This window comes from Meriones unguiculatus, chromosome 11, assembly GCF_030254825.1.
Source record: "Meriones unguiculatus strain TT.TT164.6M chromosome 11, Bangor_MerUng_6.1, whole genome shotgun sequence".
In the NCBI taxonomy this organism is placed as follows: domain Eukaryota; kingdom Metazoa; phylum Chordata; class Mammalia; order Rodentia; family Muridae; genus Meriones; species Meriones unguiculatus.
The window spans coordinates 78,081,331-78,305,220 of NC_083359.1; the positions used below are offsets into that span (position 1 = coordinate 78,081,331).

The 223,890-nt window shown below is 42.9% G+C and overlaps 3 protein-coding genes across 18 annotated transcripts; 2 read left to right on the forward strand and 1 right to left on the reverse strand.

The window, feature by feature from the left end:
• Positions 1-42,153: 42,153 nt before the first annotated feature.
• Ralgps2 (Ral GEF with PH domain and SH3 binding motif 2) lies at positions 42,154-165,946 on the reverse strand. 15 transcript variants are annotated; one of them, XM_060364507.1, is made up of 22 exons: positions 165,375-165,506; positions 164,370-164,459; positions 136,760-136,898; positions 131,107-131,202; positions 129,817-129,921; positions 128,756-128,806; positions 112,987-113,070; positions 108,190-108,279; positions 104,455-104,547; positions 99,663-99,789; positions 69,203-69,340; positions 68,971-69,061; positions 63,862-63,929; positions 62,150-62,285; positions 61,433-61,584; positions 58,031-58,085; positions 55,481-55,558; positions 53,666-53,771; positions 50,775-50,867; positions 46,373-46,478; positions 44,798-44,889; positions 42,154-43,251 (listed from the first exon to the last, which is right to left on the reverse strand). In XM_060364507.1, the coding sequence occupies exons 6-22, from the start codon at positions 128,789-128,791 to the stop codon at positions 43,222-43,224; spliced, it is 1,575 nt and encodes a 524-aa protein (XP_060220490.1). In that variant the 5' UTR covers positions 128,792-128,806; positions 129,817-129,921; positions 131,107-131,202; positions 136,760-136,898; positions 164,370-164,459; positions 165,375-165,506; the 3' UTR covers positions 42,154-43,221. The 15 variants fall into 15 exon arrangements, with proteins under 15 accessions (XP_060220490.1, XP_060220488.1, XP_060220487.1 ...); XM_060364505.1 differs by lacking the exons at positions 131,107-131,202; positions 165,375-165,506 and adding an exon at positions 165,814-165,946 and having other exon boundaries at positions 136,760-136,839; XM_060364504.1 differs by lacking the exons at positions 131,107-131,202; positions 165,375-165,506 and adding an exon at positions 165,761-165,779 and having other exon boundaries at positions 136,760-136,839.
• Positions 74,107-91,281, forward strand: Angptl1 (angiopoietin like 1). 2 transcript variants are annotated; one of them, XM_060364512.1, is made up of 6 exons: positions 74,107-74,438; positions 76,631-76,874; positions 79,649-80,508; positions 86,178-86,371; positions 87,943-88,213; positions 90,584-91,221. In XM_060364512.1, the coding sequence occupies exons 3-6, from the start codon at positions 79,689-79,691 to the stop codon at positions 90,769-90,771; spliced, it is 1,473 nt and encodes a 490-aa protein (XP_060220495.1). In that variant the 5' UTR covers positions 74,107-74,438; positions 76,631-76,874; positions 79,649-79,688; the 3' UTR covers positions 90,772-91,221. The 2 variants fall into 2 exon arrangements, with proteins under 2 accessions (XP_060220495.1, XP_060220494.1); XM_060364511.1 differs by lacking the exon at positions 76,631-76,874 and having other exon boundaries at positions 90,584-91,281.
• On the forward strand, positions 164,490-209,126 carry LOC132646543 (collagen alpha-2(I) chain-like). Its single transcript, XM_060365090.1, has 3 exons — positions 164,490-165,956; positions 203,368-203,458; positions 207,816-209,126. The coding sequence occupies exons 1-2, from the start codon at positions 164,490-164,492 to the stop codon at positions 203,440-203,442; spliced, it is 1,542 nt and encodes a 513-aa protein (XP_060221073.1). The 3' UTR covers positions 203,443-203,458; positions 207,816-209,126.
• Positions 209,127-223,890: the final 14,764 nt, after the last annotated feature.

Consider the following 223,890-nt stretch of genomic DNA (forward strand, 5'->3'; position numbering starts at 1 on the left):
GTTTCTGCCAGAAATGTTTGTCTGTGTATAAAGTGCTCTTGGAGAACCAGAAGAGGGCGCCATATCCAATGGACCTGGAGTTTGTGAGGTGCCACGCGGGTGCCAGGAATGAACACTGGTCCTCTGGGAAGACAGCCATAGCTCTGAACCACCGAGCCATCGCTCCAGCCCCATCTTTTGCTTTTTTTTTTTGGAGACAGGATTTCACTGTAGCCCTGCATAGCATTTGTGACCTCAGATTTGCAGTGCATATTCATCGTGTCCAGTGAGGGATGGGTTGCATACATATATTCGCCATCTCACATCCTCTCCTTGCTACTCCTTTTCCTTCATACAGCCTGCAAGCGAGGGTGAGGGTGTATGTGTAGATATGATTTTATGTATCCATATAAAATCTAGAATCCACAAGTGAGAGAAAACATGACTTTTATCTTTGGGTCTGGCTTGTTTCCCTTAACATGATGAGTCCAGTTGCATTCATTTTCCAGCCAACGATATAATTTCATTCTTCCATCTGGCCGAATCAAGCTCCCCCGTGTGTGGACATCACATTTTCTCTGCCCGCTCATCTGTTAGTGGACGTAAGGCAGATTCCGTAACGTGGCTATTGTGAATGGCGCTGAAGTGAACTCTGTGGCACACTGACTCAGCCCTCTTCAGATATATACCTTGGAGACACAACCAGGTCACACGGCGTTCTCTCTCTATGCATGCTTCCCACCAACACTCGTCAAACAGTCTGCCAGACTCGTGTTGGACGCTGTCCCTGCTTTGAAGGAGCTGGCTGTACTTTCTGGGGTGGGTTGCCTCACAGTGAGGGGTCCATCGTATTGAAGCAGGCCAGAAAAGGTCAAGCTCGCAGGTAGAGCCCACGCTGAGGCTTGAAGGCTGTGTCCCATGTGGGCCCAGTGTCTGTGTGAGTGATTGGCAGGTAGAAAGGCAGAGAGAAGGGATGTACAGGCAGAGCTGCAGGCTGGGCAAAGAGGCAAAGCTGTAGCTGGTGGCCACAGACAGGTGGAGTTAGAGAGGACCAAAAGGACCCAGCCGTGCCTTGATGGCAGACTCGGGGCTCTGAGCCTTGTCCTGGTGACCCAGCATCCCATGCAGGTGAATTTGAAGTGTGTTCAATCAAGGCCACAAGGACAGGGCAGGCAGTACTTCTTTATGGGCCTCAACCCGCCATCCTGAGATTCCTACAGCTCTCAGAAGCCATTCAAGTGTGTCAACATGTCCCCACTCCCTGCAAATTTGCTGCCTGCTCGGTGATCCTTGGAGCCCAAGAAGGGCTCCAGGACACTGGGTGGGAAGGCCTCACGGCTCAGTCTCTCCCACTGATGTGGTTCCGGGGTCCTCCAAAGCACGCCAGGTTGTCACACCATCGTTCTTGTCACAGCCTTCCTGCAGGAGTCCCCAGACACTCAACGCTTCCCATCCTCTCAGGACAAGTTGCCAAGCCCTGCCTCCCACCCTTTCTTCCCTGGAGCTGAATGCCAACAGGAAGCCCCATGGTCCCGCCTAGAGATGCTACAGGCAGAACCCCAACACCCGGAATCCAGGGACCCACACACATTGTTGGCAGCAGAGACCATCATGCTGCCAGGGAGTTACTCCAGCCTGTGTCCTTTCCAGAAAAAATATGAAAATGGACTCATCACTCTGACCCTAATGGAGTAGGGAGACAATAAGGCAGAAGTGTCATTTCTGGACAACACCAGGAAGCAGCACAACTGCATCTCATACCCTAGCCCAGGCTGAAAGACACTGGGGGTGGCGAGGTAGTGATGACGTGATAGTGAGGTGACAGGCACATGCTCTTGGGAGGACTGAGAGGGCCGAGGGGCCACCTCACTTGAGGATTTCCTTTACATACTCAGGAGGAAATTTCTTTCCTCTCCTAACTACATTCCTCCTTTTATTTTCATCTGATATATAAAAATTGTACATGTGATGTTTTCTCATGTGAATTCATTATGTGAAGCTCTGATTAAGTAAATGTGTCCATGCATACATTACGTATAATCTTTTTTTTTTAAGATTTATTGTGTATAGTGTATTCTGCCTGCATGTATTCTGCCTGCATGTACACCTGCACACCAGAAGAGGGCATCAGATCTCGTTATAGATGGTTGTGAACCACCATGGGGTTGCTGGGAATTGAACTCAGGACCTCTGGAAGAGCAGCCAGTGCTCTTAACCTCTGAGCCATCGTCTCTCTAGCCCCTGTATAATGTTTTGATTCTAAATTTAGTGTCTATCATTTCTTCATAGTGAGGGAACCATCTTTTTTTAATGCACACCTTCTGCCTCCATTTGTGCAAGCAGCTGCCAGAAAGCAGGGTCTGCATCACATTTACCTTTTGTCCCGAAAATTGAGGAGAAGTACCCCATGGCCATGGGCTAGAATCAATGGCAGCCCAGCCCGGCTTTGACCTTTGGGTGGGATCCCAGTTGGGGCAGGGAAATGGGAAGGGCACCATAGACAGAGATGGCATAACTCAAGTGCAAGAGAGAAGGGACAGAGTGTATCAGAAGCCCAGACTCAGTGGGTGGGGTCGGGGGTAAAGAACCAGGAGGAATAAGGCTTCAGGCGGGACCTCTGGCACAGCCTTAGCCTGGGGGAGTGATTTTTATTTTTCCAGGCTTACTTTCTCTGGCTCCGTACAAGGAGCTGTGGTGTTGTGGATGAGGCTGATTGCATTTGGCACTTTCTTGCAATCAAGAAAGGAGGACGAAAAATAACCTAACACTAAATTAGGTAAACAAACAAGATCCAAGCTGCTGTGTCCAGGTTCTGAGTAAAAACAGACGGCCCTGCTGTCTCCCTCAAGTGTGCTATCCCAGATGGACACAGACCTGGGCGGCAGCCCAGAAGGGCCACAGCAACGGTCTTCCCTGAGGAGGGGGCTTGCCGCTGCCTGAGGTGAGGCTGGCTTCTGGTGGCAAGTGATGATCAAGCCAGACCTGCTCCACCGACTCCCAGGGGGCTGCTGGGAGATGGGACAGAAGGCTTTCTTTGGGGACCTTCCTCTTTCCCTGGCCTCTGCTGTCTGTCCGAGACTGCAGAGTCCACTAGAAAAAAGGTTGGGGTGCAGAGACAATCTTCTGGGATGGCCAGAACTGTCTCAAGAGCCACTGTAGTCTTCAGCCTTGGCTGCAGGTACCCGCCACGCTTTCCTGCTCTCTAGGGCTGGCAACGGGGAGAAGTGGTCAGCCCCGCTCTGGGGCTCCAGCCTCCTGGGCTATTTGCTAATTTTGGTTGGAATTCTGGTATTAAGTGAAAACATCAGGGGAAACCTGGCAACGACTCAGACAGAACGAGAATTAGGAAAACAGAGGAGTCTCCAAGTCTTCTCAAGTGGTAGGAGCCAGCAGCCGGGCCGCGGAAGCCTCTGGAGAGCATCCGCTGGCAGCAGGCAGCCCACAGCACCTGCGCAGCTTGGGAACTTTCCTCCGCCTGTGGTTCATGTTAGAGACGCTAACTGAGGCGTGCAACAGGCCCTGGATGTTTCCATCTGAAAAGAAACACCTCGTACGCACCAGGTCAAACGCGAACTTTCCCCAGGCCCCATGCACCTCTGAGTTTCCAGTACCTCACACACCAGGAGAACAGGACCAGCCCGCTGCGTACATCGCGGCTCTGTAATCCAGGCAAGGAGTGCTCCCAGAGCTGAGTGCTCCTCCCTAGTTCTGCTTCTGCTTCCCGGGTTCAAAACTCTTGTTCAGAAGGAGACTCACAAAGGACTTCCGTGGTCTTCCTGCCTACGCCCCGCCCATCCTCAAACCATCCACCGGAAGACTCTTTCTGAATTCAAAGTGGGCCGTTGCCCCTTCCCTCGCTCTCTCCCTGCTGGAGGGAACAGCCGGAAACCAAAGCCTCGTAGGGCGAGTCCTTCTGAGAGCTGGTGATACTCCGGTTGGGAGTTAGGCTATGGCAGCTCCTTTCCGCACAACAAAGAATGGGGGAGAGAGACATCCTATAGGTCTGTGACGGATTAGGTCAGTATAGACAAAGCACCAAGACGCCACAGGAGGCTCCTTCGGTGGGAAGAGCAGTGGAAGCTACAGTGTGTTAAGTAATTGATAAAGGTAGGAACCCCACGGCCTTGACAAGCAGCCTCTCCTGATCACAGTACCGCCAAATATTCAGGATGGCCAGCTTTGTGTGTTTTGGGTGTGTAGTGAATGCACCTGCAGGCATATGTGTGCCTACGAATATATGTATGCTCATGCATGCATGCATGAAGGCAGAAGCAGACATTGGGTGTCTCCCTCTGTTGCTTTCAATCTTACTTTTTCAGGTGGAGTAGCTCACTGAACCTGGAGCTTGCTGCTTCAGTTAGGCTGGCTGGCCCCAACGGACCTTCAGGGTCTGCTGGTTTCTTCGCCCCCTCGCCCCAGGGCAGGAGTGAGGTGCATGCCACATTTTATGTGGGTGCTGGGGATCTGAACTCAGGGGCTCATGGGTAGCAGGCACATTAGCATTGAACCAGCTCACCAGCTCCCAGAAGGACTCCTCGCCGAATGGCTGATTGCATGTGTTGGGGGCAGGGAGGGGGGATCAGGATGAGCCTGGAATGCATCCTTATTGCCAGCCAGAATGCTTTCTAGAACGTCAGGGGCGATGGGGTTAGCGATGGCCGAGTGGTTAGGAGCACTTGCTGCTGTTGCGGAGAAGCCAGGTTCTGGCCCAGCGCCCACATGGCGGTTTACAACCATGTGTAACTCTAGTTCCACAAGATCTGATGCCTCTTCTGATTTCACACCCACGGTGCACATATATGCATGCAGGCGAAACACTTGTTGGAACAAAACAAAATATGTACAAAAAAAATTTTTAAGAAAATGTCAGGGGCAGTTTTGCAAAGACAGAGGGGCCAACTATAGGCTCCGGGGCAAACGTCATCAGTCTAGGCAGCAGAAAGATGGTGGATTCATTAAAACACCCAGACTCTATACAGAGAAGTGGGGACAGAAGAGTTGGTATATAATGGGGTGTGTTCATTTGTTCTGACCTTGATACATGGGGCATTTCATAGAAACGGGGCTTTTTTTTTCAAGACAGGGTTTCTCTGTGTGGCCCTGGCTGTCTTGGAACTTACTCTGTAGACCAGGCTGGCCTCAAACTCACAGAGATCCACCTGCCTCTGCCTCCTGAGTGCTGGGATGAAAGGCATGCACCACCTTGCCTGGCTGAAACAAGTTTTTCCCCCCCTAGTATATACCTTTTTATAAAGGACGGATGCTCATTTCTGTCAGAAAGCAGGAGAGAACTGGTGTAAGGAACCCTGGGTCAGCAGATTGGCCTTTTAGCCTTGGGGGTCTGCTGCCTAAAGAAGAGTCCTTCATGTGTTTCCGGGGCCTACGAGGAACCCTGGTGACCCAGATGGATGCCCTGCCGTCTCCCTAGGGCAGTTCACAGTAGCCCTGTGAGTTACAAGGCAACCCCAGCCAAGAGACAGGCTCCTACAACTCTGCCCCCAAGTTCATTCTGACTGCGGAGCAGCGCGTATGACACGGTAGCCAAACCAGATTCTACCCACCTCTCATTTCATGGTGGATGGTCAGGGCTACCCACACCTTCCCTAAAGGTGGGGATTTTTAAAAGTCTTCCTGAAGCAACCACATTTGCTTGCATACAGGAAGCGTCCTCAGATGGACTCTCCCTGGACCCTGCAGCCCAGCTTCAGATCCTGACCCAAAATCAGCAGCCAGAGTCCCAGACTTTGCAGCTCCAACAGTTTGAGGTGGCTCTTTTTCTTCTTGTGGTCTGGTAAGGTTGTTAAAAAAAAAAGCCCTAAGAAGGCAAAAAATAGTATTTGGTAAAAGTCACTGAAATCCTAGGAAGGTGTTAAAATTGGCACCCCTGGAAGGTGTGGAATTTAGGATAAGAAAGAGTGAAATCTACACAGACTTACGGGGTTTTATGGTAGGTTTTGGCACAAGGGTATTAAACAGCTTGGGATGAATCATGGTATTTTTGTTTATATGTTTAATATACTTCAAGTCTTTAAGAGAAATGGCTATTTATAAATTTAATTAAATGCTTGGAGGTGTTTAATTGGCAATAAATGTTAAATATTTGTGAAAATTCGATTTACTGAATATACAACATTTTTAATAGATTTCCCTCCCCTTCCCCTTTTCTTCATCTCTCTATGTAGCCCGGGCTGGCAACGTGAACTCCAGATCCTCTGCCTAAGCCTCCTGCATGCTGGGATTATCGTAATGTGCCGCCAGGCCTGGTATGCGTTGTACTGCAGAGCAGTTTTAAGAGCACCTCTGTGGCAGCCCATGTCTTTAATCCCAGCACACAGAGGCAGAGGCACTCCAAGTTCAAAGCCAGCTTGGTCTATGTACTCAGTTCCAGACTCACTAGGGCCTTGTAACTGAGACTATCTTAAACGGAACAAGTAAAAATTTCCCAACAACTAAGTAGAACAGCTTTAGTTTCATAACAAAATTAAGCAGAAAGTAGGAGAGCAGTTACTATTAATGCCCCCAACCCTTATACGCTCATGACTTCTCCCACAATTCTCTACCACAGTGGCACCTAGACAAAAACACCTTTATTTCCCAGAGTCCCTAGCTCACACAGAGGTGAACCTTTAGAGTACATTTTGTAGGTTTATACAAAAGTGTAACGACATGTGTCCTCCATATAGTATCGGACAAAATTATTTCTGTGCCGTAAAAACACTGTTAGCCTTGGCTGCTCTGGAACTCGCTTCGTAGACCAGGCTGTCCTCAAACTCAGAGATCCGCCTGCCTCTGCCTCCTGAGTGCTGGGAATAAAGGTGTGTGCCACCACACACAGCTCTTTTTAAACTGTGCTCATCACTTTGCTTTTCCCAAAATGTCACACACAGCTGCATTCTGCAGTCTGAGGCCTTCTCAGGTTGGATTCTTTCTCTCAGGAGAATACATATAAGTTTCCCCTGTGTTATCTTAGTTACTTCTCTATTGATGTAACAAGATACCATGACCTATAAAAGAAATCATTTACTTAGGGTTTATGGTTCCAGAGAATTAGAGTTCATGACCATCCTGACAGGGAGCATGGCAACAGGTGGGCAGGCAATGGTGCTGGAGCAGGACATGACAGCTCATGTCTTGATCCACAAGCACGAGGCAGAGAGAACTGTGTGTGCTTTTGCAACCTCAAATCTTATTCCCAGTGACACACCTCCTGCAACAAGGCCACACCTCCTAATCCTTCTCAAACAGTTCCACCAACTGGGAAACAAAGCACCCAAATTTATGAGCCTATGGGGGCTGTTCCTATTCAAACCACCATGCACATCTTTTCACGGCTTGATGGTTCATTCCTTTCCAGCCCTGGGTGACAGCCCACTCTATGGGTGATTACTTATTTACCTAAAGGGCATGGTGATTGCTTTCAAGTTTTGACAGTTCTGCGCAAGTCTGTACAAATGGCTACAAACATCCTCTGTTAGGCTTGGTGTCTATAAAAGTTTTCAGTTCGTTTTGGATAAGTCTCGGGAGCATGCCTGCTGGGTCCTTTGTACAAGTATATTTAGTTTTGCAAGAACTTCGAGCCATGTTCCAAAATGGCTGTACCTCTTGGCATTCTTAACCCTAACCCTAATCCTAAACTAACCCCAACCCCAACCTTACCCATTCTTCAAGTACTGACCATGAAATCTCAGTTCTTTCACACCTTTACTGCCACTGGGTGGTTTAGATTCTGTCGTACTTAGAAGAGTGAGTTGGAGTGTTTGGGAAAAAAAAATGTATCTTATTAGCTCTGTGTATAAATATTTAGGGGATGGTTGATTGGTAGAGAGCCAAAAGATTAAGCCAGGTATAAGGACAATTAGGAGTTAGGTGTGGCTGTGTACACCTGCAATCTCAGCATGCTTAAGGCAGAGGCAGGGGAACAGCTGAAAGTCTGAGGCCAGCCTGATCTCCATCACAAGCTCCGGGCTAGTCGGGGCTACCTTGTGAGACTCTGTCTCAACCAGAAAACATAAAACCACCTCCCCTCTCCACCAAAATCCCAAACCACACATGCACATACACACGTGTGTGTGGAGGAGAGGGGTGTGTGCATGTATGTGGAGGCCAGAGGTCAGTCTCCAGGGGCATTTCTTAGGAGCAGTCCACCTTGGATTTTGAGACAGGCTCTTCCACTACGGTTCATTCATTAAGCCAAGCCGGCTGGCCAGCAGACTCCAGGAATCACCAGCTCTGTCTTGGACTGCCACACTCCCCCCCCCATTTTTTTAAAGTGTGGGTGGTAGGTAATGAACTCAGGTCTTCATGCTTGCATGGCAAAGCACTTTACCAATGAAGCTGTCATCCCAGCCCCTAGGAGAAAAGGAGTTTGAGAGGTATCCCAAGGGGAAGAGGAGACCGATCAAGGTTGCAGAGAGTGGGCTCAAAGCAGGAGCCTAAAGCCAAGATGATGGAAATGGATTCAGGAAGACGAGAGGGGGGTTAGTGCTGCAAGGTCAGCAGGCCAGGAAAAGCTGCAGAGCTTCCTTGCTGAGGTGAGGTGACTGGCCCTCAAGAGAGGAGCCTGCTGACAAGGACAGGGACGGAGGAGGGCTTCCCCCTCCCCAGTGTGTACTGAAACCTGAGGCCTCACACCAGCTGGCAGGAGCTCTGGCAGGTGGTCAGAGGGGAGGGAGGCACTCACCCCACTGCGTGCTTTGGTCCTTAGGTGTCAAGAGGCCAGACAGCCACCAGCTGTCTCTGCTGCTGTCCCCAGGCGGAGCCGCCTCCCACCTTGTCGGCAGGACCAGAAATGGCTACATGAACGAAAAGTTGAAACTTGGAGGAGTCATCTTTAGGGCCGCAGTGAGGACAGCTGCTGGGGAGGATTTGACGAGGCTTTCTGCTTCCTCAAACTAACGCTGGCTCAGGGCCTTTGGGTCTGCCTCTCCCCTTGGATGAAGATAGATAGACAAGAGGAACCTGGCTTGATGTAGGCTGAGTGGATTCCCAGGAGGCTCCTGAGATAGCAACAGGAGCAGGGGGTCCCTGCTGGTGTGGGCCAGAGCCTGAGGTAGATCTGATGGCGAACATTCCCTGACACTGTTTCTTACTCAAATAGCACACATCACAGATCCTTCCTCAGAGTCTAAATACCAGTTAAAGTTTCTTACCAACAATGACTTGAAAATACACAAGTGGGTCTTGCTAACAGCGGTGAAGGACATTGTCCCCAATTCCAGCAGGAAAGCTGTTCTCAGCCTTCCTGACACTGTGACCCTTTAATACAGTTCCTCATGCTGTGGTGACCCCAAGCCACAAAATTATTTTCATTCCTACTCCATAACTGTAATGTTGCTACTGTTATGACTTGTAATGTAAATATCTGTGTTTTCCGGTGGTCTTAGGTGACCCCTGTGAAAGGTCATTCAATCCCAAAGGGGTTGCGGCCAACAGGCTGAGAATCACTGGTTTAGAATCTAGACTCCAGACTCCAGGAGCAGCCTAGCCTTCTGGATCACGACTGGCATTATCAGCAGACTCACCTCTCAGGTTTTAGATTTTCCCAGCTTGGCCAAGATTTCGGTTCCTGGAAAGCCCAGAGCCTGTGTTTGCTGAGCCTCTGGTATCCATTGCCGAATGACCAAGGCTTTCCTGGGAACCACTTCCCTGTGGCTGACTAGGTAGCAGAAAGAATCCACCTCGCAGCCAGGCCCAGCTGCCAGGACAGACCTGACCATGTGGAACTCCTTAGCAGGCCGGGCCAGCGGTTTACGAGGATGGCGCAGCCCTTCCACTCAGCCTTGCTCTGGCTGGGGAAACCCACGCGCCCGTGGCTTCTTCCTGCTTCTACTGATGAATGGAGTAGGTGCTGAAATAGGTCACAGTCCCCTTGCTATGTAGACGGCGTGTGGCTTCAAATGTGTGGTGATCCTCCTGCCTCAGCCTTCCAAGTGTTGGCGATTACGGACATGCACCACCATACCTGGCTGGCTGTTATTATCAAAATCATCTTCCATATGGGAAAGTGAGACTCAGAGATTTATGGAGCTGGTGACAGCTCCTACGTAAGTGGTAGAGCTGGAATTTAAACGCACGTCTCTCCGAGTGAGCCCGCCTTCCTGTGGTTATAAAGAGCCATCTTTCAGTCTGACTGTAAAACCCCAAGTCTAACTTGGACTGTCTCTGGACAAGCGACAGATTTTATAGTACTCTTCCTTAATGAACGTAGGAAATGCCCTTCCTAGGAAATTTCCTTCATTCTGTCATCCAAAAGATAGACCCAGTATAACATATGCCCACTGCTGACAGACTGGCTCAGCCTGATTTCCTTTCTGCTGGTCTGTCTCCCTTCCCCCCGCCCCGCCCCCAACCGCACCACCATAGCTGCTAAGTGTTGTATTGACTCTTCTGAAGTCAGTTGTTATGGGCCTGTCTTACTTAGGCTTATGCTGTGATGAAGCATCATGACCAAGGGCAACACGGGTAGGAAAGGGTTTATTTTCCTCACACTTCCATATAACAGCTCATCATCCAGAGCAGCGAGGACAGGAACTCAAGCACGGTAGGAACCTGGAGGCAGGAGCTGACGCAGAGGCCACGGAGGGGTGCCGCTTACTGGCTTGCTCAGCCTGCTTTCTCCTAGAACCCATGACTACTCGCCCAGGGATGGCCCCGCCCACAGTGGGCTGGCTTCTCCCTTTGGATCACTAATTAGGAAAGCGCCCTCCAGCCGGACCTTAAGGAGGCATTTTTTTAAACTGAGGTTCCCTCCTTCCAGGTGTCTTTACTTTGTGCCAAGCTGACATAGAAGTAGCCAGCACAGGGCCCAAACCAGTCAACAGCTCAACCTGCTAAGAGTCATTGCTGCTTCGACGGCTTTTCCTGCCTCCATTACCTTTCTCCTCACCCTCATCAGCACTCTTTCTTGTCCAAGAAAGACTTACTCTCAAGTCTCAGCTTGCATCATGCATGCCACCTTCTCCAAGAAGCCAGCAGGCTTTCCAACTAGAAACAATATTTTCTGAATCCCTGCAGTACCTCATCTGCATTTCTTCTCACCCTCGGCTGGCTATTTTGATTATGTGTCTATGCAAGCTCGTGATCAGGGAGCCACGTCTCCCATTTGTGTACCTGACCAGCTCTCAGCACAGCAACTGGCAATGTTGTAGGTGCCGGTTAAAAGCCACGGAGCTCTGCTGTGACTCCCTGCTTCTTGGAGGCCAGTGTCTATAGTACTTGACAGTCTAGCTGGTAGAACAATCTGAGCGGAGTGCGCAGAGAATTTTCAGACCTCCCCAGCTCCACCCATGGATGATCCTGGAAAGGTGTGATATGGAAATATCTCTCCTGCTTGAGGGGAAGGCCTGCCGGAGCCCTCTTTGAGTCAGACTGAGTGGAAGGTTAAAATGAGAATGGTCAACAGATGAACCAGGGACAGGATCCTCTTCATGTCATTTGACTGAGGAGAAATGTCCCTCTAATATGGCTTGATTGGCAGGAGTCACAGGTTTAGTCATTGCCTTGTGAAAGGTCTAAGCATAAGATCAGCGGGCCAGTGAGTCAGAAAGCAGGTGGCTCTGCATTTCCAGCTGATTACATTCTGGAATGTAACCCTCCCTTCCAAGGCTTGATTAAAGTGGAAAGGTGGAAAGGATGAATGGTTTCTGCTCTTTTCAGAGACTGGAAACGAACAAGTTCCTAGTATGCCTCCTTCCTAGAAACGTCACTTTAGAAAACTATATGTTTCAGAGCAGCTGATCCATGTAGACCCATGGCTATGAGGTGGAAACCTCATAGCTCCTGGCTTGGAAAGGTATCCAGAAAAGGGAGGAAGGCAGGATTTTAAGAGGTTGACAATCCCCATTTCTTCGTGGGCCAAAGCCCAGCACACACTCTGGGTTAAGCCTAAGGGAGTTAGTGTGCTAGAGAATGAAGCGAGGCAGCTCAGGACACAGGCCTACTGAGCTTCCCCTGCAAGCCTGTGTACCAGATCTTCTCCATGTCTCCTGAGTCCCACATGGCGCTAACATGCTTTTGAAAGCAGCTGTGGTGTGTGTGTGTGTGTGTGTGTACAAAATACAATCCCAAACACACATACAAAATACTTTGGAGAATTACACAGAGCTAGATATATGTAAAGAATCAATGTTATTAATTCACTGCTTAACTGGAAGATCGAATGCTTGGGAAAGGTAGGCAGTGTGGGCGGTGCCACAGACAGGAATTTAGGCTCCTAATTGGCAAGTAAAGCAACAGTGGTCAGACGGACAGACCAGAATAACCCACATGAGCCAACAAGAGGCGTGAAAGCATGTGGGAGCCCGGGGGAGACAGTTGAGGGCTAGGTGTTGAAGATGCTGGAAGAGGAGCCCCCACCCACCCACCCAAGGACTCTTGCAAGGCAGGGGTCATTCTGGGGAAAATAGGGAGCATGGATGGCAGTCCACATCAGGAGTGTCCCTGGTGACGCTCGGAGTCAGAGAGACTGGGACACACCTGAGGACCTCTGACTGTTGTACATGGTGGACCAAGTGCAGGGTGACAGGCTGTGACCCCGGAGACTCCGACTGGGACAGAGTCAGAGCATGGAGGCCTCCTGAATCATGCAGTGGCTTGGCGTGTACTCTGGGAATGAGTCGATGCCAGTGGAGTTTTTGTTTTTGTTTGTTTGTTTTAGCAGGTGATTGACACGAATAGGTTTGGGTTGCAGCACCTGGCGTGAGGGCCCTGTACACACCTTGGCCTCCGAGGCAGAGAACGGGATGATGCACCACTTCCATCAGCGGGGAAACACAGCAGGCAAATATGGAGCCAAATTGGGAGAGCAGTGTGAAAGGCACCTATGGGAGCAGGAGGAGAGGAGGCAGAGAAGGAGTAAGAAGGTGAGCATTGAGACTGAGCGGCGAGATGGATGGACTTAGGGAGGTAGGAGAAGGCCAGGCATCTGCTGTGCGTGGGCAGGACTGCGGACAGGTTGCCATCTGCAGGACTGAGGATGCTGGGAGATCAGACAGGAGAGGAAGGCGGAAAGTCTGTCCTGGGTGTCCCGACGTCTTTCTAGCAGGAAGTAACTTCACCCTCCCACACACAAACACACACTACAAACTTACTTCATTGCAGTTTGGTTTGTTAGAGAAGATTGAGGCCACAAAGAGAAAAATGCAAGTGAATTTTTTTTTTCTTTTAATAAAAAGCCCTCTTAATTTTGTTACTTAGAGACAGTCCATGAATGTGAATGCTCTCTGCATTTTAAAAATGCAAATGTAATTCTAAAGTAGAAACAAAGTCTAATTCTTCGTAAAGCTTCTTCTGCCTGGCTGGACCCCAGCTTGGTCCAGACAGCATCCCTGGGGGCCGGAGACCAGGCGGCAGTGCATTTTAAAGCTTCCCTGTGGTTCTGAGGACAGGTGCCACCGAGAAGGGGCAGTGCCTGGAAGGGAGTATGGGCAGCCCGTGTTGCTCCCATACTGTTTTGAAGGCGTCGGAAGGAATCCCAGATTGACTGGAATTACCAGTCAAGGACCATAGGCATTTTAGTCTTCTACCCAAAAGATCAGCCCGAGTAGTGGTGGAGGAGGTGAGGGGAGGGCAGCGTGATTTCAGAGCTTCTGGTGTCCACTCAGGCCCATATTGGCTGCTTTGGCTTTGGTGGTAGTGGGGAGCCCCTCTAGGGTCCACAAGGTCACCAGGACACCCAGAGGCTCTGGCTTTCTTGCTGGCCATTGGTCTTGAGGATGCAATGAGTGGCTTAGCAAAGTCAATGTTGGGTACTACCTTCCAAGAAAGAGACTTTCGGTTCTTGGACCTGGTTCACCTTCCTGGAGAAGGTGAAGAGGTAAGAGTGTTTCTGATACACACCAGGGCCCCGAGTCCAGGAATTGTAAACACGGAGGCTGCCAAGTCTTGTTCCAGATATATTCCAATGAGCTCATACTTTCATATGCAATGGAATAAAAGTCTCTCTTTCTTTCTTTTTTTCATTTTGGATGACAACATCAGTCGAGTGCTGAAGTCTGAGTGGAACTTAGAGCAACAGCCTGAGTTTCAGCCAGTCAGAATCACCCGCAGGCGTATTAAACAGGCCGCCCAGCAATTATCATGTCAGTGCAACTGGACTTTCTGATGAGTTCCCGAGTATCTGTGGCCAGTCCCCAGCCCCTGGGAAAGGTCTCCAATCATAGATCTTCTGAGGAGAGCCAGGGAGGCTGGAGGCAGCTGCGCATATTTGGAGGTGATTAACATTCGGTTTTGGCTTCCTTGTATGTCCACGAGAGCTTCATCTGTTACTCGTTTTCTCTCTGGCCAAAGAGAGAGCATCCAGAGTCCTGGAGGAGGAGGCTGGATTTTTTCAGAAAGGCTCTTTAGGTGGAGCCCAGTGAAAGACACGCAGCTACTCTCCTTTAATGGGCACCTCACCCACAGAACGAAGGAGAGAGAGAGAGAGAGAGAGAGAGAGAGAGAGAGAGAGAGAGCTCGTCTCTGCTTGCTGGGCTTTGCGGCCGTGCCATCCTCAGCCCTGAGCAGAGTGAAGAGTTGATCCGGGGGGTCACCCTTTTGTTGACTCCTGGGGTGATGGACGAGTTCACCACTCCGGCTCCTCGACTCCCGGCCTCTGCCCTGTGTGTCCATAAATCAAGCAGCAGGATAGCTCAAGAATATGACGAATACCTTGGCTGGCTCCAGCTCGAAAGGCCGGGGAGGAGAGGGAATCTAAAGTAACCGGGCCTGGCTAGAAATGCAGCCAGAATTTAGTGTTCCCGGAGCCGGAGCCAGCTGCTTGGCTGGGAGCTGCCAGGGGAGTCTTCCCTGGGGGCAGCCTGAGCTCTCCACACGCAGGAGGAGGAAAAGGCCGCAGTGTCTGTCAGAAACATTAGTCACAAAGTCTTGGAGGCGTCCAAGCCCTTGCTGCGTGCTGGAGAGAGGGGCAGGGGGGTTGGGGTGGGAGCCTTTGCCTGGGCTGGCATGGCGCTTGGGTATAAGCCCGGGTTTGAAGGCCACCATTTCCACCGAGGTCTCTAAGAGATGGGTGTTCAATGGTTGTGTTGTGTAACACACACACGGCCCCTCATATGGAGGGGTCGGCGTGGCGAGGGCCTTTTTGAGAACTGTTTCCAGGTGACATGCAGGCTCCGGGTGTGGGGACTCGGTGCGGGAGTTGGTGCCTGCTGTCGGGTCTCTGGAGCTCAGTTGATCTTTCGGGAGCATGGGGTCCTCCCAGCCAGCAGGACGGCTCACAGCCCCTGACATACCGCCAGCATAGTTCAGCCTGGGGACTTGTTTTGTCTGTCTTCCTGCTGTCGTTTGAACGCAGTTTGTTTTGTCTTACTGCTCTTGCTTTGATTTATTTTATTTTTATTTTTTTATTGGGGGTGGGGAAGGCCCTGTCTCGTTCACGCTGCCTTGATCGCTCAGTCCTTCTGTTTAAACCTCTGAGTGGGAGGATGACAATTACCACACGGTTTTATTTTTCGAGGCATGAAGGAGCACCCAGCCATCACAGACCTGAGACCCTGGGGAGCCATGCGCGCGGTAGGGCCACCAAGGGGCCTGTTCTGAGCAGAACTCTCCAGGGGATGTGGGGATTCGGCAGTAGGCCGTGTGGACGTGTGTGTCTGAGGCTCTGAAGAATTGCCTCCTTGGAAATCGTTAATCACGTTAAACTATTCACTCCCCTTTCCAAGACCTCCTCCTCAGCACTTAAAAGCATTGTTTATTGAAAGCAACCCTTTCTTCCCCCTTGATGGGGAGAAGCCCTGTGGGGCTCTCGCTGAAGGAAGATGGGCCATTACCCTCCCCCTCCCTCTGTCCCGCCATGCCCTGTCTTGACCACAGTGTCAATCTTCCAAGCTGACTGCCAGAACAATTAGTTTTCCTCAGGGCAGGGCAGATCACCAGGGCAGGCAGGCCTGTGTCCAGGGGCTTCCTGTCACGACAGATACGCTAATGCAAACCCATTTTTCATTAGAAGAAAATAAAACTCGTAAGTGACATCAACTGAGAACGGCTCTTTGAGCGCAGTAAGTAATTTCCATTCAGGGCCGAGCACATGACAGCTGGTGGCTTTTAATGGAAAGTAAAATTTGCTGGGCTGAAATACTAGCAACCCGCTTGAGAATTTGTTTTTAATTTTCCTTTCTGGAGGCGGGCAATGCTTCAGAGGCCAGCAGAGCAGATGAGGGATGGAAAGGTCTGCCCTTATGTCTAATTGTGGCCTGAAAGGACCCTGCACAGTCCTTGGTAAAACGGTGTCCCGGCATGAGGAATGTTACTCCTTACCAGACGCTCAGATAAGCCACTGCTTAAGCACTCCTGACTGCACCAGGCATCGTGTCACACACTGTTAGTCCCAGCGCCTAGGGGCAGGGGCAGGCCAATCCCTGTGAGTTTGAGGCCATCCTGGTCTACAGAGTAAGCTCCAAGACAGCCAGGGCTACACATAGAGAAACCCTGTCTCAAAACCAAAACAAAACAACAAAAGAAAAACAAAATTTAAAAAATCCTCCTGATTTTGTCAATTTGGCTGTATCCCCAAACAGTTCGACTGAAAACTGCTCACCTTTCCCCAGCTTAGCAGAGAACCTCAGGTATGAAGGAAGTCAGTGGTTATTATTGAGTGCTTATGACCCGTCACATTCAAAGTGCTGAAGCCCAGATGGTATTGGAGGTGGAGCCTTTGGTTTTGATGAAGCCGCAAAGATGGGGCCTCTCCATGACCCCAAGTGTCCTTATCAAAGAAGTGTCTAGAATTCTCTGTCCTTGACATGTAAAGACACAGAAAAGATGACCACCTATAAGCCAAGAAACAGGCGCTTAGTTGAACAGAATCGGCTGCTATCTTGAGCTTAGGCTTTGCCACTCTCAGGACCATGAGGGCCTCCTTTGTTGTTTAAGCAGCCCAGCCTCTGGTATTTTATATTAGCAGCTTCAGCTGATTAAGACCATTGTAAACATATAATATAGGATAAACATACTAAAGTCTGTACACCTAAAGAAGCTAAACAAGAAGGAGGACCCTGGGTAAGATGCTCAATCCTCATTCAGAAAGTCAAAGGGGATGGACATCAGAAGAAGGAGAAAACAGGGAACAGGACAGGAGCCTATCACAGAGGGCCGTTGAAAGACTCTACCCAGCAGGGTATTGAAGCAGAAGCTGAGAATCATAGCCAAACTTTGGGTAGAGTGCAGGGAATCTTATGAAAGAAGGGGGAGATAGAAAGACCTGGAGGGAACAGCAGCTCCAAAAGGAGAGCCCCCCCAAAAAAATGAGTGCACAGGGATCTCTTCTGAGACTGATTCTCAAGCCAAGGACCATGCATGGATATAACCTAGAACCCCTGCACAGCTGTAGCCCATGGCAGCCCAGTATCCAAGTGGGTACCCTAGTAAGGGGAACAGGGACCATCTCTGACATGAAATCAGTGGCTGGCTCTTTGATCATTTCCCCCTGAAGCGGGAGCAGCCTTGCCAGGCCACAGAGAAAGACAATGCAAGCAGTCCTGATGAGACCTGTTAGCCTAGGATCAGATGGAAGGAGAGGAGGACCTCCCCTATCAGTGGACTTGGTGGGGGAGGGACATGGGAGGAGAAGAGGGAGGGAGGGTGAGATTGGAAGAGGATGAGGGAGGGGCCTACAGCTGGGATACAAAGTGAATGAACTGTGATTAATAAAAAAATAAATTAAAAACTATGAATAATAAAAAAAGACCGTAGTAAAGTAGGCTAGAGGGCCTTCTTTACCACAAGTGCCGGAGAACGAGTCACCTACACAGCTGAGCTGCACTTGATCCCCATCATGTGAGCCAAGCTCAGTTGCACATTCTATTTCACCATTAGGAACTGGATTTCTTTTTCCTTCCAGATTCTTCGAGTACTTTTGAATCCATACCATTTGTTGCCTGTAGGGATAGTCGACAGCGCCTCCAGCATTTGGGGACGAGGCGGAAGGGTGTCTATCTTTGGAGGGGGAGGGTGCAAGAGCCCTCACAACAGAATTGAGATCAACCACCTGCAGATACACCCCACCTTTGTGGAGTCTTTGGGAGTGCATTTCATGGGTTACTCCATCAAGATCAGATGGCGCCAAGTTTACCGAGAGATTAAGAGACGGGGCAGAGATGAGATGTGAGTCGTATAAAGCCACGTGAGCTGTTCAGAGTTAGAGTACAGGCCTGGAAGACCCTGTGCCGACCTTAGAGAGGTGAAGGGTCATGATCTGGCTGACGCTGATCTGGGGGTGACCCTCTCCCTCCTCAATACTTTCTGATTCCTGCTTACCAAGCAGTTTTCTAGTGTGAATCTACGCTCTCTGGGATGCACCGGAGAGAAAGTCCAAGATAGCAGCTCTGGAAAGACTATTCCCTGCTGTTGATTGGTTCTTGGGCATTCTGGTTTTCCCAGAATCCTGCTGTATGAATTTGGCCAGTCAAAAATCTACTACTTGCTGCCTGGTCAACCTCGTTAGGACTCACGGCATGGGGTTTCTAAAACTTGACTGTCAACAGCCAGGCCTGGCTCCAGAGCTGCATGGCAATATAGATGCCTTTTGAGGCCCCCTTGGTACGGCCGCACTGGCCAGGGGACATCACCTCTGCCACCCCGCCATCACAGTTGCCATGGCGCACACTGCTGAGAAATGACTTTGTACACGTTTACAAAGGGGAAAGGCTTTTCTTCCCTCAGAAGGTGGGTTGCTGCAGGGGGCTCTCTCTCCACACTATACACTAACGAGCAGCATTTCGGCCGCAGGGAGACTCAGTGTGACAGCACTGTAAAGACACCCACCAGGGTGAAAAGCGCCAATAAAGTGGGTTTACCTTCCTGGCTGTAAAAAGTTAAAGCAGAAGCCGTTTGCCGTGCTGTATAACTTTGGACTCTCCATCCCGTAGTACTTTCCTTGGCCAACAAGCACAAAATTCCATTGGCCATACCTTTCTGTGTCCTGACCTACTTGCCACTAGATACGATGCCATTGTGAGCTGATCAGAGCTCACAGTGCGTACATGACTTCCCAATTACACAGGTAAGAGTAATTATTATAGCCAGTCACCAAATGGAAGCACAGGCCTTTAATCATACTGTGAAAAAAAAAAATGCTGATCTTGGAAGTCCGTGTAAGAGCAGGAGCGGGCTCACCCCAAGGCTATGGGAGGGGGGTGGGTAGGCAACAACTTTCAGCCAAGCACACTTTCCGTTGAAGAGCTAGCTAAATGCGTGAGTATGGACAAGGAGACACTATTTTCTCATTACCAGGATGCGGCCAGCCAGTCCTCTTCTACGGGATGGGCGTGAGGGTCGGATACCACAGCATATGTCAAAATGCACAGCTGTCAGGCACATGTTGGAGACGTAACGTTTCTGCTCTCTGTACCCGGTGTGCAGGGGGATGGAAGGATGGAAGGCTTGTAGGAAGGGCTCTTGTGGTGTTCCCAGTTGTCAGTTCTTGCTGCAGGAGTCCAATGGTACCCCGAATTCCCACCCAGGCCTCCAGTGCAGCACGGAGGCAGGACTCTGACGTGTGAACACAGCAGGAGAGGAGTCTGTGACAGCAAAGTTACAATGTTAAGGAACCATAAGTCACGCTCTGCTGTCAGGATGGAACAGCTTCTGGTCCTTCCGCTGGAAAGTTGTCCGCCTTAACCCCTCCCCCCGAATGATCGCACCCCAGACTTGCTGGATTTCTCCTTCAGCTCAGAGCTGAGTAGCCATGTATAATCATGGCAGGTCCTCTTAACAGGCCGATGGATGGCTCTGTGGGTGTCAGTTCCTGCTGACACAGAAGCAGGCTTCTCAGGCTACCATCTGCTGCGCGGCTTGCAGCCTGGTGAGGAAGAGACGGTTACACACTCACAGATAGCCACGAGTTTCCTCACGATCACCTCTGGAAGGAGGAGCTTTCCTTGCTTGGTGAAGTTTCTACAGATGAGGAAACAGGCCATAAACAGATGAGGTGAAGAATGGAGACCGGAGGAGTGGAGTGACATGGATGCTGAATGAGTGACATGGGCTGCTGGGGGGTGGGAGGGCTGTCCCACTCTTTCCTCAAGTGGGGCACTTCAAGGTTCCAGGGGCATCCTGCCAGCAGATGGGTTCATCATCAGGAGCAGGCCTGCCTGGGCATGTGGGTCGGAGATACGGTCTTCCTTCAAAATGCCTCTTGTAAGTTTTCAGATGAGGGGTGCAAGAAGGATATGGGGAAAATTGTTCCTGTGGGTAACAGATTTATTAGGGGAGATCTTGATGCCACAGAAGGCAGCATGGCAGGGGTTCTGAAGAGTCTGCCCCCTCCCAAGACAAAAGAGAGCTCTCTTCCAGAGAGGCTGAGGTAGTCCATACCACACAGCTGATGAGCAGCCTGTATCAAAGGCTTACAATCGAGTTGCCTCTGTTTCCCAGGCAGCAAGGGGAGAGAAGAAAGACAGCTCACGTGTGTCTAGATTATGGACTATGTCACCTGTAGCCTCAATTGCTGGGGCAGCTGAGTAACAGTCCATTTGAGGAAGTAAGGGTTACACACTCACAGATAGCCACAGAAAGGGGCCCGCAGTTTCTTTTCCAGCAGCTACGAGGGGAGAGGAAAGACCTTTGAGAAGCTTCTAGCCCAAATCCTCACAGCTGTAGTCTTGTTCTTTACTGATTTCGGGTTGGGAGAGGCCACTTTTCTCTCCCTTGGACCACAACCACTTTCAGCCTGGTCTGCAGCATCCTCTCTCCGAGTCCTCATCCTGGAAGATGAAGTCCTAAGCAATTTGGCTCTAATTCATTTCCCAACCTCAGGCCCTGCCACACCAACATAAGCTCTTTCCAGCCTCGGCTACACCCTTCTGCTTCCCAGAGATCTTCTCCTGTGGTCCTAACTCTTGCTCGCCAGCGTCAAATGTCCTCTCTTCTTTCCAGCCTTCCCAGCCTCCTCAGGCCACGAGCACTTGGCCTGAGTAAGCCTGCTTGGACCTTCCTTGTCTGATGCGGGCAGCAGTTTGGGATTCTTTGTGCTGCACAGCCCGTGCTTTGCAATGGAGGTGAACTTGTCAAATGCCAGGGACCAGATGCAGCGTGGCTTGAGGCCCACAGGGAGGCAGTGCCCCAGCACAGGCAGAAAAAGAGTGACCCAGACATGTTGACAGCATACACATTGTCTTCCAGTGAGGAAGCGTCCTTAGCAAGCACCCAGCACAGCAGGCAGCTGGGTTGGCCCTTGCGTTATGTAATTCGTCACAAGGACTTTTGAGCGACTAGCTCTGACCACTAAAGCCGCAAGTGATGACTCTGGCTTTCTCTGCCCTCCCAGGCGGTGGGGCACCGGGCGGGTCGTCCACAAGTGACCACTCCAAAGGATGCTGTTCTCTGAGGTTGAGAGACTTGAATCCTGACCCTGTTTGCTGGGTGGCTAGAGGTGAACTCCTAAACCTCTCTGAGCTTTAGAGTAAATGCTTGCATCCTGAAAAGAAACACTGCCTCCAGAAGGTCCTGAAAGGGGTAAATGATATGTAGTGCACAAAATGAGTAAGATTAGAGCCACAACTTCAGCGACTGTGCTGAGTTGACCTGGTCACATTTCATAAGTGCAGTGGGAACATTACATGGCATCTGGACGGACCTAGGGGGCAGGGGGCAGGAGACTGACTGCTCGGTTACCTTCACCATGGTGAGCTGGAGCAGAAGAGGGACCCAAGCCGTGGGGCTAGGAGAAGGGAGTTCCACACACAGCCCAGATCCTCTTCCTGTTTGTGCAGCCCACCAGCCTGCTGTAAAACCTGGCTCCAGCTTTCACGACAAAGCCTCGGTTTCTCACCTGATAACCACGAGACCTTGAGCTGTCTCAAAAAGGAGTCAGACATGAGAGAACGAAGAAAATCCCAGTCTCGTCGCCTCTCGGTTGCTGTGTCTTCTGACAAGCAGGACACCCTTTTGCGGTTTAGCATCCTCGGGGCTTGTAGATCGGTTCCCATTCTGTCAGGAACTAAGGTGCCTGGACATTTTGCCCTATGTGTGCACTAGGGAAATGCGGCCTTTTCAAGAGGATCATGGGAGGGAATACTCTCCAGGTGAATCTATTCCACCATGATTTGGGAGGGAAAAAAAACCCTTACCCATTGAATATAGCATCTACCTCATTAAAATTCGTAACAATGTCTTTAAAACCTCAACAAAGAACTCACTGTTTTGCTGCCCACTCCGTGCAAGAGCCCACTCCAACTTCTGGACAGAGAGCTTGCTTTGTGCTTAAACTGCACCTCTCAACTGAACTCTTCCCTATCTGATCCTATCTTTCCTATCTTTTCCTATCTGATCCTATCTTTTTTAAAAAAGATCTAAGTGCCCTATCTGCACATACATCTGCAGGCCAGAAGAGGCAGCAGATCTCACTTAGATAGTTGTGAGCCACCATGTGGATGCTGGGAATTGAACTCCAGACCTTCAGGAAGAGCAGACAGTGTTCTTAACCTCTGAGCCATCTCTCCAGGCCCCTGGTCCTATCTTTTAAACTATCTGATCCTTTCCCTCTTGACTCTGCCACTCTCAGGCACGTGGACACTCGCTGGAGGCCTTGGTCACTCTCACTCCCTGCATGCTGCTGCTTTGCTGTCTCAAAGACTGCGCCATCCTGACTTCAAATTCCCCAGAATCTGCCATGGAACCAGAATTCAGCATAATTTGTGTGTGTGTGTGTGTGTGTGTGTGTGCACTCATGCATGTATGTGTTCATGGGTGTGCATGTCTGTGTGTGAGTTTAGAGGCCATAGGTCAGGGTCACGTGTCTTCATACTCTTGTTTCTGTGTCCTCCCAGAGCTGGAGTTATAGACATGCTCTGCCTTTTTTTTTTTTTTTTTTTTTTTGAGGGGATGATGAGGATTGTGCAGCAAGCACCTTACCCACTGAGCTATCTTCCCAGCCTCCGCCTCCACATCTTGATTTTATTAGACATTTCTAGGTGCATGCTTCCTAAGAATAAAAAAAAAGCAAGGCTTTCTAGAACAGTGGCTGTCACCTGTAGCTCACGACCCCTTCGGGGACTGAATGACCCTTTCACAAGGGTTACATATCAGCTATCCTGCATATCAGATATATTGCAATTAGTAGCAGGAGCAAAATTATAGTTACGAAGTAGCAGGAAAGATGTTGGGGCCACCACATCAGGAGCGATTGTGTTAAATGGTTGCAGCATTAGGAAGGCTGAGCAACCATTGTTCTAGACAGACTGTTCTACTAGCAAATGGATAATTAAAATGTTGCAAAGAAGTCCTTGGCAATGGGGTGAAGGGTGAGGGATAAGGGGCTGCTTTACCTTAAACCCTACGGGGAGGCTCAGGGGTCACTTTTTTTTGACAGCAATTCCATAGCTCAGAGCTTGATTTCTTGCTTAAGCTGGGCTGGCTTTATTTGGTAACCATTTACCAGGTACCCTGGTAGCGCCTTGCCCTGTGTGCTGTGGAAGAGGTGCCACTCGGCCTGTAACAGAGAATGGAAATACTTGACGGTAAAAGCATACTCATTTTAAGACACATCAAAACAAAGTTGAAGAGAGAAACCATCTGACTTTAGACATTGGGGAGAATCCAGCACAGCTGAACAAGCTGAGCTGTGGACAAAGGAACGGGACACATGAGCAGAGCAGCTGGCTGCTGCCGCCCTGAGGCCCCTGCAACCCCCATTGGCCCCTAGAGGTAGCAGGCCTATCTCCCAGGTGACTCAGAAACCAGCAGAGACTGGTGTGACTTACCAAAGTAAGGAAACACAAAGTAAGCAAGCCTGCCTAGCGGCTACTACAGACAGTCTCAGGGGCAGAAGGGAGATCACTCGAGGGGGCCAGGGTCCTATTGCTTTTCCAGTGAATCTCTGGTTTAGGAAATTCTACTCTCGTGTTCTGAAAGGTCACATTTCTTCTCCTTAAAAAAAAAAATTCTATTATATCTGTTTATGAGCTGTATGCACACCATGCCACAGTGTGGGAGTCAGTTCTCTCCTTCTACCGCGTGGGCTTCAGGGGATGAAATTCGAGTTGTCAGGCTTGGTGGCAAACACTTTTACCCGCTGAGCCACTTTGCCAATCTTCTTAGCTATCTATCTATCTATCTATCTATCTATCTATCTATCTATCTATCTATCTTTCTATCTATCTATCTATCCATCTATCTATATCTATCTATCTATCTATCTATCTGTACATTTATTTATTTATTTTGTTGTGTGTGAGTGTTTTTTCTGCACGTATGTCTGTGTAAACACGAATGCCTTGTGTCCAAGGAGACCCAGAATGGGGCATATTTCTACCACTTCTTCTCCCCTCTCCAAGTCCTGTCATGACCCTAACTTACTCTCAAATTTATGACCTCTTTAATTACTGTCGAATAAATATATACACGCACATATGTATACATATACATATATAAATGTAAATCATATACACACATATAAAGGATAAGTCCATTTAGTGTTGTGTGTGTGTGTATGTGTGTGTGTGTGTGTGTGTGTATGTGTGTGTGTGTGTGTGTGTGTGTGTGTTAACCACATGGGATTGGAGAACCTATCAGGGAGCCTTATCCCTGGAGAAGCCTGCTTCTCCCCTCCCACCATATATTGATTACCTGTAGTTCTTCATCTGGAGATTCGACCTTATGAAATTCCTCCCTTCCCCCCTCAACCTTGGCTTGTCACCTGGTGTTGTCACTCTGCAGGTCTTGTTTGCACTACCATATTGTTGGGATTTCATGGGTGCAGTTTCCTTGTCTGACAGATACAATGTAGCAGCAGCAGAAGCAGCCCTGTCCCTGGCTGCTACAGTCTTTCTGACCCCTCTTCCACAATTCTCCAGAGCCTTAGATGTAGCTGTTGCATTGTAGAAGCATCAACTGGGGCTGACTCCCCACAGAGCCTTATTCTTTGCATTTTGGCCAGCTGTGAACCTCTGTAATAGTCTCAGGGTGTTGCAAAAAGAGGCTTCTTTGGTGAGCAGTGAGAACTCCAGCTGTCCGTGGTCATAAGAATAAGTAATAACATCAATAGCAGATCCTAAGGAATAGATTTTTCTTTTCCTTATTTTGTGTCCAATAAATCAACACTAGTTGGTTACACTTTCCAAGTTGGGATGTAAAGGGAGAAATTGCATGAGCGACTTCTGAGCAGGGGCTGACTATGTAGCCCAGGCTGGCCGACTTCAAACTCCCTATGTAACCAAGGCTGGCCTTGAACTTCTGATCCTCATGCCCAGCCTCCCAAGTGCTGGGATTGTGGGCACGCTCCATCCTTCTACTTTGCTGAGGCAGGATCTCTCACGTCTGCTGCTTTGCAGGCCTGCAGACTTCCGGCAATTTCCGTCTTCACCTGCCGGTTCACTGTTGGAGTTGGTTCTTTTGATCTCTACAGGGGCTCCAGGAATCAAACTCAGGTAGTAGGGCTTGCATAGCAAGTGTGTTTACCCACTGGGCCACCTTGCCAGCATCAACATTTGCAAATTGTTCTTTTTTCTTTTGTTAAATTTCTTTTATTGAGAACCTTCTTATGTGCATAATGTGTTTTTGATCATGACCAAACCCCATTCCCTCTCCTCCAATTCCTCCCCCTCTTCCATGATTCTTCCCTCCCCAACTTCTTATGTGGCTGTCTTCCTTCTCCTCCTCCTCCTCTTCTTCACTGAGTCCACTTGGTGCTCATCTATTGAAGCGTGGGTGCCCTTCCAGGAACTGAATTCTGGAAGAATACTGACTGTTCCCCTCGCAGTAGCCATCACCTACCCATAGCTGCTCAGCCGGGGGTGGGACTTTGTGACCTCCTCCCTCTGCATGCTGGGATTTTAACTGGCTTGATCTTTTGTGGATCTTGTCCGTGCAGTTACAGGGGCTGTGCCTTCATGTGTGCAGCTTCTCTGTTGTCTCCAGAAGATTCTGTTTTGCAGCAGCCCTCCCTGACCTCTGTCTCTTTTACCCATTGAGCCAGCTTGCAAGCCCCCAAATGTAAAATTCTTTACAGCAGCCTGCCTTTTTACTATTTTTCTCCTGCTTTTCTGTCTCCCTTCCTTTTCTCTTTCTTGCCTGTTTCTTTTTTTTCCTCTCGTTACATTTTTCCTTCCTTGTTTTCTTTCCTCCTTTAGAAGAATGCCGTGACATCTGAAGGCCAGAGAGGAGCTCCTCCAGTGTGGCTCATGTAGCAGTATAGGGAGTCCTGGAGGACCAAGTCTCTTTCCAGCCTTTCCTCCTGCTGCCACAGGACGAGCTCTGTCTAACTTCCCTCTTGTCTGAAAAGTGGAGTCCTGTTTCTTAACATGGTGTTCCAATACCTAGTTTGGTGAGGAAGCAGTGGTACCATGACGAGGTGGAATGGCCTTGTCTAAGGCATTTAAATAGGAACCCCCCCCCAGCTCAAAATGTTTAGGTATTGTTAGTGGACGACCTGTAGGAGCCACTGTCATTCTGAGGTGATTCCTTCACCTCTGCTCTTGCACACAGTTGAAACTTTGCTCTCATGTAAGTTCTGCACAAGTCAGAAGGGTCCATCAGGGAGGTGAGGTGACCTGTCCAGGTTCAACAGGGCTGTAGGACTGCTCAGGCCCAGCCTCCCCTTGGGTCTCCATCGCCTGGGTAGCTTGCCCTGCCCAGTCTTCAGCTCTGTCGCCACAGCCAAGTCCCTGTTGGACAAAGGTTGGGGTGGGTGCTTCTCCTTTTGTGTCCGCCTGTCACCAGCTCACAAGATGGCTTTCTCCATGGTGGCCCACTTACATTCCCACAGCAATGGGGCCACTCTAGTGCACTCCGTCAACTCATTTCCGATCTCCAGTGGTTCTCCGAGTGCCCTCCTCAGTGGCCTCCCTGGGGCTTGTTAGGAAAGTTAATCTGAGCAGCTTCTACCCAAAACCTACTATTAAATCAGAGCCTGGGTGTGAGACCCAGCACACAGCAGCCAGCGGCTCTCCAGGGCTTCTGAAGTTTGGGAACCTCTATCTTATAGGAAGTGTTTATATATAGGAATGTTTACAGAAACCGGAAATCAAGGATTCTCCTCCCGGATATACTGTCAAGTCCCACACGTGCTTAGAACACTGAGGCACTGCCAGGCCCTATCCCAGTTCCCAGTTTCCGAGGCTCCTGGTCCGCTGTGAACCTGGGAGCCTGAATAGTTCCTCAGGTGATTCTAACTGAAGCTGGGAACCAGGGATCTAACCGAATCCTCAGGGAGAGAACAGTGCCATCAAAGCACACTAACAAAGGATAGAAAAAGAAAAAAAAATGCTAAGAGAGAGAGTCTGCTCTAAAATAGAAACAGAAGAGTCCCTTGGGTTAGACATTTGCCGGAATATCTCCCTCCCATGATTTATGTGAAGCTAAAAATCATTTCACTCTTTAAACTTCTGAGTTTTGCCGCCCCTGGAAAAATCCACCATGCTGCTTTAACGTTGTGTAACATCCTCATCACTGGTGTGTCTCCTTCACTGTCCTTTCCTGAAAGCTTCTGGGAGTTCAGATGCCTGAAAAAGGAAGCTGTCACAGGGCCTCAGATCACATGAGGCAAAAGCAGCATTCGTCCCATGGAAGAGTCTGGAATGGAGAGGCCTTCCTGCTACCAGATCAAAGAAGTAAAGACACAGCGGGGGGCCATTTTCACTAACAGTGAAGATAGAATACCAGCCTCACTTTTGTGTTTTTAAGAAGAAAAGCTTAATATTAGAGAGAAAGCTGTTTTAATTTAAAGAAAACCAAGGAGGGGCAGAGGAAATGGCCCAGCCACTAAAGTGTTTTTTGTATGCAAGCATGAGGACCCGAGTTCAGGTCCCCGATACCCGTGTAATCCCAGAGCTGCAGATGTGCACACAGCCAGCTGCCTGCTCCTTGCTGGCTTGCCAGTCCAGCCAAACAATGAGCTCTAGACGCAGTGAGAGACCTGTCTCAAAAGTAAGGTGCAGGCTCAGCAAGTTATCCCAGCCGGAAAAGGTGCTTCTCACCCTGCCTGACTACCTAAGTGAGCTCTCCAGGACCCACTTGGTGGAGGCTGAGTAAACCAATTCCTTGAAGTAGTCCTCTGACCTCTATCCATGCACCACAGCCCACACAACCCCCCATGCAAAATAAATAAAAGTGAGATGCAGAAGCGATTGAGGAAGACACCTACGTATGTGCAGTCCTGAAACGGGCATACATTTGTGTACACACCAAAGGAACTGGAAAAAAATGCATACTTTCCAGATGCAGCCAATTACCTTGTTTGGAAATGCAGTTCAGCCTAGATTCGGGCTTCAATTCAAATCACAGCAGCTACCCTCTGGACCGGTTCTGAACTCAAAAGTTCCAGGCAGACATGATCACACAAGTTACTTGTCTTTTAAAATGGAAATTATAACCTCATGTTTGTGTGGCTGAACATGACTCAGGTTATGTAAGTCCTAACACATGGCCCCTAGAGGACCACGCCTGGCAGAGGGTCACTGACAGGACCTACAGCTTGCTGTTGTCAGCCCGAGTGCTTCTTCCGCATCTGAAGGTAAAAGGGTCCCGTTTTCACATCAACATCTCAGAGTGGTTACTGGCTCTGAAAATAGCTGCTGGCTTGTTTGTCTCTCCTGTAGCAGCTTAACACAGATGTTGGAGCCTAAATGGTTGATGAGCTTGGCTTTGGCAATCAGGATGAGATAGAGAAAATGCAGCCATTGCGGTTGCTGGACATGAGCAGAGGGCTTTCCGTGTGCCCAGGGCAGTCCCCAGCTCCGGCTCTGGCTGATCTGGGGTGGCATTGCCAGTCTTAAGCAGCCCTTCCCCATTCTAATCCAGGTGGGTGAGCTGCCCATCTGTCAAGTGAAAATTCTCTCTCCCCCATCCCCTCTGTGTGTATGCGTGTCTCAGATTAGTCCTACTAGATTGGCACTGTTAACAAAACCCTACTATTCTTTGAGAATTATCTGTGTGTATGCTGTTAGGTTGGGTTTGATGGAGGAGAGTTGGAGAAAAAAGAAAGTGGACAGATATCTCCGAAGCAGAACTGTTCTTTCAGGCAGAGACCGCACATGTAGCGCGGGGGTCTTAGGATTTTATAGACCTGGAAAAGGGGAAAGCTTTGGTGAGGGTAGAGTCCATTTACATGTCAGTGTCCCCAAGTCTGGAAGCGGTAGGTACCAGGAGGTCTGGTTTGTGGATAGCATCAGAAGCTTCCACAGGCGTCACCTGTCAAGCCAACTTTTCTGTCTAGAGCGGCTCGGATAGCCTGAGGTGACTGGTAATTAACCCTTCACATACAATCTCTTTTGATTGTATTCACTTCTCCAATCATCTCAGATCCCCCATCCCCTTCCCAACATTTCCTCCTCCTCCTCCTCAATCTCTCTCTCTCTGTGCATGCGCCTGTGAGACAGACATCTCATTTATGGTTGAACACTCCACAGACGCACAGTCTCTGCACTTTGACCTAAGGTCTCTGTAGTAAATACTAATCACTGCCAAAAGAATCTTCTCTGAGGAGAGCTGAGAGCCACACTAATCGATGAGAAGAGAGACGAGTATTAAGAAGGCAGCTTGGTACTCTGTCCATTTAGCACCGTAATAATAGCGGGTCCTCCCCAAGGGCCACGGATTCCTAGCCAGATTTATAGTACTAAACATGGGCTTCCTCTCGGGGGGTGGATCTTCAGTCCAACGGAAGAGCAGGTTACCCCATTAACATTCATGCCACTGTTGGTCCTAAGGGCTATCTCGCCATGCTGGTTGTTACAGCTTGCAGGGTTCACAGCTGGGCAAAGCTGTTGATGACTTTCTTTTTTTTTTTTTTTTCCCTAGCACCTAGCATAGCACCTTCTGGTACCATTAAAGCTATCCAAGCAAGAAGAAAACTCTGAGGTCAATACTGACTTGCTTTATCCATGTCCTATGATCAAAGTGTGTGGTGTCTTCAGTAACAGGGCCTTACCATCAAGCTCTTGTAGACAGCCTGTATTGTGTTGAGGGTCTTCGAGAGCCCCCCCCAAAAGAAAAAAACACAACAAAACCAAACAGCTTGAAGGACAATACTTCACAGCTGGCCCTGGGCACACATATATGATATACATAAATATGTACATGTATTAGCTAAACATCAAATGCTTGACATATTTTTCCCCCTTAGGAAACTTACGTTTCCATGTGGCTTTCTCAGACATCCTTAGTTATCTGTCCTATACCCTCATCTCTGCTGTCTCACTCCACTCCTCTCCCCACTTAAACGCCCCCCCCCTTATTCCTTCATGCTGTGTTCTACTATTCTTCCCACTTCAGGGCCTCCCCCACTTCAATAGCCCCTTTTTAGTCTCATGGCTTATACAGATACTCCAAGTTAAACACACAAATTAAATATTCAAAGCCAGGATCCACAAATGAGACAGTAAGCATGTCTTCCTAAGTCTGGATTACCTCACTCAGTATAATTTTTCCTAGTATTATCCTTTACCTGCAAAGTTCATGATTTCATTTTTCTTTATGGCTGAATAAAATGTTCCTGTGTATATGTAGCACATTTTCCATCACCTATTTATCAGTGGATGGCTCTCTAGGCTTCTTCCAAGACCAAGCTACTGCGAATACAGAAGCAATGAGCACAGATGCCCACATCTCTCTGTGGAGGGATGGAGTCCTGATTATGCCCAGGAGATGTATAGCTGGTCATACAACAGCTCTATTTCTTTTATGTAGCCCTTCCTGGTCTGGTCTGCACTACGTAGACGAGGCTGACTTTGAACTCACGGAGCCCTGCCTCTCTCTGCCTCCCAAATACTATGATTAAAGCTGTGCACCACCACACTTGGCCTCTATTTCAACTATTGGTCCTATTTTTGGGGTCCTATTCAGAACGTTCTCCTGAGCCCCCTCTGCCCTCCCCACACTTTACTCCAGAAGTTTGGTGTAACACTCAACCTCCTGGTCCAGTAGGAATTGATTTTTGTGCAGGGTGACGGGTAAGTAGAGTCCATCCTCCTACCTGTGGATGCAGTTTTCTAAGCACATTTGTTAGTCGCTTTTTTTCCCAATGTATCTTTTTGGCATCTTCATAAAAACTCAGGCAGGTATAGGTACATGGAATTTTATCCTAACCTTGACTCCATTGATCATGGGTCTACAGTAGGACACAGAGCCCTTCAGATACGTCCAGAAATTGTTCAGCTGGTCAATGGCAGATGTTTTTAGCAGAGCCATGCATTTTTTACTGCCATGGATTTGTGCTATCATGGGAATAATGACTAGTGATAGATACTCTAGTAATATTTTTATTGTTCAGAATTGTTTTGGCTATATGGAGTCTTTTAAACTTCCATGTAAATTTCAAGATTTTTTTTCCTCCAATTTCTGTGAAAAACTGGAATTCTGGTTGAAATTGCATTGAATCTGAAGTTTATTTTTGGTAGGATTGTCATTTTTCTACCAATCTATGAGCATGGGGTTGGGTGGGTCACTCCATCTTCTGGTATCTTCTCTTTAGTGTTTTCACTGTATAAATAGTTCACTTCTTTGGTTAGGCTTTCTATGTTTTTTTGTTAGTTTTGCTATTGTAAATGGGATAGTTTCCCTGATTTCTCAGTTTGTCTTTGTATACAGAAAGGCTACCAATTTGAGTATGTTAAATTTGAACCTGTAAGTCTGTCACTTTGCAGAAAGTGTTGAGGTCGTATCACTTGAAAATAGGGTGCTTTGACTTCTGAGTTGTATCCCCTTTACATCCTCCTGCCTTACTGTCCTAGCTAGGGCTGAAGAGATGAAGAGTGGACACTTTTGTCCCCTCTTGATCTTACTCGGAATGTTTTGTGTTTTTCATTAACATGATGGTGGCTGTGGGTTTGTCACATGTAGCCTTTCTTATGTCAAGATGTTTCCTTTTTCTGGTCTCCGGATTTATTTACCATGAAGGGTCCTTGGATTTTGCCAAAGACCTGTTCCACATTGAGGTGATCATATAAATTTTGTCCTTGAGTCTATTTATATGGGAATTACATTTATTGATTTATGGGATTTTCCTTAAAGTTTGGTTTGTGTTTTTTTTTTTTTTTTTTTTTTTAATGTTTTCACTAGGGAGATTAAGCTGTAATCCCTTTCCCTTCTCTCTTGCTGAGGCTTTATCTGGTTTTAGGATCAGGGTAATACTGGCTTTGAAAAATAGTTGTTCCCTTTCTGTTTTAATGACTAATCTGATAAGCACTGATGTTATTCTTTGTAGGTCTGATGGAATTCTGTGTTGACTCCATCTGGCCCTGGCTTTTTTTTTTTAGTTAGGAGATTTAAAATTGCTATCTTGAGTATATCTAAATTACTTGATAATCTTCGTTGGCCTGTGAAGGTTGTATCCATCTAGAACATCATTCATTTCTTTAGATTATACTATGACCTTATGACTCAGAATTTCCTACATGTCTGTTATACGTCCCCTTCCATCTATTATTAATTTGGGTCTTCTTTCTCCATCATCTGGTAAGTGTGTTGTTTAATTTTATCCTTACTGAGACTTACTTCATGCCCTAGTATGTCATCTATTGAGAGGTGACACGAGCTGCTCCGAATGTGATGTGTGGTCTTTGGCATTTGGTACATGCTCTGTAGATGTATGTTAGGCCCTTCTGATTTGTGGTGTCATTTAAATGCACCATATTCTTTTTTTTTCCAGTTGATTTGTCTTTCAGTTAAAACAGGGTATTGAAATCACTGTTAGAAACAACTACCTACAGACTGGGAAAGGATCTTCACCAAACCTGTATCTGACAGAGGCTAATATCCAGACTATATAAAGAACTCAAGAAGTTAAAAAGCAACAAATTAATCCAATTAAAAAATGGGAAACAGAACTAAACAGAGAATTCTCGATAGAGGAATATTGAATGGCAGAGAAACACTTAAAGAAATGCTCAAAGTGCATTAGCCATCAAGGAAATGCAAATCAAAACGACCCTGAGATTTCACCTAACACCCATCAGAATGGCTAAGATCAAAAACTCAAGTGACAGCACATGCTGAAGAGGTTGTGGAGAAAGGTGAACCCTCCTCCATTGCTGGTGGCAATGTAAACTTGTACAACCACTTTGGAAATCAATCTGGCACTTTCTCAGACAATTAGGAATAGTGCTTCCTCAGGATACAGCTATACCACTGCTAGGCATAAATCCAAAAGAGGCTCAAGTACACAATAAGGATATTTGTTCAACCATGTTTGTAGCAGCTTAATTTGTAATAGCCATAAGCTGGAAACAACCCAGATGCCCCTCAACTGAGGAATGGAGACAGAAAGTATGGTACATTTACACAATGGAATACTACTCAGCAATAAAAAACAAGGAAAAACAAGGAAATCATGAAATTTGCAGATAAATGGTGGGAACTGGAAAAGATGATCCTGAGTGAGCTGTCCCAGAAGCAGAAAGATGCACACAGTATATACTCACTCAAAGAGACATGTAATATATGATAGACCTACTAAAATCTGTACACCTAAAGAAAATAATCAAGAGAGAGGACTCTGGCTAAAATGCTCAATCCCCATCCCAAAAGGCAAAGAGGATGGACATCAGAAGGAGGAGGAAACAGGGAACAAGTCAGGAGCCTGCCACAGAGGACCTCTGAAAGGCTCTGCCCTGCAGACTATCAAAGCAGATGTTGAGATTTATGGGCAAGCTTTGGGCAGAACGCAGGGAATCTTATGAAAGAAGTGGGAAGCAGTAAGATCTGGAGAAGACAGGAACTCCACAAGGAGAGCAACAGAACAAAAAAATTTGAGCATAGGGGTCTTCCCTGAGACTGATACTCCAACCAAGTAGCATGCATGGAGATAAACTAGAACCCCTGCACAGATGTAGCCCATGGCAGTTCAGTCTCCTAGTGGGTTCCATAGTAATGGGAACAGGGACTGTCTCTGACATGAACTGATTGGCCTGCTCTTTGATCACCTCCCCCTGAGGGCTGGGGCAGCCTTACCAGGCCACAGAGGAAGACAATGCAGCCAGTCCTGATGAGACCTGATAGACTAGGATCAGAAGGAAGGAAAAGAAGACTTCCCCTACCAGTGGACTTGGGGAGGGGCATGTGTGGAGGAAGAGGAGGGAGGGAGAGGTTGGGAGGGGAGGGGGAAGGGACTACAGGGGGGATACAAAGTAAATAAAGTGTTAATAAAAAAATTAAAAAAATAACATACCAATAAAAAAATCCTAAAGTAGTGCTATTGCATCTCAAATGTATCCATTAACATAAATTAAAAAAAAAACAGGGTTTAATCTGTGGTTTAAGATTTAATACTTCTTGCTGTTTTGAAATGGGATGAGCCTGTATTTGGTGTTTAGAATTTTCATTTTCTCTTGATGATTGTATCTTTGATCAGTATCAAGTGCCCTCACTTTGTTCTGACCAGTTTTAGAGTTGTCAGCTATTAGAAGAAAGCAAGCTCTGCCCACTTGTCTAGTTCCAGTTGTTGGAATGCCTGCTCTTACCCTGAGATAGTGCTTATCTTTAATGGACGGCAGCAGAAAGAGGGGCTCTGTTCTCTAGTCCATTTGCTAGTCTGTCGGTCTGTCTCTTTGCCTCTCAATTTTTATGCAGTCTTGGCTGTCCTGAACTATCTAGATTAGGCTGGCCTCAAACTCAGAGGTCCACACGTCTCTCAAGTGCTGGATTAATATTCAGTTATCACTGGGAAGACATGTATTGCTCCTGGTATCTTGCACGACGGCCATGACTTTTGCAGATTTGTTTGGTACCAAAGTTTGTACAAATTTTTTATGACTTCAAAACGGCCCTTTTACTGCAGAGCTGAGCGACATCATCGTTTCTTTTCAGTTTTCACTTTCCCTCTTTGGCTTATCTGAATTCGTGTCAGTACTCTCCCACTCTGGGGGCCACTACAGTGAAACAAGGTTACATGAACAAAGGTAACATGAACAGAGATATGATGACAATACGGTATACAGTAACCAAGACGATTACTAATTGACTATTGGGCAAATAGTGCACCCAGCATGGATCCATTACACAAAAGGGTGATTCCCATTCTGGGGAGTCACTCCATTATGCTACTCTGACTGGCATGCAACTTCTGGAACTTTCCACCTCATGTTTTCAGACTGACTATGACACCGTAAGGCGTACTGCAAGCTTCTACCAACCAAACTCTTATCCAGTTGAGCGACACACTGCTGGTGCTTCCGACTCCACTTCTTCCCAGGATCCTCTTCTGTGGCTGGTTACTGATAGTATTTTTTAACTCAGGGAATCAAAACAGAAACACCACAGAACACGTGCCATTTACACGAACAAACTCAAAGACAACAGAATGAAGAACAGGTGAGAAGGGAAACAGTTAAGAAAAATTGAGTATCTTGATATTAAAACTGAAGGACAAAAATGCGCTACTTTCAAGAGGATGCAGAGACCGTTTAGTGGTGAAGAGCACTTGTTGGCCTTGCAGATAACCCCGTTTTCGTTCTCAGCAGAGTGGCTCACAACCATCCAGGACTCTAGGATCAGAGCTCTGATAACCTCTTCTCACCTGTGCGCACTGCACAGGTGATGCACACAAACTTATTCACGCTCATACATGTAAATAAACTCATTCATGCTCAGACATATATGTGAATAAAAATAAATGTATCATAAAACTAAGTTGTTCTTACTTTAAATTTTTTTTGTTTGTTTTTGTTTTTGAGACAGGGTTTCTCTGTGAAGCCCTGGCTGTCCTAGACTTGCTTTGTAGGCGAGGCTGTTCTTGAACTCAAGAGATCCTCCTACCTCTGCCTCCTGAGGGCTGAGATTAAACGCGAGTGCCACCATGCCCAGCTACTTTTAGTTTCCAATAATGTCAAACTATTAAAAACCTTCATCACCAACAGAAAAATGTTTACTTTTCTCAAACCTGGAGGACTTGTGTTTAGGTGATCAAACTTTCCCCATACTGATTGCTTTTTAAAGACCTGAAATAAATTGTGATTTTTGATTTGCTTTTAAGAAAAATATTAGGAAAAGGCGCATGAAGTTACCATCTTATAGGTCCAAAATGGTTAATACAGACAATTCTATGTCTCATCCAACAGATGTGTGGGCTGAGGAAGCCGACATCTGGAGCTACTTATCTGTGACAGCAAAGTGGAAAATGCCAGCTTGTTCACTCAGCACTCAAAGACTTCATGTGACCTGTTTTGAGCAAGAGAGCCTTTTGATGGCACTTTAGGATGCTGCCTCTGATACCCTAAGATAAAAAAAAAAAAAGGCGTAACAAACCGGCATTGTCGACTCTGAGGTGGCACTACTGTCCGCAGGTTTTAGCTGTGACAGGGCTGTAATGTGTGCGAGGGCCCCGAGCTGGACATTTGCTTGAGAGAAGTAGAAAAACGTTCCCAGAGTGTGAGTCACAATAGGTGATTATAGGAACTGACTCAGGATAACAACATTATTAACTAGGGAGGGGAAGTCTGGCTGTGGGACAGGCAACTTCCACGCTATGACTTTCTGTGCTGCTTGGATATTATCAATGAGGATTTTTTTTTTTAAAATAATACTTGTACAGCATCACAAAAGCAAAGAGCTTCTGGTTTAACTGAAAGATAGTTTAACAGATGAGCTGGTCTAACACACTGATAGCCCAGTCTGTTCTGCAGGCCTTCTATACTTATAAGGACTAGAGAGGACGGTGTACTTGCAGACATGCTCATTTCTAATGTTCTCAATCAGTTTGCTTTAGGTTGAAGTATTTAGCTTTTAACTCAGTGTGTGTGTGTGTGTGTGTGTGTGTGTTATCTGTTGCTGAACACAGAATGAACACCTTGTTTACAAGAGCTTCAGGCAACGACTTACTTGTCATTCTGGACTTCGATTCTCCTCAGACAGAACTCCAGCTCTTTGCTCCTTAGCACTCACCAAATACTTGACTGCACTACAGCTCAGGCTGATGTGTTCGTGTGGTTATTTTCCTGGATACAGAAGGCTGAACCTCTATAAGAAAGGGGACAGTTAAAGTGTAGACCTAAGCTGAACTTGTTCCAAGCAAGATCAACGTACTGAGTTCGTAAGATGTAATTCCACACAGACCAGCTCCTGAGTCTGGGCATTGCTGACACTGAGCAGGTGATCATTTACACTGTGTTTACAGCAGCCCTTGCCTCTTTACCAGCCGGGTGCCCAAAGAACCCTTTCCTAGCTGTGCCAATTCTTCAAGCTAGCATCTCCTGCGGGACAAAATCACTTCCAATTCACAAACAGTGGGATAAATTGCCTGTTGATTTTTTGGACTTTGTAATGTCCTGTGGCCCAGATAGTTCTACTTAGTATTGAGTTATCAACGGCAGCTCAGAGCCAATGTATTTTTCTACGTGAGTATATAAACCTTTCTGCCTCTGTTTTACTTTTGAGATCCACTGAGAAGACTGGGTAATTGAATTTCTCTGAAATGCCATCACTGCATCTGACCTAGCACTGTACTCTAGTGCCAGCCAAATGAGGTAAAACAGACCTACACACACACACACACACACACACACACACACACACACACACACACACACACGAGAGTAATTAAGAGACAACTAACTGTTCTGTTTGTAGTTAGATTCCAACAAAAATCTATGAACAAACTATTAAAACTGACTTTCAAAACAGTTGCTGGATATAAGCACCTTATGATAGCATTCTCAGAGAGAAAGTAAGAGAAAACGAATAAAAAGTCAAAGCAAAAACAAATTTGCTAGATATACAAGACCACTAAGAAGAAAGCTGAAATAAATGGATAGACATTTCATGAACAGATAAACTTTAAAAATGTTAAGTCTTAGACTAATCTACGGTCCAGTGGTGATTTCATTACACTTGCCAAGCGGATTCTAGAGACAGGATCGGGAACAGGTAATGTGATTCTGAAGATGCAAAAGACACAGTCATACAGTACTTACGGCAATTTGGGATTGGTTTAGTGACAAGCGAGTTATATAGTAAATTGGACCTGGAGACCTATGCATTTATGGGAAACTGATGTATGATCAAGGTAGCAGGTCAGGCTCATCTCCTGGAGAGCTGTCATGCTCGTTTGGTTCCTATAAAAAACCCTGAGTTTTCCAAGGTCACCAAGAAGGGGAAATAATGATTGAAAACCAAGTTATGGTTAGACAGGGCACACACACACACGGTTATATAAGGCAGAACTCACAAGGGACAGCATAACCTACCTGAGCATAGGTACTTCTACACTTCTACAGTACAAGCTCCAAACCAACAGTGCTAATTGCACTTGAATGCAAATACTGGGAACAAAACATCACACAATCTATAATTTTAAGTCATTTATTTCAATAGAAATATTTCAGAAAACTGTTCGTAAATTCATTTTACGTTAGCTTATGCAAACACACTGAAGATCACATACTCACTTCTGCATATTAAAAAGAAACAAAACCAGAGAGGGGACCAAGTCGCACATCACTCAAGGAGGTCATAGTGCAAGTAAATGCTTCATCATTAAGTACCTCAAGTTAACTGGGACAATAAATGAAAACGGCTTGTGTGGTTTTGTGTTTTGTTTTGGTTTTGGTTTTGTATTACTAGCTTTGGGTCATTACCCCAACAAATGTTTGAGTCCTTCTTCCACGTTTCTTCAGTGGGCTGTCAAAGAGTGGACATCAACAACCAAGGGTAGAAACACCTGAGGGCGATTCTATCAGCTGGCTATCTTCGTCACACCCATTAAACCAGTGCTTCTTGGAGACATTGTAGTAAGGGTGACATCTTCAAGGACATGACATTTGTTACCTGGCAGTTAAGTTTGAAATATTCTGCTAAGATTTGGCATTTTCTTCCTTCCTATTTCCAAGCACTCCCTGGATTCCTTTAACTCTATTTTGCAGACCAATTGGCTGAAATCAGATTTTAAATTATGCTAATAACTGTCAAGAAACAGCTAACTCTTTCCTTGAGTCCAAAGACCACGTGCACCTACATGTCTCTTCTCTAAGGGCCCTGAAAACAGCATTCCTGCTCAGACAGACGACAGTGTCTCCTGGCCTTCCAATGTCCTAAAACAAACTTTCAGCTTTGGCTGAGAAACCTTTATTATTTATTGATTGATTGGTTATTAGTGCTGCTTCTTTTTTGCACAGTTTCAAGCAAGCAATAACCAGCAGGATGAGGGAGTGCTTGTCCACTCTGCTTAAATAGAAAATAAGCTTCACTTCCGGCGGAAGGGACTGCCACCACAGCACCTGAGTAAACTGCGAGGCCTTCCACGTGCATCTCATTCCTTTAGGATTTTCCCAAAAGGCCTTATTGCCAAACCCAAGCTCAACACAACACGAAATACAAATATCCTCAGCTAGTTGGTGGTTCTTCAAAGCCAGCATTAAGAGGCTCATCAAAATTGTGGATCTACTTTTAACCTACTTGGTCAAGAGTGCAATGGGGGGGGGGGGTTATTTGAAAAAAAAAAAATTAAGATTGGAGGACTGCAAATATCCAGATGTCTACGCAGTCTTCTTCAGGACTGTGAGATTAAGCAGGGAGAGAGGGCCTGCACACCACTCACACCAGAGGGTTAAGAGGGCAGGTGATTTTAGCCATCCTCAATGCCCTAAAACTGGTCTTCAGGTTGATAAGGCACAGACCTAATTTTCTCCACACTATGGCTGGACATAGGTAAAATGCAATTTCTCTCACTGAACTGAAGAGCCAACTTCCACCCATCTCTTCAGTAGAATTCTCAAATTGAAAAGTGATTTTAGACAGAAGCTATTTTTAGGGAAGGAAAAGGTTCACATGTAATTTGTCAGTACTACTCAATAGCAATTTTTATGTCTCAGAGGCAAAATAAAAATAAAAAAGCAATACCCTCCCGGCTGTACAACCAGGATGGCACTATGTTTCTAAAAAAATAATATAAAAGAAAATGGATGCGAGCCCTAGGAGGAGGCTGCAGGCAGACACACCCACCACTTGCTCTGCGGCCCTGCGAGCAGCAGCGGTCCTTACTGCTGCTATCCCAGCACGGTGAGTGAAGTTTGGCTGAGTTTTCAAAAGGACCCAGTTCTTTGAAAAGCCTGGGGGTAGAGGATTTCCTCTGATTATAGCCTATCTTCCACTGCACGATACTGGCACCTCTTATTTGCAGAAGGTAAAAAGATGGCTTAAAACCCACTTAGACAGGAATGTGCCTCATGAACCAGGAAGGAAACCAACAGAGGATGTGTTATCTTAACACGCCAGTGAGTTAAGTCAATTAGTACTGATTCCAATCAGTATGTTGCCTCACAGTTTTAAATATATATAATTTACAAATTTAACCTCAGGAAAAAGGGCTGTATGCTGAAGTCATCTGGACAGCTAAACACTAATAGTTCCGAGATTGATGAGGCTGCACTCAGAGGGACCCATTTCAACTATCAAGGGCCCTATGCATGACTCCATTCCTCCCGAATAACAATGTGCTTGTTGGGCTTCTGTGTAAGTCTCTAGGAAGAAAGAGGCCACTCATCAAAACTCTGCAGCTATGAACGTCCTGACTGACCAGACATCAAGACCCAACAGCAACAGAACTGTTTACACAGAAAACATGGTTGCCATCAAAACACATTGCCTAAGAAGAGAGGAAAAAATATACAATTTCAAATTGGATCCTTCTTTGAATTGTTTACAAAAATACACACTGAACCAAACCAAACAGAAAGATGTATTTCATCAATTCTCTTTTGATCCTTACAGTTAGGTAGTATATGGAGAACATTCTGAAAAGCGAGCACATGAGGCCTAAAACAGTGCTTGGAGCGCTATGCAGTCAATTTCATAGGTACACTTTAAAGACGAACTTATGGAAAAGAAACCTTCACATTCAAATAAGTTGTCAGATGAGATATGGCCAGTGCTATTCACTGTCGCACCAGGACAAGAATACCCTGTCCAGCCTGCTTATAAACCAGCTTAATTTAAATTTTAATTGAATTTCTAAAGAGTTATCCTTGGCTATGACATAAACAAATGAGCTTTAATGTTCATGGAAAATGAGCCAGTGAGTCACTAATTTATAACTGAGGGTAGGTGTAATAGGACTCATTCCCCAATAAAGGACTCAAATATTTAACATAGTTTGGCAATGTTTTTTTTTTTTTTTTTGCTTCAATTATCTGATATCATTTTGTGAATTATAGATTAAAAAACTCACCTACTCTAACTCATCTCTCTGTTTCCAAAATTATCCTGAACAGCAATGACTGATCTTTAGAGCAAATTCAAAGGTAGAAAAATAGTTTTAGTTTCAGGCAGAGGCCACGATGCTAACGGAGACTGGCTAATCGAACCTGAACACGGTTCCTCTCTACACACCTGTGTCTAGAGCTGGGTGTAGCAAACTCGGCTTCCATCTCAGTGCTTTCTCTTTGGCAAAACTGTGAGGCCAGCCTCAGCTAGCTGAGCATCTCCACAGACTAGATTCACCTACAATGTAGCTTATTTATGACAAAGGAGTAATAAAATAGCCACAGGGTTTTCATTCACAGTATCTCAAAAACAGCATGCATACTATTTCAAATATTATTTCAGGAGCAAAATAAACTAAAGAATTGCTAAAAAAAAGAAAAAGAAAAAAAAAAGGCTAACGAAAGTAAGATGTGCAAGGTCAACACTGTAATACTGCTGGCTACACGGTAAAGTCTGCGCAGACCCAACACGGGGTAAGCTTAGACCATTATTTGAAAAATCATTCTGCATAGGCAACACTTGCCTTCCCCTGCTTGTCAATGAAGCCCCAAATAATGTATTTCTGTCACATGACACACAGGTTTCAATTATTTAAATTAGAAACACTTAGAAAAGGCTTTCTGCTTTCTCTCAGACTGATTTCCTTTTTAGCTAATTATTGTACAGACAGCATTTTCTAATTAAGCTCCATGGACATGAGCAAAACTTCTGATAAATACAATTCTGATGCAATTCTTTAAGGCTACAAATGTGAGAAATTCACATGAGACGTGAAGAAAAAGCACTGTTAGGAGGTACCTGTCAGTCAAGACCTTCCCACGTGGCCCTACCAGTAAGAGGCGCAACCCATAGCAGTCTACTGAAATGGTGTTTGGCTAAAGTTCTAAGCTTTACCAAGGGCAACACTCACTGTGAGGATCAAATGTGTTACTGCCTAGTGCTCTCTCAAAATTGCTGGGTCAGTTACTAACAAAGCATGGTTTTTAGGCTGGGGACCGACCAACTTTCTGAAAAAATGTTCTGGGACATTTTGGGAAGTCATACAAGAGAAGGTTTTATATTTTTAACTTCCAGAACTGCAAACTTTGCCTTTATTCTTCTTAAAATTGTTTCATCTTACAATAAAATACATACACATACATGAAGAATCTTTTAAACAGGTATGCTTTTGAACCTCACACTGAACAAAAAACAAATTCAATTAAAAAAAAAAAAGTCTGGCACGACGCTGTTACACATTGCAAAGGGCAGGGTCTGCCCGTGACCATGACCCCTGTGGCCGGAGAATCCACACGCTTTGAGAAAAGCTGCAAAACCTCAGCTTGGGATTACCGTTCTCTTAGGCAGGTTTGTGGCCCAACAATGAATTCATATAGGAAGTTTAACTTGAACCCCAGTTAGAAACAACCGTGTTTCTGGAGCCTGCTGGCACGTGAACACTTGGCCTCCGTGCCTCCTGCAGATCATGCTCTCTGTCTAGCACTGAATTCCACATGGTAGTGTTGAAATAGATCCCTCATCCAAAGTAACACACATCCCATCCCAAGCAAACCCACAGCTTACATCATCATCATCACCTCATTCCACATCTTGCAGTGGGAAACTCGAGGAAGCTGTTCTCAGAGCCTGAGCAGACCCTGTAGGTAGGGGCTGTCGGCTGCTCCTCACAGGTGCTCTCCCCGCATCTAAAACAGCTCCTGATGGAATCCATAAGAAATGTTTTTCCTTTTTAAAGTGTATCTAAAAAAGATGGTTTCCCCTCCAAAATTAGTACAAAGTTAAAAGAAATGCAAATTAGCTACAATTTATTCCAAGCACAGCACCGCCAGAAGATTCACACACACTATTTGGTGTTGGTTTTCCTCTCACTCTGTTAAGGCAGTGGTTTCCACAGGTCAGTTTGGAGATAAGAAGCATAGTTCATGGCAGTTTGTTTTGCAACTCCAATTTGTTCTCTGGGAATATCTCACTTTATTCCCTGAAATTAGTGCTTTTGGTTCTGAGCTCCGGAGGCTGGGCTGAGCCTGGGGGCTCTTCCTGGCACGGGATGGTGCAGCTGGGGCTCTCGGCAAGTCCTTGCTCCATGTGGGAACAATGGTATACCTCTTCTTTCTCAGGCTTTTACTCAAAAGTCATCAAGTTTGTAGGAACCTAAAAAAATACAAGCAGCCCACACTGACTGTTACTGCTCCAAGCTGACTGCTTTTAGCTGTTATTTTTCTAGCCACTGAATACAACTGTCACTATGTCCTAAAGTGATTTTTAACCCCCAATTCACTCTGGGATGAGGGTTATGCAACTTGAAATTTAATACATAAACTGTATTATTATACACGGAATACAGGGTTTCTTGTTAAGCTGTGTTCAACAATTTATATAAAACTAAATGAGTTAAATCAGCATTTATTTTGTCCTGTTATTTAGTCAAACTCAAATCATTCTAACCTATGTATCTTTCTTGAGACAAGGTCTCAACTTTGCAGCCCATGGCAGCCTTGAACTTGTGAGTGCTGGAAATAGAAGCACACGGTTTAAATATCGTTAAAAGGAATTTGATAGCAGATGCTTCAGAGATTTAGACCAACCAGTGAGTCTGGCGTGCCCAATCATTTTAGCAAATCACCGAGTTAATAAGCTTTCTCCAGTAGATGTACCTGGACAAGAGGAAGGACCCAGGAGTTTTCATCCCTTACAGGGGCCTAATGAGTGTTTACTGAAATAAATAAATGAATCAAACATGGCAAAACTTTGTAGAAGAGAATTTCAAACATTATAATCAATTTCTCTATGTACATTTAAAAAAAGCTACACTCAAGAGTCTTACAGAAAATATGAAGTACCGACTCCTCAATAAAAACATAAAGAGTCATATTTACTAATAGGCAAAGTTGTCTGACATTTTCTGACTGAAAGATAAACAGGTTATACACCTATCAGTTTAGCACTTTGAGCTTACACTGTACTTAATTTGATTTCTTGTAAGTCTGAATTAAAAAAAAAAATTGTGGTGCTGGGGATGAAACTGAGAGGCTTGCCAATGCTGGTCAAGTATCTTATCATAGGGCATACATAACTCCAAAACCCAACGACTCTCTACCTAAGGATTACGGAGGGTTCACTGAGCTAGCCCAGGCTTCCCAGTGTCGGCAGTGCTGGGCTGTCAGTGGTCCCCTCCTTGCCCCTCAGTGGCTCAGCAGCTCTCACATGCCAGCAGGCATTCTAGCAAATCTGTTTACCCCTGGAGCTGGAGTTACAGGTGGATGGGTCCCCAGACATGCCTGATGTAACTTGACCTCCAGTCCTCTTCAAGAGCGGCGAGAACTCTTAACCACTGAGCAATCTCTTCAGCCCCTCATGCCAGCTTTGCATAAAGACGTCTACTAGATAATGTCGTAACTGAGTTATAATTCCAGTGCTCATGTGTTTAAGTTTCATTTACCTGTGTCTGTCTAAAACACGGACTTCACGTCTTACTGACCGCTATCAACAAGTTAACACCATTAGGAACATTATTCAGCTGGGTGTGCTAGTGCATGCACACAACCCCAGCACACAGGTGCTAAGGCAGGAAGATGACAATTTTGAGGCCAGCCAGGCTAACATGTTAATGAACCTATCTCTTAAAGGTTACAGATTCTGAGGAGGAGGGGGAGGGGGTGAGGGAGGAAGAAGAAGAGGAGGAGGAAGAGATGGTCACCTGTTGCTTGTTACTCTGGCAGGCCGCACTCAAATGCTTAAACCACAGCATTGCATTCATCCTGCTGCCAGCTTGAAACTTGTATGAATTTCCTAAAATAACCAAAAGCAAGCAGAAAACAATAAAATTAAAGACTATACCACAGAATACTCCTGCCATGTATGAATGAAATATGACTACAGAGCTCAGTTTCAGAATTCTGTTCATTTAACCTGATTTCCCAATGTGGAACTTTTTGTGCTGTAAGCGAATACGATCTTATTTAGAAAGTCACCTAAATGTTAACCACAGTACTGTGTGCTTCTGTAGCTATGTCTGCAGAACACTGTCATGCCCACCCCTTACTGTGTACTCAATCTACTCTGCCCATGCCAGGCAAACACTATATCCTCAGACCCCAACCCTGGCTCCATTCTGCAGGGACTCATGCTCTAGGGACTCAGAACCTACACTCAGCAGCGGCCCGTGTTTCCTTTGAGAGTCTACTCAAGAACTCTACGGTTTCAGAAGCTGCTGTCTTGTCTTTGTGGAGTGATCATAAGCTGTATTAATCCTGCTGTTTGCTGAACTGAGATGCAAGCATAACTATTTAATCTGAATAAAAAAATCTGTAACTTCATTGGTCAAGCATACAATTTACATTAGTAAATAAGAATGCTAGTATGGACCATAAGAACCTTGTTTACTCTGAAATATTTCTATGAAGTACGCTACGAAAATGGAAGGAAACCAAAGAATTTGTTAGCAAAACTCAATAAAAGTGATCCCCATTTTAAAAAATGCAATTTTATGATGAATGCCCAAGGGATTCTTAAAAGAACGGAGAGTAGGGCATTCTTCCTAAGTCGATTTACAATCACTGAAAAATTTCATAATTCTTTTCTTGCATCTAACATACATTTAATTTTTTCTTTAAAGCTATAATACACAGAAAGCTGTCTGGTAATACAAAAATCACGTCTGATAGACGTAAACACACAGCTGTGAAGGTAAAGGTAATCTATTTCAGTAAAAGTTGCTGAGTGGATGATTCGGGCCAGATGTGCCAGAACTTTGCACATGGAGTCCTATGTGGTGGTTGTCAGCAGCAGCTGGTCATCGTTCTGAAGGAAGCTCAGCAACTGACAGGGATTTTCTGTGACCTGTGAGAGCCACTGAGGGTGCAGCAGGCCAAGAAGCATGATTCTGACAAGCCCACTCTCCAATTTTTCTCACTTCTCAAACATTCTAATGAATGTTTCCACATATTACATATAAGGTATTTTATTTTAGAAAGGGACCAAGCAAGCAGTTATAGTAACAATAAAAGTTATGTACGGCAACAGCTTTCTTCAGAACTTGAGAGTGACTGTTACTCTGGGCACAGATGATGGTGTGCTCTGAATTACGTATAGCAAGCCTCTGTTCAAAGTTATGGTATGCAGAATCCATGGTCTGGACTACTTGGGCTTCTAACTTAAGTTTAAAACACGATTTAGAATAAACACATGCAATTCCTCAAACATTTCCTTGCTGAGCCAAGATCAGGCTCAGGAGTTAGTGCCTGCAGGACCTTTTACTAATTGGACACCTCACCTTTCTCGGAGTCAGTCAGCAGAAAGAGGTCTGGATGCTCTGGATCATCAGCCATCATTACCATCCATCCCACCACAGACACATTCTTATTTGACGTTGATTTGAACTGAGATGACAGATGAGAAGAGAAAGCAGAGATGATCTTTACTTTTGCAGCCAGTTCTCAGTCAAAGGCAAGTGTTAAAGAGCTTATTTTCAGTGTGTCCTTAGGAGATAAGATGTGTGACTTAATGTAGCTCAGGTCAGCCTCATGTCCTCTTTAGGTAGCCTCCCACTGTGAAGTCAACCCAGGGTCTACTTTCATCACACCCACACTGTCCCACTCTCCATTTCCAAAGGGCATGCCTGTGAATCTGTGGTTTCTTCTAGTCCCTTAGAGACACAGCTGTCTCCCAACACCTGTGCTTCTTCAGCCCGATATCTCATACTCCATCGAGGCTATCAGACAATTACTTGTATTTCACAAAACCAAGAAAGATTTTTTTATTTTTATTTAAAAAATAAAAGGTACTTTAGCATGTGAGTTACTTTCATAGTTAACCATTCTCTTCTGCCGAGAAAAGGGTAAAGGCACAGGAGCTCCACAAGGGGAGGAAAAAAATTCCTGGGCCCAGGGATATTTTCTGAGACTGATACGCCAACCAAGGACCATTCATGGAGAAAACCTAGAACCCCTGCACAGATGTAGCCCATGGCAGCTCAGTATCCAAGTGGGTTCCCTAGTAAGGAGAACAAGGGCTGTCTCTGACATAAACTCTTTGATCACCTCCCCCTGAGGGTGGAGCAGCCTTACCAGGCCACAGAGGAAGACAATGCAACCAGTCCTGATGAGACCTGATAGGCTAGGATCAGATGGAAGGGGAGGAGGACCTCCCCCATCAGTGGACTGGAGGAGGGGCACGGGTGGAGACAAGGGTGAGATAGTGGGTTTGGGAGGGGACAAAGGAGAAGGCTACAGTTGGGATACAAGTGAATAAACTGTAATCAATAAAAATATTTAAAGAAGAAAAGGAAAGGGTGTTATAAAGAGCAGAAAATAAGGCTGATCTCAGTAACATAAATAAAAAATGTTTAAATACTGGCAACATAGACCTAGCAATATGTAAACAAACAAACAAACAAAAAAACCTGCCAGAAGTCACAATACACAGTAAAAGTCAAACTGAATTAACACTTCCACCATGTAATTAGTAGTGGAGTATGGCTTGGTTAAGTGAAAAACTTTATTAATTAAAATAAGAATAAGCAACAAATTTACTAAGTATTGTAGAAGAAAAAACACAAAAATCATGAAGTTCACTAAGCTAACATTACTAACTAAAGATATGATTTACTCATATATGCAACCAAAACCAAAGGGAATTTCATTATTCCTGGTGACCAGAAAACTTAATTTGCCTTGTAAGCTCAAATATTTACCAATAGAACAAATACATTATGACAAATTCATGAAATAGAAGCCTACTAGCTATGAAAAAGAAAATTACAACTCTAGGCATCAAAAATAACTTGCAACAGTATAAGGCAAAGGACATGCTCTTCAGAATGCACATGCATGGTCCTTGGTTGGTATATCAATCTCTACAGGATCCCCTAGGCCCAGGTCTTTTTGGCTTTGTTGGTCTCCTGTGGAGCTCCTATCCTCTCCTGATCCTTCTATTCCCCCAGTCTTCCATAAGACTGGCTGCACTCTGCCCAAAGTTGGGCTATGAGTCTCTGCATCTGCTTCCATCCCCTGCTGGGTGAGTCTTTCAGAGGACATCTATAGGAAGGTCCCCTCCTCTTCCTGGTGTCTATTTGCCCTTGTGTATGAGGATGAAGCATCCTCCCTAGGGACCTCCCTGTTATTTAGCTTCTTCAGGTCTGCTCAGATGTAGCGGACAGGCACCTCAGTCTCCATGTGTGTCCCCTAGTAAAGGAAAGCAGGGGCTGTCTCTGACATGAACTCTATTGTCCACTCTTTGATCACTTTCCCCTGACGGGGTGGCCTAGACAGGCTACAGAGGAACAGGACTAGGCAGTTCTGATGAGGCACTATAGGCTTGGGTCAGATGGTAGGTAATATGGACTAGAGTTGGGTAATAGAGGAGCAGAGGGAGGGAGAGTGGGACCAGGAAGAGACGAGGAAGGAGGCTACAACTGGGATATAAAGTGAATAAATTTAAACAGAAAATGAAAGAAAAAAAAATTCAGCGTGATTTCTGAAACAAACAAACACAACAACAAACAAAAAAACCCCAAAACAATGCACATGCAGCCGGATGGGGTGGTGCACACCTTTACCCAGAGTTCCAGGACAGCCAAGGCCACATAATGAGACCCCGTCTTAAAAAAATGTATATACAACCCTCTTCAGTGCACTTAACAGCAACAAAACCCCGAAAGATGTAGCAAACTTCCAGGTAATAAATGGGCTATTGAAAGGACAGACAGTTACCAAAATATAAAAATACAAATAAATAATCTAAAATGTGTTTAAAATCCTTAGCCACTAGGGCAGTGGTTTTCAACTTTCCTAATGCTACAATCTGTAATGTAAATTCTGGATTCTTTGTAAACTCAGTTATGTTATGTAAATATGTTTTTGTTTTAATCCCAAGTGTGGGATTTTATTTGGGCTTTAGCTTGTCCACAGCCGATAACTGTCCTGTGCACGTGGCTTTTGCCAGCTGGTAACAGCCTTCCTGGTGCTGTGGCATGGAGAAGGGGGTGGTTTAGGGCTTGAGGCTATGAGAGCCCAGATGCAGAAGGCTTGGCATGTAGTGGTGGCAAGTGGCAAGAAGCGCCCTGAAGAAACCACAGACAGATGGTGGCAGTTTGGAGCAGACAGATGGAGAGAAACGCTTCGGGGCACAGCCGGGTGGAGGAGACTGCTGGCTGGGTTTGCTGTTGATGGAGATTGGTATATCCCCCCAAAAAACCCTATGACCCTGAACAGTGGGGGGAAGTAAAGGGGTCTGTGCCCCCTCTCCCTACTAACCCTCTCTCCTCTCTAGGCTTAGGGTGTAGGTGGAAAGAAAGGGGTGCTGGTAGAGGCTTAAACACCCAAATAAAGTAGAGTTTTAAAAACAAGCACTACAACTACCCTTTAATATAATTCCTCTTGTTGTGGTGACCCTGAACCATAAAATTATTTTCATTGCTACTTCATAACTGTAATTTTGCTGTTATGATTTGACCCCAAAGGGATGGAAACCCACAGGTTGAGAACTGCTGCACTATAGAAATGCAAAGTAGAACTACACTGAAGTCCCACCTCACCCTTGTCTAGATTCTCAGACGACCAATGCTGCTCAGGCTGTGGGGAAGGAGGAAGTCTTATTTATTGATGGTGTGAGTGCAGTCAGAGCAGAAATGAAAGTGGAGGGTGTATGACCCAGCTGTATCACTTCTAGCACATCCCTACGTACAGTCTACCACAGCAGACACTCACACTTCCTCGTCTATTGCTTCTCCATCTACAATACTAAGCAAATAAAACCAACCTAGATGCCCATCTCCAGAAAGCATGGGTAGTAAAACTGTGGCTACATATACAATAACAGAAGAGAAACAAAATGACAACTGTAGGAAATGGGCACAGCTGAAAAACACTAAAGAAGGTAACCCACATTCATACGCAGACCCTAGCTTCAATGTTTATGTATGTGTAATATGTGTGGGTATAGGGCCATGTAATTAGAAAGACCAGAGGAGGAAAGGCTGTCGGGAAGAGGGAAAAAAACATGTAACATAAAGTGAGAACAGAGGCTTCTGGGGGAAAGAAGAGTGAGGTATAGGCTGGGGGCAGTGGGGAAGACGGGGAAGTGAGAAAGCAGACTGCACTAACCACTGCCCACTCAGGCCTCCCCACTGTTGGCAAAACTGCTCTATTAGTCTGAGACAGATTTTTTTCCCCCTTTGTTCTTTTTGAGACAGAGTCTCTTTATGGAGTCCCTGCTGTCCCGGAACTCACTAGAGTGACCTTGAACTCACAGAGATTCTAATTCCTCTGCCTTTGAGTGCTAGGGTTAAAGGTGTGTGCCACCAAATTTAGAGTAGAGTTTTAGATACTGTTTTCATTTTCACATTTTGCATGCGAGAACCAAGGCTACAAGGCAAAGGTTTTGAGCCATGCCCTGACCCAAACTCAGGGCTGAGAAAGTTCTGATGCCATGACAGTCATTTGTAATTTGCCGTGTCCACACTTGCAATGGAAAATAGTTCAAAAACTGAAAACACAGAAGTGATCCAAGGCATTCCATGGAATAGCCACTTAAACACATTTCCAATGATACTCTGCATACTAGGAGTAAGCATGAGCGCCGGTGGATGACGAAAGTGGTCTTGTGTCCTAGCAGGGGCATTTACAACCAGGAAGAGGCTGAGAAACCAAACCAGGGATTCTGAGGAGGGTACTTACATGCTTTCTTTCTGTAGCCTTCAGAGATTTGGCAGCATAGTAAAAAAGCTGTGTTCCGCACAAGGCTGCCCAATACTTTGTCCAAGATGCCACCTGGGGAGGATAAACACACCAATAACTACTCCAAGGCTCTGACTTTCCCTTCTTAGTGACAACATTCTATTATTCACTTCAGCTGTCACAGTTCTGAGTTCAGAGGCAGGTTACAGCACTTGTAACGTCTGCACCTCAATAGCCCCTTCCATTGCAGTGACTATTCTTTGGTGATCATTCAAGTAATTCTTCATCTCATCAAGAACCCTGTAACTTTTTGGAAAGCCAGTAAAGTGCTTGCTTGGTGCGCATGCACGAGGACCTGAGTTCGGAACACCAGCACCTGTAAAAGCTGGGGGCAGAAGATACATCTGGGGGCAGAGACAGGCAGGCAGATTACCAGCTATCCAGATTGGCCAGGGAGCTTGTGGTTAACTGAGTGGTCTCTTCCCCAAAACTAAGGTGGAGAGATAAGGAAGACCTCAATATTGGCCACATGCATGCAGAATTGCACATCTGTATTCACATGGCCATACGCAAATTCCTAAATACGTACATACACACAGACAAACCCGATCACTCTCCAATATGCTGTAGTGCTATCATCTTCCGGTCTCAATACCACATCCTCTCCTCACCCTCCCCATCTGGTCCGTCCACTGTCAAGCACTACCTGGTGTCTAACACTTTAATCCCACACCTCTCTCCTCTGATAAAATCCAAACCTCTCGCTGCATCTGGTTATAGTGCAGAGCACATGGGAGGAAGCACAGTTATGCCAACTGGTAGGATGATGTTTACCGATCTCATAGTGTTGTTTCTTTTCTTTATTTTTTTTTATTTTTTATTTTTTTTTATAAGTTACATTTTATTAACTCTGTATCCCAGCCGTGTCCCGATCCCTCATTCCCTCCCAGTCCCTCTCTTCCTCCCTCATCTCTTCCTGCCCCTTTCCAAGTCCACTGATAGGGGGGACCTCCTCCCCATTCATCTGATCCTGTTTTATCAGGTATCTTCAGGACTGGCTGCAAAGCCCTCCTCTGTGGCCTAACAGGACTGCTCCTCCCTTCGGGGGTGGGGAGACCAAAGAGCCAGTCATTGAGTTCCTGTTATCTTTATTTTTTACTCAATTAAGTCAATGCATTCTTTCTCTATAAACAACTATTTTATATCCACTCCTCAAAGTTCTAGCACACTCTCCCATGATGTCATAACCTAATTCCTGTACAAAGTAAAGTCTGGCTTAAAAAAAAATCTCATAGGTCTCCAGCACACACTTCCTGCCTCACAGGAATCACCAAACCGGACTTTTGTCACGCTACAAGAATCTCATCAATCCTGGCTCTACACAAGACAAAAGTTGAAATTCAACTTTGAGTTTCTTTCTTTCTTTTTCTTTTGAGCCAGGATTTCTCCAAGTAGCCTGAGCTGTCCTGGAACTCACTTGTAGACCAGGCTGGCCTTGATCTCAGAGAACCTCCTGCCTCTGCCTCCCAAGTGCTGGGATTAAAGGTGTGTGTCAATCACCCAGTGTGAAAGACTTTTTATAGGAGTAAACCTATTCAAAGAATGATTGCTGAGGTAGAACCTGTATTCTGGTTTTTGTCTCAAACCAACTCTTCTACCAGCCATTTAGGCTAAAGAAAAAACTTTTCTTAGTAGTCAAATTACTATGCTGTTGAAGAAAAACAATTTTTTATTTTTTGCTATGGACTAAAACCTCTGTCCCGTAAGCTTTTTGCTTCTAGAATGTTTATCGTTTGGAGGGCATTTAGTATTTGGATTCTGTTTTACATGAAAAAACACTACATTACAAGGTTTAAATAAACTGATGGAAAAAATTGGTCCAATTCTTCTTCTCAGGTTTTTACCCTACTTTCAATTTTTCTGAACACATTAACATTTACTTACTTTTTTTGAGACAAGGTCTCACTATGTAGACCTAGATGGCTGGAACTTACTATGAGAACAGGCTGTCCTTTAACTCATAGATATCCTCCTGTATGATGGGATTAAAGGCATGCACCACCATATCCAGCATATTTCTTAATAAAAGTGCTTATCAAAAAATAATTCTGGCTAAGAATTAGATTAGAAGTGGAAGAAAAGTTGACTTAAGCACACTTAAAATGTGATTTAGTTGCAACCTTCGTGGCAGGTTTAATACTTTAAGAAACAGGGTAAGGAGATCTGATGGCCTGCAGCAGTGACTCCTCTGCCCTCCTTCTTCACTTCCTGTGTGCCAACAGTTTAAATAAGACTGTGAGGTCGAGTCAATGGGGAAAGACAGTAACCACCTGAGTTAGAATAAAAACCTTAACAGGCCTCCGACTTTAACACAACTGTTTCCATGATGCAAGGACCACATACTTAGCTCCACCTGCCAAAACTAAATTTAAAGCCTAATCCATCAAAGCTCACAGTTCTGGCAAAGACTCTAAACACACTAACCTTGCTTTCTGACTTCTGTAGACGTCCTTCTGACTAACTGTTCTTGTTTACTGAATTATGTCAACCAGAATGTGTTTTTGGTGCTTAGAAGCTCACCGAGAAAGGGCCTACAGTGAGATCCTGGTCACCCAGTGTACCTGTAGTTTGGCTGATAGAAACTTTCTATTGGCTTAAACCCACGTCTGAGCATCTCTGGTGAATACCCACAACAAAAACAAAGTATATTTCCTGTTCCTGTGTGCTCACCCTCTTGATTAGGAATGAAGTTTTCCTTGTCCAGGGTAAAAAGGAACGACAATGAGAAAACCATACAGTCACATCGACTTCGTACCTGCTTCCTTTCTAACTCTTAGTACTCAGAGCATCAGCAGAGCTTTGGACATACGTTAGAATAAAATGACTCTTACTGTGGGTTTTTTGCCTTCTTTCAGCAAGGTTTTCCTTCTGAGGACGCCTTGGACAGTAACAGCCCCGGGGAACAAGTGCACTGCCAAGTCTTCTGACTCCGCAGAACTGTAACAACCAGATGAAGCAGAGAGCAGCTGAGCATGCGTCTGCAGCCACTGACAAGGTCCGTAAGAGAAATCCAATTATTCTTTATTCATTTATTTATCTTTCCCAGAGACAGGGTTTCTCTGTGTAACAGTCTTGGCTGCCCTGGAACTTGTTTTGTAGACCAGGCTGGCCTTGAACTCACGAGATCCACCTGCCTCTGCCTCCTGTGTGCTGGGATTAAAGGCGTGTGCTGCCGCCACCTGGCTGAAATCCAATTTTTCTTACATTTAAAACTTTGACACTTTATTGAGAGCTGGTAAGACACTAAGAATTTTAAAAACTTAATGATTTGAGATTTGTAAGCTGTCATGAAGGTTAATTAGGAAGTTATTAAAGTCAGAGATGTTTAAACACACTACAGCACATATTTCAACAAATGCAATTTAGAGAGAAAGCAGGAGTTCACTTTAACCAAGATTAGTTAAAAACTTTAAGGCAATTTTTTCTTCTTAACATGCCAGAATACATCACTGTGGTAACCCATTAGAAACTCTGTTGGCAAGAAACACAGGGTTTTGTTAGAAGTATTTAAGTATACAAAACAGAAAGATGCAAATAACAAGCTAAAAAAACAAAAACACCAAAAAAAAAAAAAAAAAAACTACACAAACAAATGAACTATCTCCAGAAAAAATAACCCCAGAAAACTCACACTTCATTTTAAAGAATATAAACAAAGGTAACAGTGTCAACAATGTGCTTTTAGAAACCGGCTTTCTGCAGTAAGTTTTAGTGATGTTCAGAAGCTGCCAATGCTCAGTGTTTGATTACGGCCTCACAGTTCTCTAACAAACAAGAATGTCCGCCTGCACCCCAGAACTCCCTTTTTATATACTTCAGCAATCATTTTTAATGTCTTTCCTCAGTTGATTTAATAACCTATATTTAAAACAGAATGATTTACATGCCAATCTCTGGTGATGTGTTATGAGATGTAGAGCTATTAAAACAACAAAGAATACAGAAGTTCAAAGTTCTGTATGATTATTTAGGTGTCTTCAAAGTGACAACCTAGAAATTCCATGCTCTATCTGTTTATGAGGAGGGGACACACAAGAGGAGACTCCATGAGCTGACAGGGCTTGCTTCTCAAGAGTTACTCTGCTCTTTCGAGGTGATTTCCTGTCACTGGTGTCCCCGTTCCTCCTATACCACGCACGTACCATCTTTAGGTGTCCCCACAGTTAGATGAGCACAGACAGGCCCAGCTAAATAGAGAACTAAATAAAAATTATTTACTGAAAGACTTCTTTAAATTCAGGTTCTATGGTTTACCTGAAGAAAAAAAAAAAAGCTTACTTAAAAAGAACAACTTGAATGTAAATTTACTGGCAAAAAAATTTGCTTTGATTGCAATTTAAGAGAAATAAAATGATTTTCACATAGCTCCACCATAATTAACAGCATTAGAAAGTGTGTCGTTATAACATTTTAAAAATGTGACATAAAGATGCAAATTTTAATAATTAGCACTGTGATTTAGAAAGAATAGTTGAAAATTTAAACTGAATTAAATCTTGGAAAGAAAGTTTTCATGGGCAATTTGTTTAGTTTTAAAACCAATTAGCTAAGAAAGAAGAGAAAAAAAAATGTCAGACAGCACCCATATGAGCCAGCCACCAACAGCAGAAGGGAGTTCTGTGGCCCCTGATGCAGGGGAATTGTACCTGCTGGCCTTCGTGTGGCTTCGATAGCCATTTCGGGGCACTCTTGTCACCGGGCCGAGAGAATGGTATAATCTGTTCCTGTTGGATTCCATTATAAAGTGTATATATTACACATATTTTTATTCATAGGATCATCATTAATACCTAGAATAATATACTAGTTTCCTATGTAATCTAGCTTTCTATGTCATTCCTTTAAAAGGCCAACATATTCAAAACATGCAACACATTTAAGGTTTTTTTCTAATGACTCTAGAAACACTTATAGGTGGTATAAAGTACATGCTATACTATACAATTATACATGCACTCATTTTCATATATCTGTCAAAAAATTAAAGAACTATTATGGCCAAATAATATGGAAACACCTGAAAAATGCTCCAAAGCCCCTTTGCTCTTCTTGGATTCCAGCTTAAATATGATATATGGACTTACAAATAACTCATTTTATCAAGTATGTCCCTATGAAGACACCTAAAAGCAATGTGGCTTATAATTGAAAATGAATGATGGGAGATCTCTCAGCATAACTTAAAAAAAAAAAACTAGTAGGGACAAACTGAGGAGTAAATACAGGCATTTTTCTCATTTCATATCAACCGACAAAGCCAATAAATGATAAGAATGGTGTGAACAAGTATTCATCCCAAGTCACGTCCTACTTGATACAGGAAATACACCCAGAAACAATGGTGTTTCTTTACTTGGGAAAGTCAAAAGTAAAAAACCACTACGTTGGCAACATATTTGATATGTCTCTAGGAAATAAGAGGAGAAAATAGTGGTTAAAATTCAGAGGATAATTTAGAGACTGAGGATATAGCTCATGGCTTTTGCTACATGCCAAGGCCTCAGGCCTGATGCAGGGCACGTGTGTGTGTGTGTGTGTGTGTGTGTGTGTGTGTGTGTGTTTACTTAGCTGTTCTCAAAATGTCTGAAGAGCCACTGCTTTAAACTTGGCACAAGTACAGACATGTTAGCTGCAAATGTATGTAAAATAGATGGTGTCACACATGAAGACACTACTTGAGGTATGAAGGTTAACACATTACAAACGGCCTGCCTAGGCAGTCTGCTGGGATGAGAACACATTCACACACAGCACACTGGGTCAGGCACTGGCAGTTTGAGCGACCCAACAAACAGCTGCTGTCAATACTATTAACCTAAAAATGACAACATACACCTTAATTAAGACACATGTTATTATGATGCTTTTCCAGAGGGAAAGACACTCTTCACGAATTCAGAGAACACGCCAAACGCAATGTTTGAGCTTAACTGAAAACATTTCAGGTAAACTCAAAAGGATAAGGTTGGAGCTGAAGAGCTGGCTCAGCATTAAGAGTACTGGCTACTTTTGCAGAGGGCCTGGGTTCAATTCCCAGCAACCACATGGTGGCTTATAACCATCCATATAATTCCATTTCCAGAGGATCTGACACCTTTCTTTGACCTCTGTGGATATGAGGCACAACAGACATAAATGCAGGCAAAAATCCGTATACACACACAATTAAAATAAATCTTAAAAACAAAGAGAATAAAAGTAAAAGTTCAGAAGAGAAGACGTAAAAACAAATTGTTACAAAAGAAAACTTGGGAATGCTCGGTGTATTAAAAATACAGTGTTTAACTGAAATCTTAATAACATGCTAGTGAGAAATCTTTAAAAAGGAAGCTTTCCAATAAGCAGTTTTAAATTAAGATGACTCAAATATAATTTAAAATGTTCCTGTTTAAAAGTGACTGATACAGAGTTTTCGTATAACATTCATATTTAATCTAAACAATGATCTTGGGGCTCATGGAAGGCCCTGGGTCCAGTCCCTAGCACTGCAAAAAAACCACCAGCCTCTCTCCATCTCCCCAATACTACACTTGCTGCTTACAGGTTCAGATCTCAGTTTACACATGAAAACGGAACAGTTACTTCTGTCAAGTCAAATGTCTTTGAGCTTGAGGATAGTGAAGTAATGACCTAAGACTTCGAATGGGCATTTATCAAGTAATTATTGAATAACTTTTGTCAGTCTCAGGGAGACATTCCATTTGATGACGATACAGTGCACCGTCTCCACACAGAGGATAGTTTATAGCTGAAAGCAGCAAGGGTAGGAGAAGGAGCACGGCCTTCCAGCGGCTCAGTGTGAAGCACTGCACAAGCACTGACAATCTTACTTGTAATTTTAAATTAGCTATCATTTTGTCCTTAAAGAAGCAAGAGTTAAATAAATTACCCAGACCTAAGAATAATCTCATTTTGGAACACAGAAGTTAATTATGGTTATTTAAAAATTTTTATTAAAATTCATTATTATTAGAATTTCAAAAATTCAAACACATGTGAAAATACCAAATAAACATAAAGATCAGAAGTGGCCATTCTCATGTACAATTCCAGACTTAAATGTCTATTTGTCATGTCTTCTGACCAGCAAAAAACTTACGTCACTTAGTGATATGTAACAAATACCTTTTCAAATTCATATATTCCTTAAGATAGACCAAATAAGTTCAAAGAAATATTAGTGAATACTTTCTTACCTTTCAAAAGCTGGCCACGAGGTCTCTTCACTTAGTTCAGAACCATCACTACTCCCTAAAATCAAATGTCTTCTGTTACTGTTGTAGCAGTAATTTTTCCAGTTAAGATTTTATATTTAAAAATAAATTTTCTGGTGGCTCATGTTAATAATATGTTAATAATACTAATAATTTCAGTACTTGGAAGGTGGAGACAGGAGGATTTTAATTTTAAGTTCAAAGACAACTTGGGTCAAACAATATTTGACTTAAAAACAAAAACAAACAGCAGCAACAACAATATACAAGGGCTGGAGATGTAGCTTAGTGGTAGAGAGCTAGTCTACCCCTGAATTAGACCCACAAGAGCACAAAGACAAAAATCTTCTACCATCTTACTAAGTTTGCCATAACTGAAATCCAAAGAAGTTCCCGGAATACTAATTTTTAGTTTTGAAACCAATATACCATGAGGATAAACAACCTGATGAAATCTGAAATGGAGTTTCCAGGGCAGGGCCTAATCTGGAACATCACTGTATTACAACAGAGAGTAAGGGCCAGGCTGATTTCAAGAACTTCCCACAGGTGTCTCCTAAGTACAGGACATTATCTGACAATTTCATTCAGTTACACTAAGTGCCTCAAGCTGGAGACCGTCTCTTAACATATCTTTGTATTTATTCTCTGACTTTTCCTAAGGCTGTTGTTATGTGTGTGTGTGTGGGGGGGGGGATTGCATCCTTACTTCAAATTAAGAATATCACACTTAAGTCATTTTCCTTTCAGGATTTTTATTTTTCAGTGCTGGATTCAAACCCAGAGCCTTGAGCACTTTAGACAAGTGTCTCGGAGTAGAAATGTTGCACCCTACAAATCAACCAGGTCGACTGAGACAGTAAGAGCACACGGGCATACTCAAATCACATAAGAGAAGCCAGGCCCAACAACTTAATGGAGATGGCAGATCAAGGAGGGTGCAGCTGCCTCACCCCGACTTCACGAAGAGGTTACAACCCTCTGATGGCACCTGCTCCAACCAACCACCTGACCAGCGGTGTGTGCACCGAGGGACAGGCAGGTAAAGGGTCCCTGGCTCTCTCACAGTGTCAGCTCAGCTCTGCTCTTACAAGTCATTGCCTGCTTGTCCTCCTGTTTGTCTATTTAGATGTACTTATCTGCTCCTTTGCTCATCTGGACTTGACCCTGCCCTCTGTCCTTTGTCCCTGGACTTGACTCTGACCCTGCATCTGGCTGACTCTGACAACAGCTGCAGCCCCTCACCACAGACCTCTGCTGGTCTGTTACCTCACCCCAGGGACTGTCAGCCAGTTTCCCAGCTCAGACCCCTTGCCTTCTTGACCCTATGTAGCCATTCCACAACCCATCTGTGTGGTATGTAATACCTGATATGGAGCTAATATCAATTAAGACTAGAATAAAACCAAAAACCAAAAACCTGTGTTTGCCTTGGCTAAGTTTATCAAGGAAAGTAGAAATATCTGGCAAATTAACGCCTTGAAATTGCTGTACCTGTGAATCTGTTGTTCAATAAATCCTGACTCTATGGAGGTTCATAAACATTTCATCTGTTTCTGATAAAACACACTCACAACAAAAGTAAAAACTACAACTAAACTAGAGCCTAATTTTAATACACACAGACCAAAAAGCCAAATTTGTATAAAAAATCTTTTTTCTTAAGTAGCACACGAGATTCCACAGGAACAACAAACTTAACTGAAAACAGGCTCTTTTATCTTACATCAAGATTGATGCTGCACATTGCTATAATCAGCAGCATTTCCGTAAGAGGAGAGCGGCAGTGTAGCGTGCCGGGGGCGCTGGAGGGCTCACGGGCAACTCCGTGTTTAGGAATTCTCAGACTGTGGGGGTCAGAGCGCTCAGATAATGCACCTCTTTCTAGGATACTAAGAGATTATGCCAATAGGGCAACATGCCAGTAGAGGCCTTTCATAAAACCACAGGGACTGAGCATACTAGAGATACAGTTTTTAGTTATAAAAAGAATGCTCAGATAACAGAACAGTTTAAGAAGTAAAAACAGGGGTTGTATTTGTTGAGAGTTGATTTGTGTCCTACATGACTGACTTTGGAGAAGGCTTAATCACATCCTGAAACCTCATCTCAGGCAGCCATGGAAACTTATCACACAGGGTCTTAATTTTGTTTTGCACCAGATATTGGTATGTTTAGAATGTCCCTCTTCTGTGCTGGGGAAACAGCTCAGTGAATAAAATACTTGCTGTACAAGCATGGAGACCTGAGTTTGGATCCCTAGAACCCATGTCAGCACAGCAGCAAGTCCTGCAAATCCCAGCACCGGGAGGAAGAGGGAAGAGGATCTTGAGGGTTTGTTGGCAGTTGTGTTCCAGTTCAGTTCCAAAGAGTCACAGAGGAGGACATCTCATGACCACCTCTGACCTCCACACGTGCCATGTCTGTAGACATACACACAAAACAACTTCCCTCTTCAGAACAACGGGCTTCTGTCATGGAACATCTGGTTCCTCTCCTTCCTAGTTTTCCTTGTTAGTCTAGCTTCTATTCAAAACTTTCTGTAAACTTCTCTGTGGAACAATGTTCTTATTTACACTATACCTGGGTGACCTAAACAGTCTCAGTTTGGAGTACTACAAAGAGGGTAATTTTCATATGCCTGCAGACCGAACACAACTCCAAGTGAGCTCCAGATTCATACACTCAATGACGTGACATCCCCAGTAAGGACCAAACAAGATCCAAACAGAATTCATCCCTTGTCAAATTCAGCCATCCTTCAATATATATGTCACAGCCAGAATCGATTCTTTCCCAGTCCCGTGTTTGGCAGGGTCACCACCAGCTAACTAGCTGCTTAATTCAGATGACTTGGAATCACACTTGACTCCTTCCCTTCGTCCTTTTCACATCCAAATTGCATGCAGTTAGCCAACTAAGTAAAGCAGCTTAAGGTCTTTTCTCAAAGTCCATAAATGTCTTTTCATTTAGAGTCAAAAGTATTAGCACTTTAAAAATAATCAACACCTATTATCATTGCCATATAATTAATTGTAGCTTTGTTTTAAACCACATTTTTAGAATATTTACGCCAGGGCAGTGGTTTTCAACCTGTGGGTCTAAACCCCTTGCAGGTGTTGAACGACCCTTTCACAGGGTCACATATTAAGTATCTTGCATGACAGACATCCACATTATGACTCATAACAGTAACAAAATTATATGAAAGAGTGACAAAAATAATTTTTTATAGTTGGGATCACACCAGGAAGGTTGCAGCATTGGGGAGGTTGAGAACCACTGTGCTAGGGTTAATGGATATTTCCGCAGCCGAGGTTTGTTTTCATTTGTATGTTCAAACTCTGTTTTGTGGCAGGTGGAACCCTGGGGAGTCCCCCTCACCTATGGATATCCCACTGGAAAGCGTAGAGCTCTCCGCTTGGCCTCGGGATGGTGCGTGGGGCTCCATAACGCTGTCGTCCAGCAGGTGCCGCGGCCCTGCGTTTGGGAAGGTCGCGCTCTTAAATTCTGCTGTGTTCATCTTATGGATAAAGCTAGAAACAAAGAGAGACGGTCCTCATAGCTTCCTACACTTCTACAGCACCAGGGTATCAAGAATAATCAAAATTGTCTTCAGAGCTTGTTTTGGAGTAGAGCCACACCCACTGAGCACGCATCTTCTTGAGGAATCAATAATGCAAAACTAATGACATTAAATAAGAATTGGGTTTCTTTTCTTTGTATTTAGAAATATAAGAGTAGTTTTTTTTACAGCTTAATTTATTGCTTGTATTTGTTATGACAAATAATTCCTCTTGGTAACAAGGATGTAGTTTTGAAAGGAAATCTTCAGCATATGCTCTCCCGAGTTCTCTGAATTCCTGATTTACTGCCCTCAAATATGAGCACTGCTGAGAAACTCAATTCCAAACGCAGGTACAAAAAAAAAAAAAAGTCTCTTTATGCAAACAAAATATTTTTTTTTTAAACTGAATCTGATGACTGACATTATTAACCAAAGCAATCACACAGGCACTTAATTTTTATTTAACTTATTAACTAAATAGAATATAGACATATTTTACTAAAAAACTGAAAGACAAAATTAAAACTGCTGACTTGTAACCCAAGCTATGGCACTTCCTGTGTCCATGTGGAATGAGGTTCCGAGGAGACGGGGGTGTCTGTGGCAGCAAGGCTCCCTCGGCACCACTGCTCTTCCTCCCGCTCTGTGGAGAGGCTCCTACGTCAGGTCCTAAGAGTTCAAGGGAGAGAACAAAGAGAAATGGCCACAGGTTTCTGAAGGTCCTTCAACCAAAAGCAAAACCTCTCTGATATAAAACTGTGCTCTGAGTTTTAGATACTGTTAGTTCTATTTAATTGACTTGAAGAAATACTTATTTCCCAAACTCTAAAATAAATCTCCAATCACAGAATAACTATTAATTTTTATCTCTCTTATGTACATTAAACAAAGGCAGTGTTAAGTACTTCCCTACTGTACATGGGCAAAAAATAGGCTAGGGCTCTTAATTCAGATACAAATTGGACTAAATGCCTAGGTCTTCTCAGTCCAAGACTCAGTGGATTCAATATGATACCCTGCTTTTTTATACACAGCTTTGAATTTCTCTTAAAGAAATGTAGAGGCTAGGTCAAGTGCTTACTGCCTGACACTGGAAGTTTTTTATGGGAATAAAAACATCTCACAGTGTACAGATTTCAAAACACCCCTTTACTAAAAAGCTGCCGGGCCCACACCCTTCATCTCAGCTCTCCACAGACAGCAGTGGGTGGATGCCTGCAAGTTCCAGGCCAGCCAAGGCTACACAGTGAGTGACAGCATGTCAAAAAGTTTTGTGCATGGAAGCGTGTACCTATAATCCTAGAATGAGGAGGCTGAGGCAGGAGGATGGTGAGTTAGAGGCCAGCACAAGCTCCACATGAACTGAGAAACACAACTAAGAGGTAGATATGAAATGATCTCCCTCTGCTCAGAGCGCCCTTCCTCTAGCTGCTCTTTTTCACCTTTGTCACTGTACACAGTTTACTTCCTCCACCTAGTGAGCCAGACCTTCAAGTAGTCTTAGAATTTGTACTAGGAATCTTGTACTAGGAATTGGATTTTTTTGTTTGTTTTTTGAGACAGGGTTTCTCTGTGTAGCCTTGGCTGTCCTGGACTCGCTCTGCAGACCACACTGGTCTCGAACTCATAGAGATCCACCTGCCTCTGCCTCCCCAAGTGCTGGGATTACAGCTGTGGACCACCACCACATCCAGCTCAATGTTGGTGATTTTTAAAAGGTGCTTATCAATTATTTTTCAAGGAGTAACTTCTTAGATTTTAGGAGTTTAGCTGTACATTATAAACCAGTTGCAAATCCTTGTTGATAAAAAAAGGGAGTATGTTTATATTTTTAGTAAGTGGTCCAGCACTGAAGTAAATATTAAGAAAGCCTAAGTCACTAAAATTGAATTCTATAATTATTCAAATTAGATTTTTTGCAATGTCTTCATTGCCTAATGAACTGTATTCTTGATAATTAAAGATAATATTCATAAATCTACTATTCATATCATGTGTTTTCCAAACTTGATTAGGAAACATTTATTCAAACATTACTGATAAACAACAAACAACTTTTTAATAAAAAAAAAAACCAGGAAAACATTTTAATACATTTTGAAATATATTTTAATACACCAAATAATTTTTCTTAGTGTAAGACATGCTAAGTCTTCACTTAAGTACAATTCTTTCCTATGTGGTCAGGTGACCTGGTCTCCTGTTAGATAAGCAGCTGTTCAGCAACCAACACCCATGGACTAACCTGCCAGGTCTTCCCTGGAAGCAGCTGAGCGTGGCGTACTTGCCCCCGGTTCTATTTTTAACGAGAGTCTAAATTCCAAAAGAACAAAGCATAAGAACAACGAGCACTGGCAAAACATTACAGTCATGTCTCCTTACAAAAGTAAAAACCCCACAGGGAGCTGGAGAGATGGCTCAATGGTTGAGAGCACCAGCTACCCTTCCAGAGGACCCCGGGTCAATTCTCATAACACACAGTAGCTCCGAAAAACCCTCAACTCCTCTTCCCGGGCATCTGATGCTTTCTTCTGGCCTGTACAGGCACTAGGCACATACGTGATTCACAAACATACGTGTAGACAAAACATCCAGACAAAAAAATGAAAATAAATTAAAAAAACTCAACAATATTTTCAGACTGATGTGAGCTGTAATATATATTTTTCTTTCAATGTAATTTTTAATTAAGGTATTAAATCTCTCTCTTAAGCCAATTTTGTGATATACTTCTAGAAAACACTGAAGAGGAGAAAGCATCAAAACGCTGTATTTTAAACACAGCTGACCGCATAAAAGTGCCAAAGAATTCACTACAGTGAAAGACATCTCCTAAATTACTAAAGGATGCTTTTACTTTTGCTGGACATGGAGCCAGCCTGGGTTACATAATGAGATCCAGGCCAGCCTGGGTTACAGTTTCAGATGCTGCCTCACACAAACCAAAATGAAGCAGAAATTATTTAGATCTGTCAATACACATTTAACTTGAAGGACAATCAAATCCAAGAATGTGCTCATGTATTATTTAATATATTATTTATTTCTCGAATCTCTATAAGATGAACTATTTACTAGCTTGACTTTAGTACTGAAAATTTTAAAACACTTTTTCCAAAACTACCCAACAAAACAAATAACATAGCTTATGGGGAAAAAAAGGTGTAAAGAAACACAAAGATCTCCTGCACATGGCTTTTCTATCCCTACCTTACCAGGTGTGTGCAATTTTTTCACACCATGACACAACAATGTCACCTACAAAGTTCACAGTTACAAACTGTACAATCAAGTTTAAAAAAAGAAAAGAAAAGAAAACTCAAAGGATATAAATCAACCCTTCACAGTGTTTTAAATAAGCTCAGAATTTTTTTTTTTTGTAGCCTTGGCTGTCCTGGGCTCGCTTTGTAGAACAGGCTGGGCCTTGAACTCAGAGATCTGTCTGCTTCTGCCTCCCCAAGCGCTGAGGTTAAGCTCAGGATTTGTGTTGGTGCTCACTGCTTTCCTGGTCATTCCAGGCGGTATGGGGTTTGGGTTTGGGGAGAGGCTCAGGCCTGTAATGTAAGTCAAAGTTTCTTGTTATTTGCTCCACTTACATACCCAGTTTTGTGTTTTTTGGAAGGCCATTTCGAGTTTTATTAGTGGAAGTAATTTTGGGAAGCAATACTGAAGCAGTTAATTATAGAAAATGTTTTGGTGTAATCTGTGAACCCTTTTATTACTAAGAATCTGCAAAATCAGAAGTTCTTGTTTGTCTGCTCTGCTTTGGTGGACTGGAGGCTTAATCAAGGGCTTTATAACCAGCAGCAAATGTTCTACTGAGTGGAGTTTTCAGTGAAATCACAAAATAAAGAAGCATATATAGTGAACACAAATCAATGAAGGAACTTAATAACTTTATAACCTGAGACAATAAAAAGCAATTACATTACAGTTACCTGACAGCACACACGAATGGCTTAGAGACCGCATGTGCGGTGCACGCATTCTGTTGGACGCAGTGTCTGCCTTTCCTAGCACCACACCCTCAGGACGGAACAGAATGCGAGCTGCCTATAGCATCTACCAGCAGCATGAAAGCACTGCAATGACCAACTGCTACTCCAAATGTCAGTGGTTTCTAATGGTACTAAACCTCTACCTCATAAGAGTAATGTCAAGTCACAAAGAAAAAAAAAACTGTTCTGTATTAAAACTATGTTCTAAACAAGGATTTTTCAACCCGACTGAAAGTCACAGATGTTGTTTATAGTAATTACGCTAGCCATAATAAATGAAGTTGCCTGAACAAAGGCCTTTGGATAATTGTCATTTTTTACTAGTTACTAAATAGCTGCAGAGATGGCTCAGTGGTTAAGTGCACTGGCTGCTCTTCCAGGACCCAGGCTAGATTCCCAGCACCCACACCGAAATGCACAACCACCTTCCAGGTGTAAGGAATCAGATGGCCTCTTTTGACCTCCGGAAGTATCAGGCACACATGTGCCTTGTATCAGATTGATACAAGATACAGATTGTCTTTGAGGACAAGCACAATACCTTACTTTTTAATCCAAGCAACTGGCAAAAGCATAATCAACACCTTCTAAGGTTGCTCTGGTTCTGACCACTAATGAAAACAAAATCAGTATGGTGCACAGGCCTGCCTACACAAATGAAGTGTTGTCACGTGTCACTCTGCAAGCAGCTGAAGTCTACCTGAGTCTATCCGTTTCAGTAAAATGAAGTTAGCATTAAGCTAGGAATGGTTGGTGTTGCCTTTGACTCCAGGACTCAGGAGGCACAGGCAGGTGGATCTTTGTGAGTTCAAGGCAGCCTGTTCCTCATAGTGAGTTCCAGGACAACCTTGCCTCAAAAAACAAAAGTTTGCTTTAATTATAAAAAAACAAAAACAAAAAACTCCATCACAATCTTGCTAAGGTCAATAAAAGTATCTCATTTTCTGTGGTTGTGTAGATTTCACTTACACTACTCTTCTACACAATACTTTAACTCTTTTAACATCAGTAAGTTTCTTTGGGCAGAAGAGATATTTTAATAGATACTTGTATCTTGAGATTTTAGGACATTAAGATAATTGCTCTTATTGCCCTTGGACAAAAACGTGTTTATCAAGCATAAATTCTGTATCAGCAACTGAAGGCACAGGAAATAAAGAAACAACAACTCAATTTTTAGATGCATTAAAATTTTTTCAGGGGGTTAGAGAGTTGGCTCAGTGGTTAAGAGCACTTGTTTTTGCAAAAGACCTGGGTTCAATTCCACACCCACACGGAGGCCCACCACCTTCTCAAGCACCAGCAAGTATTGTGCACGCACACACATAACAAAAGTAAACCTAAACATTTTTCAGAGCTTAATATATTTAATATCAGAAGAAAATAATTTACCACTTTTCAGAAAACAATCCACAGATAAAGAAAGCAAAGGAAAAAATATCAACAAGTTAAACTAAAAGAAAAAGACATAAAGTACTTTGGTGTGACTCTAACCAAGCAAGTCAAAGATTTGTATTAAAAAAAACTTTCAGTCTCTGAAGAAAGAATTAGAAGAAGATACTAGAAGATGGAAAGATCTTCCATGTTCATGGCTTGGCAGGATTAACATGGTAAAATGGCCATTTGACCAAAAGCAATCTACAGATTCAATGCAATTCCCATCAAATTACCAACAGAATTCTTTACGGACCTTGCAAGAAAAATTCTCGACTTCATATGGATTATCAAGAAACCCAGAATTGTTAAAACAATCCTCTATAATAAAAGATCTGCTGGAGGAATCTCCATGCCTGAACTCAAGCTATACTATAGAGCAACAGTTATAAAAACTGCATGGTACTGGCACAGAAACAGACTGGAGGATCAATAGAACCAAACAGAAAGATACACATGGTATATACTCACTTATAAGTGGATATTAGACATATAATATAGGATAAAAATACCAAAATCTGTACACCTAAGGAAGCTAATCAAGGAGGACCCTGGGTAAGATGATCAATCTTCATTCAGAAAGGCAAATAAAATGGAGATTGAAGAGTGAGAAAACAGGGAATAGGACAGGAGTCTACCACAGAGGGACTCTGAAAGACTCTACCCAGTAAGGTATCAAAACAGATGCTGAGACTCATAGCCAAACTTTGGGCAGAGTGCAAGGAATCTTATGAAAGAAGGGGGAGATAAAAAGACCTGGAGGGAATAGGAGCTGCACAAGGAAACAGAACCAAAAAAATCTAGGCACAGGGTCTTTTCTGAAACTGATACTCCAAACAAGGACCATGCACGGAGATAACTTAGACCCCCTACACAGAAGCAGCCCAAGGCAGCTCTGAGTATCCAAGAGGGTTTCACAATAATAGGACCAGGGACCATCTGGTCCTATGGACATGAACTCAGTGGCTGGCTCTTTGATCACCTCCTCCTGAGGGGGAAGCAGCTTTACCAGTCCACAGAGGAAGACAAGGCAGTCCTGATGAGACCGGATAGACTAGGGTCTGATGCAAGGGGAGGAGGACCTCCCCTATCATTGGATTGGGGGAGGGGCATAGGAAAAGAAGACAGAGAAAGGGTGGGATTGGGAGGGGATGGGGAATGGGGCTACAGCTGGGATACAAAGTGAATAAACTGTAATTATTAAAAAAAAATTAAAGAAAAAAAAAAAAGGCACCATCCTCTCTATCCAGCAGCTGGGATGGCAAGTGAGGCTGCTGAGAACCAGAAGGGGTTACCAGCTTGAGAGTCCTGAGTAACGGACTGTATGATATAGATTAAATATGGTGCCACAGTGATACCGTAACAACTCAGACATGAAAAGCTTAGTCTCTCAAGCCATGGAAACTTTTGACACTCAAAGATGAGTCTAAAAATAACCACATAAGAAGGAATAATTTTTGTATTTTGTAAATGGCATAATTACAGATATATAAATTTCCTTAGGAAAAGAGTTCAAGTACACAAGAAAAAAAAAACTTACTTTTTATTTAAATCTCTGTTCTCTACAGCTTAAGAATGTTAAAATGTATTTTAATATGTATTTAGTTTTTTGTGGGGAGGATATTAAACAAGCTGATTCTGACCTTTCACCTTGCAGGCCCCAGAATCAAGGCCACAGTTAGGCTTGTCCTCAAGTGCCTTTACCTGCTGAGCATTAGCTGACTCAAAAGCTGTACTAAGAAAAAGCTGAAGCATCTGTATACTGGTTCAATCCTATCATGTGATAAAAAGAAACACGTGTAATCACCCTTAATGGATCACTGGCTGGGAACTAGTACAGATCCACACTTAGATGTTTAAAAGCTGGACGAAAGGGTTAAGACTCAAAGTGGAGAAAGTAGCAAATGTGAAGATGGACCTACTTGTAATTATCGTCTTCCACAAACTTTTGTAGTTCTTCTATATACTGAACAGAGTTCAGGTATTTTTGGACATGAGGCAACATGGGAATATCTAGGCAAAAGATGACAAATGATTATTCAAGTAAAGTGCATAGTAACAAGAAACTTAAGGAGAGAACTAGAACTAAGGGTAGCTAAGGCCTCGTGGCACCCAAGCTGAAACTAACGCCAAAAAAGACATTCTTTAACTCACCATATTCACAGGACTGCTGTAAATCAGAAATTATTCGAAGAATGTTATTCATCAAATTTGATCTTTGCTCATTTTCTAGAATGCTGCCCGTGGATGGGTATGCCGAGTCAATGTAAGTCAGGTCTGACAAATAGATACCTGGAACAAAAGCCAGACAAGTAATTCCTAGTGCAGTTTGGATGACTCAAAGAGGGAAGAAAACTCAATCTGCGAGTGCTCTCCAGCATGTCTTATTCAGAGTACATTATTAATATAGCACCACGGTCTCTTGGGATTGAGACCTCTAGAGCTGAGGTCAAGCCGTACAAACCTAAGTTCCTTGCAAAGTCTCCCCGTGTTGTTTTCACGTACAGATTAATCAATCAAAGGGCAAAAGGCAGAGTTCTTGAACTGGCAGGGGTCATTTTAATCTCTAAAGCTCAGCAGTCACATCAATTCAAACACTACCCACTTTCCAGTTTTTGTTTTATCTAAGGAAACCCCCTGAGTCAACACAGCCAAGGCCTTCTATAGGGAAGTTAACATTAGCCTCACAGCCTTGCTTTGAGCTCACAGCCTCAACTATGAAGAGGGTTTTAATCTAGCAGGTGCAAGTGAATTATTTGTTTTAAAGACCAGCAGCTTGGTTTCTGAAATCATTTCATGATTACAAACTCAAGTTGACTTCCTAACCAACGTCATGTTTTCTGTGATCAGTTAGGAATGACACGTTTCTCAAAGCTTGGCTGTATTCGTCCTGAACACGGGAAGCTACGGCTTCAAAAATATTTCCCAAGAGACACACCCATGTGGAATGTAAAAGCACACTGTCACTAGGGAGGGACATACCCACCAGGACACACAGCCCTGCTTTCTAAAAAGACCCTGGTTCTCCTGTTGGCCACTCTTTTTATTCAACTACTTTTTATATACAAGTCTCTTAATTCAAATCCTTTACCTTTTATGTCTAGCTAAGCATCAGTTATTCTTTAGTTTCCATATAAGTCCCCATATAAGAAATTTAGGAACTATCTAGTATGTTTTCAGAGAAGAACCTGAAATCTACAGTTATGAAAACAACACAGCCACCACTCTTGAGACTTGTCAGGGACAGCCAGGCCCCAGGGGCTACTCTCGAATCCTTACCTTTACCAACTGTGTCCTATCACAAGCTGATGTTATTGATACCATTAACTTACAAACATTCATGACTGCATAAATGCTTTGAGTCTTCTCATATCTTATTTGTTCAAGATTATGAACTTGCCGGATGGGGTGGTGAATGCCTTTAATCCCAGCACTTGGGAGGCAGAGGCAGGTGGATCTCTGTGAGTTCAAGACTAGCCTGGTCTATAAATTGAGTTCCAAGACAGCCAAAGCTACACAGAGAGAAACCCCGTCTCAAAAACCAAGAAAAAAATGAAATAGAAATAAAATAAAAAAGACTATGAACTAATTTTTGTAGTTGTTCTTTTTTGTTCTCTAAGAATGATGTCTGGACAGGAGGTGGGGCTTAACACAACATAAAAGCCTGGCTAACCTGCTTATCACCCTGTGCACTCACTAACTTTCTTTTCTCCTTTGCTTCCTCCCACCCCCAATCAAGTCTGGTTTTTATAGTATTCAAGTTATTCACCCTAAACATTTTTTTTCCCCATGAAGAGCTCAAATAAGAATCTATTTAGGAGTTAAGTCCTTTTTTTTTTTATCTTTAAATAAATTCTTCAGCATATAAATTTGAACAGCCGACACATCCATCATGACCATCAAATTAACCACAGGCTAGAAACTGACTCTATCAAAAAGTCTTAAATATAGATTACTTAATGTAAAAGAGAAAAACCCTAATACACCATTATAGTTGATACTACAAGTAATCTTTTCCAAAACTCTTTTGGAGAAATGTTAATGTAAAACTGAAATGCAAAATTTCACTTTACATCCATTGTTCATTTTATTGAACAAGCTGTACGTGTCTAACAGGAATATCATATAAAATTTAAGTTAAATTGAATGAAGCTTTAATAGTTTTCCTAAGTTTGACAACCCTACCCAAATATCATACATGAACTAATAAATGAACGCTGTTCATAACACAAAACAAAAACCAGTTTGCTTTTAATCATTTCTTTGTAATTGTGGCAGCTATAAATTAATTGAAGTTCCAATAATAATGTTAAGTCAGTTGAGAATTAGGTAATGACTAGATCAGCTTTTTTTCTATTACTGCTGTTATCTCTCCTTAAAAAAAAAAAAGCACTGAAATATTGAAATACCATTTTTAAGATTTTTATAACCAAATATATAACATGAAACATTAGCAAGAGTGGTTTTACAAGTTTAGTCTACATTTCCAAAAGCTGACATTTGGTAACTGCAAAGATGGTTTTCTCATAAAAATTAGTTTTTTTAAAATTTGAAATGTTTCAAAGATTTTATGTGAAGATATACAAGCAGTGGAAAGTGTTTATGAATAGGTCGCATTCTGCCTCGCTCTCAACTAAAATGCAGGGTTTTAAGACCAGACTGAAGATGAGACACATGTATTTTTATAGCACTGCTAGTTTTTACGTGGCTATTGTTTTGGCCATAGGGGTGAGGGAAATACTAAAAAGACCTGGCAAGCTCTAAGTGAGAAGCTTCTTTCACAAGTTCTCAAAATTATCAAAAACATGAAAAACAAAACAAAACACAGATATTCGCAAGAATGAGAATGCCTGAAACAAAGAATTCATCTCATCAGAGCCACAGTATCTGGAATATAGGGCTCTCTGCCACCCCAGCCCAAAGCAGGGTACTTTTCAGATCACGGGGAGACACTGTATTTGGCACGGTTTTGCTTTCCTGTTGCTGTTCAGAATTATCTTGCAAGTACTCAGGGAGATTCAGGAAGTATGCAATCCACTCTAAGGTTCAGCACTGGGCACTCACATTTGTTACAGCTCTTATTATTCTTTAACAACATAACCTTCGGTCACTTACTGACACTGAAGGAGTAGAACTGTCCCAAATTAAAGCACCTATCATATAAACAAGGCAAACATACACAAAACCTCTCTGCCTTTCTAGACTATCAGTTTGTAACACAATCTTAGTCAAGGCACAGCCGTTTACAGTATTTATAGTATTATTGTTAAACACAGCATGTACTAGAAATAACAGTCTAATCGGGCACCGAAATTCTGTAATTCTCACTTAGGAAAATCGAGCCCACACTACCCTGCAGTCTCACCAAAAATGATGCCAGAGACACCAACTTTACAATTACACTCAGAATGGCAGAGAACGGCCTCTTTCTTTCTTGGGCTCTTGAGAGATTAGAAATTTCTATTTCCCTATTCAGAGATTAAAACACAAAACATAACGACACAGACAAGCATTTATGATCAGTAACTGGTCAAAAAAGCTTCAGATTTCTTGAAATTCCTACAGTACATGTAAAACAAGGGCCAATCAGATAACTGCCTAAAGATGCCCTACTCTTTGACTTTGTTAGGTTCATGAAACACGCTTACCAGCACCACTGCTGATAAAGCAGGGTCCACCTACACCCTTCTGCATCTTTCTGTAACAGGATGACTAAGATCCCACCTTTTATACAGCCACTTTTATACACTGCACTGTGCTCTAGTCCCTCACCTAACACTGCATTTGGCACATTATCTTGTATGTATGGTAATTTGTGACTCAGTATCTGTGCTACTCAAAATGGTGATAATGGATTTATTTGAAAATCAAATGACTTAGAAATGCTAAGGATATTTTTATATACAAAATATACAATATTTAAGAATCATGTTTCTTATCATCAACCATAGAAAGGTTAAATTTGTGAAGAACAAAGTGTTTATTTTTAAGTGCACATTATCTGCACCATAAGTTCAAAAAGTTACTTCTGCCTCAATTATGCTAAAACTGAGTAGGGCATCCTTGATTTTGTCTTGCTCTTCACTGTATTAAATAGTAGTGATTTAGAGCTTTGAGTTCCTTGTTCTGACTTGTATTTGGATCATTATGTGCTCTTTTACATGAATGTCAATACACAAAAGGTAAGTAAGTACTTGAAAACAGTGTTGAAATAAAACAGAAATCAAAATGTTTTCTTAGGTGTATTTACCATTAAATACAGATGCCTTAAAATCAGCAAAAACAAAATACTTATATCATTGAAAATTATTTGGCCAAGATCACGACCTCTTGTAAAAATGTAAACACCTGGTCTTTACCTCCTACCTAATCACTCTGTGTTACTTATTTTCTGTGACTGTGTTTGCAGTGCAGGACTGGACCCAGGCCTTCTTGTGCTGGACAGGCACTCTCCCTCAGAGGTATGTATGGCTTTTTCTTTCTTTTTTTGAGTCCACATTCACTGGCTAGCCTGGGCTGGCTTGAAGCTCACTGCAGATTCATAGGGATCTGATTGCCTCTGCCTGCTGAGTGCTGGGATTAAAGTCCCAGACAGAAAAGCAGTTTTCTTCTAAGAAACATTACACTTTTCCTTACAGTTTCTTGAAGGTTTAAAACCGTCTAAAACAGCAATGTTAGAATACAATGTTTAACCGTTCCCTGAGGCTGTCAAAGCTGTACCGTTAGGTGGCTGCTTCTGGTGAAAGCGCACCAACTTACAGCTTGCAGCTACTTTTAAAATGGAATACTAGTTTTTTACAACTCAAAAGCTCCGTGGCAGGCAGACTAAAATGTTTATTTTATAATTGCCTGCTGAACTATGATAGTCTGTTTCCAGATGGTGCCCTTCCTTCAACCTGCACACAATCTCTCCTTGTTCAGAGCTATTCAACCTCCCGCTGATCCAGCTCCCCCTCCCCATGTAGGGCTACAGAGAGGAAATCCTATGGAGGAGGTTCCCACCCCCTTCTCAGGCTGCAGCCCTTTTCTAATGACGTAATATATGGGCTGAACCTGAGTCTACCCAGACCGGGAATCACACTTCGGGATACTCGCGGACAGTCTGTCAGCTGCGGCTGGTTACCGCACCTATCCATGCCGCAGGCGGCACGCTCAGAATGCATCCTCTGCTGGATTAAAGAGAGTCCACAGACAGCTCCAAATTACACAGGTGACCTGTCAACTCAGCCGATTAGTGCTATAAAAAGGAGTTCCTTACTGTTTGGACTCAACAGTCAGAAACAAAAATGCAGTTGCCACTGAAGTCAGAGGCGAATAAACTACACTGATCTTTTAGAAAGCAAGGGTAAGGACGCACGTTTCCGGATTCACTTTTCAACAGACACCAAAGGTATTTTAATATTTCTTTTACATTTATTAAAAATTCTATGTCAAATGCATAATTTTCCTTTGTACTGGAAAGTATGAGATCTACCAGGGAGCTTTAGAAGACGCTGCTGATTTGTATCCGAAGGTTTTGTTTTGTACTGTTCTGTAAAAACTAGTCGCTAAGTACTTCAGGATGGTTAATGCATTGTTTGAGGTCCAAGCTAGTGTGTGACTACAGACTGATACACACGCTGGGTTCTGAGAACAAATACTTCAGTGACACCAGAAAGTTCTACAAGTAACTCATTAAATGCCTAAGGCTTATACAGCACAACAACCAACAGCAAAGGATGCAAACTAAAGAAAGCAACTGTGAGCTGGCCAGGTTCTCTTCTGAAGGATGTCCTGTGTGTACGAATGCACACCAACCATTAGGATTCTCAAAGCATGGCTACAAAGCAGAGCCACACAGCTGCATGTTCGCAACAAAATCTGTTACAACAGAACAGAACTCTTGTGAGAGTTTAAGTTAATCTATGGTATTTCTTGTTAAGATTCATCATTTTAGAGACTTTCCTAAGTTTATTTACAACAGAAATTTCACTTTAGAAACAGATTAAAACTGCTTCTAACCGGAATTACTTGAAAAGTAAATATTGACACAATTAAAACTTCCTTCAAGGTAGGATTGAGAGAAGTATTAGGGTCACCAGGACTAACAATATGAACTCAGACGGTGGTACTACTTAAGAAAAAATTGAAAGGCCAAAAGCTTGTTTTAAAAACAATCTTGGTAACTAACACGAAGAGGTAGGTACGTGCCCTCAGCATTCTATCAGTGGGGGCTCTGCTGGTCATGAGAATTACGAAATTACTCCTCATCGATAGTAAGCTTGATCACCAAAAGGCAGCCAAGCCTTTATGCTGGGAGGATTCCCTGACCTTTATCTTTAGTGACAAGAACTGTCAACAAACAAACGAGGTTAACGTTCAGATTTTGTTTTTTCAGCTTTGCTGAAACATTAAAACATTAAAATTCTGAGCTTGGTTAAATAATTATTTTTCAGAAGAGTCTGATAAAATTTCCAAGTCATCTGTCATCTCTGTTGCTGTTTGCCATGATTTTTAAAAGCAGGATCTCATTTGTCCTCAGGTCTTCTAATGCCTTAAGCAAGCATTTAACACAATGTGTGTATAACTCACAGATAATGATTTGTTCATTTTGCAAACATTTCCAGAGGTATTCTCAGGTCAGTTCCTCAAACACAGTGACAACCAGGAAGGTCTCTGTCCATCTGGCCAGTCAGCGCTTCTCAGCTAACTTCGATGCCTCCAGCTACTCTCAATAGGGGCATAGCCAAAGGAAGCAAAGCCAAGCTTTTATTCTCCTTATAGCTGACAGCAGAGCAACTCTGAAGAGAAACACTACTAACAAAGTGAATACAACTGCGTAGATTTTTTTTTTCTTTTCTAAAAATCACCAGGCAAATGTGCAATGTAAGCTTCAGTGTACTATAACTGATTTTTAACATTCTCTTGGGACCTAGGAAAAACTTAACATAAATAGAAAGGTTTTACGAGGTAACACAGATTTATGGATCTTTCACTTTTAAAGCTGAACATATGTGGGAAACATTAAATAAGGGACTACTTTTAGACACTGTAATCGTAAACAAAATTTAAAAATCCGTTCTCTGCTCATGATGTATGCTTTAAAAATGTGTCTCCTAACCCTGCTTTAAGGGACAATGAACTCATCATTACTGTGATAAAGAAGCATAAAACAAATACCACAACCAGAAAGAGCTTTTAATGTAATCTTAAATCTTATGACTGACTTTCTGACCATACTGATGCAGGACAGTGTAGAACAAAACACCCCAAAACTCTCCATGTTTTTAATTTAAAATTTTCTTGTTTTGGTAACTTCTTTCATTCTAGAAAATATTTAAATAATTTTATGAGTCAAAGAGTTTCTGTCCTATTATTGAAATGATATAAGGAAAGTATACATACTTGTGCAGAGGCTAATGGCTTCTATTTTATTTTATTTTTACTGTTCCCTGTTTTGTTTTTAAATAAAATTACAGTTAAATTCCAAGAATTTCCTACAAATACAACCCCAAAGCTGTCACCAGTTTTAGTACAGGTGACTCTTGGCGAGTAAAAGATGTTCTGTAATAAACGATGGCTCCTCTGGATTATGTTTCCTAGTGTCAGAAGCCCCAGTACAAAACAGAAACTAAACCTCCACTTGTGTCCTTCTGCCACCAGTCAGCAACAGAAGGCTTTGATGTAAATGCTATTACTTCACCAAATAACTCCCCAACTTCCCAGGCTTTGCTCATTGATTATCTCTCCTCTTTGGACACTCCACTAAACTGGACACACCAACTAAGGAGAGTGCAACTGGCAGCAGTCTTCACATCAGCTGAAAAGCTCGTGTTCCACTAAGAATGTGAGTGTGTGTGCGTGCATTGGGGGTGGGTAGCTGTAAGTTATAAACACCAACTGACAGAACACATATGGGCAGAAAGGAATGACAACAGAGTAAGGGGTTGTAGAAACAACCTAGACTGCAGAAGAACGACCTGCATGTACTTTTGCATGACAAAGGAACAGGCCAGGAAAAAAAATCTACAAAATGTACATGCCAAGACACCCTTTGCTATTACAGGCACCAGAGTACACGGTCCTGGGTCTAGCACCTGAACCCCACAGGAGTGTTTTCGGTTCTCTGGGACTTATTCTTTGTAACTAATACACCACTTTTAGCTCACAGTGCTACAAAGAATGCCCTCTGAGAGAAAGTAGCTTAGAAAGCGCAGACGTATAATGTGGTTAATTAAAAGCATGAACCCAACCAGAAGACTGTCTGGGTTCAAATTCTGGCTCTACCTTTTCATAGCTGTGTGGCTACTGATAAGGCACTTTGGGGTACCAACTCCTGTGGAAATGATTATAATAATCATCTGTCTCACTCGGTATGCAAGAACGGTTTAATGTGTATAAAGGGCCGAAGACAGTGGTGTCTCCTCAAAGATCCACTAGGTATTGAGTAGTGTTCCTGCTGTGCTGTCTGTACTACTCATAAACAACCTGGGGTCTGACCTCTTACATCAAGAAACAAGGGTGCAAAGTATGTAAGAAAAGTACGTAAGAAAGGGCTCGAAACAGCATCAAGCTGCTGCGGGTGTAGCTTGCTCATGACCCTCATCACAGGAACATGCGTTCCCATTCCTTCCTCACTCAGCTGCTCTCCTCATCAGGGAGTTAACTAAAGAGAAAGGGAGAGTGATCTAGGCTCTTGGAAGAGTCCCAGTGTTGGATTCTAAAGAATAGGTACTTCTCATCTGCCACAGTCAAGAGGACACTGTCCAGGCACACATTCTGGCTTAATTCTTGCTGCTACAGCTACTGACCGAGGGCCAGGGAACCCAAGTTCTAGACCTGTTTCTAATATTAGTATGTTTGGCCCTCAGCACACACATGGGTACAAAAAAGCTCTTTATATTCCATTTGGTGATGCTTGTTGAAAATAAGAATTTTTTTTTTTTAAACTAAACTACAACCCACAAGACTTTCTTAACAGAAAACAGCTGAATCACCTATAAGCTTAGAGCATATACATAACTGCTATTCAGGAAACACAATTACCCACAATGACTCTTAAGTACCCTGTCATTCTTAAACCTGTCTCCGTACCAAAAGCAGATGATATAAAAACTGCTTCACTTCCTGTTAGTCTAAAATGTTTGACTTGGTAGGTTTAAAACAAAAAGTCATGGTATTCACTGCAAAAGACTGACTAACTGATCTTATCTAAAACACTGAGCAGTAAGATCACCTGGGGACTACAGTGCACCCAAGGAAAGCTTTAATTAATATCTCACATACACGGAGCACTGTTTTCCTAGTCTTGAGAGAATGACTTTTCCAAAAGGCACTTCACAGGGCTCTTAAAAGCTCCAACGGACCTGCAGTGTGCCTTTCACAGGATGGGCACTGATGAAAACCTCCTCAATGTGCTTGGGAACAGAAACTGCTACATCAGGTGGATCTGACAGAACTACAGCAGATGGGATCTGGTCTTTAAATATCAAATACTGATGGAACAGCAAACCTAAGAATTCAAGTTCAATGGAATTTACTAATACCGATCACTCAGTGTTCCCTCAAACGCTGTGGGAGTGTGAATGAGAACTGCCCATCACAGCCATGTATCTCAACACGCGGCCCCCAGTCAGTGGTGCTGTCTGTGGAGGGTCAGGAGGTGTGGCCATGCTGTGGGGAGAACATTGCTGGTGGTGGGACATCTCAGAGTCTCATCCTACTCCTGGTTCGCCATCTTTACTGAGGTGATTTCTCAGCTTCCTGTTTCCACCACCACGCCTCTTCACTATGACCCATTCTTATCCCTCTGGAAGTATAAACCAAAACACATTCTTTCTCCCATAAGGGGCTCATGGTGTCTTATCATAGCAACCTAAGAGTAACTAATACAGAACTTTGTTTCTACATTACTGCTCTAAAGTTATTAGCTTATATTCAGTATACAAACGATAGGTTTCACAGTATTTTTGTTCAAGTATATCACATATTTTGACCATATTCATGACTCATATCTCCTCTAGTCTTTTCCCCATATAACCTATTTTTCATAATTTCCTGTTTTCATGTCATGTGTGAATATCATGTGTCTATATAAAACCTAGGTTCCATATATAAGAGAAAATACAAGAGGTTTGCCTTTCTGGGTCTCTTCTTTTCCTTAGTAAAATGACTAAATTCCATCTATTTTTCTTCATATGACTTAATTTTGTTCTTTACAGTTGAACCGTAAAGAACACACACACACACACACATCCCATTTTCTTTGTTCATTCTTCTCTTGATGGACACCTAGGCTATAATTTAGCTGTAGTGAATAATGTTGCAATAAACAAGTATAAGCAAGTATCTCTATAGTATGTTGACTTAGGAGTCTTCAGATAGATTTCTAGGAGGGGCACCACGGCTCAACCACACGGCAGTTCTAGTTGTTGTCTGAGGAACCCCTGTAATGATTCCCAGAGTAGCTATTCTACTTTCTATTCGGTTCCTCTACTCTCATCCTTGCCAGCATTTGCTATGTTTTTAATAACAGCCATTCTAGCAGGGATAAAAATGGAACCTCAATTTAATTTTGATCTGTATGTAAATTAACTCTTTTTACGTTTTCTCTTCACTCAGTTGCTTTCCGAAAGACGCCGCGGTACAACTTCATTTCAAAATGAAGGCTTCTGTTTGGGCCCTAAGTGTGCTACTCTTCCTACTGGGCATTGGTCACTGCAAAGGAGGACAGGTCAGAATTAAAAAACTAACCCAAAGGAGATATCCCCGTGCCACAGAGAGTAAAGAGGAAACAAAGAAATGTTCATACACGTTCTTGGTACCCGAACAAAAAATAACAGGGCCAATATGTGTCAACACCAAAGGTCAAGATACAGGCACTATTAAAGACATGATCACCAGGATGGACCTGGAGAACCTCAAGGATGTGCTTTCCAGGCAGAAACGAGAGATAGATGTCCTGCAGTTGGTGGTAGATGTAGATGGGAACATTGTAAATGAGGTAAAGCTGCTGAGGAAGGAAAGCCGCAACATGAACTCACGAGTCACTCAACTCTACATGCAACTTTTACACGAGATCATCCGTAAAAGAGATAATTCACTCGAGCTTTCCCAGCTGGAAAACAAAATCCTCAATGTCACCACAGAAATGCTGAAGATGGCAACAAAGTACAGGGAACTAGAGGTGAAATATGCTTCCTTGACTGATCTCGTCAATAACCAGTCTGTGATCATCACTGTGCTGGAAGAGCAGTGCTTGAGGATATTTTCCCGACAGGACACCCATGTGTCTCCCCCTCTTGTCCAGGTGGTACCACGACACATTCCTAACAGCCACCAGTACACCCCTGGTTTGCTGGGAGGCAATGAGATACAGAGGGACCCAAGTTACCCCAGAGACTTACTGCCAGCACCTGATGAGGCAACAGCGCCCACAAAAAGCCCTTTCAAGATTCCAGCCATAAATTTCATCAATGAAGGTAAGTTATCACTTACTGGTCAAAGGGAAGAATGAAGCTAGCACGGTATATGATTAATGCAACAATACTCCTTGTTTTTGTGTGATGGTATCATACATGTTTAATCAAAATTTCAATTTTAAAAGTAATATTAGAATATTTCTCTTTTCCCTGCTCTAAGTTTACAGGTGCTTATAATTTTTTTTTCTGTGAAAAAAGTACTCTTCCACCCCAATTCTTACAATGGAGGTTGCCATCAATGAGAACGACCTGATATGAAGGAACTCACTCTGCACCCTGAGCCTGCAGCCAGCCTGGCCTCCTCCCCGCCCTGCAGAATCCTTTCTGCTTTCTCTTGTGCTCTGGCCGTTTTCCTTTTACTTAACAAAAATCTAAAGAATACCAACCATCTTTTTAAAAATGTTCACCAAACAGCCTAATAAGCAGAAATAAACAGTAAACATTTTAGTCACTTCCTTTTCCTCTTATAAAATGGTAATCAATATTTGTTTAATCTTAAAAAAAAACTACTTTATCTCCCCAAGATTATATTCTTAGGACAAATTTCTCTAAGTGACACTGACAGACTTTTGTGTTTGATACTTTCCACCTGTCCCATAAACACAGTCACGTGAATTCAGAGCCCAAATAACCCACTGGAGTGCTGGAAGAGAGACAGTGTCACCAGCTGTGATGGTGTGCCTGCGCCTCACTTTCCTCATCTGCAATGGGAGGAACAGTGTTAGGACGTGGCTCAGAGTATAACAAAGTATTAACAGCAGTGCCTGACACCCAAATGCTGGTTCCTGCCAAGAACGTGCAACTGCCTGCTAACTGTCACCAACGGTTATTCCATCACAATATACTCTACACTGGCAATAAGCCTCGTCTGTAAAGTACACATACACCATCAATTCTCTGCAAAAATGAAGTCTCATTTTTCTCATTTTCCTTTCATGTGTTTCCTTCATAAAAACTTGTTCCAATAAAGCAAATCCACATACTTTCTTCTAATATTCTGTGACTTCTGCTCATTCAAATGATATGGTTGAGATCAAATGAATGGATGGATGTTGCAAACTGAAGGTCCTTCTTGAAGCCCTTGTTGACCTCCGTAGACCTGAAGTAGTTGTTTATATCCACAAATACCTCTACTGGCTGTAATGCATGCATTTCTTGAGTTATATTATTTTTATAAGTACCCACAGCCCATCTAAGTAAAATGCATTCCAAACTATAAGCTCATTTCTGGCAGATGGATAGTGTTATCTCAACCGTAGGTACTAAACATTAGATGATAACACAGAGCCTCTGAAAGTGGTCAGTTCAAAGACACTTATGAAAATCAAAGTGTTAAGAGTATCATTAAATTAATTTTCAAAGACATGCACAAAATTAAGCAGTGGACTTAGAAAGGAAAAAACCTACCTTTCTCATCCTTTTCTAACATGTTTCATTAATCCTTTAAGGTATGATTTATCAGTATAGTAGTTTCTACCTAATTTATAGATTAAAATATTTGAGGTGTATTTTATTAAGCTATGATAGGTTCAATTATAGAAGTACAGAAGCAACTGCTGCTGGGTTTTCTAAGTAGATCCTGAAATTTAAATCAATGGCATCATCAATTTTAGCAGAAATAAAGATGCATGTATTTATTTGTAACAAACCAAAAAGTGCTTTACAGAATGAAAACATCAGTTCTAGTTTTTTTCATACACTGAGCTACCGTACAAGAACACTCATAGAAGTAAGTGCATGCCAAGAATTTGGCATGCCCAATTCCCTAAAGTGTGTCTCATGAGAGTGAGAAACATGAGTGCACATAGCAGTGCTAAGAAGTCAATCTTTAATGTAAAATTTAAGGCATAGAGATAATTCTTATTTTAAGTAAACATTAACTCCAGTTTTAATCTATAACCAAGAGGAAAAAAGTGCTAATTTTATCCATGTCTTCTAGAAAATAATTTGAACTAAAATTTCCCAAGAATTTGTATCAATTAAGCCTTACAGATATCTAAACTGTAAACACATAGTTCACTGTTCAAAAACGGAATGGATTAGTGAAGTTAGAGAAAAATTTGCATGTATAAGAAGTTTTACTGAATGAAAACTGTGCTCAGATAACCTAGAATTCTTCAATTTATTTCAACATCTTTTTGTTGTTTTGTTTTTCAAGACAGGGTTTCTCTGTGCAGCCCTGGCTGTCCTAGACTCACTTTATATAGCTCAGGCTGGCCCTGAACTCACAGAGATCCACCTCCCTCCATCTCCTGAGTGCTGGGATTACAGATGTGCGCCACCATGTCTGGCTTTATTTAAACAGCTGTTAAATAGCAGAAAAAAAATACATAGTTCTCTGGTATTTAACAAACAAAGGTTTTTTAAAAAAAAAACCTGCCTGATACAGAAATCTTTACAGTGCCTCCAAATCTAAAATTTTTGAGTGCTGGCAGTAAGGTTTTAAGTAGCAAAGCTTAGTCTCAAATCCGATGGGCACAATTCAGGACACTCCTGTCCCAGCTTCTAGATGAGGGCTACTTAGCCTGGCTGCTGTCACCATCTTGCACACTTTTAAGTATGCATGTGCATAAAATGAGAACCGTCACAGTGTACACTTGTGGAGTTAGAGAAACGGCAACGTAAGAAGGGAGCAGTCACAGGGCATGGAGCAGAATTTAGGTGCACTGCCCGTGAAGTACCTCATGTGACATTAAGTACCACCAGGCCTTAACACAAGAATTTAAAATAAAGTATGTTCCTTAGACACCCTACCTTGCTTAAAAGCAGCAATTCAGGAACAAAATGTGGCTAAGTTTAGAAATTCCAGAACCGTTTTTAAAGTAAGGCTATCAAGCACATGACTGGGGCAGTTTCTGGCCCACCTGACAGGCTGTAAACATCATCCTGTCATTTATATTTCAGACACAGAATCTTACAACAGCCGTCTAAGTCTAAATACACTTCAGTATGCAACCCCCATGTGGCTTACATGAGGCCCCTGATCTCCCTACAGCCTAACTTCCTCTACTCAGCTTAGACACAGGAAGACAGCAAACTCCTGCTCAAATCTCCGCTATTACTTCACATGCTCCCCTTGAAACCTCATCTAAATGCTTTGCCACACGTATCAGAACTAACCTTTTCTTATCAATTCTCTCTCCTCCCACGGAATCTCTGGGCCTGGAAAATAGTCTAGCCTGTACTAGATTCAGAAAAGATAATTCTTTTAAATTAAAAAATTCTTTCATTTGTATGTCTGTGTGTGATTAAGGAAGAGGAAAAGGGGGTGACATCAGTATCCATTGGGTTATCCCCGTAACAGTGTTTTGTGCCACATGTAATGCAGCAGGATGCAAAGCACTCTGTTATTTTTTGTGCATGAATTTTTACAACTTGAGGGTTTTCAGTCATGTCTTATTTCTCTGTGGGGAAATGACTATACCCTAATCTCTGACTAGCTGTCCCGAATGTCTCAATCAGCGTGCGCGTGTTAAATGAAGCTCTGAAGACATCTAGCACATTATTCCTGCACGTGTAATGCAGGAGTAGATTAGGGACAGAAGGGAAAACGGACTGACAGGCACTGCTAACTATGACTGTTAGGTAGCTGCTGTGTTCCGAGCAGAGAGAAGCACAGTGCATATACCCAGTTCCAACACTTGAGAGGCTGCAGCACAAGGATCTGGAGATCAAGGCCTGTCTCTAAAAAGGGAAAAGGAAGAGGAACCTTCGAGTACCTTGACTGAGAACCCCCGAATCCACTTATGACTTAAAAAGAAAAACGTTTCCTAAGATTCCCTGCACTCTGCCCAAAGGTTGCCCATAAATCTCAACATCTGCTTTGATAGTCTGCAGGGCAGAGCCTTTCAGAGGTCCTCTGTGTCAGGCTCCTGACTTGTTCCCTCTTTTCTCCTTCTTCTGATGTCCATCCTCTTTGCCTTTCTGGATAGTGATTGAACATTTTAGCAAGAGTCCTCCCTCTTGATTAGTTTCTTTAGATGTACAGATTTTAGTAGGTTTATCCTATATTATATGTCTATATGAGTGAGTATATACCGTGTGCGTCTTTCTGCTTCTGGGACAGCTCACTCAGGATGATCCTTTCCAGATCCCACCGTTTACCTGCAAGTTTCATGATTTCCTTGTTTTTCTTTGCTGAGTAATATTCCATTGTGTAGATGTACCACAATTTCTGTATCCATTCCTCAGTTGAGGGGTATCTGGACTGTTTCCAGCTTCTGGCTATTACAAATAAGGCTGCTACAATCTTATGAAAGAAGTGGGAAACAGTAAGATCTGGAGAAGACAGGAACTCCACAAGGAGAGCAACAGAACCAAAAAATCTGAGCACAGGGGTCTTTCCTGAGACTGATATTCCAACCAAGATGCATGGAGATAACCTAAGACCCCTGCATAGATGTAGCCCATGACAGTTCAGTATCCAAGTGGGTTCCATTGTAATAGGAACAGGGACTGTCTCTGACAGGAACTGATTGGCCTGCTCTTTAATTACCTCCCCCTGAGGGGGAAGTAGCATTACCAAACCACAGAAGAAGACAATGCAGCCACTCCTGATGAGGCCTAATTGACTAGGATCAGAAGGAAGGAAAAGAAGTCCTCTCCTATCAGTGGACTTGGGGAAGGGTATGTGTGCAGAGGGTGGAGGAAGGGAGGGACTGGGACAGGAGGAGGGAGGGAACCACAAGGGGATACAAAGTGAATAAAGTGTAATTAATAAAGAATAAAAAAATTAAAAATAATAATAAAAAAGAAAAGCGTTAAGCCAGTTATGGCAACAAGGGCTGCACTTCCAGCATCTGGGAGATGGAGACAGGATGGTTGTGACTTTAAAGACAAGCTTGTACTACACCACAAGTCCCAGGCCAATCTGGGCTACACGGGAGATACCATCTCACAATAAAAACAACCTCAGCAAACCGGGGGTGCACAAACTAGAGTTAAAAAAATATTTTAAAGCAATTATCCTTGAGGCCTTCATACTGGACACAAAAATAAGGAGAAAAATAAGAGAAAAAAGGAGCCAATGAAACAGTGTAAAAAAAAAATATATATATGCAATACCTGGTGTTACTTAAAATTTTTTTCCAGATTATTATTTACTAGTAATCTATAGTATAGACACTGATAATTTTGAAAAAGTTACATATGAAATAGAAAAATATGGAACAGAAAATCTGACACTCACTTTTTGCATATAGTTTTCATTTCTTTGTATTTAAAATGAAAATGAACTTGACTGAAACCCAGATAAAACACTAAGACATGAAGTCTCAAGAACAAGTGTCTCCATTTTCAAGAGGCAACAAAGAAGGAAGAGCTCACATTCCCTAAGAGTCCCCTTCAATGAGACACACTACAGTATTTACAGCACAGTATTAATAACACCTGTCAACAGAAAAGACAATACAAAACTTTGTGTTTTAGGAACGCAAATTTGTAAAATACAAAGCAGAGAAGAGTGGGAAATGAAACAAGTTAATGCTTTGAACAGTGGAACTGATGTTGCCTTTCACTTAGTTTTAATGTATCTCTTAGTTTCTTTAACTTAGAGAGAGCATTGTGCATAGATAAAAATCTGTAAGAAGGACAGGAAGGTAAGACTCTTGGTTTAGTAACTTTTCATGCTTATCTTTCACACTTCTCAATAATCAACATTTAAATTACAGGACCATTCAAAGACTGTCAGCAAGCAAAAGAAGCTGGGCATTCAGCCAGTGGAATTTACATGATTAAACCTGAAAACAGCAATGGACTGATGCAGCTGTGGTGTGAGAACAGTTTGGATCCTGGGGGTTGGACTGTTATTCAGAAAAGAACAGATGGCTCTGTCAACTTCTTCAGAAACTGGGAAAACTATAAGGTAAACGAGTCAGTTCTGACCCAGGGAGGGTAGACACAAGCAGGCCTTGCCAATAGTGACCACGCGAGTCAGACTGAGACACGCGGTTAAAAACGTAGCTATCAAACATGATTTTCATTTTCTACCTACAGGGCTATTCTCCTCTCTAGCTGTACAGCCACAGGTAAAATGTGAAAAGAAAACTAATGATATCCTTTAAAATTCTCTTGGGTCTGGATAACTTATACACACATACACTCTACAAAGATAGTTCCAACTTTGAGACTTTATTTATCTATCTATTTATTTACCTGTGTCTTTTGCCTGCATTTATGTATGTACACCATGTAAACACAATGCCCAAGGAGGTCAGAAGAGGACATCAGATCCCTTGGAACTGGAATTATAGGTGGCTGCAGACTGCCACGTGGGTGCTAAGAATTAAAACTAGCAAGTGCTCTTAACCGCTGAACCATCTCTACAGCCCTCTAATTCCTTTTTTAATGAAACTACTTTTTTGTTTATGATATATATAGTATTTAAGCAATGACAAGTATACAACTTTTTAAAAAATGAGGCCTTTCCTTGAACTAATTATTTTTAATAACTATGCTTTAAGTTTGTATCATGACATGTACTGTAGGGTATGAACGCAACTAGATTTGCAGATACAAGCAGATCATGTGATACTAATTTACGGAAGTAACAACTGTTCTGTTGGTAATTCTGATGTTCGTAGTGGTAATCTGTGAGTGAGATATAGATGTGAATGTCATCAGTTAAAGACTGGAAAGAAGAGATCTCCTGGAGGCTAACCCTTGTTCCAAACTGTGAAATAACCATGCTCTTACGCATTCTTACATAAAACTTGACTGGCAGTGAAGGATGAAACATTACTACATCCAGGTCAGAAATGCTGAAAACTTCTAACATCTGCCACAAATGGGGTGGGGATATGACCTCCTTGCAGTCTTTTTGAAGACAAAATTTCAGTGTTATGCTGAAGTTTACTCAATCTATTCTGATGCAAACTTCCAATTTCAAATGCTTATTAAAATAAGGTAGTCCTTTTCTTTCAGTCAGTGATTCGTAATTTTCACAGGGTAAACTGTTAAGATTATTATAATGCTTCATATTTTATTTATAATAAAATGAAAGACACTATTCACCTTGACTGAACAGTGATCATGATTTTAGATATACTAACATTGGTACAGTATACACATGCTTTCCAACATAGATCTCTGGATGATGGTGTGATGAGGAACCCTACTGAAGGACTGAGTTAGTTCAGTCAATGATTTCAGTAGCTATCAATAAATTCTGTTGTCTTTAGCCTTTAATCTTCTTTATATCATTCGAAGCTACACAGAGTAATACTGACACTGAGATAAAGCAAAGCAAAAGCAAACAACAACGTGGAACTGAAATGCACTTACAGAAATAGGGCAGTCTACCATGGAGGTTATTATATTACCCTCAAATGAACAATATCCTCACTCTACACAGTGTTTAAACTTAATCTGTAGCGTTAGCAACACTTAACACGTCTACACTTACCTGTATGTCCATGATTCTGTGTTTGTTAACAGAAAGGGTTTGGAAACATTGATGGAGAGTACTGGCTTGGATTGGACAATATTTATAAGCTTAGTAATCAAGACAATTACAAGCTGCTGATTGAATTAGAAGACTGGAGCGATAAGAAGGTCTACGCGGAATACAGTAGCTTTCGTCTGGAGTCTGAGAGTGATTATTACAGACTACGCCTGGGAACCTACCAGGGGAATGCAGGGGATTCTATGATGTGGCATAATGGGAAGCAATTCACCACGCTGGACAGAGATAAAGATATGTATACAGGTAAAACAAGCAAACAAACACGGCTGTATGGTCACCACATTCTATGCATTAAATGGACGAAATTACTACAGTGTATTATATGCTTCTCAAATCTCAGAAAGGTTCAATGGGAAAATAATAAAAAATGGTTTTCAGGATTTCTAAGGCAACTCCCATGTTCTTTGGGAAGAATAAGTTCTGGGGAAAGCTCCCCCCACCAAAAAAAAAAAAAAAAAAAAAAACAAAACAAAAAACCTCAAGCTACATTCTCTTGGAAATGAAACTCTCCATCACATTTATATACTAGCTGGACACATACCATGTCAGAAACAGGAGATTCAATGGGAAACTAAATTTCTGCCCTTTTGAGGTTCCCTCCAAGAGAAAGCAAAATATTTCATTAGGTGGTGATTAATATTCTTTTTTAATTTTTATTTTTATTAATTACTTTATTCACTTTGTACCCCCCCATAGCTCCCTCCATTCTCCCCTCCCAATTCCACCATCCTTCCCCCTCTCCACCCATGCCCCTCACCCAGTCCACTGATAGGGGAGGTATTCCTCTCCTTCTTTCTGATCCTATTCTATCAGGTTTCATCAGAACTGGCTGCACTGTCTTCCACTGTGGCCTGGTAAGGCTGCTCCCTCCTTGGGGGAGGTGATCAAAGAGCAGGTCAATCAGTTCATATCAGAGAGTCCCTATTCCCATTACTATGGAACCCACTTGGACATTAAACTGCCATAGCTACCTCTATGCAGGGGTTCCAGGCCATCTCCATGAGTGGTCCTTGGTTGGAGTATCAGTCTCAGGAAAGACCCCTGTGCTCAGATTTTTTGGTTCTGTTGCTCTCCTTGTGGAGCTCCTGTCCCCTCCAGATCTTACTATTTCCCACTTCTTTCATAAGATTCCCTGCACTCTGCCCAAAGTTTGGCTCTAAGTCTCAGCATCTGCTCTGATACCCTGCAGGGTAGAGCCTTTCAGAGGCCCTGTTTTCTCCCTCTTCTGATGTCCATCCTGTTTGCCTTTCTGAATGGGGACTGAGCATCTTAGCCAGAGTCCTCCTTCTTGATTAGTTTCTTTAGGTGTACAGATTTTAGTATGCTTATTTTATATTATATGTCTAATATCCACTTATGAGTGAGTATATACCCTGTGTGTCTTAAGAAAATGAAACCAAATAATGTTTCTTGGTTTCTTTTTCTATTGCTGTGATGAAACACTGTGACAAAAGCAACTAAAGGGGTAGAGAGATGCTGAAGGGATTCATTTCAGCTCACAATCCCAAGTTACAGTTCTGCATATCAAGGAAGTCATGGTAGCAAAAGCTTGAGTTGGTGGCATTGTACCCACAATAAAGAACACAGAGCAGCAAAAGCATACATACTAGTGGCTCAGCTTGCTTTCTGCATTCTTACACAGTTGAGAAACCTCTGTCTAGGGAATGATACCACCCACAGCAGGCAGATGTACCTGTGTCCATTCCCTTAATCGAGATAATCCCCCAAGAGCATGCCCACAGGCCAACCTAACCTACACAATCCCCAATGAGACTCCTTTCCCAGGGGGCTGTAGATTATGTCAAGTTGGTGATAACACTAACCATCATATCAGAGAACAGAATATGGCTGTCATGAGGCCCTTGGATGAGTACTGTTTAATACGTTGTGCAGAAAAGGTTCTTATGAGATGACATCATCTGAATTAAAGCCTATCTGGGCTCAAAGAGGCAAAACATTTGGCTTTGTGGTAGTAATATCACTCGAGTAGGAGGAGAAAGAAATAGTTTCCTAACAGAATCAGACCTTGCATATACTTTTACATTTACTCGCCTATGTTTTTAAAATCAGACTTCTATACTGATAAAGAGATACCATAAAAACTGACTTAGTTTTCTATTCAGCTATTACCTTACCAAGGAGCACGTTGGGTACTATTTTAACTTATTTCCCACTGGCAGAAGAGGAAGAAGAGAGAGAGGACTAGAAAATGTACCTTTCTGTTTACAGACTCATTTAATTCTATTGGGCTATTGCTGGACTTCAATTTTCTCTCCAGTTCTACCATCTTCCTTGGTCAAAGCTGTCTATCTCCTCTTTCTCTTCCTGTATTTATTCTTATGCATATTTACTGCATTTATTTACTCTATTCTGCAGAAAAGGAAATTTAAATGTTACACAGACACACACATGCACGCGCGCACACAGAAACACACACACAACAGTGAAATGAATAAGGTAACTCCAGAGATGCAAGTGAAGAAAAGCAAACCAAGATAAACACTCCTGGCGGCAGTCATTCAAACTGCTCCAGAGAAAGCACACACTCTTGACAGTTCGCAAAGGGCCATCTACAGAAGAACTCTGACTTCAGTGTCTGTATCTCTCCTGCAGGAAACTGCGCCCACTTTCACAAAGGAGGATGGTGGTATAATGCCTGTGCACACTCGAACCTCAACGGAGTCTGGTACAGAGGAGGGCCTTACAGAAGCAAGCACCAAGACGGGATTTTCTGGGCGGAATACAGAGGCGGGTCATACTCCTTAAGGGCAGTACAGATGATGATCAAACCAATTGATTGAAGACACACAGTCTCCAACTAAATGACTTACAACTTCCCTTCTTAGTTCCCCAAACGTAAACTTTACATGTTACTTTGCACAATTTATTTTTACAGGTACAGTTTGTAAAAAAAAAAAAAAAAAAAAAAAAATGTGCTGTGACTATGAGAATGTATCTGTGAGTACAGTTCCATATTCCTTCAATATGCTACAGAAAATTATCTGTATGCAAATCCTTGTTATATCAAAAGTTATATTGACTGAATACAGGTAAATGTAAGTATCTGCCACAATGTAAAACAGATCTTAGCTTTATTTTGAATCAAATCCAAATACATGTTCAAGATACTTAATGATTTATTTAAAAAAGATTGCTCTAACTTCCGATGGAAAAAATAATTCTAAGATTTCAGCCAAGCAGTTCATTTTATTTATAAAAACAGACAGGAAATTAGAGAAAACTCTCTAGTTTTGCCATAGAAAATATGTTTTTCCATTGAATAAAACTTTAAAATAAAACTTTAAATTGAATTTATGCTTTTCGCTTGTAATGAATTTCCTCCAATACTTTAGAGCACAAAGTACAAAACATATCACTTTAAAAATGCACAAATAGCACCCTCAGTACTTAAATGGGAAATGCAGAGAAAGACATTATTAATTCCTTGACATTCATGGTATGCTAATGCCAAGAGCTCCTGGTCTACACATTATGTAACGACAAAAGCAGTAGGATACTGGTAACGCAAAATAGAATCATCAATACACCAAATTATTAATACAGCTTAATTACGATTCTAAATGTATTCATTACTCCCTTATCCCACTACAGGCTGGGAATAACCTGGTTGCAGAGTATGCACCTGGCATGCTTGAAGGCCTGAGTATGCTTCATAGTAGTGGCAAAATGAATGAATGAATGAATGAATGAATGAATGAATGAAAAAAGAAATCTATTACTTGTGAAAAAGATTGGACAGCTCTATAAGCTGTATACTTACAGCTTAAACAACTTCAACAATCAGTTAAAGACATTTTCCTCACAGTGAGGATGCAACAGCCTTAAAGCAAAATCAATAGGCCTTGGCAGGTCTGAACTGCTAACTGAACCTTACAGCATGACTAGACCTCAGTCCTATTCTGTCTATCTCATCTTCTCAATCAACACTGTTTTATTAGGGGCCTTCCAGAACAACTTCCTCCCAATAATATATTCACTTCTTAAAACTGATCATCCCTTAACTTACTTGCAAAGCTAAAGTTTTAAAGATGCGAGAGTGTGCATAAGTAAGTATACTTTTTTAAGTATATAAAAAAACAACAAACCATCAAAATGAAACTAAAATGAGCAAGGCAACCTGCCCACACACAAAGATGGCTTAACATGGACGGCCACTCACGCAGACAATGCATGCTCACAGATCAGTGTTTCTCATGTATCCAGGGCAAATGAAAACCTCTAGTAAAGTTATAACCTAATACCACTGGCACTTTGCAATCTACCAGCATTTCACTTAACCCAAATATGACAACAGAGACAAATCTTATAGAACTGTCACAGAATTAAAACAAAATAAGATGAAAGTAAACACATAAACTAGAAAACAGAAATAAGTTCTCAAACTGTCTAACGGATACATTCTACTATGTCATAAAGGTGATGCAGATTACTCTTGAGCTCCCAGAAAAGTGACTGAAATACCATCTGTGCTGCCACCAGGAGCCACATACAAGTCTGTGGCCCTAAGCAGCAGGAGCGTGTTACCATCAAAGGCCAGGCAGATGTCTCTGGTCTGGTCTGCTCCCTGGAGATATACTGATATCTAAGAACTGGGAAGAATGGGCCCCACCTATCCCTGACCTGGCCATAGCAGGAGAGCTGGCCCTGGAGTCCTGAGAGCAGGAAAGCTGGCCTTGCCCCTCATTAGCTGCAGCACTCAGGAGACCAGGCCCTGGCCCTCACCTAACAGCACAGTAGAGCTGACCATGGTGGGCACTGGTAAAGAGGGAACCAAGGGCATGAGCAGAAAGCTGGCCCCACCATTTGGCTGCTGTGAGCTGACAAGAACAAGAAAGAGATGACGTCCCCCCCTCCCTACCCTGCTACTACCTACACCAGGCAGGAGGGCTGGCTGTGAGGTCATCAGAGATGGCTCTGGCTCTCACCTGCTGTAGCTCTCAGGAGAGCAGGCTCTGTACCTCACCTGGGCAGCATAGCAGAGCTGGCTGTGGACATAGGTTACAGGTGAGCTGGCCCTGCCTCTTGTTCGCTATGTAGTAGCAATGGCGAGGGAGAAAGCCCCTCCCCTCCCTTTGTCCTCTCCACCAGCAGTAGGTGGCAGACTTGACACTGATGGGGTCTTGAGAGCAGGAGCTGGTCCTGCCTGTCACCGTCACCTGCGGTGGCACTCAGGAGACAAGGCCCTGCATCTCACCTAGGCAGCACAGTAGCACTAGCCATGGATGTGGAAGTTGATGGTGAGCTGGCCCTGTCTCTTGCCTGCTGGGCAGTGGCACAGACAAGGGAGGAATGTCCGCCTTCCCTCCCCAACCCTTCACCATCTATGGCAGGCGGAAGAGCTGGTCCCAGGGTCGTAGGAGTAGGAAAACTGGCCATGTTCCTCACTGGCAGACCCTACACCTCAACTGGGCAGGGTAGAGCTGACTCTGGTTTCAGGGGTGAGGTGGGGACTATTGCTGGCGAGCTAGCTCTCAGGGCCTAAGTGCAGGAGATCTGGCAGGCTGACTAGCTCAGATACCTCTCAGGCCCAGATGATCAAGGGCTTTGAATTGGCCCACCCCAACATCTATCCTATTGGTGAACTGCTGGAGTGCAAGATGGAGCGAGTCCTACAAATCCTAAACCATAGGATCTCCATGACACAGGGCAACAACAGGATATCTGAGAGGATGCCCAGTAAGGTTCCAGTATTAATAGGGTGTAGAAGTCAGAGGCCTTGTACTAGACCAATGAGTCATTGCAATGAACGTTTGCAAACAAAGAAGTGTGGACAAAAGGGTATAGTGTGTGGAACACACCGAGACACACTACAGCTTCCACAATGAGTGTTTTTTTCTGTTGAGGGGGAGGTAGCCAGGATGGAGGGTAGGTATGGGGGAGGGGAAATAAGTGGGAAGGGTGTATGATATAAAATTCACAAAGAACCAATATTAAGCCTTAAACTTCATTAACTGGTAAACAGATTTAAAATCTACTCTGGGAAACAATACACATCTCCTCCAACACAGGAAACTGAGCTATTCAGTAAGTATGGCTATCCGCCATATTCCTTGTTGTTACGGCCACATTTAGTACTGCGTACCCTCGGAGAGCCCTAAGGACAGTGCTGAGTAAGTACAGCTGCCAGCTGAGGTGAGCACCCAAAGGGCTGTAAACCTGCCACGGGAACACAGTACTGTGTCACAACGGAGATGAAAACAAATTTCCAGAACAACTCCAGGGGCCAGAAGGGGATCCTCTGACTCAGCGAGTATCTATTAAATTTTTTTTTTATGTACATGCTAACACCCCCCCCCAAACCAAACCAACCAGCCAGCCAAACAATCCAAAGACAAGTAAGGGCTTACACACGTGGGTTGAAAGGGAATGGATGGGAGTGGAGGGAATGAAACTCTGTGTTTGGGGGGGGGGAGGAGGAGAAGAATCTTCCCCTGAAAATGTGACATTTCAGTTGAAATGTAAAGGGGGATATGGAAAGAGCTGTGTCTTTAAGACTGAGGGAACTGTGTCTCCGTAAGTCAAAACAGTTTACTTGATGTCTACAAAAAGGCTGGAGGGTTCACAAAAACTTCTATGCTCTGCTTCTCTTAACAGTGCCACGATTCACTTACTTCCAGTGCTCAACTATGCCTTTCTCAGAACATATTCTAATCTGGTTGTGCTACTGCATTTTTTCCATTACATGAACTAAGCAGAAATGAGGTTTAGAAAATACACATGAAAAAGTATTTACCATGTTTCACAAAACGAAATTACTTTTGAGCAATGTTCTAGTTTTCTCTCTGCAGCAAAGCAGAACTTCCATGCCAAATTCTTCAACAGGCCCCTTAAGATCACTCTCCAGTGACAAGGACAAATGAATGCTGCTAATGGTTTTTAGATTTAAAGCAACAACTCTCATATAAAACAAAAATTTCCTTGACATTTGCCAAACTATTCCTCTCTAGACAAACCGCATCCTTGTTTTAAGATTTTTTTTAACTAGATTGTCCAAGTGAACACTTTTTACTTTGAATGCAAACCAACAGAAGAGATCGTTTTAGGGAGAATGAGTAGAGTGCCAAAAGAGTATTTTCTACTTCCTGAAACTTAGCCCACATTGAATTACTGACCCTTTTGGCAACATGGACGAATCTCATTACTATATAAATGGCTAACAACCATTTAGAAAGAAAAAATCTTTATAATGAATGGTTGGTCTTTATTACTAACTTAATGTTTTTTTAGTTTTAAAATGCTTTATTAGTATATGTGCGTGGTGTGTGTGGACATGTGCTGTGTGTCCCTGTCAGGCTGTGGTTCTCTTTTCCACCTTGCTATAGGTTCTGGACACTGCACTAGTCTCCAGGACTGTGTGATAGGACTATATATGCCTGCTGAGCTAGTAATGGCCCTGAAAGCACTGTTAGTTTAGCACTCCTCTCTGCTATGCAACACCTGCTTGGCATTACCCTTTCTCTCTGTATTACAGATCCCTTTGGTTGATGACACCATTCTGTAAGAAACTTACAGACAAAAGGGAGAATGGGAAGCATTATGAAATTGAGTATGAAAAGAACAGTGAAATCTTACTTTCCAACATCTTCAGCAGCTTCTGTCTCATCAAATGTACAGTATGTTGTAAGAACTTGTTTTTTAAAAGCTGTTCTATTTTCCATGAATAGAAAAGGATTCTAAAATCAAGGAAAGTTAAGTCCTGAAAACTCAAGACCTAATTAATTTCAAATGAAGTTAAAATTAAAAAATACCAGTATAGGATACAAATTAGCAGTAAATCCTCCTCTTTCTACATGTTTCAGTACTAAAGATCTGAAATGAAAAACAAAAATGAACCATTTGCCTATAATACGAACTAAATAGTCAATAAGTCATATGAGGTTTGCTTCATATTTTCTTTTTTAAATATAATTTAATTTTATTTTATGTGGATTAATGTGAAGGTGTAGATCCCTTGGAATTGGTGGTAGTGCGCTGCCATGTGGGTGCTGGGAATTGAACCCAGGTCCTTTCGAAGAGCAGACAGTGCTCTTAACCACCGAGCCATCTCTCCAGTCCCCTCATATTTTAAAAAAACCATGTATAAGGGTTGGAGAGGTGGCTCAGGGGTTAAGAGTGCTTGCTTTACAAGCCTGAGGATGGGAATTTGGATGCCAACATCTATGTCACAAGCTGGGCATCTGGAAATGTCTTCAACTCCAAGGAGTCTGACACCCTTTAGGTACATATGCGCATATGTACTAAAGCAGTGTACACGCACGTAAGTGCACACACATATAAACTTAAATAATAAAACAAAAAAACACGTATGCTTTGACAGATCAAGTTTACTCAAATGGTTTGCTACTGAACAAAACTGTCATTACCAGAAAAGGACAATTTTCAAGCTGGAAACTGAGTCATAATTACATATGTGATTAGCTTCATTTGTCAAGTCTACCTAGTGTTTATACCAAATGTTCCATATCTTCTCATTCTAGATGTTCTTCACAGAACAAAGTAAGAATGAACCATATGAGAACTACCAACACATAAAATCATGCAGATGTTTAAATATATGGTCTCAACAGAATCATACCAATCCCCAACTACTTGTTTATAAAGTAACAGGCCTTCATCTGCAAAACTCAGTTTGGCCTCAAACTCATGATCCTCTCGTCTCTATTTCCTGAGGGCTAAGATATATGTATGTATCACATATTCAACTTCCCTTTGGTTTTTAATTTGTGCACATATTTGAAGGAGAAGGAGGTGAAATGTAACAAACCATAGGTTTGTATTTCAGCGCTATTAAGTCCACAAGGGAGGAGACAAAGTCCATTGTATCCCTTGTTAGGAGTCTAGCACCAAGCACAGGGCTAAGTAAATGTTGGTGTCAGCTGAGACACTGAAAGAAAACTGCAGGCTGTAGAGCTGAATCATGCAAAATTTCCACACAAGTACATTTATTATATTCAAACAGAAGTAAAAGAACACTGTTGAACAATGGGGAAAGCCAGAAAAAGACCATCTGATTAGTTCAATAAACAACCATGTGCTAGCAGGGCGTGATGCTGCACACTTTTCCATCAGGCAGAGCAGGTAGATCTTTGGAGGTTCCAGGCCACCCAGAATCACATAGTGAGACCCATCTCAACAGAGCAAAGTTTCTACTCAACTGCTTGCTTTTGTAATGTTCAGAAGTATACAATGGTGTGCAGATGTGGTTAGAAGGTAAGATGGGATCATTCTGCAGGGGAGGAGAGGAGTTCACATAAGCACCTGCTCACCTAGGAGTCAACGGAAGTATCTCAAGTCAACTGATTGGTATTTTAGTCTGTAAAAATTAAGTAGACAGACATACAGGCCCAGCCCGGAGCAGGGGTTATTAAGTAATATACGGCAAACCCTGAGGGAGCTCACTCCACTGAACTCAAGAGTATAGTGTGAAAAAATTAAACAGACATCTTTATATGGCTCCATATTTAAGAGAGAGCAGCCAACGAAACAAAGCACAGAAATTCAGGAAGAGGTAAAGAAAGGCTGGGAAGAGTTTCCAGAGCAGAAATAACTAGCATCTTAATCACAAAATCAAGATGCAGTCTGAGAAGTACAGAGAAGAAAACTTATGGGACACTGTCAAGTAGGTGAGGACAGAGACAACAGCACCCTAAAAACTGACAGCAGCAGTGGGGTCCTTCTCCTGGGGTAACGAAAAAGACACAGTAACAGTGAAAAGTGAGACTCCAAGATGCAAGCGCATACAAAAAGAAAGGGAGCCTGGGAGACCAACCAAGACAAACAAACAAGCAAACAAAAAGTTCCAGTGTTTTCTGTATTTTCTACAAATTAACATCTTCACATCAGAGTTTTGACCCAAAAGGAATGGCAGTGCTTCAGGGCCCGAGGCTGGAAGAGAAGGAGCTGTCTCCAACTCAACACCTCTCCAGAGTCTACTCACTAACTTTCTTTTTCTCCGCATACACAGAGGTTCACAAATTACACGGCTCTGTGAACACACAAGAATGTATGCTCACATATAGCTTAAACTTCTGTACTAAATTTCCACTAGAAAACGATTAGAGAACAAAGATCCCAGAGCTAGAAATAATAGCATAAGAATTAATTTGTCATTTTTCTCATTCCTAATTTTAAAAATTAACTTTTTCCTAGAAGGTGACAGATTATGGCATTTAACATTGAAAAACAAATTCAGTGAGAAGATAATTCAGAATGAGTAAACTTTGAATTAGCAAGTTGAGCAGGTATACCTGGCAATGCTAGGAGGACACATTAGACAACCGGGGCTGTTATGAAGGAGTCCTTGGGACTCTAAGTCAGATTTCTACCTCTAGGGCCCCTGGTTCTCAAAGTAGGTGGGTTAAAGACATCACTTCACTCAAAAGGAAACAGACTGGAATCTAAACACAGAAGAGCCTTTTGAGAACTGAGGGTCACCAATTCTCAGTCTAATGATCCTATATAACAAAAGGTTTATTTGTAAGAACTTACAGATCACAAAGACACAGTTTTTATAACTCCTTTATCCTTTTTTTTCCCCCAAATTACATTTCCAAATATGGGTACAGCTAGGCTATGATCTTAAAAAAAAAAAATGTGGTGGCCATTAACTACATTATGCTATGTCTTAAATACAGTGTCAAATACATCTCTACCCCACCAGAAGAATCCCAGGACATCCCACAATGTTCTGATTATCATGTTTTCTCTGAGACCTCAGACTGCTGCTATGACAGACAGATGTTTCTATACCGCCTCTGAGTCTGCCTTTTAGTCACTAACAATGTAAAGACTTTAAAGATATCTGAAACAAATAACACTTATATTCTCAGAAATTGCTCCCTTGAAGTCTACTGCAAGTAACTACATAAACGGTAGAAAAGAGATGTGTAGTGGGATGAGAAACAAATGTTTATCAATTGAAGAATCTCGACAGAGGCAAACCAAACTTATTTTGATGGATCTTAAATATGTATCACCCACAGCATTTCCTATATCTTTACATACAAATTTAAAAGGAGAGCTTATTCTGGACCTCTTTTAAATCAGATATTCAACAAAGCATTATTCTTATTTTGTTGAGAAAACCTATACTGTTATTAAATACTTTTGGAACTTATTAATACTGTAATATATAAAGACATAAACTCTTATCAAATAATAAATACAAAACTGTCATGCACTAAGTAAGCTAAATTTCCACACTTAAACAATTCATTTAGGTAAACAATAATAATTAACTGAATAATTATTAATTATTATATTGGTTAATTAATAATTAACCAATAATTAACTGAAGGCACTCATCAGAATTCACACCAACAGTCTACTACCTGGAAGCCTGGATCAATGCCATCAGTTAATATATTAAACTTCACACTGTAACACATTGATTTTGTCAGTCCTTAAAAGCATTACTAAAATAGCTAAAACATGTATTTACCATATGGCCAATTTCTAAATTAACTGTACACTCTATGGGGAACCTAGAGACAAAAGGCCCATTTAACACGAAAAGCATTTCAGGTGGAAAGGGAAACACTTCTTTACCTAATTTTTTTTCAGCTTAGAAATTTTACACATGCACTTTAGAAAATACTTTGCATTTCATAAAAATGACTGATTCGGAAAGAGCAACAACTACGAATAACAAAAACACAGTGACATCACTCACCTAAATAGGGAATGCAAGGTGTCATCTTTAAGCTACTTATATAGTCTCTGAGTCTTTTGTAGTTATCTTCTTTACTCATTACATATTCTAATTTTTCAAAAGTAGTTTTGTCTTTTCGACTTAATAACTAAAAAACAAATAGAAAAGCCTAAGTTATTTACAAGTTCCATTTTTATTGTAGCAAAGATAAGAACGGAAGCTGTATTTATTTAAAGTCCAAAGTCTAATTTCAAAATTATACTTTCCATAATTTTTGTGTTAGAACATAAACAAAATCAGACACATGTATTAATAATTCCAAGTATTTATAAATTCACTTTCATATGCACACAAATGCACTAAGTGACAAACTGTTACACACTCATCTTTACTACTTTATGTAATTAAGCAATATTTGTTGTTCTTTTCTAATTTAAAATAATGTGTATACACACAGCTCAAATGCTCAAATATTTTAATTAACTGCCTCCTCAAAAAAAATCATTCTTTCATACTCTCTAAGAAACACTCAATTTTGTGATGTAAGTGACAACTTTTCCAGACAAGTCAAGCTGTGGCTTGTCAACAGGAGCAGGAAGTCTCCACTGAGTAATTTTTTTTAACTTCTGACGTTTTTTTCACCAGCACTTATAACAGGTAACATTAACAAGAGCTTGTTTCTGGCGGCCTGAAAAGACGACGTGCAGTGCATCTCCTGTGAGACCACTGCAAATAAGCAAGGAAGTAAAAGACGAGCAAGGTTAGCACCCACAATGCTAACTCAAATTTGCCAGGTGTCTGTGTGTTCTGTCATTCTACAGACTGGAAAACTTTCTTTCCTTAAGCCTCTGAAGTTACTATTCTGTCACAGCAATGACAGTGATGACAACGATGACGAGAAAGCAATAGACTTTGAAAACACACTAGCAGAGGACATGTTTCACTCCAGAAACAAAGACTAGGGAATCCGTAAAGAAGGAATTGACCAAGTAGAAAAATGCAGCAGGGCAAATGTTCAACCCTACAGCTGATGTGCAATACCCAGGGGAAATGATGATATGAACTGAGCTTTGGAGAATTTGGGGAGGCTCACCCACGTGGCCTTGCTCATGGTAGTCCACGTGGCTACTCCTCTGAGCTACCTCTGCTGAACAATTGCGAGTTCTCTGCGCTGTACTTTACATTCCTAACATCTCTGGTTTTCTGGGGTCCTCACTGCAGCTTTAGCTTCATTCTCACAACCGCATACACTTCAATTTTAGGGTATGTATGCAGAGATCTTCTAATCTTATTTAAATATACTGCTTGAAATATTGGTGGAAGCTTCCACGACCCTACAACTCTTGTATTCTATACATGGGCAACTCTGAAGTTTCTCACACGCGTGATCTGTACCATAACCCATGGCTGCAACAGCCTCTGAAAGTCTACATGACTGACATGAAAAACTCTTCCAGGGAAGTGACTCTTTAGGAGACTGTCTGGAAGCATCCCCCAGGAGTCTCTTTTTAAAACAGAAGCCTGAGCTTATGGTGAGTGGGGTCTTCCATTACTAAAGGTGCACAGTGCTTGGTTTGTTTTCAGTGCTGCTAATCTTTTTAGCAATAGCACACCTTCCTTGATCTCAACTGTAACAAACCTGCAAGTCTTTAAAAACTTTCTGTTCTGCCTTTTGTTCCTTTTGTTCCTATGCCACTGCTGAAAAATTGGTGCACCTAAAAATTTCCTCTGCCAGATTAATTAGTGCATTAGCAGCAAACTCAGCCTTCTACAAAGTTTCAAGGCATGGACAGAATACAGCAGTTTTGTATCAGAATGTAAAGTGAATGGCCTCTGACCTCATGAGTTTCATCTTTACACACATCTGAATCTCTACCCTGGTCTTCTAAGTTCCAACCATAACTGCCTCATTAAGCTCCACGCTTAGGATTCTAAACTTCCTCTGGGCTGTTTCTCCACTTTTCCCAAACTGCTCACAAACTAACTCCACAGGCCCTGAAACATACCAGCAGGTACAGTTACAGCGACAGTCCTGGCTCTTGGGACCACCATTAGGTATGACAAAACTTGAGATATGAGATACATCTACACGCAAGGAAGAACATATTTAACTGCGGCCCCACTGCTTTGGGTCTGTGATGAGGTAGACATGGCAGAGAACATGTGCTTACCTCATGGTAATTTAGGAATGTGTGTGTATGAGGGACCACCCTCAATGACGGAACTTCCTTCCACTAGAATGTGCACTGCTTCCTAAAAGACTTTCCCACGTGATCTTATAGGAGGCATTTACTGTCTTAGGTTAAATCTGAAATGTCCCTTTCATGGCCTAATTTGTTTCAGCACCTGAGCTAGTGGTATATTTGGGGAGGCTGTGGAATCTTTGGGACTTATGTCTTGGCCAGAAGAAATGAGTTGCGGAGCAAGCCTTGAAGGTTATGCCTGCTTCCTGTACTGACTTGGGCTCCGTTTCATTGAACAGCCTTGATGAAGGAGCTCCAGCTGTGACTTCTAAATTCACCTTCCTCTCTCAAGCTGTTTCAAAATCAGGTGTTGCACAGCAACAGGAAAAGGTAACTATTACATGTAACACTTCTATATGCCACTATCCAGTAACCCCTTTCTCATCTCTCCCAGGCTCTGGCCACCACTGTTCTATTGTCTCTAGGCCGCTCAAATAAATAGAATCCTATTAATCATTTTACGCCTGTACATTTCACATGGTGCATCTGTACGGCACGCCTTGCAGAGTGTCCTTTGTAAGGATGAATGATACTGTTACTTTATATATACAGCACATCACACTCCTCTACCATTCATCTACTTACAGATGCCTGGATTATTTCTACTTTTTGGCTGCTGCAAACATTTGTGCAAAAGTATGTTTATATCTGTGCTTTCAATTCTTTTGGGCACAAGTCCAGAAGCAGAACTACTGGACTGCATGATAATTCTGCTTAATTTTTAGGGGACTTTTCACTGTTTTTTAATAAATTCTTTTAAAATAATTTAGTTTTCCATATAGACAAGCAAATTAATCTAAACAATTACCCTCCCCCATTCCTCATCAAAAAATTTTTTTCTTATTTTATTACAGCAGCTAAGTGCCCTGTGTTGAACAAAAACAGTGAAAATAAGCACCTTTTTCTTTAATATTGAGAGAATGTTCCTAATATTTCACTTAGTAATAGGGTATTATAAGCTTTCTGACCCCAAACAGACAAAAGCCCTCAAGATTTTCCTCAACCCCAATGGGTACAAAACAGCCGCCTTCTTCCGCCGACCTGAGACCGTCTATACTCTGCCCAGACCTTCCCACCTACAGCTACTGTAACGCAGAGTCGCTCGGATAACCTCCGCCCTTCGCCTTCCCCATCCACCTCAGCAAGCACCCTTTCCTCCCTACAGACCCTGCAAAAGCCTGTGCGGGGCTTAGACCTAATTCTTATTTCTTGAGCTTTCAAAATCTCTCCAAGCTTATCATCCCATTTTCTTCTCCCAAGTCCTCAGCACCTATAAAGTTACGGGACTGATTCACTGGCCAGTAGATTTTGTGTGACGTCGGGAGTCTACGTTTGTGCTGTCCATACAATGGCCGCCAGCCAACAGACCTTAGTACTTGCAGTGTAGTTAGTAGTGCTGAGGAACAGTTAGATTTAATGATTTGAAATTAGCAGTCACCCAGGGCTACTATTTTAGACAAGAGAACACCGAGAAGTAACACTGTATGTTACTGTCATTTAAGACCTGCAAGCAACTTCCTCTTAAGTCTTTACAATTTTAGAAGCTGGGGGGGGGGAAGAGCCTGTGAACCATCACTTCCCTTATAAGTATTACTGCTCACAATCTTTTTGCCATTTTTCCCGCTTTTCTGTCCTCTTAAAACACAGCAGGGATTTTACTGTGACTTTCGTGGTCCCTGTCATGTGTCACTTCTTTTTCACTGTTTATCATTTCTCACCTTTTTTGCTTGACTCAGTTTCCTAGTCTTTCAATGAGACAACTCTTAAATTCCCTCTTTACTTCTTGTGACCTAGATCTCTCCGGTACAAACACTTAGGCTGAAAAGCCTCCGGTTTAGTTAAATACATCCCTCACCAGTACCCATATTTACATGGAGCCTGAACCTAGAAAGTACCTTAACTGTTGGCGGCTTTCACTTTAAATTCATGACCAAAACTCTTCTTTATAAAGCTCACTAATCTTCCATGCCTCCCTAGACACAGCACTTTCATACTCTCCTGGATGACATGTCCTTCCTTCTTTCTTCTAACTTCCAAAAGCTTTCTTTCAAAATTCTCAACAAAAGACTTTGGTTGTAAAGAACCAAAGCAGCCAGAGGAACTTTTACAGACCCCCCACCACCCAATCTGCCATTTCACCTGCAGCTCTAACCAGGTGCACCTGCATGGAAAAATATTCCTTGAACACTTCAGGGCTGAACTTTTTTCATCTAATTAAGGATATATCTGTAGTAATTATTTTTTCTCACCATCTCTCCAGCCCTACTACACCATTTCAACCAGCACAAAACTCAAAGGTCACAGATCCCATCTCCAAAAATCGAAAAACATTATGGCATAAACCTTTAGTTTCCCATTTCTCTCTATCTACTTCCAGGTCCACAGCAAACTTTCTCAAAGGTAATGTTTACGCCATCTTAAATAGAGGTGTCAAAGAATAACATGCAAGACAATTTAAGAATTCTTATTTGTAACCATGATGTTCACCTAAGACTTAGAAAACAAAACAAAACAAATAAAATCTTCACACAGAAGTCTAATGTTTCATTAAACTCTGCAGGGTTACTCACCGCCCACGTCTTGGTCAACCGGAAAATTGGTGCACTCTGTAAGCCGGAAACCACAGCCATAAGTGCATGAAGATTATTAAGTTCATATAGTTTCTGAAATTTAAGAACAGGAGGAAGAAGTGTTGGTTTTGTTGTTGTTGTTGTTACTTTAAAGAAAATGAATGCAGGAAAATACAGAAGAACACAATTTAGGCAGTGGACAGTATACCAGTATTTATTGCTGTTGCTGTCATTGTTGAGAACTGCCTTCTAGGATACCCAGTAAAATTATTTTTGGCCCATAATATAATGTCCATGTTCTACTTTAACATTTTTCACCCACACTCTGGTAATAACCCCAGCTCTAAACTGGCAATATATTTTCAAAGCTGAAGCTATGGCTTGGTACCAAGGTTAACTGGCATGACCGTAATGGCCATGCACTTAGTTCTGGGGAGCACCTGCATCTCTGGCAGTGAAATATGACTGGTTGTCTACTTCCTGGACCAAGCCACAAGAAAGAGCCCATGCAGGCTGGTTTCTTGCCCAGTGCTCCTAACATCCCAGGGCTAGAGTTAAAAAAAAAAAAAATGTTGTCTTTAGTTCCTTGCTTCATTTCCTGATTCTTTATACCCAAGACCCTAAATCATTTGTCTCTAGTTCATTAAGGAATATTGTTCTTACAGTATGCACACATCAAAAATTACGTTCTACTAATTTCTCAAGAAGCCCACTTTACACTGCTAGTGATTTCTCAAATCTGTCAAACCACATAACACTTCTACCCTAAAAGCAGCATCTAAATACCAGTCATTTTACAGTTAGTCATTTTACCAGACAACTCCTATGATGGGCATTTAATTTAAAACCCCCAAAAAAGCAAATAAAAACAAAACAACAGACATGAAACAGGATATAAACCTTCACAGAAGATTATATAATTTAGCCGGTAGACTAGCCATTAAATCAATGTACACTAAACATTTACTGGCAACTAAATAACACGTTAGACTTGATATATGCCAAAATATGCAGAGGACCTAGAAGGAAAAGAAGAGATTCCACTTTGCCACTTCGGCCTCCACTTGAGCCTGAGTCCGCAGTCATCGTCATGCCTGACGTTTTCAGACTTGGCCAGTCCCGCCAATAAAGTAAGCCAGTTACCTTCTGTTTTATATTTGACTCTTTATACGAGTTTATACAGAATGCTACCAGTTCTGTCTTGCTAGAGAATACTGACTAAAACAGGTATTAAAGGAAAAGTCCTACTTGAGATTTTATCACAGGCTGAATACAAAGGGCAAAGTGTCCGAAGCTGATTGAATACTGATAAGGACCACATTTGGGAACTGGGCCTGCAACAGAAGCAAAAGCTGTCAAATGGAAGTCAGAGTCTGGAGAGAAATTTACTTATTTGGTAGAAAAATGGTAGGTTATATGGACAAAAACATATAAATAAATGAAAAATCTACAAAAGATATCAGGGGGAAAAAAAGAAATTTAGAATCTATGGGAAAAGCCATTACTTTCTCTAGTTCAAAACTAGTACTTACTTAGCTTCTCACAAAGAATGTTTTTAAAAATTCCTATAACATTTTTGTAAAAAGGCTAGTCCTGCCACCTAGTGCCACAGAATGTTAGAATACGATTGTTTCCTCGTGCTCAGGAAAAATACAGGAAGAATCCCAACTTGAATAGCAAACAGATGGAATTGAATAAAAGACCCAGAAATGAACCCACACACCTATGGATACTTGATTGTTGACAAAGAAGCTAAAACCATACAATGGAAAAAAAGACAGCATCTTCAACAAATGGAGCTGGTCTACCTGGATGTCTACATGTAGAAAAATGCAAATAAATCCATATTTATTACCCTGCACAAAACTAAAGTCTAAGTGGATCAAAGACCTCAACATAAAACCAGACACACTAAACCTGTTAGAAGAAAAAGTGCGGAAGAACCTTGAACTCATTGGCACAGGAGACAACTTCCTGAACAGAACCCCAACAGCTCAGGCTCTAAGATCAACAATCAATAAATGAGACCTCATGAAACTGAAAAGCTTCTGTAAAGCAAAGAACACTGTCATCAGAACAAAACGACAGCCTACAGACTGGGAAAGGATTTTCACCAACCCTATACCTGACAGGGGGCTAATATCCAGTATATATAAAAATTAAAGAAGTTAAACAGCAACAAATCTAGTAATCCAATTAAAAATGGGAAACAGAACTAAACAGAGAATTCTCGATAGAGGAATATCTAATGGCAGAGAAACACCTAAAGAGATGCTCAACACCTTAGTCACCAGGGAAATGCAAATCAAAACCACCCTGAGATTTCCCATCAGAATGACTAAGATTAAAAACTCAAGTGACAATACATGCTGGAGAGGATGTGGAGAAAGGGGAACCCTCCTCCATTGCTGGTGGAAATGTAAACTTGTACAACCTGGTGCTTTCTCAGACAATTAGGAATAGCACTTCCTCAAGATCCAGCTATACCACTCCTAGCATAAATCCAAAAGACGCTCAAGTATACAACAAGGACATTTGCTCAACCATGTTCAGCAGCTTTATTCGTAATAGCCAGAAGCTGGAAACAATCCAGATGCCCCTCAACTGAGGAATGGATACAGAAATTGTGGTACAATTACACAGTGGAATACTACTCAGCAGTTAAAAACAAAGAAATCATGAAATTTGCAGGCAAATGGTGGGATCTAGAAAAGATCATCCTGAGTGAAGTATCCCAGAAGTAGAAAGACACACACGGTATATACTCACTTCTAAGTAGATATTAGACACATAAACATACTAAAAATCTGTACACCTAAAGAAGCTGAGCAAGGAGGAGGACCCTGGGTAGGAGGATCAATCCTCACTCAGAAAGACAAACAGAATGGACATTGGAGGAAGGAGAAAACAAAGTGGGACGGGAACCCCATTACAAGAATCTCCAACAATGATGAAGAATGGAAGCGTCAGCACACTTAGTGAAGTTCACATGAATTTGGAGTTGTTACAAGCTGATCTCAGTATCTTCCTGTGGAGTGTCCTGCTCCTCTCTTTGAAACTATTATCCTTAAAAACCATACTGCTTCTCCAACTCTATTTATTACCTATGCCTCTCGGCAACTCTTCATTGTACCTGTTAGCAGTGTATGTACTACTCTTTTAAACTAGAGTCTAGGAGGATACGGTACTCCACAACTAATTAGGAGTCAGAGGGTGGGTGAACACAAGTTCAGAGTCAGCATAGTCTACTGCAAAACTGTCTGAAAATATTATCTTTTCTTAAGACTTATGTCTTTACTTTATGTATATTAGTGTTTTTCATACACGTGTGTTTGTGTACTATGTGAGTGCCTAGTGTCCATGAAATGGAAATCAGAAAGAGACATCAAATCACCAAAGGCATGCTGGGAAGTGAAGCAGTCCTCTGGAAGAGAAGCAAGTACTCCGAACCACCAAGCCATCTCTCCAACCTAAAAACCTTATTTTACTTATAGCTGGGTGGTTTATTTAATAATGTAAGTAGGTAAGTAAAGAAACCCAGTAACAAAAAGCACTATGTATTCTCTAACTAAATCCTACATGACTTTCTCCAGGCACCTCAACATAACCTAATATTTTACAAATATTAGAGAAAAGAGGCATTCAATGAACTCAACAGGTGCTATTTTTCAGGACCAATAAGCAGCCACATAAAACATTTCTGAGTGGGTGAGCTAAAGATCAAGCTATACTTACCTTAGCAGTTTTAATATAGTGGCTCAAAACTTCTGCTCTTATCTTCAAGGTCTGAGCATGGAGAATCTCTCGAACAACCCAAAAGCTTACCTGAAAATGAAAATTAAAAAAAATAACCAAAGGGTAAGATTTACCAAGATTAAAATTAGCATTTTAAATTCTTCTTGATATACTTCCTATAGTTATTTTTAAACATACTTTCTTCTGCCCTTGACTATAGTTTTCTTATAACTAAAAGAAAACATCATGAAATATAAATTTAAGACTTCATTTGAAAAGTTTTGTGATGGGCTTGGAGATATGGCTCAGCAGTTAAGAGCACTGGCTAGTCTTCCAGAAGTCCTGAGTTCAGCTCCCAGTACCCATATGATCCCTTGTCTAGTATGCAGATGGACATGTACACAAAACACACCATACCCATAAATAAATAGATAAAGATAGATAGATAAATCTTTAAAGAAAAACTGTATAATATTTTTTAATTCTAATGAAGCCTTAATTTAAAATAACAAAACCTAAAAAACATTTACCAGAGGCTGCTAAGATGGCTCAGAAGATTGGGGGGGGGGGGGGAGGCAGGTAAAAATGCCATGACAGCTGCAAGGAGGCAACCTGAGTTTGATCCCGTGACCCTGTGGTGGCCGTGGAGAATCAACTCTGGGTTACCCTCTGACCGCCTGCATGCACTCCAACACACATGAACATGTGCACGTGTACACGAAGTTCTAAAACATTCATTAGACGGCCGAGTAGGTCTGCTGCTTACCAAATGGCGTAATATGTATATAGTATTCGTTAATTCACGTACTGCAAAAATAGAATCTAAATACTTTAAGTTGGTTCGAACTTAAATCTAAAAACAGGACATTGTTAAAAGTCTTCGTGAAGAGTCACAATGCCAAAGCCTGTATTTCTTCACTTCAAAAAGGAGAAATATTACAGATTTTTCCTGGAATTTTCATCTGTAAACAGCTGTCGACATATATGTGTCTATAATTGCAATTTGTTCATATAAAATTACATATTTTACAAAGTCATTATAATACCTCTTATACTAATGGCCACAATGCTCCCCTTACCTAATAAGATTTTATGAACTAGCAAAAGTTATACTACAAATATTGAAGTAGGTACTTTAGTAAATATAAGCAATTAATTCAAATCTAAACTGCATAATCAAACTTAATTAAATTTCATGTTAGACACATTTTAAGACAAATAAAATTTTTAAAATCCAAATTCTTTGTCATTTTCATCAAAAGTTGTGGTGTCCATCACACCCCGTTTTGAGTCTGGGCAGCACGTGGACTGCTTTCATGAAAAGGTTATTAGCCAAGCTGGTTCTGACTTCCACAGAGACCACACCTTGTCTGCCTCAACTGCAAGAGTATTCTCCTGGTAGAGCCTGAACTACCACTCTGAGACCCTCTGCTAAGAAGACTAAAACAGTCCCCATTAAGGCTAAGTATTTCTGAGGACACCGCCAGAATAACCAGAACTAAGAAGTAGTTCGATACCATTATTAGACTTAAAAACACATTTGGCATTTAAAACAAAAGGAGAAAATTATTTTTAAAGAAAAAAATTATCATCCAACTTTTCAATAGCAACATACACTCAAAGCCAGGAGAAAAAATAACCAAGGAAAGAAAACAGAATCAAGGATCTTATATCCAATAAAACTGGTTCTCACCTATAAAGAACACAAGTAAATCTGCCTTCATGCCGGAAGCTAGGCATTATTGTCCAGTGAGCTACTTGAGAGCAAGTTTTGGACATTAAACCTGCTGATAAGCATCAATATAAGCTTGTGCACACACTAAATACTTATTCACAGAACTAAGATTAAATTAGAAAGTCCGAGGCTGGAGAGATGGTTCAGAGGTTAAGAGCAACAGCTGCTCTTCCAGAGGTCCCAAATTCAGTCCCCAGCAACCACATGGTGGCTCATATCCATCTATAATGAGAAGTGGTGCCCTCTCCTGGTTAGAAAGCATGCTCTATACTGCCTGTACTGAGCTCAGCTATCAAAATGGGCATCAGGGCACACAGAGCGCCAGTGAGCCCATCTGCTTTTCACAGTCATGGTAGTGGCTGGTTCTTAGGATATGCTGAACATACCCTAAAAGAAATTTTTAGGATTTTGGAGCATTTGTATAAACATAAGATGTCTTGGGCATGAGACCCAAGTGTAAACACTAACTTTATACACACATTATACATACAGCTAAAACCAACTTCACTGAATAGTTGTGAATACACCTATGTGTAAGACCTATCACATGAAGTCAGGAACAAAGGTCTCCTTGTGGTATCACTAGTGCATTTTGGGTTTTTGAGCATTTCAGACTTGTACTTTCAGATCAGGAATATGCAACTACTGTCATTTTTAAGACTGTGATTTGTTATGCAGAATAAAGAAAGTGAGTAAACTACAGGGCTGTGTTTCCCTAAGGGTACGGGAGAAAGGACACGCAAATGTATTATAGAAGAGAAGGAAAACTGGTCCTAAGAACCTGAAGCATCAGGGAGTTCCCTGAGATTTCAAGGAAACAGCTGTAAGGACACCTACTGGCTGAAAATGGGACAATGTGACAACTGAGAGGTAGAGGGGAACAGGACAGAATCAAAACTACTTGGTTACTACCTAAAGATTATGGAACATCAAATCATTATCTTTAAAACTACTAAATAATAGGAAAGAATCAAACTTCAGTCCTTGGGTGCTTCTTTTAAAATGACTGCCTGGATAAACAAACTATAGGTATGAAAAATACCAATCCCAAGGGTCTTTGTCACTGTTCTACTGCTGTGAAGAGACACCAAGACCAAGGCAACTCCTGTACAGGAAGCACTGAATTGAGTGCTTGCTTACAGTTTAGTGGGTTAGTCCACATTTAAGACAGGAGGCAGGCAGTAGCTGGTCCAACAACAGTAGCTTATACATGCTGATCCTCAGGCAGCAGGCAGAGAGCGATACTGAGAATGGTATGGGCTCTGGAAATCTTGAAGCCCTCCTTCCAGTAACACACCTCCCCTAACAAAGCCACACTTCTTAATCCTTCCCAAACAGATCCATTAACAGGGGACCGAGCATTCAAACACATGAACCTGAGGGCCACCTCATTCAAAGCACTGCACCAAACATTTCTTTTTTTTTTTTTAATTTTATTTTTTTCTTATCAGTTACATTTTATTAACTCTGTATCCCAGCCGTATCCCGCTCCCTCATTCCCTCCCAATCCCACCCTCCCTCCCTCCTCTCCACCCTGCCCCTTTCCAAGTCCACTGATGGGGGGGACCTCCTCCCCATTCATCCAATCCTGTTTTATCAGGTTTCTTCAGGACTGGCTGCAAAGCCCTCCTCTGTGGCCTAACAGGACTGCTCCTCCCTTGGGGGGTGGGGAGGTCAAAGAGCCAGTCATTGAGTTCCTGTTAGAAATAGTCCTTGTTCCCCTCACTATGGGAAACCAAATGGTTACTGAGCTACCACAGGCTACATCTGAGCGCATCTGAAAGACTCTACCTAGCAGTGTTTTCAAAGCAGATACTAAGACTCATGACCAAACCTTCGGCAGAGTACAGGGAATCATATGCACCAAACATTTCAAACTGTGAATAAGAGAATAAGATGAGAACACACCTGTAATACCCTCAGTTAGATGCACTTAACCAACAGCCACTAACCTCATGAGAAGACAACCAGACACTCTCAGAGCCTCCTGATGAAGCACAATGCAACCTACAGCTCTCGCTAACAGGACCCAAACTGACCAAACCTATGAAACTAGCTGCTAACCTATAGATAACACCCAACAGTCAATATGCTTGGATTCATTCGTGTGCAAATCATAAAAATAACGAAGGAGGAAACTGTGGATTAACAAGTTCTAAAAACACCAAAATTTAAAAATCAGAAAGACTCAGTGTTAGGGACTCGGATATGAACACAAGAACTTAAGGTAGAGTTGGCTAGAAGTCACTGCCTGGATAATCTGTTGCTCCAGCACAGCAGAAGACTCAGAATATCCACAGCAACATTCTTCACAAAGACCAAAATTCAGAAAAAATTCTATTATCAAGAATAGCTCAATTTAGCCTGGAAAGTGCTGACAATCAAAGATTAAATGAATTAAAGCTCCCTGCACTGGATGTGTGCCTCCAGGAAGACATAATCAACGAGGAAAGCTGCAGGAGAACTTAGACATTACATAATGGCCTATGTTACAAAGACGAAGAGCAAGGATGGCTACACAACTTGTTTATTCAAATATTTCTGGTATGTTTATGAGAATCATAAAGAAATTTAAAAAAATAAAAATAAACAGCAAAGCTAGGTACTGTGGCACATGACTACAATCCCAGCACTAAGGAGGCAGAGACAAGAGGAGCTCAATGTCATCATCGTTAGCTACATAGCAAGTTCAGGGTTAAACTGAACAACACAAGACCCTGCCTCAAAAAGTCAAACATACAAAAAGGGAAAGACCAGGAAGATGACTCGGTGGGCAAAGTATTTGCTGTGCAAACGTGAAGCCCTGACCTTGTGTCCCAGCACTCACGTAAAAAGCTGGTGGACAATGCTGGGGTGGGTGGGAGGGTCTGCAGACACAGGCCTCTGGGCGCTTACTGGTCAGGAGTGCAGTCTATCCACATGCTCCAAGTTCACTGAGGACCGTCTAACACATAGGGCAGTGCTGACTGCCCTACGACAGGAAGCCAGCAACCTCTGGCTTCCACAAGAGCATGCACAACCCCGCAAGCCACGCCCTCCCTTGCCCAAATAGCACAACTCACATGATTAAATCTTCTTGTGAAAGCAACTGCATTTGGTGCAGAACTGTACTTTTCTTTTTTATTCCAGCCACAGCTTGAAAGCTCCTAGAAGATTAAAATAAAAATTAAGCATAAGTTAAATGTAAGAAATAGTTTTCTTACATTAGGGAAATTTAAGCAGTAAAGACTGTGTGTTCTTTTCTGGAACAACCAATAGGAATATCTAACAATATTAATTATTCTGCAAAAGCTGAAACAAATTTTATTAGATTATATGCATAAAATTACTACCTAAAAATATGTATTTCAGAGGCAGCGTATGATGGAGTGTTCTCTGAGAGATAAGTAGAGTTGAATATTCCATAACACATAATAAACACTGCTGACTACCAAAGCGATCACATCACTCGAAGCCCCACAATTAGCTTTTTCTCTCCTCCTTTTTATAGGTGTGTGGTGTGATGTGTGTGTGCATATGCCAACAGGCTTGCTAACGGGTATGTGGATGTGCATGCAGAGGCCAACGCTGGGTTTCTGAGATGGTCTCTCACTGAGCCTGGAGCTCCCATTTCAACTAGCCTGGGTCAGCCATAGCCAGCTATCCCCACCCAACCCACGTTCTATCTGTCCTGTTACCCACCCCCCACCTAGTGCTCAGGTTTACAGACAGGTGCTACAGGGCTGGTTTTTCCCATGATGCTTGAGATTCAAAGTCAGTTCTCACTAAGCCAGCTCCTACCTCCACAATTAAGCTTTTAAAACATCCTATTCTATGCCCTGGCAGTTGTTGACACCATGTATTTGAAAGAAAACTTTTTAGTAAAGGAGTTCTTGATCACCCTAACGGTCTAAAAGTAGAATTCAATGGCTCAACATCTCGTATAAAATTAAAAAAAGAAAAACAACTGTACACTAATGCCCTCGACTTGAAATGAACCACCCTGAGCTGCAGGTGGTGCAGCAGTTAAGAACACTTGCTGACCTTACAGAGGACCCAGGGCTGATCGCCAGCACCTGCATGGTGGCTCGCAACAGTCTGTAAATCCAGTTCCTGGGGATCCAGTGCCCTCTTCTGGCCTCTGTGGGCACCAGGCACTCACATGGTATACAGATGTGGTTTCAGATAAAACACCCATCCACATTAAAAAAATAATAGTAAAAACAAGTGAATCCTTTATGATTATGAATGTAGGCTGCAGAGTACAACACAATAAATGTACTCTGTGATACAAAGGAAATCATATTTTTGCATCACAACAGCTCAGAAATATCACTTCTGTCTCAATGCTCCAAAATTATGGTTATTACCACCATATCTTACTGAATGTAAATGAAATACATACATATGACTAATTTATAGCACCATTTAAAGTATTCTGATAGGTATATGCTAATAAAGCTGAATTCATCTGACTTTAAAGGAAGAGTTTCTGTCTATAGATTTCAATTCTACAATATAGCAAAAACCATCAGAGAAAGGACCGACACCAAAACAAAACAAAACAAAAACCACCCTTAGGACAGACAACAAAGAAATCTGGGGTAGAAAATGTCATCATTACTCTTCGATAGATAGAGAAGTTATTCCATCTGTCATGCTTTGTAAGAATGTGTTTGTGCAGACACTGGTGCATTTCCGTGTTTCTTTATTATGTAGTCTAACATCAATTAGGAGAGTATCAGTGGTTACTGTATTTAATTTTTGAGATACTAAAAGAATGTCCCTTAAGAAACACTGCCACTTATTCTAAAATTTGTAATGAATTTTGCAATTGTACATGGGATAGTTAGATCGTGTTAGGCATAACTATTAGTGGTTATTATTTTTATCTGGAAACTAAGCACGAAGCAAGGAGCTGTGATTGTGAGTCAAGTTGACAAGGTGTGGACTTCTAATGGCTCTTCTTGGCTGTCAACTTGACTACATCTGGAATTAACTAAAACCAAAGCAACTAGGTACACCTGTGAGCAATTTTTCTCAAATCATCCAATGCATGAAGACCTTCCTTTAATCCAGATTTTTTGAGGTGGCAAGATCCACCTTTAATTTGGGTCATACCTTCTGGTGGCCAGATAGGTAGGTAGATAGGCAGACAGGTAGACAGACAGACAGACAGAAAGACCATGGAAGAAAGAAGCCTTTGCTCTTTGCCTGCTTGCCCTCACTCTCCCTGGCAAGTCCATCCTTCACTAGTATTGAAGCCTACTTCTTCAAGATTCCAGCATATACTGAAGACCAGTTGAGACATCCGGCCTTGTGGACTAAACAACTACTAAATTCTTGGACTTTCTGTTGGTAGACAGCCATTGCTGGGCTGGCTGGACCACAGCCTGTAAGTCATTCTAGTAAATACCCTTTGTAGATATAGACGGATTGATAGATAGATGAATAGACAGACAGACTCATTCTATCACTTTTGTTCCTCTAGAGAACCCTGACTAAAATAATACCCACTTGACAAAACCCACCAAGACACTAATTTAATGTTAATTAAGAATCTATGTGTTAACATCTAAATAACAAGAACCTTAAGTGATATAAGAAAAAAGCAATTTGAGAAATGGCCAAGAACTTAAAGATAACTATTGACCTTTCTATGGCTCAGTACAGAGATGAAGTACGTGGAGAGGAAACCAAAGCATAGCATAAAAAAGAAAAGAAAAGAGAAAGCAGGACCCTGGAGACAAAGAGATTAAAAACAACAAGTCTCATGAATTTTTTCAAGTACAAATTACTTTGAGAGAATGCTACTAGGCAACTGAAAGCAACAACTTCAAAGCAACAACTTCAAAGTTGTAGAATCTTGCATCCAGCAAAATAAAACCCCAGTAAGAAAAAGAGAAGTGGCCATGTGTGTACTCATTCTCAGAGAGCAGGAAGATAAAAGCTCGAGACAGACCAGCAAACTAGGTGGGGTGAGCACTCAGTGGGCAAGGCTGCACGCTGCCGACCAGAGCCCAACCTCACAGGGCAGAAAAGCCTGCAAGCTGTCCTCGGACCTCCACGAGTGCTCATGACATGCACACACCTACAATGTGCCTGAGTGTGCAACTCACACACAGAGAAAAGGGGCAATTAAGAAAAACAGAAGATGAAAGATCTTCAAACTGAGCAAGCCACCATAGGAAAAACATGTTTGGAAATCACTGCTTAACAGTAAAGAGTAATCCTGGAATCTTACAAAGAGTCAAGAGAGACAGATTCCACGAGAGGAAGGAGCAGTCAAGGAAGGCAGGATGGGGGAGAAAAGGGTAGAGGATATTTGTGACCTAAGAGAGGTAGCAGGGGGAAAGCTCCAGGTGAAGGGAGAGTTGTTTCCGATACATAAAGCAGTACAGGGGCTGGAGAGATGGCTCAGAGGTTAAGAGCACTAGCTGTGCTTCCAAAGGTCCTGAGTTCAATTCCCAGCACCCACATGGTGGCCCATGACCATCTATAATGAGATCTGGTATCCAGGCAGAACAGTGTATACATAATAAATAAATCTTTAAAAATAAAATAAAATAAAGCAGTACAGGTCTGCATACATAATAAAATATCTTACAACTACAGGGACACACATGGCACAAACATCTCTTTTCTATTTTGATATAGTACTACAGTCAAGATGTAACTGCAGGAAAAACCACAGATAAGGGATGGTGGATTTCTTTGTACAGGTTTTGCAACTTCCTATAAATCTTTAATATTTGTACTAATTTTTTTACAACTTCCTATGTTTTACAATTACCCAAAAAGCACATTTAAAAAGTGGAGAAATCCACTTACTGGATTACAAGGCTAGAACTGTACCAGGACTCACCACTTTCTTCTTAAATCCTGAGCTGCATTTACCTTACCTCCCAACAACCCCTTAATTTCTATGTGAGAAAAAAGTTCCCTGTCTTGAGGAACATCATAATGAGTGACACACAGCTGGGAAGATGGCTCAGTTGGTTAAGTACTTGCCATACCATCATAAGGACCCAAGTTCAAGACCCACTTCCCAGGCAGGCACTGCAGCATGCACCTATTTTTAAAAGTATATAAAGTGCAGGGCCTAGGGATAGCTCAGCAGCTAAGAGCACTTGCTGATTTTATAGATGACCTAGGCTCAGTTCCCAGCTGAAATGTCAGTTAACAACCTTCTGTAGCTACAGTTCCAGGGACACTCTCTTCTGGCCTTTACAGCCATTGCATGCACATGGTGCAGAGACAAAATACCCGTACATATAAAATAAAAACAAATAAATCCTTAAAAATACAGTGCAAAGGAGGACAAATAAAATGTCAGTGAGATAGTCTTGCTATGTATCCCCAGGCTGGCCTTGGCCTCACTCCAATACCCCTGCCTCAGTGAGGATTCCAAGAGTAAGGATTATAAGCAGGCACCACTGCAAATGTTTTCTTTTCCTCCTTTCTCTTCTCTCCCTTCCTTCCAGAAGAACCATTCTTATGACTCAAAAGTCTTCAGTTACTCTAAATAAACAACCTGAAATGTACAAGGGGATGCTTGGTGGTTCAGGGAAGTCAGAAAGTGAGGGCCAGTTACTCTACATCCAGCAATTCATGTGGCCATTCTCTGTCTAACCTAGATTCTGTTGGTACATTTTACAAACTATAATTATCTGACCTCTTCAGAGCAAAATATAAAACTTAAGACTTCCCTACAGTCTTTTTTCTCTTACTGTTTCAGACTTTGGAACCTTCCCACACATGACACTATAGTCACATGAAGAAAGCTGTCATTGTTATACTGACACCGTGGTCACACAGAAGCCTGTGCTACAGCATCTCACCTCAACACCACCAAACTGAAGTGACTTATGACTCAAACAGCGCTTTGTCAGGGCCTAGTGTAAGGACGACACGATTGTTTGGGTGTGCTATGTAAGTAACCTCCCACAGCCCTGAAACACTGTTTGCTTTAATGGGCTTAAGTTGCTATTTTAGGCTCAGCCAGAAAGAGAATTTTTGAATAATGCCTCAGATATAAAACAATCGTTAATAGTTGCTAAAATGCACTTCAGAATACGCATGGGTTCACTGTGAATCATTAACTATTAAGATCAATTTCCGTTGCATTTATTTCAGAACCACAGGGAGGGCAAAACCCCACAACTGACGGCCACCTACCCTATGGGAGAATGACTCAATTCACAGGAGTCACATCTTCCTTACGTCTTGTAGGTTTGATCTAAATTTCATCTTGTAGGTTCCAACACTCTTAAAAGGACTGTTCTAAGGGTGATGATGTAGGGATACCTATAGACAGAAGAAGAGAAAAGGCCAATATAGACCAGCATGTAGACAGAGATTGAGGGAGGAAAGGAAACTGAGGAACCCCAAAGACTGGGGGAGAGGGAAGTGACTAGGACAGAGGAGGCCCATGAGGTTAACTGGTGCTAAAGGAGCTCAGTGTTTATAGTGAAAGCTTTAAAGAGATATGATAGCCACTTGTACCCAGTTTATACAGCTATACAGAAGTCACCTCCACAGGTGACATTCCATTCATTATGCTTGCATTTTTAGTAAAAACAAAAAACCAAACTTAACAGAGTAAGTTAGAAATACTGGCCCTCTTTTCTAATGTACTCAAGCCTTCCTTCCCTCCTCCCAGTTTGCTGGAGTTGCCCCGCTAATGAGATCAGGGATAAAGACAGAAGCTATCTTCTGTACTGATTTTGGTTTCTTTAAAAACCCAGTTATGTCATGTGACTATGTTTTTATTTTAATCCCAGGTGTGGGATATGGGGCGGCTTCAGATTGTCTGCAGCTGCTAACTATGATTTGCCTCGTGCACTAGCAGGATGTAATTTCGTCAGGTGAGGAGGGTTTACATATGGAACTCTGGGAACTTTTCAGAGGGGATAAATGCCAGAGCCTTGAAGGGACGAAAGGTGGGTGGCACTCTAAGAGAAAAGATGGCTGCTGCTTCCCACTGCTGCTCCTGATTGTTGTTTCGGTTTGAGGGGAAGTTAGAGATATCCTTACAATGAAGATTGAACTTGTCCCAAGGAACCCAATGACCCTCATCAGCAGCAAGTAGTAAAAAGATCTCAATGGTCCCCCTCCCCACTAACCTTCTATCTTTCCTACCTTTGTTGGAGTGTTGGAAGGAATTGGGGTTGAAAAAGGTGGTAGACATAAGAACCCAAATAAAATAGATCAAAAGACCAAAAAGTACACCTACAATTTTCTGTTTTCACAGATGCAGATAACGAAACAACTTTCTTCTTTGCCTTCCCTGGGCCTGATAGAAGCCTGGCCTTACTATATCCTAAGAAGTTCAAGGTGAAGCACAACAGACAACACTGACAAATGGCTGCACTGTGCTTCTAACAGAGCTCCTACATTTTTCCAGTGTATGAGACTTCAGTGTCCATTCTCTAAGTCCATGACCAGCTTACATTTCAACACAATGATTACTTTTATTAAAACAGAGTAATTATTTCAGTAAAAATTTTACGTGTTGCTAAGATTACTGTCTTTTGGCAGGCATATAAATATTTGCAGAGAAAGCCTTTTATACATCCTGCAAGAAATGCCTCAAAAGATAAAATTTTCAGAAATATTTTAATAAGATTCACAATTAACCAATGTTTTTCCTAATTTAGCTAGCACCCTCCCACAATCTCGTGTCTCAATCACACAGATGAGTCTTACTCCTAGTAATAATAAAACTGATACTATTTTGAGTGTTCAACAGAAGACTAGTTCTAGGACTGCCCTCCAATTAAAAAAAAACATAACCGTTATTAGATTTGTACAGGACCCATGCATGCCTCTGCTGTACGTTGAAGTACTGCTAGGCTACTTACACTACCTAACTCAGTGCACACGCGGGCTCACTCAGGCTCACCACACACGAAGGACTTCAGATGATATACCATTAAATCTCCTATAAGAGGTTTAAGTAAATTTACGTTCCCAGTGATAGTGAAGTGTCACCAATGGATCACACTTTATTTTATACAAGTTAATATACGTCTTATATGAAAGGCTTAGGCAAGAAGCATTTTAGCAGTTGAAGTTTTCCAATTTTAGAAGGTCCCTGATTTGAAAACAGGAAAAAATCCAAAATGTCCCAAAGTCCTTAGGATCTTCAGATTCAGACTGATCTTCAGATTCAGAGTAATGCCAGGGAAATGAGTCTGTACATGTATAGTACAGACAGAAGTGATTTCCCCAAATATTTCTCTGTGGTTGGTTGGAACCACAGTGCAGAATTTTCTTCAGCAAGTGCAATGTTTGTTAGACAACTTTTAGGTGAACCCTGTCCTTTAAGAACGCTTGAGGACCTTGTGTAGTGGTTTGAATGAATGCCCCCTGTAAAGCGTTTGAATACTTGGTCCTCACTTGGAGGCTGTTTGGTAAGGACCAGGGGGTGTGGCCTTGTTGGAGGTGTGTCACTGGGAAAGGGCTTAAGGTTTCCAAAGCCTGGAACTATCCCCAGTGAGTACTGTTTCATCTGTGGATCGGGCGGTGAGCTCTCAGCTGCTGCTCCTCCTTGCTACCAGGCTTCTCCCGTGATGGCGATGGGCCAGACCTCTGGAACTGTAAGTTGCAATGGAACCCTCCCCTTCTCTAAGTGGCGATGCTGTTTTCTCATACCAACAGAAACCTTGTAGGAGACAGCCATTCTCCAAAGTAAGGACTGTAATACAGATTCCAAACACAACTCAACCCGAAATTAGGGCTTATGGAAATTATTAGAGTCACAACTGGATTCTACGCCAGCTTTCTGGCAAAATCACCCCGAAGAGAAACTCCACTAGCGCAAAAACTGCAGCAATGACTTCAGGACACAAGCCATGCAGAACACCAGAGACTTCACAAAAGACAAAACTACAACAAGCCTCTGAATGCTGTAGGATGGATATGTGGTCTGAGTAATAAACGTCCCCACAGTCACAGGCATTTGAATACTTGCTTCCCAGTTGGTGGTACTGTTTGGGAGAGTTGGCTAGGATGGTTTTGCTGCAGGAAGGATGTCACTGGGGGTAGAGGAGAGTAAAAGCCGCACCTACTGCTAGCCTGCTCTCTCTGCTTTGTGCTTGCAGAAGACACAGGCCCTCGGCTTCCCAGCGCAACGGCCACACCTGCTGCCTGCTGCTATGCTTACCCTCAGGCAAACTCTGAACCTGCTGGAACCATGAGTTAGATGAACTTCTAGATAAACTTCTTCTGTCAGCTGCCTTGGCCATGAAATTTTATCACAGCAACAGAGAAGTAATTAATCCAATGAAGAACTTTAAGAATACAGTCCATTAGTCTCAGCATCTGCTTTGATACCCTGCAAGGTAGAGCCTTTCAAAGGCCCTTTGGGCAGAGTGTAGGGAATCTTATGAAAGAAGTGGGAAATAGTAAGACCTGGAGAGGACAGGAGCTCCACAAGAAGGGCAACAGAACCAAAAAACCTGGGCACAGAGGTCTTTTCTGAGACTGATACTCCAACCAAGTGCCATGCATGGAGATAACCTAGAACTCTTGCACAGATGTAGCCCATGGCAGTTCAGTGTCCAAGTGGGTTCCATAGTAATGGGAACAGGGACTGTCTCTGACATGAACTGACTGGCCTGCTCTTTAATCACCTCCCCCTGAGTGGGGAGCAGCCTTACCAGGCCACAGAAGATGACAATGCAGCCACTCCTGATGAGACCTGATAGACTAGGATCAGAAGAAAGGAAAAGAGTTCCCCTACCAGTGAACTGAACGAAAACAAAACAAAACAAACCCTTTCTCCTTTAAATAACAGAAAAGAGGGGGGAGAGGAGAGGAAATGTACATGGCATCTAGGGTATACACCTCAGTGTGTGTGAGGCCCCGAGTTTGTTCTCAGCACTCTTTTAAAAATAAAATAAAAGAATTGATTGAGAACAATGTGCTGGATGTGGATTTAAAGGCAGCAGCAAAGCAGATAGCAGTTGGCAGTGTAAAGTATTAAAGAAGAAAAGAGAACTAAAAGAGCATCTGTGGATGAGGACAGGACCTGCTAACACTGTGAGGGCAGAGCATGGAGCGACGCACACATAACCACATCACTGTGCTGCCCCTCAACGAGGGGCATTACTACAGGAAGAACAACACAAGCCTGATTAGGCACGACAGAGCTCACAATGTAGACCAGCCTCCATATGCTCTAAACACTGTCTAGAGTATACTACAATGTACATGCCATGTCAGCAGTTGTTAGACACATTTTTCCCCCCAATATTTTTTTGTCCAAGTTTGACTGAACCTATAAATTAGCAGCTAATACCAAGCTGCTTGCTTAGCATGCACAAGGTAGGATGACAGGAGAGGGCCAGCTATGACAAAAGATGAACTTATACAGAAAATGAGTTTTGGATAGCTTAAAATGGTATAAAGGCTTTCATGAAGTATGTGTATTATTATTATAAAACCACACATGAGGTTATATGTAGAATTTAAATTTGGAATAATAGACAAATGGAAATACAGTTGTTTCAGGGTCAGAGATAATATCTTAAGTTTAACAAAGAAAGTCTTTCATTCCTTAGTGAATGTAGTTATTTTAACTCTGTATCTAAGTTATATATACATATATCTTTATGCTAATAAAAAACAACTATGTTAAATGATAATATAGCTGGAAAGGTTTTCTAAAATGTCTTATTTTTTTAAAGATTTATTTATTTGTTATGTATACAATGTGTGTTTGCATGTACACCTGCATGCCAGAAGAGGGCACCAGACTTCATTTCAGATGGTTGTGAGCCACCATGCGGTTGCTGGGAATTGAACTCAGGACCTCTGGAAGAACAGCCAGTACTCTTAACCTCTGAGCCATCTCTCCAGCCCCTAAAATGTCTTAGTAGCAAGAGTTTTGACATACTAAGTGACATTTCAGAAACTATTCAGTGGTCGTAATTTCCAAGGTGTTTGTGCTCTACAGCCCAGCGACTAATACACTTAAGCACATGTATCATGGAAGGAGGTTAACAATGCTAAGCATAGAAAGCACCATTTACAGCACATATTATTAAATAACGCCTCTACTTGGGAAAACACAGCAACTAAACAGGAATAATACAGTCTACTCCTGGATGTGTTCTCTTGGGTGCAAGGACACATAAGGGCTTTAACAGGACAGTAAAGTTACAGGCATTCTTTTGCCACATGACATGTCCTATCTACGATAGCTGGTTTAAAGTGACCTTGCAGGTCAATGAGACCATTGTCTAACAAGAGTGTCTGATGTTACGCTTTTCCCAATAGCTATTTTTATCAATTTGTTAAAACTTCCACTCCTTGAGCACTTCCTAAACACTATATTCATTTTCTTATTCCAAACACTATATCCATTTTCTTATTCATTTCTTAATAAAAGTCAGACAAACAGTATACAAAAACTGTCAAGAAACACTTAAAGAAATGCTCAACGTCCTTAGTCATCAGAGAAATACAAATAAAAACCCTGAGATTTCACCTTACACCCATCAGAATGGCTAAGATAAAAAACTCAAGTGACAACACATGCTGGAGAGGATGTAGAGAAAGGGGAACCCTCCTCCATTGCTAGTGGGAATGTAGACTTGTACAACCACTTTGGAAATCAATCTGATGCTTTCTCAGACAATTAGGAATAGTGCTTCCTCAAGATCCAGCTATACCACTCCTAGACATATATCCAAAATACACTCAAGTACACAACAAGGACATTTGCTCAACCATGTTCATAGCAGCTTTATTTGTAATAGCCAGAACCTGGAAACAACCCAGATGCCCCTCAACTGAGGAACAGATACAGAAATTGTGGTACATTTATACAATGGAATACTACTCAGCAATTAAAAACAAGGAAATCATGAAATTTGCACATAAATGGTGGGATCTAGAAAAGATCATCCTGAGTGAAGTATCCCAGAAGTAGAAAGACACACACGGTATATACTCACTTCTAAGTAGATATTAGACACATAAACATACTAAAAATCTGTACACCTAAAGAAGCTGAGCAAGGAGGAGGACCCTGGGTAGGAGGATCAATCCTCACTCAGAAAGACAAACAGAATGGACATTGGAGGAAGGAGAAAACAAAGTGGGACAGGAGCCTACCACAGAGGGCCTCTGAAAGACTCTAACCAGTTAGTGTTATCAAAGCAGATTCTGAAACTCATAACCAAACTTTGGGCAGAGTGCAGGGAATCTTAGGAAAGAAGGGGGAGAGAGTAAGACCTGGAGAGGACACAAGGAGAGCAACAGAACCAAAATAACTGAGCGCAGGGGTCTTTTCTGATACTGATACTCCAACCAAGGACAATTCATGGATTTTTACCTAGCACAGATATAGCCCGTGCAGTTCAGTGTCCAAGTGGGCTCCCTAGTAAGGGGAACAGGGACTGTCTCTGATGTGAACTCAGTGGCTGGCTCTTTGATCACCTCCTCCTGAGGGAGGAACAGCCTTGCCAGGCCACAGAGGAGGACAATGCAACCAGTCCTGATCAGACCTGATAAGCTAGGGTCAGGTGGAAGGGGAGGAGGACTTCCCCTATCAGTAGACTTGGGAAAGGGGCATGGGAGGAGATGAGGGACGGAGGATGAATGGGGAGGGAATAAGGAAGGTGACTACAGCTAGGAAACAATGAATAAACTGTAATTATTATATAAAAAAAAAAAATACCCGTCAACCCCATCCTTATGTAGCTTCAAATCAAGAGGAGTGGTAGACAGCACAAAATTCAGAGGATTACATACAACTCTTCACTCCTCCCAACACACCAGTAACCACACTGCACTGTTTTCCTTCCAAATGGCTGGCTGTTGCCCTTTGATCTCTTTGGCAGTTCCTACACATCATTATAAAGGACTCTTCTATGTGTACCTCCTGGCAATCCTATCCACATTCTTTTTTTACATGAGTGCAGGGGACTGAACCCAGGGCCTGGTGCTGACATGGTCTACTGACTGTTCTCAGCCTCCCCACGTGTACAAATAGCACCTTTACACTGGTTCCTTCCAAATTTCACTTTCTTTCTCAGACTATTAATACATGCCCTGACACACTGCCCGCCTGCCTGTTTCCTTGGAAGGGGTTACTCGGCAGGTAAAATAAGAGTACCCGCTGGTCCTGCTTGGCCCAGTGCTGTGCAGTCTATCCCACGGGAGCGGCAGCAGCACAGTTCCAACACTGGGATTCTTCACTTCAGAGGGCGTCAGCTACTCCCATTTGATGTCAAACCATAAAATCTGGTGTCACCATGACTCCCCTTGCATATACAGGGTGACAAGTTTTTACTATCCTTTCCTCTTGTTCTCTGATGCAAGCACATGTCCCTCATGTCATCTCTTTGACTCACTCCTTCATATTGCTCCTCTTCCCCAGCTACACTCACTTTCCTCATATCCTGTCAAGGGTTACAGCTATCTAAAATAGAACTCAAAAAATGTTACTCTTCTGCTCAAAACCTTCCAGTGCTGGGCTGGAGAAATGGATCAGTGGTTACGAATATGTACTGCTCCTGCAGAGGAGCTGGCACCCATACCAGAGGCATATTTTGCTTCTCAGGGAAGGCTTGAGGTTCCAACCTAAAACTGAAGCCCTCTGCACCTCATATTCTATGCTCTCACTTTACTTTTCACGTAACACTGTTTAACTCACTTCACTGGAACATACAATCTGGGGGGCAAATGTTGGTGTATGTTTACTATTGTATCTCCGGCAACTATGTGGCGCCTAACACATAACAGGTGCTAGGTATATGCACTGAATCACAACATAAATGATACTGTCATGTGACAAGTGTAAGACCTTAGGAGAGGCTTACAGAGGAGCAAAAAAGTCTAACTTCACCTGACAACTCAAGAAGGGAGAGATGGTTTGCATGGCAGGCACATGGCAGGCACAGGCTCCAGGATGAAGGACTAAAAGGTCATTTTGCCAGGCCAAAAAAAGTAGAAAACATGTTTAGAAGGAAGAAAAAGGCAAAATGATGAAGAGATTCAGATCCTCCTGTGGTTTTCCTTTATCCTCAAAGCAGCGAAATTGTTGAGGTGGTTTGAGCAGAGGTCCTCTGAGGACATTTCAATGTTGCTCATCATGGCTACTTGACAGAACAGATTTCAGGAACCAGACAAAGTGGAAGCTCACCGTAATGGTTTAGCAGTACTGTCAATGGCATGGTTTAAAGTCACTCAGAAGACTGGTGAAGCACATGTTCAGGTGTGTCTGTGAGAATTTTCTGATAATTAACTAAAAGGAAAATCCACCCACTCTTGAATGCGGGGAGCACCATACCATGGGCTGAGGGACTGGAGAGAATCAAGGTTGGGGATGGGCGGACCGGCTGAGTGCCAGCATGCCCCTCCCCACTCTGTGGCCCGTCACCTGCTCTGCACCACATGTTTTTCCCAGCAGGCTGGACTCTCTAAAACCACAAGCCCAACTCTTTCCTCCAAAAAGTTGGTTCTGTTGACAAGAAAAGTGACCAGTATACACACAGGCCAAGTGAGAAGGCACTGCTGTGAGTCAGTGGAGAAAAGATGTTTCTTCTCTCCATCAAAGAAGTGTTGACAATACATCGAGGTGCTGACAACAGAGACTCTAGGGGTTTATGAAGGTAAAACAAAATTAAGAGTGCTGGGTGCAATGATGTGCACCTACAATCCTGTACTATAATCCTCCTCTAATGTAAAGCACTCCGGAGGTGGACAAAGAATGAGCACGACCATGCCTTCAGCTATATATACTGAATTTGAGGCTAGCCTGGGCTACCTAAAACCTTGTCTCAAAAGGGTAGAGGAGTAGGAATCAAGGGGACTGTGTTAAATTTAATGAGGACGCGAAATCAAGGGAAATTTGAAGGTTTACAAAGTATTGTTCAATCTCCCAGAAAAAAATTTTTAAAACTCTTAAAATGGACATCTATATTTTCAGATAATAATCTGGTATACAACATCCAAGCCCCTACTCATTAATTCCTACAGAGCGCCTGAAAGAAAGCTACTCCAGGTAAAAAAAAAAAAAACATACAGTCATCTACACGCAACCCTGAGATCCAAAAACACTTAGCATAGCATAGGAGAAAAGTATAAATATCTCAATACAAATTTTATCCTGATTACAAGCTAAAATACTTTGGATGTTGTAGGTTAAATAAAATCACCAACTGATTTCACCTTTCCTTTTTTACTTTATAATGTGGCTACCACAGAAAGCATGGTTAAATAAATGACAGCAGCTTCCCAGGGGTTATCCTGAGTCAGGTCAAAGAGCAATAATAAATGTATTTTAATCATAAGAAAAAGTGATTCTTAGTAAGACTGTTAAATTCAAGGTGTGGGGAAAGGCAATTTTTGTCAAGGATAACAGACATGAATACTCCAAGGTTTTCTGTTTTGAACATTTAAATACAAAAACCACCCTCTGCCCATTACTTATAAAGTACATAGCTCCTCTTTGCTTACTATTAACCCAAAAGCTCTACTTCTGAACCACTCCGCATTACAGAGAAAGACAACACAGGCTTATGGAAATGACGGGCTCCGGGATCATGCAGCCAGTGTCCCTTCATTTGACAGGCACTTGATATAAGCCTACTTGGAAAAAAAAAATCACAAGAATAACTTGTTTTCACTTCAGATGTACTAGACATATTAGTTATTACAGTGTGTAGGGCCACTACAGATGTGTATATAACACAATAAATACCACATGTTATTCCCAAATAACGAGTCATGAATTATCAAAAAGGCCTTGTTTGAGAGACAAAATAATAATAATCAAGTTTATATTTTTACTCACTAAAAGCAAAACCTGTTTTTCCCAAACCTAAGCCTATGGTCGCACCGATCTATGGTGACCTGAATGTGCTATGGCTGAGTCTCAGCGTCGGCAGAGCCCTGTGGGTTAGCACAGGGAGCACAGAGGAGTGCGGCAGCTCTCCAGGAGGGGCTGTCATAAAGACACCCGAGCTGGGTCCATCTGCAACAGGGCCACTGCCCTTCCTGCCTTTCTGCCACACTGTGAGGCAGCCACTGGAACCTTTACTCAAGACTCAACAAATAATGCCCCCTGCTTCCGGACTTTCAATCTCTAAAACTATTATCTAAATAAACCTCCTCTATAAAAAGTACCCGGCATCAGGCATTTTGTTACAGCAATATAAAATAAACTAAGACAGCTGTATACAGAGGGTAACTGTCACTATTCCCTCATCAACAAAGCAAAAACATTATTATTCACAGGCCCTAAAAGCAATAAACTAGAAACACACATGTGCCTATCTATAGTGAGTGTGTAGATATGTAACATTAGTCCCTTTATTTTTAGTGGGGGAAAATAAAAGCGTCAACACAGGAGCCGCCCGGCCTAGCCCCGAGTTAAAGCTCCACATGAAGGTGGACAAAGAGAACTGACCTCAACACATGCACCCACACCTCTAACACCACATTTTTAAAAATAAGTTTTTATATAATCTAAACTAACATAGTCACATTACATAAAATTTAGGTAGACGGAAAGATTACTAAGTTACATCCAATTTTCACCTTCCCATTAAAAAGCCTCAATGCCGAGTAAATCATTTTACTTCTATAAGCCTATTACTTCCTTCAGTAATGAAATCAATTTGTCCAAGTGATTCAAACATCCCATTTATGACTGACAAATGCACTATGATGAACGCCATCTGAGTCGCTAGGACTAAATAAACACAGGTAAGTTACATGACAAAGTTTAGACAATCAATGATTAATATAAAACATGATTTGAATTCCTTAGACATCTTAAGATACTGTAGTTTATCATGTTCTGCACTTAAAAGGAATATTCTTAAAACTACTTACATCTGGCTGAATAGCTTTAAACACTGGAACATCCATTAACGTGATCTGACCCTAAAAGACAAAGGGGTTTTGTTTTGAATAAAATTTCTTTGGAACCCTATGATACAAAATGTATTCAAAATGAATAAAATATCGATTGCATGTTAAATTACTGAATACATCCTCTTTAAGGACTTAAAGAAAACTGAAAATTTGGTCTTCGTGCCATGAATTACTCTTAGTTATCTCCTTCCCAGGTAAGGCTGGAAAAGAAAACTATTTTGGCACTGTCACGTGTTAGACAGCACAAAGCTTGACCTGAGCTCAAGCCCTGCTCCCCACATGATGGAGGCAGAAAGAAAAGCCAACTCTAAAGTTGCTCTCGGATGTGCGCACACACACCACAGTGTAATAAAAACTGAGCAGACATCAGGGAAGGCAAACACATACTACAAACAAGAACCCTTTCTTCTGAAAATGCTAAAGTGGTTCAAGACCAAAAAAGCAGTGTATTCAGTTAACAAAAGACCAAAAACCTAACTAACTGAACACTTATGTCAGTTAAAAAGATTTTCTAGATAATTTCATGAGATTCCAATGATTGGGAAATCACATTTCTCTATTTCTGAGTTTACAAAACACTTGTGAACATATTGGTAAGGTGGCAGGGTGAGTCAGCAAAGGTAGTGAGCAAGTACTTACCGGTTTGTTACCAAACTGAAGGGGGTAACAAGAAGCAGCCCATTAAAAAGCAAGCTGTCCTTCCTTCCCACCTCAGCCTTCTCTTGCTCTATACTTGTGCTATCTCCAACAACTCCTACATCCAGATTTTAAAAACAAACATCTCCACTCGAAAGGCAGAGGCAGATGGATCTCTGTGAGTTCGAAGCTAGCCAACGCTACGCAGAGAGACCCTGTCTTGAAAACCAAAAAAAAAAAAAAAAAAAAAAAAAACAAAACAACAAACCACATGCCTCTTCCACCAAGGTCACAAATTTCTAACGGAATAATAAAAACAATGCAAGTATATAAACTTCATGCAAAAACTGGAAAGCAAGAGGCGGGAAGCGCGCTATTTTTACCGCGTATTCTTCTGGCGTAACCTTAAGAACGTCGAATACCACAGCATCAAAGCTTTTCTTCAGTTCGGAACCCTTCTCACTTAACGACTCAGAGCTGCTACTTTTCTGTGAAGACAGAAGAAAAAACAGCCTTTAAACACTGTCTCCCGGCCTGTGCCACAGAACGGAGACAGGCCCTAAAAAGCAGGGACACCGGGGCTGAGGAGATGGTCAGCTGGTAAGTGTCTGCCCCAGGACCACGGGGACTGACCCCGGAGTCTCCATTGTCCACGTGAAATGTAGGCAGAGAGCGCACTTCTCTAACGGCAGGGACGGGCAGTGCGAGGTAAGACGCTCCACGGGGCTTGCTGGCCAGTCAGCCAGCTGAATAAGCTGATAGGCTCTCCCCAAACTACCTCAGGGGGTGGATGGAGACACCTGTGTCACAACGTGACATGAATGCATGAATGCACGCACGCACACGCACACACACACACACGCACCCACACCTGAGGAACTAAGTACACTGTGTAATAACAGATACAGAAAAGCTGAGCAGAGTATACCACTTAGGTGGAGGAAGGCTATCTAAAGAGCCAGAAATTTTGAAAGCTAATGTTGAATTTCAATTTTTTTTTTCTGGTTCCTATGTTAAGTCACTTTTTTGTATGTTTCTTCAAACAAACATTCTGGTTTTACCTAGTTCTAACATGAAGTAAAGAAAGAACGCTACACATTTATAGCCATGCATCGCTTAGCAATTCAGATGGCGCCAGGGTGCTGTTAAACAACCCCCTCAATTACTAGTGCCACAGCTTACTCACTCTGCAACGGCTACAATGGGATCACGGGACTATTGTTATGTGTGAAGTTGCTGTTGACCGTCACCCAAGGCATGACTATTTATAATGCTTAAAACTAGGAGAAACAGGGAGGAGGGAGGGGCTTATGGGGGGATGCAGAATGAATAAAGTGTAATTGATGAAAAAAAAAAAAACTAGGAGAAACAGGGCTCAAGAGATGGCTCAGAGGTTAAGAACACCGGCTGTTCTTAACCAAAGGTACCGAGTTCAATTCCCAGCACCATAACCATCTATTGTGAGATCTGGCGCCCTCTTCTGGCCTGCAGGTAATAAATAAGTCTTCAAAAAAAAAAAAAAAAAACTAGGAGAAATAGTAAATACTCTTGTAACAAGCCAGTTACTAAACTATGGTATAAGCCATTCATACTTTTGAATATATGTTAATGGCAGAACTCAACACACCTGATAAGAGGGAACTTAACTGAAGAATTGTTCACATCAGACTGACCTGTAGTCGTGTCTGTAGAACATTTTCTTCACTGCTGATTGATGAGGGAGGATCCAGCCACTAGGGAGGCACCATTGCTAGGCAGATGGGTCTGGGCTGTATAAGAAAACCAGTGGAGAGGACCTGGGAACTAGCCAGAAAGCAGCTTTCTTCCAAGGAATCTACTTCAGTTCCTGCCTGTAGTTTTCTTCCTCCTGCTCCTGCCCAACTGTGCTCAGGATGTAAGCTGAAACACACCCTGTCCTCCCTGAGTTGCTTTTGGTCACATTGCTTATCTAGCGCAACAGAAAGCAACTGCAACGAACTTGTGTCAGAGGAGTAGGGCCGTTGCTGTCACAGCCCTGACCATGATGGTCAGGTCTGTCACAGCGATAGCCCTGACCTTGTTGGGTTTGGGAAGAATTTTGTGCTACAAAAGCCATCGAGTGCTCAGAGCTGTTCCACAGAACTTAGAAGAGAAGGCTGCGCAAAGAAAAGGCGGACTATGGAGGTGTGCTTGTGAGTTTTAGAACAAAGCATAGACTGTCAGCGCTGTTCGTGTGATGTTCTGGATTAAGAGTCTAAGGGTGTAAACCTGTGTTGAAGAATCATCTGTGATTATTAAGAGTCCAGAATCACTGAGGCAGAATCTTCTGGGAAGTATTTCCTAGGGGCACACGGTGGGGCAAGGCTAAATTTCAAGCTGGAGGCTGAACATGACAGGAGTGCCCCCACAGTACTGGGGTTGAAGGCATGAAGAGGTCATGGAGAGCAGCTGACGCTTTGCACCACATGGTAGGGCTGGAGTTCTTACAGAGAGGCCAAGAGTAGCCATAGTAAAGGTGCAGTCTCAGTTGTAGCGGAAGGCCCAGGACCAACGTGTTTCAGAGAGAACTAAGGCTTGGCACTGTGGAGAAGGGATGGACCCCTGAAGGGTGGCCCGGAAAAGCCACTGGGGCAGAAAGTCTTGGATTGTGCAAAAATGGAGGAAGCGAGTTGAACAACAGCCTGAGTGCATTTATTCACCTGATCAGAGAGGTAATGTGACTGGATGCTTCATGTTTCCACAGCCTTGACTTCCCCAGATGACAGTGGCAGGCTGTCATCTGGGACTGTGAGACAAATAAGCTCCTTCTCCCTAACCCTGCTCCTGTACAGGTATTGCATCACAGCAACAGGAAATGAATTAGGATAGAAAACAGTTCCAGAAGTAGGCCTGATGCTGTGATAAACCTGATTATGTGGCTTTTAGGACTCTGTAACCGTGTTGTAGGTGGAATGTGAAGAAACTTTGGGCTGGAAAAGCCATTGAACACTGTCACCAGAACTAAGGGGCTGCTCTCGTGGAGGCTAATTAGAGAAGAGTGCTTACAGAAACAAAACGGTGGAGGCCCAAACCATGTGACCTCAGAAGGACAGGTTGGAAAATGGGCTAGGAGAGTGTGTGCTAGTTTTGCCAAGAATAGGGCTGCATTCTGCCTGAGTGCTGAGAACATGAATGAAGCTGAATTTAAATATAACAGACTGACCAATTAGTGGCCTAAAAGCCACAGAGGGTATTTAAGAAAGAAGCCAGTTGATTCAGGTTAAGTATTTTATCCATAAACTTATTACTTTTTTAAGGAAATCTGCATTGATATGTTAACAAATCTAAAGCTTACAATGAAGTAGAAAACACATGTTTTTCACTTTATTGTCAGGGCTGGAAAATGGCTCAGAGGTTAAAAAGAGCACTGGCTGCTCTTCCAGAGGTCCTGAGTTCAATTTCCAGCAACCACATGGTGGCTCATAACCATCTAATAATGAGATCTGGTGCCCTCTTCTGGCAGTCAGGCAGAACACTGGGAACTAATAAATAAACAAATCTTTAACTTCTCATACAATAAAGTATATTTATTACTCTGAAGCCGAACATAATTCACTTACTTTTAAGAGAAGAAACAATTTTTTGTGCAAGTGAAATGATATATTCCACTTGATAAATATTTGTGCACTGCTTCCAGCCTGTCTAGAGCAGGTCTCTGGATACAGTTACAATGTACTAAGCACATACTCATATTTTAAAAATATGGATACAACATAACTAGTAAACACACAAACAATCTGCCTCAAGGAGGAAAAGCTATGAACAAATTTATATAAGAAAATGTTGTTGTTTTTTTTAAGTTACAGTTTCAAAAATAACTCCCATCTGTTTATAAGAGTGGAAAAGGATTTGTTAAAAGTACTGTTGGTATAATGCTCTTTTGAAATATATACACCTTACCTTCATTCATTCAAATGCTGATTTCTCTCCCCTACTCTCTGGTTTCAATCTGGACACTGCATTATGATACTTATTCTAAGCATCATCTGTCTCAACTTTGTGTAAACATGCCAAAATAAAACAACCAGCCACAATGTTGAGCAATGGAGAGGAAGGAGTAGGTGGGAGAGGGGAGGAGCCAGAGGAGAGGTAGGAGTGGAAGAAGGGCAGGAGAGAGCTGGGAGAGCAGGCTGGAACTATGTGGAAAATAAACCAGACCTAAGAATTCACAAAAAGTAAGTATAATGGGTAAATCTAAATGTTAGGAAACTATGAGGGCTTGGAGGTTTAGGATGGAGTTACTATTGCCCAGCATTGTGTTCTAGGTTTAACTAAATAAATCCAGTCTCTGTGTGGTGATTTGGTTATACAGCTGTTTAGGATTAACAGCAGCATTACTAAAAGATGTATCAATATGCTTATTAAATATCAACAAAATTGTTAACTTTCAAACAAAGTACTAATGGGAATTAAGTTCATTAAGAGGAAATTCTGGGGGGCTGGGCTGATGCCTCAGCAGCTAACTAGCTGTGTGAAAGACCCTACACTGGTTAGCTTTTAGTGTCCAACTTGACACAAACTAGAGTCATCTAGGAAAAGGGAACCTCAATTAAGGAATTGCCTATCAGATATGGGCATGTTTGTGGGGAATTGTTTTAACTGGTGATTTATGGGGGAGGGCCCATAGGACTGGCACCATCCCTAGACAGGTTTGTATGTTTACTAGTTATGTTGTAGCCATATTTCAAGTGGTCTGGACTGTCTAAGAAGTCAAAATGAGCTAGGCCAATGGGAACAGCATTCTTCCACAGTTTCCACTTGAAAGTCCTATCTTCTCTTCCCTCACAGATAGATCATTACCTATAAACCAAATAAACCCTTTCCATCCCAAGTTGGTTTCAGTAAGTGGTTTATCATAGCAACAGAAAGCAAACTAGGACAAACTTTGAATGAAAACAAAAACAGAGAACAACAGAGGATAATAACCACCACAGCCACTGTCCTACACACGAGATCACCAGAACACACACAAACAGGTAAGCAGTATACCAAGGAGGGGAGTGAGGCAAGTTCTGGATGAAAGGCCGGCTGTAGGAGCATCTAAAGTTGAGTAGCAGGCAACAAAGAACCACCAGCCGTTTACGAAAATCTCAAGAGCTGTATTTTAAAGCATTAATTAGGAGCTGGAGAGCTATCTCAGCAATTAAGAGAGCTTCCTGCTCTTCCTGGACAGAGTTCAGATCCCAGCACCTATGTGGGTAGGCTTACCCCACACATAACCTCAGCTCCAGGTGACATGACACCCTCTTCTGTCCTCCAAGGGTATTTGGACTCATATGGAACACATACATACACACAGACACACAGACACACACACACACATATATAAATCCTGCAAGGAAAGAGTACTATTACTATCAAACCTAGGTTAAATAAGTCAAGGGGGAAAAACAGAATGTGAGGGCAGGCATGGCAACATATGGCTATAATCTAAGCATTTGGGAACAGAGGCAGAAAGATCCTTGGCTACACACTGGCTTGAAGTCAGCCTGGGCTCAATAAGATGTGACATCTTAAGACAAAGCATTCGTGGGTAATTTTCACCCCTTCAGTATAGGCAGGATCTATGACTTGCTTCTAACGAAGAGAATATGCAAAAAAGGAATATTCTGTCATGTTTACATCACATGTGATTACATGCCAACATTATTATTTTGAGTTTGCTGGCAGCCTCCCTGTTGTGAGAAAAGGGTGTGGTGCCCAAAGCAACTCAAGTAAACAAAATAACAAAGTAAAAAACTGTAAGTTCAAACAGGAAGCTATGGAACTGTTCTGCCATTCACAGATGTCAGAAAAGGGGTTGTCAAGACTGTTAAAGATCTCTAAGGTCAGGGGATTAAAGAATTAAACAGTAAGAAAAACTAAAAGAGTAGAAAATGCTAAAATTATTAAGGAAGGTACTTGAGATTTATATACAAAGCAAAAAAAATGGTGAGGAAGAAATAAAATCACAACACATGAGTACAAGAGGTGACTTCCTGGGTCAGCTGTAACGCCCATTCCCACTCTAAGCTACACCAGCAGAGCAAACTATCACTTCCTGCATGGTAGCCCTGACCTCCAACAGTTTTGAAGTCACGGTCTCAAAGGTACCCTAAAGGGCCGTGTACCAGAAGAACATCCCCAGTTTCTTTTAAATACTAACCCAGTAAAGAGTTTTATACAATCATTATTATTATTTTCAAGTATCTTAAGTAGATAAAGTACTTGTATGGTGCAATTAACATATTAATGACAAATTTTAATAATAATAAAAAAAAAGTCAGGCATGGTGGCTCATGTCCTTTAATCCTAGCACTCCAGAGGTAGACAAATCTCTGTGAGTTTATAGACAGCCTGGTCTATAAAGTGACTCCTGGGCTGGCTGAAACTATACAGTGCGACCCTGTTTCAAAACAAATTAATAAACAAACAAACAACTCTAGTAATGGCTTTGTGTGTACAATAGCTCAGCTTGCTCTCCAAGCATGAGGTCCTGAGTCTGACTGCCCAGAAAACAGAGAAGACACCAGGCACAGTTATACATGCTTGTAACCCAGTAATGTCTTATAACAGTACGGCAAAGGGTGGTAGGAAAAAAAAAACACCCAATGTCCTGCTCCAGCCTTCACGTGCACACACACACTTAGGCACGAGAGTCTGCACTCCTGTGCATACACCACACACACAAACAATAGTCCTCAGAAAAACAAATACTGCACACTCTTCAATGATTATGAAGAATGTATACTTAAATATAAATACACATGTATCTATATACAACATGAAGGTAGAGTGGGGGCTAAGTATGAGTGAGCTGTCTATAAAAAGAAGGGAGAGCCAGACAATGTGGTGGTCACACCTTTAAGCCCGGCACTTGGGAGGCAGAGGCAGGCCAATCTGAGTTCAAAGCCAGCCTAGTCTACAGATCAAGTTCCAGGACAGCAAGGGCTACACAGAGAAACCCTTTTGAGAGTGAGAGAGAGAGAGAATAAGAATATAATAGAAGATAATGGGGGAGAAGAAAGACAAACTACTGCATGTCTTTCTCATATATATATATAACCTAGATATGTGTGTGTGATCAAAGCTGAAGGGGACTATTTGTAAGGTGAAAGGAGACTAGCAAGCAGGAGAGGAGGGAAGGGGGACAAATATGAGCAAAGTTCAAAAGAAATAATAATAAAATCTTTTATTCTACCTAAGAAATGACAGAAATGAGTAAGAAAGAGAAACTGAAAAGACAAGCTGTAGACGTGCTCATACTGATTTAAAATGTAACGAACCATAAGGCTTGAAAGGGTAGAACGAAGTCACTACATGTCTTACCTCGGAAACAGTGGCTGCGATATTAACACTGCTTGCCTGCCCGTTCATTAGGTCCATGCTTCCCTCACCAGTCCCTGGTCCTACATTAACAGCAACAGAGTCTGATTACTTCATGTCCAAGGCCACAAATACATTATCCCTGTTTAAGAAAAAAAAAAAAAAAAAGACAGAAAAAAAAAAAAGAAATTACAATGTGTGTCTTCCTCTAAATTCAGGAGAACAACTGTGCCCATTGCTGCACTATAGAAAGGCTATAACTTTGCTACTCTCTTTATTTCAGCTAAGCCACTGTGTTCAAAGCATCAGAAGTAGGAAATGTGTCAGTGCTTGCTACCATTACAGTCTTCACAAGTGAAATAAAAGTGTCACTTCATTCACTAAGTGAATACTGTAAGGGAAAAAAATCAGACTACAGTATTTCTAGTTTTAACTAAATAAAAATTATCTAAAATATGGCAAAGTACTACATCCCCCAACTCAGTGATGTTTTCAAGGTTCAGATGTCACCTTCAGATTAACAATACCAAAGTAACTGCCATTATTCCTCTCCCAAACTACCACAAACATTTAAAAATATTATAGGATAAGTCACAAAAAAAAAAAACAAGACATGGTATGCTGATTTGTGTCGGGCTTTAAGGTTTGTCGAGTTCCCTCAATCCGTCACCCCACTGGGAACACTGCGAAGTGAGGAGAAAACACTGCTAACAGAGGGACAAAAACGCCACTACTGTGCTATTCTCATACGACAAAAAGAACAGCCTCTGGGGACACGAGCAGGCAAGTGAGGAGGGGGACATGACTCCAGGCATCTAAAACTCCAGCCAAATAGTCTTTCCATCAACAACATTACTTCTTTCTACTTTACTAAAATTAGAATATGCACTTGAGATTTTACCATCTTTCCTAAATAACACACCACTTAAAGTCCCTTTCCAAATTTAAATGCCTACTTTTTTTCCCTAAAACAAACTGTAAGATGGGTATTCCACACCATTTAGCATATAAACTGAGTCTGCAATGTCCATGATCATCCACCAAATCTATTCCCTTTCTCTACAAAGCTCAGGTTCTATGGGCTCTAGAGATCCCAGCAAGGCAGGAGTCTGAGGCAGGGTGAGCACAAACTCAAGGGCAGATCACTACTTACTAGCGGGGCGAGGGAAGGCTGCGGTATAGCTCAGGGGAACGTTCCCAGTCCAGATCCCCCTCTACCTCCCCAGAAAACCATGAGCTTTGAAAGAAGACTGCTTATGGTCTACATACAAATGCAGCAAACCAACTTTTCTGTACTGTTTCCTCATGTATAACATGGACAACAATAAGTATCTACTTCACAGAGCTGTGGTGGAGAAAACTGAGCTAACATGCATTCACATACGCATGTTTACATTCCTGTAACAATGCAATAAGGATGCAAACTTTTTCACTATCTACTTAAAGAACACAGTTAAATGCAACAGTCTTCTAACCAAGGGGGGGAAAAAGACAAAAAGTGTTTAAATACACTGCTGGCAATCAGAGTTATCTGATGAGCATCATGAAAACACTAACATGCAAGAAATAAGAATCTGTTTCCTAGATGGACCAAACATGCTCGTGGGCTTTCAAATGCTTCAAAACTGTAACTAGTAAAAGCAGCTGTCAAGCACATGCTAAATTATCTTCACTTCTTCAGAGTAACCTTAGCACTTTCAAGGAACAGAACATCATTCTACAACTTCTTAAATAAATATATTTGAATTAATAGGATTTAGAAACTATTTACAAAATCAGTATGAAAATCAAATCAATCGCATGAAAATTCCTTGTAGCTCACACTATCTGACTGCACTGGCTTCATTGTCCTTACATTACCACTGCTAAGGCGAGGCGGATATCTGCTCTGCTAAACTAAAAAACAGTCTGTGCACAACGATACACACCAGTAACCCAGACCCAAGGAGGCCAAGGTAACAGATTACAAGCCTGAGACCAGCCTGAGCTGATACAGGCCAGCCTGGGCTACACAGTGAGAGCCAGTCTCAATAAGCAAGTATTTTAAAATCCAGCTTTATGATTAATTATACATCAATGCATTTGAATTGGGTTTTCTTTCTTTGCCGTCTTTCAATTTTACGGAAGGGGGGTGGGGTGGACAGCGTCTTACCCTGCAAACCAGACCGGTCTAGAACTTACTATAGAGCCTACGCTGGCCTCTGGTTTCCTCTGGTAGACCACTCATTTTGTAACAAAATGGTTTCAAGTAATTTCCTACTCTGTGTGGCATGTAACAAGAATTCATAAATCTAGAGAGCCCTCTAGTGGTAAAAGATTTTAATTGTAAAAAGAATTGTATCTTTGACCTACATGTTATCGATATATACATTTTTATTACCATTTAGTGAATTAAGGTAATATAGACTAGAAGTAAACATCTGAATAACGTTTTCTTTGCTTGCTTTCAACCTCTGTGTGTGTGCATGTGTGCATGTGCACATGCGTGCTCATGGTGTTTTGAAAACACTTTCTTACTGTGTAATCCAGATTGGTCTAGAACTTACTATAGAACCTAGGCTGGCCTCAAACCCATGGTAATCCTCCTGCCTGGCTTTGACAATTTTTGTCATGAAAGTATTTCATGAAAATGGAGTTTATTAAAATCTAATATGTGGGAACTAAAAGAAACATGGGTTTACTCTTTTAATATGTATCTCAAGACATTAAATGAGAAAAAAAACCTATCTTAGTTTACTTCATTTTACTAGGGATAAAAGCAACACACACACTCATGACTACAAATATCACAGTAACTATTTTCTTAGTTAAGTTCACTAATTTCAACTTACTCTCTTTTCTACTTCTGAAGATATTCATTCTGTCTTCTGGGTTTTTTCCAACAAACAATATCAGCCCCCAACAGGAAACTTTGAAAGGTGTAGACTTAGATCCTTGCTTGAGTTCACAAACTAGACCATCAAACTGCAGAATCAACCATTTAGCTTCCTAACTGCCATCTTTTCAAGGGTACTTCCAATATCAAACCAGTTTTTCTTTTTCCCTTTAATAAATAAACAAGGAGTTAAAGTTGACAGGAAAATTCCCTATTAATTAATCTCAACGCACAGCTGCGTATTACTGCCTCTGCATATAACTAAACTGTATTTCCCTTAGCACCTGGGTCTATGTACACACCCTGTGATGACACTACACTGTAGTACTTTCACTAGGGAACAGGACTTGCAGAGACTTACTGCTGGGGTCAGAGGTCATTGCTGGGTTTGCCAGACACCTACTGTGCTGTTGCCTCTTGACTCATCAACTCCAAGTCAAGCTTTCATCACTCTGAATTCAGACTTGAATCTAATAAGGTTTGTTACCTCTCCCTTAGCTGCATAATTACACAGTTTATCCTAGTTTGAAGTTTATATAGAAAACATTTACTTTGTACTATTGGTTTTTATTCTTTGACAACATTAACTGTCACCCCTTACTCATGTGTTTAATAATAAATATATACCGTTCGCTGACCAACTAAAATGTTGATTATTTGTGAAGTCAGACCAAAATGTGAATTGCTCTTATATAGAATGATTTCTACTGCAATTATGACTGCTTTGTGCTAGCAGCATTTGCATTATCTTCAATGAAGTCTACAAGTCCCATGATTCCCAGTCTGACTCAAATACTGTCAGGCCATCTGGAGTTAAGGAAACCGCTTTCAGCGTTTAATGGAATTGATGTAAAATGGTATCCCATAATTTTAAAAATACTGTATTTGCTTCAGGAAGAAAATATCTTACAGTTTAAATTTCCAAATAGATCATTAAAAGTACGAAATACAAAAACTGAGGCAGGTGAGATGGCTCAGTGTGGAAATGTAAGCCACACAAGCCTAGATATTTAAGATCAACCCTAGGAACCCACTAAAGGTAGAAGGAGAAAAGCCAAACCCTCAAAATTATCTGCCACACATACTATGGCAAGTGTACACACAGTAACAGTAAAGAGAAAAATGGCCACAGCAACGACAAGTTCATCAAGGTAAATCAAATCCTTTTGATAACATTCTTAGACTCTTCCACATTTAAGACAGACAGCATGTCTTCCTTCAACATTTATTTTAAATAACAATTAAAGCCACACTTCCTGCCACTCACAGGAGTCCCGAAAGTGTGAGCACCTGGCACACATACATGAAAGAAAGCAAGCCTACTCCTACCACGTGGCTTTACTCTTTTCTAATCTAAGAAAATGAGATTTGTTCAAGAGTTTAATACTTTGTCTTTATAATTAGTCATTAAAATGCTGAGTATAACTGACACTAAACTGTTTATGACAAAAGTTTAATAAAAAAACGGAGTTGACTCTTAAAACTATTTCTGGTACACTATTAAGTGATTATCTTTGCTTTCATTATGACAGAATTTTCCAAAGAATGGGTTCCGATGAAGATCTGGGTTCTAGAAGGTTCTCTGCCCAACATCTCCAACAAAGTGGCGTTTTCTCACTTTTTATATTACTGTTCCTTAATGATCTAAGTTTGATGTTAAAGACCCAAATTTTCTAAAAGAAAACAAAAAAACTCCTTCATCTTTGCATTAATGTACATCTGGCATATTTCACCTCAATTACTACTTAATAAATATCTGTTGCAAGAATAAACGAATCCCTGAACAAGGCAGTCATTCATAGGGCAAGCTTACACACAAGCCAGATGCGCAGGAAAGTACTGGAAAGCAGGACTCAAATATTACACACAAGCGCGCAAGAGGACAGTTAAGATTCACTCAGTCAACAAAGTACAATGAGCACTTCTAGCAATGTAGCTACAAAATAATCTAAAAACTTGTGCTTCATGAGAAACTTAAAACAAGAGCTTGAATTCTAACTCCAGTTGAAGAGGAAAGTCCAGGCCACTAAGATATAAGAACAGAAATGAGGCACACAGTCTCCCCTCCCAACCTCACCCCCACCCATCTCCATTTGAAGGAGAGTCAGTAAGGTCAAAACCTGGACCAAGGGTGCTAAGATGCTCTGAGGGAAATGTGTCTTGGCATAGGAAGTTGAGGAACCTTATCTGTGTTGGGTTGAGCTTAGAATTTGAGGTTAGAAGACAGTATCTATCCTTGCTATCCTTATTCCGGGTATGATACCACACAGACAGACACAGAATTTATATACCACCATGGCCCAAGATCCTCAATGTAAGAAGTCCACATTAAAATATGTTTACATGCTAGGCACATCTCTGTGACTTCGAGGTCAACCTGGTCTACATAAAGAGCTCTAGGCCAGCCAAGACTACATAGAATAGCCCTGCCTTACAAAAAGAATACAGTAACCACCAGTCACAATCCTTCAACAACAAGACAGACATTAGAAACAAAATGTGAACAAGGAATTATGGGTAATATGACAGTCAAGTAAACAAAACCCCACTGACAGACTCAATACTACCAGCTCTGTAAGCACACAACCTACTATGGATTAAAGGAAGTAACAATGACTAGGATTACTTCTCGTGCAAAACTATCAGAGACAGCCTACACAGCAGAAAGGACTGAAACAGTAGCCTAAAAAAAAAAAAAAAAAAAAAAAAAAAGAAATTTAGTACTTTAAAACAAAATTAATATTCACTACAGAAGCATCATATCAAATTCTACTGAAAAGGGAGCTCAACAGGTAACTAAACAAGACAGTAGAACACAGAGTGCCACAGAGATGAGAACCCCATTTAAGAAGCGAAGAATAGAGTAAACCCTAACGGCAATAACAGCAGTTCCAAAGGAAGGATGATGAAAGGAAGCAATCTTAAAAAAAAAAAAAAAAAGGCTCAAAGAGTTTCCGGAACTTAAGAGAAATGTGACTCCTTTTCAGGAATCACCACCCACCCTTAAATAGAATTTAGAGAAAGACAGAAAGAACACCATATTCTTCACCCATCATTTTAAACTGCCAAGTAATTCTTTTTAAAGCAAGTGACGTAGAGGGAAATTACTTATACAGGAACAACAACAAAACCCTGACGACTTTTCAGCAGCACCAATAAGAAAGTATAGGCTTCACAGTGCTAAGAGAAAACAACCACCAATTTAGAAGTCTACAGTTAGCTTCTCAATCAAATGGAGGAAGAGTGGCTCAAGAGCAGGCTCAGAGATACACCCAATCAACAGAAGAGATCATCTATTTTTAATTATTTTGTGAGATTACAAATATCTCCCTTTACTCTCAACAAACCCTCCCACACACTCCTCCTTGCTCTCTTCCAGGCTGGGTCTCTTTTTTCATTACTTTTACTAAATACATATGTATTTCTATAAATACATATTCTTAAATAAAAAAACTTTTTATTTAAGAATATATTTATTTATATATGTATTTATTTATTTTTTATTTATATACATTCAGTCTGTAGAATGTAACTTGTATGTATGTTTCCGGGGTTGACCATTTGATATTCGGTAACCAGTTTGTCCTTATACCTACAGAGAGGTTTAGTCTTCACCCTGCATTCAAGGAAGCTTTCTCTTTGCAACAGATGGAGACCATTACAGAAAAACATCAACGCAAAGCTGTGGAGCCCAGTCTCAATGGCTATGTCTAAAACAAACACTACTCCAGCACCTAAGTCTTAGGAAACTTGTGGAAGAGGGGGCAGAAAGAGCTAGATGGCCAGGCAGTTTGTGTCTCCTAGGAAATGTCAGAAGCCACTCTCAAAGTCTCGCCAACATAAACAAGGTCAAAACAGACATGCCCAAGTGAAGAGGAGTGGACAGCACCAAGGGGCCTCAGCCCTACACAAAGAACAACTACAAGCAACTAAGGAGCTGAGTGTGGGAGAAATTGTCTTCCCCAGGCAAGAGCACACCGAGTGGGTCTCCAAAACCATTTTAAAGAGGGCTAACAACTTGAGCAAGTTTACAGTGTACAGATGGACAGCCTGAAGAGAGGGATAAACAGAGGACAGATGAAGGGAACTTTAGAGTCTGTTCCTACTCTGATCAAACTAGAATGAAAGAAGCAAGAAATCAAAGATCCAAAGACTACTGTACTGTGACTCAGTTTCAAGAATCAGATGATTTCCAAAGCTGGTATGTAAGATTACAAAGAAAGACAAGCTGAAGAGTAAAAGGAAATCAAAACCATGATGAAATAGTAGAAACACTACAAGCAAACACACAAATTTAAAGGAGGGATTATCCAGAACGCTGGCCTGCCAGACAGGGAGAAGCTCCGAGGAGCACTGGCAGAGCTCAAAAGCAGCAGGGCTGAAGTCTCAACTGTCAGGCAGAGAAACGTAGACTGGAAGGGACAGGCACTGGGAGTCATTGACAGTTGCTGTAAGAAAGCGATCTTAGCCAACTACCACCTGGCGTTAAAACAAAACAGATATGCGGGTCCTTTTCCATCCACATTCTCCAGTCAGAACTCTTCAGGACCCTCTTTAGACACTTTTTTCTGTAAACCATGTGTGTTCACATTCTAGCCTTTTGACTTCATCTTCATACATTACTACCCCGCGTAATTCAGAATTCCTGGTCACACAGAAAACAGTCTCTTACAGGTGATGTCAAAAAGAAAAAAATGCAACCTACCTGGATCGATGAACAATTCACACAGCCTTCTTGCTTAAGGGGCAAATAAAATGTCACAGCACGGGATGTGGAGCCTCAGCCATAGGTCTAGCCCAGAGTGCTGTGCTGGACAAATTATTTCCTTGGATTTGCATATTTAATAAAAATGCTAAACTTCAGTGTGTAGTATACCTATGCAATTCTAAACTGTTGGCTTTAACGATGCTCCCTTAAGGGTGTTCACCTCTAATGCCAACTGATTTCTAAGGGCCAGCTGAACTCCTCAGTCCCAATGCCTGGGGACTAGAAATGGTTCAAATTTCAGAGTTTTTCAAATTTTAGAATACTTACACAGACTATATCGGTTGAATAACTTTAAAAGTTTCCTATTTTGAAGCATTTCAAATTTTCTAAGGATACTTAGTATCTATGAATTAAGCATAAATTATCAGCTTATTCAAACATATAAAATGTATCCTCAGTTCAAAACCAAAAACTCACTTATTCTTGGCATAAAGTGTAAAAATATAAGCTGTACTTAATTTTCAATCTGAGAGTAGCAAGTATTTCAAACAATAGTAGTTCACATGGACATGAACACACCCTGAAACTGAGAAAACGAGTTCTGGATAAACTCCCATTGCTTGAAGCCAACCATAATGACAGGGTTAGCAATTTCACACACCACCCAAGAAGCCAAAGGGAGAAACGCTGCTAATGTTCAGTGAATCTACTGCATGTTTAGTGTATCATGTCAGAACAACTAAATAAACCATTTCCCAGGAAGCTTTCCTTACTCACCAAATTATTGTTTAAGCTAAAACATCTACTTATATTTTATATTCGTTTCTAAATGCTTAAAGCACACATTTAAGAGGTGTGAGAAAGAAGGTCTTCAAGACTAAGTCAGCATCTTGAATTAGAAGGGAAGGGACAGCGACAGCAGAAAGTAATTCCTTTACCCTTTAGTGCCTGAGCTGAAGCAGAGTGCACAGTATTAAAGGCCTTCGAAGGGCTGGAACACTGCTCCATCACCAGCATGGCAGCACACGCCTATAACCCCCACACACACATACACACGTGCACTTGTAATTTAAAATAAAACAAATTCTTTAAAAATACATATAGACTGGGTTCCATTTGTATATTTCATAATATGTGTAACTATTAGTGAAAAAAAGAGGCCATAAATATGAAAGAAGGGGTATATGGGAGGGAGGAAGAGGAAGGAGAAGTAAACCAATTATAATCTCAAAAAATTAAATTAAAAAAAAACACAAATCTAACCTCTCCTATACCAAAATATGCACATAGGTTAAGGATAAGTAAATGTGCTCTGAACACTGTTTTCTTACACAGTTTTGCTGAGTGTTCATACACTCTAGTCAGGTTCTGTACTCAAGACTGGCTCGCAGAAGTCCACTTAGCTCACAATTCTATGTGCTTGAGGTCTTTTTTAAAGCATACTTATATAATATTAGCAATTAAAGCATGAAAACGACCCAACTGAATCATAAATAGATTTACATGTCTGGCGAGAGTGTGCTGCTGGGGAACGAGAGCACAGAATGGCGTGGGAGGAGAGCTGAGTTACTATCAGTTCTTGTAAGTCTCCTGCTTGCCAGCTGCAGTGGCATCTCGGGACTTCTCAGTCTCTGTGGCTACAGACAGCTCCTTATTTAATGTATATGCTATATATAGTGCCAGATGTACAAAACAGCTTTTCCTACCTGTAGAAGTCATGTATTAAAAATATATATACATAATAATTATAAAGGGATTTTACATATATCTTACTGATTGCTTCTGTGGAGAATTCTGGTATGCTATTATCATTTCACTAATAGTTTGAAACTATTTCCAACTACACACTATAAAGGGAAATTAAATTCTGAATTACAAAGCTCCTCAACTTGCAGAACTCAGTTATCTAAGCAAGCCACATGCCTAAAAAAAAAAAAAAAAAAAAAAAAAGCACAGCTCTTACCAACAGATGGCGATAGAGGTCACTTGTTCAGTAACACAAGGAGACAGGCAAAATGTGGTCATGATCAAAATGTGCTTTTTTGGACTGAGCTACATATATACCAGTATTTAGCCTCAAGCTAAAAGAAAGAATAACAGAGATGGGTACTATTGAAAAGGTGAAGGTATTTTAAAGATCTCAACTTGGGGTGCATTTCAAATTCCAGCTCTTTCCCCATTTTGATGACCCTCCATCCCAAGGCTTGCTTCTTAACCCTTCTCCTGCTCCCCATGGAAAATCATAGCTACGGAAATTTGCTATAAAGTGATGAAAAAATATCAGAGCTTTCAAATGTGTTAGAATGAAAGAAAGAAAGTCAGAAAAGAGTAAAGCACATTTGCTAACCCACTGCTTCATTTCACTTCTCAGATTTGTGAGAGACCACCAACGCGGTGCTGAGATCACGTACGCCAACCCATAACCAGCTCATGACAGAGAGAGGTTTCAACTGTGCATCTGTTTGCTAATCCGTGGCACTTTCTACATCCAGACCATCTTTCCTTTCCAATCCTTTTTTAAATGCTCAACTGCTATGAAAATGAGGGAGTGTCAGGAGATGAATAACTAGTCTCTTGGGCTTCACTTTTAATGACAGTTCATTACAAGAACAAAACAATATAGTTAATAGTATAAACAAAGGCTAAGAGGCAAAAACCCATTCTATGAGAAGACTGTCGATAGTTTGAGTGTAACAGAGAGCAACATTCAAGAATGAAGTTGGAAGTATGAGGAACTGAGTGTAGAGAAAAGGGACAAAGGGTGATGTCTGCCACAGTGGGACAAAGGCCTGCACTTTATCCTGCCCCTAAGTAAGGAATGAGTTCTTAGAACATGGACTGCTAATGAGGAGGATCTTGCAAAACTGACTTAGGAAGTTAAACAAAATAAAATATACAGATAAAGAGACTAAGAACACTCTCAGCCATTCCTACTAAATTCAGGTATTTCAACAAATGGATACCTTTGTGATATGTTCAAGCACAATAACCACTTGATATTACAAGGGATCTGTCCCCAAAACATCTTGAAAGAGTCTCACCTTTGAAAATACTACAATGGCACACAAAACATGAAGGTATAACATTTTCTTTTTAGTCCTATAAACAGTTAATGACTCTAAGAAGTCTGGCATGATACATACTTACCTTCTAGACTTCTTTTCAGTCACTATGAATTAGTTCCAACAGCAGGCAACAAAGGTCACTACACACTGGGTAGTGGTGGGATCAAATCTCTGCTCAGCATAAATTACAAATTATAATGTGCTATACACTCTCCAAGTCACTCCCAGAACAGTGATAGCCACAGCCCGAATTTGTGGAAGCTTGACGCTCCACCAGCATCTAACTAGCCAAAAGAACATCACACTCTCTATGTTAAACAACTAGGGCTGGGGCGTTTGCTTCTTGGCGGCACTGGGAGTGAACCTGCGGCATCAGGGACGCAAGGCAAACCTTCTACACGGAGCTAGAGCCACAGCCCTCCACAAATTTACACCTTAAACCCAGCCTCAGGAGACAGAGGCAGGCAGGTTTCTGTGAGTTCAAGGCCAGCCTAGTCTACAGAGTGAGTTCCAAGACAGGCAGGGCTACACAGAGAAATCCTATCTCGAAAAACAAACAAACGAACAACAACAAAAACAAACAAAAGAATCAAGCTGGGTGTGTTGGCAGATGCCTATAATCCCAGTACATGGGAGACAGGGCAAGAGTTCAAAGCTAGTCTTGGCTATATAATAAACTCAAGTATGAAACCCTGTCTCAAAACAGGAAGCAAAAAAAAATTGTCTTCTATGATCCAGATTCAACCAACTATAAAATGAGAAAAAAAAATTAGATCTCACTGAACGTGTACTGGACATCATCACTCCCTAAACAATACAGTGTAACTCTTTTATACAGCACTTACACTGGGTGATATACTATAAATAATCTAGAGCTTATGAAGATGTGTACAGGCTATATAAAAATACTGTAACTTTTTATTTTTCGATAGCCTTTGCATGTCAGGCTAACCCTGAATTTACAATCTTCCCATTCTATGTTTTAACCTGAGATTATAGGCCTGCCTAGATAATCATGCCCAGCTACGGCACTATTTAAAATCGGGTGCTTGAAACCTGCAGATTTTGGTAACCAATACTAAAAGAAGAAATTGCTATGTTTACATAATGATTTGTAACACACACAGGCGCATGTGTGTGTGCCTTGAAATTTTTTTAGGCTCAGCAGATGGCTCAGTGGGTAAGGGCCTTGTCACATAAGCATGAGGACCTAAGCTCTGATTAGAGATCTGTCAGAGACATCCACACATAAGCCAGACATACTTCTAACACAAGCATTGGCAGAGACGGGCAGGTTCCTGGAGCTCTGACCAGCCAGCCTAGCTTAATCAGTGAGTTCCAGGCCAGTGAGAGACCTATCTTTAGAGAATAAAGGAAAGTGATATCCCATCTAAGCACGTGCATGCCAAGTACACACATGCACAGTATGTGTGTGTGTATCCGTTAGTCATTAGGAAAATGTAAATTAAACCACAATCTGATACTACTACAAATACATTAGATGGCTATAATTTTTAAGATGATGTTCTAGTCTGTTTTCCACTCAACTGTCTTTATTCAGAACTGAAAACAGCTCTCTGATGACACATTTACTCCTGAAAAACTTCCTGATTGCAATGACCAAGAAGAGGTAGTTTCCTGCATAAACAGGTGTTTTGATCACCGGGATACTGTCCTTAATCAGTTCTAGCAGCCCTCTAAGATAAATACTAACATGCAAATGGGAGCTCTCTCAAGAACAAAAAAACATTCTCCACGAAGTTCCTACTTTTCATCCTCTCCTTTACCTCCCACCAAAGGAAGGTTTTTTTTTCTCCTTCAGATCTGTCTGCCAAAAAGAAAACATCAGGGTAGTCACAGAAAATCTTACAACTTAATGAGTCTTGGCAAGTAGAGACTGTGCAGAGCAGAAATTATGTTTGAAAGCCACCCCAGCGTCAGGTCTCAAAGCTGGGCCAGAAGGCCAACCTAAGTGTCTACTCACTTATCAAAGCTGACACTAGCTGCCAGGTTCTCTCAGCATCCCTCAGTTCCTAGTTACAGGGTCCTCCTGCCTGACACATACCTGTCCCCCTCCACCTATCCCCAGCCGCTACCATAAATGTATCCAGCCCAGGGGCTGAGCTGCCCTTCCCTGAGCTGCTCTTCCCTATACAATCCAGTCATTTTTGGCTATGCCCGTTCTTTCAACGCTTTTTTCCTTTTTGGCCTCTTAAGTCTCCTGGCTGTCCTCTAACCCCTCTCCTCACATGGCCCAGCTCAGGGTCATTTCTACTTTGGACTCTCCCAGATGTCTCTGCCTTTAGCTATGCTCTCTTTCATATTCTATAATAAACATTCTTCTCCACCATACCTAGGAGCACTCATGTCCTCTTTTTTTTTTTTTTTTCTATTCACCCAGCAGGGGAAATAGCCTTAAGAATGGATAAAACTGATGTATAATTCTCTGCAGAGGGGAAAGGAGAGTGCATATATGTACATAAGACAAACTCATCAGACCTCAGCAGACTGGGAGGCTCCTGATATCATGGGAAGAAACACACACTCTCCTCTGAACTGAAAGAGCAGGAGAGAAGCCCCAGGCCACCGAATTGGCCAGAATGAAAATTTAAAAAAGAAAAAAGTAAGAAAGAAAGAAAAGAATAAAGTGTACTGAATGCATATTTTAAAAATTCCTTATGTTTATGGATATACAGCCATAGAATGATTTTCTAAAGAGCAAGTTAATAAAAATTAGGTAAGAATTGTAGTCCGGGTGATGGGAATATCTGAATAATTAGAGAAGTATGCCACAGTAATTTTATTTTAGATAGTTATTTACGCAACATCTGCGGGTGATGAGTTAGAGGGAATCTTAAAAACAGGGAAAGCAAATAAATCATTGCCCTCCACCAAACGATTTGTAAGGGAAAGCCTAATTCCAAGGTTATTTTCAAAGGTAAACTTGTCAGAATTTGCTATCTGCATGTGGGCTGGTTTATCATTCTGCTCCTTAACGTGCGTGCCATTTGCTTACATCACGTTACCATCAGTAAGAATGAGAGCCGCTCCAAGTGAAAGAAATTATTTTCTTCCATTTGCAAACATCCACCGCAGGGGAACCATTCCTCACTATCAAAGAGGAAATGCTAATGACAGAACCAGAACTGACAGGCCTAAGCCAGTCCCAGCTTTGCACCGGAGGCCTCAGTGGAACACAGTCCTTAGTGCTTTCTTTCAGCTACTGGCAACTGTGGAGTCTTCCAGGGCCACAATACCACCTGTACCTGTACACAAAGTCTGCTACTCCTGGTCTAAAGCAAGGTCTATTTTAACAACACAGCTTTAATGTGACAGAAGAGAGTAAGACACAAAGCAAGGCAGACACACTACGTTAGACATGCACCAGGTACTGCCAAGTACCGACCAGCCTTTGGGAGGAGCTGGCTGCAGGTGGGTCTGCAGAAGCAGCAAGCTACATTTAAGATCCCAGTCGAACTGAGTTTGCCAACTCCTGGCACTGAAGAGCTCCCTAAGCAAAGCTTTAGGGCTCAATGTTTTCAACCTCAACCATGTCATCACCTTCTCCTAATCTTTCTCTCAGATCTACCTTGCTCTTTTAAAATGGAAAAAGATGTAGTGTATTTCAAAAAGTTAGAGGCAAGGATTTTTACCACAAAGAAATTATACAGATATATATCCAGATTTACACAATGTGTACATATACTGAAATACCAGGATACCTCAACAAATATGTACAGGTTTCTGTTTTTTCAAACCAGTTAAAAATAAAACTGTAGTTTTTGGATGGAAAAGAAAAAACTTCTAAGGTGTCTAATCTGAGAATAGAGGTCTTGGCCTATTTATGAAATACTAGCAAAAACTTGACCAAAGAGGCCTTTTAGGCTCAATCGGTCCTAAATAGGAATTCAAGTCTCACAAACACATTATCCATACACTTGCACAGACCTAAGACACAACTGTCTCCACGGGCTTTGCTTTATGACTTGTTCTGCTAATCAACACAGCCGGCACAGGAATGCGTATCTCCCCAGGACTGATGAGCAGCCAAGGACTTAGCCGCTTCCTCAGGGTTTCACACTGAGGCAGCACTAGCGGTCGGACTGGCTAATTCTTTGCTGAGAACTTGGCTGGGCACTGTAGGCTGTTTGGCAGCACGTGACGCCTGCAGCCACTGAGAGCCGTGATAATCATAAAAATCAAGTGTCCTCAGGGAGACAGAAGGCCCCACTGAAAACAGGGTCTCACTATACAGCCCAGGCCCCCCTCACCTCAGCCATTGGAGAGCTGGGAACTCCAATACGAATATGTACCACAGCAGGCTCTTTCTTCTAGGAACACAATTTCAAGTTTTTTATGTTTTATATATATCTAAAATAACCATGTGAAAGGTGCAGTAGTTTCTATTCCATAGCCACAGAAGTAGCTTTGTTGTATCATTTCTTAAACTTTGTAAAAACAACCTGCTAGACTGGCAGGAGTCATTGACAGGCAGGCGATGACCGTGAGTTCAAGGCCAAGCTGGTCACAGAGTGAGATCCAGGCAGGCTGTGTGGCTACAGAGGGAGACTGTCTCAAAACCCCCCCCACACACACACACACACACTACAGGTTCATACGTACATAAGTAAGTATCTTAAGACTTTACACACAGGTGTCACTCCACGATGAAAACCGTGAACGTGATCAGTGACCCCAAAGATTCTGGCTCCTTAAAATTTGCCTATCTGCAGTGGGGGTTCTCCACCTGGGGTCCAGGACCCCCACAAGGGGGTCAAACAACCCCAGCACAGGGGTTGCCTAAGGCTATAGGCAAAAAGAGATGTTTACTATTATGATTCATCAGAATAGTGAAATTACAGTATGAAGTAGCAATAAAAATGATTTTAGAGTTGAGAGTCACCGTGAGGAGCTGTATGAAAGGGTCACAGCGTTAGGAAGGTTGAGAACCCCTGGCCTAGACAGTCAGCTCCGTTGCTTTGCTTTTTGTCCGTGCTTTTGTATTGCTTTGTCCCATGGCTAGATCACAATTTATCAGTTTATTCTCTCATCTACAAACTCATGAGCATGCGGAGCTATTATAAATAAGGCTGCTGTGAGCACCGAGTTTGAAGACTCTGTACCTCCATCAAATACCCGGGAGTGAAATAACTGGAAGATTTTAGTAACTGTCTCCTAAGGATGTTGTACCGTGTTGGACCCAATAGCCATGTTCAGAATTCTAATTTCCTTTCACATATTTGGTATGAAGGGTGTTCTGCTCTGTGGTGGTATCTTGCTGTGATTTTAATTTTAATTTTCTAGTGAGGAACAATATTTCAATACAAGGAATGTACATCTCTTTATATATGTAATTTGTCTTCTTTGATGTGTCTATCAAGCTTTTTGCATGTTTTTTGAAAATCAGGTTGTTGACTGGTCCTGTGAGTTTCAGAGTTCTTTATACATCCTAGACACAAATCCTTAGACTCTTAACCTCTCTCGTTCTCCATTATGTCTTTTCATTCATGTAACAAAAGACCACGCACTTTTTAAATTTTTAACACTAACTTACCACAGCGCCATTTACATGCCATATAACTTTGAGCAAGTTAATCCCTCATCCTCTGCCTCAATTTCTCCAATAATGCTACAGTGCTTCACTAAGTTACCATGAAGACCCCATGAGTTAATTCCAATAAAACACTTAGACCACCAGGGCAGGCATAAGACACCGGAGTGTCATGCTGGTCTGCGAGGCTGGAGAGGCTGACGCTACCACAGTAAACACGTATGTGACGGTGAGGTGGGAAAGGCAGAAAAACTGAGCGAGTGGTCCGTGTGCCAGGGCGAGAGGCAGAACTGGAGACATGGTGGTGGTGACAGGCAAGAGAGGGGGCTGGTGGACATGCTGTCACCGCCACCTACAGTTGGTGGGGTGGGGCGCACCAGCCTGGAGCTTATGCAGACACAGACTTAGACCCCAAAACTGCCTCCAGGCAGTGGAACCCTCTGGTTCTGGGCAATGAAGGAGGCCTGAGATGGAAAAGGTTCCCTTTCTGGATTGGACCTCCTTGAAGGCCCACCAGGCTACTGGCTGATGACTTGGTGATGTCCTCAGGTTTTGCTGCCTTGGGGGGGCCATCCTGATGTGAGAGGCAGGTGCACCCACCTGAGGCCATGTTGAGGTCTATGGCCCATGCAACTGTCAAGGGCCATGACTGGGTCAGTAGTGTCTGTGACCAAAGCCCACACAAATGTCCACAGTCTGTCTGTAACATCTGAAGCCGTGTTAATACTGGTGGAGGAGAACTGACTATGTCCCTCCCCAGCCACCACAAAGCTCTCTTTCCTCAGTTGATGGTTTCAGGCTCAAACTCAAGCAGAAAAAGACTCATTCTCCCTGGGGTGGCCAGCCACTAGGAACCTGACCATCCTCCAGTGAGTATGCAGACAACATAGGGTGGACTTGCTTTTTCCTTTTTGGCAGAGCTTATGGAGGAGAGAGGGCAGACATGGGAAGACTAGGAGGTGAGTGCAATCAGGGTGCATGATGTGAGATCCCCAAATAATCAATTAAAAATAAAATTTTAAAAAGTACTAAATAAATTGTAATATAATTAACCCCCCAAAAGAACACAGACCACCACCACGCATCTATTCAGTGCTCAGGAAGTAGCAAGTACAGGTGGTCACACTGTAAACTATGTTTTTATGTCCTGTATCCTAGGTATTGTAGCAACCCAGCTGTGGCCTCAGAGCGAAATAAGTGACTCAAGGTAATTCAAGTTGAGAATCTTTTAGTTGCTCACAAAAAAAAAGGAGGGGAAAAAAAGGCAATCTAACTAGCTCAACACACATTACTTTATTGGACATTGTTTTGTGTGTAGCATTATTGTAAAAGCTTGCATGTAACATTTTCAACCCTCACATCACCTCTGTGATGCAAAGTATTGTGAGGATGCTCATTTTGCAGGTGTGAAATGAGACAGAAGTTGAATACCCTGAGCCTAGACTAGTGACTGGCTCATGCCTGCCACTTTTCAGCACTTGAAAAGCTGAGGCAGGAGGACTGCTTGAATTTGAAGCTTGTGCTACACAATGAGTTCGAGGTCAGCCGCAGCTACAGTGAGACCTTGTCACTCACAAGACTTTATACACTTGATATAACTGTTAAAGCACAGAGCCGGAACTTTAAAGCTGAAACTCTGATACCAATCTTTGAGGGGATGGTAGGAAACTGAAATGGTCTCAAGAACAGTAGTTGTATCAGCTAGTTTTATGACTTGACCCAAGCCAGTCATTTTGAGAAGAGAGACTCTCAACTGAGGTATGACTCCATTGTAAGATAAGCCTGTATGAAAGTTTGTAGTGCGTTTTCCTAATTAGTGATTGATGGGGGAGAGCTAGACCATTGAGGGTGGTGTCAACCCTGGCAGGTAGTTCTGGGGTGTATAAAAAAACAAGCTGTGTAAGCCAGAGGAGCAAGCCAATAAGCAGCACTCCTCCACGGCCTTGTATCAGTTCCTGCCTTGAGTTCCTGCCCTGACTTCCCTGGTGAGGGACTGTTGCCTGGAAGTGTTAACTGAAATAAGCCCTTTCCTTCTCAGGTTGCTGCTGGTCAGTGTTTTATCACAACAGAAAGACAGACAGGATTTGTTACAGTAAAGAAGAGTAACAGAAGACCATAACACTTCACCTCATGTTCTGTAACCGTGTCTCTCAGAGTATGTAACTTGTGCTTGTCTAGGCAAAAATGCCCAATTCTTTTCTGGTTATCCAAGGCCTTCCTCAATTCCTTTAAATGTACTAACTCACAGCTTCTGGTTAGAATTACTTTCCACTTCTTTAAACTGTTTGTTTATTTGCTTGTTTTTTAAACAGGACTCTAGTGTAATGCAGCCTTCCAGCCTCAGCTCACTTAGCCTAACAGCAAATTAACTCCATGTACTTTTCCTAACCAAATAACCCCGCATTGTTACATCACTTCGGCCATTTCAGAGGCTCCCGAGTCAAATGTCCACTGCTGAACCATCTGTTGCAATATAGTTTTAAATGGCATAAAACATAGCTATGGAGGTCTACAGTGTACTGTGAAAAAAGCAGATTTCCTTCAAGGGAACTATGTGCAGGCCAGAATTATGATCAGTGAGTCTGGGACACTGAGTCAGATAAACCACTGCTAATCTGGAGCTCAACCAACCTGCAGTCTTTCTAATCTGTTTAGCTGGAGTAACTAAGCAGCTATAAATACACATTTGGTTGTTACTGAGGAGATCGTGTAATTTACAGCAGCATCACATATTTACAACATGGATCAGGGGTACAGCCACTACTTTTTCAATATTTTAAAACTACATTTTATATAGCCATCATTCATTTGTACTTGTGTGTATGTGTAGCGCACAGATCAGTGTGTGAATGTCAGAGGACACCCTGCAAAACAGGAATCAGACATCTTTCTACTGAGTTTCTATGCTATATCAAGAGAATAACACAAGGAAACACCTTCTGTCAACTATCATTTCTCATTCTAATTACATGAAATTTTCATTCCCACAGCTTATCTGTTGGGCCACATTAGACTTCAATACTATGGCCAATTCACAGTTATGTACACTGGTTGGAAAACCAAGTTCAGCAGAAGAAGTTTTCAATAGTCTTGTGAATTCCCTTAAGGTCAAACCCACACAGAGCAATCTTTACAAACCCATGGCATGGTTAAGGATGTAGTTCAGTTGGCAGAGTACTTGTCTAACACGTTTAAGACCATGAGTTTGAGTTCCAGATCCAAAAAGAAAAAAGAAAACGACAAAACAAGGCTTTGGCAAATGAGTTCTGGCCTCCACCTTCTGGCTCTTTTACTAGCAATAAAAAACTATGCTTTTTTTTCTGCTACATAACTAGCTGAGCTGGTTAGTAGCAACAGAAAGAAAAACTTAGCAATGCTACTTTTTGTCAATGTTTTTAAAAAGCATGTCTGTTAGGAAGACTGTCTAATGTATTCATAGGAGACATCTTTCTTTCGACACATTCTAAGCAGTTTAGGTTGAACTCAGGTTGCCAGTCTTATGTAGCAAAAGTATACTTGTTGAGCTACCTCAGCAGCCTTAATTTCACTGCCAGCGCAGTAACTCCACAGCAGTGTCTTCTGACTTCCACACACATGCTCACATACACACATATACACGACAGACAGAAGTAGATAAATGAAATTAAAAAAAAATGTAAAGCCGGGCTCTGTGGCACAAGCCTGTGATCCCAGCACTCAGGGAGGCAAAAGCAGACAGATTTCTGTGAGTTCAAGGCCAGCCTGGTCTACAAAGTGGGTCCAGGACAGTGAAGGCTACACAGAGAAACCCTGTCTCGAAAAACAAAAACGAAAGCAAGAAACAAACAAAAGAACTGTAAACCCATACATACACTAAGTCCCCCTACACGTCTGGTCATTACTGGAGGTCCAAAGGGGAAAATGTAAACGGCTCCATTTGATTGGTGTGTAATATAGGCAAGACTGACATCAACTGATCTCAACAAATACGTACAATTAAGATACTAATTTTCATGCAAAACACAGGGCCAATAGAAGGAAAGGGACAGGAGCTTCACAAGAGGTCAACAAAGTCAACTAACCAGGGCCCAGGGAGGGCTCATGCAGACTGAAGCACCAACCAAGGACCATGCATGGAGCAGACCTAGGGCCCCTACAAAGATGTAGCCGATGAGCAGCTCAGGGTTCATGTGAGTCTCCTAGCAAGGGGAACAACAGGCTGTCTATGACATGGACTCTGTTACCTGCTTTTCAAGCACTTCCCCCTGAAGGGACCGCCTCCTGGCCGCAGGAGTAGAGGATGCACTCAGTCCTGATGCAGCCAGATGTGCTCTGGTTGGTGGGGGCAGGGAGTGCTTCCTTTCTCTGAGGAATAGGGGAGGGAAGGGGCTACGACTGAGATGTAAACTGAGTGAATGAATGAATAAGTGAATGAGTGAATGAATAAAAATTCAGGGCCAGGTAATGCACATCCATAATCTCAGCCCTTGCAGAGGCAAGAGGATATCAAGTCCAAAGCAAGTTTAAACAAACCATCTAAAGCCCTGAACACTGCATCAGAAGGCTACTAGAACTGGAGAGTGAATTCAAGGTTGAAAAGCATAAAAAGCAGAAGAAAATAAAGAAATTAAGCTTAAAGCTAATATTCTTCTTTCTTTAAGGAAAGTTAAATCATTCCAATTTTTAAACACAAATTAAATACTAGAGAACACCTGGTTTGGGGAGGCGAGGTCCTCACTCTTCTCTACTGTTGTGAAACCCAGATGTTTTGTAGCTTCAATGGCAGACACTTTTTGGGTGTCATTTAGCGCCATATCTAAGAACCTTTCACTTATTCCAAGGATATGATACATAATGTTTTCTTCTAATGTACACATAGTTTGCTGTACTAATGGACATGCAATTTGGCTGTTTTCTATTGTATCTAAGACAGACAAAACAACCCAACTTGTATTTGGCTAAGCCTGTACCTGTGACTGCTATTAAAGTTCTACTCAAGCCAGCGGCAGAGCCTTGCTGTAAGCACCCCTGGATGTTTATTTGTTACATAAGCTCAGACAGGGCAGGACTGACCATTGTCAGAGCCTTCCCTGGTGCTTGGCTGCCTGAAGCAGAAGACTAACCAGCCCAACAGCCCCTTTGGCAGCACCCTTTGGAACTGCCCTAGAAGCAACCCAGCCACTTTATGCACTCTAGGCTTGCCTTGGAGGCTACCCTACAGGAACAGTTGCTGTCCAAGCACAGTTCTGGGCCTCTAAAGCACCATTTAGTCAACACTGCCCTGCAAGCCCCAGTGAACCCTAGCAGCCATTTTCACAAGGGGAAGCACTTCTAACAGAAGGCCTGTGACAGCGTGAAGACTCTGCCATGACTGGTGGAAACACCCTTGTCAAACACTCCTCTGGCTAGAATTAGGCTACTGCTCACTGGAGTCAACCATGAGAGCCTTGGCAATGCAGCATTAGGCCCACAAAAGGCTTCTCAATGGGCTTCCCTCGCTACTTTTGATCTTTATCACTCTTTCAGCGTGGTGAACTGGTCACATGAAGAGGACTCAGCAAAAAATGCAGCAGAGCAGCGAGTGCAGCAGCCAAGGCAGCAGAGGTGGCACAACAGCCAGAAACAACAGAGGAGTGCAATGGGGGGGGGGGGGGCACCAAGGAGCACAGCAAAGACAAGAAGCTATGGGGCACATAGCTGCTACAGTCCAGGGATCTTCCACATCTTAAAGGCTAAGGGTCCTGACACCCTAGGCAGGACCAAGAGCTGTTAACACCAGCTACTGTAGGAACTGTGGGCCCAATGCCCAAAGCATAACCAGAAGCTTAGACAGGAGCTACAACTTTAGGCAGTAACCACTGGGGCTGCTTGCAACTGCTTGCAGCCAAAGATCTGGCTGCTTGTGGTTAGAGCCTGGAGTAAGGGGCACTCACTTCTCACATACTGGAGTCGTAAGGCCCCTGGGTCTGCCCCTGGGTCTGCCCCTGGGTCTGCCCCTGACTCCGAGGCCTTAGGCACTCACAGTGTGTCCAACGCTAATAGAGTTTCGCACCTACTCATGATTCCTTTCTGCAGAGAGTGAAAGGACTCCAGCAGCTGACAGGTTACTGTCAGACCCAAGAACACACAAGCAGAGTGGCAGACGCTACTGAGGAGACTCTCCCAAGTCGAACCTTCTCCACGCTGGTCAACACTGTGCTTCAAGCACTTTCCTTAATGCCTTGGGGGGGGGGGGGGACAGCACTGCATTGTCATTTTAAACTGCACTTTCTGAACTTGACAGACAAGTACTGTGCTGTCTTGGCCATTAGGCCATTTCATTTTGTAAATACCTATTCAGATTGTTGTGTCTTTAAAATACACTCCGTAAAAGCCCTACGGCAAAGGTAAGTGCTGCATACACATTTCTAATTTGTCACCTGCCCTTCTGTTCTCTTAATACTATTACCTGATGACTATACACACGATCAATCTTTACTCTTCTGGCTAGTACTTTTTGTGCTCTACTAAAACAAAACAAAACAAAACAAAACAAAACAAAAAAACAAACACCAAAACAAAAAACTCTTCCACCTACGGAAGTCATGTAGGCACATTTTCCTCTAGAATTTTTAAGTGGGGATGAGGGCGAATACACCCAGGTCCATGCACATGTGGGATACATTTAAGTCCCCATCACTAGGACACACTCTCAGTCCTAGAACCTTCCTCTTCACCTTTCACATTCTGTGAGGAGTACATAACCTATAGGGAACTATCTCAGAGACAGGAAGGAAAGAGAATGCTTTACAGTGCAGTTTTATGAACTTAGCAGAACTCCAAAGAAAACCAAAATGCATACATATAAATCCTATAAATGAAGATTACAAAAACAAACTCTAAGACACTGGCAAATCAAACAAGCAGGGGTTTGCAAATGGGAGGAGTTTGTCATAATTAAGTGGAGGCTACGGTCAAGGACATAAAAGAGAACTCAACAGAAAGCAGCACACACAACACATCTTATCATTGATCAAGAAAACACCTATGATTACCTGCAACCATACAGAAAGACTTGATGAGATCAACACTTACTTAGCTTTTAGAGCCTTCAAATACCAACACTGACACTACAAAGTGTTTCTCAATCTTTGTTATCAAAGACTTAAAAAAAAAAAACATAAGCTCACAGGCGTGATGGACCACTCCTGTAACCCCAGTATTCAAAAAGCAGGAAGACTGTCAGAAGTTTGAAGTTGGCCTGCCCTACAGAGAAAGTTCCGAGTCACCCAGGACTACACAGCAAGATCTGGGGGAGCAGGGGAGCAGGGATCGTTTACCTTACATATAGAAATCAACAGTAAGGTATCTTTATGAAATTTTAGGAGCATTGCTATTAAAGTTCTGAACACAAATTCATGGAGCTGTGAAGATGGCTCAGTGGGTAAAACCTTGCAGCACAAGATCCAAGTTCGAATCCTCAGAACCCACCTAAAGCTGGACAGAGCAGTGCACATCTGTAATCACAAAGCTCCAAGGCAGGATGGGAGCAGAGACAAGAGGATCCCTAAAAGCAGGACAGCTACCCTGGTGTAGCCAGTAGCCAACAGATACTTCCTTAAACGAGGGAGAAGCCTGGAGCAAAGACATCCACACACATGCACAAGGAACTTAGAAAATGTGGAAACGATCTCTTCAGGTGAGCCTGCAACCACACCACCATTCCTGCCCTAGTCCTCCATCACTCTGATGTCCTCATTTATTTTCTTCTCAAACCTGCTACACGCTCTCCCGTTCCTCCTTACTCTCAGCTGAAACACTCAGGTGAGACTTGAAGCTGTCACCATCAAGTCTCTCCACATTCTGTCTTCTCTCCCATTTCTATAGTAGCAAGTGCTACCGTTGAAGCAAATGCAAAGCTGGATCAAGGCTTTGGAAACTACAAGGCCTGCCACCTGCATGCCACCTCCAAGCCAGCTGCAGCTGCTTCCACACTCTTCCAAAGAGCAAACTGGGTCTTAGTGTACAAAGACTATATGGCTCTCTACCTTCACTGCTTTCCACCCAGCTCTTTAAAGCATACTGGCTGCGTGACCTGGGAAGTCCCATGCATAAGAAATGAAGACTCAAAGACACATAAAATACCAAGGTTACATCAGACATCCTGATGACAAGGAAAAAAATCTCAAGGCCATGTCACATGCATAAAGGAAGAAAACTCTGAACGGCACAGACCTTTCAACAGCTGTGCTTGGAGGCAGGAAACCATACAGCAACGCCTTCTATCTCACAGTGGTCCCTTCTACTGCAAGAAAAAATTGTCATCTTCATTCAGAACCTAGCCCAGACAGCGATCAAGGTAGAACAAAGTATCTTCAGCAACATAAACAATTCAGAAAGTTCACCTTGTCGTACATATTGTGTTTGTTATGAAACAGTCTCACACTTTGGCCCAGACCAGCCTGGAACTCCCAGCAATCCTCCTGCCTTGGCTTTCAAGAGCTGGAATTGTTAAGTGTGAGCCACCTTTACATCAACAAAAGGTGCAACTCTCCCAAATGAGAAAATAAACTGAGAAAAGAGGAAGACCTGAATCCAGCCAGCACAGGCCCCAACACAGTCAACCACGACACCGTGAGAAGCACAATGATGGGAAGCCACAGACTCCAGCTGTGCAGAACACACTGCACATCTGAGCAAAAGCAGTGGCCTCAGGAGGAACTTTCCTAACTTTTAAAAAGTTTGAATATCTATCACCCTATGTGCTTGTAGATTTGGATAAACTATAGAGAGAAAAAAAAGACAAATAAGAAAGTAAGGAAAAAATACAAAAGAATCTAATGCCAATAAACCCAATCATAGTATACCGCACAGTTCGACTGTTAAATATATTTACAGAACCATGATAATGTAACCAATGAACGTGTAATCAAAAGTATGACATCACAATCATAAGACAATAGAGAAGTTCAAGGTAGCAAAGGTACCCTAAAGTAAAGCCATTGTAAAAAAAAAAAAACAAAACAAAAAACACTAAAGTTGACAAGCAAAACTGCAGAACCACGTACTCATGCCAGAAGAAAGAAAAAAAAGACGAAGTATCAGAAGAAACAACTAATGCTGTCAAAAACTGAAGTTGTGTGAGCAGGACCAAGGAGGCAAGTCTGGAAGAGATGAGGGAGGGGACAAAAGGGTTTATGCAAAGTCTTGCAGTTTAACTTTTTTCCATGTACAGCTGCATTAAAGTTGTAACTTTAAAAAAAGAATGAAGTGGTCATATCATTTAACATCAATTCCTTTTCCTCTCCGTCCATAATCTCTGACCAATAACTGAACATTGTGTGTCAGGTACTTCTCTAAGAAAGGAGGTGGGGAGGAAAGGGGAAGGAAGAAGGGAGGAGGAGGTTGATGATTAAAACCCATTTGGAATATTCAGAACGAGTTCTTAAATAACACTTGGGAACCAAAGAAAATAAAACTATGAAGCATGAAAACTAAAGAGTAAAGATTAATTAAAAAATACTGAAATTTTATCATATCCAATCTCCATTCTCTCACTAAAAAGGAACTAATGGGAATTTAAACCACACTTAAGGAAGTAATTATAGAGTAATGCAATAAACTCTCTCTCTTTTCCAAGGGACCTACCAACACTCAAGTAATTTCAAGCTATCTGAATTATGTTTTCACTGAACACTAAGTAACTATTAAAAAGAGCAAAATGCAGACAGAACTAACTTTTTCACAAGTGAAGATTAGACAACAAAAACCTCATGTTCAAAAACCAGAATCCATTTTAATGTATTTTATTCTCAAAAGTTTGCATGTGTTCATTTTTCATACCAAATGAAAGCAGGACTTTTAGAGTCAACAGGGTCAATTTCAATTAATAGGCTGGGACTTCAAAGCTTCTTGGAAGCTTCTGGAGACCAGGCACACACTAAATGCTTAGGTGTGCAATTCTCAGACCTCCACACTTTGGCTGCGGAACATCACGGCCTAGTAAGAGCTAGGGTCTGCGTCCGGGTCACTGCATGCTTTTTGACAACTGGCTTCCCACTCTGAAATGGTGAGAATTATGCCAACAGAGGGTAAAGGTCACTTATCGACAGTCCAAGGAGGAAGCAACAACATACTCATGAATACTTTTAAAGCTCTGAAATCTACAAAGATCTACACCAATGTATATCACATTGATTACTAATCACAGCATAAAATTATGACTTCTCATCAGGTTTTTCACTTCCAGTAAGACTTTCCTTTTACAACAGAGTGACAGAGTACTGTTTCAGCGCAGGGAGGGCAGTGTTTTCCTTTTCTTAAAGACTCTCACAGACAGATACCCAGAGAAGGTATCAGCAAACGTTTCATTTAAGTTTATAAACCACAAGTACAATTGTTTAGCCACATATAAACCACAACACCCTCTGACTCCAGATATATTTTGAGTATGTTTGGAAACCAGATACCCAATGTATATAAATGGAAGCATAGTTCAAGACAACGGTCCTGAAGCTTTTGTCCATTACTCTAAGAAGGAAAAATGTAAGCAATATCCTAACTCAAAAGGCATCATGCATTTTTACTTCTTCAACTTTAGTAGTAGGCCTGCTCACTTAGCATTTTATCTCCATCAGGGCACACATCTGGCTTTATTCTGCACCCCCCTCCACATCTATCAAGACTACAGCAGTAAGCAGGTACTCAATGTGTGTAGAATAATCTAGCCTCTGGACAAAAGCTTAAATCCCTTTAATCCCAGCACTCCTAGGCAGAGGCAGGCAGATCTCATAAATTCAAAGCCAGCCTGGTCTACATAATGAATTCCAGAGCAGCCAGTGCTACACAGTGAGACCATGTCTCCAAACAAAACAAAACAAGCTTTCCAGTTGCAATCAAATTAATTTTTCCAACAAAGCCACCTTTTCCTGCAGGCAACCGCTGTCCCAACTGTAAGCGTAAGGTCATAATAAACTAAAAAAGATACTCTCGTATCTAAAAGCACACAAACTGCATTACTCAAGCACATCTGGTTCACAGTTAACTTCTAAATTGTAGTTTCAGATACTGTAATGTCAGAAAAGTATACTGTGATCTTGACACACACGCAAATATTTCAACTTCTGCAGTGTGGTGTAAAAAGACAAACAGAACAGTATTTCTGGAAAAAGTCAAATTCCTGATACCAGTGCAAGGGGAGACATAAAGGAGAGGAGAGGAAGACAGTTCTTACTATTTTAAAATTACTACGCCAGGATTCAAAACTTAAAAAAACTACACTTAAATCATTCAAGGGAACTCTAATAAATACACTTAACGTATATATGCAGCTAAGACAAGTAATTTTCCACATTTCAAAGCTTCATGACTACACACGTTCACTAGAGGTTATTATTATTAAAATAACACAGTTTGCTGATAAACCCCCACTACAACAGTAACAGCGTTACACTTACTATATTTGTGATGCTACAGCCCGAGCAATCATATCTGGGTGAGACAGGCTTTACAGTTTGCAAGTTATGAACTGTGGCACTGCGGCACTCCTGCATGCAAGAAACGAAAAGTTACTCAAAATGCTAATGGTCGTCATCTTCAAAGCCGCGCGACCTCGGGTCCACCGGATGGTAAACATCAAACACCACCAAAGTCAGCCTATACACAAACACCGGCACACAAACAACGCTCTACAGCTACTTGGGGAGAGGGAGGAAAATGCAGAGCACCTACGGAGGAAGGCCGCCCGTGTTTTCTTCCCCCGACCCCAAACAATAGGCACTGGATGCTCCGGAGGAGTGCTCTCCGCAGAGAGGCGTCGGGCTGCGGGCGCCCCTCCTCCACAGCCACCGCGGGGCCCCTTCTTCCCCTCCCTCACCCCTCCCAGCTCAAACAAATTAGCACTCGTACCGAGGTGCCTCCTATCAGCTCGCAGCGTCTTCCCAAACACGCCCACGCACCCTGAAACCCGCCTGCGTCTCCACCGCACACGGCGGCAGGAAAAGCGCTTCAAGGGGGGCGGGGAGCCGCGGCGGCGCACGGGTCCCGGCTCCCCTCCAGGCCGGCTCCCCATCACCTTCCGAGCCCGCCGGAGCCCACGCTGCAAAGGCATCCCGGACGCCGCGGGCGGATGGCGCGGCGCGGCGCTGCAGGAGGGCCCCCTCCGGGTGGGCGCGCGGCCTCGGCGGCACCGCTCACCCGTTCGGCCCCGCAACAGGTCAGCCGCCCCGGCTCGCTGCGGGGGTGCAGGCGCCGGGCCCCGGAGGGGGTGTGGCCGGCGCGGCGGGGGCCCGGCCCCGGCTCACCTGGCAGGCTGCTGCGGCGACGCCGGGGCCTCCGCCGCCGCGGGACCGCGAGCGACCCGCAGCCCGCCTTCCCCCTCCCGTCCGTCCCTCCCTCCCTCTTCCCGCGCCGCGCAGCGCGGCCGCCGCCATTGCCCGCACGGCCGCCCCGCCACGCCGAACCTGGGCCGCCGGGGCCGTCGCCTCCGCGTCGCCCGCGGCTCCGAGGCAGCGCTCGCCCGGCCGAGCAGTCGGCGTCTCTCATTCAGCGCCCGCCGCCGGCGCTCGGGGGGAGGGCAGTGCGCCGGATCCACCCCGGCCGCGCAGGGGGGCGCGCGCCGGGCGGGCGGGCGGGGCGGAGCGGCGCGCGCACTAACCGAGCGCGCTCGCGCGGCCGGGAGCGCCGGGTCGCCGGGGGCTCGGCGCGCCCTGCGGACGTCGGGCTGCGGACGCCCGGCTCCAACCGCCGCCCCTACCGGCGGCCTCGGCGCGCGCCCCGGGACGGGCAGGTGGGGGCCCCGCGGCCGCCCGCGCGCGGGGGCTCGTTGGCGCCTGCGGCCGCCGCTCACCTTGCAGGGCGGAGAACAAAAGTGTGGAGGGGCTTGGCGCTCGGATCACATACCCGGCCCGCGCGGTGTGCGTCCCCGGGAGTCGTGGCGGAACGAGGGAAGGGGCCGCGAAGGAGGAGAGTCTCCCCACGCACAGCCCTGGGATCGCAAAGGATGGAGTCGGTGCGCTCGCCCATTAACGTGCCGGAAGTGCTGGGTAGGCCTCTGGAGGTGTGGAGCGGGGTGACGGCCCTCGGTTTAGAGGAGCAAATAACAGAGATCTGACATTCCCCAGCCCCAGGCTGAGGCATTCCAGGTGGACGGTGTTTTCACGACACTGCGGGAACGTGATTCCGAAAGGTGGAATTTTTTTTTCCTGCAAGTGGAAGGGTGTTGTTTCGCGGGGTGCACCTAGGTGGCCTACTTAAAATTAGCAGCATTTGATTCAGTGTGACTTAGTGGAAGGTTTTCAGTGAGCCACGTCGGTGTATCATTAGGTCATTGGGAACAGATGCAGACCTTGTCTAGACAATGTGCAGTAGAATGGGGAGGGGAGACAATCTTATTAGCAGCACCTAGCGTGAAGGGACCAAAATTCCTTCTTATAATAACTGAAACAGAACAGATTGCTCTTCTATGCAGAAGGAAAGAGCTAACCGCTGTCCCCTTTGACTGCCTTTTGTCTGTCAGTCTTAACTCGTTGGAGAAGGTAGAATGCTCTGTCATCGCCTCGGTTAAATCACCCCCAAGCAAAAGTAGCTGTGAGTTAGAAACGAAGCAAGAAAAAGCAAGAAAGCCCAGTGCTGGATGTCACTCCATTTTACTTTGAAAGTCTCTCCAATAGTGATGGAGTCACTGATAGAAATACAGAAGCCAAAAAGAAGGGGGAAAAAAAACAAAAAAACCAGAAAATTTCAACTGAGAATAGACTAAAGAAAGAGAGTAGAGATATTTGGCAAAAAGGTTCAACTGCATTAGGAGTTTTCCTAAATGATCTATGCCTCAAGTCCCAAAGAAACAACAGGCAAACTTAACAGTTGGAGGGGGAAATAGCCTTTCAGTCGTTGAGCAAATGTTTGATCTTTTTTTTTTCCAAGTTAGTAAGAGATTAAGGAAAAGGTGGCTGGCTACGTGCCAACAATAATACATAAAGCTTTATTTATAACATACCATTATCCCAAGTTATTAACAGCTTTTAAAGTAGGAAAAATAAGAAACATCGGGGAATTTTATTTGGTATAAATGTCTTGCAGTTACTTTAAATTTGAATTAGGGCTTCATAAAAACAAATGAGCCCGTGTCCCTCCATCTGCCAATAATTTTCACAGTTTGCTGTAAAAGCAATGACATTTTAGCTCGGACTTTGAAGAGAAAAGGCCCATGAGTTCATTGATATGGACAGTAGATTCCCAAGCCTACAGAATGTCAGAATTTAGAATAATCACTCCAAATGTGTTGCTTGTGTTGACAGCAAAATCATAATTTTGTTAACCTTAAGAGTTCAACATTTTCTGAACTTGATAAAGTTGAGAATTTGTGTATGAATCTATATTATATATATATATAAAAAAAAAAAGGCAGGAGAAGCCGGGAAGATGACCTAAGAGGCAAAGTCACTAACCCTCCAGCCTGAGGACGTGAGTTCGAGCTCAGCCCATGGATGGAAGTAAAAAGCCAGATATGCCAAAAAATGGGAGTTGAAAACAGCGGTCTTTTGGCTGGAAGCTCTTGGGCCAGATGCCCTGAAATGTACAACTGTGCAACTTGTGAGCAGAGACAAGAGAGACCCTGCCTCAACCAGGTAGAAGATGGAAGCTGCCCTCTGTGCCTACCTAAGCACACACGAAACGAGAAAGAAAGCTGGGTGTGATGTGGGGTCTGTATTCCCAGGTCTCAGGGGGCTAGAGTGGGAGGACTGTGTTCTAGTCCAGGCCAGCCTGGGTTACAGAGTAAGGGCCTAGCTTCCAGGAGCCAAAGAGATAGAAAAAGCTTATCCTTTGAATTCTTGTCGATGTTTATAAACTGTGAGTTATTTATCAAAGTCTGTTTCCCATGCATTTATATGCAAATAAAGCACTGACTACTTGCAACAAATTTTCTTTACCAGAGCACTATTTTTTTATAGTTCTGTAAGTTGCTTTATGAGATCCATTTGCTTTTGCCAAAAGAGAGGAAATATGCAGTCTTAGAACAAAAACAAAAAACAAAAAAAAAAAAAAAAATAAAGCTAATGGATACAACAAATGCTATTATATAAAATAGAAATCAATAAGAATTCAATATGCTTAAAAGTCATTTCGGGGGAGTCACTATTGTGTAACAATTTTATTACTATGCATTACTTCCAAAGGGTAAGCCAAGGGACCCATTTAGATAGAGAATGAGCTCTTCCAAGGCAAGACACCACTGCAGCACAAAGCAGATCAACACACAATTCATCTTATTGTCAAAACCAAACCAGACGGGCACCTTAAAGAAACCTGTCAGCTGTTTCCAGTGTTCTGATCTAAAATGTAGGCAAAGCAGGATATCCAGAATTCCCTGCGAGGGGACAGAAGTGAGAAAGGACTTCAGAGGCCAGGTGTTGCACAGAAAAGAGATTCACAGTTTGAGGAGAACCCGCTAGACTCACAGTGTAGAAAGATGTGCCGTTGTTTCCGGATACTCAGGACAAAAATGATCCAGAGTATTCGGATCCGAATGCCTTATCAAGTCATTTACAACCACGCTGTTCCTCACAGGAGCAGTTCTGTGCCCCAGCATGAATCAGCAGGGGTGTATTCACTTCAAGATGATTTCTTTTTCCCTGGAATTCCCGGGGAGGTGGGGCCAAGTTTAGGTGTAAATAAATTTTTGTATGTTTAAAATGTTTTCTGTATTAAAGACAGTTCCAGCAATTCCTCATTTGTCTGACATAGTTATTAAAGGAGTCGTTGAGGGGTTGGTTATAATCAGTTATTCTAGATAAATTATATTTCCATCTTGAGGTTCTAGAAACAGTTTAAACCATTTTCGTTGATTTTTTTCTTTGAAGTTTCACTACCATTTTGCTTTAAGCTAATAAAATACAGTAGAGCTTGTAGCTCAGAAGTATAGTGCCAGAGATGAGGGAGGGAGGATGGGATTGGGAGGGACTGAAGAAGGGGGCTACATCTGGGATACAAAGTGAATAAACTGTAGTTAATACGAGAAAATAAAAATTAAAAAAAGAAAGAAGTATAGTGCCTGCCTAGTGTTTTCAAGGCTTAATCCTCCGTACCACAAGAAAACAGAAGAATGTAGCCAAACTTTTTCATGTTACCAGCAGTAACATGAGGCTGTGATACAGGATGTCCTCGGGGGGCTTACAATACTTATGCTCATAACCACTCGATCGACAGTCTCGGCTACTGTGTTCCTGGGTCTCACAGATCTGGCACTGAGAACTGAGTTTCCTGCTGTCCTGTCTTGCTCAGGACACACCTACCTCTGAATTGCCTTCCAGCATATTAGAGTAGCCTGGGAAACCAAATAAACGCTATTTTAAACAAAACACAAATGCTAAAAGCTCTTAACTTTGAGGCCTCTTATTTAACTGAAAGTCCTTTTGTCTGTTTTCATGTCTTCCTCTAAGTTCAGATAATTGCATTTATCTGATAGCTTTTCTACACAAGTGAATTATGTTCAAGTTTCCTTATGAGAAATTTAAGTATAACTTTTCAGATTTAATGGAAAAAAAGGCTCTTTGTCCACTATCACATCCATTTCCTTTTAAAATATCAAATATGTTCAAAATTTTTAAAGGACTTCATAAACCCATACTAATAATGATTGGCTGATGGTATAGGTCAGAGGTAGAGTACACTCGGCATGCATGAGATCCCGACTTTGTCCCCCACCACTAATTTTAAAAGAAAAACCAGCAACCTACTAATAAGAATGTAGAGTGGGAAAAAACATGCAGTAAGTGGTAAAGATTGGGGAAAACATCGGTATATCCCTACTTAGGAAGTGTAGATGAGGGCCCAGACGCATGCATGGTCCTAGTGAGTTAGTCCACCTTACCAGCTACACGGGCAAAGTCAGTTTATCACAGTTGGATCACAGATGAGGGACAGACAGACAGTATTTGCCTTCAGATACGATTCTCTGGGCATGTAACATGTAAATGGGTAAACAACAGCTCAGTCCCCATTTATAAAGTAGGGTGAATAGTTGTTAAGGTATGCTAATGTTATAAAAGACAAAAGCTGTGAAAGTATTAGAGTGGAAATGGCATGACACTAAGTATATGAAATACTGGACTGGGTCTTTTTCGAAAGGAAGAAAAAATGAAGGGCATTAGTGGGTTAATGGGTTAACTAATAGATTGATTAAAATATTTCATCAATGTTAAAGTCACTGACATTAATAATGACTATGGTTACATTCTTAAGAAATATTCACTGAAGTATCTAAAACTAAAGGGCCAAGTTGTACATATTAAAAAGTGTGTTTACATTTATTATTTATGTAAATATATATGTAATGATAAAATGTTAACAGCAGGTGACTGAGGAAAAAGTGAGCATTTGCGATCTTTCTATAAATTCAGAATTACATCCAATAAAAGGTCTTATTTTCTTTTCTTCTGGGTTTATGGTTTTTTGTTTGTTTGTTTGTGGCAGAGTCTCATGTAGTCCAGACTGGCTTCGAACTCATATTGCCAAGAGTGACCTTGAATTCCTGACCCTCCTGCTTCCACTTCCCAAGTGCTGGGATCACAGGCCTTACTACACACACCCTGGAAAGTTTTTCTTAAAACAACAGCAGAGTTATCCTTTGAGCCAGGTGTGGGCCATACCTGTAATCCCAGCACCTGGGGGAAAGGTGGCATTTTGGATTCATCTCTTTGCTTTAGATAACTGTCATGCATTTTTTTTTCCTGCATCATCATCTTTTTAAAAAAATTAACTGCGTTCATTTATTGTGTATGTGTGTCTGTATGTGCACATATGTGTTATGGCACTTGTGTGAAGGCAGAGGATAGCTTCTAGAGTCATTTCATTCCTTCTGTCACGTGAGTCCCAGGAACCAAACTTGGTGGCAGTCACCTTTAAAAATGAGCCACGTCTCATCTTAAACAATTAGCTGGTTCTGCACCGTTTTCACTGTATCTTGAATACTGACCCCTTCACCACCCAGTCCACACACACCCCCCCTCACACATGCCCTCGTCCCTGTGGCTTACTAAAGTGGCACCTCAGAGCTGCCATCACCTCGGTCTACTCTACCCCGTTTACCATTTTACTCACTGGTCAGGATTCTTTGGCAGATTTAAATATGCACATTTTCATTTCTCCTTCCAAAAGACGCAGACTTCTTCCACAGCACATCTTCCTCTCCCGAGCCCTCCACTTCCTTTAATTCTTAGGATCCAACTAAAGACCTGCCTCTTCCATGATCGCTGCCTTCCCCAAACGTGTGGAGGTTATAAATTAGTATCATCCAGCTTTGGCAGTTCATTACATAATGGCTTGCTCTTTGATCAATGTGTACGTTTCTTTGCTTTTTGTCTTTCTGAAAATGGAGGTCTTCCTGTGTAGCATTGGCTATCCAGGCACTCGCTACATAGACCAGGCTGACCTTGAACTTTCAAGAATCTTCCTGCCTCTGTGTCTCTGGTGGGATTATAGCTACTTGGCACTACATCTGGCCAAAGACATATATTTCTTAAATCCCTCAATAGACTATAAATTCTTGTAGAGCATAATCCATGACTTTCTTTGGATTCATGGTTTTTATTGAACACTTACAAGAGATAGGCATTATAGCCAATGCCCTACTTAATGTCACCTTCTTTAATTGTCATGACAACCCTGAAAAGTCAGTCTTTTAAAAATACATTTACAGAGGCTAGAAGGATGGCTCAGTGGTTAAGAGCATTTGGCTGCTCTTCCATAGGTCTTGAGTTCAATTCCAAGCCACCATATAGTAGCCCACAACCATCTGTAATGAGATCTGATGCCTCTTCTGGCTTGTAGGTGTACATTCAGCTATAGTGTTCATACACATAAATAAATTTTTTTAAAAATATGTTTTCATAATAAAGCTTAAAAGTGTTGAATGACTTGCTCAGGGTCATGCCACTGGGAAATGTCAAAGTTGGCATCAAACCTAGGCATTCTGACTCATCTCTCCGCAGTAATTCTGCTTCACATGTGTTCTTGTCAATCATAGCACAATGTCACATATGCTGATGAGGCTTCTAGAATACTGAATACAATATACTGGATGCTAACCACGAACCATCTAGTTCATCCAGAGATAACCAACATATGTTTAATTTTAAAAGGAATTTCTATAATTTACTTACATTATGAAAGCTTAAGAATTCCAAAGAGTTGAACTGCTTTCAAAATCCTTCTGAATAAAAGAATATTTAAAATGTAGGATGGGGAGATGGCTAAGTGGCTAAGAACCCTTTTTCTATAAGCACATAGGCCTGACTTTGACCCTACGGCATCCACATGACTGAACTTCCTGTAACCCCAACATTGGGGAATAGAGTCAGATCCCAAGATCATATTAAAAAGTCACAGAATTAGGAAGGTTGAGAACCACTGCCTTCAAAGAATCTAGCAACCAACAGCCTGAAACAGGCAAGCCAACCTTTCCACCATAGCCTTGAAGTATTGAATCCTCTGATTTGCAAAATAATTTATCAAATGCTTTCTCTTGCCATGTGTAACTAAACACCACCGAGAACAAAACCAAAACTAAGTCGTGAAAAAGAAAAGGTAAGGGAAAGGGAGGAAAGGTCACAGCCAGTGCAAACAGAAGCCATCCAGGTTATAGTCAGTTACCGGTTGAGTCTTGGGAATCAACAGTGACCAAGTGCATTCTCCTTCCTTTTTTTTCTTTTTTCTGTTTGTTTATTTTATATCCCAGTTGTAGCCCCTTCCCTGCTCTCCTCCCAGTCCTACCTTCCCTCCCTCTTCTCCCTACTCTCCCCTCTTCTACTGCTCAGAAAAGAGGAGCTCTGCAACCACCAACCCTCCTCAGCACATGAAGTTGAATCAAGACTGAGTGCAACCTCCTGAACTGAGGATGGGGAAGGCAGCCCCAACAGGAGGAAGTGATTATAAAAAAAAAAAAAAAGCAGGCAACAAGAATACATGTCAGAGACAGAATACATGTCTGAATCTATTAAGAACTTAGTTCCCCTTACTAAGGAACCTACATGAAGACTAAGCTGCCCATCAGCTACATCTGTTAGGGATCTAGGTCCAGTCCATGCATGGTCGTTGGTTGGTGTTTCAGGCTTTTTTTTTTATATGTATATACAGGGTGAGTTTTATGTGCACTGCCTACATGCAGGAGTCTCAAGAGGCCAGAGAGCATCTCCTGGAACTAGATTTACGGGCAGCTGTGAGATGCCTGGCATGAATTCTGGGAATGAACCCTGGGAATGTCTGCAAGGCCGAGCCATCTTTCCAGCCAGCCACATGATCATTCACTTTCATGACCACTGAAAAACTGGCCCAGAAAAACTCTTGGGGCAAAGCTGTGTAAATTGTGTGACTGGTTTGCTAGATGTCCTACTTTATTTTTAAAATGTATTCCTAGGCAATCAATATGCAGCTTGCATATCAGCTTGTGCTTCATACAAGTCACCCCTCTGTGGCTTCTAGACTTCGAAGCTTTTACAGCATGTACCCTTGAACTGTACTGTTGAAGGGTTCTTCTGTGATAAGTGGATACCCGTAAGAATTCAGAGCAACTGAGTCACGACCTCAAAGGTTACCTTTGGAGGTGAGCGCTGTGGACGGACGAGAAGAGCAAAAGAAGAGAAAGTGCACCGGCAGCTGGTATAAGAATTCATTGGCCAACCACCAGCTGCTGATGAATTTTTTAAACTGAACTCAGTGTCATTTATGCTTGCAGATATTATACACGAACAAACCTTTTCTTCCTGGATTTGGCAGACAGGATCCCTCTACCTCTGGCCGATCTGGAACATGCCACAAAAACTAGGCTGACCTCAGTAGCACACACACCTGCCTGCTGGGATGCACCAACACGAGTGGCTGAATTTGGCATCTATAAAGATACACTGTCCTCCTTTTCAGTTTTTTATATCTTTGTTACTTACACATGCGTGCGTGCGTGTGTGTGTGTGTGTGTGTGTGTGTGTGTGTGTGTGTGTGTGTAGGCACGCATGCGTGTGTTTTCCAATGCTGAGGACAGATCCCAGGGCCACAGAAATCCTAAGCAAGCACTGTGACCTATATCCAGAGCCCTAGAGCAGGCTTAATCCTACCTCAGCCACCACTACAATCTTGGCTAACAGGATGGCTCCCAAGTAACTGGAGTAACTCCAAGCAACTCCAGTAAACACCCCTCCCCTGCTCCCAGCAGAGATGCCCCAGGCTATACTGCGAACCTTTTCACTTTCCGTAGGAATGAGGAACAGGAGGATCACAAGAAACAGTCTACCAATGCTGGGAGGCAGACCTTCAATGCATGGAGAAAATGAGATCCATTAGCAGGGAAAGGAAGCTCTTCTCTAGGGACGAAAGGGACAGAAGCTGCCCTGGGCCTGCCTGGCGACTGTACCTTAAGCTAGGGTGACTCAGTTTCTATTCCTTTCCTAGCTAGACTATCAACTATGAGGGACATGCTGTTCATGAGCCTCCTTATTAAGAACTGATCTTTTATTTATTAATTATCCCATTGTTTACCCCAGTAGAAATAATATTTTTGGTGAGCTCAGAGTTAGTCATCTTTCTCCCCTAAACCACAGTAAACAACCTTCCTTCCCAAGCCAGCTTCTTTTACTTTAAAATTAAGATAACATTCTCCCTATTCTCCATATTCTTTATTCTTACGATCAGTTAATTTCCCAGAAGCCACGTTAACTCTGAGCAGTATTTTAAAATGCCAGGCACTGTTACCTGTGTGCTGTAGCTGGTCTTTGCTATGTTATGGGTTTTTCTTTTCCCCATCCTGTAGCTCCCCCTAACACTGGATAGGAGAGAAACAAGGACAGAGGGGAGAGAGGAATTAGGAAAATCCCTGAATCTAATTTCCTTCCTTTTGTTTTTTTCTACGACCCAGCTACTTAGCAAACTGCAACCAACCTCCCTATACAACTAACAACCATCAACCCCGCTTCTGAAAAGTTTCCAGAAGTCCAGACGTCACACAATCACAGAAATCGTCAGCAGCTGGCAAAACAGTGCTTCTGCTAGAGCACGAAGCAAATCATAGTCAGCAGCTGCAGACAGTCCAAAGCAGCCTGGGACTAAAACGGAATCCCTACACCTGGGACTAAAACGAAAGCACAGTTTTATAGTATAGAAGCCAAAAATTCCAGAATCCTTAAAAATGTCAGGAGAGTGTGCCATCATGCTAAATTCTGAGACTTTCCTTGAATTGCTGAAGTTAATTTGGATGTTGAACACTAACTTGAAGGGACCAAACTTAATGTCTCCATTTTTTTTTTCTTTTGATTCCAAATTGCTGCCTGGGGCCACTGGGTAACTGTGTGGACTGGGCTACATTTGCCCTGCCCCAGATTCAGCTGGGGACACTGCCTTTCAGACATCCCTAACAGGCCCACACCCAAGCTAGACTACCAGAGGTGAAAATGGGTCCGCATTGCTTAGCGAGCAGATGCAGCTGCACTGACTCCGGTGGCATTTAATCACACTCCATCCTTTCCGGAGCTGTGCATATGATAAACCCAAGATTAGGTTCACACTGCAAAATGTCCTTAATGTCTCAAGGAGACCGGCCAGGCAAGGATGTCAGGAAAACAATCCCTGTTCCCTTTCAGGGAGAACAAAGCTGCACTCCTTCCTGACTTCCTTTCCTTTGGTCTTTATTTCAGTTTGGTGGACAGTGCCCCCATTAGGCAGGGGCACCAGGATGATCTTCTTAGGTTTCATAAACTCCCTAGGGAAAACCCCATGGATGTTTAGCTATGAAGGTTTTAAGTGAGTTATGAATCCTATTTAATTAACCATATAAAATTTATAACCAGAAAATAAAGTCTACATCTAAAAATGCCAGTATTTAGGATCTAGGGCAAGAAATGGAGACAAAGTCAGGATAAAGATGAAGTCTCAGGAAGCGAAATAATTTTCGCTAGAGATTCTGGGAATTGAACTAAGAGCTTTGTGCATTCTGGGCAAGTGTTCTGCCACGGAGCTCTGAGCCTACCAGGAAGAGAAAAAATGCAGCCAGTAGCACAGTGTTCACTTTCTGCAGAAAGCCTTTCAACATCTTTCCTGCCACAGTAAGATTTCAGACACATCAGTAAGAAACTTAGTGCTTCTCCTGAATGTCACCAGGAAGAAACTAAAATTGTATCTGGTGTAAAATGAGCTGGAAGGCTGGAAATTGTAACATGTAAGGTATCTTTCTTCAAATGAAAAAAAAAAATGTCTCCTAATAGACACAAAGTGAGGAGCCTGGCAAAGTAATTTTCTGGACACAAACTGTTTACGCACTGAAATAGTCTCAGTGTGGAAAATGTTAGTCTCTTTATTTTCTGTGTGGATCTGTCACGAAGGCTAGAGGTGGAGGAATGAGAAGCAGGTAGTGGGCTGGTGGTCAGTCTGGTTGTTTAATTATTTATTAGGTAGTCTAATAAATTCTCATTCTGATTCATCCCATGCTCATTTAGTGGTCTCATCAGGCTCAGAGCAACCTGATGTAATTTCTCATCCTGGAAAGTCAGGAAAGACCAATTCCCAAAGCCCAGCCTAGCCTCCCGTTCCTCTGGATTCTGATTCAGAATGCTGGGATTATAGGCATGTAGTACCATACCCAACTATGTATCACTTCTTATAACAGACTCAGACTTCCTTGAAGATAGGGTTGTGTTCAGATTTGGGAGTTCCTTCTCTGTCTGGCACAGAGGAGGCTTTCGCTGACTGTAACGAGTCATCAGGAGTGGAGGCTGTTAGTGGATGGATTCCTTGAACTTACATCTCTTGTGGTGAATTGCAGCTTCTTCAAAATAGATGTCATAGCTCACTTTCTCCAGACACCTTTCTCTTTTGTAGCCTTGATTATTGTTTCTCTATCATCATCATCATCATCATCATCATCATCATCATCATTATTTTGGTTAGGGATACTATAGTTACATCTTAATTGAAGAAGCTTGTTTTAATATTGTACCCATTTCTAAGACCCTTTGTCTTAACCAAACTGTAGATGCTATTTTTTAAATATTTTATTTGGGGTTCCTTATGCCTTTACCTCCCTTCCAAGCCCCCCGCCCCTAGGTAGGAGAGAAAGGTTAAAAGGGAAAACAGATGTCTTCTTTAGCTTTACTTCCTGCTAGTTAGGGCTACTGGGTTCTTTGAGGCAATGCCAATATCAGTCATCAGGATATCTAGCAGTCCAACAAACCAGCCAACACAGCAGAGGGAGGAGCCGGCAACAGCACGAGGAATGGCAGCCTCCTGCTTTCTCCAACCCTTTCTTCCAAGCATCTGCCTCCTCCTCTCTGTGCCCTGGTATTTATACCCACCCTCTCAGGGTCCTCAGAAATAAACGATCTCCTGCTGGCAAAGACGATGCCCCTCAGGAGACAGTTATCAGTGGTGGGTAAACTAAAAAGCAGCTCCATATCCCACACTTGGGATTAACACCAAAACCAGTTTACATGACATAACTGAGTTTTTAAAGAAACCAAAAATCCCACTACACCCAACAGCTGAGAGATGATATTATAAACAGGTACTTACTGTCCCAGTTGATTCTTAAGTTCCTTGAAAGTGGGGACCCAAGCCTTCAGTTTTATCACATAGCTCGGGCACTTTTCTGAACACCTCTCTCCCCATACAGCCTACCTCTTAAACACATCACCTGCATCTAATCATTGAGCCACCATTGCAGCCCTCTGTGGTAGGTACTAGGTAGGTCATCTCCCAATCACATTGCTAGAAGCATCAGTGTCTGAATTTTATCGGAGGCAGTTTTGCTCCTGATTCGCCATCTTAGTGCCCCAAGTTATGGCGCCTGGGGGGCTTCAACTGTAACCTAAAGTCACTTCCTCTCTGCTATCGCGGCATTCCATTTTTTTTAAGAAATATTACAGTACTACCAAGTTCCTTCCGATACCACAACCATGTCACAGTTTCTTTTCTGTAGCAAACACCTCAGGATGCCATTCTAGAGCCCCTTGATGCTGCTGATCTCAGAGGACCACGACAACACATAGAGTCCAGGCTTTGCTTTGCCTCTCATCAGCTATGGGAGTAAGGCAAGTCACTGCGATTCTCTGAGCTTCAGTCCTTCACCAGGAAAACAAGAAATAATAAAACCTCCGTCATAATTTTGCTGTGAGGATAGGAATCAGCTTAATGGTACAGTACTTGGCCAGCAGGCACAGGACCCAGGTTCAACCTCCACCCCCCAACCCCAAACAGAAAACAAACACATTGAAAGAGTGGTGCTGGAGCAAAGTTCAGAGAATGTGTAGACAAGGTGGCTATGAGGGTATCTGGTCAATTAATCAATAGTAGCTGTTATTCTTTTAGTAGCTCTTATATAGTTATTGCTGCAACATAGAGGTAGTCATACAGGCTTGTCACTGAGCTGGCTGGTGTGTGTATGTGTGCTCTTGCTAAAGCTGATCAGATTATAAATCATCACAATGTCTGTGACCTATTCCTCAGTTGAGATGGAGCCACATATCTTTGCTGTAACCCCAGTATCTCCAGAGGATCTGCTGTGTAATGGCCCTACAGCTGTCAAGTAAAGGAAAAAACAAAACAAAACAAAACAAAAACCCCAAAACAGTAGCAATATTGATCTTGGATATTTATTACAAGTCAAGAATAAGTAATTTCTCTATCACTCCCTAATGCAAAGTCGTTTATAACCGTCTCTTCTAACGAATCAGGTTAGAGCATAGGAACAGACCTGCCATCTAGCCATTGCTTATAGCCCACAGCCAAACAGCTCATGTGAAGGCAGACAAGACAGTTCCCAAGAACCAATTTCTAACTGGGCAGTAGTGGCCACAAACTCAGATTCAGTTGCCTTCAAAAGTGTATAGAAAGCCTGGCCGTGGTGGCACATGCCTTTAATCCTAGCGCTGGAGAAGCAGAGGCAAGCAGATCTCTGAGCTCCGGGTCAGCCTGGTCTGCAGAGTGAGGTCCAGGACAGCCAGGACTACACAGAGAAATACTGTCTCAAATAAAACAAAAAGTAGACCTAAACCCCCCAAAAGTATAGTATTTCAGAGTACATTGCGCTGTATGTACTATACTGTGCCGTAAGTATATGTGTATGTTGTGTATACTATATGTGTGTGTATGTACTATAGATGATGTATGTCTAGATGTCCTGTGCTGTCTGTCCCTATACTCTATATACTCTGCAGTAAGTACTGTACTGTTTATATTGTGCCTTATGTGCTGTATATATCTATTAAGCTGTCTGAGTTGTGTGTGCTCTGCTGTACGGCACATTAAATTAATCACTTTTTTTTTCTTTTTTTTTTTTTGGTGTTTCACTGTATATCCCCAGCTGTTCTGGAACTCACTCTATAGACCAGGCTGGCCTTGAACTCAGAGATCTGCCTGCTTCCACCTCCCAAGTGCTAGAATTAAAGGCTTGTGCCACCATTGCTTACTCTTCCATCATTATTCTTATTTTATTGAATAACATTGGTTCTGAAGGTGAAACTACTAGCTGGAAATGCAGGGATTTGGAGACCAGGGCTCTAGTTCAGCCTGTGTCCCTTGCCCAAACAAATCTACACTATAGCTCTTGTGTCTGATTGCAAACACCGGCGTTATCTGGTCCGTCCAGTGGCAACCCCCACCTCAGCAAACAGGCCCCAACTCACAAGCAGCTTCTGTTGAAAAAGATTACAGAAGCTTGTGTTCAGAGTTCAGAGAATATTCCCCACTGAAGCAACAGTAGAAATGATGGTTGGGACCCCAGTTTGTTTCCTTTTTTTTTTTTTTCTTTTTTTTTTTTTTTTTTTTTTTTTTCTTTTTTTGAGACAGGGTTTCTCTGTGTATAACCCTGGCTGTCCTGGAACTCACAGAGATCAGCCTGCCTCTGCCTCCCAAGTGCTGGGATTAAAAGCGAGCGGCACCATGCCCAGCTCAGGGACCTCAGTTTTGTCCACAGCAGTTTATTCATTTATAATGTAGTTAAACTTGAGATTAGTCCAAGAGTAAGAGTTAGGAGAAATAACTTCCTTTTCTGGATACAAGCGAACACTAGCCAAAGCTTTGAAATGTGTGTGGGCTGTTTACTCGGGCACTCTTCCACTCGTGTTTCCTCTCCCCACCTTACTAATGTCCTTTACTAGAGGGACCCGAGGGCTCCCACGGCATCCCGTTCAGAACATTCCCAACCTGCAAGATTCTTAGCTTCCTCTGTCCTCAGTGCTGACCCTCCTCCCTCCTCATTCTCTCTTCCTTCTCTCTTCTGGTCCCCACCCTATTCTGCCCCCAAGCTGTCTTCCCATCAAACATCCACTCCCTCAGTTGGAGCTGCCCTCAGCAGATTAGGAGGAAGGAAATCTGGTTTAAGTGATCTGTGAAGCTAAACTCATAGGAGCTGACAGAGAGCTTCCTGGGTGCCTGGGGTTATTCCAAGCATGCCTCAACTCTTTAGATCTTCAACAAGCCGGTGAGAGAGGAGCTATTATCATCTGCATCTCACAAACGAGCCTGAGAAGCAGCGGTGAAATGACTTACACCTGGTCTTTCTACTGTGTTCAGTAATGGAGGCGGGGTGTGAATCCAAGACAGTCTGAGACTGACACTTTGGTCTCATTTTAACTTTTCCAGAGGATTTATGTCTTGAAAATGGAAAGCTTCTTAAGCTGAAGGAATCACTCTACTTCAGGCAGCATCAAGGAGAAGGGGAAAGCCTTTCAGGTAGATTCAGGAACATAATCTGGGCTGGGCAGCCACACGCCAGCGTTGAAAATTCAAGGTTTAACAAGGCATAGTTAGGTGAAACGCAGTGCAGGCTTCACCGTGGTACTTTAGCTTGTATTCCTTCCCATAGGCACAACCTGTGAAGATGTTCTTCCCGGCCAAGCTGCAGTGGGGAGTGTTTGTTCCCATTTGTTTCTTTGTTTGTTTGTTTTGGAACAGGGTCTCACGAAGTAGTCTGGGCTAGCCTGGAACTCACTACGCAGCCCTCACAAAGATGTGCCGGTCTGTGCTTCCTGAGTGCTGTCTCTTCCCAGTTCTGGCTCAGATACAGAAATAAGAAATGGTTGAGCCAGGTGCAATAGCACACACTTTTAATCCCAGACTCCGGAGGCTGGGGCAGGCAAATCTCTGAGTTGGAAGCCAGTCAGGGTTACATAGGAGCCAGGGTTATACAAGCCATACAGAGACACCTTATCTGGAAAAACAAAGTGAGAGAAATGGTTGATATCGCTCACAGAAAGGCATCAAGAAACACCAAGAAGGGCAGTAGCATCAGTAGGAAGATAAATGACAGTCAGCTCTGGTTCATGGTATGCTGAAATCTTCATGGCAACTGGAAAACACATGTCTCAGGGGCAGCTGCTCCTCAGAGCCAGGTGGCTTTGGTATGCAGACAAGCAGACGCTTTGACTTCAGGGACGCCCTCTTAGTTGCTACACTATGCGGTCAAATGACACTTGGGCCACACATGTTTTGTTGTTGTTGTTCAAGGTTTTTCCTTCCTTCCTTCCTTCCTTCCTTCCTTCCTTCCTTCCTTCCTTCCTTTCTTTCTTCCTTCCTTCCTTCCTTCCTTTTTCTTTCGTTTTTGGTTGTTGTACTGGGACTTGAACCCAGAGCCTTTCATATATATACAAGGCAACCCTCTAACTCTGAGCTGAAATCCATTGTTCGTTTACAATCACAATTCGAAGCAAGTTTGGCCAAAGACAGGCTGTAGTGGTAGGTGGGGAGCGTGTCCTCCACGTGTTGCCCCTCCTCCCATCAAGCTTCGCTGTGTCCCTTCCTCTTTCTGTGCCCTTTGCCTGCTGCGGCCACCAGGTCGCAAAAGAGGTTACTGTGGGATTTCTAAATCTGGGCTTTGATGCTTGTGCCATCCTTTTTTTGGAAGCCCTTGAGCTGTCTTGCTTAAAGTTCCTGACTGTCCTCTGTGGGGAAACACTGGGAGACGCTAAAGAAAGTTAGATTTCAGGTACGGAAACCCCACTAGTTCAAACACCTCTGCTGAAGTGAGGCCATCTTGGACTCTCCTATACAAATGGCAGTCAGTTCTTCTGGACCTCCAGCCAGCCCCACTGAATCATGAAAAAAATAACAAAAAGTTTGTCATTTTTAATCTCTTGATGGAATGGTTCCCTACACAAGGATCTGTACCTTGGTGTAGTGATTGTAAAGACAAACAGAAACAAAACATCTATTTAAAATGTGGTGACATAGAGAGCGTTCTGTTTAAGATCCCGCAAGACCAAGTTACCCATCTCCACCTTCATTTAACTTCAGGAGGAGGTCCTCCCCAGAGCAATAGGACAGAGACAAAAGCATAAAGATTGGCAGGAAAGAAACAGATAGATACTGCAGAAAATCTACAGCTGAAGCTGCTAGTTACCAAGAGTTTCATAAGGCTGATGGATTAAAGGAAGAGCTGTACTACCTCCTATATGCAACAGTAAGAAAACAAAAGCTTAAAATATGTTAAAAATAATATGTTAAAATAATATGTTAAAAATAATCTTTATATAAGTGAATGTAACAGAATAAGTATGTGATTTATAAAAATTACTTCTTAAGTTTATTGATGTCATTATAAATAATGACCCATATAAATAAAAAGTACTTACCACTGTAGGTTTTAGAAATCTCAATTCTATAGCACATCATTTCTACCCAAACTTGTCCTAAAGATTCAATGTGTGTGAATTCAATCCATTTTGGCATACTTTTGTCGAATTCTGTCAGTTCAGTAAGTACATGCAATGGAGCTGGATAAGGGTCCATCCGTAAGAGAATAGTGAAATTGGAAGGTTTTATTTTGTTTTGTCTTTACCACAAACCAACTCCAAATAGTTATAAAAGTCAAAATAACAAATCTTTGAGAAAAGGTCTCCTTGAAGCTGGAGCACAGATTTGGCTAGACTCGCCGGCCAGCAAATCCTCCTGTCTCTGTTCTCCAACAGCGTGACTATGGCGCACTCCTCATCCGGCTTTGTGTGTGTGTTTGTGTGTTTTCTATTCTGTGGTGGGGATAGAGCTTCGGTTCTCTAAGCACTTTACCAACTGAGTTATATTTCCAGCTTCCTTGTTCCCTGTTCCAACTACAAAGCTTTTAGAAAATAATTCAGGGTAATACTGTCATGATTTCTAAGTAGAAAAAGGAATTATCTCCTTCTCCTCCTCCTTTCTCTTTCTTCTTTTCCTTCTCCTCTTCTTCCTTTCCCTCCTCTTCTCACTATTCCTTTATTTATTTTTTTATTTTAGAAAGAAAGCAGCTTTGTGTGATAAACTGTAAAGAGGACAGCAGGCAGGGTACTAAGAATGGCCTGCCTGCAGAAGGATTTCTTGAGCAAGACTGGGTTTTTGAGACAGAGTCACACCATGTCTCTAGGCTGGTCTCTTTTCAATCCCCCTGCCTCAGCTTCTAAAGTACGGTGATTACAAGTATATGCCACCAAGCCTCGCTTGGCTAAACCTCTAAAAACACAAACTAAGCAGGGCCGTGCTGGCGTATGTCTCTAGTTCCAGCACTTAGGAGGCAGAGGCAAGTAGATCTCTGTGAGTTCAAGGCTAGCCTGGTGTATAAAGTGAATTCCAGGACAGCTAGGGCTACTCAGAGAAACACTGTTGAGATTGGGAGTGGGGGAAACCACAAACTTTAAAAAAAAAAAAAAAAAGGATTAATATGTAACCACACAGAAAAATTTCCTAGTCAAAACAAAATCCCTGACTATTAAAGACAAGCCCGAAAACTTTGAGATATTTATAAAACATAACTGGCAAATAATTTACAACCAGAATTCTAAAAAATCCCCAAAGCAAATCAGAAACGTAGAAACAAAGCCACATTAGAGCAAGCATTTCACAAAAGAAGCTCAACAGCTCAGTAAACACATGAAAATATGCTCAACCGTATTGCAACAGGAAAAATGTAAATTATTATCATACTGTGCCAGGACAGATTCATCTTTTAATATGCATTTGGCCCAGAACCCCTGGGTCTCAGGGCCTGGTGAGCCTGCTCTGTGGACAGTAGGAGCACCCTGAAGCCACTGGACATGGGGTGTCAGTAGTGCTCATTTTGAAAAGTCTACTTTATTTGGGGTGTTTAGGCCTCAACCTCCTCCCTTCCAACCTCTCAGACCTATGTTGGAGAGGGAAGGTGAGTGGAGAGAGGGCCTCTTTACCTCTCCCGGCTGTTTAGGGTCAATAGATTCTTTTAGGGTTATACCAATCTCTGTCAACAGCAAATGCAGCCAGCAGTCTCCTCCAAGCCAATGGGACCCATGTGTTTCACTCTGTCTGCCTGCTCCAAACCGCCCTACCCCTTGTCTCTCGGGATCTCTCCAAACTACTTCAGGCTGCACACCAGACCGTGTCTTCCTGGGCTCTCAATTTATATCCTCCCAGTCCTAGACCATGCCCCTCTATGTGCCTCACATGGAAGGCCGTTACCAGCTGGCAAAGATCATGCCCTGCGTGTGACAATAAACAGGGGTGGACAAACTAAAGCTCAAACTAAAATCCCACACTTGGGATTAAAAACATATCTATGTAACATAACTGAGTTTAGAAGGAACCCAACACCTCCATCACAAGTATCCACAAGTAGCTTACTGATTTAAAGAAGTGTTTGTGAAACTCCAGAAAAATGGATCCTGAACTCCGTTCCTCCTGTGCCAGATCTTCTGTAGGCCTTATACACCACCATACTAAAAGAACCACACACCAGAATCTTGACAGATTGCACTTGGAATAGCTTAACGATGCAGATTTTTAACATTATTTTTCTTTCATGTGCATTGGTGTTTTGCCCGAATGTGCACATGTGAGGGTGTTGGATCCCGTAGAACTGGAGTCACAGACAGTGGTGAGCCGTCATGTGGGTGCTGGGAATTGAACCTGGGCCCTCTGGAAGAGTAACTACTGCTTTTAACCACTGAGTTATCTCTCCAGCCCTGCAAATTTTTTGAAATGCCTAAATGTGTGACCATATTACCAAGGTCCTGCCAATCGTGTGGACAAGACTGTGGTAAGGGGCCATGAAACTTAAGCTTTTGCTGTGTTTGATGTATGGGATAAAAACCAATGGCCTTGTTTATGTTCAACAAATGCTCTAGCCCTGACATTATGTCCCCAGCCTTTTGAAAATTCCCCTAGCGTTTGGAGACAGGTTCTTGTTCTGTAGCCCACACTGGCCTTGAACTCAAAATCCTCCTGCCTCTGTCTTCTTGTGTGGCTGAAACATAAGCTTTACAAATTTCCGAAAATTTAGCCAGGCTGTGGTGGCACACTCCTTTAATCCCAGCACTTAGGAGGCTGAGTCAGGCAGATCTCTTAGTCCAAGGCCAGGGTGATCTATAAAGTTCTAGGACAGCCAGGGCTATCCAGAGGAACCGTCTCAATAAAAACAAACCAAACAAAGCAGATGCTGAGACTTATGGCCAACCGTTGGGCAGAGTGCAGGGAATCTTATGAAAGAAGGGGGAGATAGTAAGATCTGGAGAGGACAGGAGGTCGACAAGGAGAGCAACAGAACCAAAAAATCTGAACACAGGGGTCTTCCCTGAGACTGATACTCTAACCAAGTATCATGCATGGAGATAACCTAAGACCCCTGCACAGATGTAGCCCATGACAGTTCAGTATCCAAGTTGGTTCCATAGTAATGGGAACAGGGACTGTCTCTGACATGAACTGATTGGCCTGCTCTTTGATCACCTCCCCCTGAGTGGGGAGCAGCCTTACCAGGCCACAGAGGAAGACAATACAGCTACTCCTGATGAGACCTAATAGACTAGGATCAGAAGGAAGGAAAAGAAGACCTCCCCTATCAGTGGACTTGGGGAGGGGCATGCGTGGAGGAGGGGGAGGAGGAAGGGAGGTACAGGGGGATACAAAGTGAATTAATAAAAAATTTAAAAAAAAAAGAAAAGACCAATAACCTCAGTAAATCTCATGGCCTTGACAAGTGTTTGCTGAATGAACAAATGCCTCACGTGCCATCTGACTTCTCTTTTGGAGAATAGGAATTGTCCGTTCTCTTTACCAGTACCTGGTACAATTCCTTTTCCTAATTCCATGTTCATCGTATCTTCTGGATCAGACCATTCCCCGAGGGTTCCTCATCACAGAGGAACATGGCTGCAGAGCAAACCAGGGGTTTCTCCCACTGAAGGAAGATAGATTGTTCATCCTGTTGAATACCATTCTCCTAGGGGTTGTAGCTGGATCCCCAAACTTGACACTTGAACATTTCCTGACAGAACCAGTTTCAGAGCACACTGCACCAATTCCCATTCTTACAGACTCGACCATTGGCCTTGTCATGGCAGCCAGGCAGTCTTTTCCCAGGGAATGGCATTGACTGCAGAAAACATACCTCCAAGTTGTGACTCTGATAACTGAAAATAATGTTCATATTGAGCAAGAAGTTTAGATTAGTTGGACATTATACAGGTGAGTTTTTTCTGTTGCCTTGTTACAGCTTTTTCTAAGTTAATGTTTTCATAAATTAAAGTGATGAAAAAATGTTTATTACCTACCAGCATGTTTGATGTCAATTCATTTTCTTTGTCACAGACTGGTTGTCAGGTCCAAACCTCAGGACAAATGGCTAACTGTGGTGCATATTAGAATACCACAGCACATGCTGGCCTCCAGGCTCTCCCTCAGTACCTCAAGTACCTGGTACAGAGTCCCAGGATGCCTTCCTGGTTCCTCTCAGTTCTTCCCTCCCCCAGGTTCTCATTCCTAAACAGTCTTGCTGTTTCAGCCGTGTGCTCTCTTGGCTCCCCCTCTCCTTTGATCCTTCTCTCTCCCCTTCCTCTCTCACCCCGCCTCCTGCTTTCATGGCCAAGTTAAGTCTGCTGGCTATGTTCCATGCACTACTTTCTCTCCCTACTCTGGACTCTCCACCTACCCTCAACCATACCTCGGAGCGGTCACGCCCTCATTTCATTCACAGCATAACTTACTAAAATAGAGGCTGAGTGGGGTCATCAGAATGCCTCATCTGGTAAAGCGCAAGCATGAAGACCATAGTGTGGATTCCCCAGGACCCATGTAAACAGCTGGGCGCTGTGGTACATGTTCATACCACAGGCCTCGGGGTGGGCAGAAAAAGGTGGGTTACAAAGCTCCCCGGCCAGCTCCCCCCGGTCAGCTCCCCGGTCTAGCTGAATCAATGAACTTTGGTTTCAGTGAGAAACTGTCTCTAAAACAAAGTTGCAAAGCAACCAAGAAAGACAACAGACGTCAACCTCTAGCCTCCACACGTACACACCCACACTAAAAGGTTCATGTATCACACACAACATGCAAAATTAAGTAGGCAGACAGACAAACAAACAAACAAATGAAGGTCTATTTAGCTCAAGGTTCCAGAGCCTGGGAATCCCCAAGTCAAGGGATCACCTCTACTGAAAGCTTGCTTACTGTTGGTGGTTTAAAGGTATCACACAATGAAGAGAAAACCCAAAGTGGTGTGTGTGTGTGTGTATGTGTGTGTGTGTGTACATGTGTGTGTCAACCTCTGGTGTCTTTCCTCAGAAGCCATCCACCTTGCTTTTTGAGACAGCGTCTCTTGCTGGCCTGAAACTTGCTGAGCCCCAAGGCTCCTTATCCCCACCTCTCCTACACTGGGTCATTAAGCCTGTGTCCTTTACATGGGTTCTGTCAACCTCAGGTCCTCATGTTTGCAGGGCAAACACTACTGATTGAACTATCTCCCTGTCTCCAAAGGCGCTTTTATATCCGATCACTATCAGGATAACCTGTTTATTGATGAATGGGTCAAACCGTCAAACCACTCATAAGGGAAGATCCCTTATGATACAACCTGCTTCTGTCCCTTAAATGAGGCAACAGTTCATGAATTTTCAAGCTATAGCACAGGGTTAGATTTTTTTTTCCTAAGGAGACTTAGCTCTAAGTCAAAAGACAGCAAGCCCTTTAGTGGTTGCTCTGAAATTGCCCAGGGCCATATCAGCTGGGTGTCAAGATCATACATTCTCCACACTTTTCAGGCTTTCAGTTCTCTCAGGTAAAGAGCAAAAGACAGGGATTACACTCACCACTTAACAGCAGATCCCACATCTATGGAATTCTCAGGACCCTCATTTTATAGACAAGGGCATGGTTACGTTTCTCCTCCACGGTCTCGAGGTAGGTCTGTTGACAGTGGGAGTCTAGAACAGATGTGATTTTAAAAATCAGAATTGAGTGTGACAGGGAGGTGTGGTGAGCTGAGCCGACAGCTAGCTGCCTGTCAAGCAGGTGTTTGTGGAAGAGCGGTCCAGCTCCCACCACCTCAGCCAAATGACCAGCTGGTAGCAACAGTTGGAGACAACTGTCCTTTCTTTGAATTTTGAATTCACAAACATCTTGCGATTAATGATATCAGAGAACACTTGCTTCTCTTGGTTCCATCCATCATGCATCAGAAGGTGACTGGGGTCACCAGCTGTCATATAAAAACTTATGCTTAGTCAGGACAGAAAAGCAGGAGAGAGGGGTAAAACCAAAACCCACTTTCAGCGCTTTGGCATTTGAGAGAAAAGTCCCAAGAGGAGGTCCCTTGTCTTTGAGGGATGGGAAAGTGAGGAGAACATGGCAAACCAAGATTAAAAGGCCAAAATTCATCTCTCCAGGGCTAAAATCCATGACAGGAAGAGAATGTAACAGGCCACCCTGAAAGGATACAAGAAGAAGCTAATTGCCTCCCAGGAGGAAGCTGAGCCTCCAGTGGCAAGTCTCTCGGCATTGCGGGACCTTCTCTGCCTTAAAGCATTTGAATCAGGAAGCGTTCACCTGTTTCATTTTAAATTCCTTTCCGAAAAGGAAAATAATGAGGTACTCTTTAAGAGGATAGTGCTTTAAAACTCAATCCTCGTGAAACAGGATCTAACTAAAATCCGGAACTAACCTGAACCTTTTGGCGATATTGGAGGACGGTATGGCCAAGGGTATGCTGCCTGGAGCTGTGTTGGGGAGCAGCTGGCTCTCACCAAAGCATCAAGCCAATGCATGCTTCTCATTCCCATCTGATATTACTTGCGGGAACTACTAGATAGCAGTCTGAAACAAAGTATCTCCTTTTTTGGAGAAGGATTAAGTATGGGTACTATCCCGCTTTCACAGCTATCATCACGCTGTCCAGTTCAATATAACAAAGTTCCTGCCTAGGCCAACAGCCCACACTAGTATGATTTTGCTCCGATTTGCTAGGATATGTTGATACATGTGAAGGCAACAATAAAGACTGTATATGCCCGCAAAATATACACATATACATATATGTTACACACACGTGTGCACACACATATACACACACAGTTTGCTTTTTTGAGAAAAGCTCTGATGTAGTTCAAGCTGACCTCAAACTAGCTAAATTGCAGAGGATGTCCTTGTACTTAAACTCTAGAGTGATGGAATTACAGGCAAGTGCCAATATGCATTTTATGTATCACCTCAACACAGTCCTTCCTGCCTGCCAGTCTACGAACTTAGCTACATTCCCCAGGCCCTATACATAACATTTTTAAAGAAAATATTTCAGAGGCATAATGTCAATAGAAGTCAGAACTATTAAACGGTGTTGCCAAGGACATCAAGCGACGGACAGATCCTGTATAATGTAGCCGGAAAGATGGATGTGCACAGAATCCAGAGCCAGGATACCTGGGAATATCCACTCCACGACCAAACTAACCATGCAGCTTTGGGTCTCTGTATTACCATCTATAAAATGAGGTGTGTGTATGTGTGTGTGTGTGTGTGTGTGTGTGTCGGGGGGTGGCATGCCAGGTTGCAAAGTGTCATAAGATGAAGTCAGTTAGTAGTTAAGGTATCTGGAACAGTAACTGGCCATACGTAAATATTAATCATTCTGCAAAGAACATTTTGGCAGTGTGGACTATGCCACAAGTCCCCGTGTAAGAAGATCTGTTTTATCAGACTGTCGTAAAGGCCTGGAAGAGACAGTCCTCCACATAACGTCTTCCCTCTCTTAGCTCCATGCTCATAGGCAACACTCTTGCTTACTAGCCCAGCTGCCCAGATATCATTGTTCTGAACGAGATGCAGGCTATCTGCCCCCTCCCACAAAGTAAATGCAGTGGCTTTTGGTTTACACGTCCGCCATTGTTGGGGGGCGGGGCTCACTAGTGTGCATGTCTGGGCACATTCTCAAAGCATACTTTACAAGTATGCCCAACTGAGCTCTAGAACTTGTACTTTGTTAAAGTTACCAAGGATAGACCATGCCACAGCCATATGGCGAGGAGGCCAGGCAGCCCAAAAGAGTCCTGATTCTGTTACTCTATTCCCAGCAGAAGCCATTCGACATGTGTTCAAAATACGGTCATTTTGTTTAGCAAAATGTTATTTTTTTTAACACGGTGTTTATGTAGAGTAATTATACATTCGAAAAAGTGCAGTTTCTTAAATACATGTGACGACACTGAGTCAGGAAAGAAGCCAGCGTTTTGCTTTTGAAAGCTAATGCAAAACCAAAAGGGCCACGGAGCCCTTTTATAGGGAAAGGACTGATTGCAAGTATATTAAAAAACATAACTATTCTTCTTCAATCTCTGAGGTGTTTAGTGTTTGTGTTCACATCATTTTAGAAGACTTATTTTCCAAATTAGTGATTTTCAGAGAGGGCCGTTGGAATTGAGATATTCAAAATCCTAGTGTAAGCCCCAGTACAGGGGGACCACTGCATTCTAATTCAGGCTCAGGAAGACCCTCATGGCCTGCACTGCCCATTTATTAAACAGTGGGCTCTGTTCAGAGAACATGAGAAGGGGGTCAGGACAAACTGGAGTTTGTCCAAAGCAAGGCAAGCGTGGGTTGTATCAGCTCTCTTGTGCCAGCCAGGACATTTTAAGTTGTGAATAACAAAGCATTAGAATTAACCAGAGCTAAGTAAAACAACGTAGGTACCTATAATTTAAACCACACAAGTCTGAATTATTACTATTAGTTATTATTATTATTGGGTCTTGTGTAGCCAAGGCTGGCCTCAAACTCACTATAGAGCTGAGGCTGGCCTTGAACTCTGAATCACCTTGACTCTCCCTCCCAGTCCTGACACTACAGGTGTGCACCACCAGCTCCAGGCTAGAGCTATCTTTAAGCAAGTGTTTATCTGGAGCAAGGCATGGTGTCTCATGCTTGTAACCCCAGCACTTGGGAGGCTGAGGCAGCAGGAGTACTAGGAGTTCAAGGTTAGACTAAATAACATAGTGAGTGAGTCCTAGGCTCCACTGAGCTACGGAATCAGACTCTGTCCGGAAAACAAAAACAATGAAAACAAAAGCTGCCAAACAAACACCCAAAGCTTTTCTGCCGGTTCCCCTGCTGTAATGAGCTCAGGCTTGCCCGCATCTCCACTTGCTTTTGGGTATTGGTGATTTCAGATAGGCTCTTCATTTACTGTCCAAGGTGAATGTCAGCAGTTCCCAACACTCCACACACTCATCCTCAATCCCACACTGTAGAGCGGGAATCTCTAGAGGAAGTCCCGAGATTTATTTATCTTCTCACCGGGTTGACTAACCAACTGTGCGTTCCCTACGACATCACTGTGTCTAGGGAGATGAAATACGGATCCAGGCGATTCTGTTCCTCCAGCTCTCCAGGCCACCTAGAACCTCCTGTGGAAGTCAGAGCTATTGGGAAAGGGAAGGAGCAATGGAAGCTGCAGAAGTAACTAATAAAAGCAATCACCTCATTACAGGAAGAACATTAAAAACCAAGGGAGTTCCTTGCCTTGAGGAAGAAGAGACATAAAAAGACTAAGGGAGTTTTCATTGAAAATTTAAAGGTTTGTCTTTTAGAAGACAAATTAGTTTATTCCATGAAACCCACTAATGTTGGTTAAAACTTGCCAAAAGGCAGAATTTGATTAAATTTAAGTATTTCATCCACAATGGAAAAAACAACGATCAGAACAGAAAGGTATGCAATGAAATGTGAAATTTTTCTTCATTGTCTTTCCTACTTCTAACGTCCCTCTACCAGACACCTCTGGAGTTAGTCTCAGGGAACTGCTTGATGAAAAGCTTTCTGAAGACCAGAGCGACCTGTTGGGCATGCTGGCAGGAGGACCGGAACCCAGTGCCAAGATTACGGCTCTGCAGCTGGCTCAAGTTATGTGAGACTGTACCCCACTCCTTCAAAATTCAAAAATAACTACCTACCCACAAGGACGTGGCTATCTCTTAAAGAGTTTGTATCCCAATTCTTTAAGCAAGATACTTTAGGAAAATTTCTATTTTAGGCGAACATGAACTAAGTAACTGTAAGATACCAGTACTCTATGATTGAATCAAGTGATTAGACCATTATAAGACTATTAAGCTATTAAAGCCCTCCCTCCCTTCTCTTAAAACCACAGTAATCATGGCAGATGAAGTAAGTAGGGACCTACGAAGGGTGAGAGTTGATGGACGGAGGTGGAGTTCTGGCCTGTGAAAGAGCACTTGAACCAGAGTGTGGACGTGAGAATGAGCAGAACAAGAACAACTGCGTCTCACCTGCGCTCTGCTGTGCTGAAGGGCTGGCTGGCTGCCCTTTGGGCGCTGTGTTTACACGCGGATCGTCACACTTCTCTCTGCTGATCTAACTCCTTTGGGTGATTTCACAGCTGGACCCTGCTTCAGTGTATGTTCTAGTAATGTGAATAGTTGCTTTCAGCAACATTTCTAGTATCAGAACCACATCCAAAAAAAAGAAAAAAATCCCAAATTTGCCATTTCATAGAATATAAACTTAATCAAATGATTATGACTGACTGATGCCTAATATACCGAGTCTGCAATAAATACCCTTTAATGAGTATTTGTTTTACATACCACTGAACATTCAACATTTAGTGAAAATGTTATCTCTATTTACTTGTGGGAGTTTAGATCTTTGAATGGCTCCGTAACGTTCAGAATCACATAGCTGAGGAGCTGTAGAACTAGAACAGAGTTCCACTGCTGATGAACCAAACCCGTGCTCCGCTCCTTCCTACATATCTCGCCTTTGCGCTCATATAAGCGCCGTGAGCGAAGGCTTGAGATTCTGTGTGGTTAGACGGCACCCGTGTGTTCAAAGCAATCCTGAAATACAGTCTTTTTTTTCTTTTCTTATTTGTTGTTCATAAATTATTACAACATGACTGGGGAGAGGATTATGCAAAGCAGCAGATGACTGGGTTTTCAGAAGACACCCTCCCCCCATGCTCAGCTGCACAGAGCACACGCAGCCTGGCTCTTTCCTGCCGCTGTGGAGTTGCTTTTGAAGGAATTGTACAGCAGTGACTCACATGGCTCTTGTTCTTGAGGCTCGTGTCAGCTGAGCGCTGAGAACTCGTGAGCTTGGCAGTGCCTATGGACACATTTCTTTTCTTTTTAAGATTTTATTTATTTATGTATAGGAGTGCTCTATCTGCATATATGCTTGCATCCCGGAAGAGGACATTAGATTCCGGTAGAGGTGGTGGTGAGCCACCATGTGGTTGCTGGGAATTGAACTCAGGACCTCTGGAAGAGCAGACAGTGCTCTTAACCACTGAGCCATCTCTCCAGCCACACATTTCTTTTCTTAATGACTGTTAAGTAACGCTTTCCTGCCCCAACACACAACACACAGACACACACACAACCCAACAAAACAAAACAAAACAAAAAACAAAACACTCCTAAGGCGGTATGGACTCCTTAAGCCAAGAGTTTCAGTTAAAAATTAAAAAATTTCCTTCTGTCAAAAAAAAAAAAGAAAGAAAGAAAGAAAAAGAAATCCCGAAGCTGGATATTCCCTTTTCATTTAGGAAATCATCTGTGGGTGTGTGGGAGAACCCTGAGCGGGTTCCCATAGGTGGGGTGGCACTTCCACAGTCAGTTCTTCAGAGAATCTGGCCTTCACCTCCTTAAGAAGACCCAGTCCCTACGCCCACCCACTTATTCTCTTATCACGCACGGAACGAAACTTGTGGCAACCTGGGCTCATTTCATTCATCTTCTTGTTCTTACAGGACAAAGTTTATCTTCCCCGCCTGTCTTCCACACTGTTGTGTCCCCAATGACTCAACTAGCAGGGAGGCTTAATGGATGGGTGTCTCCGGAACCCAGCAAGGCCTCCTGCATTGGATGAACCACAAACCCCTGTACTTACGAACGCCTACTGGAAGGAGTCAGAGTTGGTGGGACAGTAGGGCGGTCAGGATTCGGTCTATTCAGAACAGACTCTGTCCTAGAAAAGGCTCCTTGTCGGAGGGAGATCCTAATCATGCTGTGCTTCAGAAGTAAGACACATGGCCCAAGCTGAGTCCAGTCCTGCCCTTCATTTCCCACCAGTCCTCTTTAGGCTCAAGGTTTCAGCCACCAATCTGTCCTTTTGCCTCTAAGTTTCAAACTTCGGCTGGAGAAAGATACACCTGCTCTTTTTCTTTTTTCTTTTCTCTCCCTTCCCACCCCATCTCCTTTCTTTTTTTTTTCCTGCCTTTCTCTCTCTTCACCTCCCTCTTCTCCCTGCTTCTTCTGTTCTTCCCTCTCCCCTCTTCTTTCCCTCTTTCTTAGGAAGCTGCAAGGATGTGCATCTGCAACCAGATCTTCCTCCGTGGAGAAGCTCTGCAATCCCCCGCCCCCCCCCCCCACGGCCTGACAGCAACAGGCAGAAATTAAAAGACAGCGGGGCGTTAGAAGGCCTCGGTGGCCAGAGCCGGGGGACCTGCACCTTTCAGAGCTTAACTGTCCCGTGTTCAGTTTCAAATCTAGTTTCTTCTTGTAAATAACTCCCTAAAACCAAACCAAAAAGAAACAAACAGAAAAACCCATCTCAAGTCCTTTGGCTGAACCTGAGACTCATAATCCCTAGAAATGTAGAGTCAGGGGTGATAGCAAGGGCCTTCTGGGCAAAACCAAAGTGATTGGGCTAGCTACGATGCGTAGGAAAACTCACAACTAAATATTTCCGAGATAGACACATACGGCTTTAATCTCTCTCTCCACTGTGGTTCTCATTTACATTTACACAGCTTGTACTTCGAAACAGGCAATGAAACGTGATGAGAAAACGCTTGGGATCTAAAGCTAAGTGAGGAAAGAAGGATGGGAGTAATTATTCAGGCGGATGACGAAGGCTCAGGAATTTCACAGGCTTTTCAATCAAACACTTTGATCTGAAGATATAGTCTTGCCTTGAGCACTTGGCTTAGTATCTTTGAGCCTTTGGCTTTCTGGTCTGGAAACCAGAGATAACACCTGGGTCTATTCTTGAGAGATTAAATGAAATGCAGTATGTAAACTCCCTACCACTGGGCCTGATGTTTAATAGATGTTACTTTTTCTTAATGCTCAAAAGTAATAATAAACTCCCCACATAAATTCTTAAAATGCTCGAAGAAACACATTCCTATGTTAACAGTATTTGTGTTTGAATTTATTCAACCAACATGTATCAAATCTGACAATATTCAGGCGTGTCCTGTGGTCACAGCAGTCAATGAAACAGGAAGAACCCTTGACCTCACTGAGCTGAACTTCCGGTGGAGAGATACATATGATAAACAGATAAGTTAAATGGTGGCCCAAGCATCTGGAGGTGTGAAGATAGGGAGTGTCTCACAAGGAGACCGACGAGCAGCAACTCTCCTAGTCATTTATTGAGGATGTACAAACTGATTATTTATTTATTGGAAAACTGCTACTATTTTCCAGTTTTATTAAAATATAATTGAACAATAAAATCACATATACTTAAGATGTGGAGTACGATGATTGATATACACACACATTCTGAAGTTATCACCTTCACCGAGCCTCACATAGCTACCATTCTCTGCATGTGTGGTAAGAACACTTTGGATCTATTCACTTGGCAAATGTCAAGCATCTAGTATCTAGCACAGTCTTACTGTGGTTGCAACACTGTGCATTAGAACCCCGAGATTTAAGCATCTTAGAAGAGAAAGTTCCTGACCTTAGACCTCCCAGGCCCTGCTGGTGATTGCTGTTTGTGCTCTTCTTGTTTATATTCCACACTCCACCCGGAGCAAGAGCATGAAGAATGTGTCTTCCTCATCTGCCTTAACTAACTTAGTATAAAAACCTCTAGGCTGATCCGCCCTACGCCAAAGGATGAAATTCCTCTCTCTTTATTATTTTATTTAGTGTATGTGAGTGTGTGTTTACGTGTGTATGTGTGTGCATGTGCCTGCGTGCACGTGCCTACGTGTGCTCAAGTGAGTGCATCTGGAGACCTGAGGGACAACCTCACTTACTAACCAACTTTTATTTTATTTTTCCTTTGAGACAGGGCCTCTCACTGCCTTGAACCCCCCATGTAGCGAGGCTAGCTGGCCAATCTGCCTGCCACTGCCTCCCCAGTGAGTGGATTGCCAAGCCCCACAGCACAACCTCACCAAGGCAGGTTTCAATTTTTTTTACCACAGGTCCTCAGTTTGCAAGGCAGGCACTGAGCTGTCTGTCTAGCCCAGATTTCTCCCATTAAAAGGCCAAATACCTATTGGGTATAAATCTATCTGTCTGAATGTCTGTCTGTCTCTCACATTCTCGTTATCCACCCATCTGCTTGCTTTTGGCTTGTTCTCATACCTTGGCTGTTATGGATATCACTGTGACAAGCACAGAGATGCAGATGTCTCTCCTGGATACCGATTTCATTTCTTCGGCCGTGTAGCCATCCAGCACTCCTACAGGTTCTGAGCCTCTGTACCGTTTTCATCACGGTGATTGTACCAACTCACGTCCCAGTCAGAGTGCAAGATTCCCCTTTCTTCCCACTTATCACCTCTTATCTTTTTGACAACAGCCTCATCGTGGCAATGATAGATATCTCACTGTGGTTTTGATTTGCATTTCCTTGACGTTTAAAGATGCTGAGCATTTTTAAAACATGCCTTCTGGCCATGTGCATCCCGCCTTTAGGTAATGCTTGCTAGCTCGGGTCCTTTGCTCAGTGTTTTTGTTTGCTGTCTTCTCTTTTGTGGTGCTGGGGTGAAACCCTGTACCTTGCATATACCAGGCAAGAACTCTACCGCTGTCTTAGTTAGGGTTCTATTGCATCGATGAAACACTATGACCCAAAAGCAAGATGGGGGAAAGGCTTTATTTGGTTTACACTTCCATATCACATACCATCATCAAAGGAAGTCAGGACAGGAACTCAAAAAGGCAGGAACCTGAAGTCAGAAGCAGAGGCCATGGAGGGATGCTGCTTACTGGCTTGCACACCATGGCTGGCTCAGCCTGCTTTCTTATAGAAACTAGGATCCCCAGCCTAGGTATGGACCATCCAATTGGGCTGGGCCCTCCCTTATCAATCAATCAATCACTAAGAAAATACCTTATAGGCCTGCCTATAACACCTTTTGCAGGCATTTTCTTTGTCTTGATTTTTGAGACAGGGTTTCAAAACTACTGTTGACTTAAAACTATCCAGCCCCATCAAATATAAACTAAGCCTTAGTGTGTTGTTGCTGTTTGTTTGTTTGTTTGTTTTTGAGACAGGATCTGATCTTATTCTCTAGACCAGGCTGTCTTGGAACTCACATTGTAGTCCATGGCTCACTGTCTCAGTTTTTTAGATTCTGGGGCATATGCCACCATACGCTAGATATTTTGCCTACTTTAAAAACAAAACAAAACAATGCGCTACTTGGTTGGTTCTACTGTTGAGCACTGAGTTCTTTCTATGAGTGCATTATCAGTTTGGACGGTTGTACCAGCACCTCACCAGAAATGGAGGAAGCAGTGTTTCCTTTTATTTTGTTGCTGCTTTTTCCTTTTGCAGACTGCTTCCTTTGTAGTGTGGAAGCTTCTCGGCTTGATGAAATCTGACTTCTTATTTGCTTTTGTTGCTTGTGCTTCAGGATGGACACACACACACACACGCACACAGAGGATTGCCAAGATTAATCTTGAGGATTTTCCCCCGTGTTTTCCTTTAATAGTTTTATGGCTTTGGAGCTTATATTTCAATCTTTACTCAATTTGGGGTGGATTTTTGTGTACAACTGAAGAGCAAATTCAATGCTACGGTAATATCCAGCTTTCCCAACGTCATTTAGTGAAGAGACCATGCTTTCCCTAGAGTGTAGTCTCCATGCTCTTATTAAAGACTAGGTGGTTATTTGTATAGATTCTTCTGTGTCTGTTTTTGTACCAGTGTCCTACTGTTTGGATGGCTCTAACTTTATCAAATCATTTGGAGTTAGGAAATCTTATTATTCTGCTATGTTTATTCTTATTACTTAAAATTTCTTTAGCTATTCAGGGTCTTTTGTAGCTTCACATGAATATCAGAGTTGTTCTATCTGTAAAATACGTCAAAGGATGTTTAAGATGTTTTATTAGCATACGCTGGATGCATATACCAAGTTTCATTATGACATTATGCCATTCGGTTTTTGGTAGAGACTGTATCCAATGTGTGCACCACTTTGAGAAGAATGGACGTTTTCATAACGTATATTAATGGCTCCAAACCATGTCAGCCTTACACTTAGTTGTGTCTCTCTCAGTTTTTCCCATCAGGACTTTAAAAGTTTTAGGGCATAAGTCTTTCATCTCCTTGTTTAAATTTGTTCCTTAAATATCTTATTCTTTTTGGAACTATTTTAAAGGAGATTTTTCTTAATTTTTTTTCTCTTCCTTTCTCTCTCTCCTTCTTTTCCTCATCCTACTCCTCCCAGGGTCTCATGTTTCCCAGACTAGCAGGCCTTGTCCTCCCTACGTAGCTGAGTATGTTCTTGAAGTTTTGATCTTCTTCCCTCCACCCACAAGTGCTAGGATTACAAATGTCCGCTACTGCATCTGGTCTATAGAGTGCTAGAGAGCAAACCCAGGGCTCTGTGCAGGCTCCACAAGCCATCTACCAACTGAGCCACATCTCCAAGCCCTTTAGGTTCTTCTTTTGATAGCTCCTTTATGATATGTAGATGTGGAACTGACTTTTGCATGTTGGCTTTCTATCCTGGAGCATAGAATTGATTTAGATGCCTTTTACGATTGCTACTCCTAATAACCCCCACCCTCCCTTGTTCTGGGGCCTGAACCGAGTGTGTTGGGCCATGAGCTGTACTCCCAACTTTACTTTTTTTTCTTTTTTCCTCAAGTTTTTTCTTTCTGTTTGTTCTTGGGAGTTTGCTTTTGTTTTGAAACAAGGCTAGCCTTGAACTTGCCACGTAGCCAAGGATGACCTAGAACTCCAGATCCTCCTGCTTCCATTTCCCAAGTATTAGGATCAGAGACATGCGGCATCACACTCAGCTGAGCCAACAGTTCTCATCCTGACTTCCCTGGCAACTTTTCTACTCTCTTCTAAGACAATTCTAGTTCAAACCCAGCATTTTTATTGCAACCCATAATCAAAGCATGCAATTAAGCTAAATACGGTAGTGACATTCTAACTGAAATGAATAGTTACAATAAAATATAGTTACAAAATATTGCCCTGGAGTTGATAAAATTAACCTTGCAGTCTTTCAACAAAAGCGCTCTTTCCCCACTCATTAGGATTCTGAAAAATATGTATCTACGTTCTGAAGGTAGCAATACAGAAGTTAAAATTTCTTCCTTTTTCTACAATGTAACAAAAAGAAGAAAAACTCAGGGAGATGAAGGGAACTGAAAAATAAAAGCAAGAGTGAGGGAGGATGGCAGTTTCTTAGAGCTGTGCTGAAGATGAAGCTCAGTGGTAGAGCACTGGCCTACCATCTTTGAGGTTCTGAGTTCAATCTCCAGTACCCCTAAAAAACATAAAACAGGTTAAATAAAGAAACAGCACAGTTTGTCCAAGAGAGAGACAGCATCAGAGAGAGACAGATAATGATATGCTGGTACCAGAATCAAGGATTTGTTTGTTTGTTTTGTTTGCTTTTTTAAAAGCCAGGCCAGAGCTGTACCCCTGAGTCACACTGCAGCCCTATCATGGTCCTATAAGCCATGTAGCTATAGCTATAGGGAAATGAAATAAACTGTACAAAGCACTTAAAATGGTGCACACTAGATGCCCAGTATGTGAAGCATCTGAATCTGAATTTGCACAGATGGCAAAGCATTTGTGATTAATAAGTGTTCACCCATTTTTGCCCTTTACAATCTTTTGTTACTGTTTCCTCACCTGGTACTAACTCACTGGATTAGATGTTAAATTCAGTAGGATGCACTGGTGATTTTGAACACTCAGCACCAAGACCTCAGGTACAGATGGTCAACCAGGAGTCTGGCATAAACTAAACTCCAGGCCTCATGTGAACTCCAGAATCTTCCTGTTAGCACAACCTTTCTTTCCCCCTCAAGCCTCAGAGACCAAGGCTGGGGTGGAGACTTTTATCGGATCCACTCCTAAAGACCATGATGTGTCTAAATGCACGTTACTTCTGCAAAATGTTCACATATTTAAAAAGCAAACCAGGTAATTTGAAAGGCAAAGAGCCAACGCTTTGATCCATAATGATTTTACCCTCTGCCTCACAGAGCCCTTGCATGTATCTGTCAGTCATGAGGCATAAGGCAGTGCACACAGATGCGGAAAGCGCCCCAGCGTAGGCGAAGGATAGCACCACCGCTCTTCTCTTAGGTGCACTCGAAAACTCATGTTTGCGAGCTGATACTACTTTGTTTTGCAAACAGGGTCTCTAAATATAGCCCAGGTTGGCCTCAAACTTTTCATTCTTCCCTCAGCCTCCTAAGTTCTGGGTGGATGGGTGTGAAACAGCACCCCCCCCACACCCGTCATTCTTATTTTTCTTTCTTTTTTTAATGTTGTCATTGGCAGAAACGACTCTCCTTCTGAGGCAGGAGGACCTGCCTGAGAACAGGGCTTTCAACAAACGCCATTCTCTTCAAGGAGGCAGTTTCTAGTTCCTGGCACCGAGCACTCAGGTACAGATGATCAGCCAGGAGTACAGCACAAAATACCACCTAGGGCTCCCTATCTTCAGCCCCAAATTTTCCTGTGGGAAAGCAAAAGGCTCACGTGGGAACTTCAAGGTTTGAGGCTCCATTCTTGAAATCTCTGAAAGCAGTAACAGGAAGAGCCCCTGTGGAGTGTGACAGGGCAGGGAACGTTTAAGCCACAGCGGCTGCTTATCTTTCTAACCCTTCGGTCTCACCAAGGAACACTACAAATTTAAACACAACTCGAATCAAGGGGCTTTGAAACTGACTGATCTTCCATTGGTCCTTGGGAGGAGGCAGGGCAGAGGTTATATCAAATAATCCAGGACCAGCCTATGTTAACTGGCTAAGATTTGTTTGTTTATTTTGTTTTGTCTGAGACAGGGGCTCTTCATTATGGAGCACTGTCCATCCTGGAACTTGCTAGAGACCAGGCTGGCCTTGAACTCCTGCCTCTGCCTCCCAAGATTAAAGGGCATGGTCCACCACACCTAGCAAGTGGCTGTATTTTAACCTTGTGTGTGTGTGTTTGTATGTGTGTGAAAATACATTTCCTGTGTTATGTAAACAAGCTGGTGGCAGTCGTCACATTACTGGCGTTGATTTCCAGCTGGTTCACTTGTTCACCCAGCAGATCTGAGGGAAGGCTGTGGAGCAGGAGCCAGTGTCCAAAGCCGCCTGACTTTGTAGCACTTTCTTCATTTAGCAGCGAGGGAGAAAAGCGAGCAGCAGAAGTAAGGAAAAGTAAATCATGAGGGATGTTACTAGGTGATAAAAGCTGCGGTGAGTACCTGGGCAGACTGTACCCAGTATCTGCTGACTCCCCTGTCTTCAGAGAGCCAAAGACCTTTGCCATCTCTTACCCATTCCCCACCGGGCCCAACCCCTAAAGACTGTGGTAAGATGCTGACGTTCTTACCAAGTTCCCAACAGACCTTGATGGCAGTGGGGATTGTCGACACCAAAGTGTAAAGGACTCAAGTACACATAAATACTGTGCTTTCCCCCCAAAATTTCACTCTCAGGACAGCTGTCTAGGCCCTGAATTCACACAGGAAGACAGTCTTTGTTGGTGAATAATGTGATGACTTTTTAAAAAGAAAGACTCAAAAGAAACATGTGCATTTGTAAGTTTGATTAAAAAACCAAACAAACAGTGAGATGGCTTACTAGGTAAAGGTGACTGCTATCAAGCCTCCCATGAGAGCGCGCTCTCTCTCTCTCACATGCACACATACATTCACACAAAAAAATGTAATTTTAAAAAATTAAAAGAGAGACAATTGTGTTTTAAAAATTATTTCCCTTCAAATATTTAAAGTAACCAAAGAAGAAAGAGTGAGGAATGAAATGGGTATTATACTGTGTGCTGACCAGGGAAAAAAACTCTACAGTACTTTTGTCAAGTATAAGAAAGCTATCAAATGCTCTCTATAAAATGTTGAGCTTCTGAAGTTCATAGAGAATATGAGTGTGTGTGTATAAAAGTTTACCACACGCAAGCATGGAAATGGAGGGAAGTCATACATAGATGAATATGAACCCAGCCCACACCTTGACCATAATCAAACCTACCAGCACAGGAGGGTAGACATATATGCCTCTGATGTCTACACTCCGAAACAGACACATTGTTAGCACAACATGACAGCCCCAGACAAATAACCTGGGGGAGCACTGGATGAAGCAAACCGAGGAACACTGAATAAAATAAATGACTGGGTTTGTTTCTTTTTCTGAGATAGGGTTTCATGCTGTTGCCCAGGCTATAGTATATAGCCTATACTGTCCTTGAACTCGTAGCATTTCCACTGCTTCAACCTCCCTAGTACTAGGATTACAAATACAAGCCACCACATCTATCTCTGATTTGATTTCTTTAAAAAAATTATATATATATAATATATTATATAATATATAATACACATATTAAAATTATATATATATAATTTATATATATTTGATTTCTTTTAAAATTTATATATAACATATTATATAATATATAATATACATATTAAAATTATATATATATATATATAAAAATATATATATATATTAGCTGGGCATGGTGGTACACACCTGTAATCCCAGCACTCAGGGAGGCAGAGGCAGGCAGATCTCTGTGAGTTCAAGGCCAGCCTGGTCTATAAAGCCTGGTCCTTGGCTCTGAGCACTTACCCAGGATGCAGTATTCTGAGTGCTAACGTGAAGAAGGTCCAGGCAAGCCAGAACACACTGAGAACCCGGCCAGGGACACATAACAATTAAAAGACATGGCCCTGGTTTGGATTCTAGATGTCAGCATAAAAGACATTATCAGAATGGTTCACATAATTACAACGTGAACTTTTAATAAAGTGTGGCAAAACAGACATCGATACAATTGCCATCTTTAGCAATTTTTCCTGGGACAGTCCAGCAACAGTGAGCACATTCATTGCTCCATAAAGCCGTCATTACCATCCATTTCTAGAAATAGAAACTCGGCGTCTGTTGGACAATCAGTCCCTCTTGCCCTCTCCTCCCACCGCTTAGTTGTCGCCATTCTTTTCTTTCCTAGGAATTTGAGCATCTTAAGGACCTTCTGAGAGGGGACTCATACAGCATTGCGTTCGTTCTGCTGTGCCTCGCGTAATGTCTCCAAAATGCAGGTGCGCTGCAGCATATTTCAGAATTTCAAGGCTGGGTAATACTCTGTTGCCTTTATGCACCTCATTTTGTTTACATGCTCATCTTTTTAAGTGATACAGTGGGGGTTGAGCCCAGGGTCTTATACACACTAAGCAAGGATTCAGCCTCAGATCCACATTCCTAGTCTTTAATGTTTTTTATTTTTATTTTTATTATTTTCTTTAAGGCTTTGAGGGTTAATTCAGTGGTAAAGTCCTCACCTTGAGAGAGCAAGGCCCTGGGTTCTGTCTCCGGCATCGGGGGGAAAAAACAAAAAATGTCTTAAGAAAATTGAGACAGGGTTTTGTCAAGTGCAGGGCTAGCTGGAGCTCAGGCCTCCCTGCTAGCCCCCATGGGCTAGGACTCCAGGCGTGGATAGGATTAGAGGTATGCGCAAAGGTAGCAGTTTATGCTACATGCCTGGCTGCATTGGTTTCATGATGGGTATTTAGATTGTTCCTACATTTTGCCTCTCGTGAACAATGCTGCTGGGGCAATTGGCCTGTATTTGGACTTTTACCTTAGCGTAATCTTTCAGTGCAAAATAGCCTGAATCTGGTGTCTATAGTGACAAACAAGTGTAAGGACATGCATGTTACCATGTTAGGAGGCGGAGGGGTGTGTTATTTGCAGGCTACTCTTAAATGCATCTGAGAAAAAAGAAAGAAAAAGAGAAAAAGGAAAATACTAAAAATCGATGACTGAGTAGAGGGCATGAGTTCCCTGGCATAGTCTTGCAGTATTTGTATGTCAAAATAAAAAAAAAAAAAAATACACAAGAAAGCAAGGAAGACAGAAATTTCATTGACAATGATCAGGCCTCATGGGGAAGGGGGGATCAATGACAAGCCATCCCTCACAGGCCTCCATGTAATGGAAGGAATTGGGCGGGGCTTGGTATCCACCACAGCCTAATGGGGCAGCCCCAGTCACTGTGCTCTGCTGTTCGCGCTTCTCAGCCTCTCTCTGCTTCTACTTGAGGGGCTTCCGTTCCTACAATTAATTTATTCATGTCCTCTCTTCCCTGTTATCAGCTTGCTTATAGCTTTTTTTTTTTCATGGCTTCTCCCTCCCTCTTCTCTCTCTCTCTCTTTCTCTCTCTCTCTCTCTCTGTTTGTGAGTGAATGCATGCTCATGTGCTGGCTGTGTCTGCCATCTTCCTACAGTTTAGACAGTTCAGCCATATGGTACAGAACAGAATGAACTGGAATGGAAGGCACGGCAGCTTTGTAATTTAAGCGTATGTAATGGCTTTCCAGTACAGCTTTAAAGACCATGGTAATAGTAGGTGTCGTTCAGAGGTTTAATATGGAGGCTGTAATGTTAAGAAATAACAAACCACCGAATTTCACTAGGCATGAGAATCTCTACTTGATTCACTTGAAAGATGTGGGGGTAGGGGAAAGACACTATGTATGAAAGTTTAAAGAGAATCAGAAACAAATTTTGATACAGTCTTGGAGCAAATGAAGGTTGATCATCAGAAAACTGTTTCATTCTCCCCCTCCCCCCTTCTTTCTCTCCCTTCCTTATTTATTCTTTCTTTGGACAAAATTTATTATGTATAAGGCAACATGAGGAGCGCTGTGGAGACTATATATCGACTAAGATGTGACCCCTGGCACAGGAAGCTTTAAGCATGTCCAACTGCCTCCCACTGGCTGCAGGTGCCCCAGGAAAGCTATAAATATGGCCCAATACATTTGGTGATGACAATATCATGTTGCAAAGGTTGCAAAGTGTCAAAGGTTGCTCTGGACTGGTGCTTCTTCAGTGGCCATTGTCACAACCTATTTGGGATGACTTATTCTGTTGAGACTGAGACAGAATTGAGAAGCTAGGTGGGGTGCAAGCTGGGGCTCCTCTAGAACATTCAGGAACTGGGCACAGTTGGGCATCGCAGGCATAGGCATCTGCTCTCATTGGCCAGCAGGCAGGGTCCCAGTGGTCAATGGGTTTACCAGGCAGCTGTTGATGCAGTCAGGAAGGTTAGGGTCACAGGTGCTGCTGGTAGGCAGATCTGAAGCTCATTTTACTTCTTCAGTAGTTCAATGGCAGTTGTCAGTTCTCTGAACTAGGAGCTTGGGTCTAGGGAGAACAGGGCACCAGTTACAAGCCAGGTTGTCCAGGATCCCAGCACTGGAAATTGGAAAAGCATGCATACATTTGGAAGCTGAGTGAGAAATTGGGAATATAAGCTGGGCTACTTGAGAGCCCAGCATCAGGGATCATAAGACACATGGTGATGGATCCTACGTGACTTCAGGTCAACAACTGTTCAGCCTTCAAGCCACACTGTTGCTTTGTTTCTTGCTCTCTGCTTCTTTGTTCCTGTCCCAGCTCAGCTCACGCTACTGAAAGTAGGGAAGGAAAAAGCACTTGAAAGAAGGCTTCATTGGATTTCGCGTGCACAGGGGATGCAGTGCAGGAGAGTGGCTCCAGGTGACAACCCTAGTATCTCGAGCAGCTTGAGGGAGATGCTTGGACCAATCACAGCCATTCTTCTGGGGTCAATTAGTGGCCCTTGCTCCAGCCAAGTAGAGCCCGGCCTCTAAGCACCAATCACTGTAATTAAGGATTGTGTGGCAAACCAAGCTTCAGCCTTGCTTCTCATCACCAAGGAAAGTGCTCCCCGTCTCACAGTCTGATACAAACTGCTTCAGACAGCTCTCGCTGTCTTGCACCTTTGGGAGCTGGGGGCAATCAGCTGCACTGTTGGCACAGTCAGCTCAAAGTCTGTCACAGGTGGGCGTGTAAGAGTGGTCTGGCTAGTTCTTAGACAAACAGTCCTTTGGCTCAAGGCAGTTCAGGCCACAGGAGAGTTCGGTAGCTGATAATTAGGGAGTCAGATTGCCCCGCCCCCAAGTGATTTTGCTTATTTATGGGAAAATGAACCTTAGAAGGCATTCGTATAACGTAAGAACTTATCATTAACACGAATAGTGATTTTTAATAGGTTTTGAAAAATGCTTTAACAAAGTTTAATATCTGCCCAGTTTCTAGGGAGAGGTGACTCTGCTTAATCTGCTTATGCAGGGGGATTGTGGAGGATTTTGAGTTCAGTATCAGCAGGGTCCACAGCATAGAGAGCCTGTCTCAACGACAACAAAACATCATGATGACGACAACGATGATGACGATAAAATTAAGTCAGGCTTGTTGCCAACAGTTGCCATGGGAAGTTAGGGGTCTCCAGAGGAATAGAATTTAGATAATACGTATGTACGTATGTATGCATCTATGTATGTATGTGTATTGGATTTATTAGAGTGGCTCACAGGCTATGCTCCAGCTAGTCCAACAATGGCTGTCTACTAATGGAAAGTCCAAGAATCCAGTAGTTGTTCAGTCCACGAGGCTGGATGCCACAGCTCATGTTTAGTATACTCCAGAATCCCGAAGAAGTAGGCTCAAACGCCAGTGAAGGGATGGACTCGCTAGCAAGAACCAACAGGCACAGAGAGCAAGCTTCCTTCCACCCTGTCCCTATGTCAGCAGAAGGCGTGGCCCAGGTTAAAGATGGATCTTTCCACTGACAAGGTCTGGATTAGAGGTGGGTTTTCCCATTTCAAATGATATCACTAAGGAAAAAGAATTCCTCACAGGTGTGCCCAGCCATTTGAGTTTTAGTTAACTCCACATGTAGTCAAGTTGACAACCAAATAGCCATCACAGGCAGTGATCAGATGCTTGTAGGAAGCGCCTACTCCTTGGATGTAATGATACAATAATGACTATGTTAAGTTTTTTTTCTTGCAAATACTGTTTTCAAGAGGTGTTTGAACTAAAGGACTTTGCCAGATGTGGTTTGTCTGGGTACGTTCCTGTCCTCCTCTCCATCATCCCTTCTCTTCCTGGTTTCTGCAACATGAGGATGAAGGAGCATTGCCATCTGCTGTGGGGAATAGCCAGGAATTCCCCTATCAACAGATCCTCGTGTTTTCAAAAACAGAAAAGACAATAAGATTGTGTTTATTTTAAACCCATTTTGTTGTATTGGTTTTTAGACCTGAGGGAGGTGGGTTGGACCCCTTTTTTGCTTACTTTGGGTGTAAACATGCCTGAACACACAGGGCCCGGCCTAGCGTGAGTCTGACAGTTCTGCTGCCTCCGCTTCCTGTGTGCTGCATCACGCGTACAGGACTCACCTACTTCAGGCAAAATGTGGGAAAGCAGGCCACACTCCACAATGTCACCCCATGAGTCTATCCCAGTTTCTCCTTACTCTGGGCATTGAGACTAGACTAGCAGAGATGACGAGGCCCTGAGTGCAGGAGGAAGAGGACCGTTTTCAGCGTGACTTGCCTATCCTTTTGCCTCCTGGTTTTGTTTTCTCAGCTGTAGCTTGAACGAAGTGAAATCTGGCGCGTGTGACCTCAGCTCCTGGAAGGTGGAAGCAGGAGGACTGAACGCTGGTTTGAAGTCAGCCCGGACTTAAAAAAATAAGACCCCGTCTCAAGCAACAAAACAAAGCAAATGAGCAAACGACACAAAACCACCCAGCAATGAAAATAAAGCCAGAGAGCCAGGCGGTGGTAGCATGCCTTTAATCCCAGCACTCTGGAGGCAGAGGCCAGCCTGGTCTACAGAGAGAGTTCCAGGATAGCCAGCCCGACACAGAGAAACCATGTCTTGGAAACAGAACAAAACAGAACCAACCAACCAAACCAAACAAGCCAGAGAAGGGATAGCAGTACAGAGTAACTTAATTGTACCAATGTCATAGAGCAATACTGTTGCAAAGGGCTTCACCTCTTAGTGACTAGGTGGAGTCATTATTGTGGGGGTTCTGGACCTCAGAATAGGAGACCAGAGAGTCAACATTTTCCTTATCTGAAAGAAACAGACCGTGAAGGACAAATGTCTTCTGGGTTTACTTTCTTCATATGTGATAGCGTGATACTTCCTTCACGGTGTGGTGTCTCCTTCAGATGGGAGGACTCACTCAGTGACAATATGAAAGGCACACAGCACAGGGCTGGGTACCAGTGACGCAAGCAATTCTCTCTCCAAATGGGGAGGGGCACCCTGGGGCCAGGAAGAGGGCAGCGAAAGAAAAGTGTTCCTACCTCCTGGTGGTGACGCCGTGGCGTGTGAGCTGGTAGGAGGCACGCTGGGAGGATGGTTTTGCCAGGCACGGAAAATGAGCCAGTTACAGTAAGGCTAGGGGCTGGAGCGATGCTTTTCTAACCTGTAGCTTTGGTGCAGCATGATGAGCTGCTGCTTGCATCCTGGAAGGGAGGTGGAAGTCAGGCAACTGTTAACAGGCTTCGCCATCCAATTACTCACTGATCTTAATAGAAAAAAAAAAATGAGAAGATCCTCTGGGTTTTGCTGTACATATCTAGGTCATTTCAGCATTTTCACTCAGTCAGTCAATTCTGCACCACAGACACAAACCCACAACATCTGCAAGAAATGGGATTTCTCAAAAGTCACATGCATCTTTAGAGCAAGGCTGCCAAGTACAGAAATCTTACTTCTTAAAGCAGGCATGGCTTTTGAGGCAGCCACACCAAAAACCATGGAGGTGATTAATTTGAGATTCTACTGTGATTATTTTTTGAGGATTAAAACCCCACATTCTCCCCAAAATATTTCTAATATGTACCCCATTCTCTTGTGTTCATAGGGGAAACAAACAAACAAACAAACAAACAACAACAAAACCTTAGGGCTTGCTGAATCTTGCAGCAATGAACAGCTCTTCCCTGACCACTGAGGGCAGGATGGGCCCATTGTCAGATTCTGTTGCAACCTCTTGTTTTTGAGAGATATTTCAAGGGCAATATGGCCTCTTCCTAGGATTTCTACTGAGGTCATGCGGAAGGCTAACAGTAGAACCCTTTATCTTTTCCTGAGGCTTTAGCCAAGTCTTCCAGTGGCTAGTGGCAAAACACTCCTTTATTCCCAGTTTCCATCACCCGTGGATTAGCATGAATCATTAACATCTTGACACCTACTGGTGTCACTCACACACACACACACACACACACACACAGAGAGAGAGAGAGAGAGAGAGAGAGAGAGAGAGAGAGAGAGAGACTACTCCAACAAATAACTCCTGTGATACACAGTATTTGCTTGGAACTGCTCCTTTCCTAGCTGTTTCCTTTTCATCGCCCATTTTGTTCTCTTCCAGATCAGTTTTTTTTTTCTTAAATCTGCTGTCACACACACCTTGTGATCTTGTTTATGCTTCCCCTTTGTTATTTCCTCAGCTGCTAAGCCCTCTCTCCTCCTCCTCCTTTTCCTTCTTCCTTTCTTTTCACCTATCTAATGGATCCTTCCAGCCATTCAGAGATAAGCCAGGTAGATTTTTTTTTAATGTAATATCCTAACACTAATTATTCTTCCAATTCGTTTACTCATCCTTCATTCATTCTTGCAGCCAGTGTTTATGAAAGACCCATTCTTCACAAATCCATTCAGTATGAGTCCACTCAGTACTATTCTAGAATTGGGATGCTGTGTTGAACAGATAGTCTTTAGACTCTTGTTTTTTTAGTGTACTGTGGAAGACAGACAAGTATAGCAACAAGTACCACAGCTTCGGCTGACAAATAAGCTACAGGGAAAACATTGCTAAATAACAAAATCTAGCCAATTAATCAAGTTGTTAAAAGGTAAGGTAAGGGCTGGAACATGCCATGGGAGCAGATCTTTTTCTCCTTGTAGCAGCAGGGAGGGTTTCTTTGAGAAATTCTTTGCTATTTGAACAAAAACAAATTATCAAAAGCAATTGCCCACCAACTAATACAAGAGAGGAATACTAGAAGTAAAAGGGATGCAGGGAGTTCCTGAGACATGAATGTTCTAGAGAGATAAGGGGGTGGGGGGAGTATAGTAGGAAATGTGGTGGAATGCAGAGGGGAGAGCTGGAAGGCATGAAGTGGGGAGCAGAACCAAGAGCTCCTCCTCAATGTTCAGTTTGGTACCCCAACAGACGTGGTGCCCTCTCCCAGGAGGAAACACTTGGGGAAGGTTTGTGTGGATAGATAGTGGGGCTCTTGGATCTGAAAACAAGAGTTCCTTTTCTGACACATTAAGTGTAAGAGCCCTTTAGACATCCACAGATAGATGCAGAGCAGACTATGGCATGCATAAGAGTCTGTGGTCCAACAAGAGATATAATAGAAACTTGGAACTCATCAAAAGCAAGGAGCCTGGATGACATAGCTTCAGAAAATAACGCAGACTGAGATGAGAACAGGTCAGAGCTCTGGGACCCCACAGCATTTGGAGGTCAGAAAGGAGGTATTAGAAGGTGGGATTGAACTCATGCTCTTGAGGTGTCCTACACATACAGTGTGCTAACAGCTTCATGTGCTAGACTTGCAGGAAGGACGGAGGCTGCAAAGCTCCTGTGACCACTCAGCACCACAGGAGCTGACAGATTTCACTGGTGCGCATGCTCTTCGTAGGGGCCTTCCTTGCCACATGCTTCTCCGTGTTCCAAACTCTCAGCGCAGAAAGACATTGCCAGGCTCCTGGGGAACTGGGACTACTTCCTTTCTTATTTATGTGTGTGTGTGTGTGTGTGTGTGTGTGTGTGTATGTGTGTGTGTGTGTTTGTGTGTATGTATGTATATTCTTCTCTCATTTACTACATCCTGACCAAAGCTGCCTGTTGTGGATTATTAATATTTATTATTGATTTATCTTTTAGTTAAGCAGCGGTTATTCCTAAACCAGCTGTATTAGAAATCACCACACAGAGACTAGGATGTATTTAGTTAACCTAGAACACAATGCTGGGCAATAATTACTCCATCCTAAACCTCCAAGCCCTCATAGCTTCCTACCATTCAGATTTTACCCATTATACTTGCTTTTAGTCATATCTTAGGTCTGGTTTGTCCCTCAATTTGGTTCCAAGTCGTGTTCTGCCAACCTCTGCTCCCCTCTTCTCCCTGTGGCTTCCTTCTCTTCTCCTCCGGAACAGGATGTCCCATCCCTATCTCTGTGAGTCCTGGTCGCTTAATCCTGTGAGCTGTGTTCTCATGGTGTCCCTGACCCCTGTGGTTCCTCTGATCCTTGAGGGCTGAATTCTCAGACAAGCTCAACTAGCAGTAAACAGAAGCAGAGAAAATTATGCACAGCCCAACTGCGTCATAAGCCAGCCCAAGGCCACAGTGTTCATTAAAGTGTGGGTTCATCTTACAGGAGAATCTTCTCCAGCCACTCCACTAGACCAGCAAATTTCTAACTGTGTTCTAAAACTTATCCTCATTCCCACAGATAAGTGTAGCTCCCATCCCACATCAAAGAAGCCTTTCTTTGCAGCAAGCAGAGGCCATTACAGAAAACCACAACTGGTCATGATGCACAGATCAACTGACTGTGGGAAGTCCACTTCCAATAGTAGATGTATATACAACACAACTCCTGCACCGAAGGCTCAGGGAACATTTTGGAAGAGGGGGTAGAAAGACTGTAAGAGGCAGAGGACCAGGAATTCAGCCGAGATCGTGTCTCCTAGAAATGAAGCTGCACCCACCATACTGAAGATAGTGATGATACCGACAGACATGCTAACAAAGGGAAATTTCATGGGTCCCATCCCTAGACAAAGAACTACAGATAAGGAGTAGCTGCAGAAATATGTAAATACACATGTATATGTGAAAAAGGTGCCATCCGTTTAAGAGGTAATTAGAGGGAGGAAAGGAAAAGGGGGGGAAGTGATATAATTCTATCTTAATCAAAAGAATGAAATAAAGCATCACCAGGGTCTTGGGTGCTTACAGTGCCTCTGCTATCACATGCCCATCCTCTGCTCAGTGCATTGCATGTGCTCACTCACCACCCACACTACACAGCGTGGGACAGGCACAGCCGTCCTCACACACAGACGAAGAAGCTGAGCCATGAGAGGGTAAGCTGGAGAGCCTGGTTCCTGAGCTGTTATTCTCACAAGCAATGCTGCCCAGCCCGTAGGAGCAGGGTCCTTGGAGATGGGGCACAGAGCAGCCTGCCTTTAGGACAATGAGTGGAACATTTTCATGTCCATGAAATTTTAAGAGCCAGGGGCTCATTGCATTTCAGGTTTGTTCTCTGTAGCTCAGAGGTACCTCATCCTTACCCTACTAAGTTCCTTGACATTTCTAAGCATCTAGGTTTAGTACATGCATTCATTTCACAGAAGATTCCTGGTTAAAAAAAAAAAAAATTAAACACAGACGACAGCTTACTGCATAGTGATCACTTCCAGAGACAGAAAGCATACACCTACGCACTGAGCCACCTTGCATCCATCTACATGCTGACAATGATTACTCAGCAAGTTAAAGCCTCGCCCCAGGGACACTGATGCAGCCCTTTCTTAACAAGCATGTGTCTTCTTGTCCTCTGTTATGATTTGCCTGCTGAAAGCCATAAGTAATAATGAAACAGGGGCTGGAGGGGGCTCAGTGGCAGAGCACTTGCCCAGCAAACACAAGCTTTGGCTTTAACCCCCAGAAACACACACGTGCACGCATGTGCGCACATACACACAGGCCAGGGTGAGAGCAGGGTGGGGGTGGAGAATTGACCATAAGGCAAGCACAATAATGCTTGTTTGCCTCAGAAGCTGAAAAGGGAGGGTCCCCTTGCAGGTCTCAGCTAGATGCTCCTCAGGCAGGAAGAGATAAAGCCTTTTGATGTATGGGGTGACCCAGAGTCCTCAGAGAAGACACCCCATGCATTAGCCTCTTGACTTCTGATGAGGTCAAGAACTTATGGGCTAAAATGAAATCATAGTAGTACTGAAATAAAAGAGTGAATCAATCTTTCTTTGGTCAAAAAAAAAAAAAAGTTGAATACACAGGCCCACATGCCTTCAGATCCCTGCAGATAACTTTCAGCACACTGCTTCCTGTTGACAAGAACTGTGTCTTAACTATCACAGATCTCCACCCATGTGACATTTGTATCATTTGCACAGCTGAACTGGTTACACCTGTTTGCAACTGTTGAACTATTAGTCATCAGTTCAGAGGTTGCTTAAGCAGCTTTCCTGTATTTAGCCTACATACATTTTTTTTTTAAATCCCATAATAGAAATCAACAAAGGCAATGCATTTATTTATACGTTGTCCTATGAAACTGAAATCTGAAAACAATTTGAAGAAGAGGTGAGACTATTCACTAGGCCGGGGGAGACTAGACATTCCCACCAGAGAGACCGCTCGTAAGGAATGGGCTGAGTACATTTTCTTAGAAGAGAGACAAAAGAGTCAGGGAGGGAGAGAGGGAAAGAAGCAAAGCGAAGGGAAAAGGAAGGAAGGTATGTGGAGAGATGGACAACGGGAGGCTGGTTGCAGACCAGGAGCAGGCAGGATGAGCCGCCAGTGTAAGTCTTGGGGGTTGACTGTCAGGGTTAGGAGAGGGAGGAAAGGAAAAGAGGCAGGGTAGGAAAGTGAGAGAAGGGGAAAGGAGGAAGAGTACAACAAAGAAAGAAAAAAGGAAAGAGGGAGACAGATTGGATGGGGGCTGTGTGGTGGCTTACTGGGTAAAGTGTTTGCCACACACATGTGAAGGCCTGTTTGAATCCTCAGAAACCACATAAACGAGGGAGAGCAGAAACATAAGCGACGGCGGGGGGAGACTGGAAGCTTTAGGCCAGCTAGGCTGAAAGGGACCCTCTCTCAATCAAGCTGCAAAGTGAAGGCCGATACTTGAGGTTGTCTTTTCACCTCTACACAAACACCGTGGAACACGTGTGCACCCCCCCCCCACATTCACGTTCACACATACGTACACAAAAGAAAGGATAGGAAGAAGGGCCTTAGTGGGAGAGAGAAACGGAAGAAGAAAAGATGACAGATGGGCTGAAGACAATACAAGGTGCCCAGGCATAACTTGAGGTGAGCAGCGTTTTCTTAGCATAAGCGTGTCTCATGCAAAGCCTGACAGGACGTATACTACGGAATCATTTGTCATTCCTTCAAGATTCTAATTTAAGCAAAGGTCAAGCATTCTATTTGGCAGCCCTACTTGAGCAGAGACTGTTAATTTCAGTTAGAAAAAGAACCCTTTTAGAAAACAGATGTCTTGAGGAAACTGGGCCATGGCTTCAGCAGCAAAGTACTTGCTAATTATTCTGTGCAGTGTGTCAGGGTTGTACACTTGAGCAATATTAATAAACTAGTTAGAGGAACTTGCTACGAGTTGGAATGAACTAAAATTGGACAGTGCTGATTCTGGGACTTGGGGACACAGAGGCATCTGTTGGTCATTCATCCCTCATCCTCAGCTTGCTCTCTCTCTATACAAAGGCTTGCTGGCACATATGCCTCACTACCATTTGTTTTAGTGATTAAAAAAAATGACAATATGTAAGCAGATTTCCTGAAACACCCAGTTTCTACCGGGTGATCATCTAGATTTAAAGAAATAACAGAGCCCGCCAAAGACAGAACAGACCCCAAAAGAAAAAGCAGGCTTAACACATCGCTTCACCATAACCTATCTGATTCCAATTTGTAATAGTCAAGTTAAACAACCAGGCTCGGGGACTGGAAACACAGCTCAGTGGGTAAGGGGCTTGCTGCCAGACAAGCTGACCTGAGTTCAATCATCAGAACCCACACAGTAGAAGGAGACAAATGTATTCTGACCTCCATCCTTCTGCCATGACATACACATGGCAAAATACAAACACACATTGAAAATATACACACAGATTGAAAAGAGGTAGCAATGGCATGAAGAAAAAAATAATGCAAAAAAAAAAAGTATACAAATAAAATGTCCCAAAGTGGAGGAAAGGGCTGTAAATGAAACTCAGTGGTGGGCACCACATACATGCATTCACATGCAGACACTCACACATGCACATATGTGCAGGCACACATACACAGCTGAACACATGTGCAAGCGCACACGCAAGCACATACATGTACACATGCTTGCACATGCATGCACACACATTCACATACATGCATCCACATACACATTCATATACCCACTCACACACACATGCATGTACACACACATGCTGGGAACAGAAAGACGAAGCTCTGACCTGTGGTAAAAGGAGGAGAGAAACAAAAAGATGAAGAGGATGTAGGCAGGAGGATGCTGAGTATGTGGACTGACCGATATTTTGAAGTGTGGTCAGATGAAAGTCCATCTCACTTAACTATCCTAGAGGAGGAAACCAAGGCCTGTCAATAGACAGAGCAGGAGAATAGACCGTGACATCATTTAGACAAGCGCTTTCTGAGAACGAGAGCTAACTGTAGGCAAGACGGGTCTTCCCATCTTCACTGGGAAGATGGAGGCTGGCTGGCCCGTGTTGAGGACTCATGTATCAGAGGATGATTGGCCTAGATGTAGTATCTTTTACTCCTGAAATAGCAGCTGAGAGCCTGTCACTTTTGTTAATGGTGATGTCTTCGGCGTTTGCTCCACCCAGCAAATCCACAGTCCATAGGACCAGCTTTGTAAAGGAGATGGCAGTGCTGACCTAGCATGCAAGAGGGCAGTTAGGGCAATGAAGAATACGTGGAAGTCATTAGCATATTGGTGATAAAGCAGGTGGAAAAGGGGCTTATTTCAAGTGAAAGACAAAGAGACAAAAGCTACTATTTAGGGCCTTTATTCCTTCCATCAGGTTTAACTCTGAGGCCATGTATTCTCATGCCCCACCCTGGACCTCATGAATCTAAGTGGTAGAGGCTAGGGAGACCTCAAGAAACTGCCCTAAGAATACCCAAGTGGGACCCTATTCTTAAAGTTTGTATCTGAGGGAAAAGAGGGGTTGTGCCAAGCAGATAGGACTGTGAAGCAGGAAACCATGTGTTGCCTTTGGCTGGAGTCTGCTATGGGTCAGAGCCAGCACCTGTATCCATCAACGTTCCCTGAAACACAGAACTCAAGAAGAGTGACCTTCTTGAAGCCAGTGTGGTTCCCAAACAACGAAAGTGAATGAACCACTCCGGTAGGATGAGTCACAGCCTTGGTTCTCGTCCCTGCACTGGGACTTTCATCTCTGACCTTGAGTCACCCCTCGGTCCGTGGATTGTAGCATATGAATACTTATGCCACTGTGGGTTCTTCTGAGATTTCTTGGTAGTGCATCTACTCTGATTAACTGCAGTAGGTAGGAGGTAGAAGATTGGAAGTCACAGCTGACTCAAAGTTGTGTGAGGTAAAAGAATACGACTCAGTTAACCGAGAATGGCAAATTGCTGATAGGCATTGCATGTCGGCCAGAAGCAGGAAATCTTGCTGCCTACTGCTGTTAGGGTAAGGATGTAGGCCAGAATCCAAATGCCCTGGGGGATAAGGGAGTGTCAGCAAGCTATGGGCCCCTTATCCTAACCTGGCCCATCCAAACATTGAACACAGAATCTTAAGGATGTGAGGACTGTCTAGAAAGTCTAGGGAAAAGCCTTAGGGGTGAGGCCAGCCTGGAGTTTCACTCAGAGAAACTGGGTCCCAACTAAAGGAAACCCCACCCCCACCCCAGTCCAAGAGGCACAACTGGCCTGACACAGACTCAGAAGCCAGGAGTCAAGTTGAACCAGTTGTAATGATTTCATTCACAATGCACCCAGATGTGCCTTTGTGATAAACCCTCGTGCACCGCTTTGAGTTTTTAATTCACGGCTACTTTGTGAGGGACTCCTCATAACAATTCTATCTTCCACTCCGGATGAATTTGAAAGCGACTCTCACAGACCCTGCTTCGGAAGAGTGAGTCACACATTGACTCGAATGAATGGTGCAATTTCTTGTCAGGGTTCAATGGCGTAGGAAAGGCACTGAGGGATGACCGTGAGGGCCACAGAGTTGCCATAATTGTCTTTCTTTGACATAGAGTCCCCCTGTAGGGTCCACTTGGCCTCACATTCACAGTGATCCTCCCCGCGTGGCCGTCAGAGTGCTGAGATTATAGGCACCAGCCGCCAGGCCCAGCTGTGCCGTACATGTCTATGGGGGTCATTTTGGAATAAGACTGTTTGTGACTTAGTCCAGCATCGAACAACCGGGGCTGAGAGCGACTGGGGCTGAGAACAACATATGTCACTGGAGTAGAAAGCGTGTATCCTTCCTCTTTCCCCCTCCCCAGGGAGCAAGTGTAAATTGTAACCAAGTAATGTGACTTCCATCTCCCTCTAAGGGGGAGGGGTAGGGCTGGGGGAGTGTCACCATTTGCATTTACAATAGCTATTTTATACTTGGTGGGTGTGCCTTCTGGGGGGGGGGAAGCATAGAGAGAGGGGCCATGAAGAAAGAGGGCTTACGCACAAAGGGTTATACATCTGTGGGACTCCTTGTAAGTGTTTCCAAGATCATAGACATGTAACGCTGTGCTCTCCAGACAGGCAGGCTAACAGCTTAAATGTCCTCGAAATTTTAGATACATGATCACACAGATGATCAAGAAGCTACTCTCCAGAAAACACAGTCCCTGGGGGAGGGGGTGGGGATGAGAGAAATGCTTGTAATGGGATATATTACCCGCCTTTGGAGACAAGATTTAAACAAGTTAAGACGAGCAGTAAAATGGGGTGCGTCTTTGGAAGTAGCTCGGCTTCACGTCTGTGCACACCCTGGGAGCCAAGAGATTTACCCAGCTCCCATGTGGGCGCATCTGTCCCTTCTTTAAATCCGATTTCTCACCATCTGTTCCTTTACTCCAGCCTTGGCTGTAAATAAAACCGATGCACAGCAATGCGCTGTGTTGCCAGGCAGCAATCTGTGCTCCTCCAAAAGTCAACTCTGAGATGAAAGTCTGGGGTCTTCACTGTTGTCTAGTTTCCCTGACAATAGAAATTGCGGGAGAGTTGAAAGTGATCTTAGAAACTGGATTTTCAACAGCCTTTGGGAAACATGGAGTGCCTAATTATCTGCTTTTTCAAATTCTGGAAGAAAACACTGAGACGAGTCGGGAGGATTTAGCACTCAGAAAAGGATTTCCCTTGCCCGGAAGAACAGTGAGGACATTGTGAGACTGGCAGTCCCCACTGCCACAGTGAACAAGTCGAGGGGAAACCGAGGAACAGCTGCAGGGCCCTGAGATCTTGAGGCTTCCAAGTTTGCAGTTTGGGGTGGGGGTGGGGCGAAGGACAGAAGAGACAGACATGACTTAAAGACGGGTATCTAGGAAATAGGCTTGTGGCCCTGAGAATGTGCCAGAAGAGCCAACCATCGGCAGCTGTGGGTAGGGGTCAGCTGACCTCTGGCCTCCAGGTGGGGCTTTAACAACTAGATAATATTTATAATGCACTCTCCCTGGGAGAAGGTTGGGGTACCACACCTCTTCCAGCGAGTCCTTTTCAGTCTCATGGGTAATCAGAGTAAAGAGGAGAAAAAAAATTAAATCATGTTCAAAGAGGTCACCGCCATGGCGAAACAGAAAATAACACTCACTCTGATAGGCAACAACAGGAAAAGAACCCCCCACCCCCCAGCTTCTCCATCAGTCCTCAGTCCAGACAGCAGCAGAAGCTGGCAGAATTCACTCCCAGGATGCTCTGTGATCACTTTGCAGCATTGTTCATTCACAGCCCGCCGCCCACTGTAGGGAGGGGCCTGTCTATTGGGGGGGGGGCCTGTGGCCAGTGAGTAAACTTTTGGCCATTACAGCTGAGGCCTGAGGTTGTGCAGGGATGATTGGTCAAATAAGTAAATGCCCTGAGGACTGTGAGGAGCAGCAGGCTTCTTGCTGTCTGGAGGAAAGTACACACAGAAAGGGGGAAGGCTACAGTAAACTCTGTTGTTAGGCTGTGTGGCCTAAGAGCCAGTGCGAACTCATAGTTTTGTGCAGACATATAAATTGAAATAGTGTAAAAGCGTAAGATGCTTATGTGTGTGCATATATATAGACACAAACATATTCATATATAGACATATACATATGATAGATAGATACCTACATAATAGGTATGTATACATATATACACATACATATATAGGTAGGTTTATACATTTATTTTTCGGGGAGATGCTCTGTCAGCAAAGTGCCTGCTTTGCAGACACAGAGATGTGAGTTCAATCCCCAGAATTCTGGGAAAAGAAAAAAGCTGGGCATGATGTTAGGTGCTTGTAATCACGCTGCCTGGGAGGCAGAGACGCTTGCATCCTTAGGGCAAACCAGCAAACGTGGCTAGTTCCAGGCCGGTCTTGGATCTCTGCTTCAAAACCAAAACCAAAACCAAAACCAAACAGACAAACAAAAACCACCCAAAAAGAACCCAGGTAGATGGCGCCTGAGGAACAATGTCTGGGTTGTCCCTTGGCCTCCACATACATGTACACACATGTGCATTTTCATACATACACAAAGTTAAATGAACAAATGGGGGGACCTCTGTCTTCCAATGGAAGCTTTAAGGTATCTCATGACCAAATACTTAGGAGTCACTCCGTGAAAGTCCTTGTGAAAGAAGGACTTCACCAAGTGGCACAAATTGGCATGCTTTGCCTCCTGACACAAGGCAGCGAGCAGAGCAAAAGCTTACCTCAGAGATTCTTGCTCCAAGTGCACAAATCACACGGCAAACCGCATGAGTAATTATGAAAGGATGGACGTGTGTGCATCAGAAACATGTCAAGGTTAGGAAAGAAGGAAAAACAGAGTTGTTCCAAAGTGAAGATTAAAAAGAAAGGCTAGCTATTTAAAGGGCTTGCACCTACACAAAGTATTCCTGGCACTACATGGGAAACACTGCTGAATTATAGGGTAAGTTAGGAAGGGTAGAGGCAGTCCGTGCTGTTCACGGGGACTGTTCATTGATGGCTCTGTTGTGTGTGCGAGAGAACGCTTTTGTTTCTAGGCAAAAAAAAAAAAAAAAAAAAAAAAAAAAAAAAAACCACTGCAGGATCAAGCAGCGACGGGTGTTCTGTCGGCAAAAGTTTTTCAAATGGCTCAGAAGGAAAAGCAGCTTCTGAGTATGTCTAGAGAATAAAGCATATGTGCAATAAGCGCTCTGGGCAGTTGCCAGTATGTGGGGTGTTGGGGGGCTGAAGTGGAAAGTACTTAGAGTTTCGAGTGCTATTTGTACAAATTTTCTATATATTTTAAATCTGTGGGTCTCTGCCCTGGAGTAGAATGACTCAAACTGAGCGGGTTGGTTTAAATCAAGTCCTGTGCTTGTGGAATGACGTGTCATCCTGTCATCGAAATGCCGCACATGCCTTATAGGGACCCAAGGCAGCAGGGAAGAAGAAGGCATGGGTGTGTCAAAGAGAAGGACACGCAGCACAGCCGGCTGAGGAATGAACTGAACCGGGAGGTTTTAGGAAGGAGTGTGTTTGGAGAGGCCCCTGGTCAGGCTCATCAGACTAGTGCACATGATCACAGGACTTGGGAGATTTCCGCCTTTGATTTCTTTTCAGCCACCATCCAGGCTGGCCTGTCTCTCACCTCCCTACGTTTGCTCCCTGGCAGCGGGGAGGTGGGGGAGTCTGGAGTTTTTCACTGGCTTCTAAAACTCCTGTCTGCTCTCTGACTTGATTGGCACACGCCCCGAAGACGGGAGAGCCCTTCCTGCCTTTGTGCCTCCAGGATGCTTACTACTGTGCTCTGCTGTTAGTGTGTGCATGTTGTGTGTGTAGCTCTGCCTGTGTGTGTGGCTCTGCGTGTGTGTGTGTGTGTGTGTGTGTGTGTGTGTGTGTGTGTGTGTGTGTGTAAAGTATGTACATTGTGTTCATGTAAGTGTGGAGACCAGAGGTCAGAGCTGGCTACCTTCTTCAATCTCTCTCACCTCGCTTCTTCAGACAGGCTCTCTGACTGGGTCTGGAGCTCCCTGATCTGGCTAGACTATCCTGCCAGCAAACTTTAGGAATCCTCCCACCCCCGCCTCTCTGACTGCGACTGAGGGTACAGGCTTGTGCGGCACCTAGCTTTCTTCATCTGTGGTTCCAAGGATCTGAACTCACGTCCTCATGATAATTCATCAAGTACTTTACCAACTGAGCTGTCTCCCCAGACCCACGTATGTGCCTCTTTAGGGAACTTTTCAGTCTTTCTGTAGAGTCTCCCGGTCTGCAGTCTTCTGGGGAGTGTTGTTTCTTATATCTCCAGTATCCGGCTTCAGTGGGGACTTAACCATCATTAAAAGAATCAAACGGAGTTCCCCAAATCATGTTTCTTCCTCTCTTTTTCATTTCTTTCTGAGGCTAACTGAAGGCTTTACCTCATGAAAATACTTTGGGGGCTTTTCTTTTTCAAACACAGCAATTCAAATTTGGGGGTGGGGGGGAGGCTTTCACCTCTACCTTGGAACCATCATTGCAGCTAGAGGGTGAAGTGGATGGTATGCCCAGCCTGTAAGAGGCAGGATCTGCCACTCCAGCAACCCGAGTTCCTGGCTGGTGAATGATTCAGTGACTAATGCACACAGAATCCTTCGAACTCCTCCTCCGGGTTATGTTTGATGAGGCTCTGTAATAGCCACCGCAGATTTTAACGGCCGAGCCGACCAGAATGACCCTAACCACCTATCAGGGGCTGGGAGTGTCGGACATCAAAGCAGGGTGTTCACCCAAGGCCCTCCACCTCAGTCCTATTACAACTATGACTATCAAGCAGCAGCGCTCCTATAAGCAACTTTTATCCAGGCACCACGAACACCCAGTGTATGTCACAAGCTGGGCAGACGGGCACCTCCTGGCCTGTCTGTGGCAGGAGACAGCCTCTGGGGCGTAGAAGGCAGCTGCTACTTCTGAGGCAGCCGTTCTTAGCCCTCAGCTGTGATGGAGGCTCCAGTTTCAGAGCTAAATGCCATTGAAAAGCCTTCTTCACAGTAATCTCATTTGGGGCTTAAAAAGCATCTTGTCTGGGCCCATTTATGCTTTACATGCACAGCATTGTGTTCCTTCAAGTAAGGGATCACGAATCCGCTGAAGTGTGCAGAGGAGCTTCCAAGGGGGAAGGTCTGTCTCTTCCTCCTGTGGTTAACAGCGCTCCTGAAAGCTCTTTTGTCTTCACCAGCCTTTACCACGCTCTGTACCAAGTGCTGTTTTGCCCCGAGGGAACGGCCTCCTCACCTCCTAGGCAAGGTCGCAGCTGTCTGAAGACTTTCCACACCAAGTTATTTTAAGGCATGTGAAAAGCAGGTGAAAACGAACTCTACTGAGAAGGTAATTTTTTAAATACTTAAAATAAATCCTACTTGTCACCCATCCGTGTGGAGCAGGTAGCCCCTTCCGAGGGGGGCTGAAAACATTGGCAAGTTTTGTCTCGGAAACTGTCATAGACCATCCTTACCCAGAACCAATAAGACTCCCCGAGTCTCACACTCTGTTCGGCAGAGTGGCATTCGGCCAACTGCAGGGCAGCAAAAGGACTGAGGTCCCAGGGATTTCACACCGAAATGACAGAAAAAGAAAAAGCTCATTGGCATATGTTATATCATTTCCAACCATGTCTTTAGTAGTAAATACCAGCTTGATTCCGTGGCCTGCTGAGATGGCCTTAAAGCAACACAGACACACACAGACACACACACACAGACACACACACACACACACACACAGCGCATATATTAGACTACTGTGTACCAGCACTGCTTCATGGAGTAAGCCAAAATAATTGGAGACACTGGCAGCTCTTGGGCTCTCTTTGCAGGGGCACATCACACCCTGCCTCTGTGTTGACCCTAGGAGGGTGGGGCTGTTACCCTCTACTCATAGACCAGGAAAGAAAGGCCCGGAAGGTGCAGGACAGCTGGTCTTAGAGTGTGGTTCTCATGCTCCTAAATTTAGCCCATCGAGTCATGACATCTCTTCTGGTTGGGGATTATGGTTTTAAAGATGATTGCTCATGCACTGAACCATTATGATAAACAATCTAAAAATTCACGTGGAAAGAGCTAGGAAGGCAAAGCCAGTGACGAGCAAATGGTAGCTTGAATTTTCACCAGCTGTATGCCTTGGCCCCCAGCCAAGATGCCATCTGACCTTTAAGTTAGCCAAGCTCATGGATGCTTCTTCTCAGGCCTCAGAATTGAAAAGCTGCTGTGACATTTTACAGCTACCGAATCTCATCAGAGAGGTCAAGGGTGAAGAACATAAACACGCTACCTGTTTAAAGATGGACGTGTTCCATCTTAGAGACCTGCACAGAGAGTTTGTGGAGAACAGCACTTAGTGGCTAAGCTCCCTTTCTTTTCTGCTCATATGTGGACAGTTCGGACTTACGGGACCGGTCACACAGCAGAAGTTGGCCCAAGAGGTCGAATCTGGCCTGATACCTGTTTTTGTACAGCTCAAGGGTCCTAAAGGCGAATGCTCTTTAAATGACTGGAGAAAGAAAACCAAAAGAAGAACAATATTTTGTAGCACATGACAATCATGTGAAATTCAGGTATCTTTTTATATGTGTGTGTATGTGAATGTGTCCAACATATGTGCAAATGTGCAGATATATACACAGGCTGGTGTATGTTCATGTAGAGGCCAGAAGGTAACTGAG

Coding starts and splice junctions, on each gene's coding strand:
- Ralgps2 (XM_060364505.1), bottom strand. CDS start 136,816: ATGGACCTAATGAACGGGCAGGCAAGCAGTGTTAATATCGCAGCCACT. Junction 62,286..63,861: donor TTCCAGGGAAGACCTGGCAG/GTTAGTCCATGG, acceptor TTGAACTCTTAG/GACCTGACGTAGGAGCCTCT. Junction 44,890..46,372: donor GCTGACTGACTCCGAGAAAG/GTGAGGTGTCCA, acceptor TGGTTATTTTAG/GAAATTCATACAAGTTTCAA.
- Angptl1 (XM_060364511.1), top strand. CDS start 79,689: ATGAAGGCTTCTGTTTGGGCCCTAAGTGTGCTACTCTTCCTACTGGGC. Junction 80,509..86,177: donor CATAAATTTCATCAATGAAG/GTAAGTTATCAC, acceptor TTTAAATTACAG/GACCATTCAAAGACTGTCAG. Junction 88,214..90,583: donor AGATAAAGATATGTATACAG/GTAAAACAAGCA, acceptor TCTCTCCTGCAG/GAAACTGCGCCCACTTTCAC.
- LOC132646543 (XM_060365090.1), top strand. CDS start 164,490: ATGCTAATGGTCGTCATCTTCAAAGCCGCGCGACCTCGGGTCCACCGG. Junction 165,957..203,367: donor TAACGTGCCGGAAGTGCTGG/GTAGGCCTCTGG, acceptor TTTCTTTCCTAG/GAATTTGAGCATCTTAAGGA.